Source organism: Eptesicus fuscus, chromosome 2 (assembly GCF_027574615.1).
Source record: "Eptesicus fuscus isolate TK198812 chromosome 2, DD_ASM_mEF_20220401, whole genome shotgun sequence".
Taxonomy (NCBI): domain Eukaryota; kingdom Metazoa; phylum Chordata; class Mammalia; order Chiroptera; family Vespertilionidae; genus Eptesicus; species Eptesicus fuscus.
In genome coordinates, this window is record NC_072474.1 from 46,418,537 (window position 1) to 46,706,894 (window position 288,358).

A 288,358-nucleotide genomic window follows, 5' to 3' on the forward strand; every position below is an offset into this window, starting at 1 on the left:
CAGCTGCCATGAAGGCTACAGATCAGACCGTGCTTTTCCCTCTCCAGACCTCTCTCCAGGCCTGATCCACAGCCCCCTCGGCAGTCAGTCCTAGGTCCAGGCTCCCACAGCTGCCACAGCAACCCAGCACTGACTTCCGGTTGGTCGAGCCTCTGGTTGTTGTGGATGTTACAGACCCTGGGTTTTTATATATTAGGATCACTTATTAAAATATCTGTTCTAGGAGCACTGTTTTGATGAGCTATCTTTATCCTACATATCAATTTCTATATGCATTTGGGACTACTTTTGGATTTTTTATTCTATTATGTTAATCTAATTACATTAGTTTGTCTATTACATTAGTCTGTTTGGTTCATGTTCCAATAATATCTACTAAGATAGCACCCCTATCACTTATCTTATTTTTTAGGGTTTTCCTGGCTTTTTAGGGTTTTTCTTGCTTAATGTTCTTCCAGATAAAAATTTTAATCAACTAATATAACTCTGGTTATTTCAAAAACCAGAAAAATTTTAATCCCATTTTTATTTGTATAACATTAATTTATAAATTAACTTAAGAAGAGTTGTCATCTTTTGGTAGTAATCTTTCTAGCCAAGAATATACTGTGTTTTTCCATTGTCTCAAAGCCAATTTTATACATTCTGGAGATGTCTTATAGTTTTTCTCATATAAGCTTAAATATTTCTTGTTAAGCATATGCACAAATTATAATCCCATTATGAAAATATCCCATAATATAATTTTCAATTTACTCAACTATAAATTCAAAGTACTTAACTGTACCATGGATTTCAAGTCACTAGATAAGTCAAAATTCTAAATTAAAATGTCAAGAATACAGGGGTAGGTGGGAGAGATTAACCAAAGAACTTATATGCATATATGCATAACCCACGGGCACAGACAATAGTGGTGAAGGCCTGGGGCAGGGGAAGGGGATGGGCTAGAAGAGGTCAATGGGGGGAGCGGGGGAAGGGTACATCTGTATAACTTTCAACAATAAGCACAGATTTTTTTAAATGTCAAGAATAATCATGGAGCAATAGTTGATGCTAGAAGTAGATCAACAAACATTTAAAAAATGGATTCTGAGGATTACTCACAAACTATAATGCAAATGAGTGTAAAGCTGTAGAACACATTAGTAAACAGATAATTTGGGATCATTTAGAAAAGAAGATAGTGAAAACCTAAAGTTAAATAAGCATAATTCCTATTAACTGCTTACTAGACTACCAAATCAGGAGAGTTAGGGTATATATTGATTTTTACAAGGGATTTGGAAAGTTCTTAGAGATGTAAATTAGATAAAGTAGCTAGATAGATATTGGTTAATAACGTTATATAAATTTCAGGTATACATTATAATTTGATATCTGTATACTCTATTGTGCTCACCTCCCAAAGTCTAGTTTCCTTCCATTACCATATACTTGACCCATTTTCCCAATTTGCCCTTTCCACCAACCCTTTTCCCTATGGTAACCAACATTCTGTTGTCTGTATCAATGAGTTTGTTTTTTTTGTTTTGTTAGTTTATTTGTTACTTTTTGGTTTATATTCCATTTATAAGTTTTGTCCTTTTCTGTCTGACTTATTTCAGTTAGCATAATACTCTCAAATTCATCCATGTTGTCATAAATAGCAATGTTTCATCTTTTTATGGCTGAATACAATTCTATTGTATACTAGAGGCCCAGTGCACAAATTCATGCACCAGTGGGGTCCCTCAGCCTGGCCTGCGGGATAGGGCCAAAACCGGCACTCCAACATCCCTTTATGGGTCCCAGATTTCAAGAGAGCGCAAGCCAGGCCGAAACACCCCACTGGTGCCCAATCAGGGCTGGGGAGGGATGTGGGAAGTTGGCCAGCCAGGGAGGGATCGGAGGAAGGCTCCAGGGCATGTCTGGCCCATCTCACTCAGTCCTGATCTGCTGGACCCCAGCAGCAAGCTAACCTACCAGTCAGTGCATATCAAAGCAAGCAGTTGAGCAGCCTTAGCATATCATTAGCATATTATGCTTTGATTGGTTGAACGGCTGACTGGACCACTGGACACTTAGCATATTAGGCTTTTATTATATAGGATATGTACATTTTCCAAGGAAGACAGATGTCTAACAGACATATGAAAAGATGTTCAACATCACTAGTTATTAGGGAAACGCAAATCAAAACCACAATGAGATATCACCTCATACCTGTTAGAATGGCTATCATAAAAAAACACACAAAATAACAAGTGTTGGCAAGGATGTAGAGCAAAGGGAACTCTTGTACACTGTTGGTGAGAATGTAAATTAGTGCAGCCACCATGGAAAACAGGATGGAAGTTCCTCAAAAAAATTAAAAATAAAATTAGCATAGAATCCAGCAATTTCTCTTCATGGCAAAAAAAAAAAAAAATGAAGACACTAATTCATAAAGATATATGTACCCCTATGTTCATTGTAGCACTATTTCTAATAGCTAAGACATGGAAACAATCTAGGTGTCTATTGATAGGTTATTGCTTATTGAAAATAATAACTAGGTTTCTGATTAATAAGTATCAATGAGGAGAATGTTCTCTAGTGAGTTGCTGTAGAACTCTGTCCTTGGCTCTGTCCTGTTCAGCATTTTAATTGATAATTTAGATAAATACAAAAACCATACTTCTCAAATTGTATTTGACACAAGGATAAAAGCAATTGCTAATGTAATGGGTGACAAAATCAGAATACAAACTATTCTTCATAAGTTTAAGTAAGTTAAAAATGAACAAGAAAACATGTAAAAGTAAAACATAAAGTTTGAAGCATAGAAACAAAACCTCAATAGCTTAAGTACAAGATGAAAAAGACTGACAGCAATTCCAATAAAAACAACTAAAGAAGTTACATGAGCTGAAGTACATCAAGTAATAATGACTCATGATATCTAAAATAGTTATATATTTCTTCATTTGCATTAACAGGAAGTTAACAACCAGATCAAAGAAGGTCATAGTACTCAATACTCACTGTAACCTGACAATGACCGGTCACAGTAATTGGTTTAATTCTGTGCACCATATCTTAAGAAGTACATTGACAAACAACAGTGTGTTGAGAGGACAAGGAGAATGAGGTATAGGGAAACTACTTTACATGAGGGCTGATATGTGAGAGAAAGAACAAATACAATATGCATCATCCAAAATGGGATAATGGGATCAATGTATTGAAATTGGTAAAAAGCTGTGCTTATTAGAAATAGCTATATACAAACTTCTACTGCACCAGCCTTGCATATAAAGACAAAATAAAGAACAATGTACTTTAAGGATAGCATATCTTTTATTCAATGTGTCTTTCATGCTTTGTTCATCTGAAGGATGGAAGAAACATTTCATATCTTTATGTGTTATTGCCAAGATGTCTACTGTTGCAAACTCTGGTTGTGTATAATCCATCTATCCAACAAACAGCCTGGCAAAGGGTAAGGCTGGCAACATAGAAGAATTCTATCATTTAAACCAGAGTTATTGGTCTGGGAGTGGTGGCACCATACCACATTTGAAAGAATGTGAAGATATTTTAGTTGTCACAATACCTAGGGGATACTGTTGTTCATTTAGTGGATAGAACCAGAGATCATGAACATCCTGAAAGCATGTGAGGCTGTCCTTACAACAACAAAATTATTCTGCGCAAAGTCTCAACAGTGGCCATGTTGAGAAATACATGTTTAGACCATGATTATGTTCATGGCACACCTTAAATACTAGAATATTTGCCTGCAAGAAGGAATGCAATTGTATCCAAATATTTTTACAAATAACCCTTGGATGACCTTCAGCGCTGTCTTTCTGTTTGAGTTGTAATTTTTACTGCCTTAACTTCGAACCCATAAACTCATCTGGCCAATTTTGCACTCATCACAGTAAACATGAGCTTTTCCTTGGTACCAACTTGGTGATAGACACCACCTCTCATATGTTCCTTGCAGCAAGCTGTGCTCCACTTCTCACCACATCTTACTACACTCCTGGCTGTAGGGCCAGTCTGCCAGACATCACTAAAATCATTTCTATTCTCTATGTAGTCAAAACTCAACAAGCCAAATCTGGAACCATGTTTGTGGGGGCATTTATAGCACACATGTCCCAGGAAACAAATTAAGAATCACAAATTTAAGACCATCAAATTTTATTTTTATAAATTCACAACTAATTTTCCCAGCTCATTCTTTTCATGTGGCTTCCTTCTATATTTTTACCAAAAGGAATATAAAAATTTAAAAGAAGATAATTTATCAGAAGTCTACTTCTTTTATTATCTACACTAGTGGCCCGGTGCACAAAATTCGTGCACGGGGAGGGGGTGGTCCCTCAGTCTGGCCTGCATCCTCTCCAATCTGGGACCCCTGTGGGATTGGGCCTAAACCTGCAGTTGGACAAACCCCTCACAATGTGGGACTACTGGCTCCTAACTGCTCACCTGCCTGCCTGCTTGATCTCCCCTAACCACTCTGCCTGCTGGCCTGCTTGCCCCCAACTACCCCCCCCCCCCCGCCAGCCTGCTCACCTCCAACTGCCCTCCCCTCCTGGTCTGATCACCCATAACCGCTTCTGCCTCAGCCCCGCCACCATGGCTTTGTCCAGAAGGACATCTTGAAGGTCTCATGGTCTAATTAGCATATTACCCTTTTATTAATATAGATAGGATATGACATACTGCCATAACTATAACATATCTACCAGTATTACTCTATGAGAATACATACTTCATCCAATAGGAAGGCATCTAATACATTACATTGTATATATTGTAAGTAGTAGGAAATACTGTATTCGTAGCAATAATATATACCCTGTGACTTCCCTTCCTGATCTGGGAATGGTTCCCCAGTTCTTTTGACATTTCCTGGACCCTAATGTATTTTTTTTGTCATTCAGTGTAACTTTATTTACTGTTTATTGCACATGATTTGAGGTCTTTAATTTCTAACCACCAAAGATTCAAAGGATTATTTTTTTCCATGAAATTTAACATTAACATTAGTGAATTCCTGTATTCATGTGTTTTTATTGTAAATATCTGAATTATTCACATTGTCATAGATCCTGAACTCATAAGCATGGACCATGCACAGGCTGGCAGCAAGCCAGGAAGCCACTCTGCAAGCAAACAGATACTTTGCATAAGGAGAAAAGTCATAGCATAACATTTAATGTCCAACCTGAGTCACCTCAGAATGTTATATATATTGACTTCTTAATTCATATAGTATTGGGAACTCAACTGCTTTGTTGGTGGCGGGGTTGACCTGGTTTTGGGAGGATTATTCCTGAAATAATTAAGGAAAGGAGGGCTCAATCTTTCTTCTTGGTTGCTTGCTCCTCCCCAGCACCTTCATCTTTCTTCTCGTCTTCAGCTTCTTGGGCATCTTCTCCTTCACCTTCACCTCCTTCTTCCTCCTTTGCATCCTCAAATTCTTCCTTGGCACCTTCTTCCTCTTCCTCTCCTTCCTCTTCCTCAGCCTCTTCCTTCTCCTTTTCCTCCTCTTCAGCTTCTCCTTCAGAAGGGGGTTCATCCTTAGCTTCCTCGGCTTTTGCAGCCTCAATGGTCTCCTTCACCTCGATCTGTTCCTCCTGGACGTGGCTGGTGTATTAAGAAGGGAAGGAGTGAGCAGACATCAAGTAGGAGCTAGTTTGTAAACCACTGTAGGCAGATCACCAAAGACCTGGGAACTCTGGTAGTAGCCGCTGGCTATGCTTCCCATGCTGGTGAAACTGAGCCGGTCTCCTCACCTTCCAAGAGTTTCCTGTAAGCTGCAATGTCAATATCCAAAACTATCTTCACATTGAAGAGGTCCTGGTATTCTTTTAAATATCCTGCCATTTCACTCTTTGTGGTTCTCAACTCATTTTCTAATTTGTTGATTGTATAGCACTAACGTCAGAGTTCTGCTTATGCTCCAGCTCTTGAAGCTGCTTTCCCAGCGCTTTGTTCATGCCCCAGCTTGCTTCAATCTCCAGGGTCTTGGCCTTGAGCAGTTGCTGGCCCGCACCACGTAGGTGCTCTTGGCAGTGCTCTCTGTCAGCATGGTGAAGCGGCTCTGGTACCATTCTTCGGCATTCTGCATGTTCTTGGCAGCCAGCTTCTCATACTGGATGCGGATGTCCTTGAGCATAGCGGAGAGGTCGGACTTGGAGAACACGTCCATTTCCACGGAGATCTGAGCATACTGGACATGCACCTTCTTCAGAAAGGCGATTTTGTCCATCAGGCTTTTGATGCACTTTTCCAGCTCAGCGCTGGCAAGAGCCGCCTCATCTGCATCTTTGCTCACCTCCATCAGCCAGCCCTCTGCATCCTCATGGTTCAGCACCTCTTCCTGGTAGCTTGCCTGCAGGTTGTTCCCAGCCACTTCAGAATCCCGGTGCCTCCTAACTGCCTATTTCCCTCTCCTCTCCAGGGACAGGGCGCGGTGGGGCAGGGCACAGGCATTGCATTTTCATTAAAATGTTCAACCCTGGCCTGCTCCACCGGTGTCCTCAGGTGGCCCGGGGCAGACAGTGATTCCGGAGACCCTGGCCACCTCCACCTACGGAGCCCGCAGGCAAAGTCAGGCACTGACCACGCTACCTGCCCAGTCCTTATTGCACCCTGGACCCCGCGGTGACATCAGGTGCTATCCATGCCACCTGTCTGGTCCTGATCGCTGCCTGGACCCCGCTGGTGACATCAGGTGCTGTTCATGCCACCTGCCTGGTCCTGATAGCTCCCTGGATCCCACAGACAGCATCAGGCGCTGCCTGCTAGAACTGCCTAGGCCCGATCACCGCTTGCACCCTGTGGGTGATGTCAGGTGCTATCCATGCCGCCTGCCAGGTCCCGATAGTCCCCTGGAACCCACAGACAGCGTCAGGTGGTGTCCATGCCGCCAGCCAGGTCCCGATCGCTGCGGGAACCCCGCGGGCAGCGTCAGGCGGTGTCCATGCCACCTGCCCGGTCCCGATCTCCCCCTGGACCCCGCGGGCAGCGTCAGGTGCTGTCCATGCTGCCTGCCTGGTCCCGATAGCACCCTGGACCCCACAGGCAGCGACAGGCGCTGTCCATGCCACTTGCCAGGTCCTGATCTCTCGCTGGACCCCGCGCGCAGTGACAGGCGCTGCCTGCTGAAACTGCCTGGTCCTGATTGAAGACTGGACTCCGCGGGCGACGTCAGGCGCCATCTGCCGGGCCAGCCCAGTCCCGATTGCCACCTGGACCTCGCGGGTGACATCAGGCGCTGTCCATGCCGCCTGCCCTACCGGATCGCCCCCTGGACCCCTAGGACAGCTGCCAGGCTTAGTCCCAATGGCTTCCCGGTCCCGCGGGTGATGTCGGGCGCTGTCCGCTGGGCCTGCCTGGTCCCGATTACTGCCTGGACCCCGCGGACAGCGTCAGGTGCTGCCTGCCCAGTCTGCCCGGTCACTATCATGGCCTGGACCTTGTGGGTGACATCAGGTGCTGCCCACCTGGCCTACTGGGTCCATGGTGGCCTGGACCGTTCGGGCTAAGTCAGGCAGCACCGGCTTGCCTCCCTTCTCCGCTGCCCTGCCTGCTTGCTTCTTCACAGCTTCGCTTCTTTCTACGCTGTCTTGATATGCAAATTAACCGCCATCTTTGTTGGGTTAATTTGCATACTCACCCTGATTGGTCGGTGGGCGTGGCTTAGGCATAGCGAAGGGGCGGTCAATTTGCATGTTACTCTATTATTAGGTAGGATCCTTTTTCAAATGAGGTGTGCTCTAATGTCAATAACAATACCCATCATTGGTTAGCTATGCCTTCTATTTCCTCTTTTTCCGTCCCAACCTAAAATGGCTTAATTGCTGTAGGGTGCTAATCAAACTCTTTTACAGTAACAGATGGCTCAACAGCTGTTAACTTTTGATAAAAACTTTTGTTCTTATCCCAGAACGTTTTGTTTATTCTCATTAAATACAAAGGGAAGAAATAAAAGCAAACATAAGAGAGAACAAAACTGGTCTTCAGAGAACTTTCTTGCTTAACCTATGAGCCATGAAATTAGTGATGTGTCAAATAAGCTGGGAATTTTACCATTTAAAGAACATCACAGTATAGGGTTGGTTGCTTCCTTGCCCATGTCTATAAAGAAATACAAAAATTGCCATAGCTGGTTTGACTCAGTAGATAGAGCGTCAGCCTGCAGAATAAAGGGTCCCGGGTTCGATTCCAGCCAAGGGCACATGCTCGGGTTGTAGGCTCAGTCCTCAGTGGGGGCATGCAGGAGGCAGCCAATTCATGATTCTCTCTCATCATTAAATTTTCTACCTCTCTCTCCCTCTCCCTTCCTCTCTGAAATCAATAATATATATATATATATATATATATATATATATATATATATATAAAAGAAAAAAATACAAAAATTATGGACATAAATTACAATCCATATCAATACTGCAAATAGATCTCCTATAACAGGGGGTGGCAAACTGAGGCCCACAGAAAAAATCCAGCCTACCACCCATTTTTGTATGTCCCAGGAACCAACAATTGAAAACAAAAGAGAAATAATATTTTATGATATGTAAAATTAAATTTAAGTTTCATTGTCTATAAATAACGTTGTATTAGAACACCACCACGCCCATTCATTTATGAATTGTCTATAGCTGCCTTCACACTACAATGGCCACAAAGCCTAAAATATTTATTATGTGGCCATAGCCTTTTAAAGAAAAAGTAAAGTGTGAAGTGTCAGAAAAAGTTTAATCATGCAAATGGATGTGAAGTCAACCTTTGTAAACAACTGTAGTAGTGACACAAAAGCATTGGACCTGCATTCAGCTTCTAATTCAATGGCAAATAACTCAATCTTTTAAGCTTAGCTTGCTCAACTGTGAAATAGAAGTAAAAATATTTAACTCACTTTAGGGAAGATGAAGTTTGATGGGTGATACGGAATGTTCACTTGACAGCTCTTTTTTTTACTTGACAACTTTAGATTGTTGTTGTTGTTTTAGAGCAGTGAGTGATTCTTCTCTTGTTGTTTTGTAGCTTTTTTTTTTTTTTAATAGAGAATAATTGCTGGAGCAAGGTGCTGGAGAAGAAGGAATCAAGGGCAGATCTACCTCAGACCAGACAGAGACCTCATTCTCAGTAACTGCATGAGAGGAGACAAGAGTTGGTGGGAATATAAATCAGTTGGAGTGCAGGCTAGCAGATTGGGAGAGGTGGGTAGAGAGACATCTTACCAGATTGCCCTGGTTTCTCAGTAAAGATGGACTCAGCCTTGAGGAGCATGGCCATAGTCAGTGAGGCGAAGGGAAAGACTGATCACCAAGGAAAAATGCTCCCATGAAGTTTTTATATCTAGGCCTAGAAGTAGCAGCCTAAGTGCAAGACAGGCTGGTATTGTAGTCTTGCTTTCCGGCCAGAAAAAGGAGAATGAATTAGGGTGGACCGTCACCAGTCCCTGCAGCACTGTAACTGTTTTAGATTTTCTCTGTAACCCAGAATGCTTTTCCCACCCCTTCACTCATCCATATTCTATTTAACACTCATCCATACTCAATTTTAACAGGTTTTTTTTTTTTTAGGAAGATGTCATAAACTTATTGAAGCTAAAAGGAACCTTAAAAATACTTTCATCCAATCTCCTCATTTTGTGGATGAGAAAATACTGAATCACAGAGATAAATGATTTCCTAGTGTAGCATAGTTTATAAATTGTGGAGTTGGATGACCTAGGTCAGTACAGTTTCCATGATGCCACACAAATCCTGTATAATCATAATTAAAAAGAAAGGGCCCTCGCTGGTTTGGCTCAGTGGATAGAGCATCAGCCTGCAGACTGAAGGGTCCCAGGTTTGATTCCGGTCAAGGGCATGTGCCTGGGTTTCGGGCTCAATCCCCAGTGGGGGTCGTGCAGGAGGCAGCCAATCAATGATTCTCTCTCATCATTGATGTTTCTATCTCTCTCTCCCTCTTCCTTCCTCTCTGAAATCAATACAAATATATTTAAAAAGAAAGGGATACTATGTGATCATTGCAGAGATAGCTACAAAATTAAAGATAAGATTTGTGCTTTGAAAATTAAATGTTGTACCTATTACACAAAAATTATCCCTGTTGAGGATGATGACATAATGTAAACACATATGGCAATTAATTTTATATAAAATACATATATAAGAAGTGAGCACGTGTGAGTAATTTGAATTGATGTATGCTAATACCAGGAGCTGCTCAGAATCCTATAATTAGCACCACATTCAAAAAACTGCAAAACACTATTCAAGGCTTTGCCATACTTCCGGAAGGGTGACAGTGCCCTCTGCAGCTTCAGCAGAAATAAGCAAAGTTTGGGTGGAAAAACTGTGATTTAAACATCAACATGGAAGTGTATGCAATTAACATGCATGCCTCAGGTATTCATTTTACCTTCGTGAACTGAATAAAAATAGCTATGTAAAGATCAAATTTTAAGCAAAGTACATTACAGTATATACATATAGTAGGTACCTATTTATTTAAAAAGATATGCAATATAGAAAAAGAGACATGTACTAGTATGTGCATATCTGTAGATTGATTTGAGGATAACACTCTAGGAAATTGCAAGTTACCTTTGGAGAGACAAACTTGTACCCTGGGCATCAGTTGTGGGAAGAAGGTTAATTTTTCACTGTGATTCTTCTTATGCTACTTACATTTTTTCATCATACACATGTACTAATCTTTGAGGTAAGAAAAAAAGTTAATAGTAAAAATTTTAATCACCTTTTAGAGAAGTAGTATGCATGCAAATTTTAAAACTCTCTCTCCGAACGTTTCATAACTTCAAATTCTTTCATCTGTTGAAAATAAGACAACAGGCCCAAAATGGAGTTGCTCATGCTAAACACCATGCCACCAAATTAAGATTTAAATATATTCTTGGCTTTCCCAGAAATAGGATTTTAAACTAGTCAATCAGGAATCAACAACTCAGCACTAGGTAATCTGCCTGATAGGCCCCTGTCACCCCCTAAAGCAGTGATGGGCAACCTTTTGAGCTTGGTGTGTCAAACTTCGCCAAAAAACTGAGCATAACTCGGGTAGTGTGTCACTTTGAGGAAAAAACATTATTTCGCAAACGTTTCATCCTCAGGAGCAGCAAATGTTTCATCCTCAGGAGCAGCAAATGTTTCATCCTCGGCATGCGGCCGCCTCGACACGCGTGTCATAGGTTCGCCATCACTGCCCTAAAGGAAAGTCAGTTTTTAATCACCAATCCACTTTTGGGCTGAGTGTAATTTCCTTTTTCCACTCCTTTCTGCCTATGAGAGTCATTCTTTTTCTATCAGTGATGGTGAACCTCTGACACGCGTGTCAGTGCCATTTCTGATGACACGCGGCCGCTGAGGTGGCCGCATGCCGAGGGTTAAACATTTATGTTATTTAAACTATAAATATCGCGAAATAATGTTTTTTCCTCACAGGGACACACTACCCGAGTTATGCTCAGTTTTTTGGCGAAGTTTGAAACACCGAGCTCAAAAGGTTGCCCATCACTGGATAGGTCCTTAGAGCTCTTTTCTATCTGCCAGACCAGGGGTCCTCAGACTTTTTAAACAGGGGGCCAGTTCACTGTCCCTCAGACCGTTGGAGGGCCGGGCTATAGTTTAAAAAAAAAACTATGAACAAATTCCTATGCACACTGCACATATCTTATTTTGAAGTAAAAAAACAAAACGGCAAAAGCACCCACATGTGGCCCGCGGGCCGTAGTTTGAGGACGCCTGTGATATACAGGCTGATTTGAATAGATTTTTGCTCAAATAAACCTTTAAATTTTTTAAATATGCCTCAGTTTATCTTTAACAATTCTCTTTGCCTTTCCTGACCACTCAATTTAAGCTAAAGCGCAGCTTTCTTAACTCTTATTATCTTATTAGATACAGCCCAGCATCTTCTAGCTGGGCTAATCAAATTAACAGATTCTTAAAGTGATGGTTAAGCCAAGGCTCCCTTCCTAAAGCAGGCTTCACTGACTCTTTTGGGCAGGAAAGGGGGAAGAATCAAAGGTTCTTTCTGAGTGTTTTGTTTCTTAACAAACAGGTTAAAATCAGTATCTCAAAAGGCAGCATCAGGGCGGCAAACTGTTATTCCTTTCAGAACCCAAAGCCAATGAAAACAGGAACTTAAAGAGATAACGAGAAAAATCTAAACCTCAGGGTTTCTGAGCACAAGATTCTTGTTTCCAGGCTGGGCAGTGACTCTAAAGGTTTTTCTTCTTTTTTTCTTCCTTTTTTTCAGTGGCGGGGGGCGGCGGGGGGGCGGCACTTTGATTCTTTAAAGGTCATAATTCTCTTTGGTAGGTGAAAAAAATTGTGTGTTTTTTCTGCATATTGCAAACTTTTAGGGTGAAGTGGGGTCCTGCACTTCAGTGGCTTGTAGCAGGTCATAGCTATTTACTTATCACGGATTCCTGGCTGCACCCACCCTCCTCCAGACCCTTTTCCCCCCACTCCCATTTCCGTGGACGCGCCCGCCGGCCTCGCGCCCCCCGCGCCGCGACGCAGGTGGAACGGCCCTTGACGTCAGTGGAGACCTCGCCCAATCAGCAGCGGCGTTTGGGAAAATTTAAACTTAAAGGCGGGGCGGCCCGCGGCCTCCGCATCGCCGGCGCGGAGGGTCTAGGCCGCTTCCCGGGGTCTAACGTGACCGGATGGCGGAGGAAGGGGCCGTGGCCGTCTGCGTGCGGGTCCGCCCGCTCAACAGCAGGTAGGTGCGCCTGACCGCGACCCGGAGCCCTGCGGCCCCAGCCCAAGAGGTGAAGCCTGCGGGGTTTCCCAGAGTTGCTGCCGCCGGGCGCCGCTTGCTTAGTAACTCGGCCGCTTATCCTTGTTAGTTTTTTAATAAAAAAATATTTTAATATTGGCGTTATCGTAGGTGTCTCCCTCCCCACCCTTTGCCCACCTCCACCCGCCCCACCACCCCCTCCCTTGACCTTCTCCGGACTGTTGTCGGTGGCCTGGGGGTGTGCACAATGGTCTTGAGTCCCTCCTCCTCCTTGATCCGCTCACCCTCTGCAGGCCTGGGTTCCCTTATCTGTCAAGTAGCAGGGAAGGATCTAAAGGATACCTTCCAGCTGCGGATTCTCTTAAATCGAAAAAACTCAGCGTGGTCAACGTTAGAGGCAGCCCTGCGCTGCTTCTCCCCCACCTGCACCCACCCGCTGGGAAAGGCCTATCGGGAAGATCCCACTGGCACTCAGGCATGTTACACGGACCTGTCTCCCTCCTGGCTGTGTACTCCTGAAGAGCCAGGACGAGCCTGTCTTTATTATTATTATTCTTTATTATTATTATTATTATTATTTATTTATTTATTTATTGCATCGTATTCAGTAGGCACCTAATACTTCATTCAGACAATGACTGAATACAACATGCAGAAAGTGGAATGACTGGTAATCTACATGGATTTTTTTTTTTTTTTTTTTAGTACGGTGTACGGTACTAAACAGATACTGTCATCATTGCCCTGTGGATCTTACATTGGGGCGGGAGAGACAGAAAGTAAAGTAAAAAAAATGTAGAATGTTAAAGGTTGATATGCGAGTAATAAATGCTATAGAGAAAAAGCAGGGAGGGGAGGTACTAAAGTCTGTTTGCTTCTCTAGTCCCCGGCCTTCACCCCATAAAGAAACTATTACAGTACATCTTGGCAAGTGTTACCCTAGGCTGGTGGAGAGTGTTTGCTGGAGGCCTCATAGCCCTTTGGTGAGATGGCAGTTTGGGGGAGAGGCAGGGCTCGTGTCAGGAAACTCCTGACACTTTTCATGAGTCATCCTATATAATAAAAGGGTAATATGCAAATTGACCCTAACAGCAGAACGACCACTGGGCCAGTCACTATGAGGTGCACTGACCACCTCTTGGTTCCTTTCCCTGGCCGGCAGGCTCCGATTGCCTGATGGCGAACGGGGAACTGGGGGTGGGTGGCAGCCAGGGCGGCTGGGGAAGGTTGCCCTGATTGCAGGCCAGGCCTAGGGACCATACCCACGCACGATTTCGTGTGCCAGGCTTCCAGTGAAAGAATCAAGTTACTTAATGGAAGGGTTAGGATATTCCAGGTGCAGAGGGGTTGAATCTATTATCCTGTGGGAACCTTCAGGTAATTAGTTTGTAGGGAGTTAGGATAGATAGAGGAATTTAGAAGATAAGGTTGAAGAGAGAGAAACATAATACAGGTCTCCTGTGCCATAGTAAGGACTTCAGGTGACTTTTAAAGGATTTAAGGGAGCCCTAGCTGGTTTGGCTCAATGGGTAGAGCACCTGCCTGCAGACTGGTCTGCCTTCGGACTGAAGGGTCCCAGGTTCAATTCCAGCCAAGGGTACATGCCTGGGTTTTGGGCTCAATCCCCAGTAGGGGGCATGCAGGAGGCAGCCAATCAATGATTCTCTCTCATCATTAATGTTTCTATCTCTCCCTCTCTAAAATCAATAAAATATATATATATTTTTTAAAAGGATTTAAGGGAGAGGGACGTAAGCAGGGTTGCATTTTGGGTGTGTCTTTTCAGCTGCCGGTACTGGGTAAGACGGTGGGAGTGAAGAGCTTCGAAATGAAACTCCCATGAGAGGGCAGGAGGTGATTGAAGGCCTGTTTAAAAGTGTTGACTCCCCACCCCCCCAAAGGTGGATTTTCCATGTTTATCTGATATAGATGTCATTACCATCTTTTAAAATAGTCTTCAGAAAATGAAATATTTTAAATTATCTTTCATATAACATTGCTTCTTTGACCAGTTATAGTAAAATCCAGTGTTTTATTGTTTTAGAGAAGAAGCTCTTGGAGAAGCTACGCAAGTTTATTGGAAAACTGGCAATAATGCTATTTATCAAGTGGATGGGAGTAAATCCTTTAATTTTGGTAAGCTTATACTAACATCAAAAGTTAACCTGTTATTCTGTTCCTATTAAGAGTATAAAGGCTTGCTCCAGCCGGTTTGGCTCAGACTCTCGGACTGAAGGGTCTCCAGTTGGTTTGATTCTGGTCAGAGGCATGTTCCTCAGTTTCAGGCTGGATCCCCAGCCCTGGTCCAGGCTTGTGCGGAGGCAACCAATCGATGTGGTTCTCTCACATCTGTGTTTCTCTCTGGCCTGTCGGAAAGATCCTACTGGCTGGCACTCAGGCATTTTACAACGAACTCTCTCCCTCTCCCTTCCACTCTCTCTAAAAATCAATGGAAAGCCCTGACTGGTTTGGCTCAGTGGATAGAGTGTTGACCTGTCGACTGAAGGGTCCTAAGTTTGATTCCCGTCAAGGCACATGCCTGGGTTGCAGGCTTGATTCCCCGTACGGGGTATGCAGGAGGCAGCTGATCAGTGATTCTCTCTCATTATTGATGTTTCTATCTCTCCCTCTTCCTTCCTCTCTGAAATCAATAAGAATATATATATTTTTTTAAATGGAAAAAATATCCTAGGCTGAGGATTAACAACAATAACAAAAAGGGTACAAAAGATTGTGAATAATACTGGATTTGTCCTTAAAGATGAGACCAAGCCTTTTGGTAACTGCTTCAGTGGGTACCTTAAACAAATTGCTCATCCATGTATGAAAAGTAAGATCATAAATTGATATTTAAACACAGTCATGGTCAGAGTGTCTTATGACTAAAACTATCATTTTCCCCTCTTATTTATTAGTGTATTTATGGCCTAAAACTTCATAAGCCTAAAATATGTCACTTAATGTCAAGTCATCTTTAAGATCTTTCAGTTTAGTATTTTTTCCACAATTATTTTCAAGAAATCTCTTTAAACAATAAGTAGGGAAGATATTGGTTCTTTGCTGAAATACGGCAAGGGCTCACCTCTGTTTTTAAGGAGCTTATTATATGTCAGAAGGGACACCTTAATAAGTAATTACACTTATTATGGCAAGCTTTGTGGAAGCTTATAGTGGAGGATCTAGCTAGGTGTCTGAAATGGTACCACTTAAACAGGGACCTGCAGGATGATGGACAGCTACCTAGGACAAAGGGACTTAAAGGTCCTAAAGCAAGGGTAGGGAACATGGGCCATAGAGGCCTGAGAAATCATTTGGTCTGGCCTTGCCAAGGCATTAGGGTAAGCTAGTTAAAGTGTATAACCAAATGTAGCAGGCTACTTTTTAAGTTGATAACTTTGTATGGCCCGAGAATGATGTTATAAATATCTCAATGGCCCTTGACAGAAAAATGGTTCCCCACCCCTGCCCTAAAGGTTGACTAGACCGATTTGTTGTATTGATTTAATATGTAATAGTGTTGCCAATGTGCCAGACACTGTTCTAAGCTCTTCATAATATTAACTCGTTTGATCCTCCAACAAGCCTATGGAGTAGATACTGTGTGATAGGTACCTTCCCATTTTAGAACAGGACTAAAGCAGAGGCCCCGAGTCCACAGCCAGCAAGTGGAAGTCAGGCTCCAGATCTGTGTTCTAACCACCCTCCCATGCTGCCACTTAGGCACCAAAGAGCGACAGTGAAGTGTTCTCAACAACCTCAGGAATGAGGGTCAAAACAGTGTTAATGTAGAAAGCCAACATATCAGGTTCTGGAGCCAAGACATATAGTAGAGAAAATGATTCCTGGTAAAGGACTATTTGAGGGGATTAACATAATTTTTTAAAAGGTAAAGCAATATGTGCCAGAGATTATAAAACCAAAAGCAATGAATGCGAAAGCATTTCGACTCAGGTACTACAGATTCTCAGAAGCCCTATATGCCCATTGAGGATTTTGACTCATTCACCTATCTGAATCAGATGGCATTAAGATTTGAATCATCCCGTCATCTCTCCTTGCTCAGAAATCATGATGCCTAAGCAGCCTTCGGATGGAACTTTGGTTTTCCATATAGTTCTGCCAACAGGGTAGATATATGGGTGTGCTGCAAGCAGTGTGATCACTGAATTTCTCATTGTGGGTTGATCCATTTCCCTCCTGATTCACAAAGTAATTGCCTGTGAGCCTTTTAATATGAGGCAACCGCTGCGAGAGTGGTCCATTTTTAATTTGCTAACAAAAGCAGAAAACCACTTCCTAGACTAGTGAATTCATCAGGGCAAATGCTGTCTGTCCTAAACCTAGCTTTTAGCAACCAGCAAAATGGTCATTCCCTCTAAATTCAGCTTTTTTCAGTACGTTTCTTTCAAATGTTTGCATTTGTTGGTTTAGTTTGGGCTAGTCCTTTTCTCTGGATATTCTAAACATTGAAATTTCCCAAAGAATAGTAATAGTTCTCATTTCCTAAGTATTAACCTAATGCAGTGGTCGGCAAATTCATTAGTCAACAGAGACAAATATCAACAGTACAACAATTGAAATTTCTTTTGAGAGCCAAGTTTTTTAAACTTAAACTATATAGGTAGGTACATTGTTATTAACTTAATTAGGGTACTCCTAAGCTGGCCTTTGCTAAAAACTCAAGGGGCCAAAGAGCCGCATGTGGCTCTCGAGCCGAGGTTTGCCGACCACTGACCTAATGTTTAGAATAATTCTATGAAAAAAATAATATAGCGTATTGGTTTAACAAATTAGGGAACTGAGGCACAGAGATATCAACCACTTTGCCCAAAGTCACACAGCTAGTAAGTCTCAGAACCAGGATTTGCAGATAATCTATTTCAAGACTCCATATTCAGCCACTATGCCCTACTGCCTCTTGAAAGTACATAGCATAGATGATGTTTTCTTGGGTGGGTTTTTTGTTTGTTTGTTTGTTTATTTGTTTGTTTGGGTGGGGTTTAGGTGTGAGAACCAACACATTTTACCTTACAGAAAAGTATATTTTCAGAGGACCAAAAAGTTGAAGAAAATATAGTCTTAAATATTTTATACTATATTCTGACAATTTTATTTCTTTGAGCAACTACTAATTAAGAAGAAAACACAGTTCGTTTGGTTTAACTCATTTTTTTTGTTTGTTTAGATCGTGTCTTTGATAGTAATGAAACCACTAAAGATGTTTATGAAGAAATAGCAGTGCCCATCATAGATTCTGCCATACAAGGCTACAATGGTTTGTATTCATTGCAGAAACATTTTAGTCTGGGCTATCTGTTCAACAAATATTGATAGTTTTACACTCTGTACTCTCTTTTTTTTAAACCTTTGAGTGTGTGTGTGTTTTGTTTTTGCAGGTACTATATTTGCCTATGGGCAGACTGCTTCAGGAAAAACATATACTATGATGGGTTCAGGAGATTATTTGGGAGTAATACCCAGAGCAATTCATGACATTTTCCAAAAAATTGAGAAGGTAAATAACTTAGCTAAATTTCCAGTATATACAGGTAAAAGTAGTAATAATAGGATAGCAACTTCAGTGTTTTCTCGTAATGATGAAAGGAAGTAGATTTACAGTTATCTCTTGATTATCTATGGGGAGAGAAGAAAGGCATGGCATAGATTTACTTTTTTTTACAAACTTACTCCAGAGCTTAAAGTTCTTCATTTTTTGCTTGAAATAGTAATACTCCGACCACAAAATGGGCATTAAGGAACAGGAAAGTCTTATCAGAATGGTTAACTCCTCACTGCCTTTGTTTAGCTACCAGTGATTACCAAGGAGCACTAAAATTAGATGTAGATAAAAGACAAGGGCAGCAAAGGGCTAGATAAGGCAGCCTAATTAGTTAAGAGTTGATTGCATTTAAATTACTTATTATTTTAATGATTTTTAATGTTTTTATTTGAACCTCTGTGGGTAGGGTTTTATTTTGAGCTTATAGATTTAGACTGGACACTCTTCTAATTCTATGATACTATATTTTTCTGAAACAGTGCTTTTGTATAGTTTTGTGTTTATCATTGTTAATATAGAACCATAGGGGATTTTTAGGGTTTGTTTGTTTGTTTTAAGGAGATAGTTTCTCAAACAATATTTTAATATTTAATATTAACACATAAACATTTAGTATTAGGTTTTCCTAAATGGGTGATTAATATTTTGTTGTTGTTTTTTCTTCTAGTTTCCTGATAGGGAATTTCTCTTGCGTGTGTCTTACATGGAAATATACAATGAAACCATTACAGACTTACTTTGTGACACTCGAAAAATGAAGCCTTTAATAATTCGGGAAGACTTCAATGTGAGTAGCAGAGTTAACAATGTAGCTCAAAAAAGAGACTTATTTATTGGGATTGTTGTTCTTGAAAATTTACCTTTAATTTCTATGTTTTTAAGTGCTGTATCTATGGTTTATTTTATTTTTTCTTAAGTGATTATAAAGATCCCTTTTTAAGCAATACACAGTAGGCAAAAGTAGGTTTACAGTTGTAACAGATTTATATAATAAAAGGCTAATATGCAAATCGACCAAACAGCGGAACGACTGGTCACTATGACGCGCACTGACCACCAGGGAGCAGATGCTCAATGCAGGAGCTGCCCCCTGGTAGTCAGTGTGCTCCCACAGGGGGAGCGCCACTCAGCCAGAAGCCCTGAGCCGGGCTCACGGCTGGCGAGTGCAGCGGTGGTGGCAGGAGCCTCTCCCGCCTCCGCGGCAGCGCTAAGGATGTCTGAATGACAGCTTTGGCCCGCTCTCCATGGGGAGCAGGCCAAAGCTGTCAGTCGGACATCCCCCAAGGGCTCCCAGATTGCAAGCAAGCTCAGGCCGGGCTGAGGGACCCAACCCCCAAGTGCACGAATTTTGTGCACTAGGCCTCTAGGAATCCTATATATAAAGAGGTAATATGCAAATTGACCTTCACACCCTCACTAGATGGCTGCCTATGACCAGGCTGGCAGGGGAGTTAGTGAGGGACAACCAAATGACTGAACAACCAGGTTGTGTGGAGCGACCAGGCCGGCCGGGGGATTAGTGAAGGATGACCAAATGACTGAACAACAGGCTGCGTGGAGCAACCAGGCCAGCGGGGGTTGGGGGGAGGAGGCAGTTGGGGGCCACCAGGCTAGCAGGGGGGGGCAATTAGGGGCGACCAGACCGGCAGAGGGGTGCAGTTGGGAGCGACCAGGGCGGCAAGGGGGGGAGGCAGTAAGGGGTGACCAGACTGGGGGGGGGGGGGGGGGCGCAGTTAGGAGTGACCAGGCTGGCACGCAGAGGCAGTGAGGGGCGATCAGGCCAGCTTGGGGGGGGAGGGGGAGCAGTTACTGGCAACCAGGCAGGCAGGCAGGTGAGCAATTAGGAGCCAGTGATCTAGGATTGTGAGAAGGATGTCTGACTGCCGGTTTAGGATCGGGCCTAAACCGGCAGTCGGATATCCCCCAAGGAGTCCTGGATTGGAGAGGGTGCAGGCTGGGCTGACGGGACCACCCCCACCCCTCCCGTGCACAAATTTTGTGCACCGGGTCTCTAGTATAATAATACAAGAATACATTCTAAAATAAATTCTGTGTTTTGTATACTCACAACTGTACACCTACTTTTGCCCACCCTATATGTGTAATTTTTAAATATTGACAGCTGTAATATATTGGTGTAAGTGCCTAAAAAGAGCAAGATGGAAGTTTCAGGTTAGAATTTGGTGTGCTTTGATATAGGAAGTAAATTGTAAATATCATAGGTTTACTTATTTTCATACTATAGTTTTCATTTTGCATTTTTAACTTCTAAAAATGTATTCTATCATAGTTTGCACCTTCTTTTTGATATGCAAACTTTTAAGTGTTTTCTATTTCTTTACTCTTCCCATAATTAAACTTGTTTCAGAGGAATGTGTATGTATCTGACCTCACAGAAGAAGTTGTTTCTACATCAGAAATGGCTTTGAAGTGGATCAGAAAGGGAGAAAGTAAGACTTTACTCTGTATTTCTTCAAAACATTGTAAAAACTATTCAATTGAATGCATTTAGGCTTCAAGTCACACTTTTACTTTTAAGCTAAAATAAAAGTTAATTTTTTAAAGTTTTGACATACACTGCTGAAATATGACTTATTTTTTACAGAGAATAGACATTATGGAATTACAAAAATGAATCAAAGAAGCAGTCGTTCTCATACCATTTTTAGGATGGTAGGTAATTCTCTATTTGGTCTTTCCAATTAAGAATGCACTAATTTTTCTACAAGTTTCCTTTTCCTTCTAGATTTTGGAAAGCAGAGAGAAAGGTGAACCTTCTAATTGTGAAGGATCTGTCAAGGTGTCCCACTTGGTGAGTATTGATAAACCGTGATAATGTACCTTAGAGGCCAAAGCAAAATTGGACTCAGCTGTGGGGTGTTTGGTTTCATAAGGACTGTTAACTGAACTATTTTAAATAGAACCATCTATAAATGGTGGTTTAACTGGTGTCATACGTAGCATGAAATTACTAGCTAAAATGTAGGAAGAATTTAAAGGATCTCATAAATTTAGATGTTAGGACTGCAGGATTTGAGGCTTTCTCTGACAGTAATGAAGGGGGGTTTGTTTTGTTTTTTGTGGGTTTTTTTTTGGGGTTTTTTTGTTTGTTGTTGGTTTTTTTGTTTATTTGTTTTTCATACACACTTAAGAGTTAACCTACCGGTAATCTTGGAATTGGGGGGTGGGGGCAGTCAGGGTCTTTGTTTTTTGGCTTTTTAGTCTTAGCCAATGGAATTAAGACTTGTGAGATAAACAAAAACTTAAGTGGGATGGTTTAAAAATAAATCACATTATTCAAGTTCATTCTTAAGTAAATAAAAAAGTATATTTTATATTATAAACACAGTGTTTTAGACTATAAATCCCTGGAAAGCAAGAGTGATATCTCATTCATCTTGTAGTCCCAACACTTGTACATATTTATGTTCAGTCCTGTTTGTTGAATAAATGACTATAAGCATTATGCTAACATTCCTTTTTTCACATAAATAAGCCTCACATTGTTGTTCTATATCATTTCTGTCTCTTCTCATGCTTCCTTCTTATTCATTATCGTTATTGTTTTATTCTCTGTCTTCAACGCCTAAATTCTTTAGCTTGATGTTTAAGTTTACGCTATTTGATTTGAAAACTTCAGGGGGGAAATGTAATAGTCTATAATATGTTTGTTCATTTTTTAGATTTTGAAAAATCAGTCTTAATTAAATATCTAATTCTAGTTTACTTACTTTACCATACAAGTACAAAGTTTATTTTAGTAAACTAGTCTTGTTTTAATTTAACAGAAAAAAACTTCTGTTTTGTTTTCCAAACCTGGTCTGTGATATATCACTACATTTCCAATTTTTCTCTTAATACTTTAGCTTTAATACTCTTGACATGTTCAGTGATCCGTTTGATGACTTTTCTCATATTGTTTGATGCTCTCATTTAGGGACCATAGGTTCCATCTGATCCAACAACCTTGCGGCCTCTCACTCTGAAGTATCTTCTTGGGAAGAAGTGTTCCCCAGAGGATCATTTTCTGACTCTTTGTAGGTGACTGAGCATTTCCTAGCCTTTCTGTGATAAGATCCAGGTTCTCTTAGCTGTGCTTCTTCTCTATGCCCTTGTGTGGCCTCTCTTCTCCTACCCCTCTAACAAACACATGGGCTGTTCTGTGGCCTTTCTTACTTCCCATGCGTGCTCTCAGACATTGTTATCACTTCTGTGTTAATGATGGCCAAATGTTTATTTTATCTAGAGTCTCTAAGTTCTAATACATGTCTCCCTAATGATTATAGTAATGGTACTAGGGGCCCAGTGGACAAATTCGTGCACCTTGAAAGGAACTGTGTGCTGTGAGGCTGCGGTGGGCACAGGGGTCCGCAAGGCTGCGGTGAGCACCTGGGCAGGTCTCGGCCCATCCTCCGTGCCCCCCGCCCGGCCCCTCCCACCACAGCTCCTGGTCCCCTGTCTGCCAGCAGCCCCACTCCCATTGCTACCACTCCCACACGCTGACAGCGCCGGCCCCAGTCGCACCCGCTGACAGTGCGGAGCGATTGGGGCCGGTGCCAGCAGCGGGTGCGAGTGGGGCCGGCACCATAAGTGGGTATGAGTGGCAGCTGCCAGCCCTGATCATCTCTCAGGACGGGGAGGTGGAGAAGCCCTGAGAGCAATCAGGGCTGGCAGCCACCACTCGCACCTGCTGACAGTGCCTAGCAATCGGGACCGGTGCCAGGCACTGGCAGCAGGTGCAAGCAGCGGCTCCATCGCTGGCTGCGGGTGCAAATGGGGTCGGCACCAGCAGTGGCTGTGAGCGGCAGCTCTAGCACCGGCAGTGGGTGCAAGGGGGACCGGTGTCCGCAGCAGGTGCGAGCACTGGGCAGGACCGCCACACACGCAGGAGGAAAGAAATTTTAGGCACCACCAGAGGCTAGCCCCAATGACGGAGACTGGCGCCCCTGCTCACCTGCTTCACTATCCCACCGCAGCCAACCCCTGCCCTGTTCCACGCTCTGCCGCTTACTGCCGACACCACCATGTTCCGTGTGCGCCCCCTGGTGCACACCATAGCAACCGATTCTGTTGTTCCGCCGTTCAGTCTATTTGCATATTAACCTTTTATTATATAGGATTATTATATAGGATGTCCCACTCTTGTCTCAAACTTCAGTGTGTCTAAAACCAAATTAATTTCTTCCTATCATAATGAATATTCCTTTTTTCCAGTTGTGCCAGCATTATCCTGGTCACCTAGGCTGGAAACCCAAGTCATTTTGGCTCTTTTTCTGCCTTCCCTTTTATCCAGTTATAACCATTTCCTACTGATTTCATCTTTCAACATTCTCCTGGATGTCATATTCATTTAGGTACTCATCTCTCTTAAATTGCTATATCATCCTCCTGGACCTGGCTTCATAACTTTGATCTTCATTTCAAATGTTATTAAGTACTGTTTTGTTTGTCACTCCCATAGTCAAGATCTGGCCACTCTTGGCCCATCTAACTTTACTTCTTTCTACTCCACCTGAGCTCCTCTCTTATAGATTCTTCATATCTTTGAATGCTAATGCTCGTTCCCATCTTATACCTTAATTCATGCTTCCTTCATCACTACTTTGCCCTGTTATTATGTATCTGGGTTATCTGTAATAGATACTCTACAAAAAAAGATTAGACTTCTCTGAAGTATCTGAGATAGAACTACAAAGTAATGGTACAGAATTACCTGCCATTCCCGCAAGTCTCCAGAGAGAAATAATTTAAACCTCTGACTTTAAATGCATTAGGGATATTTACTGAGCCTTTACCATGTTGTGAGCATAGTACTGGGCTCTGTAGATGAAAGAATAAAGAAAACATCCCTCCACTACTTACCGTCTCCACTGCTACCTGCCTAGCTCAAGCCACCGTTGTCTCACACTCACATTCCTATCTGGGCTCCCTGCTGCCTCTCTTGCCCCTCCCCAATCCTTTCTCCACCTAGGGTTTCACAGTTGATCCTTCAGAAAGTTAAATCAAGACATGTCACTCTTGCTTAAAGCCCTCTCATGATTTCCCATTGCACTTAGAAAATCCAGAGTTCTTACCCTATCTTGTCCTATCTTTAACTCACTCCTCCAGTGCTGCCATTTCTATGTTTTGAATGCACTAAGCTTGTTAGTGCTTTGTGACTGGGTGTACTGTCTATTCTTTATTCTTAAATACAGTTCCCTTGGTCTTTGCATGGCTGGCTCCCTCTTCTCTGTCATTTCTGATCTTAGTCTAATGCAAGCGTGGGGAATGTCCGCCCTGCGGGCTGGATATTTAGTCTGGCCCTGCCAAGATAACCACTGGCGGGACTGGAAATTCAATAAATCTAGGAGACTTATTGCAACATAAATTTATATTAACTGAATTATATAAAGCAAATGACATTATAAATATCCAAATGGCCCTTGGCAGAAAAAAGGTTCCCCCCCTGGTTTAATGGAAGGCCTTCCCCAACCACCCGATCCAAAGACCTTTCTCTGTCCCTTCCTTTTCTCTCCCAGCACTTTTTAAATTACCTGTATTACACTTACATGAATTGTTTCTTATCTGTTTGTCTTTTTCTCTCTTCTCTCCAACTTCCTCCTCTCCTCATCCCACCCCATGTGGAAGATAAGCTCTCTGAGAGCAGGGGCCTTTATTTGTCTGGTTCACATTATATTCCTAATAACTAACAAACCGCCTGCAGCATGACAGGCAGTCACTTTTTTCAACAACATTTATGAAATTGAAGAAGGGCCTGTGCTTTTAAAGATGCTACAATGTGTTGGGAGATACAAATGACTAGCTCAGCACTATAAGAATAAGTCATATCTGTAAACACCTCTCTGTACACAGTTGCAAAGCAAAGCATTCAAGGTGGGATGAAGGGTAAAGTTGGCAAAACTGCATTGAGAAGGTAACATTTGCCTTTGGTCCTGAGTAATGAGTAAAGGCATACTAGAACATTCAAACTACTAAAGGGGAGTGGCAAAAGATAGCACTTGCAAGTGTGGAAGCACATGAGGTGTGTAGGGCATAGTGCGTATAGTTCCATTTAGTGAGTAGTTAAGAGTAAGCAATGAATAGATATAATGTTGGAGCAACACAAGTGCCAGGTGGAAAGAATCATGTTCGCCGTGGTTAGGTTTTGAACTTTGTGTAGGAACTAGAGAACCGATTCTGTCAGCATTATGGAGGATACAGTATAGTTAAGGAACACGGTATAGAGATCAGTTGGTCTCAGAAAAGAGAAGGCCTAGACAGTGGGGTGAGAGACAGCGGTATAAGAGTGGTGTTCAGATAAGCCATGCATTAAAAATGTTTTTTCAGTTTGGATTTCATTATTTCAGGTTACCCTTCCTAAAGCTTTATTTCCATCTCTTTCAGAATTTGGTTGATCTTGCAGGCAGTGAAAGAGCTGCTCAAACAGGTGCTGAAGGTAATGAAAACTCATGCAGTGTTGGTCTGAATGTTTTCCTGTTTTACAAAATAAAAAGTGCTAGCATGCATTTTAGAAACTAATAACGTAATGGCAATAATAATTTTGTGATAAAGGTCTTTAATGCGAAAATCAGCTTCTGTATCTAGCTAGTTACTTCAGGCTACTGTAGCATCAATTAAAAAACTAAAACTATGCAGATATTAAGATTATATAGCTGGAAAGCTCCTGAGAGTACCATGAAAACCAAATTGTCATAATCAGTAAGGAAATTCAGAAAGTTAGTGGGGTACAAAATTAATATGCTGACATTAAAAACTCATGATACAAACAACAACCAATTAGAATATTAAGCATACAAAAGACTCCATTTACAGCAATGACTTAAAGGATGTAATACCTGGGATGAAACTGAACAAAAATTTCACAAGACCAGCATAAAGGAAACTTTAAAACAGACCTGAAGAACCTAACCATATACTTACACAAATGGAAAAGCATACTTAGATGGGAAGGTTCACAATCATAAAGATGTCAAGCCTCTACATTAATTTCTTTCAGCCTGACATAGACACACTCAGCTGCGGGTGGCCTGTATCCACCAAACCAGTGAATTCTCAGACCTGTAAATAAGAAATAAGTGCTTGTTGTTTTAAGCTGGCTTGTTTAGCAGCAATATTATAGTCATAGCTGAATAATGCACCTGAAATAACAGCTGCCAAATGAAAAAGTAGTGTATTTAGTATACTATTATTAGTGTAAAAAAGAAAGGGGAGAAAGTAATATGTATGGACTTATATTTATAAAAATCTCTAGAAAAATAAACTAATAAAAATGGTTTGCTGGAATAGAAACAGGAATAGGTTGAATGAAGCATGAAAGTGAGAGAGAGCCCTAGCCAGTTTGGCTCAGTGGATAGAGCATCAGCCTGTGGACTGAAGGGCCCCAAGTTCGATTCTGATCAAGGGCACATGCCCAGGTTGTAGGCTCGTGCAGGAGGCAGGCAGTCAATGATTCTCTCTCATCATTGATGTTTCTATCTCTCCCTTCCTCTCTGAAATCAATAAAAATATATTTTTTAAAAAGTGAGAGAGAGCTTTTTCAATGTACTTTTTTTTTTTTTTAATGTTTGAGCCATTTGAGCATATTAACAATTTTAAAATGAAAACTTTTTTGGTTGTGAGCCTATAGGAACTAACTTCATTGTAAGTCTACAATTGCTTGTGAGGTTTGGAAAAAATAGATTTGAACTGAGGAGTCAGAGGCTCTTCTGGGAAATGGGCTTTTCCTCCTTCTGATTCGTCGTCATTTTCCTTTTGCTAGTTCTCTCAGGTGACAACTTTGCTGATTCATTCAATAGGTGGGAGGAATAGGGAGAGGGCTCCTTCTACCAGTGGTATAAAAGGTGGGCTCAGATCTAGTCGAAAGCATAGACATTAGCATCTGACCCTTTTATTTCTAATTTATCGTATAACTTACTGGTAAATAAGTTCATCATGTAGTACAGAAATCAATTTTAGTTTTCATATTTGTTTAATAAATGCAGGTGTGCGACTTAAGGAAGGCTGTAATATAAATCGAAGTTTATTTATTTTGGGACAAGTGATTAAGAAACTTAGTGATGGACAAGTTGGGTAAGTTTAAACCATTGTCATTTACCTGTTAATGCTTACATTTTTCATGAGGTTGAAAATTATTATAGTTCAGTGACAAATAAAAGTGCTGATTTCTTTCATATATTCAAAAGCTTTTGTGATTCTGTGAGCATGCATGACTTCTTATACCTATGACTATGACCAGCTAAATTAACTTATTTTAAATATTTGTAGTCAGTAATTTTTATCTGCCCTCTTTAACCTGAAAAGAATTTATTTTTAAAGCTGTAGCTACTTCAAAGTTCTGCATTAATAAAGTAATCATTTTTGTTATATAAAAATTCTTACTCTTTTTCTTCCCAAACTTATTTCTCACCCAGGGGTTTCATAAATTATCGAGATAGCAAATTAACACGAATTCTCCAGAATTCCTTGGGAGGAAATGCCAAAACACGTATTATCTGCACAATTACTCCAGTGTCTTTTGATGAAACTCTTAGTACTCTCCAGGTGAGTTTGATTTTTTTTATCTCAACTTAATTTGTGGGGGGAATCACCTTAAAGAAGAAAAAAATACCTACTAAGCTTAGCTGTAGGTTTTTTGGTTTTATTTTGGGTTTTTTTGTTTTTATTCATTTTTTCTATTGATTTTTTTTTTTTTAAGAGAGATTGGAAGGGAAGGAGGAAGATAAGAGAGAGAAACATTGATGTGAGAGAGACACATCAATTGGTTGCCTCCAGTGAGCACCCTGACTAGGACCAGGAATCGAACTTGCAACCCTTGACAGGAAATTGAACCCACAACCCTTTGTGTGGGTGGGCTGATGCTCCAACCACTGAGCAACAGCGGCCAGGCTAGCTGTGTTTTCTTTTTTGCATTGACATAACATACCTGTTAAAATTAATGTGCTGTCTACTAAATAGAATTTTTTAATTTTCCCAGATTTTAATCATTCATATCTCATCTCCATAATTTTTGTCACATCCAACACTTTTACTGAAATTAACATGATATTTTTATTTAAATAACTCACTTTTTTACTTAATTTATTATAGAAGGATACTTTTTTTTTTAAATATTTTTTATTGATTTTTTACAGATAGGAAGAGAGAGGGATAGAGAGTTAGAAACATCGATCAGCTGCCTCTTGCACACCCCCTACTGGGGATGTGCCCGCAAGCAAGGTACATGCCCTTGACCGGAATCGAACCTGGGACCTTTCAGTCCGCAGGCCGACGCTCTATCCACTGAGCCAAACCGGTTTCGGCTAGAAGGATACTTTTTATCAGTCCCATAAATTAAAACTAGAATCACTTGCAACAGTTGGAAGTTGATTCAAAAAAGTGTTTGTTTTTATAATAATAATTCTTAAATTCCTGCTAGCTAATTGTTGCATGCCTTGACTCTGAGCTTAAAGCCTGTACTTTCTGTTTTGGGTTTGTTTTTGTTGCGGGGGAGGGGGAGTTAAAAGAAAGATGAGAAATTTCAATAGAATAGCTTTTTCAATGAAGGGTTCAGTGATTTAATGGTCACCTTCATGTTACCACTTAAAGTTACTTCTGATAATTACTTTAAGAAACATTGCTTTAAGGAGCTATTGAGCACTGGATCAGGGTACTGTCAGAGAAACAAAGATAGAAGATAGAGTCCCTGACTTCACAGAATTTATAGTCTTATGGGGAAGATTAAACTGTCTTCCAACATAATTGCCTTGGACTAATAGTTACGTGGCTAATAAGTAGGATAGAATTCAAAGGAAGAACAGATGCTTTTGACCTAAAGCAAAGCTTCAGGTAGAGGGAGCAATTTGCATTGGATTTTTAATGGTAGATGGGATTCTAGTAAGTCAGTGTTTGTAGGTTTTCTGTCACCATTTGTCTTTAAAATAGTTGACTCTCCTTTAAGATATTTCAATTTCAGGGTAGGTTACAGGAATTGTTACAGCACACAGAATGTCTTTGTGTTGAAAAGTATTAAGCCACCCTGAAAGAGCATTGATTTTTCTCTACAAAACTTAACTACAAGAAACCTAAATATTGACTAAAATAAATGTTTTAGATTCGAGCACTTAACACTCGTATTTTTTTTTCCAGTTTGCCAGTACTGCTAAATATATGAAGAATACTCCTTATGTAAATGAGGTATCAAGTGATGAAGCTCTCCTGAAAAGATATAGAAAAGAAATAATGGACCTTAAAAAACAGTTAGAGGAGGTATGTATGAACCATGTATTTCAGTAAAGAATGGGACAGAAATAGAATTGAGATCTGCCTAAATGCTCAGGAAGGCTCTTAAATCATCAATGTATGTGTCATCTGACCTAACTTTAAAACAGTTTTCAACTAAGAAGAAACCAACTCAAAAGTTTTAGTTTAATTCACTATAAACTGAAAGATTTGGTTTCTTGGAATTATTTTCTATTTCATTTTTCATTTCCAAAGGGAAAAATTTGAGATTTTTAAATGGGCCAAGTAAATACCTTTTTTTAAAATATATATTTTTATGATTTCAGAGAGGAAGGGAAAAAGAGAGATAGAAACATCAATGATGAAAGAGAATCATTCATCAGCTGCCTTCTCCACGCCCCCCACTGGGGATCAAGCCTGCAACCTGGGCATGTGCCCTGATCAGGAATCGAACTGAAACTTTCTGGTTCATAGGTCAATGCTCAACCACTGACCCACACCAGCCAGGCCAAGTAGATACTTTTAAAAATTGTCACAAATATAGGGAAGTGGGTTAAAAAGGGAAACCATGTATGATTACATAAAACTACTTTTTTTTTTTTTTACTAACAAATACATTTTTAATCCTGATTTTATGCAGATTTAACATAATATTTTATACAACACTTAGCAAATTCTTTGGAGACAAAAATTGTCTCAAGTAATTCTCCCCAACAGAAGCAAATGCATTTATACAAACTCCTATTATTTCTATAAGCTATTGATTTCTTTTGCACAGAAGAGAAGGTTTGACTAAATTATTGGTAATAGTTTACATGTAAGCGTGTTTTTCAAGTTCAAAATGTTCTTTGTTTGCAAACAACACCTTCTTTACATGTAACAGCCTCTAAAACGACTTTCTGTAGTTTCATGTTATCTTGAATTCCTTTTCTAACCCTGCAGTATCAATCTAATAAAATAGCATGATCACTTGTCATAGTAATTTGTTTTAATCGTTATGGTCCCCAAGTGATCTTTTAAAAGATGAACTCTGAGATGCCATATGGTAGTCTTAAAAGAAAAATCTCTTCTTTTGCAGTAGATATTCAGGTCTCTACTTTTCTGACTTCTCTGCATGTTATTTATATATTTTCAGGCACTTAATAGAATTGCTCTAGCCCAGCTGGTGGCTCTGTGGTTGAGCATTGACCTATGAACCAGGAGGTCATGGTTCAACTCTGGTCAGGGCATATGCCCACGTTGCCAGTTTGATCCCCAGTAGGGAGCATGCAGGAGCTGTCCGATAGATGTCTCTAATCGATGTTTCTCTCTCCCTCTCCCTTCCTTTTATTTATTTATTTTTTGTTTATTTAAATAGACTTGCTCTAACAGCATTATTACAATCTTATACATGTCGTACAGAGTATGCACATGAGGAGAACTCTATATTTTACTGATTTTATTATAAGATTGAGAAACTGTTATGGTAACTACATATTGGTGTTCTACAGGTAGAGTATTTTATTTTAGGAACATTAAAATGTTCATGATTCTCAAAAATTTATATTCTTTTAGGTTACTTATCAAGGTTTTAAAACCTAGCCATATTCATTAATATAACCGAATATTATGTTCTCTAGGTTTCTATAGAGACTCGGGCCCAGGCAATGGAAAAAGACCAATTGGCTCAACTTTTGGAAGAAAAAGATCTGCTTCAAAAAGTGCAGATTGAGAAAATTCAAAACTTAACACGAATGCTGGTGACCTCTTCTTCCCTCACATCACAACAGGAATTAAAGGTAAAAATGTAAATGTTGACAGCTTAAACTTGGTATATAGAGAATAGAATTGGCATTCCTATATGTTTATTCTCTAGTTATGTATTTCTTATCCTTTGATACAGTATATTCAAGAAACTCAGAACTTTTTGTGCATTTGCCTATATACATTCCTGATTCCCACATGCAGAGATACAAATTCAATAAGTCTGGTATATAGTCAAGGAATAGATTTGAAATGTGCTTCTTAAGAAATTCTAATGAAATTGATTAGGTGATTGGGAGCCATAGACGTCTAGAGTGGGAATATTTTCTCTTTAAACAAATATTCATCTCAGGAAAATTGAACTAGAATATAAGTCAACATAGAGATCAGAATTCTGGCTTCCAGTATGTGTTCTTTTTGTTTCTACTAGAATAGTTGGATATCTGTTGTCCAACAAATATTTTGGAGGTCTGGTGGTGTAATAGTTAAGAGAATGACCTCTGGAGCTGAACTGCCTGGATTTGAATCCCAATTCTGTCAGTTCCTAACTCAGGACCTTAAGCAATTTCTTAAATACTAGAGGCCCAATGGAGTAGGCCTGCCTTCCCCCCACTGCCAGCACCAGCTTCCCTCTGGCACCCGGACCCGGGCTTCCCTCCAGCCGCCAGCAGGCACCCGGGACCCAGGCTTCCTTCGCAGCCCCAGCTTCGTCCGGAAGGACATCTGGTCTAATTAGCATATTATGCTTTCATTATTATAGACTAGAGGCCCGGTGCACAAAATTTGTACACAGGAGCAGGGCCCCTCAGCCCAGCCTGCACCCTCTCCAATCTGGGATCCCTCTTGCAATCCAGGACTGCTGGCTCCTAACTGCTTGCCTGCCTCCCTGCCTGATCACCCCTAACTGCCTCTGCCTGCCGGCCTGATCGCCTCCTAACTGCTCCCCTGCCAGCCTGATCGCCTCCTAACTGCTCCCCTGCTGGCCTGATTGCCCCCAACTGACCCCCTACCAGCCTGCTCGCCCCCAACTGCCCCCCACACTGGCCAGCTCGCCCCCAACTCCCCTCCCCACCGCTGACCTGATCGCTCCTAACTGCCTCTGCCTCGGCCCCGCCACCATGGCTTTGTCCAGAAGGATGTCTGGAAGGTCTCCCAGTCTAATTAGCATACTCCCCTTTTATAAGTATAGATACTTTGCTGCAGTTTCCTAATCAGTGAGACAGCCTGATCCCTACCTTATAGGATTGATGTGAGAAGTAATATAGAATGTGTTTAACATTCCATATAGCAAACCTTCAATAAAGATTTGCTATTAAGCTTACTATTAATATATATTATGTTCAAATCACCATACTAGGTATATAGAAGACCTCAAGAACTATGTATTGACTGAGTGATGATTAGAAAATAGCCCAATTAAAGATGTAGGGATGAGTGTTTCAGGAAGACATCTATATGTACAGAAGTTGTGAAAAAACATGTTTCTTGGACTTAAAATGTTCTGGTGGCAGGGACATTTTAAATCACATCGAAAGTTTTAAACTTTACGTTATTCTAAGGACAGGAACAAAACCTTGTAAGTAACATGATCAGAATTGCGTTTTAGAAAGATGTAGAACTGGTATGCACATTAGATTGATTGGGCCTCTACAAGGATGGTGGCTCTAATATTGGATAAACTGAAGAGCTATTTGGGAGGGCAATTCAACAGGAGTTTGTGATTGTTTAAATATGGGAGGCAGGGAAAGGGAGAAGGAGGTTTCCAGAATGACTTGCAGGCATTGCTAGGCTTACTGGATAGCTGGTAGCCGTACTCATTGCGGTGACGCTGAGAGATGAGAACCAAGAGGGAGCTGGCAAGAAGAAGGAAGTGGATCAAGGGAATAGAGCTCCCTCTTAAGCTTGATAGCCAAAATCGGATTGACTGAGTCAATGAGGTGGAAGGATAGGAACTTTAGATAGAGTAGGAGGTCCAGGTTTAGGAATTTCAGATAATGGCAAGGAGGTTTCCAGAATGACTTGCAGACATTGCTAGGCTTACTGGATAGCTGGTAGCAGTACTCATTGCGTTAAGGGACAAGGAATATAGAGCAGTGACACTGCTCATTGTTTGGATTTGAGACATTAAAAGTGTCAGATAGTTGAAAATGCAAGTGTATGAAAATCAAGTGAAAGATCTGAGATGTAGATAGCCATTTGGACATAAACATTACAGATCGATCCAAATTAAAGTCTTTGGATGAGCTTGCTTTGGGAGCATTTGAGAATGAAAAGAACACAGGGCCAAAGACAAAACCCTACAAAACAGCAACTTTGTAGGTAAAGGCAGAGAAGAAGAATCCATAAAGGAGCCTAGGGTTAAGCTGAAGAGTTAAGGAAACAAGTGAATGTGGTCATGAGAGGAAGAGACTATTCCAGAGAGGCAGTGTGTCACATTCTACTGAGAAGTTCAATAAGATACATGTAGACCCCAAAAAATTGGATTTAGAAACAAGAAGCTCACTTGCAAAAGCATTTTGTGTTATGTGTTGGGAGTGAAAGCCACCTTGCAGTGGGTTGAGATGGCCCAAAGGGATGGGATCTTAAATACAGCAGAAGGTCTGGACTTAGGTAGAGGGAGAAACACCTGTTCATTATAACAAGGACAGAGGAAAGGGTAGGCTTCAGTGCAAGTAATGCTTTCATAAATTTAGGCTTATATTTTCTTTGTGAAATAGGTTTTTTGTTTTTTTTTTAATGCTGTGGTGGCAGGAGATGGTAAAGACACAAGTTTGTAGACATGCTAAGGGTTTGCAGTAGTTTAGCCTTTGTAATGAAAAGAAAGCCCTCATGGAGAGGAGTGTGGCCAGGCAGCATTAAAGACCCAGGTGATGTTAGCAGCCAGACTTCTGGTTGTGTGGCTCTGACAGAGTTCAGAAGACTGATAAAGGCTGAGGAGGTAGTGTAATTCATTGAGTGTTCACTGGATTGGAATAGGTGTAAGGAACAGAGAATGGGTCAAATAATTTGAGGCTGTTGACCCAAAAACATGATTCAAGTGATCATCTATGGAATCTAAGATGATGAAATGAGAACCAAGAGGGAGCTGGCAAGAAGAAGGAAGTGGATCAAGGGAATAGAGCTCCCTCTTAAGCTTGATAGCCAAAATGGGATTGACTGAATCAATGAGGTGGAAGGATAGGAACTTTAGATAGAGTAGGAGGTCCAGGTTTAGGAATTTCAGATAATGGCAAGGTTCAGGAGTGGGTTGGGAGCAGATGGATTTGAGCTGAAAGTCTTTGAAGTGAAGGATTTTAATGACTGGGCTTTTGCAGAGCAGGCTGTGGAAAGGGCTGTCTATTTTAAGCAAAAAGATATTATGTGTTATGAGCATGAAAGCATGCAGTCATATAGATATATATCTGCATTATACAAATATCTATATCATACAGAAAATCTTGAGAGGCAATGCAGTGGAGTGGTTAGTGGATAGGCTCTGAAGTTACAGGCCTGGGCTCAGCCACCAATTAGGTGTAAGATCGTACACAACTTCTCCAAACTTTTTGGACCCTCAGCTTCTTTATAAAATGGATATGGTAATATAGGATTGTTGAGAGGATCAAATAAGATGAGACAACGCTTGTACTCGTAGAGGGATAAGAGAAGAATGGTAGCTATGAAATATGGAAAACCACAAACAGAAGGTGGGCAGAGGAAGAGAAACCAGCAAAGTGGAGTGAGTGGTGAGGACAGCTAGCTGAGTGGGATAAGAACCAGGAGGTAGGTGTCTTTGAAGGAATGAGGAAGAAGATGGTGCAGAAACAAAGAAAATGGTAGCTAAGGAGAGTAAGGAGTCAAGATTTTTTTGTAGTTTTTTGTTATTTGTTTTAATCAAAAGCAAACAGAGGCTTGTGCATTTCTAAAGCTGAGAGGAAGGAGCCTAGTGAAAATGACAAATGAACAGGTCATTACGGGAGCAGGGTCCCATGAGAGAAAGGAACGAATGAGACCAGGAGCACTGGTGGAGGCATTAGTTAGCCAAATTGGAAGATAATTGGCATTGTGAAGGGCCCTGGGAGAGGAAATTCAAATGGGCTACCTGTCTGCTCCTTCCCACTTCAAGCTGGGTTCCCAAAGGTGCTTCTTTTAAGGATTATGTGTTACCCAATTTCTTTCAACTAAGTCCCGGAGAAACTTATAAGTGAAGATTCCAATTTTTTAAAAAATTTAAATAGTTTCATCAAATTTATGATGGGGTTAAACACTGATTTGAAAAGTTTGAGTATGTTTTCTTATCTCAGTATATCCTTAGGCTGATAAGATCTTAAACTAGGCTTGATAAAAATTCTACCAAGGCTATCATTCTTAAAAAACAGAAACTAGTTCCCTTGTTTTATTATCTGGGTGAGGTAATTTTAATTTTTTTTCCTCTTTAGGCAAAAATAAAACGAAGAGTCACTTGGTGCCCTGGCAAAATTAACAAAATGAAGGACTCAAACTATATAAATGAGTTTAATATGCCAGTAAATACAATAAAAAGACAAAGGAGTGCTGTAACTTCAGTAGGAGAAATTGATGAATGTGAGTGCTTTTTTATAAAAGTATCCCTACAATGGGAGACTTTACTGATTATATCTCAGTTAATGGGTAAACACATTTCAATAAAGTGTATGTATGTTAGATGTGATTAGTGCTTTTGTGTCCCTAAAGCATATTCCAGTGGAGATGATGATAACAATAAATAAGAAAGTGAACATTCATGACGTTTACTTTTTTTTTATGTTTATTTTACACTTTAAAGCAATTTTCTTTGGTAAGATAGGGTGAAATAAATCTATTTTATTTTATTATTTAAAGTATTACAAATAGTAGTACATATGTCTCCTTTTTTTCCCCATTGACCTTCCCCCGGCCACCCCTACCCCCCAGGCACATGCCCTTACACCCCCCCCACCCCTACACCCCCCCGCCCCGCAGTGTCTTGTAGCCATTGCTTATGCTTATATGCATGCATACAAGTCCTTCAGTTGATCTCTTACTCCCCAGCCTTCTTGCTGTAATTTGACAGTCTGTTCAATGCTTTTCTTCCTCTGTATCTATCTTTTTATTCATCAGGTTATAATGTTCTTTATTATCCATAAATTAGTGTTATTTTTCTTTCACTGCCTGGCTTATTTCACTTAGCATAATGCTCTCTAGTTCCATTCATGCTGCTGCAAATAGTAAGATTTCCTTCTTCTTTATAGCAGCATAGTATTCCATTGTGTAGATGTACCATAGTTTCCTAATCCACTCATCTGCTGATGGGCATTTAGGCTGTTTCCAAATCTTAGCTATTGTAAATTGTGCTGCTATGAACATTGGGGAGCTTATATCTTTTCTGATTGGTGTTTCTGTTTTCTTGGGATATATTCCTAGAAGTGGTATTACTGGGTCAAATGGCAGTTCCATTTTTAATTTTTTGAGGAAACGCCATACTGTTTTCCACAATGGCTGCACCAGTCTGCATTCCCACCAGCAGGGAAGGAGGGTTCCTTTTTCTCCACATCCTCACTAGCACTTGTCTTTGGTGATTTGTTGATGATAGCCATTCTGACAGGTGTGAGATGGTATCTCATTGTTATTTTGATTTGCATCTCTTGCATTATTAGTGACTTTGAGCATGTTTTCATATGCCTCTTGACTTTCTGAATATCCTCTTTCAAAAAGTGTTTATTTGGGTCCTTTGCCCATTTTTTTTATTGGATTATTTATCTTCCTTTTGTTAAGTTGTATGAGTTCCCTATAGATGTTGGAGATTAAACCCTTATTGGAGATAACATTGGCAAATGTTCTCCCATGCAGTGGGCTTTCTTGTTGTTTTGTTGATGGTTTCTTTTGCTGTGCAGAAGCTTTTTATTTTGATGTAGTCCCATTTGTTTATTTTCTCCTTAATCTCTCTTGCCCTAGGACAGTGATGGGCAACCTTTTGAGCTTGGTGTGTCAAACTTCGCCAAAAAACTGAGCATAACTCGGGTAGTGTGTCACTTTGAGGAAAAAACATTATTTCGCAAATGTTTCATCCTCGGCATGCAGCTCCCTCAGCGGCCGCGTGTCATCAGAAATGGCTACGTGTGTCAGTGCTGACACGCGTGTCATAGGTTCGCCATCACTGCCCTAGGATCTGTGTCTGTGAAGATATTGCTACTACATAAGTCTGCAGTTTTGCTTCCTATGAAGTATTGTAGGATTTTTATGGTTTCCTGTCTTACATTCAAGTCCTTTAGCCATTTTGAGTTTGTTTTTGTGTATGGTGTAAGTTGGTGATCTAGTTTCATTTTTTTGAGTATAATGACTTGGGTCAATTTCTGGGTCCTCTATTCTGTCCCATTGGTCTATATGTCTGTTCTTGTGCCAGTACCAGGCAGTTTTGAGAACAGTGGCTTGGTAATATAGCTTGATATCTGGTATTGTGATCCCTCCTACTTTGTTCTTCTTTCTCAGGACAGCTGTGCCTATTCTGGGTCTTTATTTATTCCAGATGAATTTTTGGAGAGTTTGTTCTAGACCCTTGAAGTACGCCATTGGTATTTTTATAGGTATTGCATTGAATCTATAGATTACTTTAGGTAGTATGGATTTTTTAATGATGTTGATACTACCAATCCATGAACATGGTATGTTCTTTCATTTGTTTATTTCTTCCTCTATTTTTTCAATGTCCTGTAGTTTTCCGAGTACAGGTCTTTTACGTCCTTGGTTAAGTTTATTCCTAGGTATCTTAATTTTTTTGGTGCAATGGTAAATGGGATTGTTTTTTTTCTTCATTTCTCTTTCTGTGAGTTCATTATTGGTGTATAAAAAGGCCATAGATTTCTAGGTGTTAATTTTGTATCCTGCTACACTGCCAAATTCATTTATTAAGTCTAGTAGTTTTTTGATGGAGTCTTGGGGGTTTTCTATGTATAGTATCATGTCATCTGCAAATAAGGATAGTTTTACTTCTTTCCCAATTTGGATGCCTTTTATTTCTTCTTCTTGTCTGATCGCTATGGCTAGTACTTCTAGTACTATGTTGAACAGGAGTGGTGAAAGTGGGCATCCTGTTCTTAGGGGAAATGGGTTTAGTTTTTGCCCATTGAGTATGATGTTGGCTGTAGGTTTGTTATATAGGGCTTTTATTGTGTTGAGGTATGATCACTCTATTCCCACTTTCCTGAGAGTTTTTTATCAAGGAAGGGTGTTGGATATTGTCAAATGCTTTTTCTACATCAATTAATATGATTATGTGATTTTTGTCTCTCAGTTTGTTTATGTGATGTATCACATTTATTGATTTGCAGATATTGTACCATCCTTGCATCCCCAGAATAAATCCCACTTGGTCATAGTGTATGATCTTTCTAATGTATTGCTGAATCCGATTTGCTAGAATTTTGTAGAGGATTTTAGCATCTATGTTTATCAAGGATATTGGCCTGAGGTTCTCTTTTTTTTTGTGGTGTCTTTATCTAGTTTTGGGATTAGGGTAATTCTGGCTTCATAGAAAGAGCTTGGAAGTGTGCCTTCCTCTTGAATTTTTGGAATAGTCTGAGGAGGATAGGTTTTAGTTCTTTGAATGCTTGGTAGAACTCCCCTGTAAAGCTGTCCGGACCAGGGCTGGAAGATTTTTTATCGCTGTTTCAATTTCTTTGGTAGTTATCGGCCTATTCAGGTTTTTTTATTCTTCTTGGTTGGGTTTTGGGAGCTTGTATTTTTCTAAGAACATGTCCATTTCATCTAGTTTGTCCTTTTTGTTGGAATAGAGCTGTTCATAGTATTTTTTTATAATCGTTTGTATTTCTGTGGGATCGGTTGTTATTTCACCTATTTCATTTCTGATTTTGTTTATTTGGGTCCTCTCTCTTTGCTTCTTGGTGAGCCTGGCTAGAGGTTCTTCAATCTTGTTTATCCTTTCAAAGAACCAGCTCTTGCTTTTGCTGATCTTTTGTATTGTTTCTTTGGTCTCTATTTCGTTTATCTCCACTCTGATCTTTATTATTTCCTTCCTTCTGCTTATGCTGGGCTTTTCTTGTTGCTCTCTTTCTAACTCTTTGAGTTGTAGGTTTAGATCATGTATTACCATTGTTTCTTATTTTTTTGGGGTAGGCTTGTAGAGCTATGAACTTCCCTCAAGACTGCTTTCACTGTGTCCCATAGATTTTGGATTATTGTGTTTTCATTGTCGTTTGTTGCCATGATGCTTTTAATTTCTTCTTTGATCTCTCTGAAACCCAGTCATTGTTTAATAGCATGCTATTTAGCCTCCAGTTGTTTGATTTTTTTTGGATTGTTTTTATTATAATTGATTTCTAGTTTTACTCCATTGTGATCTGAGAAGATGCTTGATATGATTTGTATCTTCTTGAATTTGAAGAGACTTTGCCTATGTCCCAATATATGGTCTATCTTTGAAAATGACCCATGTGCACTTGAGAAGAATGTATATTCTGTGGCTTTGGGGTGAAATGTTCTGAAGATGTCAATTAATTCCATCTGATCTAGTGAGTCATTTAGGATTGATGTTTCTTTGCTGATTTTCTGTTTAGAGGATTTGTCCAATGGTGATAGTGGGGTATTAAAGTCCCCTACTATGACTGTATTGCTGTCAATCTCTCCCTTGATATCCTCCAGAAGTTTTTTTATATATTTGGGTGCTCCTGTATTGGGAGTGTATATATTTACCAGAGTTATTTCTTCTTGTTGGATTGCTTCCTTTAGTATTATGAAGTAGCCTTCCTTATCTCTTGTTATGTCCTTCACTTTGAGACCTAATATGTCAGATATTAAGTATTGCTATCCCAGCTTTTTTTTTTATTTCCATTTGCCTGAAAAACCTTTTTTCATCCCTTCACTATCAGTCTGTGTGAGTCCTTTTTTCTGAGGTGGGTTTCCTGTAGACAGCAGATATATGGGTCATGTTTTCTTATCCACTCAGCTACCCTTTGTCTTTTGATTGGGGCATTTAATCCATTTACATTTAAAGTTATTATTGATAGGTACTTATTTATCACCATTTTTATTCTTTATGCCTGTGTTCCTTCTTCGCTTCCTATTTCTTCTTTTTATAGCATACCCTTTAGCATTTCTTGCATTGCTGGTTTGGTGATATTAAACTCCCTTAGTCCTTTTTTGTCTGTGAAGCTCTTGATTTCACCCTCAATTTTTATTGATAGCCTTGCTGGTTTCAGTATTATTGGATTCAGACCCTTCCTTTGCATGACTTTGTATATTTCATTCCATTCCCTTCTGGTCTGATGAGTTTCTGTTGAGAAATCAGTCACTAGTTTGATGGGGGATCCTTTGTAGGTAACTTTCTGTCTCTCACTGGCCACTTTTAAGATTCTTACTTTGTCATTGGTGTTTGCCAATTTAATTATAATGTGTCTTGGTGTCAGTCTTTGGGATTCATTTTGTTTGAGACTCTGTGAGCTTCTTGGATTTGTGTGAGTTTTTTCTTCCCTATATCTGGGAAGTTTTCTGTCATTATTTCTTCAAACAGGTTTTCTATTCCTTGCTCAGTTTCCTCTCTTTCTGGAACCCCTTTTATGTGGATGTTGTTTCTTTTCATGTTGTCTCATAGTTCCCTTAGGCCAGTGATGGGCAACCTTTTGAGCTTGGTGTGTCAGACTTCGCCAGAAAACTGAGCATAACTCGGGTAGTGTGTCACTTTGAGGAAAAAACTAATTCCAAGACTCTAGTCACAAATGTTTCATCCTCAGGAGCAGCAAATGTTTCATCCTCAGCATGCGGCCGCGTGTCATCAGAAATGGCTATGCGTCTCAGTGCTGACACGCGTGTCATAGGTTTGCCATCACTGCCTTAGGCTCTCCTGCTGTTTTTTAAGTTTTTTTTTTCTAGATGCTGGTCTGCTTGGGTATTTTTTCCTACCTTGTCTTCTAGCTCACTGATGCGGGCCTCTGCTTCTTCTAGTCTACTGTTAATGCTTTCTATTGAGTTCTTTATAGCAGCAATGTCATTTTTCATTTCTTCTTGGTTCTTCCTCATTTCCTCTTGGTTTTTACAGATATTGTTGAATTTGTCTTCCATTCTTTTCAGCTACCTTATGACCATATCTCTGAATTCTTTCTCTGACATATTGCTTGCTTCCATTTCATTTACTTTTTTTTTCTGGTGATGCCTCCTTTTCTTTCCTATGTGTGCTTTTTCTTTGTCTCCTCATGATCTCTCTTCTCCATGTGTCTGGTTATGTAGCTCTCTCTCTCCTTTCCCTAGGCGAAATCTGACCTTTCTGTGAGAAGGTGCAGAGCTCATCCTAGTCTGCCTATTCGCACTGTTTGAAATCCGGTGTTCCTAGGTTTGCAGCTGGTCCCTGGGTGTTCTAGTTGTAGAGTCCTCATGACATTTTCTATTTCCAGGTCTCTTAAAAATGATGCACTGTCATTAGACTACATAAGACAAATATTTTTATTGTTTTTGTTCTAATCTTTATCCAATTAATTTACTATTCATATAACATCTGCCCTAAATGTTGCTAATCTTAAAAAGGTGGAATTTACACAGAAAATTTTCAAAGTTATGTCTAACACTTGAAGTATTTTAGGGGCATTTAAAAAACTACTTAACAGTGATCAAATCTCAAATTCATAATTTGTTCTTTTTACCTATATTGTGTTAAGGTGCCTATATTTTATGATTAATTCTAGCCAGTGATCTCAATTCACAAAATAATATATACAATCACATCTGTTCTTAATGTATTCTTAGCAGTCATGCTATGAGCACATAATAACTAATTTGAGCTTATTACATCTGATCAGAATTCTTTTAATAAACTATACTTTGAGTTTTAGGAAACTTACTAGCATATTTATGTATAAATTTCTTTTCCCCTAATTAACAGCTGTCTGTTCAGAGGCTGATGTTTTCAGTAACACCCTTGATACAATAACGGAGATAGAGTGGAATCCAGCAACAAAGCTACTAAGTCAGGTAACTTGAATGTATTTTACAGAACATTATTGTTTTACTCTTTAAAGTCATTTGTTATTGGTGTTTACTGTTGTTATAGCACATTATGGCTCTGACTTAATTTCAGTGACAGTGTTGGTTCTAATTAAGGCTTCTTCACTCATTAGACTCACAGCTGATAATTGTGCCATCCAGAGGGAAGCTAAAAGCTTTATAAAGTGGGTGTATGGTAGTAGGTAAAACTTTTAGTCCATTACCAGCAGATTTTGGTATCTATGATTTACTTTCTTTTTTGCCTTGGAAAATCTCCTAAGGGTAAAAAAAAAAAAAAAAAAATGGCTGATATTAAAAGTGTCAAAATTACCAGACCTATAGTACAATAATACATCGGGGAGAGGTAATGTTGCCAAATAATAATGAAAAATAAAAGTAAATGTATTATATATGGTCTTATCACAACTTTAGGAATAAGGACTCCTGTAGTGAATATCTTAGTAAATGTAGATTCCATGTTTACTTTTCCGGCTGCTGATGTTCAAAGAAATGGATATAGTTCTTTATATATATTAGTTAAAGTAATTTCATGTTAATTTTGGAATAAAATTGGAACCTTCTTAGGAATTATTATTAGCTAACCACTGTAATTAGTCATAAATTAGTTATTATAATCAGTTAAGTATTATTGGTAAAGTGGTTTTGTGTTCCTAAAGCATACTCCAGAAGCTTGTTGATTTTATAAAATCCCTGGTCTTAGTTTTTGGTTTTTATTGATTGTGGATTGTTTTTTTAACTCATATTTGTTTCACCTGTGCTTATTCTCAAGCAGAAGAAGGAATTAAAAACATCTTTGGGAATGTTTAGTTAATCTGCCCATTGATGGATTTGTATGATAAAGTTTATCTCTTTATCATAAAAGTATAGAAAACAGAAGCAGGTCTCTGTTGAGGATGGCAAAAACCTAGCAGTGGATAGAGTTTTAGAGATCAATAAGTAATACTTCTGTTTCACTCCTAATTCAAAGCCATCTGAAAAATAAAATAAAATTCGTATTAGACAGTGAGGTAAATCATCAACTTTATTCCTAAGGAGTTAAGGATCTGTGATAAAGTAGATTTTCCATTATCCACCCTATCTCCTACTCCTGATGAACTTTTCCAGGCAGGCACAGGCAGAGCATTTGTTTATATGGTCTTTTTTTTTTTTTTTTTTTTTTTTTAATTCTACCCCTTTCAAAGTAGTCATCTGTTCTAATTTAGCTAATTTACCAAAATACAAATTCTTTATTTTGCTGTGGATCAAGCTAAAACATTAGGATGATATTGAAAAAGAGAATGGCCTAAACTACCAAATGATGCAAGGTTAAATTTATGTGACTAGTCCAAATTTTTAGTTAAGTAAACAAACATATAATCTGAATTCTTTCCAGCTTGAAAATATGGTTTTGTTTACAACAGGAAAACTTAGAAAGTGAGTTGAATTCACTTCGTGCTGATTATGATAATCTGGTGTTGGACTATGAAAGACTAAGAAAAGAAAATGAAGAAATGGAATTGAAATTAAAAGAAAAGAATGATTTGGACGAATTTGAAGCTCTAGAAAGAAAAGCAGAAAAAGATCAAGAGGTAAGGATACGAAACAACACTAAACTAAAACAACTTTTGTAAGAAATATCATTTTCTTAAAGATATTTACTTGTAAGATTGAGGTTGAGGATCCAGCCATTTTCCATATGCATACACAATTAGAGAATTTAAGAAATAATTAATTTATATTGTTTTTAAAATAGTTAAATCATATTTGTTTCACCTGTTCTTATGCTCAAGAGGAAGAAGGAATTAAAAATATCTTTGGGAAGGTTTAGTTAATCCATTGATGGATTTGTATTGAAGAAATTTTAATATTTAGCTGAATGCTTTATGTATAGATACTACATATTAATGGAATTTTTCCATAGAAAGTATATTCCTAAACAGAACATTATTAGAAAGCTGGGGAAGCTAATTTTTCACTTTTTTTTTCCCCATATAAGAGAGTTATTGTGAAACTAATACTAAATAGTTTTTATGGAAATATTAGAAATAAAATAGATCATTTAAATTTTCTAAGTATGTAATATTAGGCTACATGTTAAGAACCTAACCCAGAAACCTTGAAATTTTGGGAACTTAAATTGTCCTAAAGATTCAAGAAATTTCTTAGTGCAGAAAGTCCTTAACTTACAGTTCACAGAAACTGAATTCTTTTGCAGAACTTTTGAATACATATTTATTTTTCTGGAACAGGAATCCATTGCTGGTCTCAGACTTGTGAAATGATCCACAAATACCCCAAAAATAAGAGCCAATGTTTTGGTATAGTTAAAATATGAGTTAATTTTCAGATACTTCTCACATTTTTATATGAATAGCCCAAAGGGACACAGTCCTTTTTTCTCAGTATCATTTATTAGTTTCTCATCTTCTACCTTTTTAAAAGCGAAAGGAATTCACCAAAATTATTTCCATTCTACCTACAAATTAAAGTGACTACTGCATTTCACAGACATTATATCCTGGGAGGCAAAAGTCAATAATTTCTCCACAGTTGCATTTATTTTAAAATTTGCATATTAACGAAATGCAAAATGTCATGAAAAGAATATTGGGCTTCAATCAATAAAACCAGTTTTATTGAAAGGGTATGATCTAGTGTCATGGTTAAGAGCCAAACTACCTTGATTTAAGCCCCAGTTTTGCTCCTTAAATAGCTCACAGATTCAAGCCTGGTGTGTATTATCGGCAAGTCCTTGAGCACACCATTGCACCTCAGGGCTTACTTCATGTTTATCTCCATCCTTCAGGTTAGATCAGGTGCTTACCGAGTTTCTTTCTAACTCCAAAATTTCATCTATTTTTTGTATGTTTCTTGTTATAAATAACATGACAAAATTAACTTTGGGCATACATGTAACAACAATTTCTCTAATTATTCTTACATCACTTATACATTCAATTAAAAATAAAAACTGAAGCTCATTGAATTGAGTCACACACAAAAAGATTACAAAGTAACACAGAATCTATGTCTTAAAACTCACAGTTGACTTTTTATTTTTCCTTTTTAACCACCATCAGTGGGAAAATAATACAATTCTCTTCAGTTTTACTCAAACACAAATTGAAATTCTTGGTTCTGTGAGATAATCTAAAATACTAAATATTAAAGGCTTACTCTATTTGAAGATTGGTTTTACGATATCCATTGCATTTTAAACTAAAAACATAAGTCTATGTGCGTACAGTAAAATATGTTCCAAAATGTACATCTGGGGGAAAAGTTTAACAAAAGGTGAGTGAACATCCTATTATGGTCTGAGGATATGTGCCCTGGTTTGCCTAAGGATTTCATCAAAAATCACCAAAGTTGTAGATAATTTTCAAGTGAGAATGTAATACAGGGTGTTTAAACAGTAATTTTAGAGGGCAGAATAAACAAGGTCAAGTATCATCAGACTCAGAGAACAAGAGAAACTTCAACCCTCTACCTATTTTAACTTGATCTATTTAATTTTCACAACTTGGAGATTTTTGTCTTAAGAAGTTAAATTTCATTTCACCTGCTGAGAATTACAGTTGAAATCTGTGCTATTTTGTATATAACAATGGATGATCATTTTCTCTTTGTGCTCATTAAACAATACATTAAATAGTGGTTACACTCAGATCATTACAAAAGTCACATAATCTTTTCCTGTTCCCAGTACTTAAAATAAAGTGCTGTTTCAAATAAAAGTAGGAGAATTATTCTTGCTGAATGCATTAAAAATTTAAGGTTGATTATTTAGTTCTTGCCAGGAACCAATTCCAACAGGTAATAATTACAAGAGTTTCACCAAAAGGTTGGTGAAGCTTGGGTGGCTCAACAAGGGTGAGCCACATATGTAGTTTACCTGTTGGAAACGGCTAAATGGCACTTCCCCCAAACCTGAATAGGATTGTCTGCTGCCAGACAGCTCAGGGCATTTTATTGCCTCCTGTTGGCCAAACACTTGACAATGCTTTTGAAACCTTACCCTTTGAAGTGTATATCTCCACCTTGCCTTAGGACAAATTGTGTTAAATAAATAGTTCCTTTAGCTGAAGCTCCTCTGACCCCCAATGGTTCTCAAAATTATCTTTCGTCCTTGGACTCCTTCTTGAATCAACGCATCAGCCCCTTTCTCCAGATTGCTGAACCCTTTGTAAGGCTGGGACAAGAACCCCAGCAGTTCTGTATAAATAAATATTATTTTCTTATGCAAAAGTTAGAAGTGGAAGAAAGAGTAACAGAGCCAATTTAAACTTTAACCAATACAGATGTCTAAAACTTTGCTGAAAAAGAGGGTAACCACTGATTATATGTGGCAATTGATCACTTGAAATGGGGTTAGTGTGAATGGCTTAAGCATAAAAAAAAAAAAAGAATTTAAAATATTTTCTTAGTTTTTATTATTGATTACAGGAAGAAATTATAATAATATTTTGGATATATTTGGCTAGATAAAATATATTAAAATTCTACCTGTTTCTTTTTACTTCTTTTTAATGTGGCTACTAGAAAAATTAATTACAAATTTTGCCTCCCCCAAAAAAAATTGGGAGAGAGAGAGATCGCATTATATTTATATTGATTGGTGCTAATCTAAAATAAGAGTGTCTAAACTAGCAGTAGTCTGAAATCTAAAACTAGTTAGAACTGAATTAAACAAAAAAAAATGTTATTTTACTTTTTTTAGCACAAAAATTGCCAGTACTCAAATATTTAATGCTACAGATATTTTGTTAAAAAGGAAACCTTACTAGAAATACTTTCGTCTTTAAGTACTTATACATTAGACAGTTGAAAAATATAAAGCAAAAATATTAACTTTCCAATATTTTCTATAAACCATCAAAGTAACAGTTGATAATTCCATGCAAATCTTTATAGCTATGGTGAACAGTAATAATATTGTAAAGGCTCCATGAAACTACCATAATCCAAACCTAAATTTCAAATCACAACTCATTGAAAAGTATGCCAGTGTAAAAACAAATGTATAATTTAAGAGAAGAAAAGAAATCTCTTAGGATAAATACATTTCTGTACTTACCCAAAACAAAAGCCTATAGAAGCATGTTTTTGTAAAGTTTGATTACTACTTAATCTCCTCAAAGTGGTGCATACTAATTTGCTTTTAAAGTTATTGTAACTTTATTAACCAATGACAAAACTGTTATTTGGGTCATGCTGAGTTTTTTTTCTTGTTTGCTTGCTTCCTGGGGTTTGCAGAGATTTTGTTTGGTTGATTGGGCTTGGGGTTTGATTTGGGGCTTTTTTGGTACTCTTAAATGATGAGATGCTCTGTTACAGTAGCTTGAATAATTATTTCTCAGTCTCTTCTTACTTGTTGGGTGATTCTGAAGCAGTGATTCTTTTTTTTTTTTTTTTTTGCTTTATTAACTATTGGTTTGCTCTGTTGCCTGTTCACATGCTCTTACAGATGCAACTAATTCATGAAATTTCGAACTTAAAGAATTTAGTTAAACATGCAGAAGTATATAATCAGGACCTTGAGGTGAGCATTTATGTTCATATTTCTACTAAGGAACTAGAACTATAAAACAAATCATACATAATTGAATATGATTTATGATTTCAGAAAATATTTCTTAAGTGTCAACTTTTTGAATTTTACTGTTTACCAATTTGAACTGTTAATAAGTTCCTTTTAATCCCCTAGAATTCAAATCCAATTATATTGTTTTACTCTCCTTTGATTTCTTTTAGAATGAACTAAGTTCAAAAGTAGATCTACTTAGAGAAAAAGAAGACCAGATTAAAAAGTTACAGAAATACATAGACTCTCAGAATTCAGAAAGTGTGAAAATGGACTTGTCATACTCATCGGTAAAAATCAGGTTTATTTTATTATGTAATAATGTTAATATAGCATACCTTCATCATCATCATTAAAGCAAATGCTTATATTGAGCCAACTATGTGGTGAGCATTGTAATGTTTTACATACAGTATTTTATTTAATCTTGTCAATAACCCTATGAGAGAGGAACATTGCCATTTTTACCAATAAGGAACCACTCATGAAGAGTTGAGGATACCATTCTTTGAGTGAATATAAACAAGTAGGTTATGAGCTTCCATTAAAAAGTTAGTAATTTAAAAATGTTTTTAATTCTTCAGTTGTTTTGTACAAATGCATGCAGAAGTGTGTAGTCAATGTCTTCAGGTGAGCACTTACGTTGTTGATAAAGATCTAGAACTAAAACATACATAAATGAGCACGTTTTCATAAATGTCATTAATTTCACTGATATTAATGCATTCTCATAATTTAAGTAACTATTTTCAACAGTTTGAGTATTTTTCAGAAACTATTGTTCTATATGACTATTTGATACTAGATTGTGGTATTAAGTAATATTGACATGGTGAAATTTTGATGTTTTTATTTATTTGCTCAATACACCTGACTACTTCAAGAAAGTTAATAGTTTCTAGCTTGAATTTTTTAAATCGTGGTTTCTGTTCTATTGTTTTTGTTTTGAGTTTTTTATAGTAATCTTTGTTACTTTCTATTAATGACAGATGATACTTTTTAGAAGTATTCTCACCTGGCCTGCATTGCTTAGTGGTTGAGCTTTGACCTATGAACCAGGAGATCACAGTTCAATTCCTGGTCAGGGCACATACCTAGGTTGCAGACTTGATCCCCAGTGTGGGTGTGCAAGAGGCAGCCAATCATTGATTCTCTCTCATCATTGATGTTTCTATCTCTCTCCCTCTCCCTTCTTCTCTGAAATCAATAAAAATATGTATATATATATATATATATATGTATATATACATAAATAGATAGATAGATAGATATATATATATATATATATATATACACATACACATACACACACACACACACACACACATATATATATATTTTTTAAAGTATTCTCACTGTTCTGAGCTGTGGGTAAGAAAGGTGCTTTCATATAATCCTGGAGAGTAGGATTAATAAAGTAGCAAGCAGAATTGCCAATTTTTTAAAAAATTGTTTCTTATGCTTCGTTCATTCATGTGTGCATTAATATTTTGCCACGTACATATGGTTGAATTTATTTAAGCTAAAGTAATGTTAAAATGCCACTTTTCTCTAAACATTATTTCTGATTTTTTTTTCATATATTTATAGGTCATTTGCATTTTCCCTTCACTAAGTTACCTATTTGTATATTTTCCTATTGGATAATTTTCTTTTCAAGTGGTAATTTAATTTTTTTAAATAATCCTTACCTGAGGAAGGGGAGGAGATACAGAGACAGAGAAACATTGATGTAAGAAAGAAACTTCTATCTGTTGCCTCCCATACGCCCCAACCAGAGATGAACCCGAAACCAGGGTATGTGCCCTGACCAGGAATCAACCTGAAACCTTTTGGTGTACAGGACAACACTCCAACCACCTGGCCAGGGCTAATTTAATATTCTTAATCTTAATTATTAACTACTAGCCTATCATGTTTTGGAGAGAATAACTTAAAATAAAAATACATAGGGAACTTTAGCATGCTGGCTGAACAAAAGTGTGGTAACGTTTCTAATTCTGAGAAAGTTATATTTCACTAAAATCATTTCTGTCATGTGTATAGGAAGACACCGAAGATCTAAAACAAAAGAAACAAACTCAGCTTGATGCTGAAATTATAGCCCTTGATGCCAAGAGAGAATCAGCCTTTCTTAGGAGTGAAAATCTGGAGCTAAAAGAGAAAATGGTAGGAGATTTTTGTAATATTTCCAAAATTGAGCACTTGTAATGATCAGTACATTTTTATAAATTTGCAATGTTTCTCTTAATAGAAAGAACTTGAAAGTATGTGCAAGCAAATGGAAAGTGATAATCGGTTACATCAAAGCCGGTTGGAGGCAAAAGAGAAAATACAAGTTGATCTGGAGAAAGAATTACAATATTCTTTTAATGAAATAACAAAACTCAACTCCCTTTTAGATGGCAAAGTTCCAAAAGGTATCTTGAAATTTCAGACTACATCTTTGCAAATCTAACTTTCTGTTGAAATGTACCTAAAGGATTTTGCAACAATATTCCAATGATTGAAAATCCATTATTCTCTGATTTTTAATAACTTAATATTAACTTTCAATATTATATGTATCAGTATATATAAATGTTTCCATGGACTTAAGATTATAAGGGTTAAAAATTGTACATGTTCTTAAAAAAGGTGATTCAAGAAATATTAACATGTATGGAGATGGATAGACTTTTGGGGGATGATTTATTTAATTTACCAAAAATTTCCTAGATTTGCTCTGTAATTTGGAATTGGAAAGAAAGATTACAGATCTCCAGAAAGAACTGAAGAAAAAAGTTGAAGTAAATGAAGCTTTGCATGAAAAAGTTAATTTGCTCTCAGAATTGAAATCTTTACCTTCAAAAGTAGAAATGCTCAGGAAAGAGGTAAACACATTTTTAAGCAAATAACTCTTATTTTGATAGTAAAGTTAAACAAGAAAATACACTGTTAAAGAGACAATAAAAATATTGTCTTTTCTCGGTCAAATCTTTGCTTAATTTTCAATGTCTTTTTTTTTTTGTAGAAAAATATGTTTGTGTTTGTTTTTGTTTTTCTGAAAACTTCAGTAGATCATACATTATTAACAATGCTAAGTATTCTTTTTTTCATAGGTAAATGATAAATCTGAAGAGCTATATCTAGTAACATCAGAAAAAGACAAATTGTGTTCTGAAGTAGTTAATATGGAGAGTAGAATTCAAGATTTACTTGAAGAAATTAAGAAAACTAAAGATGACCTTGCAACCACCCAGTTGAATTATAAAAACATGGGTCAAGAATTCCAAGATTTTAAAAATAGTCATATTGAATTTGAACAAAAGTATAACATGGTCCTTGAAGAGAATGCAAGAATAAATCAGGAAATAGAAAATCTCTCTAAAGAATCTCAAAAACTTGGTTTAACTTTGGATGACTTAAAGACAGAGGTTGGTACAAGATAACCCTCTAGGGAAATGACCTTTAGTCTGCTGCATGTATATGCCATAGAATGTTCTGCTTTTCACACTTACTTTGTCTTATTTTAAAGCTTTCTCAGAAAACCCAAGAACTTCAGCAAAGTCAAGAAAGGTTAAATGAAGTGGAACAGCTGAAGGAACAATTACAAAGTAGAGATTCCAGGCTGCAAACTGCAGAAAGGGAGAAAATACTGACTACTGAGAAACTTCACCAAACCTTAGAAGAAGTAAGGACCTTAACCCAAGAAAAGGATGACTTAAAACAACTCCAAGAGAGCCTGCAAGTTGAGAGAGACCAGCTGAAAAGTGACATTGAGGATACTGTAAACATGGTAAGGTTTTGACTGGTTAAATGTTGAAAACTTGGAACATCTTTAAAAACATTATGGGAGCCATCATTTATTATTTATGATCAAGTAGAAACTGTAAAATTATTTTCATTGTTTCACCTTATTCTAATGGAAATGGTTTTGTATTTCTCTGACAAAGAACATAGACACCCAAGAACAATTACGAAATGCTCTTGAATCTTTGAAACAACACCAAGAAACTATCAACACACTAAAAATGAAAATTTCCAAGGAAAGTTCCAAGAATTTGCCTGTAGAGAAAACCATAAGAGAAACTAAGGATGAATTTCAGGAAGAGGTAAAGCATTCCTGTTCAAAGTTTTCATATATTTACATATGAGCTTTCTCCTTAACCTCAAACACTTAAGTACATGATGGTAATCTCAATCTTATTTATTACTCACAGTGGTAATAACTAACAATAATTCATAAACTTCATCCTAATATCTTTGAAATAATTTCAAGTATAACTGCTTACAATCAATTTGGAAAATGGCAAAAAATATTAGTTCACTTTTTTTTTTTTTTAATGCCCGTGACTAGAATCGAATCCAGGACCCTTCAGTCCGCAGGCCAACGCTCTATCCACTGAGCGAAACCAGTTTAGGACCATTAGTTCACACTTTGAGCTGATATTTTATTTTACATCAGATTTTTATACTAAACTTATTTAGAGTTTACTATAAAATCAATATGTATATCTTATTTAATGCCTATTTCTAGTTCTTCAGCCATAATTTTACTAGTAGGTGCTTAAATCTTACCTTACTCATTCTAGGCAGTATGGTTCGTTTTTTCCTGAGACCTTATGAGAAACTGCTTTACTGGTTAACTAATACACAAGAAAAGCTAGGATGGTAATGATGATTTTTTTAAAAGGGGTGTATTATAGTGTGCTAAAGCTGCCATAACAAAACATCATAGACTGGGTGGCTAAAACAACTGAAATTTATTTTCTCCTACTTGTGTTCTAGAAGGCCAAGATGGCCAAGATTAAGGTACCTGAAAATTCTGTTTATGGAGAGGCCTTTCTTTCTAGAAAGTAGATGGTGTCTTTTTTCTGCATCTTAATATGGCCTTTCTTCTGTGCCCTAGAGCTGAGAAAGTGTCCGATAACTCTGCCTCTTTTTTAAGGACACCAGTCCTATGGGACCAGGTCCCACCCTTATGACCTCATTTAACCTTAATTGCCCTCTTTAAATGCCCTATATCCAATAGTTATATTGGGGGTTAGGGCGTCAACAAATTTTGGGAGGACAAAATTCAGTCTATAATGAAATAATTGGAAACAGAACTAAAAATTACTCATAAATACTTAAAACTATTGAAAATGAAAGTTTTAGAGAAGACAGCTTTTTTCGTTAATATTCAAAATTATTTAGAAAAAACAATACTTTATTATATAGACAAAGATGAAGCCAAAACTACTTTTTTTCCCCTTTAAATCTATTCCTTCAGCATCTCATAAGGCACTACTGTCTTCCTCATTGATTCAGTAAGAAATAAATTTATTCTCCATTCTGATCTTAAAACCCTTTGATGACACATTGTTACTCTTGACATCAAGGCTGGAATCCTTCATAAGGCAGAGGATTCCCAGACCTTGCTGGTCTCTAGCATTATTTCAGTGCTCTCATCCTCCTGCTCATTATATTCCAACAACTCTAGTCCATTGTTCTTTCTCATCTAATTGCCTTCAGATGGTCTCCCTACCTGCAGCATTACCATACCGACTCCCACACTTCATAAACACTCACCATAGGTTAGGTTTGCCGCTAATACACTAGGATAACCAGTACTTCTGTTTGGTAAGATTTGAATTCATGTCTACTTTTCCCCTAAAGTGTCTCAAAATGGCAGAGATCTGTAAGTGTCATTCCTGTTTTATCTCCAGCCTCCAATAATAATACACTGACGTCACAGCGAGCCCTCAATATTAAGTGCTAAATACCCGAATAATGGAAGAGTAGGGAAGTGGGAGAATTGCTCTGTAAATGAACCATTAAATCCTGTCTTAATTGTTTTAGAAAATATCCTGACTTCTTTTCCCCTAAAATAAAGTATCTTTGGATATCAACTGTACTGTTTTATGATTTTCTTAAGATCCAAGAGGCTCAAAACATACCAGAACAGTCCTTTAATATGCAGGAAAATGACAATGAGATTAAGGAAATGATCAGTGAGATGGAGCAATTGAAGGAGCAACTCAAAGCTAAAGAGTCAGCATTGCTAAGATTAGAAAAGGAAAAACTCAACTTGTCTGAGAGACTTCAAGAAAGTCATCAGGAAATAAAATCTATAACTAAGGAGAGAGATGACCTACAGAGGCTACAGGAAGCTCTTCAGTCTCAAAGAGAACAACTCAAAGAAAACATGAGAGAAATCACAGCTAAGGCAGGTTACATTCTTTTCCTTTTGTATGTGTGTATGTGTGTTTAACTAATTTGTAAGCAAATATTTTTGTGGAAACTAAACCTTTGGAAAAAAAGAATCGGAGTGTAATGGTTATAATGTTTCTATAAATTTCTTACAATTTCCTCTATTAATAAAGCACCTAGAAACAGAAGAGGAAAATAAAGTTGCTCGTTGTCGCCTGGAAGAACAGGAGGAAATTATTGATAAGCTGAGAGTGAATCTTTCAGAGAGAGAAACTGAACTATCAAGTTTCCAAAAGGAATTAGAAACAACCAATGATGAATTACAGAAAAAGGTAAATTGGGCGTGAAGGGACAGTGGGAAAAAACCTGAGGGAGGTAGCTAACCGAATTACAATACTTTTTACATACTAAATTGTTTTGGAGAGCATATTGGGTTTTTTACCTAAAAAAAATAATAATATATATATACACACACACACAGGGGTGGGTAAAAGTACATTTACAGTTGTTCATATGGAAAGACATACTGGTTATAATTATTACAAACAAAGAATAAATTGCTTTGTGTACTCGCAACTATAAACCTAGTTCTGCCCATATATATGCATATATATGTGTGTGTGTGTGTGTGTGTGTGTGTGTGTGTGTATATATATATATATGTATATATATATATAGCACATAAAAACACAACATACATACATGTATATACAGATACAAATAAAAACAGACTTTATGCATTTGTATATATACTTTTTGGCTATTATCGTTATTTTAAGATACAAGAGCTTCATGAAAAACAGGAACAATTTATTTGCTTCAAAGAAATCAGTGAGACTCAGGAAAAAATGAGTGAACTGGAACAATTAAAGGAGCAACTCAAAGCCAAAGATTCATCACTAGAAAGCATAGAAAGCGAGAGGCTCAAGTTAATTGAGAGACTTCAGAAAAGTGAAGAAGAAATGAAAATTATAATTAAAGAAGGAGATGAACTGAAAAGGGTGCAAGAGGCCCTTCAAATGGAGAGAGACCAACTCAAAGAAAACATTGAAGAACTTGTAGCTGAAGTAAGTTTCCCTCTTCTGATGTTTTCTGGATACAAAAATAGTATTAGAGTGATGACAATGCTCACCATTAACTTCTGTTCATTATTAACTTTTATTCATTTTGCTCCCATCATAAAGAGACAAAAAATCAAAGAGGAACTAAAAACTACTGTCATTCTTCTGAAGGAGTACCAAGAAACTATTAGTACAAGGAATATTTCAGAGAAGACAGATCAAGGAGCAAATATTCAGAGAGATTTAGAAAATTCAGATGCTGAACTATGGGGAAAGGTAGGTCTTGTTAAGTTGGAAAATGACATCAGATTATTGTGTTCCTCATGTTCCTGTGAAAGTAAAAAGTATATACATTAAACTAAATGTAAAAATGATTTACTTAACTTAGAAACAAATCTTTTGTCTAAAAACCTGCCTTTGCCTTAACTTGTTTTATGATTTTCTCAGATTCAAGAATTTCCGGTAAAAGAACATCAGCTTGAAATGAAAGCTGTAAATGAGACTGAGGAGAGAATGTGTGAAATAGAATACTTGAAGAAGCAATTTGAAACCCAAAAGTCAACTGTGGAAAACCTAGAAATAGAGAACATAAGGTTAACTCAGAGACTCCAGGACAACCTTGAAGAAATGAGATCCGTTACAAAAGAAAGAGATGACCTTAGGAGTATGGAGGAGACTCTCAAAGTAGAGAGAGACCAGCTCAAGGAAACCCTAAGAGAAACTGCAATTAGAGTGAGTTACCATCTTTTCCCCATCTAGTAAAAATGACACTGTGTCCCAGAAGAACCACAGACAATAGGGTTGATGGGAATGTAAAATTGGTGCAGCCTTAGAAGGTTGAAGGAGGAAGAGGGAGTGTATTTGGTAATATCTTCCAAATATTATAGTAAGTTTATTCATTTACCCAAAAAGTTAAGTTGTACATATTTACCCTGCACACAGCGCAACCCTAGGAAGATATTTGTAGAAGGATATTCATAGCAGCAAGTTGCAATAACAAAATAAAGCAAACCAAAAAATAGGGAAAATTCTAACTATCTGTTAGTAGGAGACTGCTTACATAAGTGCAGCACATTCAGACCATAGAATGCAAGTCCACAGATAAAGAATGAGGTAGAGCTGTGGTGTTGACTTGGAAGTATCCTGGCAGGGAAAAGGGGAAATGGTAGAGTAGTATATCTAGCTTGTATTAGCATCTGAGAGTCAGTTGGAGGATGAGCACTAGGAGGTATAAGGAGGGAGAAGAAATTTTACTTCTTACTCTGTACTTTTGTACATATGGTCTGAATTGTGTTCATCTGAATATATTATTTTTCTTTCTCTAATAATAAAGGACCTGGAAAAACAAGAGGAACTAAGAATTGCTTACAAACATCTGAAGGAGCATGAGGAAATTATTGATGTACTCCGAAAGATTGTTTCTGAGAAAACAAATGAAATATCAAATATGCAAATGGATTTAGAAAACAAAAATAGTGCCTTAAAAGCACAGGTATCTCTTTAAGTTGTTACCTAAGTAATAGTTTTAATCAAGTCTTTTGTGTAGTGCAGTGGTCGGCAAACTGCGGCTCGCGAGCCACATGCAGCTCTTTGGCCCCTTGAGTGTGGGTGGCTCTTCCACACAATACCATGGCCTGGGCGAGTCTATTTTGAAGAAGTGACGTTAGAAGAAGTTTAAGTTTAAAAAATTTGGCTCTCAAAAGAAATTTCAATCATTGTACTGTTGATATTTGGCTCTGTTGACTAATGAGTTTGCCGACCACTGGTGTAGTGAAACATGATATGAATTAGCCTAAAATTGAGGACAAGTAAGAGATTTTGTCTACATAATTTAGAAACTAATGTTTAGCTTCCGTTAACTGTTTATATCTTAATTTATTGTATTATTTCAAGATCCAAGAAGTTCAGGAGAAAGAACATCATCTTCTTGAGGTAAAAAATGATCTCAAGGAAACTATGTATCAAACAGAGCAATTAAAGAAGCAATTGGAGGCACAGAATTCAATCTTGGAAAATACAGAAACAGAGAAATTAAAGTTGACTCAGAAACTTCATGAAAACCTTGAAGAAATAAAATGTGTTACTAAGGAAAGAGATAGCCTAAGGAGAATGGAGGGAACCCTCAAAATGGAGCGAGACCAGCTCAGAGAAAGCCTCAGAGATGTAGAAGCTAAAGTAAGTTACACTCATCCCTCTTCCTAGTGAGGAAATGTGAGCCCTTCTTTGATAGAAGCAGACACAAATGCACACACAAACCACAAGGTTGTTCATTGTAATAGAACATGGGAAACAACCAAAATGTCAATCAGTAGGAAACTGGATAAAGATGAGCGATGTGTCAAGAACATTATACAACAGGTAAAAGGGGAAAAAAATTAAATAGATTTGAGTGTCCTAATTGGGAATCCCAAAATAACTCTTAGTGAGAAAAGCAGGTTGTAAAATAGTGTGTGCATAATGTGTTTGCCTCTGGAAAGGAGAGGTTTGTGGGGAAGGGAGGGAACAGAAGAGGGAAAAGCTTTTAACTTTCTAACAAAAATGTAGAGTAAGAATTAGAGTTCTGTTATTTTTACTAAGAAAATATATTACTTTCATTTAAAAATACTAGTTACCTTGCCTGGCTGGTATGGTTCAATGGTTGAGTATCGACCTATGAACCAGGAGGTCATGGTTTGATTCCCAGTCAGGGCACATGCCCAGACTGTGGGCTCGATCTCCAGTAGTGGGCGTGCAGGAGGCAGCTAGCTGATCGGTGATGCTCATCATTGATGTTTCTATCTGTCCCTCTTCCTTCCTCTCTAAAATCAATAAAAATATATATTTTTAAAAATACTAGTTAGAGTAAGAAGTAATAGTTTTATCATTTTTACTAAGAAAATATAATAATTTCATTAAAAATAATACCAGTTAATCATAATAGGGAAAAACTGAAAATAATGCAAATACCTATCAAAAGAATTATAATTTATAAGATCAAAAGCAGGCAAAACTCATCTAGGATGAGAAAAGTGTCAGAATAATGGTTGTAGGATGGGATACGTAGCAACTTTAGGATAGGTCTTTAGAAAGGTTCTATATTTTAATCTGGGTTGTAAGTACATAGATGTTAAGAATAATTGAGCTATATATACACTTAAGAATAGACCGCTTATTTATTTATACCTCAAAAGAAAATAATTTCTGTGTGGAATTATGTACTCATTAAAACAACATGGGAAAACTGTTGTCTAAATCAATTTAGAAAGTTCTTTATCCTTACCTTAAAAACCATCTGTCTGCTAACATGTTATTTTATGATCATCTTAAGATCCAAGAACTTACGGCAAATGAACATGAACTCTTAAAGTTAAAAGAAGACATCAGTGAGACACAGAAGAAAATGTCTGAAATGGAGCAATTAAAGAAACAATTCAAAGCACAAACTGTAACTCTGGGTAAAATAGAAATGGAGAACTTAAATTTGGCTCAGAAGCTTAATGAAAACCTTGAAGAAATGAAATCTGTAGTGAAAGAAAGAGATCATCTAAGGAGAGTAGAAGAGACTCTCAAACTGGAAAGAGACCAGCTCAAGGCAAATCTACAAGAAACCATAGTTAGAGTGAGTTGTGCTCCTTCCCATCCAGTAAACATGTTTTTAATATAAGAGGCTCCATTCTTTGAAAATAAATGATACTGTTGGTGAAAAGTAAATGTTACAATTTTTTAGGAAGACGGTTTGATAATATCTTATTAAAAATTTATCAGCATATGCATTTGCTACAGCAATTCCACGCCTATGAATTTAACCTATCAGTATATTCACACATTTTGGGCAGAAACACAGCAGCATTTACTGCAACATTGTAATCCAAATGTCCACCCATAAGTCACTGGCTAGATGGAGCTCATCTGTGTAATGGAATACTAAGCATAAGAATAGGGCATGTGATAGTGACTTAGAGAGATGTCCAAATGATATGAAAGGTGAAAAGTAAGTGGCAGATTTTATCAGGGAACAGGACTGGGATAGGTGGAACTTTTACTGTAGATCCTTCTGCACTATTGTAATGTAGTGGTGGGATGGTGGTGGTTTTTAACGATAAGCATGCATTTTTTAAGATTTTGTTTAACCAGTTCATTAAGAAAAAGTAACCTTTTTTTATGTCATCATTTTTCAATTCTAATTATAAAGGATCTGGAAACACAAAAGGAGCTAAAAATTGCTCGTATTCATTTGAAAGAGCACCAAGAAACTATTGATAAATTCAAAGAAAGTGTTTCAGAAAAAACAACTCAGATCTCAAATATTCAAAAGGATTTTAATAAATCAAAAGATGATTTACAGATAAAGGTATGTGTTGTTTTGTTCTTTTTGGAGTGTCCAAAATTATTTGTGAAATAGAGGATATGGATAGATATATAGACATAGGTATATATATGTACATATATAACAAATAGACACTAGTTTCCTTCCTTTAAGGGATTCTCATTGCATTCTAACTTGTTTTATTATCTCAAGATCCAAGAACTTCAAAAAAAAGAGCTTCAACTTCTTAAAATGAAAGATGTCAATAAAAGTCATAAAAAAGTGAATGAAATGGAACAATTAAAGAAACAATTTGAGGCTCAAACTTTATCTATACTAAGTGTGGAAATGGATAACTTACACTTGACTAAGAAACTTCATAAAAGCCTTGAAGAAATAAGAATTGTAGCTAAGGAAAGAGATGAGCTAAGGAAGATAAAAGAGTCTCTCAAAATGGAAAGAGACCAATGCAGAGAAACTTTAAGAAAACTAATAGCTAGAGTGAGTTCAGAATCTTCCCCTATCTAGTAACTATTTGTAAGAATCAAGCTTTTTTGAAAAGGGTAATGGTTTGTTGTTGTTTTTCTGAAAATGTCTACAAACAATAAAGGGTAATCGGGAAACTATTACTATAATTTTTCACACAAATAGGAAATACATGATCTTTCTTAAAGCCACAATGTTTTTTAAAGGGTTTCAAAACAGAGAAATAGTATTATTCTCAATTTGCAGGATTATATTTGTAAAAGATTAACCCTTTGCACTCGCTTGCTTTTTTCTCGATTCCTTTATTCTACTCGGGATTTAATTTTTTAAATACCCCAGATTTTACAAAGCGCGGCAGTAGAATAAAAAACGAGTTTCTTTTCATACAAACTTATTTATTTGGATTTTTTAATATTTCAAATTATTGATACATTCAAAGAGTAATTTTAATCTCAACATCCGAGTGCAAAAGGTTAAATATCCCATTTCACTACTTCTACATAAGAGTTTTAGACATGGGCTCTTGTTAATGATGTTAGAAGGGAAAAAGTTAAACAAGATGAATACAAAAAAAAAATGAAGTTGTTCTAGTATGACTTCAAATTGAATATCAGAAAACAAAATTCAGATAAGAAAATGTATGAAATCTATAAAGAATCAAGTGCAAAACAAAATCATTTGTAATCTCAATGGAAATATCAGACACTTGGGAATCTTTATCGTGGCCTAATTAAATTTTTAGAGATTTAAATCAGTCAAAGATTTTATTGAACAATTAGTTATTTTCTTAGATCCTATAATGAATAAGAGAAACAAATGGGAGAAAGTATTTTGCTTTATACAGAAATCCAAAGTGTAAACAGGATATGAGTTTTCTGCTTCCAGGTGCTGGGAGGAATATATTAGTAGGGCTTGGAACACTGTAGATAGTACAGATGTGTTTGCTAGTGTTTTAGTTGGCAACAGTGATTTGGATTCAGACATTTGGAAAAATTGGAACCAGAGATAAATCTAAAACCTAATTTGAAACTATGAATATTACAAGAACAAATTCTATCTCTAAAAAATATGTGGTTCTCCCATTTTTCCCCAATGAGTTGAGATCACTCACTACAAGACGTAGTAGTGCTATTATTCATTTTCTGACCATTTTTAACATTGCTTTTGAACTACAGGTACAATGTTTAATTCCATTATTTTTTTTTAATATATTTTATTGATTTTTTACAGAGAGGAAGGGAGAGGGATAGAGGGTCAGAAACATCCATGAGAGAGAAACATCGATCAGCTGCCTCCCGCACACCTCCCACTGGTGATGTGCCCACAACCAAGGTACATGCCCTTGACCTGAACCAAACCCAAGACCCCTCAGTCCACAGACCGATGCTCTATCCACTGAGCCAAAGGAGTCAGGGCTAATTCCATTATTGAAGCTTGATATACAGTATGTAATTGAAAAAGTATGTGTAGACATTCCCTATGAATGTAATTATAGTTGACACCTTATTTCTTTGTGTCAAAGCAGGACGAACAGAACCACAAAGAAGTAGTAAAATCTGAAAAAAAGTTACTGTGTGATGAAAAAGAGCACCCTACAGAAAGCCTGAGAGAAAAGTGCTTTGGGATAAAAGTAAGTGCCCCCTGTTTAAATTACAAATGAATATCTGTACCCTTCAGAGGTCGATGGCAGCGATTTTCAAGCAGTGTGCCGTAAGAATTTTTAAATTATGCAATACCTGCCCTGACTGGGTAGTTCAGTTCATTAGAGCGTCGTCCTGATACACCAAGGTGGCAGGTTCGATCCCCGATCAGGGCACATACAAGAATCAACCAGTGAATGCATAAACAAGTGGAACAACAAATCAATATTTCTCTCTCTCTACTTACCCTCCTCCTCCCCACCTCAATCTCTCTCTGTCTCCCCCTTCCTTCCTCTCTCTAAAATCAGGTGTGTGTTTTGTTTTGTTTTAATTTTTGTAACATATAATACCTGACTAGTCAGGGGTACTGACCTCTTTTCCCTTAGATTGTTAAATTAAAAAAAATGACAACAGGCAGCACAACAATCGGTTGTGAATGAATCAAAAGTATACCTTTTTTGTTGTTGTTTGTTGCTAGATTTGGCAAAAAATATACTTTCGGGTGAGCCGTAGAATTGTAATAGTTTATGTGTGCCATAAGATGAAAAAGGTTGAAAATAGTTCGTCTATGGAATCGAGGGAACCTCTGTGGAATGAAAAGATAATGGTCAATATGTTCCTAAACTTTCTAGTGCAAGTATATAGGTGTGCATATATACATACATAAACAAAAAGCAGTGGGGGCTTGTGGTTTAAGGCCTCACTGGAAAGATGACATTTGAGTAAATACCTGAAAGAGGTGAAGGATTGAGTCATTCAGGTATCTGCTGGACCAGAGTGTAGGCAGGAGGAACAGCAAGTACAAAGCTCCTGTGCAGAGCCTGCCGTGTGGGTCCCAGGAACATCACGAAGGCAGAAAGTTAGTAAGAAATGAGGTCAGACAGGACAAACCAAGATGGCGGCATAAGGTAAACACCTATACTGCTGCCTCGCACAACAATTTTAAAACTGCAACTGGAAGACAGAGCGGACATCATCCAGAACCACCGGAAAGCAGGCTGAGTGGAAATTCTACAACTAGAAGGAAAGAGAAAAGGACACTGAGACTCAGGAACTGTGGAGGTGCGGAGACCTGTGCACACGGAAAGGGCGGGCAGCTGAATACGCAGCTGGCTTACTCGTCGCGCGCGGAGAGGGCAGGCAGCTAACACGCGGCTAGCTTTCTCGTTCGGGAGGAAAACAAAACCTCCCAACTGCTGACTGCACTGAAATCCAGCTCCGGGTGAGACCTTGGGTACCAGACTCATTCGGGGAGAAACTAGACTATCTGGCAGGAGCGAAACTCGAGAGTAGCCTTCTCTCAGAGGTGCGTGCAGCCATTGCCGCAGGGCACTGAGACACAGCGCCCTCCTATGGTGGGGCTGATAGGAAACCAAGGCTGTCTGCTCCACCCTGAGACTCCACCCCATCCAAGCTGAGCACAGAAGCCCTCCCAGTGGAGACACTGCTGATCCTCACAGCCAATTGGCCTGGAGGTCAACTTCCCCCAGTGAAACCAACAACAATCAAGGCTTAACTACAACAAGCCCACAAAGGGGTGCACCAAGAGTGTCCACCTCAGGTAACTGGGGAGGCTGAGCTACTGGGCCCTATAGGACACCTAGTACACAAAGCCACTCCATCAACTCAGGGAAGCAGCTAAAATGTGGAGTCAAAGAGGCAGGCCACAATTGAAGAAAATGGAGGAAAGCAAAAGACTGGATATAGAGTTCAAAACCATGGTTATAAGGTTTTTCAAGAATTTCCTAGAAAAGGCCAATAAATTTAACAAGACCCTCGAGGATATGAAAAAGGATCAACTAGAAATTAAGCATACACTGACCGAAATGAAAAATATACAGAAACCTAAAAGACTAGAGGATTGCAAGAATCAAGTCAAAGTTTTGGAATACCAAGAAGCAAAAAACACTTCTCTGGAAAAGCAAAAAGAAAAAAAGAATCCAAAAAGTTGAAGATAGTGTAAGGAGCCTCTGGGACAACTTCAAGCGTACCAACATCAGAATTATGGGGGTCCCAGAAGAAGAGAGAGAGCAAGATACTGAAAACCTATTTGAAGAAATAATGACAGAAAACTTCCCTCACCTGGTGAAAGAAATAGACTTACAAGTCCAGGAAACACACAGAACCCCAACCAAAAGGAATCCAAAGAGGACCACACCAAGACACATCATAATTAAAATGCCAAGAGCAAAAGACAAAGAGAGAATATTAAAAGCAGCAAGAGAAAAACAGTTAGTTACCTACAAGGGAGCACCCATACGATTGTCAGCTGATTTCTCAACAGAAACTATGCAGGCCAGACGGGAATGGCAAGAAATATTCAAAGTGAGGAATAGCAAGAAACTACAACCAAGATTACTCTACCCAGCAAAGCTGTCATTCAGAATTGAAGGTCAGAGCTTCACAGATAAGAAAAAGCTAAAGGAGTTCATCATCGCCAAACCAGAATTATATGAAATGCTGAAAGGTATTCTTTAAGAAGAAGAAGAAGAAAAAGATAAAGATAAAAATTATGAACAACAAATACGTATCTATCAACAAGTGAATCTAAAAACCAAGGGAATAAAAAATCTGATGAACAGTATTAACTGGTGAATATAATAGAATCAGGGCATAGAAAGGGAGAGGACTGACAATTCTTGGGGGAAAAGGGAAGTGGGGGGGTGCGGGAAGAGACTGAACAAAAATCGTACACCTATGGATGAAGACAGTGGCGGGGGGGTAAGGGTATGGAGTGGGGTGGGGAATCAGGTGGAAGGGAGCTATGGCGGGGGGGGAGAGGAACACCTGTAATAATCTGAACAATAAAGATTTATAAAGAAAAAAAAATCATACACCTATGGATGAGGACAGTGGGGAGTGTTAAGGGCAGAGGGTGGGGTAGGAACCTGGTGAAGGGGAGCTATGGGGGGAAAAAAGAGGAACAATTGTAATCTGAACAATAAAGATTTATTAAATTTAAAAAAAAAAAGAAATGAGGTCAGAGAGTTAATGGGGAGGAGGCAGGCTGTGGGGCTCTAAAAAGACCGAGTTTTACTATGAGAGAGATGGAGATCCATTGCAGACTTTTGACCACGAGAGAGACATGATCTGACTTGCATTTTAAGGGGTGACTCTCACTGCTGTGTTGAACATAGAGTGGAAGCAGGAAGGCCATTTGTAATCCAGGCAGATAGTGGCTTGGTAGCAATGGAAGTAGTGAGGAGTGTTTGGAGATAATGAAGGTGAAACCAACCATATTTTCCATTGCTCCTATTAGAATGCAAGATCACTGAAGACTTGTTTTGTGTTTAGCACATCCCTAATGGGAGTCAGCATTCTATATGTATCTTTCTCTTTTTTTTTTTTTTTTTGTTCTCTCAGTTCTTTCTTTGTACTGTTTTCTCTGTTCTTTCGGGGTTTTCTTTTTTGTCTTTGTTCTTTATTTCCCCTTAGGGTTTTTTTTTCTCTCTTTTCCCTCTTTTTGCTTTGTTCTCTCTTTGTTCTCTCCATTTTTCTGTTTCCTATATTTTTACTTTCTCTCAATTTTCTATTTTCTCTCTCCTCTCTTCAGTCTTTGTTTTTTGGTTCTCTTCACTCCATTTTCTCTTTTATTTTCTCTTCTCTATGTTCTGTGTTCTTGCTTTATTCTCTCTGCTCTCTGATTTCTCTGTTCTCTTTATTTTCTTGGTTCTCTCATTTTGTTCTTTTACTTTTCTCTTTGTTCTATTCTCTCTTTTATCTCTGGTGTCTGGGTTATCTCTCTTCACTTTGTTTTTTTCACTTTCTCTGTTATTTTCTTCTTTCTTTGTTTTCTCTTTGATTTTCTTTGTTGTATTTGCTATATTTTTTCTTTGTTCTTGTTCTCTGATATCTTTTGTTTCCTTTTTTCTCTTTGTTCTTTTCTTTTTCTGTTCTCATTTCTTTCTCTTTGTTTTCTCAGTTCTCTGCATTTTCTTTTTGTTCTTTTTATTCTCTGTTTTCAACTTATTCTCTTTATCTCCATTTTTTTGTTCTTTCTTTTTTCTCTTTGTTCTCTCTCTTCTCTATTTTTTCTCCTTTTTTGGTTTTCTCTGTTCTCTTTGTTCTCTTTTTTTTTTTTTTTTGTCTCCGTTTCCTCTGTTCACTCTTAGTTCTCTCTCATTTCTATGTTCTCTCTTTGATCTCCTTGTTTTCTGTCAACACATGTCTATTAATAAAGTACAAATGAATGACTGCTCCATACCATAATGTGATTTATCCTAAGGTCAAAGGCAGCATACCAGATTAATGAATATCTATCTAGTTTTTCTTTAAATTATGAAAAAAAGAGCTCACTATTGTCAGAAGTCCCTTATTCTATTATTTAGTGCCCTGAACTAAATGGTTATTCTATATAATAAAAGGCTAATATGCAAATTGTCCTCTCGACCAGGAGTTTGACTGGGAGTTCAACCAGGGGACGGGGCCAGTCAGCCCACTGCCCTCGGCCCCTCCCCCTGGCCCAGCCCACTCCCAATCAGGGCGGGCCAGCCAGACCCCACCTGTGCACCAATTTGTGTACCAGGCCTCTAGTTTATTATATGATTGTGTCAACTTGAACCTAATATGTCCTTCCACTTACACTCATTCCACTGTGTCACCCTCCTTGCCACTTGTGAGTCATTTGAGTTGATGGACCTAGGCTTACTGAGTGTCTACCACATGCCAGGCACTGCATTTGGTGCTTCACCTCATGAGATAGGTTTTATTGCTTCATTTATATACAAAGAAGCTAAGGTGCAGAGAGGAAGTTTAGTAGTTTTCTAAGATCACATAGCTAGTTCTTTCACGTATTTAAGTCCACCATAGATAGTAAGTTGGTAGAATCAGGATTTGAAGCCAGGTCTGATGAAGTTTAAAGCTTGGGTATGGAGGTGTTTTTATAAATATAATTTTATTTCCTTTAACATGTAATGTGTACAAATTTTATAGATTATATCGATATAGATAGTTTGAAATATTTTACTTGATCCCCATAGGAAACTTTGTGGCAGTTATTGTAGTCTTTATTTTGTGGTTGATAAATGTCTCCATGATTTCCCCAGTCAGAAAGTGGCAGAGCTAAAACCTGAACTCTGATAAAATGTTAGAAAACTCAGATTCTAGGCCAATACAAAGGTGTGAAGAGGTTATATAGCTAGTTTGATTCTTAGCTACTTGTTTTATCTGCTACCTCACACTGCCATTGTAAACATTACCCAGCATTCAGCCTTGAGCTATAATATATACTACATTGAATTCACTTAAATTTCTCCTCAGACTTTGTAAATGCTCGTTTGAATCATGGATAGTCAGAAGACTAAAAGGAAATATCAAATGTTAAAAATGGTTAATTCTGATTTTCTTTGTTGTATTTGCTTCGATTTTTTTATTTTCACAATAATTATGTATTATTTCTATAATCCAAAATCAATAATATCAGTTTCCTTTTGTTGTTTTTTTAATCACAGTGGTTTTAATTTAACTCTCCTACAGAAAATATAAAAGCATAACTTTTGTTTTAATTCTAGGGCTAGAACTACTTATTGTTAAATTAGAATCATTTGTTAAGTTGAATGAATTCTAATTTTCTTTAGGAGCTTCTGAAGAGATACTCAGAGATGGATAACCATTATGAATTCTTACATAGATTGTCTCTTGACTTGGAGAAAGAGATTGAAACCCAAAAACAGCTTTCAGTTAAAATAAAAGCAAACCTCTCACTTCCATATCCACAAACCAAAGAGATTCAAAAACTTCTTACTGTAAACCAAAGGTGTTCCATGGAATTCCACAGAGTCATGAAGAATCTAAAGGTAACAGCTTTTTAGTAATATCTTTGTAAATATTGCTATAAATTTTGGTTACAAACATCATTGTATTTAAGTCCACCTTTGTGAGTTGACACATTTGCTTCTTAGTATATGTACTTCTGTCTGAATTAAAGATTACATGGGTCTAAGAATAGTGTGCAAGATTCTCAGTGTACCAAAACCTGGTCATTCGGTAAAACCTGAGCTCTGCCTATGGGCCTAGACACAGGTATGAATAACATCAAATATTTCATAGTCTAGTGGGTGAGGCAGATATATAGACAGACAGTAGTAAGTGCAGTGATAGAAGTATGTGCAGGTTATATGACATACTAGGAAAAAAGTTAAAGAGGGTAAGACCGTAGTGGAAGATAGACTCGTTCAATGAAGCTTGGATGGAGTTCATTTTGCAGATAATGGGGAGCCACAGGACAGTTACCTTAAGTGGTGGCAGTAATGTGATTGGATTGCCATTTTAGATACTTGACTACAGACAAAGAAGTGAGTTTGCAGGGGATAAGCCTCGTGGCAGAAAGAAGAGCCAAGAGCAGTTGTCCAGATGGGACATTATGGGTGGCTGAGCTACTAATGAGGGATTCTGTAGGGATAGGAGAGATGAAGGAAATTAAATATTTAGCAGTTTAAAATCACAGGTCTGTTTGTTAGTGGAAGTAAGGGAGAAAAGTTGAGATTGTATCCCAGGATTTGAGGTTAGCCAAGTTTGTGAGTAGTGGAAAGAGGAATGGGAATGAGGCAGGAGAGGAAAATCAGGTGTTTACTTTGAGATGTTATCACGGGACATTCAAAAAGAGAAACTCACTAGGCATTGTCAACCAGTGGTCAATGGCGCTAATTCAATGCCAGTGGAATCCCCAGTTTGGGGTGTGGTGAAGAAGGAAAGTTTATTCAGTACAAAACAGCTCAATTGTGATATAGCACAGCTGTGAAAGCTCTGCTCTGCTCCCTGCTGTTCCACCCTGCATTGTGTTGGTCTGCTCCACTCTGCTCTAGCAGGACATCTTCAGTGTTTCAGCTCAGCCAGGGAGATGCAGGCTTCAGGCTTCCGTGGAAAGGGAAAGTACTCTCTCAGAGCCAGCGAAGAGTTGGCTCACATGGGCAGAAGTTCCCACCCCTGTCTCTGATTGGCCTGTCCTCATGCCCGTGAGGACTCCAAATCCTCACAGTTTGATTGGTCCAAAAGGCACTGTCCTAATTGATTAGAATAGAACCACTCTGGCTGAAGCGGCACAGCTGATAGGGAAAGCCTCAGTCCTTTTGGTTGAAATGGGGTTCCAGGAACTCCTTTATAAGGGCTGGCTCAGATGGCTGAAACAGTGCAGAAACAGGTACTGCAGTGCAGAGCCTAGCAATTCAGTGTAGGCTTCTTCGTGAAATGCAATTTGCATGAGAGAACCCTGTGCAAAAATGGCTGCTAGGCTTTGCTTTTTAAAATTTATTTGAGCCCAGTTAGCCACTAGGAGCCCTCCTTAGTAGGTTGGTGTTTTTTTTGTTTTTTGTTTTGTTTTTTCTTTGGTTTTGCCTCAAGGCTCACAGCATTTAGCTGTAAGTCTGAAGTTTGTCAGGAGAAGAGTCAGGACTAAAGATAAAGATTTGGGATTTATCAGCATATATGTGATGGATAATACAATATGTGTAAGGTCACCCAGAAAGCATAATCTATATATATAAAAGCCCAGCGACCAGAAGGGCGGAACAACCAGAATGACCGGAACAACTGGTGGCTATGATGCGCATTGCTGCAGCCAGCTGGACTGATCCAGGCCCCAAACGGCCCATCTCCTCAGCCGGCCCCACCCCCCGGCCAGCCCCCAACACCCTGATCGGGGGCGGGGCCGGCTGGACAACCACCCGAGGCCCCTCCCCCACACTGGCCCGGCCTGATGGACCCCCATCAGGGTGGGCCAGCCGGACCTCACCAGTGCACAAATTCGTGCACCAGGCCTCTAGTAGAGGAATAAAAGGCTTGGGATAATAAGAGAACTCAGGAAAAGATAAATTTTCAAGAGCTGTAACAGAAAAGAGAGGAGCACATGGGATCAAGGTTGGAAAAGGGAGACAGGAGAGAACCAAACGGAAGTGCTATCACTCAGGACAGTGAAGGAGAGTAAGTCAAATAACTCAGCAGCCAGAATATGAACTGAAGAGGTCCCCTCAATTTGTTGATAATAGAGCTCATTGGGACCTTTGTCAGAGCAGTTTTAGTTGATTGGTTAAGGAAGAGGCCAAATTATAAGAAGTTAAGGAACAGTGGAAGTTGAGGAAGTAGGGAGCAAGTGTCTCCTATTTGGTTAAATTGCCCCTCGGGTTCTGATAGTCTTTCCCAAATCCTGACTATCAGATATCCAGAATTTATTCTGAAGTTCGTGGACCATATGACATTCAAATTATTATCACCTTGAAGTCAAACATCTAAATATGCTTGACAAGGAAGTTTTTGGACATGGTACACCCATACTGATTACCAAGCCAAGATAGGCAGAATTGGATGTTGAAAATGAATTATCAGGTATCTAGCTGGAAAACCTGGGTGATTGGTGATATAATTAACCAAAAGGAGCCAATAAAGAAAGTTGTATTTTTAGGAAGGAAAGATCATATTACCTTTTAAACATTGAATCGGGGGTATTTTTATGATAACAACAAGGTATATCCAGTAGGAAGTCAGAAATAAGGACCCAGAAGTAACTCTTCCAAGATGCTGAGAGGAGAAAGTTGGGGACAGAGAGAGGCTCTTTCCTTTTTCCTCCCTTGTCAGAGGATATAGATAACGAGATACCATCCCACCTTTAGTCTTGAGGGTTTAAAACATCCTCTAAATGTGAGATAACTTTAATTTCCCAATGTCTATTTCTCTTCAAGTATGCGTTAAGCAATGTTATAATGATAAAGAAAGAACAGCACGAATCCATCAATAAATTTGAAATGGTTTACATTGATGAAGTGGAGAAACAAAATGAGCTGATAAATCAACTTGACCACCTTCCACAAGGTTATGATGTATCATCCAGAGAATTAAGGGACCTCAAATTGAGCCAGAAGGTGGATCTACATATTCAGGTATAATTTATTTTAAATGGATTTAATTAGATTTTAAGCCTTTTTTTAGCAAGTAGAAAGGTACCTTTTCATGTACTTAGAGGCATTTTCATTTACCAAAAATTAAAAATAAGCTACAGAGTAACAGCTGGCCAGATGTAAAGAGTACCAAGTAATAGAGGAGCCTCCTTTCAGAACTCGACTGATTCAGACAAATGTAACAATATCAGCAAGTGGGAATTCGTGGAACCCCAGAATAAGTTTCTAAATGCCGTCTAACGCTTCCTAGACCTGTGACTAGGAGTCAGAAATATTTTTATTGCAACAGCTGCACATGGAATGTTTGCTCTCGGCCAGAAGTGTGAAGCTAGCATCTAATCCCTAACATGCATGTATGTCCTGCTAGATGCAAGGAAAAGTTATATCCAGAAGCACTTCACATATTGTTATTATTAGTCACAGATTTATAGTTTTGACAGGTTTTAATTCTAATAGGCAGAATTTGTGGGCATGCCTCTGTTACATAGATTATACTGCCAAAACTTTATTATTCAAATAACTAGGATAAAGTTTTAGATTAGAATTTTATTTCTAATATAATTAGAATAACAAGAATTATATTTACTTCAAAAATATCAAGAGTGAGAGTTCAGTAAGGTATTTTCCTTTTTTTTATGATATTTGTGTGATAGTTAGATAAAAACTTCTCCCAATGTTCATACAATTCATTGCTTACTTTTTAACACAGGAAATTCTCAAAGATTTTTCAGAAAATGACTCCCACATCATAAAGACTGAATTTCAACAAGTACTCAGTAATAGGAAAGAAATAACCCACTTTTTGGAAGAGTGGTTGAATACTCATTTTGATATAGAAAAGCTTAAAAGTGGCATCCAGAAAGACAACGATAGGATTTTTCAAGTGAATAAGTTATATAATAACAGAATAATCGTAAGTAGTAATTTTTATTATGCTACCTCATTCTTCTCGTTGTGTGCTTTAAAATTTTTCTACCTCATTCTTAAAAGGACTTAGAGCAACTGAATATATAAGTATATTTTCTTTCACTTATTTGTGAAAAAATATTGACTATGTAAAACATGTTCTTCCTCTAACATTATGCTTCCTTAAGATAAATATACCGATTTATACTTGTAAAGAAGATAACAAAACATGGGTGTGTGATGATCACTTTCCACTTGTGAAATCGTGAATCCTCTTGTCACTCTCCTTTCCTTTCTCACTTTTCACTGCTTCTGCAGGAATTGAGCCCTTTCCCTAAGTAGCCTCAGACACAGTGAGATGTGAGTTGTGGTGCAGCCATAGACAAGTCTGAAAAGCTCTAGTGAGCCCTCATGTGCTTTTCATCTAGTGGGTCACTATCATATGCTCTGTCCTTCAACTTAAGGTTTGAAAATGTGGTCCGATACATTGTTCATTGTTCCCAAGTTGATCAACCTTGTAAACTGATTCATAAGAACCAGCCTTGCTTAAGATCAATTTATTAATTTGTTATACTTCCCACTGATCAGAATACTAATGCTGCTTTTTGAACTATACATATATGTATATCTGATAAAACATGTAGTAATCAGAAAGTTGCTTCTTATATATGCAACTAGAGGCCCAGTGCATGAAAATTCATGTACTGGAGGGGGGGGTCCCTCAGCCTGGCCTTCCTCCTCTCACAGTCCGGGAGCCCTCAGAGGTGATCAGAGGAAGGCGACGCCCCCATCACACCTCTGCTGCTGCCACTACCAGCAGCACAAGCCTTGGCCGGCCCTGGTTACCTGAGCCTCAAGCGGCCCTGGGCGGCTGGGCAGCCGCCATCCGAGGCTTGCCTGCACCTCGGACCAGCCCTGGGTAGCTGGGGGGGCTGAGGGGACTGGGGAACTCTGGAGGCAGGCGCACGGAGTGGCCGAATGCGCCTGCAGCCCCAGCGGGGCTGAGAGGACTGGGTGCCACCATCTTGTGGCTGTGGGCACCGCCATCTTTGAGGGTGTGGCAGTCAATTAGCATATTCCTCCTTATTGGCTATGGGTGCTGTCATCTTTGTGAGGGTGTGATGGTCAATTAGAATATTCCCTCTTTATTAGATAGGATTGGAGCAAAGGGTGCTAGAGTATGTAGCTTTTAAGATTTTTTTTTAATTTCATGTGTTTGGGTAGTTCTTAACACTTTGATTTCATCTGGAAACTATTTAAATTACATTGAAATATATAGATACTGTTAAATGGATAGTTAAAAAGTCTGCAATCAATAGAGAAAAGAATAAAACCAATGTTTAGATAAACTTCATTCAGAGTTTTTTGTAATTTGGGGGATTCCTACCATGTGAATCAGCATGGAGATGAGGCGTCTGTCAGCACCCTGGCAGTAGGAATTGGTAACTTTGTATGATGTGAGGTTAGTATTCCAGTGCCAAGGGAAGTCCAGGGTACCAGTAAGAATACAACTAATTTAGGATGCAGGTCTGACAGAATGACCAATAAGCCATTTGTGATGAGAGCAAAAAGAATATTCTCTAGGAATTAAGAAAGTAATTTCAGAGTTAGTTATCCTTCAATGTAAAAGACAGTATTGATTGCTATTCCCTGCATAGAAATATAAGATTTTCAGATTAATTACTAAAAGTTGGTGAGTCCTTTTTCCTATAAACACTGAGGTTTGGAATGAAACAGGAAAATTGATTGTTTTTAAGTTTATGGGGTATGCTCTGCTATTAAATGTCAGTTAATGTTTCATATTATAACATATGAAGACTTTAACCACAAATCTTCAAATTCCTTTTTATATGTTTGTACTGATCTAATAGCAAGATTATCATACTATATAATAAAACCCTAATATGCAAATCGACCAAACGGTGGAATGACCCGTCTCTATGATGCGTACTGACCACCAGGGGGCAGATGCTCAATGCAGGAGCTGCCCCCTGGTGGTCAGTGTGCTCCCACAGGGGGAGCGCTGCTAAGCCAGAAGCTGGGCTCATGGCTGGTGAGCACAGCAGTGGTGGTGGGAGCCTCTCTCCCCTCCGTGGCAGCACCAAGGACCCCTCGGGGGATGTCTGCCGAGGGGTTCTGGACTGCGAGAGGGTGCAGGCTGGGCTGAGGGACCCCCGCCCCCCAGTGCATGAATGTCGTGCACTGGGCCTCTAGTGTTTTACAAATAAATACTCTCCAGTCCTTAGCCTTCTTTTATTCTCCTCAACATCCAAAATCATCTAAAATTTTAGGAACCAGTGCAAACCACAAAGAATGTTTACAGCCCTGGCCAGTGTGGCTCAGTTGATTGAGCATCATCCCATGCACTGAAAGGTCACCACTGGTTCGATTCCTGCTCAGGGCACATGCCCAGGTTGGGGGTTTGATACCCAGTTGGGATGTGGGCAAGAGGCAGTCCATCGATACTAGGCTGTCATATCAATGTCTCTCTCTCTCTCTCTCTCTCTCCCTCCCTGCCTCTCTCCCTCCCCCTCTCCCTTTATCTTTCTCTAAAATCAATAAAAACATTAAAAATAAAAATGTTTACATTCTTTTATGTTCTTCACAAACTGTCCTAGAATGTTTGGAAAATGAATTTCAACATACACTAGTACCTTGTCCTAGAATTCTAATATTTTTCATAGGTTTTTTTTTCTTTTAAGTATGCAATTCACTTTAGAACTATAATGGCATTTTTACTATTCAATAGACTATAGTGAATGAATCAACAGAATTTGAGGAAAGAAATGCTACTTTAGCCAAAGAATGGGAACTTGACCTGAAAGCAATGAAAGAGGAAAATGAAAAACTGTTTAAAAACTACCAAACTTTGACGCTCTCTCAGACACCTGGTGCCCTTGCTAATCCTACTACACAAGACGATAAGAATCTTCATGTTACATCGAGAGTCACACAGCCAATCACAGAGGTATGTTAATTTTTTATATTTTTCAATTTGCAGCTTCATCACAAAGTTAAAGATGTATCTCATGTAACATTTCAGAGCAGAATTATAGTATTGAATATATTAATTAAGGAACATGAACCAATCTTTGTTTGTGTTTGTGTTTGTGTGTGTGTGATAGGCTTGTTTGATTTATTGGTGATAACCATTCTGATAGGCATGAGGTTTTAATTTGCATCACTCTGATGATTAGTGACGTTGAACATTTTTTCATATGTCTATTAGCCATCTGTATGTCCTCTGGAGAAGTGTCTATTTGGGTCCTTTGCCCATTTTTTAATTGGATTGTCTTCTTGGTGTTGGGTTATATAAGTTTTTTGTTTTTTTTTTAATTGATTTCAGAGCGGAAGGGAGAGGGAGAGAAAGATAAAAACATCAATAATGAGAATCATTGATTGGCTGCCTCCTGCACGCCCCACACTGGGGAGCCTGCAACCTGGGCATGTGCCTTGACCAGAATCAAACTGTGACCTCCTCATTCACAGATCGACACTCAACCGCTGAGCCAGCCAGCCAGGCGAGTTGTATAAGTTCTTTATATATTTTGGGAATTAACCCCTTATCAGATGTATCATTGGCAAATGTGTTCTCCCATACAGTGGATTCCCTTTTCATTTTGTTGCTGGTTTTTTATGGGGCTTTTTTTGGTTGTTTGTTTTTTTGCTGTGCGGAACCTTTTTAGTTTGATGTAGTGCCATTTGTTTATTTTTTTTGTTTGTTTCCTTTGCCCTATGAGATATATCGGCAAAAATATTATTATTCAAGATGTCTAAGATTTTATTGCCTATGTTTCCTTCTAGGCTTTTTATGGTTTCATGACTTACATTTAAGTCTTTTATTCATTTTGAGTTTATTCTTGTGTGTAGTGTGTGTTTGTGGTCTAGTTTCATGTTTTTGCAATTTTCCCATATCTGTGTCCTTTTTTGATAGAAAATTCAAGAGCTGGAAGCTTCACTGCATGAAGCTAAAGAAAGTGCTATGCATAAGGAAGGCACGATTATAAAGATGCAGAAAGAACTTCAGATGACTTACGATATGATAGCAAAACTTCAAGCACAAGTTAATGAATCAAATAAATGCCTTGAGAAAACGAAAGAAATGACCCAAGAACTTCAGGTAACTTCACAAATTTATAAATAAAAGGGGTTGTTTTTTTCCTTTTACTGTTGAATTTGGCAGATCACTTGGGAACCCCGGCTTTTACTTCAACTTCCTGTTAGCTAGGTATGTCTCAAGTTCAATACTTAGGCTTTGAAAATGCAAGTAACAACTTAGAAATGAAATACAGGAATATAATAATGATTATTTATATCTTTTTAGAAAAAAATTGTAAAAGACATATATTTTTAATAGTTTAAGATGTATGTTCATTTTTTTAAAATGCTTCTTATCTTAATATTTAACACTTCTTATAAGTACATTTTGGGGGAAAAAATTATTTTCTATTTTAATGCCCTAGTTATCGAATCCACCTATTAGCCAGTAGCCTATGGGCTGAATCTGACCTATTTTCTTTAGAAATAACAGTCATTTCGGTGTTTTTTAACTTGAATTCCATTACACAGCACACCCTCATTTATCACACCTTACCCCACTCCCTTTTGTTTTAGCCCCAGCCACTTCTCGTACTTCTGCTACTTGAGTCTGACCCTAATAGACATTTAAGTTTGCTATTCTGGCTCCAGTGTCTTGTCATTCCAGTTAAAATTAGAAAGAAGTAAAAAATGTGTGCTCTGTCCTACCTGGTTTGGCTCAGTGGATAGAGCATTGGCCCATGGACTGAAGGGTTTTGGGTTCAATTCTGGCCAAGGGCACATAACTCTGGTGCAGGCTCAATCCCAGCCCTGGTTGGGGCTCCTGGGAGGCAACCAATTGATGTGTCTCTCTCACATGGATATTTCTCTGTCTCCCTCCCTCCCTCCACTCTCTCTAAAAATCAATGGAGAAATATCCTCAGGTGAGGATTAACAGCAACAACAAAAAAGGAATGTGTGTTCTTTTCATTATTTAACATTTATTCAAGGAGACATTATTCATTTAAAGGAGAATTCTATATGTATGTATTTATATATGAATAATTTGTTTCTGAGTGGAAAGTAGATATATTTATGTCACTGGATTGAACCATATATGAATACAATGCTATATAATACTTTGTGCCTTGAATTCAGTTCTAGTTTTATATTTTCTGATATCTATTTTGTTTCATTTTCCTGACTTTGTTTTATTTGTCTACCCATTTCTTTATTTTCAACTTTTGTGTTTCATTTTGTAGTTACTGGTTTTTTTAATTGGGGAAATAATTTTTTTTTTAATAAATAAAATTCTTCATATGTTCTCTACATACTAGTTTCCAATAGCTTCAAATATACTTCACATCAAATATCTGTTACTCATTTTAGGGTTCAAATTTGTGCCTTTCCCATTTTTCATGTATGTAGAGTTTGCTGTTTGAAAATGTTTCTACCAATAAAGTAAAACTGCTCTAAACTTACTTTATTTTTCTTTTCTCTAAAAAAGGACAAAGTTGCTTTAGGAGCTAAACCCTACAAAGAAGAAATTGAAGACCTCAAAATGAAGCTGGTGAAAACAGATCTAGACAATAAGAAAATTGTCAAGGAGCTTGAAAAGGAGTATGTCTTTGCCTTAATTGAACTTGACTTTAATATCTTAAATTTTCTTTCCAAATGATATATTTCTTTGCATTAACTTTTGAAAATACTGTTGTTATAGCTTTTTTTAAATGAATACAAACAACCACAGGGTTTTAATTAATTAAATTCTCATTATATATGCAAAGATTTTAAAAAGTAAGCACAAGTCTGATCAATTACTAACACACTATGTCTTTGGATGCTTCTTGCTTAACCACACATAAATAGTTTAAAATGGCCTTTTTATGCTTGAAAGTGAAGGTTAAGAAGGTGCTTGTGTGGCCCTGGCGGGTTGCTAAGTTGGTTGGAGCACCATCCCGTACACCCAGGAGTTTCAGATTCGATTCTGGTCAGGGCACCATGCATACCTAGTTTGCGGGGGAGGCAGTTGATTAAGATAACTGATTGATGTTTCTATCTCTCTCTCTCTTCTCTCTCTGTCTTCTCTCCTCTCTCCTCCCCTCCGCCCCCCCTCCCCTCCCCTTCCTTCCTCTCCTCTCTCCCCCTCTCTCTCTCTGCCCCCCTCCCACCCTCCCTCCCCACCTCCCTCCTGTCCTTTCTCCCTTCCTCTCAGAATCAATTTTTTAAAATCTGCCTTCATCCCCAGTAGGGGGTGTGCAGGAGGCAGCTGATCGATGTTTTTCTCTTATCGATGTTTCTAACTCTCTATCCCTCTCCCTTCCTCTCTGTAAAAAATCAATAAAATATATATTTTTTTAAAATCCTGCCCAGCTGATGTGGCTCAGTGATTGAGCAGTGACCTATGAACCCAGAGGTCACGAATCTATTCCCGGTCAGGGCACATGCCCAAGTTGAGGGCTCAATCCCCAATGTGCAGGAGGCAGCCGATCAATGATTCTTTCTCATCATTGATGTTTCTATCTCTCTCTCCCTTTCCCTTCCTATTTAAATGTGTGTGTATTTAGCAGTTTGACTAAGCTTTCTGTTGCTTCTCTTAATTTCATTTGTTCTTTCTATTGTGTTTTTATGTAAAGGTTGTTTAGAGTGGGGCAAAAGTAGGTTCACAGTTTTTCATATGGAAAATAATGTAATAATTGTTAGTATTACAAGAATAAACTGTTTCCCGTACTCACAACTGTAAACCTACTTTTACCACACCCTGTAATTCCTTTGAAATTATAGTACCTAGTGCTCAAAAGCATGTCCTCTTGTTGCTTTGTCTGTGTCTGGTACTACACATACTAGCATGCCTCAAGTTCATTGTGGTGCAGCATGATGAAAAGAACATTAAAAGAAAGTTGGGGAACCTGAATTAGAAATATAATGTTGCCATTTATTAATATATCACACATGCAAGTTGTTTAATCTCTCTGCTCCTCACAGTCATAATCAATGAAAGGATAGATTTGTATTAGAAGATTTCTGAAGATCCCTACTGATTTCTAACACTTTTTATTCTTCCTATAAATCTTTAATAAATATTTAATGGTGATATATAAATTTGCGCAAAAAAAATAGCACTCTGAATCTTTATGCATTCTAATCAGCCTTCCATTGATAACAGTACTGGTTTTAATGAAACTAATACAGACTCATTTCTTCATTATAAAAGTGATTTAAAAAACAAAGCGATTTTACTTAGAGAATAGAATCAGCAGATACTTTCAGTCTCTAAAAAAGGCAGAAAGTCTTACAATTTATCATTACTGGTTAATCCTTAAGCCCACAATTCATAAAGTGTCTCTTTTTATTAGGGAACAGTGAGCAGAATTTGACCTTTTACTGTATCACCTTAACAGCCCAGGGTTTATTTGTTGACAATGTAGAAAGGAAACTACTTTTCACTTTCAGGCTCTGGTAATTATTTTATCTTCAAGATGTTTTGAGGACCTCATGGTAACAGTCCACTTATTTTATTAGTGCCTTTCAATATGATTTTGCTCAATATCCAATTAATAGCTATTGAGCTTCCAGAAATTTAACAAGATTGGTTTCTCAATGTTAAATCATTGCCCCTGAAACCAGACAGGATACTTCCAATTTGATGGTGTTATAGCTACAAAGTGCATGATACCAGGGTATTATGTCAGTGTGATATACCTTAATATCTATTGTTGTTTTTATTAGAATTGCTTCTACAAAAGCCACTGTAGAATATCAAAAAGAAGCTATAAGGTTATTGAGAGAAAATCTTAGAAGAAATCAACAAGCCCAAGATACCACAAGTAAGTAGAAAATGCTGGTATTTCCAGGTCCTGTCCATTTTACTTCTCAATACACTTAGACATTTTGAGGACTACTATTATATATGTGATAGTCAAGAATAAATCACTAGTTTAGAAAGAACTGCTTTTAAAATGAATTTATTGCAATTATATTTCTCTTGTGACATCTCCTATAATGTCAGCTGTTTACTCATTATAGATTCTTGAACTATCAAGATAGAAGTACCCTTCCCAACAAAAATCCAAACATATCTTAATAGATTTTAATATTATACACAGTAAAAATATAATCAGTGCATAATACAAATAAGTAAATATTATCCTACTTGTTCTTAATACTGAAAATACAGGGTTTATGCTTACTTGTAAACTCTTTAAAATTTATCTTAGGTATAGTTATCAAATCTAATGATCAAATTTCTGCATATACACTCCTTAAACTATACTTTGTTCCATATCCCTATCTCTTGTGTTTCATCTTCCAAGTGAGAATGCTGAACAGTACTTAGGGCAGCTTTGTATAATAGAACAAGCAATGAACTAAAAGTCAGGGGCAGGTCTCTCAACTGATTGCCCTCACTTAATGGCTGTGAGAAATCAAGGGGACCACACCTGACCTTCTAGCATATGTGTATACACATGTTGCGAGGATCACACTAAAAGGGGTGTGTGAAAGCACACTGAATATTCTAAATGTCAAGCAAATGTAAGTTGATATTTGTGTGTTTTGCCCATTTAAAAAAGAAATTAGAGATAGTGTTAAAGATGTTGTCTAGTACATAATTTAGTTTGAATGACCCTATTGCCTATTGCAGCTCCTACATGGGACACTTCAATGGGTGAAAATAGAACTGAGGATTCTTTGTTGTTACATTAGGGTCAGGATAATGATTCTTGAATAGTAAGTGATTTTTAGGTACACCTTGTGCCTGAATTCAAAATAATTCAAAAGAAAATGGACATTGAGTATTTTCACACCTTACCCCCTTTGTAATTATCAGTGATTTAGTGGACTATTCTACTTTTTAAGCTACTCACAGTTTTATTCAGTTTTACCTAAAATTTACAAAACGATTCCTCATATAGTGTAGAATATAGAATAATCTGTGCTTTAACATAATTCTAAGGTTTGTTTAGTTAACAAGTGTGTGTTGAGTATTTATAGTGCACTGGGTGGCTGGGGTGGGCCCCACACACATACTCTGTGTTGGAAGAAGCCCCTCGGGTGATTCAGAGACAGATCAGCGGAGGACAGCTCTAATTAGAGAGGGTTGCTGCTGCTGCGGTCCTGGGGAAAGGCTTCAGCAGGATGATGGTAGCGAAATTGGTGAGTGGAGAACAGCAGGAAGAATTCTAGAGATATTTAGAATTGATGATGGAATAGGCATTGGGAGTGAGGTAGAAGGAGGAATTCAAGGATGATTTCCAGGGAGATGGTGGTTGAGATGGGTTGGGTTTTAGAATGACTTATTGCATTTAGTAATGTTTCCTTTATTTGCCTCCCACAGTGGTACTGGAAGTTAATGATTCTAAACCTTCCAACAAACCCCTCACATGTGGGGGTGGGAGTGGCATTGTACAAAGCACAAAAGCTCTTATTTTGAAAAGTGAAAATGTACGACTAAAAAAGGAAATTTCTAAGTTGAAGCAGCATAATGAACAGCTAATAAACCAAAAGAATGAACCATTAAGGTAAGAGCTGCTTACATGATACAGAAATTATGTTTATGGCTGTTACATGTTGGGGAGGACAGTATATACCCATACATATATGTTTTTTGCAGTTAGCAACCCTTCAAACATGGGGAAAGTAATTTTTAGAGTTCATGTAATGTGTCGTTTTTAAAAGGAATAAGAATATGGTAACACTATTCCAGATGCTTACTATCTGTCAACTAACCTCTTTTTGACTAAGCCAAGAACCAAGATGGGAACAGAGATCTTTGAGGGGCAGCTTAAATACACCACATGTCCATATACCAAAGTCATGAGGATTTACTTAATAGAGGACTTCTTAGGACCATTATTGTAACCTGTGTCCTTTTACTTTACAAATAGTTCTAACAAACTTATTTGGCTTCTACCAAAAATTAGAATCCTGTGCTAATCCTATATAATAAAATCCTAATATGCAAATCAACCGAACGGCAGAACAACCGGTCACTATGATGCACCCTGACCACCAGAGGGCAGACACTCAATGCAGGAGCTGCCCCCTGGTGGTCAGTGTGCTCCCACAGGGGGAGCACCGCTCAGCCAGAAGCAAGTGCAGTGGCGGTGGTGGGAGCCTCTCCCGCCTCTGCCGCAGGTGGGCAGTAATGAGTGAGGGGTCCCAGACTGCAAGAGGGCGCAGGCTGGGCTGAGGGGTTTCCCCCCCCCCCCCCCCCGCTTCCCCTATACACAAAGTTTCGTGCACCAGGCCTCTAGTCTACTAATGATATCGTAGAAGAAAAGTAGGCATCAAACAAATAATTACACAGATAACTAATTCTTTCTAATGAGTGTTGTTAAACAAATGAAAGAGTTTACCAGAGGAATCAAACCTTATCTAAACGATAAAGAGGGCTGGTGATGAAGAAACTAATCTATGAGTAGATCTGGAAAATGAGTACAAGTTGAGCTGGATGAAAGGAGAGACAGGTAAGCCTCCTGGGCCATCATGTGCACAAGCCGAGAGTGAGAAAGAATAACCAGTAAGTGGAACTGAAAGACATCCACGTGGCCAGAGCATAGAGAATGAGACAAATGCAAGATGGGGTGCCATGGGTGCCAGATTCCACAGGCCCTTACAGGTCATTCTGAGGAAGTTTGGGTGGTATCCTAGATGTAATAGGAGGATTACCTCCACGGCTACTCGAGCTCTAAGGGAACCCAATTTAGGAATCTTGTTTGTTGTAGTCTTACAGTCTTCTTTCTCCTCCTCTTCCCCCCTTCCCTCCCCATTTAAGCAATAATCATCATCTTTCCAATGAGGCTCTCAAAGATGTAACTTGTGAGAATTCTCCAAAGACTCCAAAAAGAACAGCTTCTGAAAAGAGACACCGTACGCCTTCTCAGTGCAAGGAGCAGAATTTACAAGATCCCGTGCCAAAGGAATCACCAAAATATCGGTTTTTTGACAGCCGGTCGAAGTCCTTTCCAGTACCCCATCCAGTTCGCTATTTTGATAACTCAAATTTAGGCCTCTGTCCAGGTGAGTAAATATATACTGGTTCCTTGGGAATCAGGGGGTAACAGTTGGGACCTAACTATACTATGTGGCCCAAAGGGCAAGTTTTGACGAGAAGTAGGAGGCAAGCTGGTGATGTGCACAGCCTTCATTTGCTGTCTCTGTGAGAGTTTCTCCAAAGCCCAGCGCTGAGGTCCAGTCGCTCCAAGTGAAGACTTTATTCTGCCTCTTAAACCCTCAAGCTTTTCCCGAAGATAGACAAAGCAACTCTCTCAAGGACATAAAGACACTACCCTATATACAAAACTTTTACTGAAAAAGACTTTCTCATCCAGTCAGTGGGCCAGTCATCCCAATAGCATTATATTCATTGGCTTATATAATTTTCTTATTAACTCATTCAGTAAGCAATTTCTTGACCAACTGTGTGTGCACACATTAGACCCCGATGGTACATAGATGAGCAAAACCAGACATGACCTCTGCCCACTGGAGCCGGCAGTCTAACAGGAGGTATAGTTGGTAATCAGGTAGTCCAAAAAAGGGTGATGTTCAAGGCTTACCATAGGTTTTTGTTCCATGAATGTTAAAGAAGTCTTCTTTGAAGAAGGGAACTGAGATCTAAGAGGTTAATGGTGGTTAGCTTAACAAAGAGGAGAAGGGAAAGCATTCAGGCAGATGGAACAGTCACAGCCCAGGGTAGTGTTACCAGGAAACCCCAGTTGGGCTCGGGCCGCCTGTCGCTGTGTCCGATAACGAAGGCGGGGTTGAGGGTTGAATCATTAGGCGTTTATTGAAAAGGCCAGCCAACCAAGAAGACAGGGCGCTTACAATCATCAAATCCTGTCTTACAACAGGGCACAGGGGACAGGATTACATAGGGGAAGGGGCTAGGGTGCTACCAGCGCCCTGGGGGTCCCAGACGTCAGCTATTATAGACATCAGGCGATGAGATGATGTTTTGACTCCTCGGTCTGACCACACTTACTGCTTCCGCTTGCTGGATTCATAGCTGAGTCGCCTCCTCAATCGCTTCGCACAGGCCTTGGAAAGGAAACTTGAAGAAAAACGTAACACCCTATTCACATAAATATACGTGTTCTAAGATTTAAAATAATGTGATGACTTTTCAGATTAATTCAGGCGCTCTATCAGATTATGGGTCCCCCTGTCAGTAGGAGGGACCACAACAGGGAAGGTTGGAAAGACACTGGTGGCCAGAGCACAGTGAGCACTGGCCCGTGGGGATGAAGTCAGGGAAGCGGGAGAGAGAAGAGCCAAGCTGTGGGGCTGTTTAAACCGCACAGAGAGGTTTTACTCCTTCCTGAAAGCATGTAAAGAAAGCCTTGGAAAGATTTTTAATAATGGCAGGCAACATAATGAGTTACACATTTTGAAAACATTACCTCTGCTGTGAGGTAACGAGCAAAGAATAAGAGCGAGACTCTGACAGCTGCCTCAGCAAGAGTGACGGTAGTGTGGGCGTGGGCAGGCGCACCCGCGGTGGAGAAGTAGGCAGATGGGAGTCAGGAAGTAAAGTCAGCAGAGCGGGGGCCTGGCCGGAGGGAGTGAGCAGTGTCGAGGCTCACGCCCAGCTCTGCAGGGTGCTGCACCAGGTGGGTCATTGAAGGGAAGCTCTGCAATGTGTTGCTGGCAGTCTTTCTCACCACGTGGCATTCAGCGTGCCCACGTGTGCGTGGCCTGAGCCCTGTGTGACAGTGTCTGCCTGTCTGAAATACCCTATTACACAGCTGTAGACGTGTAAAGCAACGAAACTGTACACCTGCCAGGTCATCGGAAAGCCCTGACTAAAGGTTGTCAGGGTTTCTGAGAGCTCTGCTTTGTGGTGAAGAAGCTTACCTGTTCTAAGAAGCCTGTTCTCATCAAGCACACATCAAAATTCTGTCATCAGCCTGAACATGCTCTTGGGAGTGTTATAAGACACAAAGCAATTCGGAATTTTTAACTATTCACTTCATGGAATAGTATTTAACAACCATTTAAGGACCTTCCATTAGCTAACACTTACATGGAACTTTTGCTGTATACATACACACTATTTTAGAAGTTTGGAAAAACAGATTTTTATAACCACCTTTCTCTCTTTATCTGACAGTGCCTGAAGCACAAGCATAATAGGAATTAATCCAACCACAAATAAAGCTGCTTCAGCCTATTTATCAATATACAGATCTCTGGTACTATTTTTCAGTGAAATTAACAAAAGAGGAGGCTGGAGGAATATACAAATCAAAAAAAAACTGACCAATTCAGAATTAAGACAGAGTCCCAGCTTAAATTAGTAAAATAACAGTCTAAAAAATGTTGTCAGTTTTATAAAAGGGAATCTAAGTTATCTCAGGAACTTGAGATGACTGGCAGAGCAGTTATGCTAGATTTACAGTCGACCCTTGAACAACGGGGGCGTTTAGGAGTGCTGACGCCCTGCACATTCGAAAATCCAAGTAACTTTTGACTCCTGTAGAAACAGCTACTAATAGCCTAGTGTTAACTGGAAGTCTTACTGATAACATAGTCAGTTATCACCTGTTTTGTATGTTATATGTATTATATACTGTATTCTTACAATAAAGTAAGCTAGAAAAAAATGAAATGTTAATAAACTCATAAAGAAGAGAAAATAAATTAGAGTTATTCACCGAAAAAATCCACATGCAGCCCAGCCAGTGAGGCTCAGTGCCAGGTTGGGGGCTCGATCCCCAGCAGGGGGCGTACAGGAGGCAGCCAGTCAGTGATGTTCTCTCTCATCTCTCATCGGTGTTTCTACCCTTCTCCCTTTCTCAAAAATCAATAAAAACTTTTTTTTTAAATCCACATAAAAGTTTTCCTGTGCAGTTCAAACCTGTTGTTCAAGGGTCAGCTGTACTGTATACAGTTCATAAACAAATGGATGCAGCTGAAGTGCTTTTAAAGGCTCAGAGTTTTCCAAAGATGTCTAAATATTCTCTCCACTGCTATTTTAGCACACCATTTTTTTCTAAATATAGGACAAAAGAAAATCAAACTTAATCCATGTTTGATTCACTTTTTATCTCAAATTTATGAAATCAAATAAGACTATCACTCCTTGGTTTTATGTACAGCATGGTTTTTCTCACAATTCAGTGTATGAAAAAAAAAATGGAGAATAAACTTCTCTGTCTCTGATGAAGTGAAATAGACCTTTTTTAATGACCGGACATGAGGATGTTAATGATCATGTTGCCATGTTTCATTTTTCATATCTCCACTGTCTTAACATCCTTTGCATTTCCAGTTGTATTTGAGTTTTGTGTATTTTTTAAGTAAGACTGCTTCTAATTTTTATTTTCTTTCCTCAGAAGAGCCATCTGCTGGAGGGGAGAACGTGGCTCCTCAGCCAGCTGATTGTCAGGGCTTCTCAGAAAAGGAGCTGCCCGAGTGCAAGATGCAGTAGTCGCCCGTCACCTTTCCGGGGCCCGCGTTCCTCGGCTCGCTCTTCGTGTGTCTGCGCCTGGCAATTATGTCACAGTCCAACTTAATTTCAATTCCGTTTTCGTTTTGCCACTAGATTGAAAGGTGAAGGAACAGGAGATTAAGGCATTTCGGTGATAACAATGTCATCGGCGTGAATGTCATACTAAGAAGTGGAACTGTCTTATTTATTTATATTATTAAAGAATAAAGTTATTGAAGGAAACTTTTCATCTAAATTGTGTCCATTTTTATTACTGTAACATTATCCAATGGAACTTAACAAAGTTATAAATTCTTTGTTTAGTACCTTGAACATTCAGTCAGTATTTAATTAGTACTGAATCCAACTCCTATCATATTAATTAATGGTTTCCTAGTGGAATACTCAGGATATCTTGGTTCTCCTGTCTTGTTTGTTAACATTTAGAATTTTGCTAAATGAACAAAATGAATCGACCAACAAAATAAGATTGGAAGCATGGAGGCACGGAACAGACTGACATGCCTCGGTGGGGGGACAGGGGGAGGAAGAGATACACCAAAGAACTGATATCCCATGGACACTGGCAATAGGGATGTGAAGGCCTGGATGGGGAGGGGCTGGCCGGGGAGGGTAAAGGAGGGGAGGATGGGGGTCATCTGGAATACTATCAATAATAAAAATATTTTTAAATGATGTAATTGCTAGGAAAAAAATATGCACATGCTTTCTGGATTTAAATTGCTATGGGATAGTAGATGCTATGACCTTTTTTATTTTCTAGTCTTAATCTTTTTACTGTAGTAACTACAAAACTTCTTTTCTGTTACCCACCCACCCCATTTCCAACATAAGAACTCTAAATTGGTTGGTTTGTTCCTGAAATATGTACTCGATTGCTCTTTACTCCCAGGTGAAAGGATTCCTATGTCATTCTACCCTTTATTTTAGACATGAGGCAACGGCCCCAGAGTTTCTATCTAAATACAGTGTTCTAACCCTGAGACCCCACGTATTCAAAGCATCTGTGAATGAGCTTCATGCAGTCTGTATAACCTGGAAAATGGTTAGCTTGTGTGTGGGCTCATTTTCCTAAGATACTTGGGTTTATACTTTTATCATCATCTCAAAGGGCGCTATGACTCTTTAAGACAGTGGTCGGCAAACATGCGGCTCTTTGGCCCCTTGAGTGTGGCTCTTCCACAAAATACCACAGCCTGAGCGAGTCTATTTTGAAGAAGTGGCGTTAGAAGTTTAAGTTTAAAAATTTGGCTCTCAAAAGAAATTTCAATCATTGTACTGTTGATATTTGGCTCTGTTGCCTAATGAGTTTGCCGACCACTGCTCTAAGAGGTCAAGGACTATGATTTCAGAGAGTATCGATATTTTGTATCACAATGACTGGAAAGGCACAAAACAAGTTACATGAAGTTCAGAACGGAGTTAGTCATTCTTGACTTTTTTGGTAAGATTCGTTTCCAGGAAAGAAATTATGAAGTACATTATAGCTGTCGTTTTTAGTCAATGTATTGCATATTTTTCCTTAACATACTATCATAGCAATTTCTAGGGCTAAGGAGAAATTGTCCCTAAAATCCTCTCCTCTCCCCCAGGTCTGTACCTTGGGAGTGTAGTTTCTCCTTTCCACACTTACCCAAACAAGACACTATAACAGAGCTGCAGATTTGATTCTTTGCATTATCTGCTCCTCTACTGAATAAAAATAATGCAAATTAGTAGGTAAGTACACCTGGGTAATAAAACTAGCTTGAGGCCATTAAAAATATTATCAGTCATCAGGTATCCAGACTCTTGAATTTGGATGTCCATTGCCTTCCTCAGATTTGGGGAGTTTTTCACCATTATCTTCTGGCAGTACCATTGTGCATGTATTTATTGGTCCACTTGCTGATGTCTCATAAGTACCTTAGGCTCTTCACTTTTTTTCTTTTTTGCTTCTCTGACTGGATAACTTCCAATGTCCTGTCTTCAACTTTGTTGATTCTTCTGCTGTTGAGCCCCTCTAGTGTATTTTTCAGTCTCCTCCGCTCCAGAATTTCTGTTTGGTTCTTTTTTTGTAGTTTCTATCTCTTTGTTAATATTCTTATTTTGTTCATGTTTTATTTGCATGGTTTCATTTAGTTGTCTGTGTTTTCATGTAGATCATGGAGCTTCTTTAAAACTTACTTTGAACCCTGGCTGGTGTTGCTCAGTGGTTACAGTGTCCACCTACACCCTGAAGAATCACAGGTTTGATTCCTGGTCAAGGGCATGTACCTGGGTTGCAGGTTCAATCCCTGGCCCCAGTCAGGGCCTGAGCGGGAAGCAATCAATCAATGTGTCTCCCTATGTCAATGTTTCTCTCCCTCCCCTCCACTCTCTAAAAATCAATGGAAAAAATACCCTCGTGTTAGGATTAACAAAAAAAGTGTTGGAGCTCTGGCAGGTGGCTTGGTTGGAGTATCGTCCTGTACACAAAAAGGTTGGGGGTTTGATTCCCAGTCAGGGCATATACCTAAGTTGTGGGTTCGGGGCATATACAGGAGGCAACCAGTCGATGTTTCTCACATTGATGTTTCTCTCGTCTAAAATCAATAGAAAACATCCTCACGTGAACCTTTTTAAAAAAGTGTTGGAGTTGGCCTTGATTAGAGAATTTTCATACTCATAAAAAAATCTATTCCAAAATCCTCATAAATCAAAGAAAATGCACCATTAAAGCAAGGAGCACAGCTCTACGTGGTTGCAGATCACTAGACCCAACATTAGGAACTACAGTGGGATAATGAGGTACAGTTTTAGCAAAGACCACATGTGGGCGCATGCAGAAACTAGGCTAGGGTTTTAAAAAAAATTTAAAGGACAATTTTTGCTATCCATTATTTAATTTCTAACAATGACATTAAGTTCAAATAGAACACTTTGTGCTGGTGGTTTTACATTCAGTTGTTCTCAACCTTTCTAATGCCGCGACCCTTACAGTTCCTCATGTTGTGGTGACCCCCAACCATAAAATTATTTTCGTTGCTACTTATTTTGCTACTGTTATGAATTGTCATGTAAATATCTGTTGAGAACCGCTGCTGTAGAGCCTAAGACCATCGGAAAACACAGATATTTACCTTGCAATTCATAACAGTGGCAAAATGACAGTTATGAAGTAGCAACAAAAATAATCTTATGGTTGGGGGTCACCACAACATGAGGAACTGTATTAAAGGGTCGCGGCATTAGGAAGGTTGAGAACCACTGTGCTAAGTCCTTCCCTGAGGTAGGTGCTATAGTTGCCTTCATTTCACAGATGAGAAAGCAGGTTTGGGAGCTAAGTGACTTAACTACTGAGGAAGAGATAGGAACCTACCTTCATCTTCCTGACTCCACAGTGTTCTCAACCACTATAACTGTTGTGAACACACTTAGCTCCAAGAGCAAAAAACCTAAAGGAAAAAGGAATCTAAAGAAGTTTATCTTTCTCACATGGAAACTCCAGAGGAGTTAGTCTAGGGCTCCTATCTTGAGGCTGTCTTCAAAGGAACCAGGTCCCTTTTCTTACCTTGCTGTCTTTAACGTGTGCCCCTGGCCTCACACCAAGTCACAAAGTGGCTGCTGTGTCCCAAGGCATCATAGCTGCATTCTAGGAGAAGAGGGGGGGCGGGGGGGGGGCAGGGAGCAAAAGTCAAAAGCCTTTCAGAGAAGCCTCACCTTTCTAAGAGAGAAGCCCTCAGAAATTCCAGACTACATTCCATTGGCCAGCCAACTCTAGCAGGAATTGAGAGTTTTGCTTTCTGGCCTTTAGAAAGATACAGGCATGGAAAAGTGAGTTGGGTGAGTGTTAAATAAGCGAATTTCTTTCTATATTACATGCACAAATAACCTACACAATCATTCTGCACAATTACATGCTAGATAAAATCGAGTTATTAAGCCTAGCATAGAGGGCCCACATGACCTAGCCCCTTCTTTTTGATCTGATATCTGTTCTCCTCTGCCACACTTAATTTTTTCTCACCCAACGTGTACTTCTACTGAAGATCCCCAACCCTCCTCCCTCACTGTAGTCAGGATGGCTGCCTTCTGCCACTAAACACGTATTAGTGATTAGAATAAACTGAGCATGACAGGATAACCACCACTATACCTTAACCACTAGACAATTTTTATTTCCCTCCCTCAAAACAATCTGCTAGGGCCCGGCCAGCATGGGTTTGATTCCCAGTAAGGGCACATGCCCGAGTTGTGGACTCGATCCCCAATGTGGGGTGTGCAGAAGGCAGCCGATCAATGATTTTCTCTCATCATTGATGTTTATATTTCTCTCTCCCTCTCCCTTCCTCTGAAATCAATTATTTACATAAATATATATATACTAGAGGCCCGGTGCACGAAATTCATGCACGGAGTGGTGTTGTCCCTCGCCCAGCCTGTACCCTCGCCAATATGGGACTCCTCCAGGACTGCTGGCTCCCAACTGCTTGCCTGCCTGCCTTCCTGATTGCCCCTAACCACTTCTGCCTGCCAGCCTGATCATCCTCTAACCAGTCTGCTGCCAGCCTGTTTGCCCCCAACTTCCTTCCTCTGCCGACCTGGTCACCCCTAACTGCCCTCTCCTGCAGGGTTGATCACCTCCAACTGCCCTCCCTTGCAGGCTTGGTCCCTCTCAACTGCCCTCCTTTGCAGGCCGGGTGCCTCCCAACTGCCCTCTCCTGCTGGCCATCTTGTGGTGGCCATCTTATGTTCACATGGGGGCAGCTATATTGTGTGTTTCAGTGATGATCAATCTGCAGATTACTCTTTTATTGGATAGAGGCCTGGTACAGGGGTGGGGGCCAGCTGGTTTGCCCTGAAGGGTGTCCTGGATCAGGTGGGGGTTCCCTTAGGGTGTGGGGTGGCCTGAGCGAGGGGCCTGTGGTGGTTTGCAGGCCGGCCACGCCCCCTGGCAACCCAAGCAGAGTTCCTGGTATCTGGAATTTATTTTCCTTCGACAATTGAAACTTTGTAGCCTGGAGCAGAGCCAAGCCTGGGGCTCCCTCTGAGGCCTGTAGCCATTTGTGTTTGGGTTATAATTGGAACTTTGTTGCCTTAAGCGGGTGGGCCTGGCCAGGGTGTTCGGAAAGCTTTGCTTCCCCTGTTGCTGGCAGCAACCCTGGCCTGCTCTCTCAAGCTCCATTCTGCCGCCATTTGTTTGAATTTGTTTACCTTCTATAATTGAAACTTTGTAGCTTGAGTGGAGGCTTAGGCCTGGCCAGGACAGGCAGAAAGCTTGGCTTCCTCTATTACCTAGAAAACCTTGCTCTCTGTGGCTGTAGCCATCTTGGTTTGGGTTAATTTGCATACTTGCTTTGATTGGATGGTGGGCGTGGCTTGCAGGTGTGTCGGAGGTATGGTCAATTTGCATATTTGTCTATTATTAGATAGGATAAACAATCTACTAGGTTGAAGGCCAGGAAGGAAGGCTCCAGCATCTTCAATGACCTGGGTTCCTTCTATTTTGTTGCTGCTGTCTTCCACAGGCAATTTCTGGCTCAATATTTTTGTTAATCCTCACCGAGGATATTTTTTCCATTGATTTTTAGATAGTGAGAAGGGTGAGAGAAATATCAATGTGAGAGAGACACATCGATTGGTTGCCTCCCACATAAGCCCTGACCCGACTGTGGATGGAACCTGCAACCGATCTGCTACTCTTGACTGGGAATTGAACCCAAGACCCATTGGAGATTGGGCCGAGGCTCTAACCACTGTGCACACTGTCCGGGGCCTGGCTTATTCAATCTTGAGAACCTCAGAGCAGCACATAGTAGGTGCAAACAAACGACAAGGACTTAGAGAGATTAAACTTAAAGTGAAGAAAATGATTTCCACATCCTAAGCAAGCTGTAAAATGCTTTCCACTTTTCATCTATTTGGATTTAACAGTTCCCACCGAGCTCCACTAGGAGGCAGCACGTACACATATATAGTATGAACGTGAGAATCCTCTTAAAAACGGAAGGGATCTGAACTACAAATCCCAGCATGCACTGTTAAGCGCCTGACTTGCTTCTGCACAAAGTTCTCAAGTTAATTGCTGGCTGAGTGATCGGGAGGACGCCATCCATTTGCTGCTCTAAAGTAAGATTCCCCAATGTATTTTAAAAGAAACTTTGGAGTGGGAAAGGGGGAGATGGAACTTTTAGATGCTGCTTTTTTTCTGCACATTACCTATTTCAGGATTAATTTTAGCAGTTAGATCAGGATAAGGGTGGGTTTTTAGCGAGTTTGAAACTCTGGTATTTTAGTAAGTTTTTCGAAATAACCAAAGAAAAGAGGATTTTACATTGTCTAACGTGAACATTTTTCTTCCTGGCTCATGGAGATAGAATTCGTCAAAATGCTCTGTTTGTGTCTGTGCTCGTCGAAAATTAACATTTTGATTCCAATATTTAGAGTAAGCAAGACATCATGTGTGGTTCTCACGTTGGATGTATTGAAAGTTGCCTCGTTTCACCATTTCAGGCCATGTTTGCACTCATTTTCCTTAATAAATTCGTTTTGGTTTCATAGTGCAGGAGTGTCTAATAGTAAGCCTTTGGATCCAAAATCTGGCCCCAGAAAGGCAGGGCGGGCAGCGAGGGGCCGGCTCTCAGGAGGGGAAGGGCTGCTCTGTGCTTCAGCCCCTGCTTCTCACGTGTCGCAGGGGAACCTTTGGCTGTGCCAGCGCAGTGCCGCGTGTCAGTCACTAACGCCAAGAGTGTGAGCTAACAGCTCTGTAACACACCTGCTCAGGATTGGAGGAGGGAGCAGATTGTTGGACTCTCTTCCTTTCTGAAGTATACATTGAATATAGCCCTTAACTCTTTTCGTGTTTAAAGTGAAAATTATCACTTCTGTAATTAAAAAAAAAAAAAACAAGAGTGCAGAAGCATTGATTGCATCAGACGAGGTCAGGCTCCCTAAAAGCCCAGCTTCGCCCCCGCATCACACAGGTGGGCTTAATTGGGGAACACCTGGGACGTCGCCCGCTGGTCCCTGAAGCCAGTTCTTCCCAGGCGTCCTTAGTCTGGCCCCTGGAGGAGCGGACTCCCAGAGAGTCCAACAGGCCTGGGTTTTACTAGGGGAGACGGTGACGAGAGAGACTACAAGGAGGGAACTGGGTAAGGCGGGAAGAGCCGGCAGACACCGCGAAGTCCGCCCGCCGCGGGAGGGGGCGAGATGCCGGGCTGGGTGGGAGCCCGCAGATGCTCTGCACGAGGGTCCGCCAGGCCAGTGGGAGGAGCATCGTGTCTTCTAGAAGCGGGTCTGCCGCGGTGCCTGCACCACCCGCGGACACTGGCCCACGGGAAGGTGGCTTCAACACCAACTCAGCGGGGGTTTCATGGCGCAGGTGGCCTAGTGGTCCGTTACTGGGGTCCGGGCCAGACGGCGCAGGGCCTGGCTCCGCATGGGGTCTGCCGGGTGCGTGGGAGAACCAAGAGAAGAAAAACATGAACCAGGTCTTCCCTGCAATCCCGCCTGGGTTTGAATTCATCGTTTGGAAACACTGGGCAAAGCACAGGATCTCCTTGCAGCGAGTGCGTTGGTGGCCAGCTGGGTCTCATCGCCCACCCCGTCTCGCTGCCACCTTCCGTCCTCCATGGGGATCTTTCTAAAATACATGTCTGATCATGTCCGTGCCCGTGGCCCACAGGAGCAACCAGCCCCTCATTCCGTTGAGCTTGGACAAAGGCTGGAGGCTTGAAGTGGAAGTGCCCATTGAGGGCAGCCTGAAGTCAAGCAGGGCTGAAGAGGACAAGATAAGTTCAAGAAGAAAGGGATAGGTCATGTGAGCCCTCTAGGCAAGACTAGCTAGCTACCTGTGCTTGATCAGGCAGGTAATCGAGTGAGTGTTTCAGTTGGTTGTTCATGTGCTACTTAAATTGGTTCACTCAACACCCACCTCATTCACAACCACCACCACCACCACCACCACCTTTTTGTTTGTTTGTTTCTGCCTGGAATGCCTATATGATGCCTTGGATCGTAGCCATTCTGTGACCTGGGGTGAGGTCAGAGGCACACATTAAAGACGGCAGGGTAAGAGAAAGAACGGGGTTCCTTGAAGACCGCCTCATTTAATTAGCATCTGACTCTGAACCACCCCAACCTCATCCCTAGCCACTGCTCTCTCGTAAGATCTGCAGTGCAAGCACTGGCCAAATAGCTCATGCACATCCTATTTCCCCTATGTCAGAATTTCTCAGTCCTCCGCTTAAACATTACTGAGTGTCTGTTAAAGTGTCACGGCTGCATGCTTAAACTTTAAAAGAGGACCAGCAGCATTGTGGGTGGAATGCCCACATAGCAAGAGAGTCAGGAGGCCTGAGGTTAGTGCTGGCTCTGCTATTGACCAGCTCCTTGACCTTGAGCAGGCCCGGTCAGGTTCCTCGTCTGTAAAATGAGGGTACTGGACAAGATTTGATCTTCTAGCTCTTATGTTCAATGAGTCTCTGAGGCCAACGGGACAAGGAAAAACCTCAAGTGATTGATGTGCAAACCCTGACCAGAGTTTCCAGGAGAGAAAGCAAGGAGCAGCCTGAGTAGTGAGGGCACATAGGATGCTGCCGCAGCGTGTGCAGGGGCAGGGAGAGGGTGGGCAGTAGTGAAGGGAAGGACTCCACTCCTGCTGGGTCCCATCAGAGCCCTCTTCTCCAGGTACTGAAGAAATGAAAGGTAGGTGCAAGTCCAATGGCTGCCTCATTTAGCACTTCAGTGGGTTATGCTAAACATGTTTGATATACATAGCTAGGTATCCTATCTAATAAAAGAGTAATATGCAAATTGACTGTCACTCCAACACACAAGATGGCTGCCACAATATGGCCAGCAGGGGAGGGCAGTTTGGAGGGACCAGGTCTGCAAGGGAGGGCAGTTGTGGGCGATCAAGCCAGCAGGGGAGGGCAGTTGGGAAGGAACAGGCCTGCAAAGGAGGGCAGTTGGGGGCAGTCAAGCCTGCAGGGGAGGGCAGTTAGGGGTGACCAGGCTGGCAGAGGAGGGAAGTTGGGGGCGACATGGCCTGCAGGGAAGGACAGTTGGAGGGGACCCAGGCCTGCAGGGGAGAGCAGTTGGGGGGGACCAGGCCTGCAGGGGAGGGCAGCTGGGGGGGGGGGGCGACCAGGCCTGCAAGGGAGGGCAGTTAGGGGGGACCAGGCCTGCAGGGGAGGGCAGTTGGGGGGGGGGACCAGACCAGCAGGGTAGAGCAGTTAGGGGCAATGAGGCTGGCAGGGGATGGCAGTTAGGGGTGACCGGTTCGGCAGGGGAGGGCAGTTGGAGGTGACCAGGCTGGCAGGGGAGGGCAGTTAGGGGTGACCAGGCCAGCAGGGGAGGGCAGTTAGGCATCAATCAGGCTGGCAGGGGAGTGGTTAGGGGGTGATCAGGTTGGCAGGCAGAAGCAGTTAGGGGCAATCAGGAAGGCAGGCAGGTGAGCAGTTGGGAGCCAGTAGTCCTGGATTGTGATAAGGATGTCTGACTGCCCGTTTAGGCCCGATCCTACCAGGGCAGTTGGACATCCCTCAACAGGTCCCAGATTGGAGAGGGTGCAGGCTGGGCTGAGGGTCACCCCCCTCATGCATGAATTTCATGCACTGGGCCTCTAGTAGAGTAATAAGCATTCAGATGATGGGCTCTTGGTACGGAGGTGCTGTCTTCGAATTCTTAATGGTGCACATTGAGCCATTCGTTCTAGATGTTGCTGCTGGCACAGGGCTGGACCCCAGTAACTGACCAAGACCCAGGTAACTGACCACTAGGCCACCAGTACATGAACTTGACTTTAGATTCCACCACAGGTTCCATTATGGGTCGACTGGATAAGAAAGTCATCATTCTGACAGCAGCTGCTCAGGGGATCGGCCGGGCAGCCGCCATCGTAAGTTACCGTCTCTTGCTGTTTGCTTACTAACCATTGAAGTACTGAATTATGTGGACAGATTCCATGCTTAGCTACTTCTGCTCTACTTTCTTTCTTTTTTTTTTTATGTTTGTGCTTCTGTTGTCTAAAGTTACAAAAAGAAAAGTTGCTACTTCTGACCCCAGTCAGATGAGGGAATGACTACCTCATAAGTTTGCTATGTGACATTACAGATAACCTGTGATTCTGAGAAACTTACTTCTCCACCTCGGTTTCTTTGCACCCGGGCCCTACGGGAGTGCATAGCTTTCTGAAATCATGTTGTTTCAGATAAAGGACACCAGAGTTCAAACTGTCAGGTCACCTCCACCTTCTCATTTATATCAAACCTCCCACACTATATCCTACTCCTGAGCTAATCATGGACTTTAAGTATAATGGCAGAGTGTGGTTTGACATTTATGAAAACAGTGGTGTATGCTTTGGAGAGGAAAGTGTTGAAATAACCCATTTTTCTCTTATTATTTGGAACATAATAAGAAATTGAATATAGTAAGAACATGCTCAGAAATGGAATACAGACTATCAAATCACTGAATAATATTTTGAGAGGTGTTAATAACTGAATCCTAGTGGGGTTTGTTTTTTTAAACACTGATTTATTTTGTATTACTCAAGGGGACAAAGTCAGACGACAAGCACAATGTATGTCCAGTTGTCCTAGTTAATGATAAAAAATAACAATGGGAAGGGTGAGGTGAGACTAGTTAGTTTGATATTCCACCTATTTTATAGGGAAGGGGGGAGACCATGAAAATAAGTTAAAGGAGAAAAGGCTTAATGACTTTTCATTCATGAGAGCAATTTAAGCAAGTACACAAAGCATCTATTTGTGTATTGTGTCTCCCAGGCTTTTGCAAGAGAAGGTGCCAAAGTCATAGCCACAGATGTCAATGAGTCCAAGCTGCAGGAACTGGAAAAGTACCCAGGTAAGCAACCCTGCCGCCGGAGCCTGGGATCCGGCGTCTACAGGGATTAGAAAGCAGCCGTGCTCAGGTGCTGAAAGATAATGCCTTGGCCGCAGCTCCACTGGCCTCCTTTTTGGAGCCTGACTCTCTGACAATCAAAGTTACATTCTGTGAACCTACAGACAAAAATCTGCACACTTAAATGTATACACAGAATTTTAGATACAGACTTAAAATTGTTTATGTATCCAACATGTTGAAGGATTCAGGACCTAACAAGAAAATCCTGAGTGCAAGTGGAACAGCTGTTAGCTTTTTATGACAACGCTTCTCTTCTGGGCCCTCCTTTTCCAGTGGCAGTGCTGCCCCATAGCAACCGAACGTGAGCCACAGGTGTTATTGTTTTTTGTTTTGTTTTGTTTTGTTTTTAAGTATATTTTATTGATTTTTTTTACAGAGAGGAAGGGAGAGGAAGAGAGAGTTAGAAACATTGATGAGAGAGAGACTGCCTCCTGGACACCCCCTACTGGGGATGTGCCCGCAACCAAGGTACATGCCCTCGACTGGAATCAAACCTCGGACCTTTGAGTCCGCAGGCCGATGCTCTCTCCACTGAGCCAAACCGGTCAGGGCTCAGGTGTTGTTTTAAGTTTCTAGTGGCTGCATTTAAAAAATTAAAATGAAACAGTTGAAAGTTCATTTAATAATCTATTTTGTTTAACTCAATATAGCTAAAATATAATTTAACATAATCAAAAATTATTAATGAATTATTTTTATATTCTTTTTTTAATACTAAATCTTTGAAATCCATGTGTGTTTTACACTGACAGCACATTTCAGTTCAGATTAGCTGCCTTTCAAGTGCTCAATAGCCACATCTAGCTAGTGGCTTCCATATGGGAGACAGCTCAGCCCTAAAATCACGGGTCATGATCAGAACCCAAAGAGATTACCCAAATTATTTATGTGTATATCAGCCCTTACTGCACCCCAACATCAGAGAACTTCAGTTAGAGTTATTCTGAAAGGAATCAGAACAGAAAATTGAAAGAAATCAAAACAGAACAGGTTATGTGATCAAACACAAATTAGGTCATTGAATTATTTAACTGAATTAGACGATGTTGAAGTATCATTCCAACAGCTCAAAGTAGAGCTGTTGTGCAGGGAAAGTACAAAGGGGAAAGGAGTCTTCCTGAAACTCAATTCCATCTTTCCCTTTCTTTGTTTGTTCATGTTTTATTTCCTATATCCAAAAGAGAATAACAAAATAACCCATATATTGTTTTTAAAAAAAATACCAATAATGAGTGCTGCTTTCCTTAAGAGAACGTTTGGATTTCTCTAGTAACTAGTACAGACCCCACACCTGCTCTTTCAAGGCCAGATCCTTTCTCTGGCCTCTCATTTCTTCTTACAGTTTAGGCCAGAAATAAGTCATGATACCTTTGACCAACAAAGTCATTTCAATAAATAATGGAATTGACATAAAAATGAAGCTCACAAATAGAAACAGTCTTTTCCACAACCCTGCCCTTCCTCCCTGCCTCCCCCTCCCCATACACACGCACACACACGATTCAGAATTTCTATTGTAAGGACTCAGCCACTGGGGGAAAGCAGGGGCTAACATAGCCGACGTTCAGTTATTACTGCTTGCTTACTGAGAAGCATCTGACGTAGATCGTTTATACTTCACTGTAAGTCGTTGCTCAGCAAACACCTTTATTAATCAATTCAGAGAATGGCGAGACAGGAAAAGAGCCAGGGAAGTGTGTTATTGGGAGGACCAGTTGGGAAGGACTTGAAGATTTTTACTAATGAGATCCTTAAGACCCTTCTAATGATCAACAATCCTATGATGGTTGGGCAGATACTGCAGTCTTCACACTTCCAAACAGCTGAATCTCCGAGGCTAGGTATTTTTTATGGGTATAGAGAAATGGTGTCTTCTGTTTTATTTTTCAGGTATTCAAACACGGGTCCTTGATGTCACAAAGAAGAAACAAATTGATCAGTTTGCCAATGAAGTCGAGAGAGTTGACGTTCTCTTTAATGTTGCTGGGTAATTCAGAACTTTTTGATTTCGCTCTTCTTACAGAAACTTACTTTTTTTGAAATTTCTTTATTGATTAAGGTATCACATATTTGTCCTTATCCCCCAATTCCCATCCCAAACCCCTCCCCACGCATGCCCCCACCCCCCTGTTGTCTGTGACCACTAGTTAGGCTTATATGCATGCACACAAGTTCTTTGGTTGATCTCACCCCCTTTCCCCCACCCTCCCCTACCTTCCCTCTGAGGTTTGACAGTCTGATCGATGCCTCCCTTTCTCCTGGTCTGTTTTTGTTCATCGGTTTATGTTGTTCATTATTTCCCATAGATGAGTGAGATCATGTGATACTAGAAATACACATATAAGAACAGAAAATGAGACAAGCAATAATGGTTATGCTGAGAGGCAAATGAATCATTGGTGACACGTGCACATAAGGAACTGTTTGACATTGAAATTGGGACTATGACTTTTATTGAAAGAATTTTAATAATATGGCCAAATTATTTATAATGAGCCATAATATAGTCCTTGAAAATACGACCTGATTTTGGACAGAATTTTTATTGCAAGTAAGACAGCTGTAGGCGTTAAGGTGGGTTTGGGCCTAAAGGCAATTAAGGTCTATTCAAGACAACTGGTACTAATCGAAAGGTATTGACCTTCTTAAGGCTGGTGATAGGCTCACACCAATGGACTTGTCACTGATGTCCCACTAGGATTGATAAAATAAAATGAAAAAGTGTTCTCCAGTAGAGCATCTTTAAAACTAAGTATGTTATTAGAAGTCAAGTACTCAGTGTATTGAAATGCAGGCATTCCCAATTTTTTGACATAGCATTCTAGCAAGTCCTTTATACTATCCCAAGCTCAGTGGTTCTTACTGGGACAATGAATCCCAGGGAAAGAAGTTTCCTATTGTACCTTTGTATGAAGCACAGAAGGAATTCATGAAACTTGTTAGGGTGGTCCCAAACTTGCCAAACCACACGTGAATGATGAAACTGGAATTGGAGCAGCTACATGTCGATGCAGTGACTTCTAGCACTGTCCTCTCTCAGATGTGATAGTAGCAGTGAATACAATTGAGACTTACACAGAAACTTGATACATTCTGAAATTTTACTTTTATGTAGTGTCAAATTTGTATCACTAGTTTGATAGAATAATCCTAGAACCTTCCTATCTAATAAAGACGGAATACGCAAATTGACTGTAACTCCACAACAAAGATGGTGGCGCCCACAACCAATAAGGAGGAAATATGCAAGTTGATGTGACAAGGTGAGAGGCTGAAGGTGACTCCAGGCCTGAGCGAAGGCAGAAAGGCGGCTCTGGCCAGAGCAAAGGTAGTGCCGGCAGCAAGGGGAAGGAAGGCCTATTCTTGCACGAATCTTCGTGCATCAGGCTTCTAGTCTAATATATATTTACTAGAGGCCTGTTGCATGAAGAGATTCGTGCAATAGGCCTTCCTTCCCCTGGCTGCTGGCACCGGTTTTCCTCAGGCACCCAGGACCCAGGCCTTCGCTCTGGCCACCGCCTTCAGTCTTCACTCCGGGCAGAGCGCCACTCCTGTAGCTCCCTCCACCCTTCCCCCTCCCCCTCATAGCAGACGTCCTGCCCCACCCGGCCACTCCATGCCTGCATGCGTGCTGCCCAGAGGCCTGGAGCGGCTGGGAGGGCGGGGCTGCTGCCATCTTTGTTAGGTTAATTTGCATACTCACTCCTGATTGGCTGGTGGGCGTAGCAAAGTGATGGTCAATTTGCATGTTTCTCTTTTATTAGTGTAGATCAGTGATGGGCAACCTTTTGAGCTTGGTGTGTCAAACTTCGCCAAAATACTGAGCATAACTCGGGTAGTGTGTCACTTTGAGGAAAAAACATTATTTCGCAAATGTTTCATCCTCAGGAGCAGCAAATGTTTCATCCTCAGGAGCAGCAAATGTTTCATCCATCAGAAATGGCTACGCGTGTCAGTGCTGACACGCGTGTCATAGGTTCGCCATCACTGGTGTAGATGTTTCTTCCAAACCATGTTTCAGAGCCAGGCAAGGTGGGGAAGAGGGGACCTCAATCTATCCATAGTTTAATCATGTGTTACAATGTATGGAAATTAAGTTAAAGCAGCAGTTTGTGATTATCTATTTTATAAACAACCTGCTCATCCCTCATATAAGAATATACCCAGAGCCATAAAAAAAAAAAAAAAGTCAGCTAGAAAAATTAGTTTCTGAGAATTTATTAAACTTTCAGCTAAGTAAGGAGTATTTAGACAGAGCATGTGGTTCTTTCTGTCATTCTACTTAATTGGAAGTACAGTCACACCAATAATATTTTATCATTAATCACATAATTTTGGTCCAGGGGACAGTGACATCACTTAGGACCCCAGTTTTTACAACGCTTCCTGAAGGAAGTGTGACTTGCAAAAGAGTGATGTTACTTTAAGGTTTTTGGCTCGTTCCACTCTGTCTACTCCATATGTTAGACATAGTGATAATACTTTGCTGTCTGGAGATGTTTTCCATGCAATTTTGATTTCCCTTGAGAATGTTAAATCTGTGCCACCAGAGGGCACTGTTGTCCTTGAAAGGGAAGTCAGGGCAGGTGTGATGTTCTCATTTATGTTTGTTTTCCATGTTTCCTGTGCTGTGGTATAGAGCTTCTTATGTTTGGTGGTCCCCAATCTCACCTTCTTCTATTAAAAGAAGGATATTGTTTTCAAATATTGTTGGGATACCTACTAACCTAATGTACTACATGATAGTATGTTTGATATGTTGAAAATCTTGGTTAAGGAAGGGACAATGGTCTAAGTCAATAAATTACAATAAAAATGAAAAGGAAATTGAATAGAAATATTTTTAAATGCTTGATCATTTCCCCCATTGTGTAATCACTGTTCCAGTTTTGTGCATCACGGAACCATCCTGGACTGTGAAGAGAAAGACTGGGACTTCTCAATGAACCTCAACGTCCGCAGCATGTACCTGATGATCAAGGCATTTCTTCCCAAAGTAAGACGACCCGCTAGGGGAAACCCCACTGGATAAGTAGGTCTCCTCATGGGCATCTAGAAAGGACCCCCACAGGTGCTAAAGAGTGATAATAGCTGACATAATGACTAACCTGTATTGAACATTTATATCAAGGCACTTGATATAAATCAGCTCACCGAGTTCATCCATTCAAGGAATATTAAGCACTTTCTATATGCCAGGCTCCATTCTAGGTGCAGAAGAGAACAAGACAAAATCCCTCTGTAAGGGAGGTCCCATTTTATTGTGAGCTCATGAGGCAGGCTAATATGTAATCAAATAAACATACATCATGTGGGTGGTTGTAAGTGCTATGAAGAAAGAGAAGTGAGGCCCACTTAGGTATCTGGGGAGAGGGCTCCTTGAAGAGGGACAGCAAGGAGGCACACTGGCCAGAACAGTCTAATGAGTGGGCCCCAGCTTACCACATCCACAGTGCAGAGATTAAACAGGAGGCTGTGGAACTTGCCCAAGGTCACGTCACTGGCAAGTTGTTAGAACCAGGATAGAAACCCTGGAAGTTAGCCCCCTTCTTGAATTTCAGGGTCTGGGCACATGCCCACAAGATGGATGTACCCCACTGCTTTTCTGTACTCTGAGTATTCTGCCAGCACTCCTGTTTTTAGCTAGGCCACAGAGGAACCAGAGAGGTCAGAGACGTGGCATGCTAAGAGGCAGTGATCTTCCTACCCTTGAATTCTCCAGCCTTCACAACTCATCAACATTCTTAATTTTATTTTACAATCATTAAGTACCTTTTGATAGAAAGCACCACGCTCAGTGCTCTGGGGGGAGGGAGGTATACATATGAAAAGCACTGACTTGAATGAGCTTATAAGTCAATAGTCACAGACAGCACAGGCTCAGACAATGGAAGGGATTGACTGAGTACAGAGCCAGCCCAGTTCAGGATTGTAAGTTGAACCGTCGAGAAATGCAGAAGATCCCTTCTCTCCGCCCAGCTGGATTAGATGACGGACATACTGAATGCTGCCCTGCCCAGGGCTGGAGAGAGCTTTTCAGTGACAAGGCAAGGTACTTTGCTCTGAATATTCAGTCTGATGTCAGGAAGCATCCAGATGGACTTTAAAAGGAAAATTGGAATAATTAACTAGTAGTAACAAAAGAACTTTTTAAATCTACTTGTTGAGAGCCTAGAATGGATCTTTGGTCGGATCCATGGAATGTTGAACTAGAAAACTTTTAAAATATATAAGTTGCATGTTTTGTTTATTTGGAGTTCAGGATAATCTGTTACTTGGACCTTGCATGTATTTTTCGAAGACTTATTGTTAGTGTCAGACGTGGGAGAGAAGCAGAAGCTCTGGTAAAGGGGAAAGCTTAGGGAACAGTGGGCAAGGCGGCCACACTGTATGGGACTCATTTGTAAAACCAGCCTGCTGTCAGGAAAGCTTTACAAGCGTCAGTGAGGGAAGCAGGTGTGAGTGCACTGAAGCTGAACTTTAAACATGTACATAAGTGTTAACTGAAAATATCAAACACTAACTTGTAAGTTAATGAGTTTGTCTATGATTGAAAACACAGTGAGTTTGTATCCACAAAACATTTTAACAATAATCCATATGAGCCAATAATACTCATTTGTTTAAAAAAAAAATCCCAATGGGACAGGGAATCAGGAGTCAGTGCCACTTACTAAATCTGACCCTGGCCCCCGGCCTCAGAAGACCTCAGGTACTGCCTGAGCTCTGCCCCTATTTCACCACGTGAGCTGGGAGATGGCACTTGTTCCCTTTTAGCATCTATTTCTTTTTTTTTTTTTTTAATGAGAGTGATAGGCTACCCAATCCTTTCCAGGCCAAATTGTCTAGAACCCTCTCTGTTCATTAACCATGGTGCACATATACCAGGTTGGAACTTTCCGGGGAGCCCAGGATTGAAGTGTAGGCAGATCCGAAATGTCAGATGGTCAAAACATAGGAACACTTCTAGGAAATGTTTGTTCATGGGTAGACAACAGGAAATCATTCCAAAACTGGGGGATCAGTCAAATGGCAGAGAACAAGTTGAAAATGCTGTAAGGAGGTCAGCGCAGAATCCAAGGTCCACTATGGAATGGAAAAGAAAACCCATGATGGCAAGAATTCTAGTAGGTCTTAGATATGTGGGGGTTTTAACCACTCAGTGTATCTTAGAAGATCCCCTACCACATAGAGGTGCTTAGAAAATATTTGTTGAATGAATATGTGTATCTAGGTTGTCAATCCAGGTGGAGGTCAGGCATAGAATCACCGAAGATCCAGAAGCCAGCGTCTGCCTAGTTTAGGAGCTGAGCTCTGGTCAGTGGGAACAGGAGGGCTGGGTCAGAGTAGGATAAAGCTAGAGGGAATCTTTAGAGATCTTTCTAGCCCCTGCCTGAGTTTCAGGGACATCAGTCCTACGTAGCATTACTATGTACCAGGCACTTCTCTTTATAGTTGTCCTTGCCAGAGAGGACGGTTGCATGGGATGCCAAGAAGAGCATTCACACAATGACAGCAGGTACCAAGCTGGTGTTAGGGCAGAATAGAAGGAGGCAAGAACTATGGGCTCTAGGATCAGCAGAGAAACCTGGGTTGAATGGATAGTACAGGTGACAGAGGGTGGCACCACCATCTCCTAATGTTTGGCCCGAGTTATTATTGCATTTCAGAAGATTGGAGAATGAAATCACTTAATAGCCCATCTTTATGTATTAAGCTGGGCTATATGTATTCTATATGCATTTAAAACGGGTTCTATAAGACAATGATAGCTCAGTAAAACTGGAACATATGAATAAACAAAAATGGGTTATGCTATTTGCTAAATTTGATGAGAACGAATAATTTTAAGGCTTGGTTTTCAGCATGAGTATGCTGTACTAACTGTCCGGGGGTGTTCCCGAGGACCCCATTTCATTATGGTATTCTTTATTATATAAGTTGGGGTAAATTTTTCCCCTGCCATTCACCTCAACCTCTCCTGTGTCCTGTTAGCCCATCCAGCACAAGGCCTTAGGGTTGTTTTAGAATCTCCTTTTAGATACAATTAGTAGCTAAACATGAAAATCGGAAGTAAGAGCACCATAGGAAGCATATACTCTTGCAGCCTCACCCCTGGATCCATCCAGTCATTCACCTTCTCCGGACCTCTTTGTCGGAAAGCTGCTGGGGAAACTCACCCCAACAGAAACTTTTCATTGATTTTCATGATATAGGACATACTGGTTTTTCCTTCTGTTCTCTAGTTGGTTCTTCCATTTCCCACGACAGTTATGTTAACTCTTCACCCCACTCTTGTCCACCATCTCCCCTGCTTCTTTGTGGCCATTTTCCTGGCCTCTCCTTTCAGTGAGAAGTTAGTGCGCAGGAGGCAGAAATTCTCCCCACCTCTTGCTTCTTCCCCCAAAACATTCATGGGCAACCATGCCCTTGCACATACATGCATTACCTTGAAAACATACACATATATGTTATAATACATAAAGTTCATTTGAAAACGTTGTAACTCATAGCAGCTTATTTCATTAGATATTCCATTAGGTCTGGGGCAGAGCCCAGTAATCTGCACTTTATTTTGATTCATCAAAATGTATTGACGGCCTATGGTGTACTCTGTCTAGAAGGACAGGACAGCCAGAGACCCTCCTCTCACTGAGTTCACTCGTTAGTGGAGGGATTCTGAGGGAGGGGATCTTCACAGCTCTAGGTGGGGAGGCAGCCCTCACTGCACGTAACCATTTACCACGTCCTGCCCTTGCTTCGTCAGCTGCCTCTGACCCACTGGCAGCTCGGCATCTCTGCTTTATCCCCCTTTCCTGAAGCACTACCTCCGCTTCCAGGGCTCTCATCTCCAGGATGCCAGAGTCATCTCCGAAACCCCCACGTCTGAACATGCCTCTCCTCTGCACTGAACCCTTCCTTCTCACCACAGCCGTGCCTTCAGGGTCAAGTCCAAATTCCTTCATTCAACCCCGCTTGGCTTCTGAGCCTCACTGCTCCCACACCCTGCGTTGCAGCCAGACCCATCCCTGCCGCCCAGTACCTCGATGGAGTCTTTCTGCACAGGGTTCTCTCTCCTTTAAACACCCTTCTCTTTGATCTTTCTGACTAACACTGGTTTTCAAAAATCAACCCACATAGTTCTTCCTCAAGAACCTCATCTGGGTGTCCCGCACCTGGATTGGTCCCTTCCCACCCCCTCCTCACTTCTCTGTGAAGGTTGCTGCTGTCCTGGGTGCTGATTAAATCAGCCGTTCCAAGCAGACTGGCAGCTGTCTGTAGGCAGGGACTGTCATTGATCTTCGCATCTCCTAGACCTAGCACCATGCCCGACCACAGTAGGTATTCAACAGATACTATGGTGAATGAAGAAGAGAGCTTTCCACAGAAAGGACACACAGAAAGGATTAGATTACCGTTCTTTTCCTTCCATTCAGCTCAGTTCATTCTTGGTCTGGCTGATGCTCTTGTGCCACCGCAGGGGGTGGGTAATCCCCCTGGGAACTGTTCCCGCCAGCCAGCGGCTGTAGCACAGGGCGTCAACTCCCAGCAGTGATTGGGTCAGACTCTTAAGAGTGCTAAACTGCACTTAGTGTTAATAGCTAATAAGATGGATCTGCAAATCCTAAGTAAATGCACATCTTCTAAAGAGGCAGTATTTTTAGCCTACGGAGTAGCATTTTTTTTAAATTTGTTTTGTTTTGGCAGATGCTTGCTCAGAAATCTGGCAACATTATCAACATGTCCTCTGTGGCTTCCAGCATTAAAGGTAGGTCTGTCTCCTGGGGTCACGATGAACAAAGCCCCTCACCTCCCTGAGCTAAGGGGAGGAGCACAGCAAAACCCATAAAAGCCACACGTCACTTCAAAACTGCCTTTAAAATTGGTCTTAAGTTCCTTAACTTCCAGTCCCTTTGCCTTAGATGTGAACCAGTCATAAAATTAAATAAAACTTTTTTTGTTGTGCCCTTCTTTTATCTCTTCTAATGGGAAATCAGGAGAGGGAAGAAGGAAATCAAGAGGGAGAAGGAAACATTTCCTCATTTAATTAATCAAAAAAGATGTGTTGTCTTGACCGGGTGGCTCAGTTGGTCAGAGCGTCATCCTTTGCACCGAAAGGTTGCGGGTTCAATTCCTGGTCAGGGTGCTTATGGGAGGCAACCGATCGATGTTTCTCTCCCACATCAATGTTTCTCTCCCTTCCTCTCTCTAAAACAGTGGTTTTCAACCTTTCTAATGCCGCGACCCTTTAATACAGTTCCTCAAGTTGTGGTGACCCCCAACCATAAAATTATTTTCTTTGCTACTTCATAACTGTAATTTTGTTACTGTTATGAATTGTAATGTAAATATCTGTGTTTTCCAATGGTCTTAGGCGACCCTGCTAGCAGTTCTCAACCTGTGGGTCCAGACCCACAGGTTGAGAACCGCTGCTGTAGAGCCACATGTTGAGGAACTGTATTAAAGGGTCACCACAACATGAGGAACTGTATTAAAGGGTCGTGGCATTAGAAAGGTTGAGAACCACTGCTCTAAAACATACCCTCAGGTGATGAAGTTTTTTTAAATGATGTGTTGAACACCTACTATGTGCCCCTGCACCAGAAGAATTCACAGTCCTAAAGGGGTGGCAGTTAAACTCATGTCTTCCACAGTGTGAGAGGATTGTAAGAGCTTTGTGCAAAGTGCTGTGCCATCACTAGGGAGCTAACTGCCTGTGGATATGAGGAGGGATTCTCGGGGACAGCTGATCTGGGCCCTGAATGAGGAGTCAAGTTGAAGAGCAGGATTGCAGAGCAAGCTGGAGATAAGGCCACAGTCTGGCACAGATGGGTTTGCAGGTTTAAAATGAAATAGCTGCTGCTGAGATAGCATCCTTCTCTTTGCAAGGATGCATACCTTAAACCTACACAAGCGAGGAATGCAAAGACATGCCTGGACCTCTTGGTTTTGTTTTCTTTTCTTTTCTTTACCCTGACTCTCTTTTGGAATCTGCCAAAGGGGTCTACCAACTGATGATGAGAAACGAAAACCACTCTAGTCACTTAAGTGCAGCTTGTCAACACCTAAGTCTCAGCTGAATTGTGCCAATAAAGATAGTATTTTCCCCCTCTCAGAAACTAGCCCTATTAAGGGAGAAAACCTGACAATTTTTTAAAAGGGTGGGGTGAGGGAAGCATGACCATGGCTGCTGGGGACACTTGTGCTCCGTTTCTAAAGGAGGCTGTGTTTTTTGTTCCTTCCATTGCTGAGCCCTCCCTTCCCCCAGGAGTTGTGAACAGATGTGTGTACAGCACCACCAAGGCCGCTGTGATTGGCCTCACGAAGGCCGTGGCTGCAGACTTCATCCAGCAGGGTATCAGGTGCAACTGTGTGTGTCCAGGTGAGTTCCACACTAAAGGGCTGTGAACCTGTCCTATCTGACCTCCTGGCTGCCACTGTGAAAGATATCTACATAAGCTTGTTTACTCCGTGTTTTATTGTCTCCTGTCATCGGGAAAAGTTCAAAAGGAAAGGGCTAGGCTTGTTAAGATAATTGGGAACGAGAGGCTATGTCATTAGGAATAAGCCACAGAGGCGAGGAGTTTAGTGTTATTTATGTGCAAGGGGCAGTTCCAAACCACATGGTGAGAGACAGCACTGGCCAGGGCATGGTGTCTTGGAAGCAGACCAGGGGTGACCTTGTCAGGGCAAAGAGGAAAAGTAGACCTGACTGACAGGACAGCGGGAAGGAGGGGAGAAGAGCCTCCCAGAAGACAGGGAGCTGCTGGGTCCTGGGACCCTCCTGGATGGCCCATAAATGAACAGCTTTCTTTAGGCTATAACAGGGGTCAGCAAATGATGGCCTACAGACCAAATCTGGCCACCACCTGTTGTGTAAATACGGATTAATGGGAGCACATCCACAGCCTTCTGATTTGTTGGCTAGGACTGCTCCCACGCTATAGGCAGAGTTGGATAGTTAAAGCACACCAAAGGTTTCTCAAAGCTCAAAATATTCCCTATCTGGCTTTTTACCAGAAAGTATGCTGACTCTCCTATGAAGGAAAGGAGAAAGGCGAAACTCATTATTAGTAGAAAGAACATTCCATTTGCCCAAACAAAACCATTCAGTAACTTATTTCTTGATAAAAACTTCCCCTTCTCTTAATAGCCGTGGGTGTTTCGGTTAATTAGCTATGCCCTTTCACCTGGCTCCACCTACCCCAAATGAATGCAAGGTGCCTGAGAACAGGTATTAACTTCCTCTCTGGAAAGCAATTAAATAATGCCTGTCCAGGATCAGAGTAGTTCACAGTGGTTATTGTGAACTCAGTAGTTCACAATTATTATTGAGGAGTTGGGGAGAAGTATAATTTCACAGTTACCTGTGGGACCTTTTAAAAACCTGAAGGGCCTGCTGGAATTTGGGGAGTGATGGGGAAACTGTGTGTGTGGTACAGACATACCTTGGAGGTATCATGGATTCAGTTCCAGACCACCGCAATAAAGCGAGTACCTCAATAAAGCCAGTATCACAATAAAGCAAGTCATAATCTTTTTGCTGGCAAAGGGTCTTGTGTTCAATTTATAAAAGGCTTAATGGGTGTGAAACACAATAAGGGGAAACGCAATAAAACAAGGTATGCCTGTGATTGGAAAGCCCCACAGGAGATTCTGATGTAATCCATCAGGGTCTCCCCTCAGGTTGAAAACCACTGACTTATTAGTTAAAGAGGGAAAACTACTAAATACCCTGCAAACTACAGAATTTCCATGATTGCGGTGTTCTGCTTGATTTTTCTTGGACTAGAAAAGTAAACATAGCTCTGGCCAGTTGCTCAGTGGTTAGAGCGTCAGCTCATGGACTGAAGGGTCACGGGTGCAATTCCTGGTCAAGGGCACATACCTAAGTTGCACTTTTGATCCCCAGCCCCAGTCAGGGTGCATTCAGGAGGCAACGAATCAAAGTGTCTCTCTCGCGTCAAAGTTTCTCTCTCTATCCCTTCCACTCTCTCTAGGAATCAAAGGAAAAAAATATCCTCTGATAAGGATTTTAAAAAAAAAAAAGGTAAACATAGGTAACACTAAGAAAAGGGGGATATAGGTGAGACGATTTTAACACATACTGGTGAAACTTAGGTACAGCTATTCTTGGCGCTATTTACCCAGTGGAATAAATGGCAAAATGCTTTGGAAAATATGGTTGTTTTAGCGGATGGACTTTTCAGGAGACTGGAAAATATGTTATCAAACTCTCTGGAACAAGGAACCAGCCATGACTCACCGAGCCAGTCACAGGAGAAAACCTGACTAGGAATGGTTGTGTCTGGGAGGACTCTGGTGGTTGTACAGTCACAGCACTTCACCTGCGGACTTGTGTAGACTGTGGCGTGGGTGGTGGTCTGTGCCGTGGACACAGCAGAATCCAGTGGCAATGACTGAAGGCATAGGCTTGCTCCACAGTTTTCGTGTAACAGCCATCATACCAGCCACATGTAGGGTCTGACGCTCATTTGCCTCGGTGGAGGGAAGTGGCTAAAGCTGTAAGGATTTTGAAGAGAGTGTACAGTGAATGTGTTAGGGGCCTTGAGCACACTGTTGGTAGAATGTTGTACTGTGAGGAGGCTGTTGATGAGGGAGGTGAGGGAAACACTCTTGGAAACTGATACAAGGTATGTGGCTTCAGAAAGTTTATCAACACTATTCCCTGCAGTAACGTGAGGTAGGAAACATCCCTAATGAACTGGGTGATCTAGCAAAGGCAGTTTCCACCCGGAATGTTCAAAAGTGCTGCCCACCTACGGTAAAATGTGAGGAGAGAGAGGAGCTAAAGGAAGAAGGGCTGTTCAACAAAAAAAGAGCCAGGATTTGCTGATTCTGAAGATTCCCAGCCTCTCCAGAGAAATGGCATATAATGACAAAATTAAGAAATGGTTTCCAAGCAAACATCAAATCTATGGCATTCCCAGGAGCATGGTCTAAAGATGAAGCTGCAGACATGACTGTAAAGTCACTTATGACCTAGAAAGGTCATGTGGTCCCCCGGAGTACTCTCAGTCAGAAGAAAAAACAGCCCTCTCAAGAGAACTGCCAGACTATGTAAGTGAACAAAAAGTCTGAAGCGGGATCTAAAACATTTTAGTGTCATTCATTTTTTAAGCGAAATAATTTCAAATTACATTTTTTATGAGAGCGCTTAAAAAGAGGAATTTGAAACCAATGAAAATAGGCAAGAGAACGAGGAAAATGTAGAACCACCTAAGTTACGGGGGACTATGACAAGCACAGACTTGGCCCCGGGGTCCCTGGCATGAACCTGACAGCAGGGGTGGTTTGAGGGCCTTCAGGCGGTCTGGGTCCTTGTGCTGGGAAAGCACTTCCATGATTGTATCCACATCTCAGGATGGTTGTGAGGATTAACTGAGATAATACATGTAAAAGTGCTTAAAATCCATAAAGGATCATGTTAACATCATGTGACTAAAATCAATATATTAGGAATGCTGGGTGACTCACCCAGAGTCCCTGCCTAGTGTCACCAAGAATATAGTCTGTGTTTTAAAAAGTCGTAGATATGTTACTTCAGAAGTTATAAGCCTCCTACATAACAGGGCTGGCAGGTAGACGTGAAATTGTCATTCTAAGTCGTGGAGAAGGCTTTCGCTGATTGTCCTATCATATGGAAAGGGAGTTTAAGTGTCAGCTTCTTTTTTCAGTTAAAGTAACTAACCACGCTGAATGTCCCTGTTTGACTTAGGAACGGTCGATACCCCATCTCTGCAAGAAAGAATACAAGCCCGACCAAATCCTGAAGAGGTATATCTACTCTCCTAAATGTGTTTAAATCTTCCAGTTAGAAAATGCCCTCTTCCTTACCTAGAGTAGACAAATTCGTAGAAGCAGAAAATAGAATGGTGGTTGCCGGGAGAGGGGGGGGGGGGGGGGGGTGGGGGGGGGGGCATAGGGAGTTGCTGTTTACTGGGTATAGAGTTTCAGTTCTGCAAGATGAAAAGAGCTCTGGAGATGGGTTGCACAACAGTGTGAATGTCCTTATCACTACTGAACTGTAATGGTGAAGATGGCAAATATCCTACTAAGTGTATTTTACTACAGCTTTAACAAAGCTCCCTTCTTTAATATGAACTTTCTGATCTGTCACAGTGTCTGTAGAATAACAAAATAGTTTGAGTAGCTAGGGAGTCATCATAGCCCTGCTTGGTCTGCTTTAGTCCCCAATTAATGATATTCTCACATATTATGCATCATACATGATTAAGGCTACAAGCCAGTGGTATGTCTGTAGATTCATCTTTGATTGCCAGGAGGAATTGCAGGTGAGTTCACACTTCAGCTCCGGTCACTGATGTCTGGCATGGTTTCTGGTCACAGGCACTGAGCGACTTTCTGAAGAGACAGAAGACTGGAAGGTTTGCAACTGCAGAAGAAATAGCCCTGCTGTGTGTGTATTTGGCTTCTGATGAAGTAAGCACTGTTCTTCGCAGGGGGTTCATTATCTTAACCATACTTGGCTAATATTTGCTAATATATATATATATATATATATATATATATATATATATGCGCTGACTTAGAGAGTAATGGGCATACACATGCTAAGGTGCTGCAGTTACTGGATAGGGATCCATTCTGATTTAATTTGCTCAAAGAAAGGCCACTTTGATCTGAGCTGCCGACTTTTCTTCATTCAGCTTTACATGTTACTAAATCTTGTAGTAAATGAAATAGAGGAGTGAAAAAAAAAATCGCCCAACTTTTAAACAGACAGTTGCTTTCAAAGATTGCAATTGGGGAAACCCTGGTTAAGTGTGAGTCAAACAAATGAGCCTCCAAAATTCTGAGCGCTTCAGGTGAAGCAGGGAGGAGGTTCATCAGATTTAATTGCATGTGGCAAGCACAAAATTGGTGTTTTTAGTTTTACTGATGCCTTTATTTAGCAGACTCTCCCTGGCTCTTTTTTCCTATGAATTTGTACTTGTCATCATGTATGGGAGTTCCTAATTCTGTCTCTTTCCACTTCGCACCTACTTAGGAACCAGTTTCTTCTTTAACAGCTATTGTCTGTTTTTAAATGGCATCCTTCTGCAAAAGCAGAAACTGTATTTACAAGGTGTAGAGCACAGGAACATCCCTCTCTGTCTTACGGCTTTGAATGTAACATGACCAGGGCACTACAATGTATGAAAAGAGACTGGGATAGCCCTGACCAGTTTGGCTCAGTGGATAGAGCACCGGCCTGCGGACTGAAGGGTCCCGGGTTTGATTCCGGTCAAGGGCATGTATCTTGGTTGTGGGCACATCCCCTATCGGGGATATGCAGGAGGCAACTGATCGATGTTTCTCTCTCATCGATGTTTCTAGCTCTCTATCCCTCTCCTTTCCTCTCTGTAAAAAAATCAATAAAATATTTATTTTTTTTTAAAAAGAGAGAGAAATAGGGATAAGGAAGTGCATAGGCAGGAGTGAGGAGGTGTGTTACTCATCAGTTAGTTCCTCTTTACAGGAACGTGGTGTGGCACACCAGGTGGTTGGTGAATATGACCAATACAGGATTTGAATCTGACCAATACAGGTGACAGAGCAGTTACTACTTCTTGGAACTATTTGGGGAACTTGCTAGACAAAATACTAATGAAGCAAGTATGTTAGCCTTGGTGATTTGCCTGAATGCATGTCTTCGGAAGAACCCATTTGATTTGGGGGTACAGCTGATTAGTTAAGTTGCCCTTGTTTATCCAGAGTTTAGGTTACCACATATTTGGAAATGTTCTGGCTTGAAACGTGCAACAAAAGGACCTTTCGCTTTTTAAAGGGGTCCAGAGGAGTACGGATGTGTAACAGAGTGCTTGCCTTATAAAAATACTTGGGGAAGGAGGGCGTCATTTTTTGGTAAAGTGATTAGTATCCCTATTAGTTTATCTACATTATATGATCAGTTTTCATAGAATAAACTTTAAAAATTTCTGTACTCGTGTATTTTCTTCTTCCTTCTTCCACTGTCTTAGGCTTTAGGTAAATTAAAAAAAAACAACACAGATTTTAATCTTTATTATCTATGTTTAAGTTAAAAGAGATTTTTTAAACCTCTACCACAAGAAATCATTTTACCTTTCATAATTTGGAAAGTGAAAAATTCTATGGAAAAAAATTATTTGTTTTAACTCCTTTAGCACAGATTTGTATCTAAAACTAGCATCAAATTTTTCATAGTTTAATAGATTATAATAATTCAGTATCTTTATTGAAATTTTTCAAATATATTTAGTCTGCTTCAGTTCCTGGAATTGCCTTTATATATTGATCAACTATACTATGTTATAGAAAACCAGAGAAGAACCAAGCAATACTTAGAGAGATGGAGTTACATTTATTACGCGCGGGTCCAGAGGAAAATGTCTCTCAAATTCTGGGCCCCAACATGGAGGAATTTTCCCTATTTATATGTTTTTACCTTCTTTGTCTCCCAAATATGGGGTGTTTCCGGCCCCCTTTGCAAGTTCTTAAAGAGCCCCTATGTGCTGGGGCCTTGAGACCTCAACCAAAGGCCTGGCCTGGTGCCAGCACTGATAACTTCATCCAGGGAAGGTTTAATGGCCTCTCTGAAGTGGGAGTAGTCTTATTTTCCTTATTATTTAAGCAAGCAAGCAAGCAAGCATTTACAGAAGTCAAATAGCAGGGTTAAAATTTCAAACAGTAGTTTTTATATAAGATGGATGCTTCATTCCCCACTGGTTTTATGTACATGAGTCAAATCATTGACTCTTGGTCATTGTCAGGGAGGGAGTTATATTTACCCCTGAGGACTATAATCTTAATTTTCTGCATAATAAAGTTAGTGGGCCTGCTTATGAGATAAGGGCCCGGAACGAGGGCCAGGAGTAATCTTTAGAGAGTCTGAAAAGTCCTGGACTCTTTATTTTTTCTGGGCTGTCTTAAGCCAGGTGTGATGAAGCCACGTTGGGATTCCGTTGACCTTGACTGCCGTGGAGGTAGTCCTTTCCAGGTAGGAGTCAGTCCTTAGGTGGCAAGTTTCTTTACCCAAACAGAGTCACCAGGGTGGAAGGGATGAACTAGATCAGAAGTTGGTACAGGCAGAGCATCTCAGATGTGCTTCTGGGTTGCTTCCTGGGTGGACTGTAAAGCCTGTAAGAACTTGAATAAAGACTGGTTATGGATTTCAGCTTTTCTAGATTGGGTAGATCAGCATCTGGAAGAGTCCCTAGAATCTGTAGAGGCCCCACTGGTTTTAGGGCAGCCTCCCAGGCAGCTTCATCTGTGGCCTGGTTCCCTCTTGCTTCTGTGGAGACCCCTTACCTTGTAAATAGCACTATGTACGTGAGCCATTGTAAATGTGTACCAGCTATCAGTATAAATTGTTACTGATTTTTCTTTTGTCTACCAGAGAGCCTGAAACTGGGTGACTCGAGGGTTTGACATACAGTGCTCTAGTGTGTTCCGGAGTAAAGCCTCCACCTCATGTTGGGCAGTTAGGATTAGTTACTGCTGTAGAGTTAACTTATTTGCTTTTTTGATAAGCATAGCTGTGGCTGCCACTGCCCAGAGGCAAGTAGGACACCCAAATGCAAAGGGGTCAAGTCTTTTGGACAAATAGGCTACCAGCCTTTTCTAAGGGCTAAGACTTTGGGTGAGTACCTCTTTGCCTATGCCCCTTGTCTCACATACGTAGAGGTGGAAGACTTAGTTACATCCTGTAGTGCTAGTTGGCCCATCGTCCTTGCTCTGCTCATGTCTGTCTAACTGCCTAATATATTACCTCAAGGATCCTGGCTCTGAATTATTTTAGGGAAAATGGACATTGAATTTCTTCTGTAGCTGCTTCTTCCTGAGGAGGGATGAAGTTTTCTCTCATAGCCAAGAGATCCTTGCTCTCTGTCAGAGGGATGATGAGGCCTGGACACAGGAGGAGGTGGGCTTGTGACCTGGCAGAGACAAACTGTAACAAATGGTCCAATGGAAGGGAAAGAAAGCATTTCAGTTTTAATAACCTCTATTGAAATAGAATTTTTCTCCTCAAAATTACCTCTTTGTTTATCAAAAGAGCCAGATCAAGACCAATTTACCTATTGTATTTAATTTGGCCTGATTGTTTGCATAAACACAACAAGAATGGTAACCGACTACCTTTGCCGGAATTTCATGATTGAAACTTATTGTGCCCCATAGGGCCAGGAAGCCAAGCCATCCAGCTGCCGTCCAGCCTGCCTGCAGTATCTGCTGAGTTAGGTGAATCCCTCACCCGCAGCAGCTCCACCTGGGCCCATGCCCTAGGTTTTAAGACCCATTTCAGTAGCCCTTCTACTAGTCGCGGCCTAGAGTGCATGGGGGTTCCGCAGGGACGCAGAGGCATCCTTATTGCTCCCCTTCTACTCTGACCAACTGTCAGTGATGGTAGGGCATGGGCCTGACGCTCCAGTGCCAGCCATTTTCAGGGCTACCAAGCAGGATACCAGGCTTTTCCTTGGCACTCTTATTGGCTTCAAGTCTTCAGAGTTCAGACAGGGCTCTTTAAAACATGATACTCCAGTCCAAGTTTCCAGTCAATAAAACCACTATTAGAAACCGGTCTTATTGAATTTATGCAAAGAAATGTATTGCCATGATTTATTAAGCATTGCCAAATTTCAGAGGAATTATATAAGGAGAAAAATATACTGACCTGCTTTAAGATCTTCTGATTTTCCTTGTCAGTCCTTTCTATGGATTCTTCAGAGTAATATAACTGTCTTCAAATGACAAGGAAGAATTCAAACTGTGTTTATATTCAAGTAGACAATTATAGCTGTCCTTGTAGTAGGGTTCCCCCTACTTGACTTGTCCTTAAAATTTTATATGGTCTCTGGGAGGGGTGACACGCCCTCTCAGAAAGGACTAAGGGAGCTTTATTCCTTTACAGGGTCTTACATGTCACAGGACCTCATGGGGTCTGTAATTCCTGTAACAAAGAGCTGGTACTCACCACTTCCCTCTGTTCTAAACAGGCCTTCCCCAGTTTCCTAAAGTTGAGGTTTGTGCCACACCTGACATGGGCATGGTCACACAGGCCTGCAAGACAGTATACAGGCTGCCAACTGTCTTTTAATAGAGACCAAAACCAGATGGGTATTTTCCTTGCCCATTTGGGCACCTGCCCTTTTGGCAACTGCATTCAACTCTGTCATAAGGTTAATGTAACACAATGAAGTACAATATTGGCACTGTGGCCACCTTAGGTAGCCAAATCTTCTGCTACCATATATGACACATGGTAGGGCTATACAAATACCTTAGGGAGGTGACTAAAGTCTATTCTTGACCTTCCCACACAAAGCAAAATTGTTCTTGTCTTTCTGGAGTCATGTCCATGAAGATGCAGGCATCATTTAAGTCTATTATACAGTTTTCTGCAGGTCACTGTCAGGGCTGTGCATGGTGGCCAGTTCTTCTTTCTAGCCACAAACACAGCCTGTCTAATTTCCCTAAAATTTATTCTGGCATGGGAGAAGGTTGTTTTGCTGTAAACAGGCAGCTTAACTCCTACATATCTGGGCTTGGACATCTGCCTAGAAAGCCATAATTTATAAGTTTAACATGTGGCCTTAGGTCCTTCCAACCCAACAGGGTCTCTGCCATCCCTCAGTCAGACTCCTCCTCTCTTGGAGAATCTCAAAGTCCTGAAGGCTCCCCGGTCCAGGAAGAGTGGCTTTCCTTTGCTCTTTGACTTTAAGCTGCCAGTCCAAAACAGCCAGAGTTGCAGTTAGAAACAGCTTTGCATATTGCAAAGCACTTGTGTGGCAGTGGCTTGGGTATTAGGCCCCTTGTCTTCCCGCCAGTCCCCTTTGTGGCAGAGCATCGACCAGGCCTCTCCCAAGGGAGTGCACTGGCAGGGGATCTCAGCCCCTCCTCTTCCAGCAGCAACAGGTACTGAACCCTTTCAGTACATTTGCAAACAGGGAGCTTCCACTAGCTGTATCTGCTGCTCTTACAGATGCCGGGCCTGATGCTCTATTCCTGGGGCTGCCGGAAGGCCAGTAGCAGTCACTGGCTTCTGGTTTAACTGCTGCAGCCAACAAGCCAAAGGCCTAAGTCTTGTATTGCTTGTTGTAAAACACTCATTGCTCACTGGGCAGCAGCGGGGCAGCTCTAGTGTCAGGTAAATGTCAGCTGTCCTCTGCTTTTCTCGCTGCTGCGGCTTCTTCCAGGGCCACTGCAGGCAGCTCAGGCATCCAGCCCCCCTCACCCCCTTCTTTCATCTGGCTCTTGGGAGCTGAGTCTGCCTATCAACCAGTTTTAAATCACCAGGGCAGCTAGATTAATTATGATTGCAGAAAACTTGTGACCTTGAATCTAGTGAAGTTCTGATAAGACTCCTGGACCATACCCCTATGCCAGCAGAGCGGTCTGCAGCCAGTAAAAATCAACAAAAACCCATCTCTCCCTGCTTCATAATTAACTGCCAACCTCCCCACCCCCGACCCCACTTTTTCTGCATTAACCATTTACTCTGTCCTGAAACAAGGCACATGGTCTGAGATCCTGTATATTTAGGCTTTTTACATTTAAGGATACTTTTTTTCTTTCTGTAACCGTTGTTTTCCCTCATGGATTTTTACTCTAAGCCCCTAGACTCCTAGAGGACCTTAAATCTTTATCTTTTACCACTCTTGATTTCTGTAGAGGGCCGCCTGAGAGGCACCTGGGCATTTCCTTAATCATCGTCAGCTGAACTCAGGGCTTAGGCCGAGTCAAGCCCTGGGAACATGCTTCCCCAATGAGGCTGGACATGTTAATCAGTTCTGACTTCATAGCAGCCCAGGTGTCAGCAGGGGCGGGTCTAGATATGTAAATCCAGTAATGCTAGGGCCTAGTTAAGAATGCAAATAAGCTCCTTTGATCCTAAGTTTTGGTGTTACTTCCTGGATTTTGGGGATATAAAATAAACCTGCTGGGTGGCTCAGGGTCGTCGTCGTCATGCTGCCTCTCCATCAGAGAGGAAAGATGGCGTCCCACCCAGCCCCAGCTTCATGAATCTATTTCTGCGTCTTGTTTTCTTTATTTCTATTATTTCTCAATCCCTGGCCGCCTCCACTTAGAACCGGTTCGTTCATCTCTCTTTCCGTGCAGGACACGGAAAAGGGAGATCCCCGCCATGTTTGGCCCCCGACGCTTCAGGCCCCCGCAGATTTCTCCGACCATTCCCATTCCCCAGTCCAGTTGCTTGTCTCCCTTTCCTATTGTGAGTCAGAGGGAGACAATTCCTACAGAGGGGAGAAATAGAAACAGTGGGAGTTTCGGAGAAAACTACAGACTACCACTGTAGTAATCCTCCCTCCTGGAGGCTGGGGTCTGACCTGTGGAGAAAAATGACTCTTAGTCAGCCTGGAAAGATAGCGGAGGAGGATAAGGGTGTGTAGGAAGATTTCTTGCGAACTGAAAGCCTGGATGGCCTCCTGAAAGAAAAGATCTTTAATCCAGTTACAGATGCTATCAGAATCAGGATGAGAGAGGAAGGGAAAGACCAGGTTATGTCCTCTATGAGGATCCTAATAACTGAAAACAGTAAGTTAAACAAAACACACAGCCAGGGTTAAAGGGGTCCATAGACAGTTAATAATAACTTCAGCCTTAGTTCCCCTCAGTTGGACTATGATGTCACAGGCAGGGACAGGGCCTGTAAATCTCTCGGCCCTGCAGAGCTGTAAGCCCTGCCCCTGGAAGTCTCTGACCACCGAAAAAGATAAGAAAGCCATAAATAAAAGTTCTTTGTTCTTTGAAATATCACAAATTTATACCTTTAAATTAACCCTATGATTTTAAAATTTCAATTTAATACAGCAAATTCACAAATTAGAGCAAACTGAAACCCTTACTTATACAAACATAGAGAGAAATTTTTATTTGCTAAATGGGCTGATTCCCTTCCGCTGTTATAGAGAGCAAACATCTCTGAGAAAAATAACTCAGCAGCTCTGCTTAAGACGTTTGCAGACCATCACAGCAGGTCCGCCCTATCTTTAAACAAATTCAACAATAGAAAGAGATAACAAATACTCTCATGTGTATAGCCAGACAGCACAAAGTAGCTTTCACTTCACACAGACTCTTACATTTACATTTATACACCAAACAGTCTGAGTTTTTTTACTCCTACCAGCTATTTACCCAGAGTTTAAACAGTCACCTGATTCCTGACTCCTGATTAATTTGCCTGAGGAAGCTCTATGGCCTCTGGGAGGTGATCAAGCTCCCCCTTCCACTCACTTGGAGTGGGCTGAACTGACAGGGCCCCTTCCTTACTGATTCTGTCGACAGGTCTAGAAGTGTCCGTTCACTCTCTCCAGATGCCGGCCAGGTCCTGGATTGAGGCCCGGGAGCTCCCGGAGTCCCCTGGTTCAATTCTGCTAAAATCAGCAGAATGGAACCTCCCGGAGGCCTATCCAGCTTCCCCAGGCCCCAAACCTGGCCCATTCACCAGAGGCCAAAAGGCCAAGCACAGTTGTTCCCCAGTTCAGGGAATCAATAATGTTACAGAAAACCAGAGAAGAACCAAGTAATACTTAGAGAGATGGAGTTACATTTATTACGTGCGGGTCCAGAGGAAAATGTCTCTCAAATTCTGGGCCCCAACATGGAGGAATTTTCCCTATTTATATGTTTTTACCTTCTTTGTCTCCCAAATATGGGGTGTTTCCGGCCTCCTCTGCAAGTTCTTAAAGAGCCCCTATGTGCTGGGGCCTTGAGACCTCAACCAGAGGCCTGGCCTGGTACCAGCACTGATAATTTCGTCCGGGGAAGGTTTAATGGCCTCTCTGAAGTGGGAATAGTCTTATTTTCCTTATTATTTAAGCAAGCAAGCAAGCAAGCATTTACAGAAGTCAAATAGCAGGGTTAAAATTTCAAACAGCAGTTTTTATATAAGATGGATGCTTCAATACAATATCTTTTTAAAAATTTTTTGTTTGGTAATTGACATGACCACTTTATGACCGACATACCTGATTATATTCAAAAGTTTATCACTGGCACAAAACTCAGCTCATTTAGAATAGTTCTGAGTTTTGAAATGCAAATGTAATGTTCTAGCCTAGATTTTATCCTAATTTCAGGAATGACTATATGTCATCTAACTTTTATTTTTGTTTTTGTTAATCCTCACCCAAGTATATTTTCCCCATTGATTTTTAGAGAGAGGGGAAAGGGAGAGGGAGATGGGGGAGAGAAAGAGACAGACAGACAGACATCAATGTGAGAGAGATACATTGGTTGATTGCCTCCCGCACATGCCTCTGACTGGAGCCGGGGATCGAATCCATAACTCTTGACTGGGATTCGAACCTGTAATCCTTTAGTGCTTGGGCCAACACTCCAACCACTGAGAAACACCAGCCAGGGCTGCCACCTAACTTCTTAATTTTCTGATTGTGAGACCAAACACCTCATAGACCTGCTTAGAATGTGACATATGCTGAAACAGCAGCCAGAGGCCCGACCACAAGAACACAGCAATGTTAAATCATCCCAAAATTTAATTCAGACTTTCGTGAATTCTCTTTGTTGAGTGCTCCCTTTACTCTGAGAGTAAATTGTTTAGCTACATCAGTCATAGATGAATTGGGAAAAACACCACCTGTGTGGCACCTGGTTAATTGTTCTGTCTCCTTGTGTTCATCCCTGCAGTCTGCCTACGTAACAGGTAACCCCATCATCATCGATGGAGGCTGGAGCCTGTGACTTCAGGCTCTCCTTGCTGGGAGGAGGCCCTTCCTGTACACTGTGGACCTGGTTCTGAAGAGTACTCACCCATCACGTCTTTCTTGCTAATGGCACAGGAATGAAAACAAGGCCTTTGTAATGATGTCATTGTTTGTGCGGCTGGTTCTTTAAATATGTTAATCACTCTCTAATCTCTTCTACATTCATTGTAGATGACATCCAAGATAAGGAACTCACTGCAAATAAATAGTTTTAACGATAAACCCCAATTCTAAGCATATAAAGTAAAATGTGAATATGAAGAAAAAAGGAAGGTCTTTTTTTTTTAAGAAAAGGTATTCATTTCTATTTTACCTCTACTCTATTTTCCAACATTCAAATATTTTTGTATAGTTCTGCAGTGGTCTGTTTATGGGTACTAATTTTAAAATCTTACGCCTTTATAAATGAATACCAGAGGTAGGAAGGAGTTTGACTCAATAACTTACATTTAAAGGAGCTTAATCAGAACTATATTGCTAATCTGTTACATAAAAGAAATATAATCATCAGGCATTTATCCTTAATGGATGTCATCACTTATAATTAAGTACTATTTTCTTAATGCTTAACTTCTTAGTCAAACTAAAAAATATTTATTAAAATAAACAATGATATTTGACATAGGCCTAAAAAAATGTAGTTAACTAACTTGGCAGTATTGTCAGTGTGGGGAATATTTCTTAGATTAAGTATAGATTTTTTTTTCACCAAATTCCAGGATAATAGACAAGAGGACATACATGAAATTTAGAAATAGTCTCTGGATAAATGAATATAAATGAATCATGTATCAGGAATACATAAAGAAGAAAATTAATTTTTCAAGAAAACATTTAAGTAAATTCACAGATGGTAACTCTATAAGAGATTATTAGAAAGAGCTTTTTCTTGTTCATTTAGCTACAGGGTTTTATTATATGTTTATTTGTTGCTACTTCAAAAGAGCAAATGGTATGATGCACATATCCTAGCTAATAAAAGAGTAATATGCAAATTGACCCTACCTCCGCTACACCCAAAAGCCACGCCCACAAGCCAATCAGGAGCAAATATGCAAATAAACCCAACCAAGATGGCTGCGGCCACAGAGAGCTGGAGGAAGGCTTGGGTTTCTCCACAATGGAGGAAGCCAACCTTTCCACCTGCCCTTGCTGGCCTTGGCCAGGGGAGGAGCCGGGCGATCAGAGCCAGATGGGGGTCCCCTGCCCAGGGCTGGAGGCTTTAGGCCTTGGCAGGGGTGGAGCCAGAGATCGGAGGAGATAGGTGTGAACTACAGAGGAAACACCTTTTCTGACTACTCATTGGCTAAGCTCCCTGTATGCCACTCATAATATTCTTAGTAACTTGGGTATAAGAATCCAAAAAGGTGATCTAGGGCTTTTCCACCACACTCCTGGAGAAAAAAAACGAAGGTCCGCTGCTGGAGGCTAAGAAATGTCATATCCTGCCCTAGGCAGTTTGGCTCAGTGGATAATGCCTAGGTTTGTGAACCACAGGGCCTGGGTTTGATTCTGATCAAGGGCATGTACCTAAGTTGCAGGCTCCTCCCTGGCTGGGGCCCAGGTCAGGGCTCATGCAGGAGGCAACCAATCAAAGGTGTTCCTCTCACTTTAATGTTTCTCTCTGACTTTCCCTTTCTCTTCCACATTCTCTAAAAATCAATGGAAACATATCCTCAGGTGAGGATAAAAAAGAAAGAGAGAGAGAAAGGAAAGGAAAGGAAAGGAAAGGAAAGGAAAGGAAAGGAAAGGAAAGGGAAAGGAAAGGAAAGGAAAGGAAAGGAAAGGAAAGGAAAGGAAAGAAGGAAAGGAAAAAGGAAAGGAAAGGAAAGGAAAGGAAAGGAAAGGAAAGGAAAGGAAAAAATAAAAGAAAAAAAAGAAAAGAAAAGAAAGGTCATATCCTATGAAAGACACATCTTGAAAATGCCTAAAGAAAGTTGTCATATTTTCATCGTGAACGGACCGGAGTCCGTGTTGATGAAAACACCTTGGTGGCTGTGGTGACTGGCAGTGGCTGCAGCAGCGGGTTGATGGGGCTGGTGCCTTTCCCTGATCAACCTGGTTGTCTCCCACAAAGGGAGGCCAGACTGCAGCTTAGGCCCACTCCCCTAAGCCGTCAGTAGGACATCCCCTGAGGGCTCCCAGTATGTGAGAGGGGGCAGGCTGGGCTGAGGGGACCCCCTCCCCCAGTGCACGAATTTCATGCACCGGGCCCCTAGTAGGAAATAAAGCTGAATATGGTTCTAATTTTAAGGAGCTCACAGTCCTCCCTAGACACAGACATGAAAAACAAATAACTGTGTGGCAATAATTTCAATCTAACCATCTGCCCCAATTTTTCTGAATTCCTTATATTCAAAAAGGATGGACCCATGACTTTGAATCAGACAATGAATTGAAGCTAAATACTTTTTTACTCAATATACTCATCAAACCTCCATGAACTTAATCTACAAGGTTTCTTTTAAAAAGTTTTTTCACTCTTTTGTGTTCTTAATTCCCCTGAACTATTATAGTTTTGTTTTTCTCATGCATAGGTACTGCCATAGGAAAATGAAATGGAAAGAAGCTCATTTTCCTGTTCAAATAAAAACATTAAAAATCAGAACAGCAGATTCAAGATCCTTTCTCCCCCAAGTACAAATGAACACATTCCCAATCCCATTAAACCTAGGCAGCTTCTAAAAATCTAATATTAGGGGCCGGCAATCGCCTCTCAGAATTGCTAAACATGCTAGCAAATGAATCATTCACGAAAGAGATCAGGGCTGGTATTCTGACACTAATTTCCAAGATGCAGAATACAAAGCTGAATCATATCTGCCATTCTTAGGTGACTCTGACGGTTGAGCTTGAAGTACCAAGTTTTGACAAAATACTGAATTTCTCTATTCTGTGCCCTAAGCTTTATAGCACAATAATAACAAGGTGTGCTTTTGTTGCAATTTAGCTGGGAACAAACAAAAACCTTTAATTTTTTTCATATCTACATGCTCCAAATATTTGTAGACGTCTTTATGACTGTGACTTCTATGTATATGCCAAACAGGATAAAGCCATGAAAAGCAACACTGCTAATGAACACAAGGAACTTTATGTAACTGTAAAGCCAGTTTGGCTAGTAGAGCAGATGATAAACAGGGATAGCCTTTTCTCTTAGAACCTTAATAACAAGGAAAATGTTGAAATGGACAATGAGCGGATAACATTTTAGGAGGAAGAATATTTTGCAGTTGATAAAAGTTAAATGACAGCAAAGGATATTAACTTTGAGTTAAAATAACAGCAAAGGCTATTTTGATTAGCATTCCCAAAGAGTCCATTGATTATTAGATTCACTGTCAGGTTCTGGGCCAGGTGTTCCTCTACTGGCTCACGGAGAGCTTGGTTTGTGACCTAGACCATGTTGCACAATTTATCTTGGATTTTAGTTTTCTGGTTTGTGAAATTAGAAAGTTGGGCCAAATGACTTGCATTTCTTTTGGGTGTATCATAACCAAATTGCTGTAACTTTTTAATCAAGTGAAGTATGGAACACTAAAGTTTGTAAGTTTGTTCTCAAGTACTTTACGCTGGGAGCACACACACACACATGTATTTGTAGAGCTATGAACAAATGAATTTTAAATAAACTCGATTCTACAAAATTCATTCTAACTTTAACAAATGCTCCCTCCTAGTTATTACTCAAGGAGCTAACTGTAAGCTATGAAACATTATAAACAATAAAACCAAAGTAAAATCTAGCTCAATAGTTCAGTTCTCCAAAGTCATGCTAATGAAATTGGGTGATGTTATCAATGAAGATCATGTGACTGGAAGAAAAGGGAAAATGTGTTTCATTCCTGTGGTAAGAGGAAGCTGGATGTAACGAGAAATTTTGCCAAGCTGTAGAAGAGGAAGGGGCCGGTTTAGGAAATAACCGTGTTAGATGCTCTGAAAAAGCTTAGTGGGCGGAACATAGGTTCATCCATTCTTTCCACCAAGGAGGACCTGAGAGACAGGAATGAGTGGTTTCTGTCTGCTGGAAGCATTTACTCAACATTGTCCCTCTTGCCTGGAAAGACGTGATTAAAATTGGCACCTGCTTAAAGGAGTGAAAAACAGGTAAGACATTTCTTTTATCTCAGAAGTAAAATACCCCAAAAGGGATGGGCGGGCATATGCACAGCACACACTTAGTTGGTGGGTCAAATACAGAGGAAAGGCAGACGATGGAAGGTAGTTTTAAAGGTAAAATAATCAGACTGCTGGTGGAAAGGTTAAACCTAAAACAAGAACAAGAAGGGCACGTGCCAAAGAAGCGACACAAGGGGAAGAACAAGATTCTGTCCCACTTAGTTGGTCACCCGCAGAATGAACCTTGGTCTTCCCATCGCACAGGAGAAGACTCATAAAGGACAACTAAAAGGTGGCGTTCAAGTCCAGAATATAAAGGTTTAGGGACCGATGAACCAGCCACGGCGGCGGCATGGCAGGCACTCGGGGCTCCTGCAGGGCCCGCGCTGCGCGCCCCGGCCCAGGGCCTGGCCTCGCCGGGCATCACGCCTCGCCCGGGGCTGCGCTCCCCCGCGACCTTCCCTGGGAGCTTCCCGGAGGGAGGGGCGCGCTGGTCCGGCGCCAGGGTCCCTCGGCGGGGCCGCCCCGCGCGCGCGGAAAAGGCGGGGCCGCAGCCACGGGCGGCGCGCCCGAGCCCCGACCGCGGCAATAACTGCAGCCTCGGCCCCCGCCTGCGACGATGCGCGCCCCGGAGGCCCGGAGCGCCGCGGCTGGACGGGGCTCCCTCGCAGACCTTCTCAGCTCCTTTCCTAGTCGCGGGGCAGAGCCCGGTGCAGCGCTGGAGACGCGAGGTGAGTGTCCCCGGGGAGCACGAAGGGTACGAAGAATCGGCGTCCGCGGCGGGAACCCAGTCGGCCTTGCGGGGACCAGAGACCTGCAGCGGCGCCCAGCGTTTCTGCTGGGGCGCGGAGAGGCGGCTGTGCTCCCTGCTGTGTTGCTGGGGCGCAGGGTGTCTCTTGTTTGTTGCTACCCTGGGCGACGTTAGCACCCCGAGGTGCTAAGAACCAGCGGATCCTACCGACTGGAGAACAGACCACCTGCTCAGAGCGTCCGCTGAGTCTGCCTGTGGCTTCTCTCCCTGACCAGGCGTCCGGTCCGCTTGTTATCTCACCCTAGACTGGTGAGATGTGTGGCCCTGAAAGGTGACTAGCAGAAAAGTACCATTTCCTTAAGCCTCCCGTCAAGAAATGGACAGCGCCGGGACCTTTCTTAGCCGGGCCAACCCCTGTCTTCACTAAAAGACTGACACCCCTTTCCCCGCTCCTCTGTATGGGGACCTCACCTGTCATTGCAGCTATTAGCACTCATGAAATCTGGCTGTTTCTCTCCAAGTCCAGAGTGAAACATCTCCGTTCAGCAGACACCTCTGTGTCTTCTCTGAGCCAAGCAGGCCCCGGGGAGAGGAGCTACAAATAGAAATCAAATACAGCTTCTGCCTTTCAGTGGTTTGAAGTCCAAAGTGTCCGAGTGTCCCTAGCAAGTCGTTAGGTGGTGTGATTCATGCTCTACTAACATGTGAGCCAAGTATTCACACAATGTCTTTTCCAGCCTCTTAAGATCTTTAGAATTATACCCCTACCGGCTAAGGTTCATGCCCTTTGTTGTTTTATTCTCTAGGATTTGCATAGCAGGACTTATAGAATAAGTGGGAAAGGTCCGTAATGTAGGTCAGAGCCCGGGAGCCTACACTAGAAGTTGCTTGTGCTGGTTATGGAAGTTTGGCGCTCACATCCATCCATTCCTCCCGCTTCCGGTGTGCCTTCTTGTACCGGAGAAACTGGAGAGCTGAAAACATTCCCCGCACTGCCTTCCAGCTAGAGTTCTGGAGGTAAAATTAAGGTCAGGCAAATAGATGACTTGCCTGAGATTTCGAAGGCAGGGGTGAGGCAGAGGCCATCTCCCTGCTATTCGGGGCTGTCTTCTGTTGGCAAGGAAGGTCCTGGAGATGCCAGTGTCCAGTCTCCAGAACTGCGGGCGTTGGCAAGGACCTGCAGCCTGCGACGGCCAGACACAGCATTGCTGTGCTGACTCACCGGCTCTGTACTATCAAGAGGCAGTTGAGGAAGGTGGTGAATAACATACTCTGTGCTCCCTCTCCAGGCAGCTTCCAGATCCCAGCCTCTTGGGGTCACAGTTACAGGTGGTGTTCTTGAACTCCACAGCCCCTGTTGGCTTTCCTAATTGTGCAAAAATAGTACACAGTTCGGTTGTTCAGTTACTAATATTCTAGAAGTCATTCCTGGAGGCCCAGCCTAGATCCTGTACTTCTAGCCCTTTGGACAGTTCACTTAATTCCCTGTATAAAATTTCTTTCTGCTTAAAATACCTGGAGTGGTTTCGGTTTTCTGCTCCCCCTGCCTCTGATTAATGCGTTTGCTATATAGCCTCTAAGTCACCTATGCCTCGTCTCTTCAGTTTCCTTAGATGAGAAATGAAACCATGAGGTTAGACCCAGAGGCTGGCAGTGATTTGAATGTCTTCAGTGGGGCTGTGCCTTCTCCAGTGGCCTCAGACCCCAGGTTTGAGTTTGGCCCTGAAGGCATTTGAGTTTGTTACCTATAAACTGGATTATCTCTGAAGTCTCTTGCTCTACAAGTATAATGTAAAACATTTCTTTGTTTAAAGCATTTAAAGAGATGATTGAATATCTGGTTCATGACCAATTATTTACTAGTAATCTCCTATATAATAAAAGGCTAATATGCAAATTGACCAAACAGCAGAACAACTGGTTGCTATGACACACACTGACCACCAGTGGGCAGATGCTCAATGCAGGAGCTGCCCCCTCATGGTCAGTGCGCCCCCACAGGGGGAGCGCTACTCAGCCAGAAGGCCGCGGCGGGAGCCTCTCCCACCTCTGCAGCAGCACTAAGGGTGTCTGACTGACAGGCCTAATCTGTCAGTGGGACATCCCCCAAGGGCTCCCGGACTGCGAGAGGGCACAGGCTGGGCTGAGTGATGCCCACCCCCCCACCCCCCTAATGCACAAATTTCGTGCACCAGGCCTCTAGTAATAAATAGGCCACTGACTCTTTGGTCAGCACACCAACCCCAGTGATAAAACAGACTTTTCCTCTGTGGGAAAGGGTTTACATCTGTTTTATTTATTTATTTATTTTTATTTTTTTCCTGATAAAGTTTATTTTATTTTTTTTTATTTTTTTTTAAATATATTTTATTGATTTTTACAGAGAGGAAGGGAGAGGGATAGAGAGTTAGAAACATCGATGAGAGAAGAAACATCAATCAGCTGCCTCCTGCACACTCCCCACTGGGGATGTGCCCGCAACCAAGGTACATGCCCTTGACCGGAATCGAACCTGGGACCCTTGAGTCCGTAGGTCGACGCTCTATCCACTGAGCCAAACCCATCAGGGCTATTTTATTTTTTTCCAATTTTTTTTATTAAGCTATTATATGTGTACATATCTTACCATTGCCCCCCCCCCCCCCACTCCCCTATATGCCCTCTCCCCCCAGGGTTTTGCGTCCATTGGTTATGCTTATATGCATGCATACAAGTCCTTTGATTGATCTCTTATCTTCCCCACCTCTCCCTAACTTTCCCCCTGTAATATGACAGTCTGTTTGATGCTTTACTGTCTCTGTATCTATCTTTTTGTTCAAGTTTATAATGTTCTTTATTATCCATAAATGAGTGAGATCATGTGGTATTTTTCTTTCATTGACTGGCTTATTTCACTTAACATAATGTTCTCCAATTCCATCCAGGTTGCTGCAAATGGTAAGAATTCCTTCTTTTTTGTGGCAGCATAATATTCCATTGTGTAGATGTACCATAGTTTTCTGATCCAGTCATCTGCTAATGGGCACCTAGGCTGTTTCCAGATCTTAGCTATTGTAAATTGTGCTGCTATGAACATAGTGGTGCATATATCCTTTCTGATTGGTGTTCCCAGTCTAATTCTTAGGATATATTCCTAGGAGTGGGATTACTGGGTCAAATGGGAGTTCCATTTTCAGTTTTTTGAGGAAACTCCATACTGTTCTCCACAGTGGCTGCACCAGTCTGCATTCCCACCAGCAGTGCACGAGGGTTCCTTTTTCTCCGCATCCTCGCCAACACTTGTCTTTTGTTGATTTGTTGATAATAGCCATTCTGACAGGTGTGAGATGGTACCGCATTGTTGTTTTGATTTGCATCTCTCGTTTAATTAGTGACTTTGAGCATGTTTCATGTGTCTCTTGGCCTTCTTTCTGTCTTCTTTTGAAAAGATCCTATTTAGGTCCATTGCCCATTTTTTTATTGGATCATTTATCTTCCTTTTATTAAGTTGTATAAGTTGCCTGTAGATGTTGGAGATTAAACCTTTATCAGTGATGCCATTTGCAAATATGTTCTCCCACGCAGTGGGCTTTCTTGTTGTTTTGTTGATAGTTTCTTTTGCTGTAAAAAAGCTTTTTATTTTGATGTAGTCCCATTTGTTTATTTTCTCTTTAGTTTCCATTGCCCTAGGGGCAGTATCGGTGAAGAAGTTCTTTTGGCATATGTCTGAGATTTTGCTGCCTGTGGATTCCTCTAGTATTTTTATGGTTTCCTGTCTTATGTTTAAGTCCTGTATCCATTTTGAGTTTATTTTTGTGTATGACATAAGTTGGTGATCTAGCTTCATTTTTTTTGCATGTATATGTCCAATTTTCCCAACACCATTTATTGAAGAGACTGTCTTTATTCCATTGTATGTTCATGCCTCCTTTGTCAAATATTAATTGAGCATAGTGGTTTGGGTCAATATCTGGATTCTCTATTCTGTTCCATTGATCTATATGTCTGTTCTTGTGCCAGTACCAGGCTGTTTTGAGAATAGTGGCTTTGTAATACAGCTTGAAATCTGGTGTTGAGATCCCTCCTACTTTATTCTTCTTTCTCAGGATTGCTGTGGCTATTCGGGGTCTTTTTTTATTCCAGATGAATTTTTGGAGAGTTCTTTCAAGGTCTGTGAAATATGCCGTTGGTATTTTAATGGGGAGTGCATTGAATCTATAGATTGCTTTGGGTAGTATGGACATTTTAATGATGTTGATTCTACCAATCCATGAACATGGTATGTTCTTCCATCTGTTTACGTCTTCCTCTATCTCTTTTTTCAGTGTCCTGTAGTTTTCCGTGTATAGGTCTTTTACCTCCTTAGTTAAGTTTATTCTTAGGTATCTTAATTTTTTTGGTGCAATGGTAAATGGGATTGCCTTTTTAGTCTCTCTGTCTGTAAGTTCACTATTGGTGTATAGAAAGGCCATAGATTTCTTGGCATTAATTTTGTATCCTGCTACATTGCCGAATTCATTTATTAAGTCTATTAGTTTTTTGACAGAGTCTTTCGGATTTTTTATGTACAATATCATGTCGCCTGCAAATAAAGACAGCTTTACTTGTTCTTTTCCAATTTGGATGCCTTTTATTTCTTCTTCTTGTCTAATTGCAATGGCTAATACTTCCAGTACTATGTCAAACAGGAGTGGTGAGAGTGGGCATCCCTGTCTTGTTCCTGTTCTTAGGGGAAATGTTTTTAGTTTTTGTCCATTGAGTATGATGTTTGCTGTGGGTTTATAATATATAGCTTTTATTATGTTGAGGTATGAGCCTTCTATTCCCACCTTGTTGAGAGTTTTTATCAAGAAAGGGTGTTGGATTTTGTCAAATGCTTTTTCTGCATCAATTGATATGACTATGTGATTTCTATCTCTCAATTTGTTTATGTGATGTATCACGTTTATTGATTTGCGGATATTGTACCATCCTTGCATTCCTGGGATAAATCCTACTTGGTCATGGTGTATGATCTTTCTAATGTACTGCTGGAGCCGATTTGCTAGAATTTTATTGAGGATTTTGGCATCTATGTTCATAAGGGATATTGGTCTGTAATTCTCTTTCATTGTGTTGTCTTTATCTGGTTTTGGTATTAGGGTGATGCTGGCTTCATAGAAGGAGCTTGGAAGTGTTCCTTCCTCTTGAATTTTTTGGAATAGTCTGAGGAGGATAGGTTTTAGTTCTTCCTTGAATGTTTGGTAAAACTCTCCTGTGAAGCCGTCTGGCCCCGGGCTTTTGTTTGCCGGAAGCTTTTTGATGACTGCTTCAATTTCTTCCATAGTTATTGGCATGTTGAGCTGTTTAGATTCTTCTTGATTGATTTTTGGAAGGTTATATTTTTCTAGGAATATGTCCATTTCCTCCAGGTTTTCCAGTTTGTTGGAATAGAGTTGTTCGTAGTATTTTGTAACAATCCTTTGTATCTCAGCGGGGTCTGTTGTTATTTCACCTCTTTCACTTCTGATTTTGTTTATTTGGGTCCTCTCTCTTTGCTTCTTGGTGAGCCTGGCTAGAGGTCCATCAATCTTGTTTATCCTTTCAAAGAACCAGCTCTTGGTTTTGTTGATCTTTTGTATTGTTTCTTTGGTCTCTATGTCATTTATCTCCGCTCTGATCTTTGTTATTTCCTTCCTTCTGGTTATACTGGGCTTTTCTTTTTTTCTTTTTTTGAAAAAAAAATTATATTTTGGAAGAACTCACTACATAAGGTGACAGAATTCCAAAATCAAATTACATGAAAATATACATCGCAATTTCTTTGTACAATAAGTGAGAAAAATCTGAGTATAGAAGAATAGAGGCAAAGAAATATGAAGGGCTGAGGTTATGAGGGTAAATAGCATTTTTAATAGCAAACCCAGAAGTTAAGTAGAAAGCCTATAGCTGTGCATGCTTGACTCATCCAACCTTAACAGTAGGTAACTGCAGGGCAAAAGTAAAACCAAATCAGAATTTTGTATAATTGGGGTAAATTTCACTAAATTGAATTCAGAACCAACTCTTTTTAGTTCTTAGGAATAATGACAGTTCAAGAGCTCTCAACAGCCAAAAAATGTTATTTGCTACATCCAATCCAAGTGACGGGTACAACTAGAATACAAAAAGGACAAAGCACCTAGTGATGACCACTCCTCCGAAGTCATCATTAAAATCAAGTAACTGCTTATTTCGTATTTCAGTATTGGAACTAAATGATTTGAAACTTTCTGGCAGATAGAAGAGATAAACACAAAGGGGAGTGTGTCAAAACAAAGAAGATACAAACTTTAGTAAATGGAAAGAGTTTAATGAAGCCTCAATGGTTTAAAGGAAATTAAATGGAAACTTTTAATCCTAATTGCTTTTCATCTGACATGCTTTAAAGAGTCTTTTAAAACATAAGAAACAATGAGTAGGGGAAGAAAACCTGCTAAAATCTTTTAGAATTTACACGATTCTTATTCTACTACGAGAAAGCATTATTTGGTACAAGGTGTATTTGTGGATGTACATGAACAGTATATATATTATCCGGATCATGTTGTGCTATATACAGGTCTTTACAATTCTTCCTGAAGGTTAAAACAGTTCATTAGAATTCAAAATACGTAATCATCTGTAAGTTGGCACTTGTTAGGCTCTTGTCAGCATTGATACTGGCATGTTTTATTGCAGCCCAGTTCCAGCCAGTGTTTGCCAACTTGTTACAAGAGAAGTCCAGCAATAGGTGGGTAGAGTGTAGGAAAAACAGTGCCATGTTTCTCAATTGGAGACCCTGAAATAAGTGAAATTACAGCTATTGAATAAATGTCACTCAAAAGCAGTCTCTTGGCTTTTTCTTACACAGCGGGCAACTTTTCTTTTGAATTCTCCGTTTCTGTCTTCCCTCCATTCTTTCGCAGCATCAACATTAGCAGGTGAGTCTCCATTAGGATCTGCCAGCATAGAAATAACACTAATCATAATGGTTTCCACGGTGTGAATGGGAAGCCAGAGTTCCTCTGGTTTTTCATATCCATATTTATCTTCACCAGGCTCATGAAGAATAGAAATGCATACATCACCATTTTTATCAACATTTGGATGCCAGATTTCTGTAATGAATTTCATTTTAGGAGGCCGGAGGGGATAATCTTTTGGGAAAGTGAGATGAGCCTTAAAAACACCGCCTTCATAAAGTGTATCTGGAGGACCAATAATAAGGACTTCCCATCGGTAGAGATCATTGTCATCTATTAAACCTGCTGAAAAGCCTTCCACTGGATTTTTGTTGAGTTCTGCCAGCTATCTTCGCAGTAGCAGTGCCGACTGCAGCTCGGTCATCCTCCCGCCGAGGGCCTGGGCTGGCGCCGGGGCGTGTGAAGGGCCAGGGGCAGGCTCAGAGGCGGCCGGAGCTGGGTGTGCTGAGGAAACCGGGCCCCACGGCGGGAGCGCTGAAGCCAAAGGAGGCCGGACTGGGGCGGGAGCGGCGCCTCGCTTTGGCGCTCCTCACCACACTGGGCTTTTCTTGCTGCTCTTTTTCTAGCTCTTTGAGTTGTAGGGTTAGGTAATTTGTTACCATTGTTTCTTGTTTTTTTGCAATAGGCTTGTAGAGCTATGAACTTCCCTCTCAAGACTGCTTTCGCTGTGTCCCATAGATTTTGGATTGTTGTGTTTTCATTGTCATTTGTTGCCATGATGTTTTTTTATTTCTTCCTTGATCTCTCTGGTGACCCAGTCCTTGTTTAATAGCATGCTGTTTAGTCTCCATGTGTTTGATTTCTTTGGATTGTATTTATTGTAGTTGATTTCCAGTTTTATGCCACTGTGATCTGAGAAGATGCTTGATATAATTTCTATCTTCTTGAATTTGAAGAGACTTTGCCTGTGACCCAGCATATGGTCTATCTTTGAAAATGACCCATGTGCACTTGAGAAGAATGTATATTCTGTGGCTTTGGGGTGAAATGTTCTGAAGATGTCAATTAATTCCATCTGGTCTAGTGGGTCATTTAGGATTGCTGTTTCTTTGCTGATTTTTTGTTTAGAGGATTTGTCCAATGGTGATAGTGGAGTATTAAAGTCTCCTACTATGATTGTATTGCTATTAATCTCTCCCTTGATATCCTTCAGGAGTTTTTTTTTATGTATTTGGGTGCTCCTAGGTTTACATCTGTTTTAGATAAAGACTAGGAGCATTGTCTAGGGGGAAATGGGGCTACCAATGTATGCACTTGTGTAGTCATGTGTAGTACCTGTTAAGGAAAGCACACTTGTGATAAGTTCTAGAGTTTTCTAACAGCCTTATGAAGTAATTAAGTATATCTTGTCCATATACTAAAAGCTCTTTGCCTTTTTAAAAATCCATTTTTTAAATTTATTTTTTCTGTGGTTTACATGAATGACTGCAAGATCTGAATCTACCAGTGTCCTTTATCTGTGCTCTTCAGTACAGTTTATGCATTCTCAGGGAACATCTTATAAAAGGAAGATAAAGCATTGGGAGCACTGCATGGGGACTCTAACATGTGCCTCGTACTGCTTTAAGGTTTTGTGACATAGGCATTGTCACCATTTCACAGGTGAAGAAACATATCCAGACTGGTTCACTTGCCCAAAATGGCCCAAGTAGGAGGCAGTGTCACAGGATTTACACTCAGGATTTTCATCTCCATATTCCTCTGACCACTGCACATTTTGAACATGATGCTCTAGTAACTAGAGTCTAGTTAATATAGCCATACATAGAGTTTCCTATATGTACTTTCCTTCCCACCTCTCACCCTTTAATCATGTAGTTCCTCTACCTGTAATGGTCTTGATTTTATTTACAAGACTAAGTCATCATTCAAGGCTTTATTCAAGTATCACTTCACCCCAGCCAAGCAAGGCAATACTTCCTCTCCCCTGCTTAACTCTTTGCCTACACTTCTCATATCATGATTATATTACCTAAAGGTAACGCCAACTGCTGTAATAGGTGAAATCCAGAATCTCAATAACAATGCAATGGAAGCTTATCTCTCCCTCAGGTAAAGCCTGTTTTTCACTCATGTAATGGTATTTAGCTGGTGGCCTTCGATTCAGTGATGCAGGAACCCAAACTCTTTGCATATTAGGGCTCTGCCATCCCCTAAGACTTTAGTTTCCAGGCAGTGGTCAGGAAAAGAGAGAGTAGGTATGTGGAGGATTGTATGATATGTTTCTTACAGGGGAGGAATGGAAGTAGCAGGCATTATTTATTCCCACATCCCATTGGCCAGACCTCAGTCACATGCCACACTGACCTGCAGGGAGGCTGGGAAATGTCAACTATCTAAATGCCCAGGCAGCAGGGGAAACTAGTTTGGTGAAGACATATTAGTCTCTATCACTCTTACAGAAGAGAGTCAGCATCTCAGTCATCTTTGTAACTTTTGGTGCCTTACACACCATAGATACCCAGGAAAAGTCTGATGAACTTCACAGATTGTAAAGGGGTGAGGGTGCTAGCGCATGTGCCTAAAATGGAAAGTTACCGCACTTCATTATGGTTGCTTAAGGAATGAGCTATTATTCGATGACTAGATTACAGCCTGTTCACTTTTGAATTCCAGCACAAGGGCTAGAACTTGGCAAGAGCTTAATAGATTTTTGTTAAATGAATGAGTTCTTAGAAAATAAAAGGGACAGAGTTAGTTTACATGGACTTAGGAAATACTAATTGATGTGACTTTTAAATTAGATCTTGAGTAACTAGTAGAATTTTGCCAAGTAGAGAAAGCAAAACAATGTTATAGGCAGCAATAATAATGGTGTTCTGTTGTTGTTTTGCTTGTTATTTGAGTAGAAATTTAGAAAACAATCAAATGCTGATAAGTTCAACTATTTTTTTCATTCAGTGTTCAAACATTACAACTTCACTTCAAGTTGTAAGGGTTGGGGAGAGAAACTATATAACCTTACAATCTATATAATCTCTATTGACTAAAAGAATGACACTAAAACCCTTAGCACTAAAATGTTATTTTCTGGAATTTTTTGAGAATTATCAATACAAAGGCAGTGTTGTGATCATTCATCTTCTATGTTGTAATCATTCATTTTTTTGCACCATGTCAAAAAGCTAGGGAGACTGGGTAAGCCGAAGGTTCCTTGCTCATCATTACTCCTTATCATAGCTTCGCAGAGTTGACTCTGCATCAGAATCATCTGTTATACTGATTAGGCTCCTTTTGGAGGCAAGTAACAGGATATTTGGCCAAAATTGCCTTAAAAAATATAAGTTTACTTTTCTCATACAACAAGATGTTTGAAAGTAAGTAGATACAATGATAGCAGGGTCTAGGTTGCTTTCTATGAGCTAATTTTGACTTTTTTTTCATGGTTAAGTGATGGCTGCTAGAGTTCCAAGAAACACACCCCCCCCCCTTACTCCCCACCCCTTCATCTCCCTCACACACAAACACAAGGGCCTTTGAAGACAAAGAATTTTCCCCTTGCCTCTTTTTATTAGAATGGAAAATCTTACCCAGTGGCCTCAATAGCCTTGTGCACAAATTTCATTGGCAAGAAATTAATCATGCTTAGCCCTAAACCTACAGCTGGCAAAAAGGGATGGTATTACAAAGACTGATATTGACCAATCATGACTTATCTCTAGGAGTGGGGAAGGGACCCACTCGCATACCTGAGCAGTGGCACTTAGAAAGTAAATCTTGTCAGCCACACTTGGGGAGATTCAGTCTCTGGAGATTCTGAGTTTAGTAGGTCAAGAAATATTTGCCCTTCATAGGGAGAGAGATCAGAAAGGAGAAAAGCCAGTACTGAGTCCTTTCTTACCTAGGCCTAACATTCTTTTATTGATGATTCAACCAAATTACCATAGCAATTAAACAAATAGATTAGCAATTTTCCTTTGATACTTGGTCTCACGTGGTTGGCACACCTAACACTTTTAAATAAGGTAGTTCTCATTTGGGGGAAATGTTCTTAGTCATTTCAGTCATTTCATTGTCCAGGAAATTTTAAGCCCTATTCTTTACTTGATCTGAATTCCTCACTGCTAGGTAGGGTTTGATTTGGGAAATGACCATTAGATTAGAATTGATTAACAATCTAGAAACTGAAAGGCTTCTGTATATTCTGCATAGAAATACTGCATGAGACTGAGAACCTACATGTTCAACACATGAATGGATGAAAACCAAAGATAGATTTCCATTATTATAATAATTATAGAGCATATAATCTATACTAATAAAAGGATAATATGCAAATTAGACCAGACATCTTCCGGACAAAGCGTGGTGGTGGGGGCTGAGGCAAAGGCGGTTAGGGGTGATCAGGCAGGCAGGGGAGAGCAGTTAGAGGTGATCAGGATGGCAGGGGAGAGCAGTTAGGGGGCGATCAGGCTGGCAGGCAGGGGAGCAGTTAGGGGGCGATCAGGCTGGCAGGCAGAAGTGATTAGGGGCAATCAGGCAGGTAGGCAGGAGAGTGGTTAGGAGCCAGAAGTCCTGGATTGGGAGAAGGATGTCTGACTGCCAACAGTGGAACATCCCCCGAGGGGTCCCGGATTGGAGAGGGTACAGGCCGGGCTGTGGTACCCCCCATCCCCTTGTGCATGAATTTCATGCAACAGGCCTCTAGTCATTATTATAATCATTAATGAACCCTTGTGGAGTCCAACACATAGAGCACCTCCAGCAATCTATGCAAATGCTCACAAATGGAAAATAACAGGGGTAACTAGTCTTTATCCATGTGTTGATATTGTAGCAGGAATTCAGTTGATATCAGAAAGCATATTTTACTTGACCAAGAGCCTGTGGACTTTTGCAAGTTGACAGCTCTTTTATTTCCTCTGGAATATTACAGAAAGTGCTTTCAAACATTTAGCTCACCAAGGCATCCTGAACAGGAGAAGGCTGATTTAGTCAACATCTCTCCATATGTGAACACATATTTACCAGGTACAGAGGTGGTTTCCAAAGTGTGCTTCGCTTGCCAGGCGGAACAGCGGTGGGTGGACAGGGCCCCTCCAGCGCCACCTTTATCTGTCCCATTCGTTGGGTTCAGGATAAGATTTTATTGGATAAAAGATTTTTGGCTTGAAAAATATTTGAAAACTACTACCATAGAAGATTCCAGATAGTTCCCTATCTTTTTTGTAAACCACAATAAGAAAGAAAAGACCTTAAATTGTGGCTAGTGGGATTAAGTTACCTAAAATCCAATTATCAGATGCTGTCTATGAAAAATATTACTAAGGAAAGTTGTATCATTTTCTATTCTGTAAAGTTTTAAGAATTGCATAATTCTTTGTAATGTATTTTAAATTACATAAGAAAATCCTATCTAATAAAAGAGTAATATGCAAATTGACCATCACTCCAACACACAAGATGGCTGCCCCCATGTGGACTCAAGATGGCCAGCAGGGGAGGGCAGTTGGGGGTGACCAGGGGAGGGCAGTTAGGGGTGACCAGGCCAGCAGAGGAGGGAAGTTGGGGACAACTGGGCCTGCAGGGAAGGGCAGTTGGGGGAGACCCAGGCCTGCAGGAGAGAGCAGTTGGGAGAGACCAGGCCTGCAGGGGAGGACAGTTAGGGGTAACCAGGCCTGCAGTGGAGGGCACTTAGGGGTGACCAGGCCTGTAGGGGAGGGCAGTTAGGGCCAATCAGGCTGGCAGGGGAGTGGTTAGGGAGTGATCAGACTGGCAGGCAGAAGTGGCAATCAGGAAGGGGCAATCAGGAAGGCAGGCAGGCGAGCAGTTGGGAGCGAGCAGTCGTGGATTGTGAGAGGGATGTCCGACTGCCCGTTTAGGCCCAATCCTACCAGGATAGGGCCTAAACGGGCAGTCAGACATCCCTTGAGGGGTCCCAGATTGGAGAGGGTGCAGGCTGGGCTGAGGGACACACACCCCCATGCACGAATTTCATGCACCAGGCCTCTAGTCTTCTCATAAAAAATCCCAATACAGAAATACCAGTATAGAGACTAAAATGAGAATAAAGAGAATAAAAACCCTGCTAATTCCATTTCCCTCTCCAAAGGCAACTACTGTTAACAGACTATTTTTTTTTCTGTGTACATACATATTCTGGTGCATATACAGAATTGCTCGTGTTCTTGGTGTGTTATTCTTGATTTGTAGTTTTCTCTTAAGTTTGGGGGAAAGACTAAAGAGACCGTTCCTTAAGGTCCTCAGCTCTATGGGTTTGGTGGCATATGTGCCAAATACTGGAAAATAAAGCTCAAAGTAAGCCAGTGTATTTCCTAAGTGTGTGGAGTCCTGTATTAAGTTCTGTTTACTGGGAATGCTAAAGAGAAGCATGAGAGTTAATAGCCTTTGGGTAGTTTTATAGAAAATATTGACCTACTCACCTACAAGCAAGTGTGCAATCACAGTAGTCATAACAGCCACATCCCGTGGTTTACATCAAATCTCATTTTTTTATTGAAATCTACATTTGAGTTGCAGAACTTTGAATTCAAATTTATAAAATCTATGCAATTTTACCATTTGACACAGGATACATTTTCTTCTAACACAGTTTACAGGTTGTATATCAGTATGAACAATGCAATATATCTTGGTTGAGAAGCAAAAAAAATAAAAAGCAACTGTTGGCTTCTGTGAATAGATACTTTTATGTTTATCTAAATTATACCTTGCCTTCCTAGTTTTCAGTATAATTTCCAGTATAAAAAATCTCTCAAAGAATCTCATTTTAACTGAATATATATTTCTTTAATCCTCATCTGAGGATATGTTGTTTTTTCATTGATTTTTTGAGAGAGAGAACGAAACATTGGTGTGAGAGAGAAACGTCAATCAGTTGCCTCCTATACGCACCACAACTGGGGATCAAATCCGCAACCTAGGTATGTGCCCTGACCAGAATCAAACCCGCAAACTTTTGGTGTATGGGATGATGCTCCAAACAACTGAGCCACCCAGTCAGGTCTTAACTGAATAGACTCTTAAGGCATATTTATGTGGCAAGTTGTCACTTACCTGGTTATTCAGAATATTTAAACATTATTTGTCACGAGAATAGAATAATTCTATTTCTATTCATTTTGTTATCAATATTGTGCATCCTAAATGGATTAGTAATTTTTTTGTTTATAATAAATTCTATAACATTCATAACAATGAGAAAGAGTAAAGCTAAAATAACACAAGGCAGAAAATAAAAATACTTATATTTGCTTATAGAATGTGTTTTTAAACTTCTTGTGGAATGTGTTTTCAAACTTACAATTAACTGTGGGTATATATGGGTCGGATTTTAAACAAAACATTACAGCAAAAACTGTAAAAATAGAATGCAGCGATTTGATAGAAATGACATGAAGTCAAAGATAGACTCATTCCACAAATTTTTATACAGTTTTACTATGAGACTCTGGCTGATAATGTGTTTGTTGAAAAAAGTTACTTAGCTTTTCTAGGCTTCAATTTTCTCGTTTGAATATTAAAAGAAATCAGACTAGGTAATTTCTGAAGACCTTTTCAACTTCTATTATTCCATGAAACTATGTTTCTTAGGTACTTGGGAACCATCTATTTTCTTACTTTTAAAAAAAATCCTCATATGAGGATATGTTTTTATTGACTTTTTTTAGAGAGAGAGGAAAGTAAAGAAACATTAATATGAGAGAGAAACATTGATCAGTTGCCTCCTGTACACACCCTAACCTGGGATAGAACCTGCAACCTAAGTATGTGCCCTGACTGGGAATCAAACCATAACCTTTTGGTGTATGGAATGACCCTCTAACCAACTGATGATCCACTTGGCCAGGGCCATATATTCTCACTTTTTAATTTTTCTATCCCAGATACTCACATGTCAGATCAATTATTTTTCCCACCATAGTTTATTTTATTTTATTTATTTTTTATTTTTTTAAATATATTTTATTGATTTTTACAGGGAGGAAGGGAGAGGGATAGAGAGCTAGAAATGTCAATGAGAGAGAAACATCGACCAGCTGCCTCCTGCACACCCCCAACTGGGGATGTGCCCACAACCAAGGTACATGCCCTTGACCGGAATCGAACCTGGGACCTTCCAGTCCGCAGGCCGATGCTCTATCCACTGAGCCAAACCGGTTTCGGCTGGTTTATTTTTTTTATTTTTTTAGCTATAATTGACATATAACATTGTATTAGTTTAAGGTGTATACATAATCCTATATAATAAAAGGCTAATATGCACAAAGACCGAACTGCAGAACAACCGAACAACTAGTCACTATAACGTATGCTGACCACCAAGAGGTGCACACGGAACATGGTGGGCGTGGGCAGCAGGCAACAGAGCGCGGAACATGACGGGCGTCGGCTGTGGCAGGATGGTGGAACAGGTGAGTGGGGGTGCCAGACCAAGGCGGGGCGCCAGTCGCTGTCATTGGGGTGAGCCTCTGGTGGTTACTGAAAATTCTTTGCTCCCACGGGCTACGGTCCCGCCCTGGGCTCGCACCTGCTGCCAGTGCCAGCCCCATTCACACCTGCTACTGGCATCGGAGCCACTGCTCGCAACTGCTGCCGGTTCCCTGATCGCTCAGCGCTGTCAGTAGTTGTGGGCTGTTGCTGCTGGCCCCAACTGCCCCTCAGGGCTTCTCCACCTCCCCCTGCTCCTGAGCAGTGATCAGGGCTGGCAGCCGACTCTTGCACCTGCTGCCGACACCGGAGCTGCCACTCACACCCGCTGCTGGTGCCGTCCCAATCGCTTTGCGCTGTCAGCGGGTGCAAGCAGCCTGATGCCATCAGCATGTGGGAGCTGTGGGAGCGGAAGCAGGGCTGCCGGCAGACGGGATCAGGGGCCATGGCGGGAGGGGCTGGAAGGGGGCGCAAAGGATGGGCCAAGACCTGCCCCTGTGCCCACCGCAGCCTTGTGGCCCACAGTTCCTTTCAAGGTGCACAAATTTGTCCACTGGGCCCCTAGTAATTTGATATATCTATATATTTTGAAATGAGTTGTACAGCAGTTGAATTAACAGTTATCATTTCATGTAGTTACAATTATTTTTCCTGTCATGAAAACTTTCAAGTCAGATCAATTTTTAACAGATCTTTTGAACTTTCTCTGGGACCAAGGATTTTAAAAGATATACATGAACACAATGAAAAAATAATTAACGTCCCTAAGCTACCATATTTCATTTAAGCCATCATTGTTGAAAAACAAAACATTTCACTTAAATTACTTTTCTGGATAACTGGCACCTATTTTCTTGAATATAATTTTTTATTTTAACATTTTCTTTAAAGAAAATCTCTAAACTCTACTGTACATTTTAATGCCTTTTAAAACAAAATATTTCCATATCATCTTTTTTCTTTTCATTTTCTTAAAAATGTAAAATTACCTTCCTAAGCATCTGTTATGATATGGGGGATCCTTCAGGGCCAGTTCAGGTATGAAGGTGTCATACTAAGGGTTCATTTGGTGGCAGGTGACAGAAATCCAACTCAAGCTGGTAAGGAAGGCATTGGCTCACTTCACAGAAACAGATGCTTCCAGGTGTATGAGCAATGTGATTATTAGTTTGAAGTTTTCTTCCCTTTCTATATGAAGAATCTGCTTTGTTCTGTACATTTTGTTCTCTGGAAGGATTGTCAACAGTCTGGAGCTTAGCAAAAAAGCTCTCTTCCAGTGGTTTTAGTGAATACCTTATATCTGACCTTTATTGGTGAGGCATGAGCCACATGCTCATAGCTGAAACAATCAGTGTGGTTGAGAGGGAGTTCCCCCATTGGTCAGGCCTGTCCTGTCCCTGGACTGTTGCTGAAGCATGGAGTTTGGGAAGGTGAGAATGACAGTCTCTCATGAACCACATGGATAGGGAAAAGGGGAGATGGGGATTCCACAAAAGAATATAAGTGTGGGAGAAACCAAGATGGCGGCATAGGTAAACACCTATACTGCTGCCTCGCACAACAATTTCAAAACTGCAACTGGAAGACAGAGCAGACAGTGTCCAGAACCACCGGAAAGCTGGCTGAGTGGAAATTCTACAACTAAAAGGAAAGAGAAAAGGACACTGAGACTCAGAGGAGCTGTGGAGGACAGAGGTGCAGAGACCCACGCGTGTGTGCGGAGAGGGCGGGTGGCTGAATACGCGTCTGGCTTACTCGCGGCACGCGGAGAGGGCTGGCAGCAAGTGCGTGGCTAGCTTTCTTGTTCAGGAGGGAAACAAAACCTCTCAACTGCACTGAAATCCAGTTCCGGGTGAGACTTTGGATACCAAGACTCACTCGGGGAGAAACTGGACTGTCTGGCAGCAGGTGAAACTCGAGAGCAGCCTTCTCTCAGGGGTGCGTGCAGCCATTGCTGCGAGACACTGAGACACAGGGGCCTCTTAGGGCGGGGCTGATGGGAAACCAAGGCTGTCTGCTCCACCCTGAGACCCCACCCCATACAAGCTGAACACAGAAGCTCTCCCAGCGGAGACACAGCTGATCCTCACAGCCAATTGGCCTGGAGGTCAACTTCCCCCAGTGATACTAACAACAATCTAGGCTTAACTACAAGAAGACTGCACACACAGCCCACAAAGGGGTACAACAAGAGTGTCCACCTCAGGTAACTGGGGAGGCTGAGCCACTGGGCCCTGCTAGGAAACCTAGCCCACAAAGCCACTCTATCAACTCAGGGAAGCAACCAAAATGTGGAGACAAAGAGGCAGGTCACAAATGAAAGAAATGGAGGAAAGCAAGCGAATGGATATAGAGTTCAGAACCACGGTTTTAAGGTTTTTCAAGAATTTCCTAGAAAAGGCCGATAAATTTAATGAGACCCTTGAGGATATGAAAAGGGATCAACTAGAAATTAAGCATACACTGACTGAAATAAAAATATTATACAGAGACCTAAAAGCAGACTAGAGGATCGCAAAAATCAAATCAAAGATTTGGAATACAAAGAAGCAAAAAACACTCCTCCGGAAAAGAAAAAAGAATCCAAAAATGTGAAGATAGTGTAAGGAGCCTTCAAGCATACCAACATCAGAATTATGGGGGTCCCAGAAGAAGAGAGAGAGCAAGATACTGAAAACCTATTTGAAGAAATAGTGACCGAAAATTTCCCCCACCTGGTGAAAGAAGAAGACTTACAAGTCCAGGAAGTGCAGAGAACCCCAAACAAAAGGAATCCAAGGAGGACCACACCAAGACACATCATAATTAAAATGCCAAGAGCAAAAGACAAAGAGAGAATATTAAAAGCAGCAAGAGAAAAACAGTTAGTTACCTGCAAGGGAGCACCCATACAATTGTCAGCTGATTTCTCAACAGAAACTATGCAGGCCAGAAGGGAGTGGCAAGAAATATTCAAAGTGATGAATAGCAGGAAACTACAACCAAGATTACTCTACCCAGCAAAGCTATCATTCAGAATTGAAGGGCAGATAAAGAGCTTCACAGATAAGAAAAAGCTAAAGGAGTTCATCACCACCAAGCCAGAATTATGTGAAATGCTGAAAGGTATTCTTTAAGAAGAGGAAGAAGAAGAAAAAGATAAAGATTAAAATTATGAACAACAAATACTTATCTATCAAGAAGTGAATCTAAAAACCAAGGGAATAAAAAAATCTTATGAACAGTATTAACTGGTGAATATAATAGAATCAGGGGCATAGAAGGGGAGTGGACCGACAATTCTCAGGGGAGAAGGGGAGTGGGGGGTGCGGGAGGAGACTGGACAAAAAGCATGTACCTATGGATGAGGACAGTGCAGGGGGGAGATAAGGGCAGAGGGTGGGGTGAGAGCCTGGTGGAGGAGAGCTATGGGGGAGAAAAGAGGAACATTTGTAATAATCTGAACAATAAAGATTTATTAAATTAAAAAAAATATATGAGTGTGCTGTGACCCCAAAAAAGGGCTGGGGCAGGTAGGAAATGCTTGTCAGGCCAAAGCTTCAAATATCCCTTATGGAAAAGATATATATCCCCACATTTTGTAGCCTTAGATTGCTATCTTTTTTATCTCCCGCTGTCAGTTGTTACTCATGCTGTTGTCAGTTTGCCTCTATCACAATCTCTTCCTACATTTTAACTTATAATAGTTTATCTTCCAAAGGTTTAGAGACCAGATGAGCAAAGTCATTAGAATTGTTTTCAAAATAAGAGTTAATGGGCTCAGAGGTGAGGCCTCAAGTGTCTCTCTTTGAGTGAGGAGTATACACTTTCTACTTTTTAATAGATTTCATGTTATTTCTTATGACCCTTTAAAGGGCATTTTTGCATATTTTCTGATATTTATTTATTTACTACTTATCTACACTAATAAAAGAAAGATGCAAATTGACCATATCTCTGTGATGCCCACCAGCCAATCAGTAGTGAGTATGCAAATTAGCCCAACAAAGATGGAGGGTTAATTTGCATATGAAGGCATGGAGTGGTCAGGCGGGGCAGGATGTCTGCTATGAGGGGGAGGCAGGGGGTACAGGGAGCTACAGGAGCGGCGCTCCAGCTGGGAGCGAGGACCTGCAGGCTCCTGGGCGGCTGGGAGCGAAACCAGAGGAAGGAAGGCCTATTCTTGCATGAATCTTCATGCAATGGGCCTCTAGTTTATTTATAAAAGTGCCTTCTTAATAGAGCATATACCATTGTAATTTCAAGAACCAAAGACTATGACCAGTAAATGCTATGGACATTGCTTTAAGTAAAGGTTACACTTTTGTGATTTTCCTAAATTTAAGTGGTTTTCTGAAGTGAGACTGGTGGTATGTGTTCTTTTGAAAATGGAAACATAATAGAAAATAAAAAGAGCTGACCAATTACTTATAAGTTGCTTTCCTGGACTTATTAGAATACTGGTACTTTATTTTACCTTTCTCCCTGCAGTACCTCTCTGATCTCAAATAAGTACTTTGGCTTCTATGGTGGAGAGTATAGGGAAACAGAACAAAAATTTTTAGAACACAAAACTGTGTAAACACCCACAGATAGCATATACTGTGCAACATTCCAAGTCTTGATTATGTTAAAAAGAACCACAATATTAATAAAATAAAATTTTAAAAGCTTCATTTTAGCCAGTAGTTTATATCTACTGTAAATAACCATTTGTACTTGTTGGCTATTTTAAAATATTCTTCATAAGTGGTGGAATTGGCTGACTTGGGGAATTTCATAAAGGAGGTTATTCTAGTGACACTGCCCCAGAGTATCTATGTAATTCTTCTAATGAGAGAGGTGAAGAAATGACAGTGGTGAGTGTTATTATATTCATCTAATCAAGAAGTCAGCCTCGAATGAAAGAGGTGAAAAGCATGATAAAGAAAATCAATGGGATTGAGTAGTAAATTCTTCAAGACTGGTGATACCTTGTCCTGCTTCATAGGAAAAGCAAAAAGATTCTTAGAGAATTGTGATTATTTTGATTATTAGCTAACCAGAGGCCCGGTGCACAAAATTCATGCATGGGGGTGGGGGGGTGTCCCTCAGCCCAGCTTGCACCCTCTCCAATCTGGGACATCCCTCTCACAATCCAGGACTGCTGGCTCCCAACTGCTCGCCTGCCTGCCTTCCTGATTTCCCCTAACCGCTTCTGCCTGCCAGCCTGATCACCCCTTAACCACTCCCATGCCAGCCTGATTGATGTCTAACTGCTCCCCTGCCAGCCTGTTTGGCCCCAACTTCCCTCCTCTGCCGGCCTGGTCACCCCTAACTGCCCTCCTCTGCAGGGTTGATCGCTTCCAACTGCCCTCACTTGCAGGCCTGGTCCCTCTCAACTGCCTTCCCTTGCAGGCCTGGTCCCTCCCAACTGCCCTCCCCTGCTGGCCATCTTGTGGTGGCCATCTTGTGTCCACATGGGGGCAGGATCTTTGACCACATAGGGGCAGCTATCTTGATCTTGTGTGTTGGAGTAATGGTCAATCTGCATATTACTCTTTTATTACATAGGATAGAGGCCTGGTACATGGGTGGGAACCAGCTGGTTTGCCCTGAAGGGTGTCCTGGATCAGGGTGGGATTCCCTTGGGGTGTGGAGAGGCCTGGGCGAGAAGCCTGTGGTGGTTTGCAGGCCAGCCACGCCCCTGGCGACCCAAGCAGAGGCCCTGGTATCTGGAATTTATTTACCTTCTACAATTGAAATTTTGTAGCCTGGAGTGGAGCCAAGCCTCCTGCTCGCTCCGTGGCTGGCAGCCATTTCTCTTGGGATTGATGTATCTTCTATAATTGAAACTTTGTATCCTTGAGTGGAGGCCTGGGCCCGCCAGAGTGTGTGGAAAGCTTGGCTTCCTGTGTTGCCGGGGAAACCCAAGCCTCTCTTCTGGTAGCCATCTTGGTTGGGGTTAATTTGCATACTCACCCTGATTGGCTGGTGGGCGTGGTTTGGCTGGTGGGCATGGCTTGTGTGGCGGAGTGATGGTTAATTTGCATATTACTCTTTTATTAGAGAGGATAACCAATACTATTGAACGCTTACCATATGCATGGTTGGAACTACTCTAGCCTCCATTGTACAGAAAAGGAATTAGTTTCAATTTGGTGGATTATGGAGCTGAACTTCAGGCCCAGGTTTGTCCACTCCAGAGCCAGCAGACCTCTAATATTGGATAAATAATTTCCTCAATGCTTGGCAGCCCCAGACTGACGTAGCAACTCAAAGATGTCACCAAGGAACCAGCTCCTTCTGTTTTACTTATGTACTACCTTTGGTTTAGGACCTTTTAATCTCATGGTTGAAAGATGGGTGCTGGCCCTTCAGCTATGTACCTACATTCTAGGAAGAAGAAAGGGAAATATTAGAGGGTAACGAGTAAATAGTATGATCCTTGAAAGCCTTGCCTCATTGTTTGGGAATGAAATTCCCCTGAGAGACTCCCATTTATATCTCATTACAGAGAACGATGACCCATGGCCACCTCTAGCTGCAAAGCAGCTAAGAATTGGAGTACTTGGCTCTCAGCCTACATAGTATAGGAAACCTAGAGAGAAGGGATTGAAGTGGGTGTTTATGGGGGGTATGCCTTACAGGTTTTTTAGTTATTTTGTGTAAGTTTATTTTTTCTGGGATACTGTAAACCTATGGAGAACAAAGAATATGTTTTCATATCTGAATTGCCCACTCTAATGGGCAAGTGACTACTATAGCACTTATTCCAATATCTAAGACATTGTGGCTACTCAGATCAATGTTGGTGGTGGTGGTTTAACTTTAATTTAGAAATAACAGCCATGCAAGAATTAATGACCCTAGTTTATCTGAAAATGATGGAATCTGTAGATTTCTCTCTGGTGACTTATTTACTCATATCAACACTGGAAAATTACCTGGAGCTTTTGTGCTTCATCGAAGCAGAGAAGACAATTTAATGGTAGTATTACTTGGAAATTTGAAGTATAAGTCACAAAAACAAGGTGGAAATAAATCATAGAAAAGTATGATGGTCAACAAGGGCTTTTTCAAGAGAGGTAAAAAGATAGATAAGAATTAGAATAAGGTATTATAATCAAAGAAAAGATTAACGATTAAAAACTAAGAATAGTCTAAAGTATTTTAGCCATTCAGAGTTCTAAGGGGAAAAATAAGTACAAGTCATTCATTTAAACTGCTCAAATTGCTATTTAATTTATTTGTTTAACTCTCAGATTGCCAAAAGAGGATAAATAAATAAATAAATAAATCTCAGATTGCCATTCTGTATCTATACTGTTTCTCCTTCAGAACAGATCTTGTTTGTTGCCCCCCTGTCATCTTATTCTTAATTATAAATCATGGGGGATGAAGATAAAACAGTTGAACATGAAGATTTGGAACCATCCACAGGGATGAATCACACAGCCTCTGCGAATCAACAAATACAGGTAAATCTGAAATCATATGAAGTGCGTCCCAACTATTTCCTTAAGGAAAGGACTATACATATTTGTTTCTAAATCTATGATAGAATTTTTTTCTTTTCATTATATCACTCAGTTAACAATTCTTCCTGTTCTTTTATTTTTAATTATGTTTTTATTGATTTCATGAGGAAGGGAGAGTGAGAGAAAGATAGAAACATCAATGATAAGAGAGAATCATTGATTGCCTGCCTCCTGCATGCCCCCTACTAGGGATCCAGCCCATAACTCCAGCATGTGCCCTGACTGGGAATCAAACTGTGACCTCATGGTTTATAGGTCGAAGCTCAAACACTGAGCCACACCATCTGGGTAATTATTCCTGTTCTTAATCCCCAAACTCATACAGTCCAGGTTAGGTGTGACTACCAGTTTTCCCAGATAGTCATTAGTAGCTGGCCCAACATAAGGCTAGAAAAATAAAGAACCTGTGAATTTCTTTATGTTCCCAGCCAAACCCTTACTATATCTAGTAGGGTTTTTTTGTTGTTGTTGTTGCTTAAATTCAAGCAGATGAATAAGTGAGAATTGATTTTCACCAAAGATAGTTATCTTCTTCTGGATTACTTTTATATATTTACCAACTATTGCCTTAAATCATATCTTTTTGTCTGTTTGTTTGTTTGTTTTTAATCTTCACCTGAGGATATGTTTTATTGACTTTTTAGAGAAAGAAGCAGGGAGAGAGAGAGAAAGAGAAACATCATGGGAGAAACATGATTGGTTGCCTCTCATACACACCTTGACGAGGGATGAACTCACAAACTAGGTATGTGCCCTGACCAGGAAGCGAACCTGCAACCTTTTGGTGTATGGGACAACTCTCCAACCAACAGAGCCACTGAGCCAGGGCTTGAATCATATCTTAAATAGGCTCATTTTTAAACCCAGGATTGTAAAACATAATGAAATTTTATGTGACTCAAACATTCATGAGACAAATAATGACTCAATGGTAAATATACCCAATATAGTTCTTGTTCCAAGTATTAGCTGATTAACTAATAATAAAGCCATACATTTCCTGGTACTAGCTTTGATTGTAGTAATAGGAATTTGATTTGTGATGTGATGGCTCAGTAACTTAAAAAAAATTTATACCAAATATACAATTTTAAGTATATTTTTTTTCTAAAAATTTCCTTAAACACAGGAGGAACCTATTACAAACCAAATAGGATTAGATGAAAATGAATCACCTGAAGGAAGTAGCGCTTTGACCAGCAGTGGGGAAAGACTACAAGAAACACCAACTGAATTAAATCATTTGCAAAGACTAAGGCAAGCATTTGCTTGCCCTCCACATGGCTTACTGGATAAAGTAATAACAAATGGTATGTAAATGATAAGGATGAATTCAGAAACAGAGGGTAAAATACGAAGTTGTTATATAATGGGAGATTCTAAATAATATGGTTTAAAGAACAAAAAGAAGTTACTTCTCTCACACATTAAAAACTACTAGGTGAAGAATCCACAACGGTAAGTTGCTCTGCTCCATACAGTCATTCAGGAGTCCAGGCTGAAGGGCTCCACCATGTTTGACACCAGGCTTCCAAGAGCGCTGTGGTCATTGCCATTCCAGACACCTGGAAGAGGCAAAGAGCAGGGATCAAGGACCTTTTCCTTTTTTGTATCTGAGTTATTTCACAGGATTATGTTAGGGCTCCAATGAGAAAAGTGATTGAGAACTTGCTTGTAAACAGAAAAGCACTACATAAGTGTTGCTTGTTATTACTGTGAGTTAAATGCAACTAATGTTCGAGGGAACACAGCTCAGTTTATACTTCCTAATGAATCATGTCATTTTATAAGTAAAGATCTTGGTTTGCAATTCAACTTATTCCAATAAAGATGCTATTACTTAAAATATTTGGGGAATTTTTCTTTGGGGAATTTATTTCAACATGGTTTTGAATATTGTTAGGGTTGAGATCTATTTGTCTTTTAGGCATGGATTTAGTTTTTGGAGGCTGCCAAACATTATTCTGATACCAATTTGATGAATAAATGGATGTTCAAATTGAGTAATGCTGGGTTTTGTTCAAGAAAGGAAGTGCATGTGTTTGTGTTTATGTGTGTGTTATGCATATTGGAGGAGGTATACCGTATTTTCTGGCGTATAAGATGACTGGGCGTATAAGATTTTCCTGGGTTAAAAAGTCGTCTTATATGCCAGAAAATACAGTAGTATAATAGGAAAAAGGGGAAGGGGTTTGAAAATTGCCTGTAAAGGCAAATTTAAAAACAATTTCACAAATTGTATTGAGGAATGACAGCATCATGGAAATAAATAGATTGTCTCCCAAAGTAAATATGTTGAAAAATGTAACACATCTGATCTAGAGATTATGTTTATTGAAAAATTAGACTCACTTCTTTGTAGTTGTATTTCATTTGGGAGCTCTGAACGACATTTTTATCATTCTCAACCAGGGCAATGGACGCCAAGTCTAATACATTATACTATAGGGCCTAGATATGTTTTCAATAAAATTAGGTATGTTTCTAAACTACCATGAGAAAAAGAAACCTCAAACTTCATGTAAAACACATAGAAAATACCATGTTCCAAAATATAGCCATATAGTCAATATAGCTACAGATAATTTAATACCTTTTCTGTCCTTTGTATTAATTTTTTAAAACTTGCACCATTTAAATTATGGCACATTTCTAGTTAAAACATTTACAGTAAAACAGTTAAAGATGGAGTATAAATTAATGATGTGATTTGAGACTAATTTTTTTAAAATTCTATAGTCATTGTCCATAAGGTGCCAGAGAAATGTGACTCAGTATATAACTACCTCTTCACTTATTTTTCTGTACTTCTATTTCTAAGGCTTACAAGACTGCTTTTTTCCTATACTACTTCCTGTGCCCATTCAGAATAAATAAGTATTCTTATTAAGAAGTAAACTTTACATGTGAATATGCAAATTACCAAAATCATAAATGAGAAATAAATTATTAACTGAATTAAATGTGATTTATGGAACTCTTATAAATGTACATTTGCTATGTATTTAGAACTGCATTTTGAATATGAGGAATTAAAAGAAAATTAGAGGTGTAAAAAAGTGGTCTTAAAGTAGAAAAAAATTTTAAATTATTGACACAGTGTTTATTTCCATCAATATATAATTTATATTATCAATGTATATTTATTGGCCAAGTATATTGCCAATATATACTTATTAACACAGTAATTATTTGTTCTCATCAATAAGTGGATAATCAGATCTCATTATGCGATAACCAAGTTCCATTAAAGTGGAAAACTCCTCATTCTACCTGGCTGAATTTAGTATAAAAATGGGTTTATGCTGTGAGAAAGTAAAATTTAGTAGCTGGCAATTCCTGCTTCCCTATTACACCTCTAACACTGCATAGAAATGTCAGCCCCTATAGCTTTTGGAAAATACCAAAGGCCCCTTTGTTATTTAACTGTAATAGCACCATAAGCCTAGAAAATCTGGAACAGTTCCATGAGGGTTTAAAAAATGGAATGTTGGATTCCATCTCTAGCAATATGGTAGATAAAATCAATTAAAAATTTTACTTTTACCAATGAAAACATCTAAAAAAATAGTTTAAGTCTTTTTTAATGTATCTTTTATCTATCAAGGAAACAGAAAATTATCAGGACACCAAAACAAAGTATGAGAGAGAAGTAAGCCTTCAATCTAGCTTTCACCCTGAAAGCTTCCGCAAAATACCGATGATCTTGAGATTTATTTTAAGAACTATGAGAGTATAGGAGACTACACTAGAGCCTAGGTTGGGAGAGGTGTAATAAAAGAAATCATTCTCTCTTACCCATACACAGCTGGAACCCAGTGTCATGGTGAATTTGAGGTAAACCTGCCCTAAAGATGGGGCCAGCAGCTAAACCTATCTGAGGGAGAGTATCCACTGAAAATGTGTAACTTCATGGTGATTTGTGTTCCAAAGTCAGTGAAGAAAATCAAGCTGAAAATATGTCTAAAAGTGGTCCTGAATTATTAGCTTCTGAGTGCACAATAGAAGCAAATTCAGAGCCTATCTGGCAGAGCTCACATTCAACCTAAGGCTCCAACAACTCTCAAAGATAAAGTTCCAAGGAAGTGGTTACTATTGCAAAACAAACCAAAAAGTATCACAATGTGAACAAGAAAACAGATTTCAAAATTTTGCATTATATGAAAATACTAGAGGTCCAGTGCACGAAATTCATGCACGGCGGGGGGGGAGGGGTCCCTCAGCCCAGCGTGCACCCTCTCCAATCTGGGATCCCTTGAGGGATGTCCAATTGGGCAGTCGGATATCCCTCTCACAATCCAGGACTACTGGCTCCCAACTGCTCGCCTGCCTGCCTTCCTGATTGCCCCTAACTGCTTCTGCCTGCCAGCCTGATCACCCCCTAACCACTCCCCTGACAGCCTGATTGATGCCTAACTGCTTCCCTGCCAGCCTGGTCACCCCTAACTGCCCTCCCCTGCAGGCCTGGTCACCCCTAACTGCCCTCCCCTGCAGGCCTGGTCCCCCCCAACTACCCTCCCCTGCTGGTCTGGTCCCCCCCAACTGCTCTCCCCTGCAGGCCTGGGTCCCCCCCAACTGCCCTTCCCTGCAGGCCCGGTCGCCCCCAACTTCCCTCCTCTGCTGGCCTGGTCACCCCTAACTGTCTCCCCTTCAGGCTTGATCGCCCCCAACTGCCCTCCCTTGCAGGCCTGGTCCCTCCCAACTGCCCTCCCCTGCTGGCCTGATCGCCCACAACTGCCCTCCCTTGCAGGCCTGGTCCCTCCCAACTGCCCTCCCCTGCTGGCCATCTTGTGGTGGCCATCTTGTGTCCACATGGGGGCAGCCATCTTGTGTGATGGAGTGATGGTCAATTTGCATATTACTCTTTTATTAGATAGGATAATATTTTGGGTATTTCTAAAGAAGTTGAGATTATAACAATTATGAGTACAAAATAAGTAACTATTTTAAAAATGAACATAGATATTCTATTAACCTTTTGCACTCGGATGTCGAGTGTGACTCGACACGGTTAGCATCAGTAGCAGCTCGAGAAAAAAGCAAGCGAGTGCAAAGGGTTAAGAAACAAATTGAATTTCTAGAAATGAAGGTTATGGTATAGTAATTGAAATAGAAAACTTAGTAGCTAGCTTAGGCAATAAAGTAATAAAAAGAGAATTGATGAACTAGTAAATAGGTCTGAAGAGGTTATCTAGAACGTAGTGCACACAGACAAAAATAGGTAATATGAAAACTAGGGTTAGCAACATATGTGTAACTATCTAGTCATAGTTCCAGAAAAAGAGAATAGGAAGAATGGCGAAGAAATATTTGAAGAAATGAAGACAGAATTTTCCAGAATTGATGAAAACCAAAAGGAATCCATTCCTAAACATAACATAATTAAAAACAGCCAAATAAAATTTTCCTAAAAGAACTGAAGTTAAACTTAAAATGAAATTAACAACAGCAAAAGCCAGCAAACCAAGTAATAATATTTTCAAGTAACTGAGAAACTCTCAACCTAGGATTGTATACCCAGAAAAACTAACTTTTAAAAATGAGAATAAAGATAATTGTAGACAAAACAGAATTGACTACCAACAGATCCTAATGATAAATATAGCATACTTTACTGCCAAGTGTTTCTATACCACTCAGGTCATTTGAAATGGTAAATTATGAAATTTGCATTTTTGTGCATAATTTTTCCTGGCACATTAATACTTTACATCATCAAGCAATAGAAGTGAATTGAAAACAAACAAACAAAAAATCTGGTATATGCTTTCTTACAATTAAAGATTAAGACCTTGCCCTAGCAGTTTTGGCTCAGTGGATAGAGCGTCAGCCTGCAGACTGAAGGGTCCTGGTTCAATTCCAGTCAATGGCACATGTCCAGGTTGTGGGCTCGATCCCCAGTAGGGAGGCAGCCAATCAATGATTCTTTTTCATCATTGATGTTTCTATCTCCCCCTTTCCTTTCCTCTCTGAAATCAATAAAAATGTATTTTTTAAGTGTTCTTTTTTTTTTAAGATTAAAGCCTTGCTAATATAAGGACCTTTTAAAAAGCTGCAATCTCTGTGGAAGTGCCTTCTTTTTAGGCAGTTAGTTGCTGGTTTAGGAACTTCATAAGACCATTAACTTTCTACCTTCCACTATCTAATGAAACCATATGTCAATGAAGAAGCCGACAGTACGGATGAAGAAGCTGCGAACACTTTTCACTCAGTTAATTAAAACAACATTTGATTGATGGAAAAGACTGCAGATTTAGATGGAACTCCTCTCTATTGAAAGCAAAGCCCTCAAGATTCTCCATCTTGAAATAGGAGGTGTGGTTCCAGGGTTATGGTGTGCAAAGAAGAGACTAAAGGAGGGAGAGACAAATGTCAGTGGAGATTTAACTGCGTTGGTACTTTTTTTTAGGATTGTTATTATTTTTGTTAGTGTTTTGGTCACAAGTTTTGAGTTTAGAGTGGTCTGGCCAATTCTGTTTTCCCATGAGCCTTTCTATTTTCAGTGTATAGTTTTGTAGAAAACAAGGTTTTCAAACAGGGAAAAGTATTTCACATTCTAAGAAATGCCTCTACCAAAGGGAATACTTTAGGCAACTATTGTCTCAGGTGAAAGGTGTGAGATGCCATAATGAATGATGATTAAAAAAAAAAATAGGTAAGGCCCGGCCGGTGTGGCTCAGTGGTTGAGCATTGACCTATGAACCAGAAGATCACGGTTCAATTCTCAGTCAGGACACATGACTTGGCTGTGGGCTCAATCTCCAGTGGGGGCCATGCAGGAATCAGCCAATCAATGTTTCTCTCTCATCTTTGATGTTTCCATCTCTATCTCCCTCTCCCTTCCTCTCTGATATCAATAAAAATATTTTTTTTAAAATAGGTAAGTATGTGGGTAATTCTAAACAAACATTGACTGTAGAAAAGAAACAATAATAATGTCTGCTTCAAGGCAGAACTAAAATACTGGCGTGTGATTGATTGTTCAAGTATTCTCATGTTCCTGTGAAGAGGGTAAAGATAGTGATTCTCTTTTTAATATTAACTACTGGGATACTTATGGTAAAACTATAAAGAAAAATAAGAAAATGGCAAAAAAAAAATTCAAGATAGTAGTTCCTTCTGGCAATGTGAGAGGAAATGGGGATGGGACTAGGAGCAGGGCACTTAGGTGGATTCAAAGCCAGGGTAACAGTCTATTTCTTCATATGTTGGTAATTCTGATTGTTCATGGTAATTATGTTCTTAAACTTACACATGGTTATAAGTATTTGTATACGTATTCAATGGTTTTTTTTTTTTAATTTAGGTTATATTTAAACATGCATATAACAACTTATTGATAGAAACTCGTTTTCCTGGTTTATTTCAGTTACCATGGTTGTTCTCCTGTGGGCTGTAGTTTGGTCAATCACTGGCAGTGAATGTCTTCCCGGAGGAAACCTGTTTGGGATTATAATCCTTTTCTATTGTGCCATCATTGGAGGCAAACTTTTTGGGCTCATCAGGTTACCTACGTTGCCTCCACTGCCTCCTCTTCTTGGTAAGTGCTAAACACTTCCTGTCTTCTTCCGTGTAAATCCTGTTTTAAGAACAGTAGTTTTTCCAAACTTTGGGAAATAAAGGAATAAACTATTTCTGTATTTTCTGTGCTGGAGCTACAAGTAAACACTGAAAATTAAATTTTGAGGAATTTTGTGAGCCCGTTGTGAAAAATGATGATTTCAAAAAATTAAATTATAAATACTTAGAGTTAAGTAACCTGCATTGAAAACAAGAGCAATAAATACTTAAAATTGATCATAAATCTGATCCTAAGTCTTTTTGCTACATTTCTCCTTATCACTGCTCTTTGAGATTATGGAAATACTACACAATGGTGTGACACTGCCCATTTCTTCAACTCCACATTCTGTGACATCATGTTCAAAGCTTAACATGGGCCAGGATGGAAGTATTTATAAGACAGAAACCAACATATGCTACAAATCAAGACTTGATATCTTGTAAGTCACTCACATCTTTGACAAACAAGTGAGATTACAACACATATTTTCTTCTTATTCATTTATATAAACAAACGAAAATATCAACCAATATTTCTGGTGATGCTAGTACTCATCAGTGATGTGAGCGACTTCTTTGCTAATTTATTTCAATAAGGATTTGCTTCTAAACTTGGGAGTATTTGAAATAAAATTGGCCTTTTGTTGATAATTCTTGTATATTTAAAAAACTTTCTATCATACAAATTAAGGGGAATAAAAAGAATACAACCAAGGCAGAGTTTCCTGTATGCTGAGAGGCAAGAAGAGGACACCTGCCATATCACAAGCAGGTGGCCACATCAACCCAGACCTCTGGCAAAGGAAACACGGTCCCAGGGAAATTGTTTTCACATTCATTTGGAGAATAAAAAGTCCTCCTTCCATAAGATATTTTTGAGATTTTATAAGATTATTATTCCTTTTGATTTCAGGTAGTTATATGCTTTAATCACTATCGTACTGATTACCCTACCTGGTTTGGCTCAGTGGATAGAGCACTGGCCTGAATACTGAAGGGTCCGGGGTTCAATTCTGATCAAGGGCACATGCCTGGGTTGCAGGCTCAATTCCCAGTGTGGGGCATGCAGGAGGCAGCCAATCAATGATTCTTTCTCATCATTGATGTTTCTATCTCTTTCTCCCTCTCCCTTCCTCTCTGAAATTAATAAAAATATATATTTAAATATTTTAAATATATATATCACTGATTTACATCCACATTTTAAGTTTCAGTAAGAAACTATTGACATAGAATGAAATGTATGGTTAGTGCAGCATTTTTGGCCAAAGATTCATCAATACCTATTAAAATGTTATATGCACCTGTACCCTAGAGCCTAACATTTCCACTTCTACGAATTATCCTGTGGATATCCTATATAATAAAGAGGTAATATGCAAATTGACCATCATTCCAACACATAAGATGGCCAACCCCATGTGGACACAAGATGGCCACCACAAGATGGCCAGCAGGGAGGGCAGTGTGGGTGATCAGGCCAGCAGGAGAGGGCAGTTGGGAGGGACCAGGCCTGCAAGAGAGGGCAGTTAGGGGTGACTGGGCCTGCAAGGGAAGGCAGTTGGATGTGACCAGGCCTGCAGGGGAGGGCAGTTGTGGGGGGGGCCTCAGTCACACTCAAGTACTTCAGGTCTCAGATGTGTTCCACTTTCTCTTCCTACCTTGGAAGAAACTTTTGTCTTCCATAAACTTCTCAGCTCTCCTAACCCTGCCTTTCTCCCCTTCCCCTTCTTTGGACCTCTGGGACTCATCTCTCCTGTCTCAGTTCATACTTATGCTTTTGTAACATTGAGACTGTCAGTTCATCTTGCTCCTCTACAGGCTGAAAGCAGTACTGAGTCCTTGTTCATTATCTCAAACTAGTGGTCCAGTGCACAAAATTCGTGCACATTAAAAGGGAATTAATTAGAGGAAATATTTTAATATTGCTATTTGCCCTTCCTCTATAATAGAAGTGTCAGCGATGAAAGAAAATTAGTAAAATGTATATGAAAATCTTCCTCCTGTCAGAGTCTGGGGCATGACACAGGACCCAGAGTCAAGTCCCTGCCCACCCACATGCACCTCGAAATCGTGTGAGACCCAGACCCGGCTGGCCCCACCACCATTGCACGAGATCCAGACCTGGCCAGCCCCACCCCCGTCAAACTCCGCTAGGTGGGGCATGGGGCCTGAGGTCCCCCATCAAGCCCTCTGGGCAGGGGGTGCAGCCTCAGGTCCCCTGCCCCAGCCCGGTGCCACGCAGCATCAGGTCTCTGCTGATCTCTCATTACAGCTTGTTACGGGAACCCCGCCTCCGCTGTGGGCACAGCCATCTTGTGACAGCGTGATGGATTGAGGGTCAATTTGCATATTACCTCTTTATTATATAGGATTTATAGGATACCCAATACAGCAAGCATGTCAAACTCAAAGGCTAACATGTGCCAAATAAACAAGGTTTAAGTTTATGTGGGCCCCAACAAAACAAAAGCTTTAATATTCATAGAAACATAGGTTTATTTCAGTAGAGACATGCTGAATACAAAGGGCTGAAATAAATGAGTAATCATTAACATAAAATAATAGAACATTTTAATAAAAATTAATATTTTTTCTTGAACATTAACTTACCAGACAACTGAATAACTGCACAAATTAATAAGCGTAACGCCAATAAACTTATTTTTCTTGTTCTCCCAAAGCAAAAAACTTCCTATTGCACACACCAAACAAGTCAGTCCAAGACTAATGACCTGGCAATTGGCTGCTAAAATATTCGCTACTAGAATTAGTGGAGAGAAGTGGTATGCCTGCACATAAGGCGTATAAGGGAAATGAATGCAACACAATTATAGTAATCAGTCATTAGCGAATATTGTAGTTCGTTATTAATAATCATGTATAACAGGATATTATAAAAATTAAGTTACGGAATTTTTATTAAAATGTTTCTTACATACCGTTATATTGCCCGGGCTGCAAAAATACTCATTGTGGCCCGCATGCAGCCCACAGGCCATGACTTTGACATGCTTGTACTACAGTGTCTCAGATACTGAAGGCAGTGGTATGTGTTTAATGACTAAATGAAAGGAGGCACCAGCTGACAAGATAGAACAATATCCAATTCACCATAACTCACTTTTAAGCCTTTGTAAAGCAGCTTATGGTTTTTTTTTTATTATTAAATTACCTGGTTTGAAGGTAAAATAGAGCCCATATAGGTGTTTATATTTACTTCATGTAATCTGACTTAGCAAATAATTTCAGGAGCTATTTGTAGTTGCACATGAAGCAGTGACTGAATTGGGCATTTTATTAAAATGTTTAATATTTGATCACACTTTCTAATACTGCCTCCTATTTCTCTCTTTCAATTTCAGTTATTCTAATAATTATTCTAATCTGTCCTTTTATTCTGCATTCTAAAGCTTTTTCTTTGCTCCTTTATTATATTAATTTTAACTTAAAGTTTAATGTAATTTTATCTGAGGGCTAAGCATGAAGGAAGTGGCTCCTGAGATTACAGAGCAGTCTCTCTCACGTCCACAGTGCCAAAAAGTGTTTTCTGTATTTGGAGACTATCTAAAGGGTTGTTTGACTTCTCCATTCCAGGCATGCTGCTTGCTGGGTTTCTCATAAAAAATATCCCTGTCATCAATGATAATGTACAGATCAAGCACAAGTGGTCCTCTGCTTTGAGAAGCATAGCCCTGTCTATCATATTGGTTCGTGCTGGCCTTGGGCTTGATTCAAAGGTACTGAAGTTGTAAATGTCTAACTGTTGACTAGGAATTTTATTCTTCCAATGTCTCAAGTATTTAGAATCACTGAGCTTTAGGAAATGGATGTGGACACTTTGCATGGCATTCTCAAAAAAACAACGGAATTTATTTCATGCAGGACTGTCCCAAGAAGATGTCCCCATACTCTTTCTTAGAGAAAGGTGGAGTTACTGCCTGTTTGGGGACAGAACCAAGAATAAAGCCCTTCCCTTTCTCTGACAGAGATATAGGCCATAGTTATAAGTAATGAGCAGGAGAGAAACACCACATTTTTGGTGCACAAAACCCTGTACAGGTGAGGTGTTCAGGGCTAACAATACTGGCTTAGGAAACTGCCTGGTATATAGAGTGAGTCTCAAGTATGCTTTTCTAAAATGCTTTTATTCATGTATGTTTTTGAATATAGAATGAATATTCTTGGGGATGAGTCTTTAACCTGGGTTCATGCTGGGGTTACAGGTTATACATGAAGCCAACACTGAGAAGGTTAAACTGGTGTGGAGATTATGAGCTGCCTTCCTGGATTCAAACCTAGCTCCACCACTCACCAATTTCATGATCTTGGGCTTGAATCACTTGAACTTGTGCCTTTTCAGATGAACACATCTAAATAACGGTGGTAATAATAGTACCTGTATTGTAGGGTTGCTATGAGGACTAAATAAGCTATCTCTAAAACACTTAGAACACTGAAATGTTTGTGGAATGAAACGCATTACCTGGAAACTTCATGATGATCCAGACATGGTCTGAATACTGAAGAAAAAGCAATTGATGTCATTTTCCCTGTGTGTCTTCAGCAGATTGTTTTAGAATGTCTGTTTTTCTATTTCAGGCCCTGCAGAAGTTGAAGGGTGTTTGTATGCGATTATCCATCGGTCCTTGTCTTGTGGAGGCATGCACGTCCGCTCTTCTTGCCCACTTCCTACTGGGTTTACCATGGCAATGGGCATTTATACTGGGGTAATGATTTTTCCTTGTCGTATGAAAATATGCATGGATACTTAGAACTTTCTCTAATTCGATACAAGAGAATGCATAATAGCGTTTTCTTAAGGACATCAGAAAATACAAAATGGATATTTTAGCACAATATTGTAAGTATTAATATTCCAACATGTAAATATTATAACTTCAAAATAGAGTATACATCTTTGTCGGTGCTAACTTTTACAGTGGTTGTAAAAATTTATACGATTGAGGAAGTAATAGACTTTTTACCTACATCTGACTCCGTGCTGCTGAGAGAGCTGCTGGATCTCACTCCAGAGTCTGCACAAAGGATCATAGATACATCAGCAGTGATCTCCTGGTCCTGTTTTCCTCTAGACTATTGTGATTAGGGGATTCTGCTGCTTCTTCCTTGCACAGTCAGTTCCTATTTCCAAGGGCTCAGGGCCAGGAGAGGTAAATAAATATAAATTTCTGAGTAAAATTGTCGTGCTAATAAGTAGGTGAGAAGTCAGTTATTACTTCTCATGGTAAAGACTCTGGAGCTATATTGTGCCTGGACTCGGTCCCAGCTCTGTGACTTTCCAGTGTGTGATCTTTGGCAAGTTACCTAAGATCTCTGTGCCTCAATATCTTCATTTGCAAAATGAACAGAATGATTGTAGCTACCTCATAGGGTTGTAGGATTAAATTATTTAATATATGCAAACTGCTTAAAATGGAGTTTGGCACATGGTAAGCACTATAACATGCTCCTTCTGTTACTACTGCTGCTGTTCTTAGTATCACTGTCCCTGTCAGGATGGCCTTCCCCTTCCTCGCCTGTTGTCTTATTTTACACTAGAGGCCCAGTGCATGATTGAATCATGCATGTGTAGGGTCCCCTACACGCTTTCGCTTTCGATCGCGGGGGAGCTGGGTGCCTGTCCGCTGGTGCACCAGGCCTTTCGGAAGCCTCTGGCTCGGCGGAGGCTTCCGAAAGGCCTGATGCCGGAGCGGACAGGCACCCAGCTCCCCCGCTTTTGATGGTCCGCAGCGGGACGTGAGCTCGCTGCCCCAGGGGCCCCTTCTGTGCCGCAGCACTGCCATGGCGCAGATGCTGAGCTCGAGCCGCCGCTGGCGACGCGAGCTCAGCATCCCGCTGGCCCAATCGGCTACCCGGGCCACCCTGAGTCCCGCCCCCTGCACCTCCCGCTGGCCCAATCGTGGGCATAGCGGAGTGATGGTAATTTACATATTACCATTTTATTAGGTAGGATGCCAAGCCCCGATAGAAGGCCTGAGATCACTGGGTTCCAAACCACAGATCCATGGCCGTCTTTTTAAAAAGGCAGGTGCCTGGAGTCTAATCCCATTAGGTCTTCTAGACCACCCATAAATGCAGATATATATTTAGGCAAACAAAGTGCTTGCAGTGCGGGTGGTTCGTGGCCACAGTTTGTAAAGTGTTCTCTAGAACTTGTATGTGTGTATGTGTTTCTGGTTTGATGCATCACTGCCATTTGAAAGACTATGTAAGGTGTGTGCTCTAAAAGAGCAGAGGTTATTATAATTTCATAATAATGATGATGAGTGAGATGCTACCATAAATGTTTGAAGCACTGCCTGCTTAGTTTTGTTGTAGGTGCTGTCTCTCCAGCTGTTGTGGTGCCTTCAATGCTCCTTTTGCAGGAAGGAGGTTATGGTGTTGAAAAAGGTATCCCAACCTTACTCATGGCAGCTGGCAGCTTCGATGACATTCTGGCCATCACTGGCTTCAACACGTGCTTAGGCATGGCCTTTTCCACAGGTAACTGATCAGTTCACCATGTGCTATTCTCTGAGCTCTAGAGAAAGATTGTGATGACATAAGTTAGCATATTTGCTTGGTGATTGGTTAAGGCAAATTAAATTAGAGAAAGCAACTCCAAGAGTTAGGCCCTTACCTAAGAGGGGACCAGTAACTTCCCAGCTTTACTCCCTTTGTCCTCTAGATACAGACTACTCAAGTAGCATGGGAGGTGCACGAATGGGGGATGCAAAGTAGCAACGTTTAAAGGAAAACAGCTTCTGTATGGAGACTTCACACAAGGAATGAGTAGGTTTTTCAGTGAGCCCAAATGACAGAACATTCCAAGTGGAAGGAAAAATTTCTGTTTTCTCATCTTTAACATTTTATGAGTAATAACAACAATGATTTTAATAAATAGCCTATTAACACTTGATAATTGTTGATATGGATGTATTTTGGCTTAAGTAGTAATAAAAAAGGAACACACCTTACTTAGGAAATTACATATTCTCTCTCCAGCCCCCAGGAGTTATCGTAACCATTTATGGTTATATACAATTTACACTGATTACCTAAAACCTCACTTCTTTTGTTGCCCCAGTTGCCTTACACCCAGTCCCTGACATTTCTCACTAGTAAATTAATCTTATCAGAATATGGTTTTCATAATGTTACTTTCTTGAACCAATGAAGATTCCCTTTTACCTATTAAATCAAGTCTACACTGTTGTCTTTATTTTAACTCTACTGCACCTATACATACATGTTCTTGCTGATTTCCTGGTATATACCTTTAAAATAATGGTTCTCAGCCTCAGCTGCACACATGTCAATGTAAGAAATATCCAAACCTGCAGAGAATTTTTATGCATTTATTTGGGCCAAACTAACTACAAGTGCCGGGAAGCAAAATCTCAACATATTGAGAAAATGTTCTAGAGAAAAGCGGTTTTACAGCTTATTTTATACATTAGAATCAAAGGAGGAGCTGTATGTGGGGGAAGGGGGTGCTATATAAAATTCATTGGTGGTGGATTAGGGAGGCAGGAGAAAGCAAAACTGAAATTTCTGAGATTGGATAAAGAATAAAACATACTTCTTTTTCACTGGTGGGCATAGGATAGTTAACTTATTTTTGTCTCTGCTATTTTATTTTATGCTATTTGTCCTCCTTATGCATATTTTTGAAAGTCATCATTTACATGACATTTACCATGACTATCCTATGTCAACAATTACATATATTTCTAAATTACTATTTTTTAAATAAATCTTTATTGTTCAGATTATTACAGTTGTTCTTCTCCCCCCCCACCCCCTGCCCTTACCACCCCCCACAGTCCTCATCCATAGGTGTACGCTTTTTGTCCAGTCTCTTCCCACACCCCCCACACGCCCTTCCCCCTGAGAATTGTCAGTCTACTCCCTTTCTATGCCCCTGATTCTATTATATTCACCAGTTTATTCTGTTCATCAGATTTTATATTCACTTGATTTTTAGATTCACTTGTTGATAGATATGCATTTGTTGTCACTTTGTTGTTCATAATTTTTATCTTTACCTTTTTCTTCTTCTTCCTCTTCTTAGAGAATACCCTTCAGCATTTCATATAATACTGGTTTGGTGGTGATGAACTCCTTTAGCTTTTTCTTATCTGGGAAGCTCTTTATCTGACCCTCAATTCTAAATGATAGCTTTGCTTGGTAGAGTAATCTTGGTTGTAGGTTCTTGCTATTCATCACTTTGAATATTTCTTGGCACTCCCTTCTGGCCTGCATAGTTTCTGTTGAGAAATCAGCTGACAGTCATATGGGTACTCCCTTGTAGGTAACTAACTGTTTTTATCTTGCTGCTTTTAAGATTCTCTTTGTCTTTTTCCCTTGGCATTTTAATTATGATGTGTGTTGGTGTGGTCCTCTTTGGATTCCTTTTGTTTGGGGTTCTCTGCACTTTCTGGACTTGTAAGTCTATTTCTTTCACCAGGTGGGGGAAGTTTTCTGTCATTATTTCTTCAAATATGTTTTCAATATCTTGCTCTCTCTCTTCTTCTGGCACCCCCATAATTCAGATGTTGGTACGCTTAAAGCCATCCCAGAGGCTCCTTACACTATCTTCATATTTTTGGATTTTTTTTTTCTTTTCCAGTTGGGTGGTTTTTGCTTCTTTGTATTTCAAATCTTTGACTTGATTCTTGCAATCCTCTAGTCTGCTGTTGGATCTCTGTATATTATTTTTTATTTCAGTCAGTGTATGCTTAATTTCTAGTTGGTCATTTTTCATATCCTCAAGGGTCTCACTAAATTTATCGGCCTTTTATAGAAAATTCTTGAGTAACCTTATAACCATGGTTTTGAACTCTACATCCAGTCGTTTGCTTTCCTCCACTTTTTTCATTTGTGACCTGCCTCTTTGTCTCCACATTTTGGTTGCTTCCATGAGTTGATAAAGTGGCTTTGTGTGCTAGGTGTCCAATAGGTCCCAGTGGCTCAGCCTCCCCAGGTACCTGAGGTGGACACTCTTGGTGTACCCCTTTGTGGGCTGTGTGCACAGTCTTGTACTTAAGCCTTTATTGCTGTTGGTATCACTGGGAGGAATTGACCTCCAGGCCAATTGGCTGTGAGGACCAGTTGTGTCTACAATGGGAGAACTTCTGTGCTGGAGACACCCTTATGGGGCAAGATTTGCTTCAGTGGAGCTTTGGCGCTCACTGAGTCTTCCCCCTGAGTGTGTCTCTTATAGATGCAAAGAGTTGTAATCTGGATGGTCTCACTCTGACCACTGGGTACACTGGCTTTGGTTCTCCAAGGAGGTGCAAAGTCAGCCACTGCCTGAGGCCTCCCCGCCCCCAGCAGGAACTACAGAGAGATATGCAGATTCGTCCTCTTTGTTTAGGGTTTGGAGGTGCCCAGATGAGGCCCAGCTGTGAAACACTGCAAGCTGCGCTAGAGCCTTGGGCCTTCTTTTGGAAGCTCTGGGGATCTCTGACCCAGCTGCAGTTTTTTAGGTTTTAGAATGCAAAAGACCAGGCCATTCATATGCAAAAGCCTCTGTGCACAGCTTGGGTGGGGTTGTAAATTGGGTGGGGCAGGGTCTCAGGGAATCACCAGAGCGGAGCAAATAGCAATGGCTGCCCATCAGCCCTGCCCCAAAGAGGCCCCCAGGTCTCTGTGTCCCACAACACCATGCACGAATAATGATCGCTGCAAGTACCTCTGAGAGAAAGCCTCCCTTGCATTCTGGCCCAATGCCAGGCAGTCCAGTTTCTCTCCATATGAGTCTGGGTCCCCAAAGTCTCGGCCAGGACTGGAATTCAGAGCATTTGGGAGCTTGTATCTCCCTCCCGATTGAAAAAGACAACAGCATACCCAGTTTCCAGCCCCTTTCTTGCTCACCTCCGTACCTCCACACTTCCACACCTCTGCACCTCCTACTGGACTCAATGTGCTTTTCTCTTTCCTTCTAGTTGTAGAATTTCCACTCAGCCAGCCTTCCTGTGGTTCTGGATGATATCCATTTTGTCTTTTTGTTGTAGTTTTATGGGAGGTTGTACTCTGAGGGAGCTGGAAAATGAGATTACTCTGATGTTGCGAAGGTATGTTATCTTAGATGGAAAAAGATAATAGGCTCATCAGGGTAAAGACTGACATTTGTCAAGGAAGCTACAGGCAGAGGATGTGACTAAACACCATAACACACTTTTAGTTGGGAATTTTTATTATTCAGACCATCCTATGTGGTTACTTTTGGTCTCTGAGTTTGTAAGATCTGCCATGCAGGCCTCTCCTGAGTTTGTCAGGTTTAGTATGAGGTTGCTTTTTGTCAACACTAGAATTACATAGGGAGTGGGGGAATTTAAAAAAATATTCATAGATGGGCTCTACCTTAGACCAGTTAAATCAAAACCTATGGGAATAGAAAACACAACTTTGGAGTGTTAAAAAAAATATGTCAACGAAGTAAACTTGAATATCTAATTGGCCTTTTCAAGTGATTCATGAATCAGGTAGCATCCCATCTAGCAACTAGGAGACACTCTATGGGATTGTACAGAATGGAAGTTGTCATAGGAAGAAAGGAGATTTAACAAAAGAAAAGAAGGGATTATTTTTAAAACAAACTGTCCTTTGGGGTGTGAGATGGAAGACAAGAATTTTTATCATGCAGATTGCCTATGAATAAGATTGTATTTCTGAGAGATGTTGAAACTGCAATTAAATCAGTTATTAAATCTAGGTTTGCGATCATGGGCTTTAGCACAAGTAACACCATTGTGTTCCTACGGTTTTCTCTTTAACAATAGAGTTTGCATTAGAATCATTGGGAGGAGAAGATCGGGGACAGAGAGGACAGTGGGGGGGTGTCTCCTTGGATGTTCAGAATCTGGGGGGTTGGAGGCTGTGGATAGCTTAAAAACCTTCCTTGTTGACAATGCTACATTCCCTCTACCTGTTCCCCGACGTGTGGTCCTTAGACCTTTTGAATGGGAACTACCTGGAGCCTCTTTAAAATGTGGATCCTAAGCCTTGACAGACCTACTGAATCAGAATTTTCAGAGGTGGGGCCCAAGAAGTCTTTTTTTTAAACAACTTTACTATTTAAGAGACTGAAAGTCATTGGCATTTTCTACACATTTATAGTAGATTATTTACTGTAATAGGTTGAGATATATGTTATTATTACATACTTTTGACAGTCATACTTTGCCTAACATAGAGTTGTCTGAACTAAATAAAATTACTACAAGGTATCACATTTTTAAATAAGAGAGATGATTGAAACTGTAGGAGAAGAAAAACTGGTTTACCTCTACCCATTTTAGGTTTCTTGTCTGGGCCCTGTAAATTAGACTGACAAAAGACAGATTAACAAGAGAAAAACAGTTTATTAGCATGTGTATTGTGCTACGTATACATGGGAGTACTCGATGAGTAACTCAAAGGAGTGGTTAAAACTTTGGCTTATGTGGCACCTTAGCAAAAAAACAATAATCTTGTAGAGAATTTCCAGACACAGGATAAGGACTTTTGAGTTTTTAGGGCAGCAAATTATGGAAAGGCAAATGTATGAGAAAATTAATGGTAGATGAGGGCTGGTTTTAGCAAAAAATGTTATGTAGATTCCTCTGGTGTCATCTCTGAGCTTATGAGGGTCCCTGGTTGTGCCAGTGGTTAATGTCTGTCCTTCCTGGTAGAAAGGGGAGAGGGACATCTTTACAGATTTATAGCCAGCTTTGAAGCAAATACAGGGAGTACAGGGAACTTTTCGTGTATCTTTCTTCTCAGCTCAAAACAACCTTATGCCAAAGTAGCATATTTTGGGGCAGCTTATTCTGTATCCTTCATCAGAATAACAAGAAACCACAATAACTCATTAGTACATTTATTCTGAGGATAGTGTTGAAGAAAGGCTTTATGTGTTGAGCAATTTTAATATAATTTTTTGTACAATGTGTTAACAGAGATTTGTTTCATTGAAGTGTCCTAAATCTTTTATGGTGTGGTGGAAAATATAGTTCTACTCACCTCTCCATATTATGATATTTCAAAGAAGCTAGACTTTTAAGTGTAATTTCAAAAATAATTTTTTTAATTTTATTTTTCAATTACAGTTGGCCATTCAATGTTACTTTATATTAGTTTCAGGTGTACAGCCTAGTAGTTAGGCAATGATATAATATAGAAAGTGATCCTCCCGATAATTCACGTACTCAGCTGACACCATACATAATTATTACAATACTATTGACTATAGTTTCAATGCTGTACTTTACATCCCAGGACTTTCTTTTCAGATTTACTTTTCAAATAAACATTTGAGAAGGGGTACGTCCCTTACACTCATTGTGGTAAGAAAAGAATCTTGATTTTAATTGCCAGATTCTTAAATTACTATATTCTATACATATCAGAGCTACTCAAAATTAATGTACACTTATTATTAAAAAATAAGGCTCTCAAATGGCAATTTGAAAACTAGATCTGTCTATGTACCTAGCCTATGCATAAATATAGCAAAACAAATTATCTCTGAATCATGAATTTTACCTTTCATGTTTTCTTAGCCTCTTTAATAAATTGTTATGGCAGTAGACAAGTCATAGCTTATGTCTGCTTTGAAATTTATCTCCTACATATACATACCTGTCTTATAAGACAGGTCTATTAGACATTATAAGTCACATACATAAGGTGTCCCCAAAAATGTATATACACTTTAACTCACTTAATTTTTACTCCTTTTTGGGTTAAACTGATTTGAAACAAACAAAAAAATATTTATCCTAAAGTGCCACTGGACTTTTTTTTTTTTTTTTTTTTGTAATACATTAAAGATAAAGACTAAGGTTTGAACAACAACAACAATTATCCTAAAGTGTCACTGGATTTTTTTTTTTTTTTTTTTTTTTTTTGGTAATACATTGAAGATAAAGTTTATGGTTAAGCCCTAACTGGTTTTGCTCAGTGGATAGAGCATTGGCCTGCGGACTGAAGGGTCCCAGGTTCGATTCTAGTCAAGGGCAAGTGCCTTGGTTATGGGCACATCCCCAGTAGGGGGTGTGCAGGAGGCAGCTGATTGATGTTTCTCTCTCATTGATGTTTCTAACTCTCTATCCCTCTTCCTTCCTCTCTGTAAAAAAACCAATAAAATATATTTAACAAATAAAAATAAAAAAGTGTATGGTTAAAAAAAAAAAACAGCAATAGTCGAGTAATTGAGGGCACACAAATAAAAGGAAATTATTCTTAATGTTTTTGATCCCAGTGCTTTGAATTATCACAGCGCCTGGACTAGAATGGTCATCAGTTTAAAAACAGACATTGACAAAAAAAAAATTATTCGTTTCTGTAGATTCTTTTAAATTTTGAAAATGAACTGTATGTTAATAATCACTGACTTTATAATCATTCAAAATGTGTATACATTTTTTGTGGATACCCTGTACTTAAGAATGCAGTCAGAAAATATCTGTAAACTCTTCCTATAATGTAATTTGATGTTTTATGTTGATGTTTAAAGTCAAATCTATTTATTTGTGGATTTAGAGTTTTGTCTGAAGTTTTCCTTTTCATGTGTTTTTAAGGCTCCACTGTTTTTAATGTCTTCAGAGGAGTTTTGGAGGTGTTAATTGGTGTGGCAACTGGATCCCTTCTTGGATTTTTCATTCAGTACTTTCCAAGCAGTGACCAGGTAAAAGAAATAATCTGCGAGAAGGTCGTGCTCTAAAATGTCATTGAAAAAACATGGAACACTTCCTTCAACGCTGAAGTGTAGGGCGGGACTTAGAAAATGCCCCCATTTCATACTGTTGATTGCTCTCACAGTGCTGTCCATGAGCTTTATGAAGAGGACTAAATGCATAAGATTTTAATGCAGTCCAGAAAGTTTTTCTCAACTTTTATTCTGTACATTTCAAGTTTCGCTAAAAAACAAGTAACAACAATTCCAAAATAATACGATATGCAAGTTTTTAATTTTTTAAAATTAATTTATTTTATCTTTATTTCTATTTGTGTCTATTGGCTTTTAATTATCATTCATAATACTCAACTAAATTAAGATATAAAATAACTGTTTGAGCCTCCTTTTTAGTATCAAAATACTTTAGATTCGATATTCTATCAAATAGACCTTAATGTTTCATTACAATATAGTCCAATATTTCTAACCAAGGAAATCAAAGTTCTTTATTGTTCACAATGATTTCTTAATGATTACCATCCTAAGTTCCTTAGGATAAATAAATTTAAAAAAATTTTTTTTTTCTATATGTATTGGCATTTTGAAGATTTCAAAGTATTCTGAATGGGATTAGAAACAGCTAAAGTAGAAATTTAAGTAAGAAAATTAATATTTCTATTACCAGTATGTTGATTTGAATTTATATTATACTCCATAAAACTTCTAGTAAAATTGTTTTGTAACAGGCCATTGTAAAACATCTTGTAAAAAATTGTTTTGAATGCAAAAAAAAATGACAAGATTTTTCTGATTACACAACAAAATAAAGAGAAAAATGTGTGTAAAATTGTGCGTAAAATGATATGGTAAGTTCAACAAAGTGCCACTCTGTTCCATATGGCAGCCACTAGCTACATGTGGCTAAGGCAGATATAGACACTTCTATAGACTGTGCAGATACATACATTTCCATCATCACTGACCGTTCTGTTGGGAAACTCTGATCTCGTGCAATCCACTGGTAACCTATGACAACCCTTTTACTGACAAGGAAATCAAAGCTTAGGAAGAAGTGACTTGAAGAAGGTCACATAGCTAGACTGCAGTGCAGTAGGGAATTAACTTAGTTATTTCACCTCCAGAGCCGGCATGCCTCCAAGTCAAGCATTCTTAAAGACCCTCCTGCCTTCTAATGTTATCACAAAGTTGTTAAGGCCGAACAGCAAAAAGTAAAGGGAAAGAGGTACACATTTCTTAGACTTTAAAAATCAACAACAAAAATAAAACTCAACAACAACAAAACACAACTCAGTCTATAGCAGTGATGGCGAACCTGTGACATGCGTGTCAGCACTGACACGCGTAGCATGCCAAGGATGAAACATTTGCTGCTCCTGAGGATGAAACATTTGTGAAATAATGTTTTTTCCTCAAAGTGACACACTACCCGAGTTATGCTAGTTTTTTGGCGAAGTTTGACACACCAAGCTCAAAAGGTTGCCCAATCACTGGTCTATAGCCTCTTAAAGCTTCTTGATATTTAGGAAGAAAAACCAGGAGAGCATCGCATTAAAGAATAAACAGAGAATATCTATAATAAAAATGATAGATATGTCCTATCTTTATCCTTTACAAAATGCCCATGGTGTAACTAAGTCTTGAAGATGAAAAAATCAGTAATATGAAATAATTGAGCTAATCAACCTTTTTTCTCCTCCAGAGCAAACTTGTATGGAAGAGAGCCTTCCTTGTCCTGGGGCTCTCTGTGCTAGCGGTGTTCAGCAGCATGTACTTTGGTTTCCCTGGGTCAGGAGGACTCTGCACATTGGTCATGGCTTTCCTTGCAGGCCGGGGATGGGCCAGCAAAAAGGTGCATTTCATTCTGTTCTTCTCGTAACTACTTACTAACTAGATTAATTTTTCTTTCCAGATTCTTTCTTAACATCCTATCTAATAAAAGGGTAATATGCAAATTGGCCATCACTCCAATACCCATGTGGTCAAAGATGGCCGCCTTCATGTGGACACAAGATGACTGCCAAAGATGGCCAGCAGGGGATGGCAGTTGTGGGCGATTAGCCATGCAGAGGAGGGCAGTTGAGGGTGACCAGGCCTGCAAGGGAGGACAGCTGTGTGTGATCAGGCCTGCAGGGGAGGGCAATAAGGGGTGACCAGGCCAGCAGAGGAGGGCAGTGGGGGTGACCAGGCCTGCAGGGGAGGGCAACTAGGGGTGACCGGGCCAGCAGGGAGGGCAGTTGGGGATGACCAGGCCTGCAGGGGTGACCAGGCCAGCAGAGGAGGGCAGTTGGGGGTGACCAGGCCTCCAGGGGAGGACAGTTTGGGGGGACCAGGCCTGCAGGGGAGGGCACTTGGGAGCAACCAGGCCTGCAGGAAAGGGCAGTTGGGTGGAACCAGGCCTGCAGGAAAGGGCAGTTAGGAGCAACCAGGCTGGCAAGGGAGGGCAGTTAGGGGTGACCAGGCCAGCAGGGAAGGGCAGTTGGGGATGATCAGGCCTGCAGGAGAGGGCAGTTAGGGGCAACCAGGCCAGCAGGGGAGGGCAGTTAGGGGTGACCAGGCTGGCAGGGGAGGGTAGTTAGGGGCATTCAGGCCAGCAGGGGAGTAGTTAGGCATCGATCAGGCTGGCATGGGAGTGGTTAGGGGGTGATCAGGCTGACAGGCAGAAACGCTTAGGGGCAATCAGGCAGGCAGGCAGGTGAGCAGTTGGGAGCCAGCAGTCCTGGATTGTGAGAGGGATGTCCGACTGCCCATTTAGGCCCAATCCCACCAGGGCAGTCGGACATCCCTTGAGGGGTCCCAGATTGGAGAGGGTGCAGGCTGGGCTGAGGGACACCCACAGCCCCCTGTGCACGAATTTTGTGCACTGGGCCTCTAGTCAGGTTAATAAAATTATTTTAGATAAAAGCTATTTTCTATGCAGAGATAAATGTATGCCCAAATGTACACACACACATTCTTTCTTCCCGTTACATACTGGTCTATAACTTGAAATATATCTTGGTCACATTCCCCTGATGCCTTCCTTATCCTTTGTAAGGGCTGCAGAGTATTGTGTTGTATAACTGCACTATACTTTTTTAAACCAGTCTTCTACTCACAGACATTTAGATTGTTTCCTGCTAAACAAAAAAATATCCTTTTTTATACCATATTTTATAAACTCTAAGACACTACCATGTCTAAGAAGAAAGAACAAGAATGTTGCAGTTAAACTATGACATGACATCCTAATTTCAGAAATGTTTAAATGTGAGGAAATGTGTATCTTTAAATCAACAAAATATACATATCTTTGAGTTAATCTACAGGGTAAATTTCTAGAAATAAGACTACTCTATGAAAGAGGATGCACATTGCTACTTTTTTTAATTTTACTTTTCAATTACAGTTTAAGTGTGTGTTATTTTGTGCTAGTTTCAGGTATACAGCATAGTGATTAGATCAGGCATCCTCAAACTACGGCCCATGAGCCACATGCGGGTGTTTTTGCCATTTTGTTTTTTTACTTCAAAATAAGATATGTGCAGTGTGTATAGGAATTTATTCATAGTTTTTTTTAAACTATAGTCTGGCTCTCCAACGGTCTGAGGTACAGTGAACTGGCCCCCTGTTTAAAAAGTTTGAGGACCCCTGGATTAGATTATCATATACTTTACAAAGTATTCCCCTCTATATTTCCTGTACCCACCTGACACTGTGCATGATTATTACATTTTTGACTGTCGTTTTGATAGTATCCATTATTGACTGTCATTTTGATAGTATCAATTTACTCTTTTATTAAGGCGGTACCATACTGATAGGTAAAAAGTGGAATCTTGTTTTGTTTCTTTGATTAGCAGTAAAATTGAATACTTCTTCATATATTTAATCACTTGTATTTTTTTCTTTTCTTTGATATATCTTTTGTCCAGTTTCTTCTGAAGTCTAATGCATTGATTATTGATCTGTAAGATATACTGGTATACACACATATACATGATATTAGCCTTCTTATTTAGTTCATTTTTAACATACAAATGATATTTTTATGTGGTGAGATCTATGAGTCTCTTATGGCTTTTCCTCAATAGCTTTTTTTCTTAAAAATCTCTTTATTATGCGGGTAAAATCTTCCATATGTCATTGCATTTATTTTTTACAGTAGCCTTGACAAATATATATTCCACCCACTTTGCAGATGAGGACATGGAGGCTTAGAGACATTAGACAGATTGTCAAAGGTCACAAAGGTGCTAAGTGGCAGAGCCAGGATGAGAACACACCTTTAGACTACAGAGGGTCCCTGACTCACAGTGGTTCAACTTAGGATTTTTTGACTTTACGATGCTGGTGCTGAAGCAGGACACCTTCAGTAGAAATTCTAGGTGCAGTTTTGAATTTTGATCTTTTCCTGGGCTAGCAATATGCAGTCCGATACCAGATACTTTTCCTGATGCTGAGCAGTGGCAGAGCCTCAGCTCCCAATCAGCACAGGATCATGAGTAAACAACCATTACTCCAGAGTGCTGTGTGGCCAGCATTTTTGAATATTGTGTGTTATGTTTTTGTATCCCATCATGTCAACAAAAGACCCATCTGTGTCTCTTGCTTCTGGTGAGAAGAAGCGAAAGACAATTACTCTTAAGGAGAAACTAAAGATAATTGCTTAACTATAGGCTAACGTAAGTGTCCTGAGCACATTTAGGGTAGGCTAGGCTAAGCTATGATGTTTAGGAAGTTAAGTGCATTAAATGTATTTTCAACTCTGATGGCTATATTGGGACATATTCACATCATAAATCAAGGAGTGTTTGTATATCAATATGATTCCCTGGAGAAAGGAAAGGAAACAAATCTTCATTGAACAATCATGTGGCAAGCACTCTGCATACCTTTTGTAGTTCAGTACTCAGGAGAGTTCTTAATTCTGGAGACACCAGTCCAATGCGTCCAGATTTTGCACTTCTTTTCTCCATGGGTCTGGAATATAGCATAAGGTCAAGAGCTCTGACTGCGTGGGCTAATCTCACCTGTACTAACTTGTACCTATATTATCACATACAAGTAATCTAACTGCTCAGTCCTCAATTTCTGTATCTCTGGAGTGGGGAGGGACAATAGCAACAACAACTACATTGGAGGACTAAGTGAAATAATCTCTATAAAACAAAGTGCTTAGTCATAGAATGCACTCAGTAAATAATAGCCCATATTATTTTTTATACCTACTTCCAGAGCAGCGCAGCATAGTAAAAAGAGCATAAAATTTAAAATATGGAGAATGGGATTCCAATCCCAATTCTACTATTCTCTACCTGTAAATCCCCCCAAAAAAGTCACTTCCCTTTCTAATACTCAGTTTTCTTAACTGTAAAATTGGAGAAAATAATAATAATATCTAAAGAATTGTTGGGACTATTATGTGGGAAAATGGAAATGGAACACTTGTAAACTCAACAGTGCTATAGCAATATTGTTGACTTGTATTTTGAAAAACTAAAATATTTTGTAAAATTTCATTCATGCCTATAGTTTTAGGACATTATTTCATACTTTTCTGTTTGGTTTTCCATATAATCATTAATCTTGCCATTTGTTGTATTCAAAAGCACTCACCTTCACAAAGCCTCTTTGGTGTATTTTTAAAATCTATTTTCAAATCCAGTGCTTCTTCAGATGACTTTGACAGTCATGGGATTTTTTTTTCATAATTTGGATCTCCTGAATCTTGAAATGTTCTTATCTCTTAGAAGAGAAGGATCAGCTTAAGTAGATATTTAGTCATGAAGAAACTTCTATTTCTCTTAACTTTCTCATTTTGCTCATCTTTGAAAAAAATTAATATTTTTGAATATTCTTACTAATGGTGCATACATATTTGTAAAGTGGCCTAAACTTTCAATGGATAATACAGTCTTCATTTCTCTGGGCTCATCTTCTTTTATACTTAGCCTATTCAATGAGTCTATTTTCTTTATAAACCAATTCACTTTAGTTTTGAAGTTATGAAAAAGCCACAAGAAAATATATTAGCAGAACTAGCCATTGTCAATAAATGATGAAGGATATTTACAGATGAGAAAAATGAGGTGCTGAGTGGCAAGTAGCTTACAGCTAGTGGGTAGCAGGATTTGAACCTAAGTCATTATCTGATTCCTTATGATGTGAAAAATTCAACTTTTTGCATGATATGGGAATGCAACTATATAAATAAATCAACCAACTCCCTCACATCTCTGCCTTTCACATTTATAAGCCAAGGGTAAATAGAATATTTATCCTAATAAAACACTAGAAATAAGAAACAGAGAAACTATGTAATCTTCCTTTGTCAAGTTGCTTAATACTATATATACATGGAACTGCAAATCCTTAAAGATGTGTAAGTATAAAAATGTCATCTAAAATTATAGATTCTTACTAGTTGATTGAAAAAAATTGTTGAAGGTAAATTCTTTGATACTGTAATGGATACTGATAAACTGCCTTCCAAGAAAAGCATTATCAATTTGCTCTCCTACCAATTAGTAAGAATTTCCTTAAAATTTTTACAAATACTTTACATTATTAAAACTTTTTAGTGTATTTTCCAATGTGATAACCCCCACCCTCAAAAATAGATGGTGTATCATTTTAATTTGTGTTTCTCTGATTACTGAGTTTTAGCTTCTTATTTTTTGGCTACTTGTGAATATGCACTTCCCATTTTTCTATTAGATTCTGTGTCTTTTTTCCTATTGACTGGATATTGCTTCTTATTCTGTTATTCTTAGTACAGATATTTCTTCTGGTTTGTCACTTTTTGTTTTTGCAAACATTTTAGTTTTACTATAGTCAATTGTGTCAATATTATCCTAGGGTTTTGCACTATGTGTTATAAAGTTAGTACTTAAGGTCTTGTCAGGAAAGCGAAGCCATATAGTAACTGGAATATGGAAAGTTTATTATTAACCACATATTATCTTGTAAGATGTAGAGATCCCTAAAGAATATAGGAATAGCAGCTATAACCCCCTAGGACTCAGATGGAGCATCCCTTCCTCACCCCACCACTACCAATCCACCTACTCCTGCCCCCAGAGCTGAGAATCCAGACCATGTTTAGTACTTGGGTTCTAAAATACTAGATGGCAGAGAAGTCACTGGTGCCCTGCCTGCAGAATTTGCTGGAAGTCTACCCTCCAAATTTCCAAGAAATCCACTGTCTATGGTACATGGGAAGTATATTGCTCAAGGGAGTTGACTATGAAATCACCCAGCTGTAGGCTGGGGGAAGCTGCTGGCCACTGGGTGCTGCTGGCCACCAGGTACTGTAGGATCCTGGCCCTGGAGAAACCACCTGGTCTGCAGGAGCCTGGTGCTGTAGCATCCTGCGGGAGGAGCCACTGAAACCAGGAAGAGCACCTTCCTCTGGCAGTATCTCTTCAGCGCCCTCTACTGACAAAATTTAACATGATGCTAGCTAGCAAAGGAGAAATATTTTAAAGAGTTTAAAGGATGGAGCTCCATTTTCCACAGAGCAACAATGAAAGTAGGCAAGGGACAATAAGTTAATAACTGGGACAGCTTTTTATATGTAGATTTTATTTTTGTGCATAACTTTAAATGTCCTTAAAAGGTATTTTTTGTAAAGATAAAATAAAATTGGAAATAACTTAGAGGTCCATCAATAAAGAAATAATTCAATACACTGTGGTACTTCCATAACAGATTCCTATGTAACAATAATGAGGTACCTAGATATATGTGCTAATGTGAAATCTAAATCATATTGTTAAATTAAAATGAACATAAAATTTTAAATTATGAAAGAAAACTAAGTATTATAGTATGTGAATACACAAATATCATGCATTCAGAAGTAGTTCTCCTAAGATTATTTTATAAGAATATTTATAATTAAGATATATTTGCAAAGCAATATTAAACACCTCATATCATAACTGTGTTATAAATATATGCAATTTTGTGCTCTGTTCTAGCTAACCTCTTCATTTATAGATGTCACAGAAGTAAAGCCTATCTCAGCTCAAATAAGCTCAAATTTTAAATTAGTAAAATTCTTAGAACTTGTAACTTTACATAATAAAAATTCATGTGTATGTTTGTTTTCTTAGGCAGAGGTTCAAAAAATTATTGCAGTTGCCTGGGACATCTTTCAGCCCCTTCTCTTTGGACTGATTGGAGCAAAGGTGTCTGTTGCATCTCTCAGACCAGAAACTGTAGGTAAGAATTTCAAAGTAGTACTTTGGCTAAAATCAACTTTTTATATTCAGTTGAAATATCTTTAGTAGGTATATGTTCAGTAGTTCCATTGTCACATTATATTTAATAATGCTTTAAAAGTAGTTGGTTAGAAAATAATGTTTGTCAGCCCTAGATGGTTGCTCAGTGATTAGAGTGCTGACCCTCAGGATTGCAGGTTCAGTTCTGGTCAAGGGCATGTACCTTGGTTGCAGGTTTAAACCCCCACCCTGGTCGGGCATGTGTGGGAAGCAACCAGACAATGTGTCTCTCTCACATTGTTGTTTCTCTCTCTAAAAATCAATGGAAAAACACCCTCAGGTAAAGTTTAATAAAAAGAAAAAGAAAATAATGTCCATCAGTCTAAGATAGTAAATTGTATATCTTTACAATTATTCCTTGCAAAGAAAAGTAACACTGCTTACTACTGTCAAAAATGCAGGCCTTAAAATAGTTTTTTCTATTAAGAGTGTTCATCTAGCCTTGTTCTGATCAAGGGACAGAATGTTAAAGATAACTAGTCATTTCTGTAATATGTACCCATGGAATGGAAATGTTTGTGCATTCATTTTTTTTTATTTAAGCATTTAAAGGCCACCATATTAAAACTCTCTTGATTCATAGCACCGTATTTCAAGTTAATTTGCACATATATTCTCTGTATTTCCTCCTTTCTGCACATCACAATATGCTCCCTCCATCCTAGGGATCTCAGCCCTGCCTCCTCCTTCTGGATCTCACACATAGATTCTTCTCCTGCATCTTTGAATGTATTTGTCATGTGTATACTTGTCAGTTTCTCCTCTTCAGAATTTAAACAGAGTCTAAGCTCTCTTATCTTAGAATAAAATTCATTCATTCTAATACATGCTGCAACATGGGTGGACGTCGATGAGGACAATATACTATTTGAAATAAGCCAGTCACAAAAAGACACAGACTGTGTGATTTCACTTATATGAGGTGTCCAATATAGTCAAATTCATAAAGACAGAAAGTAAATGAGGGTTGTCAGGGTTTTAGGAGAAGAGTTCTAGTGATTGGTTGCATAAAAATGTGAATGTTTAATACTATGTAGTTGTACACTTAAAAATGGTTAAAATGGCCCTCGCTGGTTTGGCTTAGTGGATAGAGCATTGGCCTTCAGACTGAAGGGTCCCTGGTTCGATTCCCGTCAAGGGCACATGCCCAGGTTGCGGGCTTGGTCCCCAGTAGGGGACGTGCAGGAAGCAGCTGATCAATGACTCTCATCATTGATGTTTCTATCTCTCCCTCTCCCTTCCTCTCTGAAATCAATAAAAATATATTTTTTAAAAATGGTTAAGATGGTACATTTTATGTGTATTTTAACACAATTAAAATTTATTCTTTCTCCATTTCACTTCCCTCCTCACTTACTAATCTACCTCTCTATTCCTTTTTTCAACTTTTCCAAAAAGGCAAGTAACCATATCCCCTTTTTCCATTTTAACTCTTATTCTTTTATTCAATACATTTAAAAATAATACATTTCAGACCAGCTTCTGCCCCATCACACAACCAACCATGCTCTGATGAAGGTCGTATTGCTAAGATCACTGAATGTGTACCGCTTTTTATTTTATTTGAGCTCTCAACAGCATTGGGAGATCTTTAAACCACTTTTTTTTTAATTTTTATTGTTTAAGGTATTACAAATACTGTAATTTTGTGCTCTGTTCTAGCTAACCTCTTCTTTTTTTTTCCCCCACTGACCTCCCCCCCGGCCTCCCCTACCCCCCAGCACTTGCCCTTGTCCTCCTGCCCCCAGTGTCTTGAGTCTGTTGGTTGTGCTTATATGCATGCATACAAGTCCTTCGGTTGATCTCTTACCTCCCTCCCCCCAGCCCTCCCCTACCTTCCTGCTGTAGTTTGACAGTCTGTTTGATGCTTCTTTGCCTCTATTTTTGTTAAACAGTTTGTAATGTTCTTTATTATCCATAAACTAGAGGCCCGGTGCACGAAATTCGTGCATGGAGGGGGTTGTCCCTCAGCCCAGCCTGTACCCTCTCCAATATGGGACCCCTCAAGGGATGTCCGACTGCCTGTTTAGGCCCGATCCTGGTAGGATCGGGCCTAAACGGGCAGTTGGACATCCCTCTCACAATCCAGGACTGCTGGCTCCCAACTGCTTGCCTGCCTGCCTTCCTGATTGCCCCTAACCACTTCTGCCTGCCAGCCTGATCACCCCCTAACCACTCTGCTGCCAGCCTGTTTGGCCCCAACTTCCCTCCTCTGCCAGCCTGGTCACCCCTAACTGCCCTCTCCTGCAGGGTTGATCACCTCCAACTGCCCTCCCTTGCAGGCCGGGTGCCTCCCAACTGCCCTCTCCTGCTGGCCATCTTGTGGTGGCCATCTTGTGTCCACATGGGGGCAGGATCTTTGACCACATGGGATCAGCTATATTGTGTGTTGCAGTGATGATCAATCTGCATATTACTCTTTTATTAGATAGGATAGAGGCCTGGTACAGGGGTGGGGGCCAGCTGGTTTGCCCTGAAGGGCGTCCCGGATCAGGTGGGGGTTCCCTTGGGGCATGGGGCAGCCTGAGCGAGGGGCCTGTGGTGGTTTGCAGGCCAGCCACGCCCTCTGGCAACCCAAGCAGAGGCCTTGGTATCTGGAATTTATTTTCCTTCTACAATTGAAACTTTGTAGCCTGGAGCGGAGCCAAGCCTGGGGCTCCCTCTGAGGCCGGCAGCCATTTGTGTTGGGGCTATAATTGAAACTTTGTTGCCTTAAGCGGGTGGGCCCGGCCAGGGTGTGTGGAAAGCTTTGCTTCCCCTGTTGCCGGCGGCAACCCTGGCCTGCTCTCTCAAGCTCCATTCTGCTGCCATTTGTTTGAATTTGTTAACCTTCTATAATTGAAACTTTGTAGCTTGAGTGGAGGCTAGGCCTGGCAAGGGCAGGCGGAAAGCTTGACTTCCTTTGTTACCTAAGAAACCTTGCTCTCTGTGGCTGTAGCCATCTTGGTTTGGGTTAATTTGCATACTCGCTCTGATGGGATGGTGGGTGTGGCTTGTGGGTGTGGCTTGTGGGTGTGTCGGAGGTATGGTCAATTTGCATATTTGTCTATTATTAGATAGGATGAGTGAGATCATGTGGTATTTATCTTTCACTGACTGGCTTATTTCACTTAGCATAATGCTCTCCAGATCCATCCATGCTGTTGCAAATGGTAAGAATTTCTTCTTTTTTACAGCAGCGTAGTATTCCATTGTGTAGATGTACCACAGTTTTCTAATCTATTCATCTGCTGATGGGCATTTAGGCTGTTTTCAAATCTTATGCATATATCCTTTCTGACTGGTGTTTCTGTTTTCTTGGGATATATTCCTAGAAGTGGTATTACTGGGTCAAATGGCAGTTCCATTTTTAATTTTTTGAGGAAACGCCATACTGTTTTCCACAGTAGCTGCACCAGTCTGCATTCCCACTAGCAGTGCAGGAGGGTTCCTTTTTCTCCGCATCCTCTCCAGCACTTGTCATTTGTTGATTTGTTGATGATAGCCATTCTGACAGGTGTGAGGTGGTACCTCATTGTTGTTTTGATTTGCATCTCTCAGATGATTAGTAAGTTTGAGCATGTTTTGGTATGTCTCTTGGCTTTCTGAATGTCCTCTTTCAAAAAGTGTCTATTTAGGTCCTTTGCCCATTTTTTATTGGATTGTTTATCTTCCTTTTGTTAAATTGTATGAGTTCCTTGTAAATGTTGGAGATTAAACCCTTATCAGAGATAACATTGGCAAATATGTTCTCCCATGCAGTGGGCTTTCTTGTTGTTTTGTTGATGGTTTCTTTTGCTGTGCAGAAGCTTTTTATTTTGATGTAGTCCCATTTGTTTATTTTCTCTTTAGTTTCCATTGCCCTAGGAGCTGTATCGGTAAAAATATTGCTACGACAAATGTCTGCTATTTTACTGCCTATGGCTTCTTCTAAGATTTTTATGGTTTCCCATCTTATGTTTAAGTCCCTTATCCATTTTGAGTGTTAAAATGGATAAGGGACTTAAACCCAAACCAAGATGGCTAAGAATACAAAATTAACACCCAGACTTCTGGGTGTTAATTTTGTATTCTGCTACATTGCCAAATTCATTTATTAAGTCTAGTAGTTTTTTGATGGAATCTTTGGGATTTTCTATGTACAGTAGCATGTCATCTGTAAATAAGGACAGTTTTACTTCTTTTCTAATTTGGATGCCTTTTATTTTTTCTTGTCTGATCGCAATGGCTAGTACTTCCAGTACTATGTCGAAGAGGAGTGGTGAGAGTGAGCATCCCTGTCTTGTTCCTGTTCTTAGGGGAAACGGTTTTAGTTTTTGCCCATTGCTTATGATGTTGGTTGTAGGTTTGTCATATATGGCTTTTATGATGTTGAGGTATGATCCTTCTATTCCCACCTTGCTGAGAATTTTTATCGAGAAAGGGTGTTGGATTTTGTCAAATGCTTTTCCTGCATCAATGGGTATGATTATATATTTTTTATCTCTCAGTTTGTTTATGTGGTATATCACATTTATTGATTTGAGGATGTTGTACCATCCTTGCATCCCCGGGATAAATCCCACTAAACTACTTTGTACATTGAAGTATGCAATTATATTTTCCAGAGCCTTTTGAGACCTCCTCCTTTTTTTAAAAAAAATACATAGATATAGATATAGATATAGATATAGATATAGATATAGATATAGATATAGATATAGATATAGATGTAGATATAGATATAGATATAGATAGGTAGATATAAATTTTTTAAAAAGGAGGAGGACTCAAAAAGAAGAAGGGAGAGGGAGAGAGATAGAAGCATCAATGATGAGAGAGAATCATTGATTGGTTGCCTCCTGCATGCCCCCTACTGGGGATCAAGCCTGTAACCCGGGCATGTGCCCTTGATGGGAATCGAACCAGGGACCCTTCAGTCCGAAGGCCGATGCTCTATCCACTGAGGCAAACCGGCCAGGGCTTGAGTCCTCCTTTATACTCACATATATGTGGCTTAAATGCTGCTCTTTATCTAATTCTTTGCAAAGCTTCTATGCTACTTACCCTACATCACATCTCTGAGCTCACCTACACTCCCTCTCCCCAAACTTTTAATGTTACCCTTTGAGAGTGGTATCATTTCTTGTACCTCGTACTTCAGACAACAAATACTTTGGAAATTTTATCATCATGGGAAAAATATTAGTACCCTTCAACAAAGAGCCACATAGCTTTTTTATAAAGAAACCATATTCAAAATAGATTCACAATAGATCCCCAGCAATGTTTATCTGGTGTTTTACAGCCAGAAAGTTTATCCTTTCTGAATTTCTTTTTTTTTTTTCATCTGTAAAATGAGAAAAATTACCCCACTGGTTGTAAGGATTAAGTAAAGTAATATACTTAAGGCTTAATACAGAATGTGGCACAGAGTAAACACTTAAAAAATGTTACTTAAAAAAACAAATCACCCTATTATTTACCAGTCACCTTAGCTATGCCTTCCTCAGATCCAGTAACCTGCAGCAGCCATTGTCACAATCCCTTGTTTTGCAAATCACGATGAACTTATCTCTATCAGCAAAGGAATTTAAAGGACTGAGTGAAGTACTGTACATGTGAACCAGGTCTAAGGGGCAGTCAGTGTAAACACAAGTGTGGTAAAACACAGGGGCTGATAAATATTTTGAATATCACTTCTGGTCTTGTACTCTATAAAGAATTCTCAACCATTATGATGAAAATACTGATTTTTTTCTTCTTCTTGCTCTCTTACCAATATATTTATACTTCACTTACCTTATAGTATATTAACTGGTTGTTTATGCTTCTGGTTTCCTCTGACTTAGAAGTTCATTGAGGCCAAGTCTATACATTATATATTTTGTGTAGCCAGTACTTACTCCAAATCCTGTCATGCATTGTTATCATTTAGTAAATTATTGTTGAATAAACACATGAAAGAAAGTGTGGTTTTTGCTATAACGCATAAGAGAAATAACATTCAAATCTCCTTTGCAGAAAGTCAAATATGTTTAATTAAGTCTTCATTTTATTCTAGGGAAAATGCCTTCTTTTAAATAAGTGGTCTGACAGATCCTCAATACAGGTGTGGGCGAAAGTAGGTTTACAGTTGTAATACAAATAAATAATACAATAATTAATAAATAATAACTGTTTCGACTGCAAACCTACCTTTGCCGACCCCTGTATTAATATTTTGATAAATCATGCCTAACCATTTTTGTCTTTTAAAAAATTTAATAGATTTAGATTACTGCTGTTGATAGTATTTTGAATCAATAATTATGAGATTTGATTTCTCCCCCAGTATTTCATTGTGTCTAAAAACTGAGTATTTCTTCCAGGCCTTTGTGTTGCCACCTTGGGCATTGCAGTATTGATACGAGTTTTGACTACATTTCTGATGGTGTGTTTTGCTGGTTTTAACCTAAAGGAAAAGACATTCATTTCTTTTGCATGGCTTCCGAAGGCCACAGTCCAGGTAATGGTGGATAAAGGATGGCTTTACATTTTAACCCCCGTTTCTATTTGATACCTTGAAATTTTGAATAAAAGAGCTTAGTCAAATTTGGTGAAAATAAGTAATTGAAGTTTGATTTGTAAAAAGAGTTTTACTAATCTGTTCTTTAAAAGTTTTATTTTTGGTATACCGATTCCTTAAATATGACAGCTCATTTAAATTTATTTAGATCACCAGGGTACAACAAAAATACCAATAAATCTCCCTCAATTGTTAGGAAGCAGTAGTAGCAGGAAGAAGGAGTTTGACTTTTCATCAGTCAGAGCTCTCTAAATCCCCCAGAGAGATAGTTGTTAATAGTTTTCATTTCATTATCTTCTAAGAAGAGAGTAAAACAAATAGCATGGTTTGTCTTAGTATTTGGAAATACTTCAGTGTCAATATGATTGATGATAAGTTATGCTTGACCACAGTCTTTATATATACAGTAACAGACTTTATTGACAAACATTTCAGAAAATGTTTTACTGATTTCCTAGATTATTAGTTAATGTTGTTTTTCAAACTAGCTGAAACTTCTGTCAATTGTCTCAACACAGGACCCAAAATTTGTGGAATTTATGAACAAGGCACTAAAGGTGCTTGAAATTATTGACCAGGAATTTGATAGGATCCCTATAATTGCTCATAAAATTAACACTCTTTAGAGTATGATTTGCTGCAAATATAATATATTCCTAATTGTATCGCATATTTTATTTTTTTATCATCACTGAGGATATGTTTTTTTGTTTGTTCGCTTGTTTTATTTTAGAGAGAAAGAGGAAGGGAGAGAGAGAGAGACAAACATTATGTGAGAGAGAAACATCAATCAGCTGTCCCCGTCAGGGATCAACCTGCAACCTGGGTATGTGCCCTGACCAGGAATTGAATCCACGACTTTTCAATGTACAGATGATGCTCCAACCAACTAAGCCACACTGGCCAGGGCTGTATTGCATATTTTCTAGAGTAATTATAGCAAATGAGATTTAACTGTTCCATCCCTGATTGTTCTGCAGTTATTTAAGTATCTATTTCATGACATGAAAATCAAATGTTCATACTTTTAGGAAGTTTTGGTGGATATATATGCTCTGTAATTACATGCCAGATTTTGTACAGCTGTGGGCTTAAGAATTATTTCAAAAAAGTTTTTTCTTTCCATCAGACTTTCAAAGATGTCTGAGATATAATGGCTAAGAATACTGTGGGGTTAATATAGTACAATAGGTACAATAGTTTCTCCCTCAGTGTCTTCAGCTTCCACACTACTTCTGGTAACTTTAGTAAGAAAATATTAAAAGAATCCTTCTAGTAGCTTTGATATGAAAGATTTGTTTCTAAACGTTAAACTTTAAAAGATGGCACCTTCCTGTTATCAAAGCAAAATTTAAAATACAGATATATTATCTAGGATGTGTTGAAGAACGTATGTTCTGTGAAACAAGTATTGTATAGAATTTTCTTTTTTCTCCTTTTGCCACAGCACAAGACACAAGACTTTTTATATATCTTTTCTATATTAGTTGTTTTTCAAACTTTTTTGTTCATATGATACTATAAAAATATACTTTAAATCACAATTCCATATACATACACACTCCAAAAGATATACATACATACACATACACACACAAAAGAGAACTGAAAGAGAAATATTCAGTTGACCCTTGAGCAACACAGGACTTGGGGGTCAAAAATTTGTGTATAACTTTTGACTCCCCCAAAATTCAGCTGTCCCTCTGTATCAGTGAGGGATTAGTTCCAGGACCCACCTGTAGTTACCAAAATCTGAGGATGCTCAAGTCCCTTATATAAAGTGGTGTAGAACAATGCATACATTCAGCCCTCTGCATCTGCAGATTCCCAACTGCAGGTGGAAAATGCTGTTTTCAATCATGGTTAATTGAATTCCCAGCTGCAAAACCTAGAGATGGAGGGCTGACTGTATATTTATTGAAAAAAAAATTCACATATAAGTGGACCTGCAGAGTTCAAACCCGTGTTGCTCAAGAGTTGAATATATATCATCATGTGTGCAATTCTTCCCGAGAATTCATGAAACATTGAATTAGTTACGGTACCAGGTAACCTGCAATAACAAAGAAGCCTCAATACAGGGACTAAATTAGATAGCTTTTTTCTTTCTCACCAGCAGTCCAGCAAGGGCATCCCAGAGCTGGCAGGGTGACCACTGTCCTCAGCATGTGCCTTCCAATGAGTCCAGCTTCCACAATTTCTCACCAAGGGGGAAAGGGGGAAAGAATAAGGTACAAGTGTCCATTTGTTTTCAGGGAGCAACCTGAAATAGCATTTATCACTTCCACTCACTTCTCAGTGGCCTTAGATACAGAGCTTCATCTTGTTGCAAAGGAGGCTGAAAAAAAGTGTCTGCATGGACAGCAATGAGACCAGCTAAAACTCAGGAATTATAATAAGGAAGGGAAAAGGGACATTCAGATATTTGTGGTCAATTAGTAGTCTCTGCCATTGTGTCTCATGCACACTAATATTTCCTCTTCTGTTTCACTGTCCTAGAGGCTAACGTGTTCAGTGGAATAAGGGGAAACCAGATAGACTAATATATGATTTTCCCATATGCACTAATCCTGTATTTTGCCTCTAAAAGAGAAACAAAAATTTTTATAAGATTTTCCAGTAGATAAACTTTAAATGAAACATTTCACCAATCCTGAGCCAAAGAGTTAACCAAAAACCTAAATTTTGAAGGTACTACCACTTTCAAGTTTCATGATGTTTAAAAATTAGTTTTGATTCTAAAACAATACATATTCTGGCATGTGTTTTTTTCATTTAAAACTTCATCATCTTCTAGTAAGTATTTTTTTCATCTTGTTCTTTCTTAATTCCAAGTTCCTAAAGATGAAAAAATAAGATGCCCAGTAATTTTCCTCTTTAATCAGAAGAAATTTAGTATAAAGAATCATGTTATAATTAACTAAATTATGAGTCTGTGTTTGCCTTGTGTTTTGAAATATATGTGCCTGATATTTTTTGTAACCTTACCTTATGCAAATAGGTATAGATGAATTATCATTCTTTCCCCATGCAAAGGCAGGGGCAGTTTTCAAACAATCAGAACCAACTTCAGTATACTTTGAAAGAAGACTAACTGAACTTTCTTAGTTGAGCAAAAGAATAAGCAATTTTCCCTAGCTAGTTTGGCTCAGTGGGATAGAGCATCGGCCTATGGACTGAAGGGTCCCGGGTTCGACTCTGGTCAAGGGCACATGCCCGGGTTGTGGGCCCGATCCCCAGTAGGGTGCATGCAAGAGGCACCGATCAATGATTCTCTTATTATTGATGTTTCTATCTCTCTCTACCTCTCAGAAATCAATAAAAAAATATTTTTAAAAACGATTCATTATTTTAAAAAGAAGAATAAGCAATTTGTTTACAAATAATTCACCTTCTGTCTATGTGTTTATCTTATTGTGTTTCCAAATTTACCTTTAAACTTTTATAGGCTGCAATAGGATCTGTAGCTTTGGACACAGCAAAATCACGTGGAGATAAACAGTCAGAAGAATATGGAATGGATGTGCTGACAGTGGCGTTTTTGGCCATCCTCATCACAGCCCCAATTGGAAGTCTACTGATTGGCTTGCTGGGCCCCAGGCTTCTCCAGAAAGCTGACCATCAAAATAGAGATGAAGAAGTTCAGGGAGAGACTTCTATTCGCTTTTAGAGGTGAAAAGAAAGAATGCTGAATATAATGATTAGAAAGCTACTAACAGAGGCTACTTTTATCAAGATGAATACTGAAATATGTAATGTTTAAGCTTAAAATGTAATAGAACCAAATAAGTGACTATTTCTTTCAACAGCATTTTTAGCCATTACCCTTTCCATGTAGATGGTGATGTTCTGCATCTCCAACCTGATCTCATTACCTTATTTTTCTTTCAAACAAGCCTTCATCATATATCTCAATTTGTACAGGGACATATACACTTGAATGTGCTACCACAATTTAAAATTCACCTGGGAAAGACCAAGTTCAGAATCCTGTTCTGCCAGCCAACAGCTTTCTCTGACTCACTGTTAGTCACAGCTTCATGATTCGTGGTCACCTAGCTTCTCATGTGCTGAGTTGGCTCCTTTTTGGGGGCTCATCTTTTCTCTTTTTTTGTTTTTAAATACCCTAATCCAGTCCCCATCAGTTTCTGCTCTCACTTTCCCTGCTAATCTGCCTCACCTCCATTTCTACCCCTTTTATTGGAACAGATTCGTCCTGCCAAAATATTAAAGTACACAAAGTATCTTCATTGGTTCTTCCCCTTGCGCTTCCTGGACAACAGAAGCCCTTATCCTGACTCCTAGCTGGCTACACAGAGTCCCCCTTTTGGTGGCGCCTCTGAGTTTGCTCCCCGTAAAGAGCGCCCTGTCCAGCCCTTTCTTGTTTGTTTCAGACTCTTCCTGTTCTCTAGGTGAAAGATAGCTCATTTTCAAATCTATGCCAGCCTCATAGGCTGCTATAATGAAGAAACAAAAAAATGCCAAATAGAAATTTATTCGTGTGTTATGAAACTGGCTGGCTGGTGGATGCTGTCAGGGTTCCTCCGCTCATGAGGTAACTCAGACCCACACCCTCTGTCCCGAGGCTCTGCTCAGGACACAGGTCAAAGATGGGTCTCTCCCACGTCTCCTTTCTAGCCCTCAGGACGAAGGGAAAAAGGAAGTCCAAGGCAAGGGATTTTTTTTTAAGGAAGTGATAAGAAAGTGGACACATGTCTCCCTTACATTCTATTGGTGACAACCACCCCAGCTGTGAGGAGGCAGAGAAGCATTCACATTCCTACGAGGAAGAAAAGGTCAGATTTGGAAGCCAGAGGTGTCATTGTGCTGGCAGGTACCATCACTTGGTAGCATATTCTTGCATTTTAACAAGGGCTTTCTAAAGATGGTACTTTTAACCAAAAGAGTGACTTCTGTGGCTGGAATTTCAGACATTGTGACATGCCAGCAGAGAGGATAGTAGAGGAAAAATTCATCTGCATGGTCACACTGTATCCTACTAGGTGTACTAGTTATTAATGTGGATTTTTTTTCAATAGATGGAGTTACACATATGTTGATATATATGTGATTTGATATTTATGCTATTTTGTTGTATTGACAGCAAGCTTCGAAACGTCATATGTCAAATTTGCTGAAGGTGTTAACATCACAGATATTTTTACACTTAAAAATGTCAAATTTCATGCCAAAAAAAAAAGAGCATTTGCAGGAAGTTTTAATTCATTACTTTATTTTGAAGAAAAAGTTATCATATACTTCGGGAAGCTTATGGTGAACATGCTCCATCTCAAGATACTTGTGAACACTGGTTTAAATGCTTTAAAAGTGATGATTTTGAAAGACAAAGAACATCCAGGTCAAACAAAAAAGCTTGAAGACCAACAATTACAAGCATTCTTGGATGAAGATGCATGTCAAACTCAAAACCAATTTGCAGAAAGATTAAACGTTGCTCAGCAAACAATTTCCGATCATTTACAAGCAATGGGAAAGATTTTAAAGGAAGGAAAATGGGTGACACATCAACTGAATGGACAACAAATGGAAAACTGAAAAGTCATCAGCAAAATGTTGCTTCAATAGCACGAAAGAAAGTCTTTTTTGCATCGAATTGTGACTGGTGATGAAAAGTGGATTTATTTTGAGAATCTCAAATGCACAAAATCGTGGGTTGATCCAGGTCAACCATCAACATCAACTGCAAGTCCATATTGCTTCGGAAAGAAGACAATGCTCTGTGTTTGATGGGATCAGGAAGGTGTGGTGTATTATGAGCTTCTAAAACCAGGTGAAATCGTTAATACTGATCGCTACCAACAACAAATGATCAATTTGAACCATGAGTTGATTGTGAAACGGCCAGAATGTGCCAGAAGACATGGCAAAGTAATTTTGCTTCATGATGACGCACGACCACAGACTTCAAAACCAGTTAAAGACACGTTAAAAGATCTTGCCTGGGAAGTATTAACCCACCCACTGTATTCACCAGACCTTGCTCCTTCAGATTACCACTTGTTCCGATTGATGGCATACACACTTTCTGAGCATACGAAGAAGTGGAAAATTGGGTCTCTGAATGGTTTGCCTCAAAACAAGAAAAGTTCTATTGGGACGGTATCCACAAATTACCTGAAAGATGGGAAAATGTGTAGCTAGTGATGGACATTACTTTGAATTAAGCACTTTTGATGTTTCTCTTGAAATTATCGTGTTTTCTTTTATTACAAAATCCGCATTATTAACCGGTACACCTAGTACTTACTCAACTATCTCTGCTTTTGTGTATCACCCGTAAGTGCCTTTATTACTGTTGGTCAACTCCTAATTGCTAGGATAATCATGCTAAAATACTGTTTGCAACTTTTATCATGTTGTTTGAATACATGAATAATGTATTACTTCTTGTCATATCCCATCTAAACCATGTAACCTAGAATTCAAAATTCTATCTAATCTTGAATTATATAACGTGTTAAATGAGTGGATTATGAATATTCTGATTCCACCAAAGTGATCTGTATACAGCCTCTCCATGCCTCTTTTGTCATCAGATTACCATTCCAGCCCCTTCTCCCATGATGTTCCCCTCCATTCAAAACTAGCCTAATTTGTATTCAGCTAACATACTATAAAGTCATACCAGGCTTCATTTTTATGTTAACCTGACTCTGATTACTCTGTGACTTTGGTTACTGCATTCCCTTACTGTGTATGTTTTCAGTTTGGACTGAATTTATACCAAAGTTCAGATGGATCTTTCAAATTGAACTTCATTGGTTAGGTGCATCTTGGTGGCAACACCATAAACTAAATGCTCTTGTGTTTCTTCTTACAAGGGTACTAATCTCACCATCAGGGCCTTACCCTTAGGTCCTCATCTAAACCTAATTATTCTTCCATAGGCTCCAACTCCAAATACCATCAAAATATGAATTAGCAGGGAGATGGGAAGTTCAGTTCAGAGCAGGGGTGTTATACTTCCAAGGATGGTGCTAAACAAGCATTGAAAATCCTTGTTCTTCAGTGCCCTTTCTATTCCTATAGTCAGTGTCATTCATATCACCTCTGAAAAGTATTTTTTTTAGATAGAATTATTAGGTTTCAGATCTTTATTCTGTTTTCACATTTCAATGTTTTTCTCTTTGGCATTAACATCAAATAGCCTTGATTTAACTTGGGTGTGCTCAAAATTTCCCGAGCCATACATTTGCAGACAATCTCATCCATTACATTCTTTAAAAATAGTATTTGACTATTTTTTTCTGATTGAAAAATAACATTTCAATTATAGAAAATTTAGAACACAGAAAAATACAAGAAAGAAAACTGAAACTACTCTTAGTGTCAATACCCATTTTATTTAGATTCTTTTAAATTTTACCCTTGCAGTTCTGAAAAATGTGTTATTTTCATAAAGATATATTCTCTATTGAATTAGTTGGGGAAAAGTTAACATAAATGCATACATTTGAGTTTTGTGAAGATATATAGACTGATGAATTTTTGTTGTATATAATGAATGTTAAGCCTTCCAAAATTTTTTATTCACCTGTTCTAATATTCATTTTGCAATAAATAAAATAAAAATCCTTGCCATCATGGAGCTTATATTTTAAAATCCATTCATTTACTCATTCAAATACACTTAAAAACATGTCTGCTATATGCCAGGCTTTATGCTAGCTACTGGGGACTACCATGATGAACAAGGGCTCTGGTTTTTTTGTTTTGTTTTGTTTGTTTTGTTTTTTTTAAATATATTTTATTTATTTTTTTTTTTACAGAGAGGAAGGGAGAGAGAGAGAGAGTTAGAAACATTGATGAGCAAGAAACATCAATCAGCTGCCTCCTTCACACCCCGCACTGGGGATGTGCCTGCAACCATGGTACATGCCCTTGACTGGAATCGAACCTGGGACCCTTGAGTCCACAGGCCGATGCTCTATCCACTGAGCCAAATGGTTAGGGCACAAGGGCTCTGTTTTTAATGGAACTTGAATTCTAGTGGGTGGTTGAAACTTGGGAATACAGATGTGAATAAAACATTCTTGTTTTCAAGAATCTTACAAGGAAGTAGGATATATTCAAATATCTGTAATCCAAGTCAGTGATTCAAATGTGTTCTCAAAGATCAAAGATGGTGGTAGAGTAGGTGAATGTTACACTTACCTCCTCCCAGGACCAAACTGGAATTATCTACACTAATAAAAGAGAAAGGTGCAAATTGACTATACCTTTGTGATGCCCACCAGCCAATCAGGAGTGAGTATGCAAATTAACCCAACAAAGATAGCGGGTTAGTTTGCATATACAGGCGCTGAGCAGCCAGGGGCGGGACGCTTGTGCCATCGCCATGGTGACAAGGCAGGTGTTCCACACTGCCCCAGCCACTCAGGGCCTCTGGGAAATGTGGGAAGGCAGAAAGGTAGCTCTGGCCGGAGCCAGCAGCCAGGGGAAGGAGAGCCCATTCTTGCACAAATCTTTGTGCATCGGGCCTCTAGTAACTAAAATATAACTAAAGACTAGCTGAAGAAGAGTCTTAAAACCAAGGATCTAGAAAAGAAACCACATCAAGACTGGTAGGAAGGTCAGAGGTGCAAAAAGGGCTGGCCCTGCTCCCATAGGTGGCAGCTGAGATTCTGGAGGAATATCTCAGCTCTATGGGTTCCCAGTAGAGATCCCAAGCCAGGCTCTCCAGCCCAGAGCACTAGAGCGAGAAAGAGGCACCTATTTAACATCTGGCTGTGAAAATCAACATGAAGACCGACCAGCATGGCTCAGCAGTTGAGCATCAACCTATGAACCAGGAGGTCACTGTTCGATTCCTGGTCAGGGCACATGCCCAGGTTGCAGGCTCTATCCTGGTGTGGGGCATACAGGAAGCATCTGATCAATAATTCTCTCTCAGCATTGATGTTTCTATCTCTCTCTCCCTCTCCCTTCCTCTATGAAATCAATAAAAATATATTTTAACCCTAACCAGTTTGGCTTAGTGGATAGAGTGTCAGCCTGCAGACTCAAGGGTCCCAGGTTTGATTCCAGTCAGGGGCATGTACCTTGGTTGTGGGCACATCCCCAATGGTGGGTGTGCAGGAGGCAGCTGATTGATGTTTCCCTCTCATCGATGTTTCTGACTCTCTCTCCCTCTCCCTTCCTCGCTGTAAAAAATCAATAAAAAATGTATATATATATATATATATATATATATATATTTTTTTTTTTTTTTTTAAATAAACTATCAGTTCTGAACTTTTGGCCCAGCCAGGATTGACCCCAGAGACTGCTCTTTTATGGTATTTCAGCTGACTTAAGGAAAAACAAGATCTGACTCGGGACAAGTTACTTCTGGCACGTGCAGCTGAGGGAGGGTGGGGTGCTTTGATTTGGCCAAAGGGTTCTGTAATGTCAACTATGTGCCTGGATTTTTACAAACCAATAGGTTAAGATTCAGAAGAGACCAAAATAAACACCTGGTGGTCCAGGTGAACACCGGAACTCTCGTGTCCACAGTGGGAGCAGCCACAAGGCCATTTACCAGTAAAGGCCCTGCTGCCACCAGCCCCACTCTGGCCCCGCCCACCGCCGACAGTCCTGCCCACCGCCACCAGGCCCCGCCCACCGCCACCAGGCCCCGCCCACCGCCACCAGGCCCCGCCCACCGCCACCAGGCCCCGCCCCTCCTCCTCGCTGGGGCCAGTGAGCGTTTTACCCTCTAGCCTCGCGCAAAGTCTGGGCGCCAGGGAGGCTCCAGGAGGCGGGGTGCTAAAGGAGTTGTGGGTACGGTCCATTTTTCTCCACTCCCTTCCTTCCCAGGCCCTTGGCTTTTTCAATGAACATTATAAAGACTGCTGTAGCCGGAACATAGAGATGGTGGCAGTCCTGCCCTGCCTTGATTTATTGCCCTGGGGCAGATGGCAGGGCCGCCCGAATAAACCCCCCAGGGCACTGAGCTAGGTGAGGAAAGGGTAACCAGGTTTCCCACACGGAGCGGAGGGGCTAGAGGAGTAGGACGGTGGGAACCCAGTGCTCTACCAGTGATGCCAGCAGCCGGTCTCCACCTGGCCCTGTGACCCCGAGGGGACAGAGGCTGATGGGAAACGGCGCTGCTCCGGAGCGAGGTCAGGGCTGGGACAGGCGTGGACCCTGAGTTTCCAATCCCCACCACGGCTCCACCTCCTCCCCTCAAAGCTTCATCATCTCCATTAGCCTTGGCTGTGCCCCCACCTGGCTTCTGCCAGACTGCACCTCAGTGTTCCCATCCGGAGCATGGGTGACTCCTCCGGGCTGGTTCCCTGACAGAGCCAGACCCAGGGCCCCTCCCTGCCACCTTCCAGGCCTGTCATCAGCGGCTGTTTACGGGAAGGTGCACCTAGCATAGCCTTCAGAAAGCAGGGGGCTGGGGGCAGGGACCGTGTCCCTCTCCATCGGCTTGGTGTTGGCGGCGGCCTCAGCTCCGGAGGCTTCTGCGGGAGAGTGAGGTGGGGCAGCTGCTCTTCCAACCTCTAATCCTCTCCTTGTGGCCCCAGCTCCCTCTGGGCGCTGTCTCTCGCCTGCCCTTTACCTTGTAGTTTACGCGCAGCGATCTGGGACATCTCACAAACCCGGCCCCTGAATCCCAGCATGGGTGCTGTTTATTCGGATACCCTCTCCCATCTTCTTCCTGCTGATTCTTCAGGGCCCACTTCAGTTATCACCACTTCCTCCAGGAAGCGGGCCCTGATTTAGCCCAGAATTGACTGCTTTCTGATGTGGACTCCTACCCTGCTGTGGAGTGCGGACCTCAGCTGTCCTGTATCAGTTTCCTCTGCATGTGAGCATCCTCCTCTTGTGCTAAATCCTTACCGACTGAACCAATTCGTGGGCTGTGCTGGGCAGTGCAGAGAGCCCGGGCTCGTTGTCAGGGACTTGGGCTCGAGTTCTGACTCTACCACAAACTTGCTGTGTGACGTTGGACCCCTCCCCTCCCCTCTCTGGGCCTCAGTTCCTAAACCTGTACAAGGAAACAGATGCTCGGAGGCTCCCAGAGTGCCTTCCTGCTCAGACACTGGTATCTCTTCTGTGCCTTCCGGGTATAGAGTGCTCTCTGCACCAACTGTGGGCAGCAAAGACTTAATCAGAGGAGCTCATCTGTGTTGCTACTGTGTCTACTAATGATTTTTAGAGAGCGTGTAAGGGAGAGAGGGAGAGAGAGAGAGAGAAACATCGATCAGAGAGACACATCGATTGGTTGCCTCCCACATGCGCCCCAACCAGGGCCAGGGATGGAGCCTGCAACCCAGGTATGTGCCCTTGACTGAATTGAATTGAACCCGTGACCCTTCAGTCTGAGGGACGATGCCGGAGTTCTTTTCCCAGCCTTACAAAGGGTTCAACATTCTGGAGAAAGGGGCTGCGTGTAGATTCAAGAAGGAGTCCAAGGATGAAAGATAATTTTGAAAGGCATTGGGGGGTCAGAGGAGCTTCAGCTAAAGGGAGCTAAAGACTCTTACCTTGACCAAGGACCTGTGCTTTTATTATAACACAATTTGTCCCAAGGCAAGGTGGAAATATACACTTCAAAGGGTAAGGTATCAAAGGGTATTGTCAGTTTGGGGAATAGCCTACAGCTGTTCAGGTGTTTGGCCAACAGGAGGCAATAAAATGCCCTGAGCTGTCTGGCAGCAGGCAATAATTATATTCAGGTTTGGGGAAAGTGCCATTTAGCCGTTTCCAACAGGTAAACTACATATGTGGCTCAGTCACTGTTGAGTAGCCCAAGCTTCACCAACCTTTTGGTGAAACTCTTGAAATTATTACATGCTGGAATTGGTTCCTGGCAGGACGACACGCTAACCACTGAGCACCTGGCCAGGGCGAGAGGACATTTTTTTTTTTTTGAGAGGACATTTTTTAATCCCTATATCCAATTGCCCCACTTTACCTGACATTCATTAATAAGTATATGTTAAATGTCTATTATGTGTCAATCATGTACAGTGTCTAAGGGCATGTAGTATATATTGAAACACAACTGAATTCATATTCCAGTTCTGTCACTTTCAATGGAAGGAAAAAAGTTTTAGTCTCACTTAGAATAGTTTATACTTACCTCTATATGCATTATGGTGGTGTGTTTTTTTTTTTTTGTTTTGTTTTGTTTTTTTAGGAAAATATCAATTATTGTGTGTCCAATTGTTAATGCTACTGTCAAATTTAATTGATATTTCTAAAATCTGTGTGTGTGTGTGGGGTGTGGGTATGAAGAATGATTTTAGAATATTTAGCTAAGTGAATCATCCAAATTTAGAGGACTAAGAACTGTCCATAAATTTTTGTTGAATGACATGTAGTGGAGTCACTAAATGTCACTATTGCACAACTTTGCTCCAAAAGGATAACCTCTAAATACAGTATACAGTTCCAGAACACACAGCAGGGAAAGACAAGAACTATTTCTATTAAGGGGTATACATTTGTACCTACATAATATTTATATAAGATATGAAGTTCCCAAGCAGCGTGTTTTGATATTATCTCACCCTGTTTCTTCAGTTTGTCTATCAGAGAATGGAAGCATTGATAAAACTGATAAAGGCCTTAGATCATCTGGCATCCTCCCTCCCCACACCATTGTATAGGTTTGGAATTAAGATTTAGGGAGGTGAAGTGACAAGAAATTTACTCAACATTATATAGCAAATTAAAAGCACAGAGTTTGCCCAACTCTTTTTACAATACCACATTATCCCTTATTAATATATGCAAACAAAGAGACATTCTAATAAAATAAGGTGAAAATAGAACCTCTAAATCCATCAGAATTTTTCACTTTAAAAGCAAAGCTTACAGCCCTAGCTGGTTTGGCTCAGTGGATAGAGTGTCGGCCTGCAGACAAGGGTCCCAGGTTCGATTTCAGTCAAGGGCACATGCCTGAGTTGGGGGCTCGATTCCCAATAGGGGGCATGCAGGAGGCTGCGATCAATGATTCTCTCTCATCATTGAGGTTTCTATCGCTCCTCTCTTCTCCTTTCCTTTCCTCTCTCTGAAATCAATAAAAATGTATTTTCAAAAAAATAAAAGCAAAGCTTACATATGATGATAATGGTGCATACTTATAATAAACATTATTAGTAGAATACCATGGCTTTTGCTATGATCTATATAAAAATCTCACTTTGTTCCCGTAATTGCAAGATTCCACAATTCCAAAAAGGATTTTAAGAAGGTTATTAAAATAAATATAGCATAAAAATTTTAAAAACTGATGTAATCATAAATGTAAGATACTGAAATATAAACCACTATGAAGTTTTTTTTAGTAATCAAAAATCATACCACAATTTTCAGTAAATTTAGATTTGGTTAACTATTTTAAAATTTGATTCTGCTTTCTCTATCTGTGAGCACAAAGTAAGAAAAATGGATGGTACTATGCCCATTAAAAGATGATGAAATATTATAATTTACCAAGATCTTACAACTAGCATATTTCTTTTTTTTTTTAATGTATTTTATTGATTTATTACAGAGAGGAAGGGAGAGGGACAGAGAGTTAGAAACATTGATGAGAGAGAAACATCGATCAGCCGCCTCCTGCACAGCTCCTACTGGGGATGTGCCCACAACCAAGGTACATGCCTTTGACCGGAAATCAAACCGGGGACCCTTCAGTCCAAGGCCGACGCTCTATCCACTGAGCCAAACCGGTCAGGGCAACTAGCATATTTCTGATTTTAAAGCCTTTATTCTTTTCATTATACTAGCTATCCAAACATCTGATAAGAGGACTCCTTACAAGATATAGTCACTGCAACCCTTAAATACTTGGATCACTACAATTATATCTAAATTTCACAGGCAGGCTTTTGTTTTCAAATAATTTCACAGAGGAGCTATTGACAAGATGTGTTCCTATCAAGAAATTGGGTCCTTAAAATGAGTTATTAAGAGAAAGATAAATTTTGAATTTAATCTTCATTTTAAATTTTAAAATTGATAGGAAAATAGGCATTTTAAAAATTACATAAGAGAGAAAGAGGTGTCCAGGGGAAGAAGTCCAAGGAAAAATAGAGATGAGGAGACATCTAGAGTGAATAGGAAAGCAGCCAGGCACAGTATTAGAAAAGAGGGAAGGGACAATGGGGAGAAAGTTATGGCCTCGCCTGCTTCTGATCCCTATGTTACTCAAGTATCTTTTTTCTTCTCTAACTTCCTCCACTAAAATTGTACCCAAAAACCTTTCCTAGTCAAGGTCCTTGCTCTTCAAAACTTCTACTTTTCAAATATTTATTCTGGAGGAGTAGAACCTTTTTCTAAGTTATACTGTTGATTCTTTATATGTTTCTGCAGCAATTATTAAGGATCACTCTAGAACATTGGTTCTCAACCTTTCTAATGCCACGACCCTTTAATACAGTTCCTCATGTTGTGGTGACCCCCCAACCATAAAATTATTTTCATTGCTACTTCACAACTGTAATTTTGCTACTGTTATGAATCGTAATGTAAATATCTGTGTTTTCTGATGGTCTTAGGCTCTACAGCAGCGGTTCTCAACCTGTGGGTCGTGACCAACAGGTTGAGAACCGCTGCTGTAGAGCCTGCTAGCAGTTCTAAGACCATTGGAAAACACAGATATTTACATTACGATTCATAACAGTAGCAAAATTACAGTTATGAAGTAGCAACGAAAATAATTTTATGGTTGGGGGTCACCACAACATGAGGAACTGTATTAAAGGGTCGCGGCATTAGAAAGGTTGAGAACCACTGCTCTAGAATTTGTTTCCTTTTTCTTAATGTATTTGAAAAACCTATTTTTTATGTTAGAATCTCTTACTCTCCTATGAAGGATGCCTTTCTTGTTAAACATGCAGAATGTTTTTGTTGTCATTTTGAGTATCTGGCTTTTTTTTTTCTCTTTCATTCAGGTTTATTTCACAAATATTTATTAAGTGCCTGCATGTGCTAGCTACTATGTAGATCAAGGGTAAAACCAATATGACTCCTCCTCTGATGACTTTCAATTCCATCCAAGATGAAATAGGCTTACTACAATCTTTTGTCTACTGCTCACGACCAAAATCTATGAATAAAATGCAAAGAGCAACTACCAGAAGTCTCAATAGTAATCAAAAGCAGATAGATTGTGAAGAAGGGTCAAAACTACAGGTGTGAATTTCTCTTGTGCTTGCATCTTTGACCTGAAGGCAGGTCTCTATCATGCCACCATTTAAGGACAGCATAGAAGGCAAAAACTACAACAGGAAACCCATTTTTATGGCCTATAAGTCTTGGGGAGTAGATCCTATGTTCCAAAGAAAGTGTGAGGAGTCATTGTTGTTGTTGTTTTGCAGCTTTTCCCCAGGAGCAAACCCTATGCATGGCATTATGGCAGCTAAAACTCAGAGAAAAACCCCATCTGACTAGAGAAACCAAGAAAAGAGACCTTGAGAGACATAGCATGCGGTGCGTGGAGCTCTTGGTATATCCAGCTCTTGGTATAGATCCAGGAGAGGAGAAAGCTGGATTGAGAAAGGGGCTCCTTAATTCTGTGTATGAACCTAACCAAGTGTCTTGGGTCCCTCCAGCTACGCGTACATGAGGGAGGCCCAAAGCAACATAGCAACAGCTTTAAGAACTGGAGCAGCATCAAAATAAAACAAACAACTAAGCACCGCCCATATCACAGCTAGTCCTGGAGTGGTTCATGCATGGGGCGGACCAGAGGCAGTATAGCAAAGGTTTTGAAAACAACTGAGATTGGAAGCAAATGCCAAGAGAAAGTTAAGAGAGAACTTATGATCTATACCTAACCCAATTGATTGCCTGCTAAACAAACAAAAAAATTAAATATTTCTCTGAGGATTTTAACAGGACCCAGAATCTGCCTCACAAAATGGCCAGGATACACAGCAGGAGTCCTTGACAGATAAGGAACCAGGAAATAATTGTCTTAAGGGGGAAAAAACTCAACAGATGCAACAGAAAATGACACAGATGTTGAGATTAATACAAAATGTTCAAGCAGCGATTACAACTATGTTTCATGTGGTAAAATAAGCATATGTGTAGTGATTGAGAAGATACTCATTTACAACAGAAAAATAAAAACAAAGAGAAGTAAGCAAAATTTTTGAACTAAAAAATACAGTGTCTGAAATAAAAATTCACTCAATAGACTAGAAATGAAAGAGGATAGAATTAGTGAACCTGATTATTAATAAATAGAAATTAACCAACCAGGAACAGAGTATAAGAGAGATTGAAAAATTAAGTAAATAGGGCCTCAAGGACCTGTGAAATACCATCATGGAATCTACAGCCTAATGAGGCAAACACATTAAACAATCACTCTAATGAATATGTAATTACAAACAGATAGATGTTCTGAAGAAAAGTATCGAGGTTCTGTAAGAGCTTATAAAAACTGGACCTGGCCTAGCCTAGGGGCAGACAAGGTGTCATACATATTTCTCTGAGGATATGGTCCTTGAGCAGAGGGATAAAAAGCAGTTAACCAAATCAAGGGGAGATTAGTGGTGGAGAGTGTTTCAATTAGAAGGAAAGGTAAGTGTTAATCTGCTGCAGAAGGAACCTAGCAATTTCAAGAAATTAAAGGATGTCAGAATGGCTAGGAGTGATAACAGTGGATGGAGAATGGTATGAAATTAGGCAAGAGAGGGCACCAAGGACCATGTTGTGTAGAATCATGTAGGTCATTGTAATGCACTGAATGTTTGGATCCCCCAAAATTTCATGTGTTGAAATCTTAACCCCCAGTGAAGTGGCATTGAGATGTGGGACTTTGGGGAGGTAATTAGGTCAGGAGTCCTTTTAAAGGGGTTTGTACCCTTATAAAAAGAACCCCAGAGAGCTCTCGAGCTCTCTTTTTGCCACATGAGGATACACCAAGAAGTCGACAGTCTGCAATCCAGAGGAGAACCTTCACCAGAACCCAAACATGCTGGGACCCTTATCTGAGACGTCCAAGCTTCAGAACTGAGGAATAAATTTCTGTTGTTTATTAGCCACCCAGTTCTGATACTTCGTTATAGCAGTCTGACCTAAGACAGTCGTGTTAAATACAGGGATGGGCAGAAGTATATTTACAACTGTGAGTACATGAAACAATTTATTTTTGAATTATTACTTGATTACTGTATTATTTTTCATAAGAACAACTGTAAACCTACTTTTACCAATAACTGTATTTTTATCTTTTTTCTAAAGCCAGTGAGGAGCATTAGGACACTCAACCAGTGAACTAGTTGAGGACTGAGGGATGGAACCTTTGGACTCCCCAACTTTTAGCAGTTGAGAAATGAGTGATTTAACAAGAACCAAAAGAAGAATGTTTTACTGTGTTATATGGTCAATTGGAGATTATTTATGACATTAGCTAGAATTTTTTGTGTAGTGAAAGGAATAGAACCTCAACTAGAGAACATTGAGGAGTAAGTGAAAACTAATCCACAGAATAAGAGAAAATATTTACAAATCATATAGAAGATAAGTAATTAATATCCAGAATATATAAAGAACGCTTACAACTCAACAACAAAACAAATAACCCAATTTTAAAAGAGACAAAGGATTTGAATAGGCATTTCTACAAAGAGGATATACAAATGGCTAATGAGCAAATGAAAAGATGTTCAACATCATTAATCATTAGGGAAATGCAAATCAAAACTATGAGATATCATTAGGATGGTTGTTATAAAAAATAAGTACCAGTATGTGGAGAAATTGAACTCTTTATGCTTTACTGGTGTGAATATAAAATGGTAAAGTCACTGTGGAAAACAGTTTGGCAGTTCCTCAAAAAATTAAACGTAGAAGTACCATAAGATCCAGCAGTTCTACTTCCATTTTTTGAAAATGGGCAAGAGCCCAGCCATCATGGCTCAGTGGTTGAGTGTCAACTATGAACCAGGAGATCACAGTTTGATTCCCAGTCAGGGCACATGCCCATGTTGCAGGCTAGATCCCCAGTGGATGTTTCTATCTCCCTCTCCCTTCCTCTCTGAAATCAATATATATATATATATATATATATATATATATATATATATATGATTAATGGTCCATTTATTGATACCATCTTTTAACAAATAAATTATTTCAGAGTATAAGGTATATATGCCAATACTGCTTTGAGCTTAATTATTTGCTTAGAAAGTATACATGTGTATGTATAAATTATGAATATCATGCACTTATATGTTATAAAATGTGGTTTCTGGTTATTAGTTATACACTACACTTTACCTGTGAGTTGTGTAGTGAATGGTTTACAAACTCTCAAATTAGGGAACGTTTAGATTTTTCAAGGATGTACCTGGAAGGAGCTAGAGTTTCATGATTAGATAAGACATTGCTTGGGTGGGATCACCACTGGACAGCACTGAAAATCATCTGTAGTGTAAGGAGTAACAAAATTTGGGAAAGAAGGCATTTGTTTAAATTCTGGCAAAAGACATCCTGTCCTACAAGGTTCACCAAACCTCCTCTGTAAGAGAGTTTCCAAGCCCTGCGGAGGCCACGTGAGCACCAGCCTAGTAACAGAATTTGCTGCTCCCTCCAGCTCTTGGTATCTCAATATCACCTTTCTGCATGAGGCCTGGTGAAATAATCAATAACCACAATATTTTACCAACTCTGAAAAAAGTTTAATGACGTGGACATTCATATTTCCCTAAAATGAGTTTTCAAAAGGATGTTGGTGGCTTTCTTGTCATACCATAGAAAAGTGAGGCTTGTCAGGAATTGTACTGAAGGAATTTTTGTATGGAGTGGGGAAGGGTTGGACACTGATTGATTTCTAAAGCTCCTTGTAAGATTCCCATTGTAAAATTCTGTGATTCTAGGTACCCTGTATATTTTATGAAAACAGTTCAGAACTTCCATAAATGTTTAAACATTTCCTTCTTGCCCTAACCAGTTTGGCTCAGTGAATAGAGCATCAGTCTGTGGATTGAAGGATCCCAGGTTTGATTCTGGTCAAGGACATGTACCTTGGTTGTAGGCACATCCCCAGTCGGGGGTGAGCAGGACACAGCTGATCGATGTTTCTCTCTCATCGATGTTTCTAACTCTCTAGCCCTCTCCCTTACTCTCTGTAAAAAAATCAATAAAATATATTTTAGCCCTGACCAGTTTGGCTCAGTGGACAGAGCGTCTGCCTGAGGACTGAAAGGTCCCAGGTTCAATTCCAGTCAAGGGCATGTACCTTGGTTGAAGGCACATCCCCAGTGGGAGGTGTGCAAGAGGCAGCTGATCGATGTTTCTCTCTCATCGATGTTTCTAACTCTCTATCCCACTTCCTTCCTCTCTGTAAAAAAAATCAATAAAATATATTTTAAAAAATAATAATAAAATAAAAATATATTTTAAATAAAATAAACATTTCCTTCGTATCTGCTCAAGAGGCCAAGTTAACATCCTGTCATAATAAGACAAGGATATTGCATCACCCTGGGTGCTTTCAGGGATAATGGCCTGAAGATAATGAGGTTACCAGGGGTTACTCAATATTGAGTATGGCTATAGACAGCCAGCTTCTGCTCTGAGGGAATGGCCCGGTTGCCCTCCTATCTGTAACAACTGCAATTAAGAAATTATTCAAAATCTAATCCCACAGTATATGAGGCACGGTGGCAGATTCAGGGAAATAAACTGCCCTTAAGGAGCTGGAGAGAGAATAAACACACACAAAAATTAGAAAATAACTAACTGTGTGGTGTGGAGCACAGGTGAAATAGGGTTTTAAGATAATCAGAGTGTCCAGAAGGTTTTACTTAAGGGGAAGGATTGAATTGAATCTTGAAGCCTGGGCAAAGAGAAGATGAGTGGAGAGAAGAAGGCATTCCTGTGGGGAGCTGGGGAAATACTGAGAAGGGAGTAGACCCAGGTCAGCAAGATCATGGCCTGCACAGTAGAAGAGGCAGGCACTGAACTGTGGTAGGACAGTGAGGAACTGGCTTGACTGAGGCCAAGGGGAACAACAGAAACAAAGTGGTCAGCCTGGGCAGGTAAGATGGAGTCACTTGGCCTCAAAAATAAGATAGAAGGTTCTGAAAGCTAAGTGCTAGTGTTCTCCAGTGGTGGTTGCCAGCATTTACCTCTCAGATACATTGCATGTGAGGCCTGTAGGCAGATTCAAATACAGATGCTGCTGGCCATGGCAGCTTAGTGAGGTCCAGCTCAATTCCAAACTGCTTGGCTTATCAGCAAGCTGACAAGTTGGCACTTGCTGACATGTGCTTCCGAATAGCTCTGAAAACTGCAAGCTATGGTCTCAGAAGCCTAAGGCTGCTCTCCCAGGCAGCTGTTGTGTGTGAGATGTGATTGTATGGACATTTGTCCACATGTGGGTGTTACTAAGATCCTGCTCTTCAGCATGATGAAATTCAGCTGGCTGTAGGTAGAAGAATAAAGACAAACTATAGCCTCTAAAAATTCTTAACATTTGTATTTTCAAAGCCACGTTTTAGCTTCAATTACAATTTCATAATGATGCTTTATAATTTCTTATCAGATCAACAAGTTTATGGATTAAGGTACTGGAATTATTTCAGTATAATTAGAAAGAACCTTTTAAACAAAATACTTGTTGGTAAAGTGGTTGATTATATAGTCTTCTTTTGATGAGGATGCTGAGATCGTTTAACTTTTTGAATTCCCTGCTTTTTTGATGTCCCCCCTCCCCTCCCCCCCCCTTTTTTTTTTTTTTCTTTTTCTTTTGGCTGGCCTGTTTCTCCCACTCTTTCATCAATTTTTTTCACATTTGTTGAATCTGGGTTTAGACATGTTTGAATCCCATTCTTCATTGTAGCAATGATTTCAGTTTTCTCACAAGAAGAACTTGGGGAAAACGGCTTACAATCCTTTAAGGATTTTAGGTGGATCATCCCTTGGTTGGTATTGATGCAGAAGCAGCGTCCTTTCTTCATTATTGGGACTCCATTCTTCTCTCATGGACCCCGACACCAAACCCATTGGGAGAGATGGCACTGTTGCCCATCAGAAGTCAGTTCAAAGGACCTGCCCCTTAGATGTCCAGGATGGCATGTCCCCTGGGAAGACTTCCTTGATACCCAGGCGTGGTCAGGTCCTCTTCCATATGCTCTCATGCCACCTCGCGCACCTGTCCTGGTTCAGCCCATTTCCAAGGCCATGTTAAGTTTATCTGGAATCCTATGGTTAACATCTCCTCCTGCCACAACGAGGGAGGCGTTGGAGAATCTACGCTGAGCACAGGGCCTGGCACACAGTAGGTGCTCAGTAGATATGCGGGCAGGAGTGAGCGGAACCAACTGAACCAAGGATCCCAGTCTGGCTTCGCACTGCACCTGTGAAGCACTGCCAGGCTCCCTGGGCCCCGAGGCGCGCTCTGCGCATGCCCAGCCAATGAATGGGGGCCCAGGCGCGCTCTGCGCATGCCCAGCCAATGAATGGGGGCCCAGGCGCGCTCTGCGCATGCCCAGCCAACCAACTTCCAGAACTTTCAGTGGGGAAGCAACAGCCGCTGTTGCGCTCCTCCTCCGCTCTCTGGCCGCTGCTGGTGTCCCTGCCGCCTGCGCTGTTCCCTCCCGGAGAAGCACATCGTGGGAAAGGTAGTAGCTGTACCCCTGGGGGTCTCTCCTCCCGTCTCCTGCTGGTCCCACAGCCTCCAACCCAAGGACGCTGGGAGCGGAGCCCATTCTGCGGTTTCCGCACCAGCCGTGGGGTGGGTGGAGGCCGAAGGGCACGATGGCTTTAGAAGGGCCTGGTCACGGGGGAGGAGGCCGCCACGCGAGGCTTGGGAGGGCCCTGCGACCCTGGGCTGCAGGGACAAAGGCCTCTTGGACAAGGACAGGAGGTGTTGGGGTCAGTTAGGCGTCCCTCGAGGCCCGACCTTATAATGCAGAAAAGACTAATTTTCGGTGGTGACAAGCAGATGGAGGGCTTCTCGGGGGGCCGGCCGAGTGGTGAGCTGCTTCCTGTGAAGTCCCTGGAGTGGGCTCCGCCCGGGGAAACTGAGGCCATGGCCACTGCGGCCTATTCGGCCCGTGTGTCCCAGGCCCCCTTTTGGAAGTTGTCCTGAAGACGAGAGAAAGCACGTCGCTGTCCGGGCAAAAGGACAGAGAAAACTCCCAGGAAAAGGCATTTATGGATAGTTATGGCTTTTAGGAGAAATAGAAACCCGGTGGTGAGATTTTGCAGGCATTTCTCACAGCCCTGGGAAAGGCGGCAAGGATTCTCAGTGCTGTTGCCATCAGATGTTGATCCATTTCCCTTGGAGGGAGTCTCTTTTTTTAAATTCTATTTTATTGTTTAAAGTATTACAAATAGTACATATGTCTCCTTTTTTACCCCATTGATCTTCCACCGAGCACATACCCTCACACCCCACCCCCCCACCCCACCCTGTGGCTTGTGTCCATTGGTTATGCTTATATACATGCATACAAGTCCTTCTGTTGATCTCTTACCCCTCCCCCGCCCCCTCAACCCACCCCAGCCTTCCCACTGTAGTTTGACAGTCTGTCCCATGTTGCTCTGCCACTGTATCTATTTTTGTTCATCAGGTTATAATGTTCTTTATTATCCATAAATGAGTGAGATCATGTGGTATTTTTCTTTCACTGACTGGCTTATTTCACTTAGCGTAATGCTCTCCATTTACATCCATGCTGTTGCAAATGGTAAGAATTCCTTCTCTTTTTTACCACAGCATAGTATTCCATTGTGTAGATGTACCACAATTTTTTAATCCACTCATCTGCTGATGGGCGTTTAGGCTGTTTCCAAATCTTAGCTATGGTAAATTGTGCTGCTATGAACATAGGGGTGCATATGTCCTTCCTGATTGGTGTTTCTGTTTTCTTGGGATATATTCCAAGAAGTGGTATTATTGGGTCAAATGGCAGTTCCATTTTTAATTTTTTGAGGAAACACCATACTGGTTTCCACAGTGGCTGCATCAGTCTGCATTCCCACCAGCAGTGCAGGAGGGTTCCTTTTTCTCCACATCCTCTCCAGCACTTGTCGTTTGTTGATTTGTTGATGATAGCCATTCTGACAGGTGTGAGATGGTACCTCGTTGTTTTGATTTGCATCTCTCAGATGATTAGTGACTTTGAGCATGTTTTCATATGTCTCTTGCCTTTCTGAATGTCCTCTTTCGAAAAGATTCTAATTAGGTCCTTTGCCCATTTTTTTTATTAGATTCTTTATCTTTTGTTAAGTTGTATGAGTTCCCTGTAAATGTTGGAGATTAATGTTGACAAATATGTTCTCCCATGCAGTGGGCTTTCTCATTGTTTTGTTAACGTTTTCTTTTGCTGTGCAGAAGCTTTTTTTTATATAGTCCCATTTATTTTTTCTTTACTTTCCATTACCTTAGGAGCTGTATTGGTAAAGATATAGCTATGACAAATGTCTGCTATTTTGCTGCCTATGGCTTCTTCTAAGATTTTTATGGTTTCCCGTCTTATGTTTAAGTCCTTTATCCATTTGAGTTTATTTTTGTGTATGGTATAAGTTGGTGGTCTAGTTTCTTTCTTTTTTTTTTTGCAAGTATCTGTCCAGTTTTCCCAACACCATTTATTGAAGAGACTGTCTTGTCTCCATTGTATGCTCTTGCCTCCTTTGTCAAATATTAATTGAGCATACTGGCTTGTGTCGATTTCTGGGTTCTCTGTTCTATTCCACTGATCTATATGTCTGTTCTTGTGCCAGTACCAGGCAGTTTTGAAAATAGTGGCTTTGTAGTATAGCTTGATATCTGGTATTGTGAGCTCTCTAACATTGTTGTTCTTTCTCAAGATTGCTGTAGCTATTTGGGGTCTTTTTATTCATGAAGAATTTTTGGAGAATTTGTTCTAGTTCTTTGAAGTATGCCGTTGGTATTTTAATAGGGATTGCGTTGAATTTATAGATTGCTTTGGGTAGTATGGACCTTTTAATGATGTTGATTCTACCAGTCCATGAACATGATATATTTTTCCATTTGTTCATGTCTTCCTCTATCTCTTTTTTTAGCATCCTGAAATTTTCTGAGTATAGGCCTTTGTCTCCTTGGTTAAGTTTACTCCTAGGTATCTTAATTTTTTTGGTGCAATGGTAAATGAGATTGCTTTTTAAATTTCTCTTTCTGTGAGTTAATTATTGGTGTATAGAAAAGCCATAGACTTCTGGGTGTTAATTTTGTATCCTGCTGCATTGCCGAATGCATTTATTAAGTCTAGTAGTTTTTTGATGGAGTCTATGGGGTTTTCTATGTACAATATCATGTCATCTGCAAATAAGGATAGTTTTCTTTTTTTCCCAATTTGGATGCCTTTTATTTCTTCTTGTCTGATCGCAATGGCTAGTACTTCCAGTACTATGTCGAAGAGGAGTGGTGAGAGTGGGCATCCCTGTCTTGTTCCTGTTCTTAGGGGAAATGGTTTTAGTTTTTGCCCATTGCGTATGATGTTGGCTGTAGGTTTGTCATATATGGCTTTTATGATGTTGAGGTATGATCCTTCTATTCCCACCTTGCTGAGAGTTTTTATCAAGAACGGGTTTTGGATTTTGTCAAATGCTTTTTCTACATCAATGGATATGATTATATGGTTTTTATCTCTCATTTGGTTTATGTGGTATATCACATTTATTGATTTGCAGATATTGTACCATCCTTGTATCCCTGGAATAAATCCTACTTGGTCATGGTGTATGATCTTTCTAATGTCTTGCTGGATCCGATTTGCTAGAATTTTGTTGAGGATTTTGGCATTTATGTTCATGAGGGATATTGGCCTGTAATTCCCTTTCTTTGTATTATCTTTATCTGGTTTTTGGATTAGGGTAATACTGGCTTCATAGAAGGAGCTTGGAAGTGCTCCTTCCTCTTGAATTTTTTGGAAAAGTCTGAAGAAGATATGTTTTATTTCTTCTTTGTTTGATAAAACTTCCCTATGAAGCCATCTGGTCCAGGGCTTTTGTTTGTTGGAAGTTTTTTAATTACTGTTTCAATTTCCACCATAGTTATCGGTCTATACAGATTTTTTTATTGCTCCTGGTTGAGTTTTGGAAGGTCTTATTTTTCTAGGAATATGTCCATTTCTTCTAGGTTGACCAGTTTGTTGGAATAGGGTTGTTCATAGTATTTTTTAACAATCCTTTGTATTTCGGTGGGATTTGTTGTTATTTCTCCTCTTTCATTTCTGATTTTGTTTATTTGGGTCTCTCTCTTTGCTTCTTGGTGGGCCTGGCTAGAGGTTCATCAATCTTGTTTATCCTTTCAAAGAACCAGCTTTTGATTTCGTTGATCTTTCGTATTGTTATTTGTGTGTGTGTGTGTGTGTGTGTGTGTGTGTGTGTGTGTGTTTTGTCTCTGTCATTTATTTCCACTCTGATCTTTATTATTTCCTTCCTTATGCTCACACTGGGCTTTTCTTGTTGCTTTCTTTCTAATTCTTCAAGTTACAGAGTTAAATGGTTTATTACCAGTTTTTCTTGGTTTATTTATTTTTTTGCGGGGGGGGGGGGTGGGCGGGTAGGCCTGTAATACTATGAACTTCCCTCTCAGGATTGCTTTCACTGTGTCCTAAAGATTTTGGATTGTTGAGTTTTCATTGTCATTTGTTTCCAGGATTTATTTTTTATTTCTTCTTTGATCTCTTTGGTAACCCACTCATTGTTGTTTTTTTTAAATTTAATAAATCTTTATTGTTCATATTATTACAGTTGTTTCTCCTTTTTTCCCCCATAGCTCCCTTCCACCCAGTTCCCACTCCACCCTCTGCCCTTACCTCCCCCCCACTGTCCTCATCCATAGGTGTACAATTTTTGTCCAGTCTCTTCCCGTATCCCCCACACCCCTTTACCCCTGAGAATTATCAATCCACTCCCATTCTATGCCCCTGATTCTATTATATGCACCAGTTGATTCTGTTCCTCAGATTTTTAATTCCCTTGGTTTTTAGATTCACTTGTTGATAGATATGTATTTGTTGTTCATAATTTTTATCTTTACTTTTTTCTTCTTCTTCCTCTTCTTCTTAAAGAATACCTTTCAGCATTTCATATAATACTGGTTTGGTGGTGATGAACTCCTTTAGCTTTTTCTTATCTGTGAAGCTCTTTATTTGACCTTCAATTCTGAATGAAAACTTAGCTGGGTAGAGTAATCTTGGTTGTAGGTTCTTGCTATTCGTCACTTTGAATATTTCTTGCCACTCCCGTCTGGCTTGCATAGTTTCTGTTGAGAAATCAGCTGACAGTCGCATGGGTGCTCCTTTGTAGGTAACTAACTGTTTTTCTCTTGCTGCTTTTAATATTCTCTCCTTGTCTTTTGCCCTTGGCATTTTAATTATGATGTATCTTGATGTGGTCCTCTTTGGATTCCTTTTGTTTGGGGTTCTGGGCACTTCCTGGACTTGTAAGTCTATTTCTTTCACCAGGTGGGGGAAGTTTTCTGTCATTATTTCTTCAAATAGGTTTTCAGTATCTTGCTCTCTCTCTTCTTCTGGCACCCCCATTATTCTGATGTTGGTATGCTTGAAGTTGTCCCAGAGGCTTCTTACACTATCTTCAACTTTTTGGATTCTTTTTTCTTTTTGCTTTTTCGGTTGATTGTTCTTTGCTTCTTTGTATTTCAAATCTTTGACCTGATTCTTGCGTTCCTCTAGTCTGCTGTTGGGTCTGTATAATATTTTTTATTTCAGTCAGTGTATGTTTATTTTCTAGTTGGTCCTTTTTCATATCCTCGAGGGTCTCGTTAAATTTATCGGCCTTTTCTAGGAAATTCTTGAAAAACCCTATAACCATGGTTTTGAACTCTATATCCAGTCATTTGTTTTTCTCCATTTCTTTCGTTTGTGATCTGTTTCCTTTTCTCCTCATTTTCACTGAGTTGGTAGGGTGGCTTTGTGTGCTAATTGTCCTATATGGTTTAATGGATCAGCCTCCCAGTTACCTGTGGTGGACCCTCTTGGTGCACCCCTTTGTGGACTGTGTGTACATCCTTGTTGTAGTTAAGTCTTGATTGTTGTTGGTGTCACTGGGAGGAATTGACCTCCAGGCCAATTGGCTGTGAGGACCCGCTGTGTCTATAATGGAACAATTGCTGTGCTAGAGACACGCTTATGGGACAGGACTTTTTCCAGTGGGGCTTTGGTGCTCACTGAGTCTGCCTCTTGAATGTGTCCAGCTTCTCCACATAGGAGTTGAAATCTGGTGTCGTCTCACACAGACCACCAGATACACTAGCTCTGGATCTCCAATGGGGTGCAGGTCACCTACTGTCTGAGGCCACCCAGCAGGATCTACAGCGAGAACTACAGTTTTCTCCTCTTTGCTTGGGGTTTGGAGATTTTGGAGCTATCTGACTGGAGCTGCAGTTTATTTGATTAATCTGCTACAGGGAAGGCCATTTATATGCAAAAGCCACTGCACGGAACTTGAGTGTGTTCGTAGATTGTGCGGGGCAGGGTCTCAGGGCATCACTAGGCTAGGGCGTGGCAAACAGCAAAGGCTGCTACTCAGCCTTCTCTGCCTTTTTGTGTTTCCAAGTCCCTGCACCTCAGCGCAGTCAACAGTGATTGCTGGGTGCACCTCTGCAAGAAAGTCACCCTCACTTTTCTACCCAATAGCCGAAAGTCCAGCTTCTCCACGTAGGGGTTTGGGTCCCCCGCGTCTCCCCAGAAACTGGATTTCAGAGTAATTGGGAGCTTTTCTCCCTTTGGATTGAAAACAAGCAGCGCGCCCAGTCACCCACCACCAGCCCGATTAGTGTGCCTCCGTACCTTAGCTTTTCAGCGCTTGCGCTCTTTTTTTCTTTCCTTCTAGTTGTAGAACTTCCACTCAGCCAGCTTTCCTGTGGTTCTAGGTGATAGATGTTTTGTCTTTTAGTTGTAGTTTTGAAATTGTTGTGCTAGGCAGCAGTTTAGGTGTTTATCTTTGCTGCCATCTTGGTTTCCCCCACTCATTGTTTAACAGTATGCTATTCAGCCTCCAAATGTTTGAATTTTTGTGATTGTTTTTACTGTACTTGATTTCTAATTTTTTGCCATTGTGATCTGAGATGTTTGATGTGATTTCAATCCTCTTGAATTTGGAGAGACTTTGCCTGTGTCCCAATATGTGGTCTATCTTTGAAAATGCCCATGTGCTCTTGAGAAGAATGTATATTCTGTAGTTTTGTGGTTGAATGTTCTAAAGATGTTGACTAAGTCCATCTGATCTAGTGAGTCATTTAGGATTGATGTTTCTTTGCTACTTTATTTGTCTAGAGGATTTATCCAGTGATGTTAATGGGGTATTAAAGTCTCCTACTATGATTGTGTTGCTGTCAGTCTCTCCCCTAATATCTCCCAGAAGTTTTTTAATGTATTTGGGTTCTCCTGCACTGGGTGCATAAATGTTTACCAGAGTTATATCCTCTTGTTGTATGGATCCCTTTAGAATTATGAAGTGGCCGTTCTTGTTTCTTGTTAGGGTCTTCACTTTGAGGTCTATTTTATCATATATAAGTATTTCTATCCCAGCTTTTTTTTTTTTTTCATTTCCATTTTCCTGGGAGATATTTTTCCATCCCTTCATTTTCAGTCTGTGTGAGTCACTTGTTCTGAGATGGTCCTCCTGTAGACAGTATATATATATATATATATATATATCATGCTTTCTTAACCATCCAGTCACTTGATTTCTTTTGATTGGAGCATTAAATCCATTTATGATTAATGTTATTATTGATAGGTACTTATTTGTAGCCATTTCTGTATTTTATGCCTGTGTTCCTTCCTCCCTTTATATTTCTCCTTTTTACAGAATTTCCTTTAGCATTTCTTCATTGCTGGCTTGGTAGTGATAAACTCCCTTCACCTTTTTTTGTCTGCGAAGCTCCTGATTTCCCCTTCAATTTTGAGTGATGGTCTTGCTGGATAGAGTATTCTTGGACTCAGTCATTTGCTTTGCATCACTTTGTATACTTCCTTCCATTCCCTTCTACCTCCATGTGTTTCTGTTGAGAAATCATTTGATAATCTGATGGGGGATTCTCTGTAGGTAACTCTCTGTCTCTCTCTTGCAGCCTTTAAGAGTCTCTCTTTGTTGTTAACATTTGACATTGTAATTATGATGTGTCTTGGTGTGATTCTTTTGAAATTCATCTTGTTTGGTACTCTCTGTAAGTGTGTAACTTTTTTCTTCCCTATATCCAGGAAGTTTTCTGTCATTATTTCTTCAAATAGATTTTCTAATTCTTTCTGCTCTTCTTGTCCTTCTCACAGCCCTTTTATACATATGTTACTTTGTTTTTTGTTGTCCCAAAGCTTCCGTAGGCTCTCCTCCTGCTTTTTAATTTTTTTCTCCTGTTGCTATTCAGATTGGGCTTGTTTCCCTACCTTAGCTTCAAACTCACTAATTCAGTCCTCTGCTTCTTATAGTCTGCTGTTGAAACCTTCCATGGTGTTTTTGATTGTAGATATTTCACTTTTGATTTCTTCCTGATTTTTGCATAGGTTGTTGATTTTCCCATTCATCCAGTCTATGAACTATACTAACATTACTCTGAATTCTTTTTCAGTCATGTTGCATGCCTCCATTTCACTTATTTCCTTTCTTGGCAGCTCCTCATTTTCTTTCCTCTGGGGATTGTTTCATTGTCTCCCTATTATAACTATCACTGGAAGGTTCAAATGCCAAGTATGCATAGGTGCACGGACAATGCTTATATACATATAAGTTCTTTGTTTAATCTCTTCCCATCGTTAATTATTTTCTTCAGAGATAGTTGAAAGTTGCTACTTTAGGAAATAAAAACTTTTAGGAACGTTTATGGGTCTGCATCTTAATTTGAACTGATACATATTAATATTTGCTTCCCTAGAGAAACTCATTCTACAAGAGATAAAATTTTGAGATGGGAAGATGATTACTAGGGAAAAGAGATTTTTGTCATTGTAACTTAGTAATATATCTAAAGCTGTTGGAGTAAAGATATAGTTTACCAACAATAAAGCTATAGTTTGCCTTTGAGAGAGAGAAAAACAAGAAGAATGGAAATTAGACAGCCCACGTAGAAACCTGGAGTTAGAATAACTTCCAAATACTATCTATGTCATTTCCAGTCAGTACCTTTCTACAATTACCAGTAATACTTACAGATGTAGGTATTAATGTAATTGATCATGTTTCATTTTAAATTTTCTTGAAATCTGGTCAGGAAAGGAAGATGGCTGCCGAAGGAAAGGCAGACTGCAAGATAGTGTGTGAGTGAGAAAACAAAGGGAGAGTGTGTGGTAGCATGGGGAGTGTTTGTTGGTGAGTTGAGGGACATCTATACTCCAGAAGACTGTGGGCAGCCCCCACTGCTGCTGGGTTCCCTCCTGGAGCGACCAGCTCGGACGCGGAGACCATGCCATATTGAAGGGCAAAGTGGATGTTATTGGAAGCCTGAAAAGCCCGGGGAATCAACAACTATGGCACCCACTGAACAGCTGTGAATCCGAGAACACCGGTCCCCAAGTGGCGCAAGCATGTGGATTCAAAGGAGCTCTACACTCTCTCACGGAAAGGTCAGATTTCACCTAGGATAAGGAGAGAGAGAACTACATAACTAGACACCCGGAGAAGAGAGATCATGGGGAGACAAAGAAACAGCCCACATATGAAAGAAAAACAGGCATCACCAGAAAAGGAAGTAAATGAAATGGAGGCAAGCAACCTGTCAGAGAAGGAATTCAGAGAAATGGTCATAAGGTGGATGAAAAGAATGGAAGGCAAATTCAACAATATGTGTAAGAACCAAGAGGAAATTAAGAAGAACCAAGAAGAAATGAAAAATGACATCGCTGCTATAAAGAACTCAATAGAAAGCATCAACAGTATACTAGAAGAAGCAGAGGACTGCATCAGTGACCTACAAGACAATGCAGGAAAAAATACCCAAGTAGAGCAGCTTCTAGAAAAAAATTAAAAAGCAGGAGGGGAACCTAAGGGAACTTTGGGACAACACAAAACAAAACAACATCCGCATAATAGGAGTTCCAGAAGAAGAGGAAACTGAGCAAGGAATAGAAAACCTGTTTGAAGAAATAATAACAGAAAACTTCCCTGATATAAGGAAGAAAAAACTCACACAAATCCAAGAAGCTCACAGAGTCCCAAGAAAAATGAACCCCAAAAGAATGATGCCAAGGCACATTATAATTAAATTGGCAAACACCAATGACAAAATAAGAATCCTAAAAGCAGCCAGAGAGAGACAGAAAGATACCTACAAAAGAACCCCCATCAGACTAGCAACTGATTTCTCAACAGAAACACATCAGGCCAGAAGGGAATGGAATGAAATATACAAAGTCATGCAAAGGAAGGGACTGAATCCAAGAATACTGTACCAAGCAAGGCTATCAATAAAAATCGAGGGTGAAATAAGGAGCTTCACAGACAAAGAAAGACTAAGGGAGTTTATTACCACCAAAACAGCAATGCAAGAAATGCTAAAGGGTCTGCTTTAAAAAGAAGAAATAGGACATGAAGAAGGAACACAGGGGTAAAGAATAAAAATGGCAAAAAAACAAGTACCTAGCAATAATAACTTTAAATGTAAATGGATTAAGTGCCCCAATAAAAGACATAGGGTAGCAGATTGGATAAGAAAACATGACCTAAATATCTGCTGTCTACAGAAAACCCACCTCAGAAAAAAAATAAAACAGACACAGACTGAGGGTGAAGGGATGGAAAAAGGGTTTTCAGGCGAATGAAAATGAAATAAAAGCTGGGGTAGCAATACTTATATCTGACAAATTAGATCTCAAAGTGAAGAACATAAAAAGAGATAAGGAAGGCCACTTTATAATATTAAAGGGAGCAATCCAACAAGAAGAAATAACTCTGGTAAACATATATGCACCCAATGCAGGAGCACCCGAATACATAAAAAAAAAAAAAAAACTCCTGGAGTATATCAAGGGAGAGATTGACAGCAATACAATCATAGTAGGAGACTTTAATACCCCACTATCACCATTGGACAAATCCCCTAAACAAAAAATCTGCAAAGAAACATCAATCCTAAATGACTGACTAGACCAGATGGAATTAATTGAAATCTTAAGAACATTTCACCCCAAAGCCACAGAATATACATTCTTCTCAAGTGCACATGGGTCATTTTCAAAGATAGACCATATATTGGGTCACAGGCAAAGTCTCTTCAAATTAAAGAAGATAGAAATCATATCAAGCATCTTCTCAGATCACAGTGACATAAAACTGGAAATCAACTACAATTTTAAAAACAAAAAAAAATCAAACACATGGAGACTAAATAGCATGCTATTAAACAATAACTGGGTTACCAGAGAGATCAAAGAATAAATAAAAAACATCATGGCAACAAATGACAATGAGAACACAACATCCAAAATCTATGGGACACAGCCAAAGCAGTCTTGAGAGGGAAGTTCATAGCTCTACAACCCTACTGGGGGGAAAAACAAGAAACAATGGTAATAAATTACCAAACCCTACAATGCAAAGAGTTAGAAACAGAGAAACAAGAAAAGCCCAGAGTAAGCAGAGGAAAGAAATAATAAAGATGAGAGCGGAGATAAATGACATAGAGACCAAAAAAACAATACAAAAGATTAACAAAACCAAGATCTGGTTCTTTGAAAGAATAAACAAGATTGATGAACCTCTATCCAGGCTCACCAAAAAGCAAAGAGAGAGGACCCAAATAAACAAAATCAGAAATAAAAGAGGAGAAATAACAATAGGCCCCACCAAAATACAAAGGATTGTTAAAAAATACTATAAACCTATTCCAACAAACTGGACAACCTGGAGGAAATCGACATATTCCTAGAAAAATATAACCTTCCAAAACTCAATCAAGAAGAATCTAAAAATCTCAATAGGCCAGTGATGGCGAACCTATGACACGCGTGTCAGCACTGACACGCGTAGCTATTTCTGATGACACACGGCTGCATGCCGAGGATGAAACATTTGCTGCTCATGAGGATGAAACATTTGCGACTAGAGTCTTGGAGCTAGTTTTTTCCTCAAAGTGACACACTACCTGAGTTATGCTCAGTTTTTTGGCGAAGTTTGACACACCAAGCTCAAAAGGTTGCCCATCACTGCAATGGGCCAATAACTATGGAAGAAATTGAAGCAGTCATCAAAAAGCTTCCAGCAAACAAAAGCCCGGGGCCAGGCGGCTTCACAGGGGAGTTTTACCAAACATTCAAGGAAGAACTAAAACCTATCCTCCTCAGACTATTCCAAAAAATTCAAAAGGATGGAAAACTTCCAATCTCCTTCTATGAAGCCAGCATCACCCTAATACCAAAACCAGATAAAGACAACATAATGAAAGAGAATTACAGGCCAATATCCCTCATTAACATAAATGCCAAAATCCTCAACAAAATTCTAGCAAATTGGCTCCAGCAGTACATCAGAAAGATCATACACCATGACCAAGTAGGATATATCCCAGGGATGCAAGGATGGTACAATATCCGCAAATCAATAAACATGATACATCACATAAACAAATTGAGATAAAAAAAATCACATAGTCTTATCAATTGATGCAGAAAAAGCATTTGACAAAATCCAAAACCCTTTCTTGATAAAAACTCTCAGCAAGGTGGGAATAGAAGGATCATACCTCAACATCATAAAAGCCATATATGATAAACCCACAGCCAACATCATACTCAATGGGCAAAAACTGAAACCATTTCCCCTAAGAACAGTAACAAGACAGGGATGCCCACTCTCACCACTCCTGTACTAGAAGTATTAGCCATTGCAATTAGATAAGAAGAAGAAATAAAAGGCATCCAAATTAGAAAAGAAGAAGTAAAGCTGTCCTTATTTGCAGATGACATGATATTGTACATAAAATACCTGAAAGACTTCATCAAAAAACTATTAGACTTAATAAATGAATTCGGCAATGTAGCAGGATATGAAATTTAACTCCAAGAAATCTATGGCATTTCTATCCACCAATAGTGAACTTACAGAAAGATAGACTAAAAAAGCAATCCCATTTACCATTGCACCAAAACAATTAAGATACCTAGGAATAAACTTAACTAAGGAGTTAAAAGACCTATACTTGGAAAACTAACAAACATTGAAAAAAGAGATAGAGGAAGACATAAACAGATGGAAGAACATACTGTGTTCTTGGATTGGTAGAATCAACATCATTAAAATGTCTATACTACCCAAAGCAATCTATAGATTCAATGTACTCCCCATTAAAATACCAAATGGCATATTTCACAGACCTAGAAAGAACTCTCCATAAATTCATCTGGAATGAAAAAAGACCCCGAATAGCTGCAGCAATACTGAGAAAGAAGAACCAAGTAGGTGGGATCTCAATACCCGATGTCAGTCTATATTACAAAACCACTGTTCTCAAAACAGTCTGGTACTGTCACAAGAACAGACATGTAGATCAATGGAATAGAATAGAGAACCCAGAAAATGACCCAAAACACTATGCTCAATTAATATTTGTCAAAGGAGGCATGAACATACAATGGAGTCAAGACAGTCTCTTCAATAAATGATGTTGGGAAAATTGGACAGATACATACAATAAAATGAAATTAGACCAACAACTTACACCATACACAAAATAAACTCAAAATGGATAAAGGACTTAAACATAAGACGGGAAACCTTAAAAATACTAGAGGTATCCACAGGCAGAGAAATCTCAGACATATGCCGAAGCAATTTCTTCACCAATACCAATCCTAGGGCAATGGAAACTAAAGAGAAAATAAACAAATGGGACTACATCAAAATAAAAAGCGTTTGCACAGCAAAAGAAACCATCAACAAAACAACAAGAAAGCCCAATGTATGGGAGAACATATTTGCAAATGTTATCACTAATAAAGGTTTAATCTCCAACATCTACAGGGAGCTTATACAACTTAATAAAAGGAAGATAAATGATCCAATAAAAAAGATGGGCAACGGATTTAAATAGAATATTTTCAAAAGAAGACAGAAGGAAGGCCAAGAGACATATGAAAACATGCTCAAAGTCACTAATTATCCGAGAGATGCAAATCAAAACGACAATGAGGTACCATCTCACACCTGTCAGAATGGCAATCATCAACAAATCAACAAATGACAAGTGCTGGCGAGGATGCAGATAAAAAGGAACCCTCGTGCACTGCTGGTAGGAATGCAGACTATTGCAGCCACTGTGGAGAACAGTATGGAGTTTTCTCAAAAAACTAAAACTGGAACTCCCATTTGACCCAGTAATCCCACTTCTAGGAATATATCCCAAGAAACTAGAAACACCAATCAGAAAGGATATATGCACCCCTGTGTTTATAGCAGCACAATTCACCATAGCTAAGATCTGGAAACAGCCTAAATGCCCATCAGCAGATGAGTGGATTAGAAAACTATGGTATATCTACACGATGGAATACTACGCTGCTATAAAAAAAAAAAGAAGGAATTCTTACCATTTGCAGCAGCATGGATGGGCCTGGAGAGCATTATGTTAAGTGAAATAAGCCAGTCAATGAAGGAAAAATACCACACGATCTCACTCATTTATGGAAAATAAAGAACATTATAACCGGGTGAACAAAAAGATAGATACAGAGGCAGTAAAGCACCGAACAGGCTGTTACAGCGGGAAGGCTGGGGAATGTTGGTGAGGAGTGGAAAGAGATCAACCAAAGGACTTGTATGCATGCATATAAGCACAACCAATGGACACAAGACACTGGGGCGGGGGGAGATGAGGGCATGGGACAGCGGGTAGGGGAGGCTGAGGGAAGATCAATGGAGGGGAAAAAAGGAGATAATATGTACTATTATATGTAATACAATAAAAAGTAAAATAAAATAAATTGTCTTGAAATCTCTTAGGCAGGAGTGTGCCTGAAGATAGGGTAAATCCACAGTGGTAATGATGTCAAGCATGAAATAAAGAGCTACGTTTTCTAGTGTATGCTTTTAAGATATGCCCAGCATTGTGAACTATTGAGAAGTATTATATTTTTGTATGATAATGGTTTTTAAAAACTTATGCACATGGCTTTGGTTAATAACTTTAAAATGAATATTAGAACTGTTTTGACTATAAAGATATTTAACTTGACTATGATACAACTTTATGATTTAAAAAATCATTAAGAAATTAATCCCACTTAACTGTATTTGTTCTCAGATGGAATTATAGTCCTGTTTTTTTCTTTTAAGTATTTTTTCTTTTAAATATTAGCATGGACACCACAGAACTAGGAAATGAACATTTGGAGGATAAAAATATCCAATCATCTATACCTTCTCAGGTAAAAATTTAAAACTATACTGTAATACATGATATAAAAATCTACTTGATCTTAAAATATATTTCTTAAGCTTATTTATTAGGTTTTTCTTATATGTTAGGTTAAAATATGAGAAGTGGTTATTTTAAAATAGCTGGTTTTAATGGGTCCTAAGAAATGAGCAAAAGAAATAAAAAGATGGAAAGGGGTGACTACAGATTATTTTGCAGTTAAAGAGAGCATATTTTAGGAATACTGGAAATGTATATAGCTTCTTATTTTTGCCATGTCCAGGAAAAACGCAATAATTTAGACTATAAAAGGTAAAGACAAAGCCAAATAATTAAAATGTTGTACTGTATACAGGGTGAGGCAAAAGTAGGTTTACAGTTGTGAATATGTGAAACACAAGAGTTTTTTCCTATATTATTATTTATTTTATATTATTCTCCATACAAAGAACTGAAGATCTACTTTTGCCATATTCTGTATTTGAAGAAATCCAAGTTCTCTTTTTGCAAGTATATAGAATAAATCAATAGACTGTTTGTTGGTCTAGTTTTACTAAATAATAATTGTTCATATTAGTACTATAATCTTTTATTTTTTTAAATGAGACTTCTATAGTTCTTAAGGGCCAAAAGTTCTTCTTTTAAATATTTAAAATATTCACCACTGACTGAAATTATTTTTAGCTGTAAAGACTTCATCTTAGTTTATGTCAATTTGTTATAAATTCTGAAATAATAAAACTTAAAGAAATATGGTTTTACTGTATATGACCTTTTACTTACCCTAATCAAAATTCACCTTTGAATCTTTATCTTGGCTCTCTTGTATAGTGACAGACTTTTTAAAAAAGATCTCTACACAGGAACTCAAACAGATTAATGTGATGAGATTTAAAAAACTTTGATCCTAAAGAGCTACATAATTTGTTTACATTAGGCTGCTATAGTGCCTCTGTTCCTCTAGCCCAGTGGTCGGCAAACTGCGGCTTGCAAGCCACATGCGGCTCTTTGGCCCCTTGAGTGTGGCTCTTCTACAAAATACCACGTGCGGGCGCGCACATACAGTACGATTGAAATTTCGTGGCCCATGCACAGAAGTTGGTTTTCAGCCTGGGCAAGTCTATTTTGAAGAAGTGGCATTAGAACACTCAAGGGGCCAAAGAGCCGCATGTGGCTCGCAAGCTGCAGTTTGCCAACCACTGCTCTAGCCATTAAATGTTTCCTCTTCCTTTCCTTATTCTGCCCATGCTCTCTAGCCTTCATTACAATTTCTTGTGACAATGTGATGTTCTCTCTTCCCTGCACTCAAAGACCCAAAGTATTATCAATACACACACACATGCCGGGGTTCTTTTCCCAGCCTTATAAAGGGTTCAGCATTCTGGAGAAATGGGCTGCATGTAGATGATTAAAGAGGCCAGAGATGAAAGATAATTTTGAAAGGCATTGGGGGTCAGAGGAGCTTCAGCTAAAGGGAGCTAAAAGACTCACCTAAGGACACCATGATATTTATTAAACACAATTTGTCCTAAGGCAAGGTGGAAATATACACTTCACAGGGTAAGATTTCATAGGGTTTACAGAATCATTGTCAGTTTGGGTAATAGCCTACAGCTGTTCAGGTGTTTGGCTAGTAGGAAGCAATAAAATGCCCTGAGCTGTCTGGCAGCAGGCAATAATCCTATTCAGGTTTGAGGGAAGTGCCGTTTAGCCGTTTCCAACAGGTAAACTACATATGTGGCTCACCCTTGTTGAGCCCACCAATTCCCATCAACCTTTTGACGGAACTCTTGTAATTATTACATGCTGGAATTGGTTCTGGGCATCTCACCCTTTTTGATTTTTTTAAGTTTAACAAGAATGTATGTTTTAAGATTTTTAAATTCAATGGAAAGGACAGAGTTCTATCAAGTCCCTTTAAATTGCTGTCAGGTATTAAAGGAATTAGCCTGAAGTCAGTTTCTTTTTGGGCCAACGGTTCTTTGAGTGCCAATTTCAATGTCCAACAGTTTCTTATGTGTACATGTCAGCAATGATATTTCAGTTCTGGATGGTGGACAAACGGTGGCAATGCAGGTCCAACCCTCTCTGGTTTGGTCCTGGGCAACCTACAGCGATGCACAGCTGCTGACTATTAGCATGGCAAGGCGTCTTCACCATCTTCATTTCTGGACTGTTTCTCCTCTGTTCTTGGGGGCCACTGCTTTTTCTGTGGCTGGAGCAGTCCTGTCAATTCCTCTCCAGGGTCCATTGTTGCAGGAATCCACATGGTCTTGGAGTTTTCTGGAAATACACAAACATATTCTCAACCAAAGGTTAATAAAAGAATCTTTTCTATAAATTAGATTTGGGATCCTTTTTATTTTTGCCCAAACAATTTTCCTTTGGCTTACCATATTTTCCGGTGTATAAGACGACTTTTTAACCCAGGAAAATCTTCTCAAAAGTCGGGGGTCTTATACGCCGGAAAATACGGTATTTACAATTTAGAATTAAAGTGAGTTATTGCCAAATGATGGGTGGGTTACCATATTTTCCGGCGTATAAGACCCCCGACTTTTGAAGATTTTCCTGGGTTAAAAAGTCGTCTTATACGACAGAAAATACAGTATTTTGACATCATGTGGTTTTTCATGGGTGTCTTGCTGTTAGATTTACAAATAAAAATTAATTTTCAAAGTAAAAATTTATTGATGTAATTTACTTACAAGGTATTTCTTACAGGATATTATTCCACTATCCCCCCTTTTTTTATTTCAATATTAGGAGGCTTTTGGAAATTTTATAATGCAGTCTTGATAACTTTTAATTTTAATTTTTTGCACAGAAATATGATTCATTGCATGTTAAGCAATTTTAGTGAGATGAACCATAATAAAAAAAAAAATCTAGTTAATACTTCGGAAGTTTTTTGCCCAGTACAATGAAGTTTCCTTGAATGTTCACTTATTTCAATTAGCCAAATTAAATCAATCTGAAATAAGGTTTATTTTTTAACTTTACTTGTCCTAGGTCAGTGATGGCGAACCTATGACACACGTGTCAGCACGGACATGTGTAGCCATTTTTGATGACACGCGGCCACTGAGGCGGCCGCTTGCCGAGGATGAAACATTTGCTGCTCCTGAGGATGAAACATTTGCAAAATAATGTTTTTTCCTCAAAGTGACACACTACCCGAGTTATATTCAGTTTTTTGGCGAAGTTTGACACACCAAGCTCAAAAGGTTGCCCATCACTGTCCTAGGTTATGGACAATGAATGACATTAAATTTTTGCAATTAGTCTTTGAGTAATTTAACATAAACTTTGTCAGGGAGGCAGAAACACAAATTATTTACTTCAGTTTATGAGGCCAAATATATTGACTTTCAATTACAGTTCTTCAGATGTTTGAAGAAAATCTCTCTTTTTATTTTCTTCCAGAATAAGTTTCAGGCTACAGAGAGTTTCATTTAAAAATCTTTGTCTTTCTTTACACCAAGCAACCTACAGGAATGCTGCTTAATATTGGCTTGTACAGCCGAATAGCTAGCTATATTGCAAGTATCTTTACAGTAAAGTTGACTACTATTTTACTGTCAGATTTAATACTTTAGCAATCTTCTTAGTTTACTCTGTAAATATTAATGGAAGATATTTTAAAATTTCTCCTTTTTATTAAATTTATAATTATATTTTTGAAGAGTATCCCTTTAGTCTTCTTTGCAAATACAGAGGGATCATGGGAGGTCTCAGTAACTTTCTTAGAAGACTTAATCAAATTGCTTACAAAGACATTGGCTTACTCAAAGGGAGAGGTTGGTCTTTGCTGTTTCAAGATGGCAGCCCCCAGGGGAGCAGCAAGCCATGTGGCCAACATGGCGGCTGGCAAGTCAGGCAGTCCAAAATAGCAGCTATCTAAACTGCTCTTTGACAGAAAAGATGGTTTGTTTATTCTCATAATAAACAAGAGAAGAGCAAACTGAAATTCTTAAAAGATAGACAGTCAAAATTATGTTGCAGACAAACAGAAATCTCACTAGCTGTTTCTGGTGGCTTTATTAGAATTTAATTGTTTATAAAATATTGGCTTTTCATATAACTTAATTTATACAATACCTTGATTATATTTTTAAAAGCTAATTTATAAAGTAATTTAAGTAGGTATATTTTATTGAAAAGCAAAGCAAAGCTAATTTAGTAAATGTTTATGTCTGATTTACAAGGCACAAATGTTGCCCCACCTCTAGCCTATTTAAAAATGCAGGCGGCTGTGGGCTTTTTGTCATTTTAAATTTCATCTGTTGGATTTAAAGAAATATTTAGTTACTTCATTTTGCCCTTTTTAGAGGCAAAAACCTTTGTAACATTTATAAGTAAAATATAGTTATTAATTTTTATTTGAGAAAGCTTTCCATGCAATTTCAAGTATATTAGATCAGTTTAATTTCAAAAATATTTCCTTTAAGAAGAGAGAATATCCTCTTGAAAACATTTCAGGGCCCATGAAAATGTCTTAAAATCATCTCTTAGTTACAGCCTTGAAATTTAATTGGAAAAAGACATCAAATACATAAATGTATATGTGTGTGTATATACATACATATACATACATATATATATATATTTATATATATATAATATATATATTTATATATATATACATATATATATAATATATATATATGATTTAAAGATTATAATACTTTTTATAATTATCTTAAAATATTTAAACTGGTCTTTATATTAAAAATTTCGGTTGGGATCATAGAATTAATCCTTCTTTAATTAGACCAATAAACAACATATTTTGAATTCTAATTATCAGAGAAAACACAACACTTTATTTTCTTCAAAATAAATTTTTAAACTTTGGGCATTTAGTTACTACAATTACATTTTCTCCCAATTTAATTTGAATCTTGAACTTTTAGAGCTGGCAAGTCAAATATTTAGCATTTCTAGATTAATAACCTTTTATATTTTTAAGAATAAATTTCAAAACACAAGACATAATCAATCAATAGCTTTAATTCTGTCCTCTAGATTTTTTTCATAAGGCAAATTTAGATTAATATCTTAGCATTTTTTCATTTCAAAATATCTAAACATTTCATTTTATTATTTATATAATTAAGCAAACTTCCAAAAATTTTTTTGCTGCCAAACAAGTTTGGAGGAAGTTTGTAGCCATTCAAATGCAAATTACCACATTCTTTAAAGATGTCTACTGTTGGGAAACTGGCCTACCTGCCCTGGGAAGGGTGACTAGTCGTTTTCCTCCATTAACAAAGGGCATAGCCAGCCTTCCTGGGCTACTTAGATATTTATAATTAATATAGTATTTATCTATATTCCAACAATTTCTTTGAGATTCTAGAGTCAATTATAATTATTTTAAAGCATTTTCTTTGGCAAATTTTTGTAACAATTTACTGATTTTCTTGAAGGCCTTAAAGTTGTTTTAATACACTTAATTAGCATTTTAAAAGCCACTTTTTATTATCAAAATGCCAATCTCTCTGCTGGAATTAGCCTGTGTCTTCTCCTGGGTCAAATTCACCATCTTTCTTTTTGCAGGGAGAAAAAAACAATCTTGGGTTTTTCATTTTTGTAGCTTTTACAGAGAGTCAAGTTCAGCCAAAAACCTATCTAATATGTCAAAAAATTAGACAGTTGCATGCATTTTGTATTAAGCTGGCTTCTCTCCTCACGAGCACAGAAATCCCAGACATATTTATAAATTTTTATGGCAAGAAAAGAGACTTTAAATTAGCATACTGGGAGAGTGGGCTTCCATATTGGATCTCCACGTGTCTCCCTTCCCCCACATCCTGCTTGCTTTGGGGGAAACTTTAGTAACAGATCTGGCTGCATTTCTTTTCATGCTTAATAGATAAAGACAGATCTTAAATTTTTTTCCTTTTTCACTTTCCAAAGTAATAACTAGCACCCAAGCTTATCTTTGCCAAAATTTGGTTATCATAAGATGTTCTTCGGTAATTTTTAAACAAAACTTGAAGTAATCTCATTGCGGGAGAGCGGATAGCTCTGCCCTCTCCTGCCACATTTGAATTTCTCCACACCAGAGGTGGTTTTGGCAGTGGGGTTTCATTTCTTATTACAGATTTTAGATTCAAAATACAAATTAAGATTTTAATTTGAACAAGAAACCACATTAAAGACAACCACGGCACTCTTTTTTCAGCCTGATTTAAAAAAGTACCTTTTGATATTCCAATTTCTTTATAATTTTGCCTTTTGACCAAATTATTCCCCATAATAAACTGACTGAAACACAAAGTATCACTCATGCACTTACTGATCCTCAGGGTTCCGAAGCTGACCTGGGCTCTACACACAGTGAACTTTACCATTTGCTCAGGCGAATCCTTCTTTCTCCAGAATCACTCCATTAATGTTTCCAGGGTTAAAGTCCAGCCCCAGGTTGGGTCCCCATAATTGTTGGTGCCCCTCATTCGGGTGTCATAATGCCGGGGTTCTTTTCCCAGCCTTACAAAGGTTTCAGCATTCTGGAGAAAGGGGCTGCGCGTAGATGATTAAAGAGTCCGGAGACAAAAGATAATTTTGAAAGGCATTGGGGGTCAGAGGAGCTTCAGCTAAAGGGAGCTAAAAGACTCACCTAAGGACCCCGTGGTATTTATTAAACACAACTTGTCCTAAGGCAAGGTGGAAATATACACTTCAAAGGGTAAGGTTTCAAAGGATTTACAGAATCATTGTCAGTTTGGGGAAAAGCTTACAGCTGTTCAGGTGTTTGGCCAACAGGAGGCAAATAAAATGCCCTGAGGAGAAACAAAGATGGCGGCATAGGTAAACAACTATACTGCTGTCTCACACATCAAGTTCAAAACTGCAACTGGAAGACAGAGCGGACATCGTCCAGAACCACTGGAAAGCTGGCTGAGTGGAAATTCTACAACTAGAAGGCAAGATAAAAGAACACTGAGATCCAGAGGAGCTGTGGAGGACAGGTGGGTAGACCCGCACACGCAGCAAGGGCGGGCAGCTGAATACACAGCTGGCTTACTCGCGGCGCGCAGAGAGGGAGGGCAGCAAGCGCGCAGCTAGCTTTCTCATTCGGGAGGAAAACAAAACCTCCCGACTGCACTGAAATCCAGTTATGGGTGAGACTTTGAATACCCAGACTCATTTGGGAAGAAACTGGACTGTCTGGCAGCGGGCGAAACTCAGGGCAGCCTTCTCTCAGAGGTGCGTGCAGCCATTGCCAAGGGACACTGAGGCACGGGCCTCGTAGAGCAAGGCTGACGGGAAACCAAGGCTGTCTGCTCAGCCCTGAGACTCCGCCCCATCCAAGCTGAGCACAGAAGCTCTCCCAGTAGAGACACAGCTGATCCTCACAGCCAGTTGGCCTGGAGGTCAACTCCCCCCAGTGATACTAACAACAATCTAGGCTTAACTACAACAAGACTGCACACACAGCCCACAAAGGGGCACACCAAGAGTGTCCACCTCAGGTAACTGGGGAGGCTGAGCCACTGGGCCCTACTAGGAAACCTAGCACACAAAGCCACTCCATCAACTTGGGGAAGCAGCCAAAATGCGGAGACAAAGAGGCAGGCCACAAATGAAGGAAATGGAGGAAAGTAAATGACTGGATATTGAGTTCAAAGCCACGGTTGTAAGGTTTTTCAAGAATTTCCTAGAAAAGGCCAATAAATTTAACGAGACCTTCGAGGATATGAAAAAAGGATCAACTAGAAATTAAGCATACACTGACTGAAATAAAAAATATTATACAGAGACTTAAAAGCAGACTAGAGGATTGCAAGAACCAAGTCAAAGATTTGAAATACAAAGAAGCAAAAACACTAAACCAGAAAAGCAAAAAGAATCCAAAAAGTTGAAGATAGTGTAAGAAGCCTATGGGACAACTTCAAGCGTACCAACATCAGAATTATGGAGGAACCAGAAGAAGAGAGAGAGCAAGATACTGAAAATCTATTTGAAGCAATAGTGACTGAAAACTTCCCCACCTGGTGAAGGAAATAGACTTACAAGTTCAGAAACCCCAAGAGCACAGAACCCCAAACAAAAGGAATCCAAAGAGGACCACACCAAGACACATCATAATTAAAATACCAAGAGCAAAAGACAAAGAGAGAATATTAAAAGCAAGAGAAAAACAGTTACCTACAAGGGAGCACCCATACGATTGTCAGCTGATTTCTCAGCAGAAACTATGCAGGCCAGATGGGAATGGCAAGAAATATTCAAAATGATGAATAGCAGGAAACTACAACCAAGATTACCCAGCAAAGCTATCATTCAGAATTGAAGGTCAGGTAAAGAGCTTCACAGATAAGAAAAGGCTAAAGGAGTTCACCACCAAACCAGAATTATATGAAATTCTGAAAGGTATTCTTTAAGAAGAGGATGAAGAAGAAAAATATAAAGATAAAAATTATGAACAACAAATACGTATCTATCAACAAGTGAATCTAAAAACCAAGGGAATAAAAAATCTGATGAACAGTATTAACTGGTGAATATAATAGAATCAGAGGCATAGAAAGGGAGTGGACTGACAATTCTTGGGGGGAAAGGGGAGTGGGGGGTGCGGGATGAGGACAGTGGGGGAGAGGTAAGGGCAGAGGGCGGGATAGGAACCTGGTGGAGGGGAGGTATGGGGGGATAAAAGAGAAACAATTGTAATAATCTGAACAATAAAGACTTATTAAATTTAAAAATATAAATAAATAAAATAAAATGCCCTGAGCTGTCTGGCAGCAGGCAATAATCCTATTCAGGTTTGGGGGAAGTGCCATTTAGCTGTTTCCAACTGGTAAACTACATATGTGGTTCACCCTTGTTGCCATTTAGCTGTTTCCAACTGGTAAACTACATATGTGGTTCACCCAAGTCCCATCAACCTTTTGATGGAACTCTTGTAATTATTACATGTTGGAATTGGTTTTCGGTGCGCATGCGCACACACACACTCACACACATACACACACACATCATGAGGACAGTAAGGCAAATTTGAAGATCTCTGTTCTAGGGTTAGCTTGACTCTTGTTTTTTTATTTTTTAAATTTTGTTTTTTACCTTGGGAAAAGCTTTTCAATATTCTCATGAATTGTTTTCTCCATAAATCAGCAGTTTCATAATTAGACTAACTACTATTAAAAGTCTAGAGGGTTGAGGTATACCCCTGAACTAACTGAATATGTTATCTATAAATAATAGTAGAAGCTTGAACCTTCACCTTTTGAAGGCTTCATCTGCTTTTTTTCTTTTTCTTTCAGTTATATAATTTTTCAAATGAAATAAATCCATGTTAAATTATATTTTACCTCATTTCCAATTTAGTTGTATTTTCATTCCACAAAAGTTTTGTTTGATAATCTTTGGGAGTTAGATTGAAGAGGGACACTTTTAATTACTCTATCCACACTATAGGCTCACTTATTCATATACATAAATCACAAATGAAAATGATGGCTTGAAGTCTATAAAAGGCTAAGTCAAGGTGCCCTGCAAAATAAAATGCACACCTATGACATCCCCATATGTCAATATTATATATTGATATAGAGCATGAATAGACTTTTGTGTGTGTAATTCTCCATGTTGAGAGTAATAATATGAGTTTAATTATGAGATTTGGTGGTTTTATACCTTCATAAATTTGTATGGAAAGTAAATTTTAAAAAATATTTCTTTGTTTTACTTCAGTTCCTCAAAGATGATAATACTGGAGAAGATAAAGAAATTAAGGAAATCGTCTTCTCAGAAAAAGAGGAAACAAAACCACAGGTGGCAGAAAGTGTTTGTCCTCCACAAGGAAGATTGAATAACTATATTACAAATGGTATGTAAAATAAGGAATGTAAATGGAGAGAAAATAAGAAATGTGTTTGATAAATAGTATTAAACCACAAGCCTACAAAATCACTGTTTAATCTATGTACTCCCGGATCAGGTTATCAGCTTTATTACAGTCAATATATAAACAAAAAGAAAATTTTTCCTTGAATCTATAAAAAAAAATTGCTCAACAGATATATATTTTTATGTTTTTATAATTTTTAATGTTAAATTGTATAGATTAGAAATAGCATTAATTAAACATTTTTATTTAAAACCTACTTTTCACATTTATTTTTAAAAATATGTTGTTATTTTTTTTAAGGGAGAGGGATAGAGAGATAGAAACATAATGAGAGAAAAACATCAATCAGCTACCTCCTGCACTCCCCCAAATGAGGATTGAGCCCACAACCCAGGTATATGCCCTGAGTGGGAATCAAACCAGATCTCTTGGTTCATGGGTCAACACTCAACCACTGAGTCACACCAGCCAGGCCACATTTACTTTTAAGTTAGCTAAAATGAACATTATACTTCTGGCAATATTACAGTTCTTATTACATTAGGCTGCAATTTTTAAAACATCTGTTGCCTGTAAATAGTTACATAAAACTTGCTTTCACACTAACAGTTTAAAGTATCTCATTGTCACCAAATATGTGTGAGATTTTCTTGATTTTTTCCGAGATATTCCATATGATTAAACTTAAGAGATTTTGACCTCCAGAAATATAAAGCCTATAGAAAACAAAAATTATTTTAAAATACGAATATAAGCAATTGAAGTTTTAAACTTTTAATTTCTTATTTGATGCTTTGTATCTTTAAACTTTTAAAAGCAAATTTTATTGATTTTTCATTAATAAAAGTTGCTTTTTAATTAACATTAGTATTTTTAAGGTCCTGAATCTAAACTAAACCAGAATATCTGCCAGTGTAAGTGATTAGACTTCTTTGTAAATATAGTTTCTGCATTTAGGTCTTACCTGCAAGTTTCCATGACCCTATTTAGTGGGCAGTTTCTATAGAGCAGTTTTTAGGAATAGGGCCAGGGCCTATGGAAGAGAGAAAAATGTATTGGACACCAAAGGTTTTCCCTTGAGATTGAGGGCTGCAGTTCTCTCATGAAATAATTGAGAGTTTTATAACAATAGTATTGAAACTACAAACTTACTCCTATGTTGTCTTTGATTTTGAAATTTTAGAGAAATTTATAGGAAAATGTGCTTCCATATTTATATTTGAGAGGTTGTATATTCTTCTACTTCAATTTCTCTCTCCCTCTCTCCCATACACACACACACACACACACACACACACACACACACACTGCATTCACACTAAAGAAACCCTCAAAACAGCATGTACTCTGGATAATAGAAATAGAGCTGCAGTTTCTCTATAAATCATACTTAATTCACTAATCCCACAGTGTATATAAATCAATTTACATAAGAAATCTAAACTCTCAACCACATGCAAAAATCAATCTCATCACTTTTAATCACACTGTTTATATCCTATACTGGTACTGGGGAAGTGGCTTGCCTAATCCTAAAGAAATGGATATTCTACAGCAATAGGTTTAGGTTTTAGGCTTTAAGTCCTGTTTTAGTTTACTAAGTTCACTTATTTTTATGAAGCTGTTTTCCCTTTAAATAAATGAAAGTTTTATTATACATCCAACTATCAGTCTTAGGTTCAGACTTTCTGCATTAAAATCTTATAATCCTAACTAATAAAAGAGTAATATGCAAATTGACCCTAACTCTGCTACACCCACGAGCCATGCCCACCAGCCAATCAGAGTGAGTATGCAAATTAACCCAACTAAGATGGCTACAGCCTCAGAGAAAGTAGGAGGGAGGCTTGGGTTTCCAAGGCGATAGGAGAAGCCAAGCTTTCCCCTGCCCTGGCAGGCCTAAGCCTCCACTCAAGGCTACAAAGTTTCAATTATAGAAGGTAAACAAATCCAAACAGAAATGGCTGTTGGCCACAGAGCGAGCAGGAGGCTTGGCTCCGCTCCAGGATACAAAGTTTCAATTGTAGAAGGTAAATAAATTCCAGATACCAGGGCCTCCGCTTGGGTCTCCAGGGGGCGTGGCTGGCCTGCAAACCACCACAGGCCCCTTGCCCAGGCCGCCCCACACCCCAAAGGAACCCCCCACCCTGATCCGGGACACCCTTCAGGGCAAAACTGGCCCCCACCCATGCACCAGGCCTCTATCCTATCTAATAAAAGAGTAATATGCAGATTGACCATTACTCCAACACACAATATGGCTGCCCCCATGTGGTCAAAGATCCTGCCCCCATGTGGACACAAAATGGCCACCACAAGATGGCCAGCAGGGGAGGACAGTTGGGAGGCACCAGGCCTGCAAGGGAGGGCAGTTGAGAGGGACCAGGCCTGCAAGGGAGAGCAGTTGGAGGCAATCAAGCCTGCAGGGGAGGGCAGTTAGGGGTGACCAGGCCAGCAGAGGAGGGAAGTTGGGGGCAAACAGGCTGGCAGGGGAGCAGTTAGACATCAATAAGGCTGGCATGGGAGTGGTTAGGAGGTGATCAGGCTGGCAGGCAGGCGAGCAATTGGGAGCCAGCAGTCCTGGATTGGAGAGGGTGCAGGCTGGGCTGAGGGACACACACACCCCCATGCACGAATTTCGTGCACCGGGCCTCTAGTCAGTTTTATGAAGGAAGAAGTCTTGGAAGTTTAGAGCTCAAAAGTAATATCTCAGATCCTTCCAGATTGTGGTCCAGCTTCATCACTCCATCCAAACAACAAATAAAATGCTGAAAAAACTGTAAATTGACAACCTTTAGTTTCATCAAAGAAGTGAGGTAACAGGGCAAATTACTGCCCCTGTAACCAAATAGAGGAAGGTAGATACAGAGAATCATAACAGAGGAGACACCTCTGTGGGAACCAGTACCAGAGCAGGAAAACCAAAATTATAATGGAAAATTGGCTGTAGGCTCAGTGTGAACAAGTCTAAGAGTTAAAAACTCCAGAGGGAATCTAGTCATGGTGTGAGAAGACACACTTCTGTCCAGGAGCCATCTGGCAAGGGGAGGGGACAAAGTAACTACAATGAAATACACCAAAGCATTCTATTCTTCACAAGACCTGTCCTCAATAGAAAGTATTTTATCAGCCCCTAACCCAGTGATGACGAACCTATGACACGCGTGTCAGCACTGACACTCGTAGCCATTTCTGATGACACGCGGCCGCTGAGGAGGCCGCATGCCAAGGATGAAACATTTGCTGCTCCTGAAGATGAAACATTTGCGAAATAATGTTTTTTCCTCAAAGTGACACACTACCCGAGTTATGCTCAGTTTTTTGGTGAAGTTTGACACACCAAGCTCAAAAGATTGCCCATCACTGCCCTAACCTATGGGAGTTTTATCAGAGCTCACCCTATCTGGGAGAAGAGAAATACCCAACTCCCATCCCCTCTTGCCATCCTGTATAATCTATGAGGATAAAAAAGACCTGAGAGGCACTAGTGAAGTTCACAGTCCAAGGGCACAGGCTCACTAAAACACTGAGACCTAATCCTAGGGCCACAGCACTCTTCCTCTCCCACCACACTTTACCACCATATACCAAAGGTCCTTGTACCCAGGACATCATGTTAACCTTTAAAAAAAATACATACAATATATTAAAGGGAAAAGAACAACTTTAAAGAGACCCAGACACAGACATGGCAGGGATATTGGAATTATCAGACCATGAATTCAAAACAACTATGACTAACATACTAAGGGTTCCAATGGTAATGTAGACAACGTGTAAAAATAGATTAGTAATGTAAGCAGAGAGATGGAAATTCTAATAAAGACTCAAAAAATGCTAGAAATTAAAAGCACTGAACAAATGAAAAATGCATTTGATGGCTTCATTAGTAGAGTGTACACAGCTGAGGAAAGAATCTCTAAACTTGGGGATATATTAATAAAAACTTACAAAACTGCGAGGCTAAGAGGAAAAAGAAATAGACTATCCAAGAACTGTGGGACAATTACAAAACGTATAACATACTTGTAATGGGAATACACGAAGGAGAAGAAAGACAAAAAGTAACAGAGGATATTTGCAGGAATAATTTTCTCCAAATTAATGTCAGATCACAGATCCAGGAAGCTCAGAAAACATGAATCAGGGTAAATGACAAAAATTGACATCTAGGAATATTATATTTAACCTGTAGAAAATCAAAGATAAAATATAAATCTTGAAAGAAGTCAGAAGAAAAAAACACTTTACCTATAAAGAAGAAATGATAAGAATCATATCTGACTTATCCTTAGAAATCAGTCAAGCAAAAAGAGTGGACTGAAATATTAAAGTGTTAGGACAATAAAACCACACCAAGCATAGAATTCTGTATCCTATGAAATTATCTTTCAAAAGTGAAAGAGAGCCCAAGCTGGTTTGGCTCAGTGGATAGAGTTTTGGCCTGCAGACTGAAAGTTCCCAGGTTCGATTCTGGTCAAGGGCATATGCCAGGGTTGTGGGCTTGATCCCCAGTATGGGGCATGCAGGAGGCAGCTGATCAATGATTCTCTCTCATCATTGATATTTCTATCTCCCTCTCCCTTCCTCTCTGAAATCAATAAAAATATTTTTTTTAAAAAGTGAAAGAGAAATGACAACTTTCTCAGACCAACAAAAATTGAATTTATTGCCTTGTAAAAATACTAAAAGACGTTCTTTAGAAAGAAGAAAATGATATTGATTGGTCAGAAACTCAGATCTACATAAGATGGAAGATCATGCCCTAGCTGGATTGGCTCAGTGGATAGAGTGTCGGCCTGTGGACTGAAGAGTCCCAGGTTCTATTCTGGCTAAGGGCACATGCTTGGGTTGTGGGCTCGATCCCCAATAGGGGGCATGCAGGAAGCAGCCGATCAGTGATTCCTTATCATCCTTGATGTTTCTCTCTCTCTCCCTCTCCCTTCCTATCTGAAATCAATAAAAATGTTTTTTTTTAAAAAAGGAAGATCATCAGAGAATGAATAAATGAAGATTGAAAAATAGTTTTATTTTTTATATTGTTAAATGATCAGATAGCAGTTTGTTCCAAATAATAGCAAAATATATTCACTGATTATAGCTCATGCATAAGTGAAATGAATAATAGCAATGACACAACAAACAGAAAGAAATACCCCGGGGAGTCCTTGGGGACTGCCCTGAGGGCTCATTTGGTCTGGGAAACTAATTCAGAAACACCGCCACCTAAAGGCAGTGTCAGAAATAGATGCTTGTGTAAATATAACTGAAAGTAGGCAGACAAACAAAACATGCAGAGTGGTCCTGCCTGGCTGACATCAAGGCTGTGGCATCTGACACAGAGGAGTGGTGGATCGCTGGGAACTTCAACATGGTTCTGACTATCTAGAAGGAAGCTGAGACATGGCAGACAAAACAGTAGAGAGGGGTCTTAGACCAGCCCTCATGGGACATTAAATCACCGGAAAAGGAAGTAAATTAAATGGAGGCAAGTAAATGAAATGGAGGCATTCTCAACAATTTGTCAGAGAAAGAATTCAAAGCCATGGTCATTAGGATGCTGAAAAGGATGGAGGACAAATTGAACAACGTGTAAGAATGAAGAAGAAATGAAGAACTAAGAAGAAATGAAAAATGAAGAACACAATAAAAGCATCAACAGTAGACTAGAAGAAGCTGAGGACTGCATCACCGAGCTAGAAGACAAGGTAGAAAAAATACCCAAGCAGAGCAGCAACTGGAAAAAACACTTAAAAAACAGGAGGAGAGCCTAAGGGAGCTCTAGGACAACACACAAAACGAAACAACATCCACATAATAGGGGTGCAAGAAAGAGAGGAAACAGAGCAAGGAATAGAAAACCTGTTTGAAGAAATAATTACAGAAAACTTCCCTAATATTGGGAAGAAAAAAAGTCACACAAGTCCAAGAAGCTCACAGAGTCCCATACAAAATGAACCCAAAAAGACCAACACCAAGAAACATCATAATTTAATTGGCAAACATCAACAACAAAGTAAGAATCTTAAAGGCTACCAGGGAGAGACAGAAAGTTACCTACAAGGGATCTCCCATTAGACTATCAACTGATTTCTCAACGGAAACACATCAGGCCAGAAGGGAATGGAATGAAATATACAAAGTGATACCAAGCAAGGCCTGAATCCAAGAATACTATACCCAGCAAGCCTATCATTTAAAATTGAAGGTGTAATCAGGAACTATGCAGGCAAAAAAAAGGGGGCTAAGGGAGTTTATTACAACCAAACCAGCAATACAAGAAATGCTAAAGGGTCTGCTGTATAAAGAAGAAAAAGGAAGGGAAGAAGGAACACAGGCACAAAGAATAAAAATGGCAACAAACAAGTACCTATCCTATGTAATAAAACCCTAAAATGCAAATCGACCAAATGGCCGAACAACCGGTGGAACAACCAGTCAAATGACCGGTCACTATGATGCACACTGACCACCAGGGGGCAGACACTCAACACAGGAGCTTCCCCCAGCCAGCAGGCCCCAGGTCAGCCAAGGTAGGTGCCAGCAGAGTCCCCCAATCACCCCACCAATCGCCCCACAGTGCGAGGCAACCGGCGGCGGCAGTGGGAGGTGGGGCTGGCGAGCAGGCAGTGCCTGACTGGCCAAGGCGGGTACCAGGGAGTGCCCTTCTATTGCCCCACCAGTCACCCCACAGATTGGCGCTGATCACTGGCCAGGGCTAGGGACCCTACCTGTGCATTAATTTTGTGCACCAGGCCTCTAGTCAATAATGACCTTAAATGTAAACATGCTCCAATCAAAAGACATAGGGTAGCTGAATGGATAAGAAAACATGACCCCAAACATCTGCTGTCTACAAGAGACCCACCTCAGAACAACAGACTCACACAGACTGATAGTGAAAGGATGGAAAACAATTTTTTAAGGTGAATGAAAATGAAAAAAAAGCTGGGGTAGCAATACTTATATCTGATAAATTAGACCTCAAAGTGAAGGCCATCAGAAGAGATAAGGAAGGCCACTTCATAATACTAAAGGGAGCAATTCAGCAAGAGAATATAACTCTGGTAAACATATGTGCACCCAATGCAGGAGCACTCAAATACATTAGAAAAACTTCTGGAAGATATCAAGGGAGAGATCAACAGCAATTCAGTCATATTAGGGGACTTTAATACCCCACTGACACCACTGTATAAATCATCTAAACAAAAAACCAGCAAAGAAATATCAATCCTAAATGATTCACTAGATCACATCTTCAGAACATTTCACCCCAAAGCTGCAGAATATACATTCTTCTCAAGTGCACACAGGGCATTTTCAAAGATAGACCACGTATTGGGATACAGACAAAGTCTCTTCAAATTCAAGAAGATAAAAATCATATTAAGCATCTTCTCAGACCACAATGGCATAAGATTAGAAATCAATTACAATAAAAAACATTGAAAAAAAATCAAACACTTAGAGGCTCAATAGTATGCTATTAAATAATGACTGGGTTACCAAAGAGATCAAAGTAGAAATAAAAAGCATCCTGGTAACAAACGACAATGAAAACACAATAATCCAAAGTCTGTGGGACACAATGAAAGCAATCTTGAGAGGAAGTTCATAGCTCTACAGTTCTACCTCAAAAAAGAAGAAAAAATAATAATAAATTACCTAACCCAACAATTCTAAGAATTAGTAAGAGAGCAGCAAGAAAAGCCCAGAGTAAGGAGAAGGAAGGAAATAATAAAGATCAGAGTGGAAATAAATGACATAGAGACCAAAAGACAATACAAAAGATCAATAAGACCAAGAGCTGGTCCTTTGAAAGGATAAACATGATTGATGAACCTCTAGCCAGGCTCACCAAGAAGCAAAGAGAGAGGACCCAAATAAAATAAGAAATGAAAGAAGTGAAGTAACAACCAACCCCACATAAATACAAGGATTATCAAAAAATACTATGAACAATTCTATTACAACAAACTGGACAACCTAGACGAAATGGACATATTCGTAGAAAATACAAGCTTCCAAAACTCAATCAGGAAAAATAAAAAATAAAATCTTAATAGGCTGATAACTACCGAAGAAATTGAAGCAGTAATCAAAAACCTTCCAATAAACAAAAGCCCGGGGCCAGATGGCTTCACAGGGGAGTTTTACAAAGCAAAGAAGAACTAAAGTTGGTTCTCCTCAGACTATTCCAAAAAATTCAAGAGGAAGGCACATTTCCAAGCTCTTTCTATGAAGCCAGCATTACCCTAATTACAAAACCAGATAAAGACACCACAAAGAAAGAACTACAGGTCAATATCCTTGATGAATATAGATGCTGAAATTCTCAACAAAATTCTAGCAAATAGGATCCAGCAGTATATTAGAAAGATCATACACCATGACCAAGTGTGATTTATTCTAGGGATGCAAGGATGGTACAACATCCGCCAATCAATAAATGTTATACATCACATAAACAAATAGAGAAATCAAAATCACATAATCATATCAGTCGATGCAGAAAAAGCATTTGACAAAATCCAACACCATTTCTTGATAAAAAACTCTCAGCAAAGTGGGAGTAGAGGGATCATATCTCAACATAATAAAAGTCTTATATGTCAAACCTACAGCCAACATCATACTCAATGGGTAAAAACTAAATTCATTTCCCCTAAGAACAGGAACAAAACAAGGATGTCCACTTTTACCACTCCTGTTCAATATAGTACTGGAAGTGTTAGCCATAGTGATCAGACAAGAAGAAGAAATAAAAGGCATCCAAATTGGAAAAAGGAAAAAAGAAGTAAAACTGTCCTTATTCGCAGATGACATGATATTGTACATAGAAAACCCCAAAGACTCCATCAAAAAACTACTAGACTTAATAAATGAATTCAATGTAGCAGGATACAAAATTAGGACCCAGAAATCTATGGCTTTTTTATACACCAACAATGAACTCACAGAAAGAACAATTAAGAAAATAATCCTGTTTGCCTTTGAAACAAAAAATTAAGATATCTAGGAATAAACTTAACTAAGGAGGTAAAAGACCTATACTTGGAAAACTAATGAACATTGAAAAAAGAGATAGAGGAAGACATAAACAAATGGAAGAACATACCATGTTCATGGATTGGTAGAATCAACAACATTAAAATGTCCATACTACCCAAAGCAATTTATAGGTTTAATGCAATACCCATTAAAATACAAATACATACCTAGAACGAACGCTCCAAAAATTCATAGGGAATAAAAAAAAAAGACCACGAATAGCCACAGCAATCCTGAGAAGACCAAAATTGGAGGGATCACAATACTGTCAAACTATATTACAAAGTCACGGTTCTCAAAGCTTCCTGTTACTGGCACAAGAACAGACATATAGACCAATGGAACAAAACGGAGAACCCAGAAATAGACCCAAGCCTTTATGCTCAATATTTGACAAAGGAGGCAAGAACATACAATGGAGTCAAGACAGCCTCTTCAATAAATGGTGCTGGGAATTTGGTCAGATTACATGTAAAAAAATGAAACAAGATCACCAACTTATACCATACACAAAAACAAACTCAAAATGATTAAAGAACTTAAATGTAAGATGGGAAACCATAATAATCTTAGAAGACTCCATAGGCAGCAAAATATCAGACATATGTCATAACAATATCTTTACCGATACAGCTCCTAGCTCAATGGAAACTAAGGAGAAAACAAACAAATGTGGCTACATCAAAATAAAAGAAATCATCAACAAAACAATAAGAAAGCCCACTGCATGGGAGAACATACTTGCCAATGCAATTTCAGATAAGGGTTTAATTTCCAAAATTTACAGGAACTCATGCAACTTAACAAAAGGAAAATAAACAACCCAATCAAAAAATGGGGAAAGGATCTAAGTAGACACTTTTTGAAAGATGATATACAGAAGACCGACAGACATATTAAAACATGCTCAAAGTCACTAATCATCCGAGAGATGCAAATCAAAATGACAATGAGGTCACATCTCACACCAGTCAGAATGGCTGTCATCAACAAATCAACAAATGATAGGTGCTGGTGAGGATGTGAAGAAAAAGGAACCCTCGTGCACTGCTGGTGGGAATGCAGACTGGTGTAGCCACTGTGGAAGACAGTATGGAGTTTCCTCAGAAAGTTAAAAATGGAAGTCCCATTTGACCCTGTAATCCCACTTCTAGAACTATATACCAAGAAACCAGAAACACCAATAAGGAAGGATATATGCACCCCTGTGTTCATAGAAGCACAATTTAAATTAGCTATGATTTGGAAACAGCCTAAGTGCCCATCAGCAGATGAGTGGATTAAAAAAAGGTAGTACATCTACACAATGGAATACTACACTGCTATAAAAAAGAAGGAACTTTTACCATTTGCAACAGAATGAGTGGAACTGGAGAGCATTATGCTAAGCAAAATAAGCCAGTCGGAGGAAGATAAATATTACATGATCTCACTTATATGTGGATATAATGATCAACATAAACTGATGAAAAAAAAATGGATCCAGAGACAAGGTGGCACTGAGCAGACTGTCCAACCTCAGGGAACAGGCAGGGGCGGGGGGTGGTTTTAGATCAACCAAAGGACTCATATGCATGCATATTAAGACGAATGGACACAGACACTGGGTTGGTGGGGGTTTGCCCTCAGGGGTGGAAGTGGCTGGGAGGGGAGTTAATTGGGAAAAAAAAGGAGACATGTAATACTTTAAACAATTAAAGTTGTTGGATTTCATTTTTTTAAAAAAGAATACCATTTAAAAGAATTACAACCATACAGTGTATACTCTCAGACCACAATAGATTTTAACTAGAATTCAGCCCTGGCTGACATTGCTCAGTGGTTACAGTATCTTTCTGTGCACTGAGGGGTCACGGGTTTGATTCCAGGCCAAGAGTACATACATGTGTTGCAGGTTCGATCTCTGGCCCCACTCAGGGTAAATACAAGAGGCAGCCAATCAGTGTGTCTCTCTCATATTGATGTTGCTCTCCCCACTCCACTCAATCTAAAAAGAAATGGAAAAAATATCCTGGGGTGACGATTAACAAAAAATAAATAAAATGAAGGGAATGCAGTGGTATTTTTAAGTTTGAGAAAAAAAATCAATTTTTATTATATTTTTATGCTACTAAACTGCAATTTTTGAAATGAAATGAAAACTTTTTAAGTATTAAAATCACTGAAATATGGGTATTATGAAAAATAAACTAGAATTCAATAGGCAGCTGGAAAATCTCAAAATACTTATAGATTAAACAATACACTTTTATGCTGAAAAGCAAGGACCTACAAAGAAGACTACTCTATTCAGCAAGTGTATCCTTTAAAAATTGAAGCTGAAATAAACAGCTTCCGAAACCCACTCTTCCCCCCCCCCCGCAAAAAAAAACACCAAACAAACAAACAAAAAAACACAAAGTCACAAAGGAGTTTATACTATCAAACCAGTATTGCAAGAAATATCAGAACTATCCTAATTCTCTAATTTGAACACCAGATAAAAACACCACAAAGAAAGAAAGAAAGTTATAGGCCAATATCCCTAATGAACATAAATGCTGAAATCCTCAGCAAAATATTAGCAAATGAGATCCAGCAACAATTAAAAAGATAATACACTATGATCAAGTAGGATTGTTATTGGGATGCTAGGTTAGTACAATATCCACAAATCCTAAACTTGTGTGACTGTTTCCTTCACCAGATTAGGGAAGTTTTCTGTCATTATTTCTTCAAACAGGTTCTCTATCCCTTGCTGACTTCCTACACATCCTGGAACTCCTTTGATGTGAATATTGTTATATTTCATGTTGTTCCACAGCTCACTAAAGCTGTCCTCCTGTTTTTTAATTGTTTTTTTCTTTTGAGTTCTCTGATTGAGTGATTATTTTTCTATGCTGTCTCCTCATTCACTGATCCGATCCTCGGCCTCCTATAATCTGCTCTTTATTCCTTCTAATGTGTTCTTTATTACTGCTATGTCATTCTTCATTTCTAACTTGTAATTTTTCATAGTTCTTACAACTTTTCTCATACTGTTGAGCATCCTTGTAATCATTATCCTGAACTCTATATTTGATAAATTTTTTTTCAGTCTTTAATTTATTAAGGTATTACATATGTGTCCAAATTCCCCATTAACCCCACACACACACACACTCATGCCCTCACCCCCCCTGTTGTCTGTGTCCATTGGTTAGGCTTATATGCATGCATACAAATCCTTTGGTTGATCTCTCCCGCTTACCCCCACCCTCCCCTACCTTCCCTCTGAGGTTTGATAGTCTAATCGCTGCTTCTCTGTCTCTGGATCTGTCCCTGTTCATCAGTTTATGTTGTTCATTATATTCCATAAATAAGTGAGATCATATGGTATTTATCTTTCTCTGCCTGGCTTATTTCACTTAGCATAATGCTCTCCAGTTCCATCCATGCTGTTGCAAATGGTAAGAATTCCTTCTTTTTTTACCGCAGCATAGTATTCCATTGTATAGGTGTACCACAGTTTTTTAATCCACTCATCTGCTGATGGGCACTTAGGCTGTTTCCAAATCTTAGCTATGGTGAATTGTGCTGCTATGAACATATGGGTGTATATATCCTTTCTGATTGGTGTTTCTAGTTCTTGGGATATATTCCTAGAAGTGGGATCACAGGGTCAAATGGGAGTTCCATTTTTAGTTTTTTGAGGAAACTCCATACTGTTCTGCACAGTGGCTGCACCAGGAGTGAAGGAGGGTTCCTTTTTCTCCGAATTCTCCCCAGCACTTGTCATTTGTTGATTTGTTGATGATAGCCATTCTAACAGGTGTGAGATAGTACCTCATTGACGTTTTGATTTGCATCTTTAGGATGATTAGTGACTTTGAGCAACTTTTCATATGCCTCTTGTCCTTCTTCTGTCTTCTTTCTAAAAGTATCTGTTTAGGTCCGTTGCCCATTTCTTTATTGGATTGCTTATCTTCCTTTTGTTAAGTTGTATGAGTTCCCTGTAAATGTTGGAGATTAAGCTCTTATCAGTGATAACATTGGCAAATATTTCTCCCATGCAGTGGGCTTTCTTGTTTTGTTGATAGTTTCTTTTGCTGTGCAGAAGCTTTTTATTTTGATGGAGTACCATTTGTTTATTTTCTCTTTAGTTTCCATTGCCCTGGGAGCAGTATCAGTGAAGAAATCACTTCGGTATATGTCTGAGATTTCTCTGCCTGTGGATTCCTCTAGTATTTTTATGGTTTCCTGTCTTATGTTTAAGTACTTTATCCATTTTAAGTTTATTTTTGTGTATGGTATAAGTTGGTGGTCTAGTTTCATCTTTTTGCACATATCTGTCCAATTTTCCCAACACCATTTATTGAAGAAACTGTCTTGACTCCATTGTATGCTCTTGCCTCCTTTGTGGAATATTACTTAGGAATAGTGGTTTGAGTCGATTTCTGGGTTCTCTATTCTATTCCCTTGATCTATATGTCTATTCTTGTGCTAGTACCAGGCAGTTTTGAGAACAGTGGCTTTGTAATACAACTTGGTATCTGGTATTGAGATCCCACCTACTTTGTTCTTCTTTCTAAGGATTGCTGCAGCTATTCAGGGTCATTTTTTATTCCATATGAATTTTTGGAAAATTTGTTCTAGGTCTGTGAAATATGCTGTTGGTATTTTAATGGGGATTGTATTGAATCTATAGATTGCTTTGGGTAGTATGGACATTTTGATGATGTTGATTCTACCAATACAAGAACACATTATGTTCTTACATCTGTTTATGTTTTCCTCTATCTCTTTTTTCAGTGTCCTGTAGTTTTCTGTGTATAGGTCTTTTACCTCCTTAGTTAAGTTTATTCCTAGGTATCTTAATTTTTTTGGTGTGATGGTAAATAGTATTGCTTTTTTTTAGTCTCTCTTTCTGTAAGTTCACTGTTGTTGTAAAGAAATGCCATAGATTTCTTGGCATTAATTTTGTATCCTGCTACATTGCTGAATTCATTTATTAAGTCTAATAGTTTTTTGATGGAGTCCTTAGGGTTTTCTATGTACAGTATCATGTCATCTGCAAATAAGGATAGTTTTACTTCTTTTTTTTCCAATTTGGATGCCTTTTATTTCTTCTTGTCTGATCGCAATGGCTAGTACTTCCAGTACTATGTCAAACAGGAGTGGTGAGAGTGGGCATCCCTGTCTTGTTTCTGTTCTTAGGGGAAATGGTTTCAGTTTTTGCCCATTGAGTATGATGTTGGCTGTGGGTTTATCATATATGGCTTTTATGATGTTGAGGTATGATCCTTCTATTCCCACCTTGCTGAGAGTTTTTATCAAGAAAGGGTGTTGGATTTTGTCAAATGCTTTTTCTGCGTCAATTGATATGACTATGTGATTTTTTATCTCTCAATTTGTTTATGTGATGTATCACATTTATTGATTTGCGGATATTGTACCATCCTTGCATTCCCTGGATAAATCCTACTTGGTCATGGTGTATGATCTTTCTGATGTACTGCTGGATCCGCTTTGCTAGAATTTTGTTGAGGATTTTGGCATCTATGTTCATGAGGGATATTGGCCTGTAATTCTCTTTGATTGTGTTGTCTTTATCTGGTTCTGGTATTAAGGTAATGCTGGCTTCATAGAAGGAGCTTGGAAGTGTTCCTTCCCCTTGAATTTTTTTTTGAATAGTCTGAGGAGGATAGGTTTTAGTTCTTCCTTGAATGTTTGGTAAAACTCCCCTGTGAAGCCATCTGGCCCCATGCTTTAGTTTGCTGGAAGCTTTTTGATGACTGCTTCAATTTCTTCCATAGTTATTGGCCTATTGAGATGTTTAGAATCTTCCTAATTGAGTTTGGAAGGTTGTATTTTTCTAGGAATATGTCCATTTCCTCCAGGTTGTCTAGTTTGTTGGAGTACAGTTATTCATAGTATTTTTTAACAATCCTTTGTATTACTGTGGGGTCTGTTGTTATTTCGCCTCTTTCATTTCTGATTTTGTTTACTTGTGTCCTCTCTCTTTGCTTTTTGGTGAGCCTGGCTAGAGGTTCATCACTCTTGTTTATCCTTTCAAAGAACCAGCTCTTGGTTTCATTGATCTTTTGTATTGTTTTTTGTTATTTTTTGTTGTAGTTGTTTTGGGGGTTTTTTGTCTTTATGTCATTTATTTCTGCTCTGATCTTTATTATCTCCTTCCTTCTGCCCACTCTGGGCTTTTCTTGTTGCTCCCTTTCTAATTCTTTGAGTTGTAGAGTTAGATGATTTACTACCATTTTTTCTTGTTTTTTGAGGTAGGCATGTAGACCTATAAACTTCCCTCTCAGGACTGCTTTCATTGTGTCCCATAGATTTTTGATTGTTGTGTTCATATTGTCATTAGTTTCCAGGATGTTTTTAATTTCTTATTTGATCTCATTGGTAACCCAGTCATTATTTAATAGCATGCTATTCAGCTTCCAAGTGTTTTGAGTTTTTTTGGATTGTTTTTATTGTAGTTTTTTTCTAATATTATGCCATTCTGGTCTGAGAAGATGCTTGGTATGATTTCAATCTTCTTGAATTTGGGGAGACTTTGCTTGTGACCCAATATGTGGTCTATTTTTGAAAATGTCCCATGTGCACTTGAGAAAAACGTATATTCCGTGGCTTTGGGGTGAAATGTTTTGAAGATGTCAATTAAGTCCATCTGATCTAGTGAGTCATTTAGGATTGCTGTTTCTTTGCTGATTTTTTGTCTAGAGTATTTATCCAGTGATGTCAGTGCTGTATTAAAGTCCCCTACTGTGATTTTTTTGTTGTCCTTCTCTCCCTTGATATCTCCCAGAAGTTTTTTTATGTATTTGTGTGCTCCTACATTGGGTTCATATATGTTTATCAGGGTTATATCCTCTTGTTGTATCAATCCCTTTAGTATTATGAAGTGGCATTCCTTATCTCTTGTTATGGCCTTCACTTTGAGGTCTCTTTTGTCAGATATAAGTATTGCTTCCCCAGCATTGTTTTTTTTCATTTCCATTTGCCTGAAAAATATTTTTCCATCCCTTCATTTTTAGTCTGTGTGAGTCCCTTGTTCTGAGGTGGGTCTTTTTTAGACAGCATATATATGGGCCGTGTTTTTTTATCCATTCAACCACTCAATGTCTTTTGATTGGAGCATTTAGTCCGTTTACGTTTAAAGTTATTATTGAAAGGTACTTGTTTGTAATCATTTCTATTTTTTGCCTGTGTTCTTTCTTACCTTTTTATTTCTTCTTTTTACAGCATTCCCTTTAGCATTTCTTGCATTGCTGGCTTGGTAGTGATAAACTCCCTTAGCCTTTTTTGTGTGTGAAGCTCCTGATTTCCCCTTCAATTTTGAGTGATAGTCTTGCTGGATAGAGTATTCTTGGACTCAGTCATTTGCTTTGCAACACTTTGTATACTTCCTTACATTCCCTTCTAGCTTGATGTGTTTCTGTTGAGACATCATTTGATAATCTGATGGGGGATCCTTTGTAGGTAACTCTCTGTCTCTCTCTTACAGCCTTTAAGAGTCTCTCTTTGTTCTTAACATTTGACATTGTAATTATGATGTGTCTTGGTGTGATTCTTTTGGAATTCATCTTGCTTGGGACTCTCTGTACTTGTGTAACTTTTTTCTTCCCCATATCCAGGAAGTTTTCTGTCATTATTTCTTCAAATAGATCTTTAATTCTTGCTGCTCTTCTTGTCCTTCTGGCAGCCCTATTGTACGTATATTACTTCATTTCGTGATTTTCTCCTGCTTTTTAATTTTTTTCTCCTGTTGCTGTTCAGATTGAGCTTGTTTCTCTACCTTATCTTCTAATTCATTAATTCGGTCCTCTGCTTCTTATAGTCTACTGTTGAAACTTTCCATGGTGTTTTTGATTGTAGGTATATCACTTTTCATTTCTTTCTGATTCTTGTATAGGTTGTTGATTTTCTCATCCATCCGGTGTATGAATTGTACAACTATTACTCTACATTCTTTTTCTGTCATGTTGCATGATTCAATTTCACTAATTTCCTTTCTTGGTGACTCCTCATTTTCTTTCCTCTGGAGATTGTGTCATCTCCCCATTCTGACTATCACCAGAAGTTTCAAATGTCAAATTACGTGGGCATGGGCCGTTTGCATTGGGAGCTTTGCACCACCCAAGTGTCACTGAAGAGCTCCGACACTAAGATGTGTGGCTGCAGTGGGTTGGTGGGAACTAGGCTCACCCAGAATCAGCATTACCAGCGCTCAGTGTGTACGCACCTAGAATCAGGGACCCTGCCTGCACCGTACTGAAACAGAGACCCCACTGGTGTGTGCCAAAAATCAGAGCCCCCTAGTGTGTGCCAGGAGTCAGAGTTCCCCTGTACCTGCACCAAGAATCGAGTATCAGAGTCTCTGTTGCTTTGTGTGGCCTGGCGCTGAGAATCAGGGTCTCTGTGTGCACATGCACCAAGAATTGGAGTCACTGGCTCTTAGTGTGAATGCACTGGAAGTCAGGGATCCCAGGCACACACGATAAGAAACAGAGTCAAGTCACTGGTGCTTAGTTCTGCCTCCTGCCTGGAAAATCAGGGTCCTGGTCAGCTTGGGGGACTGGGTTGCACAGTAGCACTGTGTTGGCAGGAGATTTGCTCCTGCTCTGCGGAAAACAGACTTCTGTGTACACTTGCCCAGAATCAAAGTCAGGTGGCACTGCCCCCCTGTGTGGACTTAGGAATTGGTCACTGAATTGTGTTGCGGTGAACAGATTCCCAGTGTCCACACGCTCCCAGGCTCAAATTTCTGTAGTGGCGCTGCAGTCCGTGCGAGGGGCGGGTTTATCAGTTTCTATGGCGCTGCCCGCAAGCCTGCAGGGAGGGGGATAGGCTCTGTGACTCACGGAAATCTGCAGCCGGGATGTCTGGATTCTTGGTGTCTGTGGGTCTGCAGCTGTGGTCTCAGGTCTCTGTCCCCAATGGCTGTAGGGTCCTGGTTTGCGTCTGAGACCAGACTGGGTGGTGCTGAGGCCAGGATCGTAGTCTCAAGCAGCTTTGTTTCTCAAGATGGCGTGGTCTCTGTGCCCATGCTGGCCACACCTGAGTATCTGCATTGGGAGCAGGGCTCCACTGTCTAAGACTGCCCAGTTTGGCAGCCCCTTGGAAGACCTGCAGAATCTAACTGTCCACACACTCTTCTATCACTCCCTCACTCTCTCACACTCTCTCCTTCCCTACCTTTCTGCCAATCCCCTTCTTCTCTATCTTGATAAATTTCTTATCTCCGTTTCATTAGCTCTTCTAAAGAAATCTTTTGTTCTTTCATTTGGGGCTTTTTTTTTTCTTTTTTTTTTTTTTTTTTTATGTGGGAGCCCAGCCAGCCCTCTCATGCCTCTGTCCTTCCTACTAGTCTCTATCCAGTCTCCACTTTCCATCCTTGGTTATCAGGTTCCCTCCAGCTAGTCTTCAGTTGATTGTTCAGAACGGTTTTTCTATATTTTAGTTGTAATTACAGTTTGGTCCTGGGAGAGTTTCATTGTAGCTCCTACTTAATCTGTCACCATTTTTCTACCTCTGTAAGTTTTTATATTAATTTCAGATTCAGTGAGACTTTATCTTTGGGCTTTTATGCATCTGAAATCAGTAGTGTTTATTAGGGTTATTTTGAACTAGCATCTACTAACTGCCCTAGGGATAGTTCCGTGGAAAGATGCTTTTTATGGTAGGCTTAGGGTTTGGAGGCTCCAAAACCATGCAACTCATATAAATTTCTGCTTAAACGTAAGTTATTTGAGACCAATTTATATATGGATTTTCAGAGGTTGTTTTGCCTCCCAGAGATCAGTGAAGACAGACAAACTGCCTTTTCTTTTCTCTTTGTCAGTAGAATGACATTTTCTGATCTATTCTTTTAGTAAGAGTTCAATCCTTCAAGTGTTCAGTTTTGTGGAGTAAGAAATGGTCAGAAGGGAGAGGACAAGAATCTCAGTTCTAACATCCTGCTTTTAATTTGTCAAAATCCTCCTCTTTTACCCTTGGCAATACTATGAAGCCAAAAAGCCATCACATAAGCTGTTTTAAGAACCTGAAAAAGCATTAGAAACTATGATTCATAGTAAATGACTATAGCCATTTAATTTATAGATGGCAATTTACAGTCATCCATACTTTATAAAAAATCTATGCCATTAGTGATCAGAGAAATGCAAATTAAAAACAGCAATGAGATACCACCTCACACCTGTCAGAATGGCTATCCTATATAATAAAGAGGTAATATGCAAATTAATCATCATGCCCTCGCCCAAGAGGCCGCCCCATGTGGTCACAAGATGGCTGGCAGGGAAGGGCAGTTGTGGGCAATCAGGCCAGCAGGGGAGGGCAGTTAGGGGCGACCAGGCTGGCAGGGGAGAGCAGTTGGGGGCGACTGGGCCTGCAGGGGAGGGAAGACAGTTGGGGGTGACCAGGCCTTCAGGGGAGGGCATTTGGGGGCGACCAGGCCTGCAGGAGAAGGCATTTGGGGGCAACCAGGCTGGCAGGGGAGGTTAGTTAGGGGTGACCAGGCCAGCAGGGGAGGGCAGTTGGAGGAGACCAGGCCTGCAGGGGAGGGCAGCAGGGATCGGGCCTAAACCGGCAATTGGACATCCCCGAGGGGTCCCAGATTGGAGAGGGTGCAGGCTGAGCTGAGGGAAAACCCCCCCAGTGCATGAATTTCATGCACCGGGCCTCTAGTCATTAATCAACAAACAACAAGTACTGGTGAGGAGAAAAAGGAACCCTAGTGCACTGTTGGTGGGAAAGCAGACTGGTGTAGCCACTATTGAAAACAGTATGGAGCTACCTCAAAAAATTAAAAATAGAATGTCTTATGACCCAGCAATTCCACTTCTGGGAATATATGCAAAGAAACCTGAAACACTAATTAGAAAGAATATATATACCCCTGTGTTCATAGCAGCATTATTTATAATAGCCAAGATTTGGAAGCAGCCCAAATGCCCATTAGTAGATGAGTGGCTGAAAAAATCATGGTACATTTACACAATGGAATCTACTTGGCCATAAAAAAAAAGAAGAAGAAGAAGACGAAGAAGAAGAAGAAGAAAAAGAGGGAAATCTTACCTTTTGTGACGGCATGGGTGGGCTTGAAGAGTATTATGCTAAGTGAAATAAGCCAGTCAGAGAAACACAAATACCATATGATTTCACTTACATGTGGAATCTAATGAACAAAATAAATTAACAAAATAGAAACAGGCTCATAGATACAGAGAATAGACTAACACCTGGGTCTGGGTGAAAAAGGTGAAGGGATTAAGCAAAAAGAAAAAAAATGAAAGAAAAGAAACTCATAGACACAGGCAGTATGGTGGAGAGTATGGTGTTACCTCAGGGCAAGGTGGGTGGGAGGGGGAAGAAAAGAGTACAGGGGGAATAAATGGTGATGGAAGGAGACTTGACTTTGGGTGATGAACACACAATATAATATACAGATGATTTATTACAGAATTGAACACCTGAAACTTACATAATTTTATTAACCAATTTCATCCCAGTACATTCAATCTTACCTTATAATAGACAAATATGCAAATTGACCGCACCTTCACTATGCAAAGCCACGCCCACCAACCAAGCCACGCCCACCAACCACGCCCACCAGGAAACCGTTGCAGGGATGTTGGTGTGTGGCGGAGCCCAAGGCCGGGAAAGCCGCCTGAGGCTTTTCCGGCCTTGGGCACCAGCAGGGAGCCTGCGCCGATCGCAGGAAACCACTGGGGGTCAGCTCCTGCGATCCTTAGCAGGGATGTTGGGTGCGGCCAAGCCCAAGGCCACCGCCCGGGGCCAAGCCCCGACCCTGAAAGAAGGCAGAAGGCGGTGGCCACAGCCAAGGCCTGGGTCCCCGGTGCTGGCAGAAAACTGGTGCAGGCAGCCAGGTGAATGAAGGTCTATTGCACGAATCTTCGTGCAAACGGGCTACTAGTTAAAAAATAAAATACTTCTGTTAGATTAAAAAAAAAACACATTTGGATTCCCTTGTTAGTAGGGCCTTTCCTTAGTATCTATTTGCTAGAAACAAGATGTCTACTACCTTATTCTTTCTTACCCTACCCACCTCTGCTTCCTATACATAACTAAGATACTTTATATTCACCCAAAGGCCAGGTTTCATTTTTGTCCAGCCCTTATCTGCTTTAATGATTTATACCAAATATCAACCGAGTTACCCTTTCAATACAAACATTTATTCTGCTCCTGTTAAAAATAGGAGAATTCGTATCACAACCAATCATCAGCTTATTCCTCGTGGAAAAAATACTTTAAAAATATAAAATGAAGTAAATCACATTATATTGCCATAACATTTTTAAAATGTCATATAATTTGAGAAATATTAAGCACTTTAAAGGATTCACATATAGTTTTGAAATATTCTAATGATTTTATGGATTTTTAGGGAGAGAGAGAGAAACATCAATGAGAGAATCATCATCAATCAGCTGGCTCCTGCATGCCCCTTACTAGGGATTGAGCCTCAACCCGGGCATGTACCCTGACCAGGAGTTGAACTGGTGACCTCTTGATTCATAGTTCGTCACTCAACCACTAAGTCACACTGTCCATGAAGTTTTAAGATATTTTTTAAAATAAGAAACTTTGTTTAAAATTCATCCCATATAGCGGGTTAAAGGTGGGAGGTACTTATCTGTACTCCCACTAACAATAAAAGAAAAAACAATCTCATCCCATAAATTGGCAGGGATTTTAGAATATATGTTAAACAGATATTTCTTCAAACTAGCAATAGATATTAGTCTACAACAGTGATACTCAATCTTTTTCATTTCACAGCACACAGAACCTAATTACTAAAATTCCGCGACACACCAAAAAATACATTGTTTGCCATTCTGACAAAAAATATAGGTATAATTTCAATAGATTTACCCAAAAAATTAATAGTAATTACCTACCATTTTTGCTGCAAAGTGACTTTTTAAAAATCAGGTGCCTACATGCCTGAGTTACAGGCTCAATTCCCAGTGAGGGAGTGTGCAGGAGGCAGCAGATCAATGTTTCTCTCTCACATTAATGTTTCTATCCTCTCTCCCTCTCCCTTCCTCTCTGTCTGAAATCAATAAAAACATTTAAAACATAAAAATTAAAAATCCGGTGCCTATATATATAAGAATTTCTGGTTACCAAGAATTAACCAATCATACACAATCTTATTATAAATTGTGACCAATAAGATGCAATTCTATAATATATATTTATGCTTCAACACAGGGCATTCATACCTGATGGCAATTTTGTATTGGCTGTTGTCAATTTTTTATTTGACAATATAAAGGAAAAGAGGTCAGTGCCCCTGACTAAACAATAAGGTATTACATGTTTTAAAAATTCTTGTGGCATACCAGTTGAAAATCAGTGGTCTACACTATGTATCTTTAGATAGCACTGGCTATTAATAAGATATTTGATAAAATATAATCCATTTTCAGATGTATATATCTATGTATGTGTATATAAAGATAGATAGATATGTCTTTTTATATTTCAGGAGTTTTACTTGTTATGATATGGTTTGCAATCTCGTCAATCTCAAGCCATGGCCAGTACCCTGATGAAAATTCATTTGGACTATTAATTGTCTTTTTTTGTTCCCTAATTGCGGGGAAACTTTTGGAAGTCTGTAAAATATCTTCAATGCCTCCACTTCCACCTCTTTTGGGTAAGGGTATAATTAGCTTTAATTTCTTTTTATTGATTTCATGTAAATTATGAGCATATTCTAGTCAGAATAAATATAATTTAGAAATGTTTTAATGTAATATAACTTATATAGCATCTTTATATGTGTATGTATTGTATATGTATGTATATATACCTAATTTATAGAGGTATTTATACTCTGTATATACACACAGATTTTTTCTGAAATATATTTTTAAAATAACTTAAATATACTCAGTATATGATTCTTGTTGCTTTATCATTTAATAAGACATTTTTTACTTAATTTTAAATGTATCATAGAAAAGAAAAAATTAGGGAAAGACCGAATTTTTCTGTAGATAACGTAACTCAAATTCAATTACAAATTCAAATATTATAGTGTCTATAGCATCAAAAAGTCTTACAGTTTTTGAGTAATCTGTTTGGGCATCTCCACTATGTGTGTAGTCATAGATATATCACCTGCCTAACCTGTTTCATACCTATTTCTTCATCACCTTTTTACATAACCTCCAGGTGGACAGAGTAAAATTAATGTAAGAACTATATCTTCTAAGTATTCAATACATCCAAATATTCAGTAAAATTGTAATAGAAATAATCTCCATTTTATTTCTAACACCCTTTCTATGTCCATTACACTCTTTCAGCACTTAATAAGTATTCGTTGAATCTTCTTTCCTCCTCTTCAAAATTTTACTCTTATCCTAGTTTAAGTAATGTTTCCAACTCTACCATGGACTATGCAGAGGCTTTTCAATGTTTCTCCTCCAATTTTATGTCTATCTATTCACCAAGACCATAAATGCAAGAGTCCTTATGTCACTTCCTGCCTAAAACTTTCCCATGGTGCCTTGCTCTGCCAAAGCAGGTGGGAGTGTGGAGTGGGAGTATATATTCACAATCTGAGGCCCATTCTCCTACCCATTCTCCCACTCCCATTTTTGCCCTTTATGTCCTAGCAACACTGGATTACTAGTTGTACCCCATTAAGATATATCATTTTTTACCTCCATTTCTTTATGCTGTCTCCTCTACATGTGTGTAACTTGCCCTTCACCAAAGTAATGAAAGACATAGTGTGTTTGAAAAAGGGAAATTAAACATATCTGTTTTTCTCTTGGAAAAATGAACTGAATCAAATATGATTTATTTTCTTTTTTGAAGGGATGTTATTGGCTGGTTTTACCATTAGGAATGCTCCATATATCAGTGAGCATGTCCATATTAGTAGCGAGTGGTCTTCAACTGTAAGAAATATTGCCCTTACCCTTATCCTAATAAAAGCTGGACTTGGACTCGATATACAGGTAGATTTCCCATTGTACCGTGAGTAAAAATACTTTAAATATTAGAGGCTGGTAGAAAAGAAAAAGAGGATGAATTTTTGTTAATAGCTATTTCAAGTGGAATCTGTAAGCACAACTAAGATAAAGAACAAAAACTTGCAGAAATATTGGGACCTAAATTTATACTTCTTGTCATTATTACTGATATGAAGAGACATTACTGTGATGTAAGATCTCCATTAGAAATAGCCTTTAATTATTTGCATAGAGATAAATGGCCCTTATCCAGCATTTGTATTATTTGGGAGTTATGGCTCTTCATTGGAGAACTATTTGCTTTTTAGTTAACAAAGGATAAAGTACCCTATAAAGGGTTTTTGCTTTTGTTTCTTTTGTTTTTTTTCAGAGAGATTAAAAATTTCAATAATATTTTTGTTTTATGACTTTTCCCTGTTAAAGTATGTCCCTGATTATTTTTGCATTATTGTAAAAGTTAATCTTCTATAACATTTTCTAAAATATTATTATCTAGGGATCACAAATCTATTTGGGTTTTAAAAAGATTCACATAATAGCTTCTCAAATAGATGTGACAAATATATAAGTTTAGTGGTAATATCTCAGGAGTATAAATATAGACAGTGCTAATTTATTGTTCTCCAATAGAAAGTTTAAACCAATGAAAAAATTTATTGTACTCCCTTTTAGTTAATTATGCAGCTTTTAAGTGATTTTCTTTTTTATCATGTTGATATTTTCTATTTACAATTATTACGTTAATCAAATAGTTCATTTCTGAAAGTCAACTGATGGATATAAACCCATACTTGCTTTATACTATTTACTAGGAAGATTAAGGGAGATAGAACTAGTTATTTAAGAACAGAGAAATTGATCTTTTGTAAGAATTAAAATACAACAGTGTTTGACCCTGGCCAGGTAGCTCAGTTGGTTAGAGCATCCTCTTGCTACGCCAAGGTTGCTGATTCGATTTCTGGTTAGGGCACATACAAGAATCAACCAATGAATGTATAAATGAGTGGATCAACAAGTCGATCTCGCTCTCAAATCAAGTAAAAATAAATTTGATAAAATGTGCAATGATTTGTAATCCAATCTATCATGACATATAAAATGATCTATTAACATTTCAAGCCCAGGAACAATCAGGAAGATTTAATTTAGTCAAAGACTATATATTTTAAATTTTTCTTAAATAATTTTCTTGCTGGCCATTATAAATTTGTCTAAATATGACTGTGCTTATATTTCAGGCTTTGAAGCGTTTGAAGAATGTTTGTTTAAGATTGTCCTTTGGTCCATGCCTCATGGAGGCATGTTCAACTGCTGTTATTTCCCACTTCCTTTTGAATTTTCCCTGGCAATGGGGATTTCTTTTAGGGTAATTTTTTCTCATTTTTTCCCTATGAATATATTTAGTTAAGGATGTTTTTTTTTTTTTTAAGTATTGATATATTCAGAATATTGCATAGACAAGCTTCTCATTAGGATTATTTTCACAGTGGTAGAATACCATGGAAATTAGTAGGTCAGAAGCAGTCATGTTCTAAAATTACCATATCCTTGACAAGCATGTATAGTCCCTAAATGTCTAATCCTATCTAATAAAAGAGTAATAAGCAAATTAACCATCACTCTGCCACACCGATAAGCCACGCCCACCAGCCAATCAGGAGTAAGTATGCAAATTAACCCCAACCAAGTTGGCTGTGGCCACAGAGCCAGCAGGAGGCTTGGGTTTCCCTGTCAATGGAGGAAGCCAAACTTTCCACACACCCTGGAGGGCCCAGGCCTCCACTCAAGGCTACAAAGTTTCAATTATAGAAGATAAAGAAATCCCAACAAAAATGGCAGTAGCCACGGAGCGAGCAGGAGGCTTGGCTCCACTCCAGGCTACAAAGTTTAAATTATAGAAGATAAATAAATCCCAGATACCATGGCCTCCGCTTGGGTCACCGGGGGGCGTGGCCAGCCTGCAAACCACCACAGGCCCCTCGAGCAGGCTGCCCTACTCCCCAAGGAAACCCCCACCCTGATCCAGGACACCCTTCAGGGCAAACCAGCTGGCCCCCACCAGTGCACCAGGCCTCTATCCTATCTAATAAAAGAGTAATATGCAGATTGACTGTCACTCCAACACACAAGATGGCTGCCCCTATGTGGTCAAAGATCCTGCCTCCATGTGGACACAAGATGGCCACCACAAGATGGCCAGCATGGGAGGGCAATTGGGAAGGACCAGGCCTGCAAGGGAGGGCAGTTGGAGGCGATCAAGTCTGCAGAGGAGGGCAGTTAGGGGTAACCAGGCCAGCAGAGGAGGGCAGTGGTGGGCGATCAGGCCAGCAGGGGAGGGCAGTTGGGATCAGGCTGGCAGAGGAAGGAAGTTGTGGGTGACCGGGCCTGCAGGGAAGGGCAGTTGGGAGGGACCCAGGCCTGCATGGGAGAGCAGTGGGGGGGACCAGGCCTGCAGGGGAGGGCAGCTAGGGGCAAACAGGCCTGCAGGGGAGCAGTTAAGCATCAGTCAGGCTGGCAGGGGAGTGATTAGGGGGTGATCAGGCTGGCAGGCAGAAGCAGTTAGGGGCAATCAGGAAGGCAGGCAGGTGAGCAATTGGGAGCCAGCAGTCCTGGATTGTGAGAGGGATGTCCCAGATTGGAGAAGGTGCAGGCTGGGCTGAGGGACACACATCCCCGTGCACGAATTTCATGCACCGGGCCTCTAGTGTTAACCTTTTGCACTCGGATGTTGAGTGTGACTCGACACGGTTAGCATTAGAATAAAGAAATTGAGAAAAAAGCAAGCAAGTGCAAAGGGTTAATATAATTCACTTCATCGAATTATTCATTCTCTCCTATATTGCAATCTTTCTATGTTTTTGATCTAATGGCCTCTTCCTTATACTCCACATGTGAGAGAATTTGTATAAAGATAGATATTATAAGCAAAAAATACTCTTCTCTAGATCCAGTGTCCCATCTATTATTTTCCATCATCCATTTTCCTTCATGTCCACATCCTCAGAATAATAGTCTACAACCCCTATCTCTGAATCCTAACCTTCTCTTCATTTTTCCATCCATTTAACTTTTGCCTCCACATATCCATTCCAGTGAAACCTATAGCAAAGTTTACCCATTATATACATACTGCCAAATTTAATGAATCTTTTAAATTAAATTTTATTATTTTTAAAAAGCCTTTTGAGCGTGCCTTCAAATCCTACTGTCCATTCCCCTACCCAAAATGACAACTCTTATGAGTTTATATCATTCTAGGCTTCTAAATCTTCACAGAGAAAGGAGTATAATTTTGTATATTTTTGTATGTCATATCTTCTATCTATGACTATCCTGTTCATACATATCTTTTGTCCATTTTTCTATTCAGTTATTTTTCTTTTTCATTCATTATATCAAATCTTTGTGTGTTATAAGAATTGCAAATATCTTGTCCCAGTGCACCACTAGATGTTTAACTTTGCTTATAATAACTTTTAAATCTAAAAATATTTTATTCCTTCCAACAATAGAATGTTCACTGCATAAAACCATTCAATTGACCTTGACAGAAAAAAAGAGGGAGTAGAGGGAGTCAGAATATAGCTGCTTTTGATATACCAAAGGGTTTTAAATGTAATAATTTTAACAATATTTCCCTTTATGTTTTTTTAATTTCTTTATTGATTAAAGTGTTACATATGTGTCCTTATTTCCCCATTACCCTCCTTACTCCCCCTCATGCCCTCACCTCCCTGTTGTCTGTGTCCATTGGTTAGGCTTATATGCATGCATACACGTCCTTTGGTTGATCTCTTCCCCTTACCCCCACCCACCCCTACCTTCCCTCTGAGGTTTATTGGTCTGATCGATGTTTCTCGGTCTCTGGATCTATTTTTTGTTCATCAGTTTATGTTGTTCATTATATTCCATAAATGAGTGAGATCATGTGATATTTATATTTTGCTTACTGGCTTATTTCACTTAGCATAATGCTCTCCAGTTCCATCCATGCTGTCGCAAATGGTAAGAATTCCTTTTTTTTATAGCATCATAGTATTCCATTGTGTAGATGTACCACAGTTTTCTAATCCACTCATCTGCTAATGGGCAATTAGGCTGTTTCCAAATCTTAGCTATTGTAAATTGTGCTGCTATGAACATAGTGGTGCATATATCCTTCCTTATTGGTGTTTCTAGTTTCTTCGGATATATTCCCAGGAGTGGGATCACTGGGTCAAATGGGAGTTCCATTTTTAGTTTTTTGAGGAAACTCCATACTGTTTTCCACAGTGGCTGCACCAGTCTGCATTCCCACCAGCAGTGCACGAGGGTTCCTTTTTCTCCGCATCCTCGTCAGCACTTGCCGTTTGTTGATTTGTTGGTGATAGCCATTCTGACAGGTGTGAGATGGTACCTCATTGTTGTTTTGATTTGCATCTCTGGGATGATTAGTGACTTTCAACATGTTTTCATATGCCTCTTGGCCTTCCATCTGTCTTCTTTCTAAAAGTATCTATTCGTTGCCCATTTTTTTATTGGATTGTTTAGCTTCCTTTTGTTAAGTTGTATGAGTTCCCTGTAAATGTTGGAGATTAAGCTCTTATCAGTGATAACATTGGCAAATATGTTCTCCCATGCAGTAGGCTTTCTTGTTGTTTTGTTGATAGTTTCTTTTGCTGTGCAGAAGCTTTTTATTTTGATGTAGTACCATTTGTTTATTTTCTCTTTAGTTTCCATTGCCCTGGGAGCAGTATCAGTGAAGAAATTGCTTCAGCATATGTCTGAGATTTCTCTGCCTGTGGATTCCTCTAATATTTTTATGGTTTCCTGTCTTATGTTTAAGTCCTTTATCCATTTTAAGTTTATTTTTTGTATGGTGTAAGTTGGTGGTCTAGTTTCATCTTTTTGCATGTATCTGTCCAATTTTCCCAACACCATTTATTGAAGAAACTGTCTTGACTTCATTGTATGCTCTTGCCTCCTTTGTGGAATATTACTTGGGAATAGTGGTTTGAGTTGATTTCTGGGTTCTCTGTTCTGTTCCATTGGTCTACATGTCTGTTCTTGTGCCAGTACCAGGCAGTTTTGAGAACAGTGGCTTTGTAATACAGCTTGATATCTGGTATTGAGATCCCACTTACTTTGTTCTTCTTTCTAAGGATTGCTGCAGCTATTCAGGGTCATTTTTTATTCCAGATGAATTTTTGGAAAGTTTGTTCTATGTCTGTGAAATATGCCGTTGGTATTTTAATGGGGGTTGTATTGAATCTATAGATTGCTTTGGGTAGTATGGACATTTTAATGATGTTGTTTCTACCAATCCATGAACACATTATGTTCTTCCATCTGTTTATGTCTTCCTCTATCTCTTTTTTCAGTGTCCTGTAGTTTTCCGCGTATAGGTCTTTTACCTCCTTAGTTAAGTTTATTCCTAGGTATCTTAATTTTTTTGGTGCAATAGTAAATGGTATTGCTTTTTTAGTCTCTCTTTCTGTAAGTTCATTATTGGTGTATAGAAATGCCATGGATTTCTTGGCGTTAATTCTGTATCCTGCTACGTTGCCTAATTCATTTATTAAGTCTAATAGTTTTTTTATGGAGTCTTTAGGGTTTTCTATGTACAGTATCATGTCATCTGTGAATGAGGACAGTTTTACTTCTTTTTTTCCAATTTGTATGCCTTTTATTTCTTCTTCTTGTCTGATTGCAATGGCTAGTACTTTCAGTACTATGTTGAACAGGAGTGGTGAGAGTGGGCATGACTCATTCAGAAGTTCCTTCTTGCCCCTAGTTATAAATATATATGTTCCTCTCTATTTTATTCCTATTACTTTTACTAGCTCTATTTTTTAAATTCTTTAAAACAACTAGAATTTATTATGTGTGGGGATCTAGCTACATTCTTTTCCACATGAATAGGTAATGTCTCAACACCATTTATAGAAAGGTTTTTTCTTCCCACACTGATTTTAAATGTCAATTTTATCCTGTAACAAATCCCTTAAATTTTTTTCTATACTTTGTATTCTATTTTCTTCCAATCTATTTTGTCTTATTTCTGTGTCACTATTACACACGTTTAACCATTTTTCTTCACACAAAAATATGTCGTTTTTACATTGACTGGGTTTTTCATTCTAAGCTCTTATTCTCCCAAATGAATTTTAGAATCACTTGTTTAAGTTAAATGAAAAATCCTGAAAGGATTTTAATTGGCATAGAACTGAATTAATAAATTAATTGGAAGGATATATGACATCTTTATAATATTAAAGCTTTTACACAAAAAAGTGAAATATTTCTTCAATTATTCAGGTGTTATCTTAAGTACTACAGTGTTTATGCTTTTTATAAAGGCCTAGACTATTTTATAATTTAGGTATTTGTGTTAATTGATGTTGTAGATGAAATATTTTTCATAACATTTTCTAATTACTTTTTTAGCTATATGGAAGTTACCAATTTTTAAAATCACTTTCATTGAGGAATAATTTACATATAATAAAATGAGCACCCATTTTCACTGAACATTTCAGTGAGTTTTGACAAGTTTATATGCCTGTGTAACCACCTGCCAATTGAGGTACAACACAGTTTCATTACCCCATAAAAATCACATGTGCCACCCCAGTCAATTCCATCCTGACCCAGGCAAACCATAATCTATTTTCTGTCATAGTAAATTAGATTTTTTTTATCATTTTAAGTGAATGTAATTATATAGTATTTACTCTTTTGTTTCTGGCTTCTTTTGGTCAGCAAGTTGTTTTTGAGATGCATTCATATTATGGCCAGTAGTTCATTCCATTTTATCGCAGAGTAGTATTTCATTGTATGAATATACCACCAACTTTATTCATTCACTTGTTGGTGGATATTGGAATTGTTTCAAGTTTGGAGCTATTACAAATAAAGTTATAAACTTTTGCTTTCAAGTCTTTGGTTGGGCATTTGTTTTCATTTCTTAGGGAAATACTTAGGAGTAGAATAGATAGGTCATATGGTAAGATAATGTTGAATTTTATTTAAAAACTGCCAAATAGCTTTTCAAAGTATGTTGTATTTTATATTCCCACCAACAATGTATGAAATTTCAGGCCATCCATATCTTCTCCAATACTTGGTAGTTTCTGTCTGTTTAATTTTAGCAGTTTTTACTGGGTATGTAGTGCTATTAGATTGTGGTTTTATCATTTTTCTTTAAATCTGGAAAATTTTCAGCCATTTATTCTTAAATATTTTGTCACCTTCTCTTTTTCTTCTAGGACAATTGCACATGTTTTAGCTGCTTAATATTATTCTCTACTAGAGGCCCGGTGCATGGATTCATGCACTGGTGGGGGGCGTGCCTGCGGGGATCTGCCCGCTGCAGGAGTAGCTGCTCATCCCAGTCAGCTGAGTCGCTGTGGACCCACCCTCTGAGTGGCTGCTCCCGCTATGGGAGCGCCGCTCATCCCAGTCTAATAACTTGAGTTCTGATTTTGTCATTATCCATCCAGTTAATGCTTACTATTAAATGTTTATTGTATATACTACACCAGAAATATAGAAATTTTTTTGAAAGTGAACTTTATTTTCTTTATTTTTATTATTTTTAATCTTCACCCAAGGATATTTTTTTCATTGATTTTTTTTCTTTTTCTAGAGAAAGTGGGAGGGAGAGGGAGAGAGAGAGAGAAACATCAATGTGAAAGACACACATTGATTGGTTGCCTCCTGCATATACCCTTACCAGGGCCAGGGAATTTGCATCTGAGGTACATGCCCTTGACCAGAATCAAACCCAGAACCCTTCAGTCCATGGGCAAGTGCTCTATCTCCTGAGCCAAACCAGCTAGGGCAGAAATGTAGAGATTTGTAAGACATAACCCTGTCCTGAAAAAATTCAGTCTCTCCAGGATTACAGGCAGGCAATAGCTAACTGTCATACAGTGTGATAACTGCTATGATAGAATTATCTGTAAAATCCTACAAGAGCAGTAAAATTCCTCTAGTTGTGAGGGATGTAAGAAACTGTCTCAAAGATATTTAAGCCAGGCCTTGAAAGATGTGAAAAATTAGTTGGGGACAGAATAATAAACATGAATAAAGGAGGCATTGTCTCTATGTCCCCAAAATAGAGATTTTCATGAACACAGAGAAGCATGAATGAATTATGTGTATTTGGAGAATGATGAGATATTATAGACAGTCCTCGAGTTACGTCGGACTCAACATATGTTGTTTTGTTGTTACTTCGCCATCTCCCATTTATTTATTTTTTTAAAAAAGTTCCATCATTTCGACGTACGTACATATGTGCTTTATGTTTTTTATTATTTATTTACCACAAGTAAAGGTCAGGAATTGTTATCTTTTAAATTTTTTTACTGTTGCCCTTCATTACTGCTGTGTATGTGCTCCATGTGAGTGACATAGGTGCTTATGTAGGTGAGTTCCAACTTACGGCGAAAACCGTGTTACATCGCACTGTAGGAACAGATCTCCGATGTAACCCGAGGACCTACTGTATATAGTTTGGTTAAAACATTACATATGTCATAGAAGGAGAGGTAAGAGAAGAAGCTACATATATGGTTGGAGCCAAATTGTCAGAGGTCTTACACACTGAGTGGCCAGATTATTATGATTTCTGAATGCATAATAATCTGGCCACTCAGTATATATATGTGTGTGTGTGTGTGTGTGTGTGTGTGTGTGTGTGTGTGTGTGTGTGTATTAGAGGCCCGGTGCATGAATTCATGCATGGGTGGGGTCTGGCCAGCCTGGCCAGGGGGAGGGGACACATGGGCTAGCCTTCCTGCTGGTCCAACTCCTGGTCGAGGGGATAATTTGCATATTAGCCTTTTATTATATAGGATATACACTGAGTGGCCAGATTATTATGCGTTCAGAGATCATAATAATCTGGCCACTCAGTGTATACTAGGCTGATGTTGTTGGGTTTTTAAGAAGGCAAACATACTTAGTCTGCATTCTACAAAGATATTTGATAGAATACAGGATTAAGTGGAGAGAAGTTGAGTCTGGAGGTGGGTATTTTAGTTTGAAAACTCTTCATAAAAGATACCAATAAGTTAATGAGTACCTCATAATAATAAAGTAGTAGTGACTTTAGAATACAGGGGATTCAAAATATAATTCAGAGTATTTTAAAAATCCTCATCTGAGGATATGTTTATAGATTTGAGAGAGAGAGGAAGGAAGAGAGAGAGATAAAGATGTGAGAGAAACATCAATTGGTTGCTTCCTGTGAGCACCCTGATTGGAATTGAACCTGCAACCTGGCCAGGGCAAATTGATGGGATTTAATAACTGATCAATAATGAGAAAGTACATCTAAAATCAAGGAAGATTTTGAAGTTTTTTCTTTGGAATCTGTATATATATATATATATTTATATATATATTATTACACACACACACACATATTTTTTTTTTTTGTAAGATGGAAGTATTGCTACTCCAGCTTTTTTCTCATGACCATTTGCCTGAAAAAGTTTTTTTCATCTCTTCACTATCAATCTGTGTGAGTCTCTTGTTCTGAGGTGGGTCTCTTGTAGACAGCAAATTAATGGGTCATGTTTTCTTATTTTTCAGCTACCCTGTCTTTTGATTGGAGCATTTAATCGATTTATATTTAAGGTTATTGATAGGTACTTGTTAGTTGCCATTTTTATTCTTTATGCCTGTGTTCCTTCTTCCCTTTCTATTTCTTCTTTTTACAGTAGTCCCTTTAGCATTTCTTGCATTGCTGTCTTGGTGGTCATAAACTCCCTTAGCCTTTCTTTGTCTGTGAAGCTCCTGATTTCACCTTCAATTTTTAATGATAGCCTTGATGGGTATAGTATTCTTAGCATCATCCCTTCTAGCCTGATGTGTTTCTGTTGAGAAATCAGTTGATAGTCTAATGGGAGATCCCTTGTAGGCAACTTTCTGTCTCTCTCTGGCAGCCTTTAAGATTCTTACGTTGTTGATATTTAGCAATTTAATTATGCTGTGTCTTGGTGTCAAGTCTTTTTTAATTCATCTTGTTGGCACTCTTTGTGTTTCTTGGACTTGTGTGACTTTTTTCTTCCCAAAATCAGGGAAGTTCTGTCATTATTTCTTCAAACAAGTTTTCTATTCCTTGCTCACCTTCCTCTTCTTCTGGCACCCCTATTATGCGGATATTGTTTCATTTCATATTGTCCCAAAGGTCCCTTAGGCTCTCCTCCTGCTTTTTACGGTGTGTTTTTTTTTTTTCCAGTTGCTGCTCTGCTTGGGTGTTTTTTTCTACCTTGTCTTCTAACTTGCTGATGCAGTCCTTAGCTTCTAGTCTACTGTTGAAACTTTTCATTGTGTTCTTTATTACAGCTATGTCATTCTTCATTTACTCTTGATTCTTACACATGTTCAATTTGTCTTCCATCCTTTCCAGCATCTTTATAACCATTGCTCTGAATTCTTTCTCTGACAAATTGCTTGCTTCCATTTCATTTATTTCCTTTTCTGGTGATTCCTCCTTTTCTTTCATATAGGGGTTCCTCCTTTTCTTTCATATAGGAGTTCATTCTTTTTCTCCCTGTTTTTGTTGTTTCTTTGTGATTGTTTCTATCTATTAGATCAAACTGCTATGCCACCCACATTTTTTGTTTGTCTTAAATAGATGTTTTGTGGGACCCGGTGGTGCATTCTCTCAGGTCTTCTGGGCTGGGTATTCTAGAGATACCTCCTACTTGAGATATTTGAGTCTCTTGGTATAGTTGGGTCTTGAGTGTTGTTGTACCATTCGTGGATGGAGTCTCCTCTCAGGGTGTATATTTATGTGGCTCTCTCTCTACCCTATTGACCAAACAGCAAAAAATACAACTCAACAAGACACAACACAAAGGGAAGAAAATATGAATGTACTCACGACCCTGATAACCCCAAGTGACTAACCAAGAAAAGAGAATTAGGAGAAAGAAAAGAGAGCAAAAATGATATCAAGAAAGGTAAAAAAAAAAAAAAAAAAAGTCGGAGAGAAAAGAAAAAGGAGCCAAAAGGAAAAAATATATATATATATTATATATATATATATATATATATAATATATAAATATTTTCATATAATATATATATGAAAACACCACAAAAAAAAAACAAAACAAATAAACAAAAAAAAATGCAAACACCCAGAAAAAGGGGAGGGGACAGAATCTGTAGAGGCAGGGCTTATATACAAAAAGTAAGATTAAGGAATTGAATGAACAGGAGAAGGACCATAGTTCAGTATAGAGGAGGTAGAAAGAGAATGAGTGATAAGAAGAAAAGAAAAATAAGTAAATAAATAAAACAATTTTTTTAATCTATTCATTTATTTTTGGAAAAGGAGAATAGAGGAGAGAGCAGATAGGCTTGAGTTTAGTGATTAAAACTAATTAAACAATTAGGAGAAGAAGAGAGCAAGAGAGGAGAGGAAAAACAAAAGCATAAAACAAATTGACTAGCGAAGAAAGAGAAAAGAGAGGGGTGCATGGACTTGGAGCAGGGAAGAGGAAATTAGATACATGAGTAAGCCAACAGAGACTACAATAATAATACACGTATAAAACAGATAAAGATGATCAACTTTTAACAAGGGGTAAAAAGACAGGAAAGAGAAAAAGCTAAAATAAGAACAGGAGAAAACAGGATGAAAAAGGGAGAGATGGAGAGAAAAGAGTAGGACAAAAAGTAAAAATAAGATAAAATCATAAAATAAATAAAATTTTAAAATTAAATGAAGAAAAAGTAATACAAAAGATAAAACAAAAAATATTAATTTTTAAAGTAAAATATAGAAAATTAAAAAGTGAAGTGTTGTTTGCTTCAGTCTAGTTTTAATGCCCCATGGGAGCTGGTTTAAGACCCCACTATTCTATTCTGTCTGCCACTTCTCAGTTTTCTGTTAGGTAGTCAGCACCATGTTGAAGTTCCAAGCGATCTACTGCTCCTCTGTTTGTATCTATCTCAACAGCCTTGGCTGCAATCAGGCAGGACCAATCTGCCTGCTTTGCCTGTCTGCCTGCTGTCAGTCACTCAAATGTCTATTTCTGACAGGGCTTTAGGGGGAGGGGGTGCTGTATCGCTTTCTGGCACTAAATGGCCCCTCTTCAGCCCAGTCTCTGATTGCTCTTGGGTGTTATTCAGAGTCTTTGTTTTATTTGTAAAGCTCAAGGTGTAGGCTGGGTGTGGCTGTATTAGATGCCTTGAGGCTGCTGGGAGAGCCTGGTGGCTCTTCAGGAGAAAAATGGCTGCTTAGGTTTGGAGGGTCACAAATGTCTCAGTGCCAGATTCCTGGTCGCCTCTCCCCAGACTCCACAAATCTGCATGTCTACCTGCATGGCAGCCTCGTGTGAGTGTTTCTAATTGAAAGTCCCATTAACCAGGGTTTAATGAGTGAAAGCAAAGACAAAACAAAGGCAAAACAACCACATGACTGCAAGTTTCTCTCCCCCTGGCACCATGTAGCTCAGGCAGCTCTTCAGTCCGCCTTTCTTGGTGCAGCCTCTCATGGCTGTGGACTTAGATCTAGATTCCCCAGCCACCAGCAACCCTGTGGGCTTCCTTTCCAAAGTCGGATGTTACACCTGTCCCCAAGGGACACGGACTTGGTGCTGTGCAGCTTCTTTCTGACCCTCTTGGCCCGTTGGTTATTATATATTCATGGTCCTGGCCAGGTAAATCAGTTGGTTAGAGCATCATCTCACAGTTGTGGGTTTGATACCTGGTCAGGGCACATACAGTGATCAACCAATGAATGCATAATTAATTGGAACTACAAGTTGATGTTTCTCTCCCTCTCCCTCTCTCTGTCTCTCTGTCTCTCAATATCTCTCTAAAATCAATTTTAAAAAACACTTAAAATATATGTGAGTTTCATTCTTTTTTTTTTTTTTTTTACTTTTGCTGGATTAACAATATTTTCTTTGTTCTACTTTGGTTTATTCCTTTAATCTTTAGAAATTAGAAACTCACCCTGGCTGGTGTTGCTCAGTGGTTGGAGCATCATCCTGTAACTGAAAGTTCAAGGGTTTGATTCCTGGTCAGGAAACCTACCCAGGTTGTTCGTTTGATCCCTGGATGGGGTGGGTACCCAAGGCAACTGATAAATGTTTCTCTCTCACAATGATATTTCTCTCTAACATTTTAGTTTCTCTCACTCTCTCTCTCTCTCCCGCTCCCTTCCTCTCTCTGTAAAGCTCAGTAAACACATATCCTGATTAGAAATTAGAAACTCATCCTCCTAATGATTACCTATAATTTTGGAAAACACATACTTTAATTCATAGCAAGTTGTCACTTCCCCCACTTCTTTATTTTTTAAAAAAAATTTTTATTAAGGTATTATATGTGTACATATCTTACCATTGTCCCCCCACTCCACTCCCATACATGCCCTCACCCCCCAGAGTTTTGCATCCATTAGTTATGCTTATATGCATGCATACAAGTCCTTTGGTTGATCTCTTATCTCCCCCACGTCTCCCTAACTTTCCCCCTGTAATTTGACAGTCTGTTTGATGCTTTACTGTCTCTGTATCTATCTTTTTGTTCATCAGTTTATAATGTTCTTTATTATCCATAAATGAGGGAAATCATGTGGTATTTTTCTTTCATTGACTGGCTTATTTCACTTATCATAATGTTCTCCAATTTCATCCAGGTTGCTGCAAATGATGAGAATTCCTTCTCTTTTATGACAGCATAGTATCCATTGTGTAGATGTACCACAGTTTTCTGATCCAGTCATCTGCTGATGGGAACCTAGGCTGTTTCCAAATCTTAGCTATTGTAAATTGTGCTGCTATGAACATAGGGGTGCATATATCCTTCCTTATTGGTGTTTCTAGTTTCTTCGGATATATTCCCAGGAGTGGGATTACTGGGTCAAATGGGAGTTCCATTTTCAGTTTTTTGAGGAAACTCCATACTGTTCTCCACAGTGGCTGCACCAGTCTGCATTCCCACCAGCAGTGCACGAGGGTTCCTATTTCTCTGCATCCTCGCCAGCACTTGTCGTTTGTTGACTTGTTGATGATAGCCATTCTGACAGGTGTGAGATGGTACCGCATTGTCGTTTTGATTTGCATCTCTCGGATAATTAGTGACTTTGAGCATGTTTTCATGTGTCTCTTGGCCTTCCTTCTGTCTTCTTTTGAAAAGATTCTATTTAGGTCCGTTGCCCATTTTTTTATTGGATCATTTATCTTCCTTTTATTAAGTTGCATAAGCTGCCTGTAGATGTTGGAGATTAAACCTTTATCAGTGATACCATTTGCAAATATGTTCTCCCATAGAGTGGGCTTTCTTATTGTTTTGTTGATGGTTTCTTTTGCTGTAAAAAAGCTTTTTATTTTGATGTAGTCCCATTCGTTAATTTTCTCTTTAGATTCCATTGCCCTAGGGGCAGTATCAGTGAAGTTCTTTTGGCATATGTCTGAGAATTTGTTGCCTCTGGATTCGTCTAGTATTTTTATGGTTTCTCGTCTTATGCTTAAGTCCTGTATCCATTTTGAGTTTATTTTTGTGTATAGTGTAAGTTGGTAATCTAGTTTCATTTTTTTGCATGTATCTGTCCAATTTTCCCAACACCATTTATTGAAAAGACTGTCTTGACTCCATTGTATGTTCATGCCTCCTTTGAAAAATATTAATTGAGCATAGTGGTTTGGGTCGATATCTGGATTCTCTATTCTGTTCCATTGATCTATATGTCTGTTCTTGTGCCAGTACCATGCTGTTTTGAGAACAGTGGCTTTGTAATACAGCTTGAGGTCTTGTATTGAGATCCCTCCTACTTTATTCTTCTTTCTCAGGATTGCTGTGGCTATTCGGGGTCTTTTTTTATTCCAGATGAATTTTTGGAGAATTCTTTCTAGGTCTGTGAAATATGCTGTTGGTATTTTAATGGGGAGGACATTGAATCTGTAGATTGCTTTGGGTAGTATGGACATTTTAATGATGTTGATTCTACCAATTCAAGAACATGGTATGTTCTTCCATCTGTTTATGTCTTCCTCTATCTCTTTTTTCAGTGTTCTGTAGTTTTCCACATATAGGTCTTTTACCTCCTTAGTTAAGTTTATTCCTAGGTATCTTAGTTTTTTAGTGTGATGGTAAATGGGATTGCTTTTTTAGTCTCTCTTTCTGAAAGTTCACTATTGATGTATAGAAATGCAATAGATTTCTTGGCGTTAATTTTGTATCCTGCTACATTGCTGAATTCATTTATTAAGTCTATTAGTTTTTTGATGGAGTCTTTCAGGTTTTTTATGTACAATATCATGTCATCTGCAAATAAGGACAGCTTTACTTCTTCTTTTCCAATTTGGATGCCTCTTATTTCTTATTCTTGTCTAATTGCAATGGCTAATACTTCCAGTACTATGTCAAACAGGAGTGGTGAGAGTGGGCATCCCTGTCTTGTTCCTGTTCTTAGGGGAAATGGTTTTAGTTTTTGCCCATTGAGTATGATGTTTGCTGTGGGTTTATCATATATCACTTTTATGATGTTGAGGTATGATCCTTCTATTCCCACCTTGTTGAGAGTTTTTATCAAGAAAGGGTATTGGATTTTGTCAAATGCTTTTTCTGCATTAATTGATATGACTGTGATTTTTATCTCTCAATTTGTTTATGTGATGTATCACATTTATTGATTTGCGGATATTGTACCATCCTTGCATTCCTGGGATAAATCCTACTTGGTCATGGTGTATGATCTTTCTGATGTACTGCTGGAGCCGATTTGCTAGAATTTTGTTGAGGATTTTGGCATCTATGTTAATGAGGGATATTGGCCTGTAATTCTCTTTGATTGTGTTGTCTTTATCTGGTTTTGGTATTAAGGTAATGCTGGCTTCATAGAAGGAGCTTGGAAGTGTTCCTTCCTCTTGAATTTTTTGGAATAGTCTGAGGAGGATAGGTTTTAGTTCTTCCTTGAATGTTTGGTAAAACTCCCCTGTGAAGCCATCTGGCCCCATGCTTTTGTTTGCCGGAAGCTTTTTGATGACTGCTTCAATTTCTTCTATAGTTACTGGCCTATTGAGCTGTTTAGATTCTTCCTGATTGAGTTTGGAAGCTTATATTTTTCTAAGAATATGTCCATTTCCTCCAGGTTGTCCAGTTTGTTGGAATAGAGTTGTTCATAGTATTTTTTAACAATCCTTTGTATTTCGGCGGGGTCTGTTGTTATTTCACCTCTTTCTTTTTTTTTTTTTAATATATTATTGATTTTTTACAGAGAGGAAGGGAGAGGGACAGAGAGCCAGAATCATCGATGAGAGAGAAACATCGACCAGCTGCCTCCTGCACACCCCCTACTGGGGATATGCCCGCAACCCATGTACATGCCCTTGACCGGAATCGAACCTGGGACCTTTCAGTCCACAGATCGACGCCCTATCCACTGAGCCAAACCGGTTTCGGCTATTTCACCTCTTTCATTTCTGATTTTGTTTATTTGGGTCCTCTCTCTTTGCTTCTTGGTGAGCCTGGCTAGAGGTTCATCAATCTTGTTTATCCTTTCAAAGAACCAGCTCTTGGTTTTGTTGATCTTTTGTATTGTTTCTTTGGTCTCTATGTCATTTATCTCCGCTCTGATCTTTATTATTTCCTTCCTTCTGCTTACACTGGGCTTTTCTTGTTGCTCTCTCTCTAACTCTTTGAGTTGTTGGGTTAGGTAATTTATTACCATTGTTTCTTGTTTTTGCAGTAGGCTTGTAGAGCTATGAACTTCCCTCTCAGGACTGCTTTCGCTGTGTCCCATAGATTTTGGATTGTTGTATTTTCATTGTCATTTGTTGCCATGGTGTTTTTTATTTCTTCCTTGATGTCTCTGGTAACCCAGTCATTGTTTAATGGCATGCTGTTTAGTCTCCATGTGTTCGATTTCTTTGGATTGTTTTTATTGTAGTTGATTTCCAGTTTTATGCCACTGTGATCTGAGAAGATACTTGATATGATTTTTATCTTCTTGAATTTGGAGAGACTTTGCCTATGTCCTAACATATGGTTTATCTTTGAAAATGACCCATGTGCACTTGAGAAGAATGTATATTCAGTGGCTTTGGGGTGAAATGTTCTGAAGATGTCGATTAATTCCATCTGGTCTAGTGAGTCATTTAGGATTGCTGTTTCTTTGCTGATTTTTTGTTTAGAGGATTTGTCCAATGGTGATAGTGGGGTATTAAAGTCTCCTACTATGATTATATTGCTGTCAATCTCTCCTTTGATATCTTCCAGGAGTTTTTATATATATATATATTTATATATATATTTTATTGATCCTTCACAGAGAGGAAGGGAGAGGGATAGAGAGCTAGAAACATCTGATGAGAGAGAGACATTGACCAGCTGCCTCCTGCACACCCCCACCGGGAGATGTGCCCGCAACCAATGTACATGCCCTTGACCAGAATCAAACCCGGGACCCTCCAGTCCGCAGACCGACGCTCCATCCACTGAGCCAAACCAGTTTCGTCCAGGAGTTTTTTTTTTTTTAATGTATTTTGGTGCTCCTGTATTGGGTGCATATATGTTTACCTGAGTTATTTCTTCTTGTTGGATTGCTCCCTTTAGTATTATGAAGTGGCCTTCGTTATCTCTTGTTATGTCCTTCACTTTGAGATCTAATTTGTCAGATATAAGTATTGCTACCCCAGCTTTTTTTTCATTTCCGTTCGCCTGGAAAACCTTTTCCCATCCCTTCACTCTCAGTCTGTTTGTGTCTTTTTTTCTGAGTTGAGTTTCCTGTAGACAGCAGATACATGGGTTTTGTTTTCTTATCCAATCCATTACCCTATGTCTTTTGATTGGGGCATTCAATCCATTTGCATTTAAAGTTATTATTTATAGGTACTTATTTGTCACCATTTTTATTCTATACCCCTATGTTCCTTCTTTGCTTCCTATTTCTTTTTTTTTACAGCAGACCCTTTAGCATTTCTTGCATTGCTGGTTTGGTGGTAATAAATTCCCTTAGTCCTTTTTTGTCTGTGAAGCTCCTGATTTCACCTTCAATTTTGATTGGTAGCCTTGCTGGGTACAGTATTCTTGGATTCAGACCCTTCCTTTGCATGACTTTGTATATTTCATTCCATTCCCTTCTGGCCTGATGAGTTTCTGTTGAGAAATCAGTTGCTAGTCTGATGGGGGTTCCTTTGTAACTTTCTGTCTCTCTCTGGCTGCTTTTAAGATTCTTACTTTGTCGTCGGTGTTTGCCAATTTAATTATAATGTGCCTTGGCGTCGGTCTTTTGGGGTTCATTTTGCTTGGGACTCTGTGAGCTTCTTGGATTTGTGTGGGGTTTTTCTTCCCTATATCGGGGAAGTTTTCTGTCATTATTTCTTCAAACAGGTTTTCTATTCCTTGCTCAGTTTCCTTTCCTTCTGGAACCCCTATTATTTGGATGTTGTTTTGTTTCGTGTTGTCCCAAAGTTCCCTTAGGCTCTCCTCCTGCTTTCTAATTTTTTTTTCTAGAAGCTGTTCTACTTGGGTATTTTTTTTCCATCTTGTCTTCTAGCTCACTTATGCTGTCCTCTGCTTCTTCTAGTCCACTCTTAATGCTTTCTATTGAGTTCTTTACAGCAGCAATGTCATTTTTCATTTCTTCTTGGTTCTTCTTAATTTCCTCTTGGTTCTTACTCATATTGTCGAATTTGTCTTCCATTCTTTTCTGCCACCTTATGACCATTTCTCTGAATTCTTTCTCTGACATGTTGCTTGCCTCCATTTCGTTTACTTCCTTTTCTGGTGATGCCTGCTTTTCTTTCCTATGGGGCTGTTTCTTTGTCTCCCCATGGTCTCTCTTCTCCGGATGTCTTGTTATGTAGTTCTCTCTCTCCTTATCCCAGGTGAAATCTGACCTTTCCTTGGTGCAGTGAAGAGTTCCTTTGAATCCGCATGTTTGCGCCGATTGGGGACCGGTGTTTTGGTGCTCACAGCTGTTCAGTGTTTGCCGTTGTTGTGGAAAGTCAGGCTTCCAATAAAATCCTCTTTACCTTGCAAGATGGCGAGGTTTCCCCCTCTGAGCCCGCAGCTCTGGGAGGGGACCCAGCCACTGTGGGTGCTGCACGGTCAGGGGAACCCTCCTAGCACTCCCCCACCTTCTCCTGGAGTTTAGCTGTCCCTTAGCTTGCTAACAAACACTCCCCGTGCGAGTAGGGGTATAGAACAAACACTCCCCGAAAGCTGTTCTTTCTTTCTGTCCCGGGACCAGGCTCAGAACACATCTCTATTCTGCCGCTATTTTCTCCGTCCCAACATCTAATAAATCTCTCCTTCATCTTCAAAGCAGCAGTGTAGTATGTTTCCATCTCTCTCTCACTTTCTGTGCTCTGCTTCCCTTGACACATTTCCTTCTCTGACTCTGACCCCTTTCCTCATAGTAGGACCCTTATGATTCCCCACTTCTTTATATATTCCCTCACTAGTTTATATAATCTAGCATTTTAGTCTAAGGTTATTTTTAAGTTCTTTATAATGAACGCTTCTATAGATTTAGCAATAAATTTCACTGCTCACTATTGTTTCTTGTAACAATAATCACAATAATTATAATAGTAGCAGATACTCATATAGTGCTTACCATGTGGCAGATAAAGCTTGATATTATTAACTTTTTAATCCTCCCAATAGCCCCGTGAAGTAGATACTATTATTATTCCCATTGTGGAGTGGAACATACAAACTGAGACAAAGAAATGTTATTTAGTTTTCCTAAGGTCAGACAACTAATATATGGATCCAGATTTTGGCGCTGCCTGAACTGTTATTCTTAATGTCTTCACTATTCTGCCTATTCTCTTATTTCTGATCTTCTTTCTTTCTTTTGTAATCTTTTTCCTGATGAGTTGATCTTCTAGTTTTTTTAAAACTGATCAAAGATGATAAAAGGATTCCTTAAATATTTGAAAATGTCTTCTATATGGCTTAGTATTGAATTTTAGGTTCAAAATTATTTTCCCTCAATATTTTAAAGATATCATCATTATCTCTTTGTATTAATTTTACCCATGAGAAACCTCTTACCAAATTAATTGTTTTTATTCCAGAGAGAGAGAAGATGAGGGAGAGATAGAAACATCAATGATGAGAGAGAATCATCCATCAGCTGCTTCCCGCATGTCCCCTATTGGGGATCCAGCCCACAACCTGGGCATATGCCCTGAGACCTCCCGGTTCTTGGGTCAATGCTCAACCACTGAACCACACTGGCTGGACTCAAACTAATTTTTAATTTCTTTTCCAGTTAATATAATCTACTTTTTTTTTCCTGTTTGGAAGCTTGGTGTGTTTTCCGTCCCCCTACCCCACAAATAACTTCTTGCTATAAAAAGCATGTTCCTTGGACAGCAGCATTAATATCACCTAGAAGCTTCTTAGAAATGCAGAATCTTGGGTTTCACCCAGACCTTTTGAAACAGAATCTTCATTTTAACAAAATCCTCATGTAATTTGTTTGCATATTAAGGTTTGAAAAGAACAGCCTTAAATAGGTCTTTTTCCTTAGTGAAATTTTTCATCAATGAAGACAAATAGGGAGAATAATACAATGAACACCAAAAAAAACCTCGACTTAAATTTGTTATATCTTAAAATCACCTGAGGAGCTTTTGAAAATCTCAACAATCATAGGAGTAATGTCAGAAAGATGGCAGAATCTGTAGCCTCGGGCTCTTTTTCCACAATGGAGATACTCATTTAGCAATAAAAGGCCCATTTTACCTTTGTCAGAATTTCAGAAGCCACTTAAGAGATTACAGCCTCCCAGTCAAGCACAAGGCCAAGAGGGAGGCACATTGGAGCAATTAGGGCATTCCATTGTATTTACCCAACATACCTCATCCTTCTGCCTGAACAACAAGGTGCAACAAGGTTCATCCTTCTGCCTAAACAAGAGAGCTCCTGATTTTTGACTTCTCTCTCAGGATGGAAAGAGAGACATGGAACATGTGTCCTTCATTCTGGCTTTTAAAAAATGTTTTTATTGATTTGAGAGAGAGAAGAAGGGAGAAAGATAAAGAAACATCAATGAGGGAGAAACATTGATCAGCTGCCTTCTGCACAGCCCCTATTAAAGCTGGCTACCCAGGCATGTGCCCTGACTGGTAGTTGAACCAGAGACCTCTCAGTACATGGGAGGACATTCAACCAATGGAGCCATACCAGCCAGGGCCTAGATTCTGGCTAGTTGAGGGGCTGCCCAAGGGACTGTCTCTCCTTACTCAGATTGCTGACAGAAAAGAGACTGGCAAACTTTAGCCCTTGTCAGTGTTGCTCAGTGGTTAAAGCGTTGGGTTTGCTTCCCAGTCAATGGCACATAGCTGGGTTGCAGTTTTGATACCCGGCCTCAGGTGGGACACATGTAGGAGGCAACAAATCAATGTGTCTCTCACATCAATGTTTCTTTCTCTCTCTCTTCCCCCTTCCCTCCCTCTCTTTTCCCCTTCCACTCCCTCTAAAAATCAATAGGTGAGGATTACAAAAAAAGAGAGAGAGAGAGAGAGAGAGTGAGAGGAACTGGCAAACTTTAGATGCCTGAGTCCTATGGATTGCTACAGCTCTAGAGGTATTGCAGTACTGCAGATAGACCCCTGGGGATGCTCCAGAGTAGGAAAAGGCAAAACTCTTCACCTGGAGATAACACACCCACACCCAGAGAAGACATATCCCTGAAAGGTTTGACAGGTCCCTAGAATCTCTAGCTGGGCTGATTGGTGAAGATCTCTCCCTAGTGAAGACAGTCCATAAAGACTGTTTTCAAATATGAAAATTTCACCAAATGATAACAAGGCACATCAAAGGAACAACTAAAACTCCAGAAACCATTCCTAAACAAATGGAAATGTGTGAATTACTCACCAAATAATTCAAAGAAACATCTTTAAAATGCTCAGTGAGCTAAAAGAGAACACAGACATCTAAAAATGTCAGGAAGAGTAAAAGCCCCAGTTGCCTAATGGATAAGGCATTGGCCTCCTAAAAATGTCAGGAAGAGTAAAGACAATCTCTTCAATAAATTGTATTGGGGATATTGGACAGATACATGCAAAAAAAAAAAAAAAGAAAGAAACTAGACCACCAACTTACACCATACACAAGAATAAACTCAAAATGGATAAAAGACTTAAGTGTGAGTTGTGAAACCATAAAAATTCTAGAAGAAACCATAGGCAGCAAAATCTCAGACATCTCTTGTAGCAATATGTTTGCCGATATATCTCTTAGGGCAAGGAAAACAAAAGAGAAAATGAACAAATGGGACTACATCAAAATAAAAAGCTTCTGCACAGCAAAAGAAACCATCAACAAAATGGAAAGGGATCCCATTGTAAGGGAGAACATTTTGCCAGTGATACATCTGATAAGGGGTTAATTTCCAAAATATATAAAAAACTCATACAACCTAACAAAAGGAAGACAAACAACCCAATTAAAAAATGGGTCAAGGACCTAAATAGACACTTCTCTAAAAGGGACATACATATGGCCAAGAGATATGAAAAAATGCTCAAAGTCACTAATCATCAGAGAGATGCAAATTAAAACAATGAGGTATCCCCTCACACCTGCCATAATGGCTACCATCAACAAGCTACAAATGCTGGTGGGAATGCAGACTGGTGCAGCCACTATGGAGAACAGAATGGAGTTTTCCTCAAAAAATTAAAAATAGAATTGCCATTTGACCCAGTGATCCCACATCTAGGAATATATCCTGAGAATCCCAAAACATGGATCAGAAAGGATATATGCACCCCTATGTTTATAGCAGGGTTATTTACAATAGCTAAGATCTTGAAACAGCCCTAGTGCTCATCAGTTGAGTGAATAAAAAATAAGTACACTTACACAATGGAATACTATGTAGCTACAAAAATGAAGGCTATCTTATCCTTTGAGACAACATGGAGGGACATGAAGAGTATTATGCTAAGCAAAATAAGCCAATCAGAGAAAGACAAGTATCACATGATCTCACTTATGTGTGGAATCTAATTTAAAAAGTGACCAAAAAAATAGATCCAGAGACATGGAAGTATGGAACCCACTTTTTTTATTAATCTCAGAGGGAAGGGGAGAGGAGGGCAAGAAAAGATTAACCAAAGAACCTATGTGCATAACCCTTGAACACAGACAATAGTGTGGTGAAAGTTGTCGGGGGAGGGGGCCTGGGATGGTTTGGAGGGGATCAATGGGGGAGAAGGGGACATAAATCATACTTTTAACAATAAAAAACATAAATTTAAAAATGTAAAAAATAAGCATATCAGGAAAGTCAGGCATGAATCAAATGAGGTTACCAATAAAGAAATAGAAACTATAAAAAAGAACAAAAATTAATTCTAAACTGTAGTATACAATAACAAAATTGGGGGGGGGGGGTTGGAATGACTACTGGGATCAATAACAGACTGGATCAATCTGAAGAAATAATTATTGAACTTGATGCCAAGGTTATTTGAAAATCAAGTCAGGGGAGCAAAAAGAAGAACAAAGGAAAATGAAGAGATCTTAGGGACTTATAGGATACCCTTTAATAGACCAATCTACATAATATGGGAGTTTTAGGAGTAGAAGAGAGAAAAATAGTCATAAAGCCTATTTGAAGAAATAATGGGTAAAAACTTCCAAATTGAGAGATAAAATGGACATACAAATTTAAGAAGCTCAAAGACGTTCCACTTGAGTAAAACCAAAAAGACCTACACTGAGACACTAAATCTGTCATAAGTCATAGACTCTCTCATTGATGTTTTTATCTCTCTATCCCTCTCCCTTCCTCTCTCTCTAAAAATCAATAAAAACATGTTTAAAAACAACAACAAACATGCCCTGACCGGTTTGGCTCAGTGGATGGAGCGTCGGCCTGCGGACTGAGGGGTCCCGGGTTCAGTTCCAGTGAAGGGCATGTACCTTGGTTGCGGGCACATCCCCGGTGGGAGGTGTGCTGGAGGTAGCTGATAGATGTTTCTCGCTCTCTATCCCTCTCCCTTCCTCTCTGTAAAAAAAAAAAAAAAAAAAAAAAAAAAAAAAAAAAATCACAATAAAATTAAAAAAAAAAAAACAACAACAAATAAACCAAAAATAACAGTTGACCAAGATGTGCAAAAATTGGAGCCGAAACCGGTTTAGCTCAGTGGGTAGAGCGTTGGCCTGCGGACTGAAAGGTCCCGGGTTCGATTCCGGTCAAGGGCATGTACCTTGGTTGCGGGCACATCCCCAGTCGGGGGTGTGCAGGAGGCAGCTGATCGATGTTTCTCTCTCATCGATGTTTCTAGCTCTCTATCCCTCTCCCTTCCTCTCTGTAAAAAATCAATAAAATATTTTTAAAAAATTGGAAACCTTGTGCACTACTATTGGGAATAAAACTTGAAAACCAGTTTAGAGATTCCTCAAAAAAATTAAAAATAGAATCACCATAAAATTATTAATTCTATTTCTGAGTATATATCCAAGAGAATTGAAAGCAGAATTTCAGAGAGATGTTGCAGTAGTATTCACACTGGCCAAAAGGTGGGAAAAGCCCAAATATCCATTGACAAATGAATAGGTAAAGAAAATGTGGTATATGCATACAATGGGATATAATTCAGCTTAAACAAAACAAAAACATGGAAATCTTGTCACTTTCTACAACATGATGACATTATGAGCCTTGATGACATTATGCTGAGTGAAATAAGCCAGGACAAATACCTTATTTTAGTGATATATTTAGAGTACTTAAAAATCATGGTAACAGAAAGTAGCATGGTAGTTGTCAGTGGTTGGGTAGGGGGGACATTTTACCATCATTAAATGGCATTCACTCAAAATCAGAATTTTTATACCTAAAGTTGTAAAAATATATCTGCTATAAATTTTAATAAAATTAACTATTTGGTAAAGTGTATGTTTTAAAATTGGTTTTTAAAGTCTTCTCTCAGTTTTGTAATAGGTGCTGTCTCTCCTGCTGTTGTTGTCCCTTCCATGCTAAAATTGCAAGAAGAAGGATATGGTGTTGTGAAAGGCATTCCAACCTTACTAATGGCTGCTAGCAGTGTGGATGACATCTTGGCTATCACTGGATTCAGTATATCCATGAGCATAGTCTTCTCCACAGGTAAACAAGAAAATACAACCACTGCCATGTAATTCATAACTTTTTGTTATTTCCTTCAGTTATTAAGCAAGATTTTTATAAATTTAATAACTTTTTATTCTTTATTGAAAGCTCATTCTAGACCAGGGAGGAAATTTCAATGGGTTAAGAAACCACTACTTAACACAAATTATTTCATTTTAATAACCATATATTTCAATTAATTTGATAACTTATCTGCTCAAGTTGCTTTGGAATTCTATCACAGTTTTTAATAGATAATTTTAAGCAGTAATATTATTAGTACTACTAATATATTTAATAGATATTTTTGAAATATACCTTTGGACATCATCATATATAATAAAGAGGTAATATGCAAATTTATCATCACTCCAACACACAAGATGGCTGCCCCCATGTGGACACAAGATGGCTGCCACAAGATGGCCAGCAGGGGGGGCAGTTAGGGGTGACTGGGTCTGCAGAGGAAGGCAGTTGGGGGCAATCAGGCCAGCAGGGGAGGACAGTTGGGGAGGACTCAGGCCTGCAGGGGAGGGCAGTTGGGGGGGGACCAGGCCTGCAGGGGAGGGAATTTGCAGAGGGGCCAGGCCAGCAGGGGAGAGCAGTTAGGGGCAACCAGGCTGGCAGGGTAAGGCAGGTAGGGGCAGTCGGGCCTGCAGGGGAGGGCAGTTGTGGGCAATCAGGGAAGTAGGGAGGGACCAGGCCTGCAGGGGAGAGCAGTTAGGGGCAACCAGGCTGGCAAGGGAGGGCAGTTAGGGGTGACCAGGTCAGCAGGGGAGAGCAGTTGGGGGCGACGAGGCCTGCAAGGGGGAACAATTAGGGGTGACCAGGCTTGCAGTGAAGGGCAGTTAGGGGCAATCGGGCCAGCAGGGGAGCAGTTAGGCGTCGATCAGGCTGGCAGGGGAGTGGTTAGGGGGTGATCAGACTGGCAGTCAGAAGTGGTTTGGGGCAATCAGGCAAGCAGGCAGGTGAGTGGCTGGGAGCCAGCAGTCCTAGATTGTGAGAGGGATCCCAGATTAGAGAGGATGCAGGCTGAGCTGAGGGACACACCCACCCCTGTATACAAATTTCGTGCACGGATACGGTCTCTAGGCCTGGCCTGCAATCAGGGCCATCCTCCCCAGCTTCCCACAGCCGGCCCCAAAACCTGCTGCCACCCACTCCCCGCCACCACCCACCCTGGTTCCCCTTTCACCATAGGGTGATAAGTGCCTGACAGCCAAGGGGAAGGGGCTGAGAGGTCGGCTATTACTGCCCGCTCATGAGCCCTGCCCCTGCTATGGGTTGCCCTCTGTGTAGGGGGCAACTGGTGGGGCAGGGACCTTGGCCTTGCATCAACCACATCCCCCCTCACCCCCCCAGTTCCTCATTCGTCATCAGGCAATCAGTGCCTGCTGGCAGGGGAAAGGAACTGAGAGGTGGTCAGTGCGCCTCATAGTCATTCTGATCGTTCTGCCTTTAGGGTCAATATGCATATTACCCTTTTATTATATAGGATAGAGGCCTGGTTCATGGGTGGGGGCTAGCTGGCCTGCCCTAATGGGGGCCCCGGATCTGGGTGGGGGTCCCCGCTGGGGGGGCGGGGCAGGCCAGGGCAAGGGGCTGTGGGCGGTTTTCAGATCAGCCATGCCCCTTATCGGTGTGGGGGTGTCTACGGGGGGGTGGGGCCAGCCTGGGTGAGGGGCCATGGGTAGTTTTCAGGCCAGCCAAGCCCTCAATCGGGGTGGGGGGTCCCCACTGGGGGACGGGGCATGACTGGGCAAGGGACTGCGGTCAGTTTGCAGGCCAGCCATGCCCCTATCGGCGAGGGCCATGGAAGAGTTGGCCAGCTTCCCCGCCCTCAATTGGGGTGGGAGAGTCTGATCAGTGGTGGGGCCGTCTAGGGGCAGGGGCTGGGCGTCATGGTGACCAGTTGTCTGGTCATTATGGTGTTACAGTCTCTGGCTTTTTATATATATAGATATAGATATAGATATAGATATAGATATAGATATAGATATAGATATAGATATAGATATAGATATATATATAGATATAGATGGTTGCTCTATTATTAAGACAAGTTAAATGTATAGAGTGTGTACAACTGTGCACCTTTTGGTAGTGGTGGAACAAGATCCTGCACCACTTCTTAATCCCAAGGTGTTAATTTGGTCTTGAATGTCACTCTACAGAAATCGTGAAAGTAAAAATTTCCGCATTTAGTAATGATTTTAGTTATCAGCAATGTTTGAAATTCAGTCTTCTATATTATTGAAGCACCAAAATATTTAAATTGAAAAATAATATATAAAGTTTCTCTTGAAATCAAAAGACATACATTTTAAAAAGGGAAAAGATAAAAATAAAATCTGCAATGGTCATATCTCAGGAATAATAATTCTGAATCTTTGATGTAAGTCCACCCAGAATCTATCTATCTACCTATCTATCATCTCCCTCCCCCCTTCCCTCCCTCCCTGTCTCTCTCTCTCTCTCTCTCTCTCTCTCTCTCTCTCTCTCTCTCCCCCTCCTCTCTGCTCCAAATCTTATATAATAAAACCCTAATACGCAAATTGACCAAACGGCATAATGACTGGTGGAATGATGGGTCATTATGACACGCACTGACCACCAGGAGGCAGACGCTCAATGCAGGAGCTGCCCCCTGGTGGTCAGTGCACTTTCACAGGGGGAGCGCCACTCAGCCAGAAGCTGGGCTCAAAGCTGGCAAGCACAGCAGCAGTGGCGGGAGCCTCTCCCTCCTCCACTGCACGCGGGCAGTAAGGAGTGAGAGGTCCCAGACTGCGAGAGCCCCAGCCTGAGAAAAGGATGTCTGACTGCAGGCGGACATCCCCTGAGGGGTCCCGGTCTGAGAGAAGGCACATGCCGGGCTGAGGGACACCTCGCCCAGTGCATGAATTTTATGCACCAGGCCTCTAGTATTCTTATAAAATTATTGAACATTGACCATACTTGATTATAACCTGAACTAGAGGCCTGGTGCATGAAATTTGTGCACAGCTGAAGTTCCTAGGCCTGGCCAGCGATTGAAGTGTGAGCATCTGGCATGGAAGGGCAGGTCCCAGCTAACCTCTGAGCCCTGGGCTGCACCTGGGCCCCCAGACCCTCAAGCTCCCCCTGCACCTGAGTCATGGCGCCCGAGTTTCCATGCGGAGATGTGATGGGTGTGGCTGGACGTGGCAGGCCATGGCGCAGCGAGGGCTTCTGGGCTTCCCAGCAGTGCTGCATGGAAGCTGGACGGGCAGCCCTCTCTCTCCTGGCCAGCAATGCAGACCAGTTCCTGTGCAAACCCACTATGGTCCCAGCGGCTGCGGCCCGGCTCACCCGGAAGAAGCAGTGCAGGTGCAGGGCAGGCTCCTCGTGGGTGCCCGGTAACTGAGTGCAAACCCTGGTTTCCCAGGGGAAGGGAGCAGAGGGAGTGAGAATAAGCTCGGCAGACACCTTGCATTCTCACCACACCTCCGACCCCGTCACCCCCGCCACCAGGTAGCTGGCGAGAGGTCACAGCAAGTTGCCGATGCTCACCATGTTCCGCGCTGCCCCTGGTGGTCAGCGCACATCATAGTGAGCAGTCAAACTCCTGTTCTCCCAGTTGAATGACCGCCCATGGGGACAATTTGCATATTAGGCTTTTATTATATAGGATAGGATTGTTTTGCACTTAATTGTATGTTGCACACAGGTTTATCTTCGGTAAATAGATTTCTATGACATTGTAATGATTGCATAGTACTCAATTATCTGTATCATAATTTCTTGTTGAAAACTGAAGTTGACTCCTATAGTTTCTATTAAAATAATACTTGAGTGAACATCTTATAACTAAATAGTGGTACCTAAAGTTAATATTTTCTTAATCTTAAAAGAATAATCATTGAGCATGATAGGAGCTAGAGAAACCGAGATGGCGGCATAGGAAAACACCTAAACTGCTGCCTCGCACAACTGCAACTAAAAGACAAAAAGGACATCATCCAGAACCACAGGAAAACTGGCTGAGTGGAAATTCTACAACTAGAAGGAAAGAGAAAAACTCAGAGAGAATCAGAGGAGCTGCAAAAGGCTGAGGTACGAAGACACGCATGCAGAGATGAAGGGTGGCTGAGCACCTGGCTGGCTTTCTCTGTCGGGAGGGAGAAGGAAGCTCCCAACTGCACTGAACCCCAGTTCCGACTGCACTGAACCCAAGTTCCGGGAGAGACCCTGTGGACCCAGGCTCATACAGGGGGAATCTGGACTGTCAGGTAGAGAGAAAGGCACACAGAAACTCGGAGGAGCCACGGAAGGCAGGGGTCTGGAGGTGCGCTTGCCAGTGCACGTGGAGAGGACTGACTGCTAAGGTTGCTGCTGGCTTTCCCTATAGGGAGGGAGTTGGAAGCTCCCAACTGCACTGAACCCCAGATCCAACTGCATTGAACCCCAGTTCCGGGTGAGCCCCTGGGGACCCAGGCTCATATGGGGGGAATCTGGACTGTCAGGCAGAAACTCAGGGGAGCCACCCACAAAAGGGAGAGGTCTGGAGGTGCGTGCGCAAGTGCACGCAGAGATGACTGACTGCTGAGTGTGCCGCTGGCTTTCTCTAGCTGGAGGGAACCGGAAGCTCCTCACTGTGCTGAACTCCAGTTCCGGGCGAGAATCTGGGAATCCAGATTCATTGGGGGAGAAAGTGGACTGTCTGGCAGCGGGTGAAACACGAGGGTGGCTTTCTCTCAGAGGTGCTTGCAGCGATTACCAAGGGACACTGAGACCCAGGGGCCTCATAGGGCAGGGCTGAAGGGAAGCCAAGACTGTCTGCTCAGCCCTGAGACTCCGCCCTATCCAAGCTGAGCACAGAGGCTTCTGCAAGTCTTATCTCATAAGGGTGTCTCCAGCACAGAAGTTCTCCCATCGTAGACACAGCTGATCCTCACAGCCAACTGGCCTGGAGTCAATTCCTCCCAGTGATACCAACAACTATCAAGACTTAACTACAACAAGGGGGTACACACAGTCCACAAAGGGGTGCACCAAGAGCGTCCACCTCAGGTAAGTGGGGAGGCCAAGCCACTTGGCCATATAGGACACCTAGCACACAAAGCCACTCTATCAACCCAGGGAAGCAGCCAAAATGTGGAGACAAAGAAACAGGTCACAAATGAAAGAAATGGAGGAAAGCAAACTACTGGATATAGATTGCAAAACCACGGTTATAAGGTTTTTCAAGAATTTCCTAGAAAAGGCCAATAAATTTAGCAAGACCCTCAAGGATATGAAAAAGGACCAACTAGAAATTAAGCATACACTGACTGAAATAAAAAATAATATACAGAGATCCAACAGCAGACAAGAGGATCCCAAGAATCAAGTCAAAGATTTGAAATACGAAGAAGCCAAAAACACCCAACCAGAAAAGCAAAAAGAAAAAAGAATCCAAAAATATGAAGATAGTGTAAGGAGCCTCTGCGACAACTTCAAACATACAAACATCTGAGTTATTGGGGTGCCAGAAGAAGAGAGAGCAAGATACTGAAAACCTATTTGAAGAAATGACAGAAAACTTCCCCTACCTGGTGAAAGAAATAGACCTTCAAGTCCAGGAAGCACAGAGAACCCCAAACAAAGGAATCCAAAGAGGACCACACCAAGACACATCATAATTTAAATGCCAAGAGCAAAAGACAAAGAGAGAATATTTAAAGCAGCAAGAGAAAAACAGTTAGTTACCTACAAAGGAGCACCCATGCGACTGTCAGCTGATTTCTCAACAGAAACTATGCAAGCCAGACGGGAGTGGCAAGAAATATTCAAAGTGATGAATAGCAAGAACCTACAACCAAGATTACTCTACCCAGCAAAGCTATCATTCAGAATTGAAGGGCAAATAAAGAGCCTCACAGATAAGAAAAAGCTAAAGGAGTTCATCACCACCAAACCAGAATTATATGAAATGCTGAAAGTTATTCTCTAAGAAGAGGAAGAAGAAGAAAAGGTAAAAATAAAAATTATGAACAACAAATACATATCTATCAACAAGTGAATCTAAAAATCAAGTGAATAAAAAATCTGATGAACAGAATAATCTGGTGAATATAATAAAATCAGGGGCATAGAAAGGGAGTGGACTGACAATCCTAGGGGGAAAAAGGGTGTGGGGGGTGCGGGAAGAGACTGGACAAAAATCATACACCTATGGATGAGGACAGTGGAGGGAGGTAAGGGCAGAGGGTGGGGTGGGAACAGGGTGGAGGGGAGCTATGAGGGGAAAAAAGATGAACAATTGTAATAATCTGAACAATAAAGATTTATTAAATTTTAAAAAAAGAATAATCATTGAGCTGAAAAGTATATAGAGTTAATAAGCTTTTGAAATATATTGCCACAATATCATATCATACCATGGTGCACAAGTTTGCCACTTTCTCCTCACCCTTTTCAAAACTAGATAATATTCTTTTCTTTTTCCCTTGCTAATTTGGTAGGTGAAAAGTGAGACCACTTTAAATGGAGTACTTTTTCTACTAGTGATGTTAAACAAATATTCATGTTTATTGGTCGTTGACATTTTGGCATATTTTATATATTTCTATTCTTGGAATCTTTTGCCTTATAGGTGTGTTCATCTTTTGTTCTTTTTGATTTATCAAGATTCTTCATACAATTAAGAATGATAACCCTTTGTATTATATTCTTAGGTTTCCCCAATTTTAATTTGACTTAAATTTATGAGGTTTTTTTTTTTGTTTTGTTTTTTGCTATTCAGAAGTTCTGAAGTTTCTGTTAACAAATATGGTCATCTTTTCCTTCATTAATGGTATCAGTTCTTCTCTCAAAAAATATTTCTGGCCCTGACCTGTGTGGCTCAGTTAGTTGGGCATCGTTCCATGCACCAAAAGGTTATTGGTTCAATTCCTGGGTCAGGGCACACACCCAGGTTTCAGGCTTGATCCTTGGTAGGGGTTCTTGATCCCCAGTAGGGGCATGCAGGAGGCAATCCATCCATGTGTAGCTCTCTCATCAATGTCTCTCTCTCTCTCTCTCTCCCTCTCCTTTCCACTTTCTCTAAAAAACAATTAAAATATATATATATATATATACACACACATACATATACGTGTGTGTGTGTGTGTGTGTGTGTGTGTGTGTGTGTGTGTTCCTCTTCCATTGTGCCAGCCATTATGAGAAACACTGAGGATAAACAGTGAACAACAATATTATTGGGTAATTGCTTCATACTTGTTTTAAGTTCCATTGATGTTTCCACCCATTTAATGGTCACAATAGTGCTATGTCCATTTTATAGACAAAGAAACTGAGGAACATCCTATCTAATAATTCTATCTAATAAAAGAGTAATATACAGATTGACCATCACTCCAACACACAAGATGGCTGCCCCCATGTGGACACAAGATGGCCACCACAAGATGGCCAGCAGGGGACTGCAGTTGGAAGGGACCAGGCCTGAAAGGGAGGACAGTTGTGGGTGATCAGGCCAGCAGGGGAGGGCAGTTGGGAGGGACTAGGCCTGCAAGGGAGGGCAGTTGTGGGCAATCAGGCCAGCAGGGGAAGGCAGTTAGAGGTGACCAGGCCTGCAAGGGAAGGCAGTTAGGGGTGACCAGGCCTGAAGGGGAGGGCAGTTAGGGGCAAATAGGCTGGTAGGGGAGCAGTTAGGCATCAATCAGGCTGGCAGGGGAGTGGTTACGGGGTGATCAGGCTGGCAGGCAGAAGCAGTTAGGGGCAATCAGGAAGGCAGGCAGGCGAGCAATTGGGAGCCAGCAGTCCTAGATTGTGAGAGGGATGTCCGGGCAGTCGGACATCCCTCAAGGGGTCCCAGATTGGAGAGGGTGCAGGCTGGGCTGAGGGACACCCCCCCCACCCCTG

The 288,358-nt window shown here is 39.9% G+C and overlaps 5 protein-coding genes across 5 annotated transcripts in view; 4 read left to right on the top strand and 1 right to left on the bottom strand.

Annotated features, from left to right (window-relative positions):
• The first annotated feature begins 12,694 nt into the window (after nt 1-12,694).
• CENPE (centromere protein E) lies at nt 12,695-85,953 on the top strand. The gene is made up of 45 exons (XM_054721818.1): nt 12,695-12,750; nt 14,813-14,904; nt 17,954-18,043; nt 18,165-18,283; nt 18,996-19,115; nt 20,697-20,778; nt 20,934-21,001; nt 21,075-21,140; nt 25,712-25,763; nt 27,310-27,397; nt 27,739-27,868; nt 29,453-29,572; nt 31,165-31,323; nt 35,704-35,848; nt 42,150-42,238; nt 43,672-43,839; nt 47,718-47,792; nt 48,005-48,124; nt 49,881-50,003; nt 50,089-50,254; nt 50,553-50,707; nt 50,936-51,250; nt 51,352-51,612; nt 51,770-51,928; nt 53,734-54,024; nt 54,182-54,340; nt 54,788-55,075; nt 55,193-55,345; nt 55,517-55,801; nt 56,403-56,561; nt 56,963-57,244; nt 58,377-58,667; nt 59,241-59,399; nt 59,568-59,855; nt 61,366-61,470; nt 67,057-67,275; nt 70,153-70,350; nt 71,078-71,281; nt 74,024-74,242; nt 75,209-75,394; nt 76,799-76,911; nt 79,021-79,118; nt 80,627-80,810; nt 82,067-82,311; nt 85,629-85,953. Exons 1-45 carry the CDS (start codon nt 12,695-12,697, stop codon nt 85,721-85,723), a joined length of 7,239 nt encoding a protein of 2,412 aa, XP_054577793.1. The 3' UTR covers nt 85,724-85,953.
• A 5,835-nt stretch (nt 85,954-91,788) lies between these two features.
• Nucleotides 91,789-121,528, top strand: BDH2 (3-hydroxybutyrate dehydrogenase 2). Its single transcript, XM_054723079.1, has 10 exons — nt 91,789-91,834; nt 95,527-95,606; nt 96,499-96,577; nt 98,528-98,624; nt 101,525-101,633; nt 106,346-106,406; nt 107,907-108,020; nt 111,378-111,436; nt 112,010-112,102; nt 121,313-121,528. The coding sequence occupies exons 2-10, from the start codon at nt 95,535-95,537 to the stop codon at nt 121,364-121,366; spliced, it is 738 nt and encodes a 245-aa protein (XP_054579054.1). The 5' UTR covers nt 91,789-91,834; nt 95,527-95,534; the 3' UTR covers nt 121,367-121,528.
• An 11,020-nt stretch (nt 121,529-132,548) lies between these two features.
• On the bottom strand, nt 132,549-133,698 carry LOC129150708 (ubiquitin-conjugating enzyme E2 G1-like). Its single transcript, XM_054723089.1, is given in 1 exon segment — nt 132,549-133,698. A coding segment is annotated over 1 exon segment (513 nt). The 5' UTR covers nt 133,586-133,698; the 3' UTR covers nt 132,549-133,072.
• A 15,263-nt stretch (nt 133,699-148,961) lies between these two features.
• On the top strand, nt 148,962-188,772 carry SLC9B2 (solute carrier family 9 member B2). Its single transcript, XM_028158594.2, is given in 10 exon segments — nt 148,962-149,051; nt 150,241-150,421; nt 156,481-156,651; nt 160,272-160,414; nt 161,277-161,404; nt 163,006-163,181; nt 170,246-170,352; nt 172,064-172,213; nt 178,461-178,569; nt 188,603-188,772. Coding segments are annotated over 10 exon segments (1,425 nt in total).
• Nucleotides 188,773-221,417: 32,645 nt separating this feature from the next.
• Nucleotides 221,418-288,358, top strand: part of LOC103299803 (sodium/hydrogen exchanger 9B1) — an 88,132-nt gene continuing 21,191 nt past the window's right edge. The window contains 6 exon segments of the mRNA XM_054721826.1: nt 221,418-221,486; nt 231,182-231,317; nt 253,897-254,067; nt 255,240-255,382; nt 256,636-256,763; nt 280,317-280,492. Of these exon segments, the coding sequence (XP_054577801.1) occupies nt 221,418-221,486; nt 231,182-231,317; nt 253,897-254,067; nt 255,240-255,382; nt 256,636-256,763; nt 280,317-280,492 (823 nt within the window).

Excerpts from the sequence above, each read along its gene's own strand:
- CENPE (XM_054721818.1), top strand. The coding sequence starts at position 12,695 with ATGGCGGAGGAAGGGGCCGTGGCCGTCTGCGTGCGGGTCCGCCCGCTC. Across the intron at positions 55,076-55,192 it reads TTGAAGAACTTGTAGCTGAA|AGACAAAAAATCAAAGAGGA; the intron begins GTAAGTTTCCCT and ends CCCATCATAAAG. Across the intron at positions 82,312-85,628 it reads AAATTTAGGCCTCTGTCCAG|AAGAGCCATCTGCTGGAGGG; the intron begins GTGAGTAAATAT and ends TTCTTTCCTCAG.
- BDH2 (XM_054723079.1), top strand. The coding sequence starts at position 95,535 with ATGGGTCGACTGGATAAGAAAGTCATCATTCTGACAGCAGCTGCTCAG. Across the intron at positions 96,578-98,527 it reads GGAACTGGAAAAGTACCCAG|GTATTCAAACACGGGTCCTT; the intron begins GTAAGCAACCCT and ends TTTATTTTTCAG. Across the intron at positions 112,103-121,312 it reads TGTATTTGGCTTCTGATGAA|TCTGCCTACGTAACAGGTAA; the intron begins GTAAGCACTGTT and ends TCATCCCTGCAG.